We start from the raw sequence: 287,016 nt of genomic DNA, 5'->3' as shown, positions 1-287,016 counted from the left end.
AAAGGAAATTGGCTGGATTAAAAGAAAAAAATAGGAACTGTTACTTTTCACATTAAACTCTCTTACCTTTTGAATTTTGTAGTAAGTGTGTTGGTATATTTTTAAACCTATTTTAAAATAAAATTTAAATTTTAAAATAATTTAAAAGTGCTATAAAATGTGTTTTCTTTTCCTGCAATTCAAGTTGTATTTTGGCATTGGTGTGTCTTCAGACAATATTAAAACAGCAGCTGTCAATACCTTGTAGATTCCGTAGGATACTACTGTACATGGAATAGACTGCTAACTTGGGTAGGCTGGTTATTAAAAGGTGGTCAATAAGTCCTTAGAATTTTTCCAGTTTTTCCCTAATTAGCATTAAAATTCGGATAAACTAAAAGTAATAAACAGAATTATCCTAGGGGGCTTTTAGTTCTAATAGTCTAAATTTTACTTTCTCTGAGCTAAACACGAAGACAGGAATATAGTAATGTTTAATTGATACCATTATTTTACAAATTCTTTTAGAATTTCATTGAAGTAATATCCTAAAGCTATATTATAATTTATGCAAATTTCCCAGAAATAAATCCTTAATCTCTTAACTTACATGGACTATATCTGCCAACAATCCATTTAGCTTTGGGTATTTTTTTCTTGCATTTTTGGGGTGTTGAACTTGAGGAAGGACCACCCCAGCAAAAATAGGACTCTTGGAAAAGATGTTCTGCAAATGAGGTGTCAAATTGCCTGAAAAGATAAAAATATATAAGAAAACAAATTAGTCTACAATCAAAATAATCAAATTGTTATGTGGTCTGTATTAAGTTACTAAAAAGAGAATAACAATTTTGGTTTTTTATTTTTTAAAGTTGAACAAGGAACTATCTGAATGTAGCAAAAAAATTAAAGTTTCCCCAGTAATTTGTTGATAGCACATAAGCAGTAAAGAATGTCATACAACCAGGTTCATTTTCTTTTCCCAAAATATAATGCATAATATATAATGCTATCACGAAAAGCAAATACAAACTTTTACATATTTTAATATGGGTATCTAAATGGCTTAACTAGCAAGTTTTCATCAAAAAGCCTTACTCAGAAAAGCTAGCATATTAAAATTATTTAGAAATAGAAATATTGCAAAGAAAAAACAAGGCTATAGAATAGTAGTAGAACAGGAAGAGCTATAAATAGGAGTGGGGAGAGCAAAGTTCTAGCACCAGTTTTGCTATACAACTAGTTCTGTGACCTTGGGCAACTCTCCTCCCTTTCTGTGCCTTGGTTTCCTCCAATGTAAAATGACAAAATTGATTCCATCATCTCTAAGGTTCCTTCTAACATTAATCTCATAACCAGAATCTTTAAAGATGACTCAAAAAAAATGTGATGCTTTAAAGATACTATATCTTTAATCAGTATTTATCTAGATTTCATGGTTTTTATGATTGCTCACAGTTCCTCAAAATCCTGTCATTACATGTTTATGTAAAACTTCCCCATCACAAAAAGGGCTCCTTTAGCTCCTCACTCATAAATATATATACATATATACATAAACAAATCACTGAAACTCCATGAGCAAGGCTCTTCATCAAAATGCTTGGGTAGTCAAAGCAGATAATAAAATTATTCAGCTTTCATCAAACATATTTTTGAATACGTTATTTAGGTATTTGGTTATCTACTATGGTTAAAAAAAAAAGTTTTTTCAGCAAATAATTTACTATCTCCAAGTGCTTTTCAAAAGCATCAGAATTAAATCTATCATTTAAAAGTCTTCTTTGAGAAAAATAAATATTTGTAGAAGTCAAAACAAATTTTTAATATGTTTGATTTTTTTTAGAGATAGAAGAAGGGAGAGAGAGAAACATCGATGTGAGAGAGACACATCGATTGGTTGCCTCCTGCACATCCTACAGCCTGGGCTGGGAATCAAACCTACAACCCAGATACCTGCCCTTGACTGGGAATCAAACCCCATGACTTTTCGGTCCAAAGGTCCTCAGGCCAATGCTCTGACCACTGAGCCGAACCAGCCAGGGCTAATTCCCTGTTCTTTTTTTTTTTATCATCCTCACCCGAGGATATTTTTCCATTTTTTGTTCAGATAGAGTGGGAGGGAGAGAGAGGAAGAGAGAGAGAGGGAGAAACATCAATGTGAAAGGGACACATCGAGTGGTCGCCACCCGCACAACCAACCAGGGCCGGGGACAAACTGCAACCGAGGTACGTGCCCTTAGCGGGAACCGAACCTGGGTCCCTCCAGACCGCAGGCCGATGCTCTAACCGCTGAGCCAAACCGGCCAGGGCTGATTCCCTGTTCTTATAATAAGAAAACTAAATTTGAAAATCAAGCAAAATTGGCCCTGGCCAGTTTGGCTCAGCGGTTAGAGCGTCGGCCTGCGGTCCGGAGAGACCGGGGTTCGGTTCCCGCTAAGGGCACGTACTTCGGTTGCAGTTTGTCCCCGGCCCTGGTTGGTCGTGCGGGTGGCAGCCACTCGATGTGTCCCTTCACATCGATGTTTCTCTCTCTCTCTCCCTTCCTCTCCCTCCCTCCCACTCTATCTGTACAAAAAATGGAAAAATATCCTCGGGTGAGGATTTAAAAAAAAAAAACACACACACAAAAAAAAAGAAAATCAAGCAAAATTGATCTGGAAATATTCAGGTTAGGCATTTAACAATATATTTCAGTAATACCTACCTACCTACTTTTAAAACAATTTTATGAAGTAAATCCAAATCAGAGCTGCTAGGAAGAAAGGGATTTCCAGTGGCCATCTCAATGATCATACAGCCCAAAGCCCAGATATCCACAGGTCTGAAACAGATAAGAATAGATCACTTTTTTTCATGAAGAAATACATAAAATATCTTTACTAAAAAAAAACCTTAAAAATAAAGTTCAAGCAAAGAAAAAAAAGAATGGTTATGTGGTATCATTTATAAATTTTCACTTTAGGATATACATGAAATATTATCACATTTTACTAATATCATTAAAAAGATATTTAAATTGCATAAGAAACCATGTAGCAGTCCAGATAAAAAGTAATTATAATTCGACAGTGTGGCTCAGTGGTTGAGCGCTGACCCATGCACCAAGAGGTCACCAGTTCAATTCCCTGTCAGGGGCATATGCCCAGGTTGTGGACCCAATCCCCAGTTGGGGGCATGCAGCAAGCAGCCAATTGATATTCTCTCTCATCGATGTTTCCATTTCTCTCCCCTTCTCCCTTCCTCTCTCTCTAAAATCAATAAAGAAAAAATTTTTTTACAAAAAAAGTAACTATAATTCTAAAATTGTTTCAGATACTTATATAAGAACATTATGATAGATGGTTTATGAAATAGAATTGAATACTAAAAAGTAAAATTAAAAAAGCCCTGGCCGGTTTGGTTCAGCGGTTGGAGCGTCGGCCTGCGGTCCTGAGAGACCTGGGTTCGGTTCCCGCTAGGGGCGCGTACCTCGGTTGCAGTTTGTCCCCGGCCCTGGTCGGTTGTGTGGGTGGCAGCCGCTTGATGTGTTCCTTTCACGTCGATGTTTCTCTCTCTCTCTCTGTTCCTCTCTCTCCCTCCCACTCTACCTGAACAAAAAAATGGAAAAATGTCTTCGGGTGAGGATAAAAAAAAAAAAAAATCTCAAACATTTACCATTTTCATTTCATTTTTTATCTTAACATATTGTGAGTCATCCATAATTCAAACTTTTTTCTATATAGTCAGTTTTTTAAAAGATAGTTTATATTACAGGCTTTTAAGTAGATTTCAAGAGATGCCCAACATCACATTCAGAAGAAATATAAATAAACACTACAATGAGATCTATTTTTTACTGCTACAACTGATTTTTAAAAATTGTAAGATTTAGCCCTGGCCAGTTTGGCTCAGCGGTTAGAGCGTCAGCCTGTGGACCAGAGAGACCCGGGTTCAGTTCCTGCTAAGGGCACGGCACATACCTCAGTTGTGGTTCGTCCCCTGCCCCAGCTGGGGTCGTGTGAGTGGCAACCAGTTGACGTGTCTCTCTCAGATCCATGTTTCTCTCTCTCTCTTCCTTCTTTCCTCTCTCTCGCTCTATCTGAAGATAAATGCAAAAATGTGCTTGGGTGAGGATGAAAAATAAATTGTAAGATTTGATAACTGCTGGTGAGGTTATGGAAAATGAATACTTCCATGTACTGTTCTGGGAGCGTAAACTTACACAACTTTTTGGAAGAAAAATTGGACAAAGCTACCAAAATAAAAATGTACATACTTTGAACCAAATAACTTTATTCCTAGAAACTTATCAATATGTGTACAAAGATAAAGTATGTAAAAATTTCACAGCAATACTGTTTGTGGTAGAAAAGTACTGGAAACAACCTAAGCATCTATCAATATGGAAATGGTTATATAAATGTTTGTACAACCACACAGTGAAATATTATTCAGCTGTTGAAAAGAATGACATATGTCTATCAAAGTGTGCTAATATAAAGTGATTGCTAAGATAAACTCTGAAGTGAAAAAAGCAAGTTCATTAAAGAAATCAAAGACAATATAAATAAATGGTGAGATATTTCACATTTATAGAAAGGAAAACTCAATATTGCTAAGATGTCAGTTCTTCCCAACTTCATCTATAGATTCAATGCAATTCCAATCAAAACCCAATGTACATATCAATAAATTGATTCTAAAATTTATATGGAAAGGAATAGACCTAGAATAGCCAACACAATGTTTAAGAATAACAAAGTCAGAAGAAAGACACTACCTGATTTCAAGACTTACTATCAAGCTATGGTAATCAAGACGGTGTGGTATTAGTGAACGAACAAACAAACAGATTAAGAAAACAGAATCGAATCCAGAAATACTCACACAAATATATTCTCAACTGATCTCTGACGAAGGAGCAAAGGCAATTCAGTAGAGAAAGGAAAGTCTTTTCAAGTGATACTGGGACAACTGACCATCCATATAAAAATAAATAAATAACCTAAACATAGACCTTAAGCCTTTCATAAGCCCTGGCCTGGTAGCTCAACTGGTTGAAGCATCGCCCTGATGCACCAAAGTTGTGGGTTCATCCCTGGTCAGGGCACATATAAGAATCAATCAATGAATGCACAAAAAGTGGAACAAAAAACCGGTTAGTCTTCCTCCCTTTCTAAATAAACAAAATTAAAAAAAATAAAAACCTTTCACAAAAATTAATTCAAAATGGATCACAAACCTAACTGTAATATACAAAACTATAAGACTTCTAGACAATAATACCGGGGCGGGGGGGTGTCTAGATTACTTTGGGTTTAGGGATGAGTTTTTAGATACAACACCAAAAGCATAATCCACAGCAGAAAAGAATTGGTAAGCAGTACATCATTAAAATTAAAAACATATGCTCTGTGAAAACACTGTTAAGAGAATGAAAAGAGAAGTCACAGAGTTGGAGAAAATATTTGCAAAATATATACCTGATAAATGACTTGTGTCCAAAATATATAAAGCACTCTTTAAACTCAACAATAAGAACATAAACAACCAAATTAAAAATTGGGTAAAATAGAAAAATTACAACTAAATTACAGAACAACCATTATTCAGAACCACCTGAAATCGAGCTGAATGGAAGTCATACAACTATGCAATTAAAGAAGAAGTCACATCAAGACTGGTAGGAGGTGCCCTGGCCAGTTTGGCTCAGCGGTTAGAGCGTCGGCCTGCGGTCTGGAGAGACCCGGGTTCGGTTCCCGCTAAGGGCACGTACTTCAGTTGCAGTTTGTCCCCGGCCCTGGTTGGTCGTGCGGGTGGCAGCCACTCGATGTGTCCCTTCATGTCGATGTTTCTGTCTGTCTCTCCCTTCCTCTCTCTCCCTCCTCTCTCTCCCTCCCACTCTATCTGTACAAAAAATGGAAAAATATCCTCGGGTGAGGATAAAAAAAAAAAAAAAAGACTGGTAGGAGGGATGGAGGCATGGATGGGCTAGTCCCACACCCACGTGTGGCAGATAAAAATCAGGAGGAATACTTCAGCTGTTAAGGTCCTCCTTGAGAAGCAAGGGGTCCCTGTCCCACACCAGGCCCCCCAGCTCAGGGTTCCAGTGCCAGGAAGAGAAGTCTACATAACTTCTGGCTGTAAAAACCAGTGGAAACTGAGGCTGAGGGATACTGAAGCTTCTGGAGTCCCAGGTAGTTCATCCTAAAGGGCCCGCACGTGGACTCCTTCCGTCTGGGCTCCAGCGCAGGGGAGGCAGCTTCAGAGGCACCAGAGACATACAGCGAAGAACTGAATTGTTTGGCATCAGGGCGAGAGCTGGAGAGACAGCTTTCTCCTGGACAGACATGCTGGTGGAGGCTGTTCTGCCTTTGGTGAGCCCTTTCCCCATGGCACAAGCAGACAAGCGACATATCTTGGACTCCCAAAACCGGGACCACACTGTTTGCCCCACCCAGGTGATTCCCTGAGGCCCTCCCCCACCCAACTTTCAGGCCCACCCAAGCTGTGTCCAGTGGCTTTACCACAGAATTGCCCTTGTCTTGGCTCCTGTTTCAGATTTTCCGAAATTGTCTCAAAAACGCAGCATCTGGCCTCAGCAAGGCCCAAACCTCTCACTAAGTGGCCCCAGGCCCGGCACTAGAAGCAGCCAGCTTTGGTTCACAGTTTGGCTTTGCCTGGGCACCTCCAAGCCCAGCAGAAGAAGCAGACATCTGCAGATAGCTTTGAAGCTTATACCTGGTGGCCTTGGACAGAATACAGGCAGTGGCTGACATTGCCCCAGAGCCAGCACACCCAGTGTCCGGCTTCAGACCACATCGAAGCTCTACCACCCAACCACCTCCATAAGCAACACACTCAAGGAGCGAACTCAGTGGGTACCAGAGCCCTGTTGAAGTAATTCTTACGCTATGTGGTGGGCCCCTGCACAGCTGATCTTCTGAATTAGTCAGAAGTCAGTAGTCTGTGGGCACACCCAGTCCTTGCAGCTGATCAGCCTGAGTAAATCCCTCCCATTGACGTGCCAACAGCAATCAAGACTCGGTTACAACAGAAGGGTATACAGTCTACATGAGGGGTACATTTTTTTTATCCTCACCCGAGGACATTTTTTTGTTCAGATAGAGTGGGAGGGAGGGAGGGAGGGAGGGAGAGAGAGAGAGAGAGAGAGAGAGAGAGAGAGAGAGAGAGAGAGAGACATCGACGTGAAAGGGACATATCGAGTGGCTGCCACCCACACGACCAAGCAGGGCCGGGGACAAACTGCAACCGAGGTACGTGCTCTTAGCGGGAACCAAACCCGGGTCTCTCTGGACCGCAGGCCGATGCTCTAACTGCTGAGCCAAACCGGCCAGGGCGAGGGGTACATCTTGAGGGCCCAGCTGAGGTGACCAGGAAGGCTGTACCACTGGACCCTACAGGACACGTATTACAATAGGCCACCCTACAAAGCCTAGGAGACATAGCAACTCTACCTAATACATAGAAGCAAACACTGAGGAGACAAAGAAACATGTCCCAAATGAAAGAACAGAACAAAACCAGGAAAATCACTAAATAAAATGGACATAAGCAATCTAATAGATGCAGAGTTCAAAACACTGGTTATAATGATGTTCAATGAACTTAGTGAGAATATCAAGGAACTCTGTGAGAACTTCAAGGAACTTAGTGAGGACCTCAAGAGCATAAAAAAGGACCAGTCAGAAATGAAGGATGCACTAACTAAAATAAAGAATAATTTACAGGGAATCAATAGTAGAGTAGGTAAAGCCAAGAAGCAAACCATCAATTTGGAATATAAGGAAGCAAAACACACCCAATCAGAATAGCAAAAAGAAAAAAGAATAAAAAAAAAAAATTAGGATAATGTAAAGAACCTCTGGGACAACTTCAAGCATTCCAATATTTGCATCATCGGGGTGCTAGAAAGAGAAGAGAGAGAGCAAGAAATTAAAAACCTATTTGAAACAATAATGACAGAAAATTTCCCTAACTTGGTGAAGGAAACAGATATATAAGTCCAGGAAGCACAGAGAGTTCCAAACAAGATGAACCCAAAGAGGTCCACAACAAGACACATCATCATCAAAATGCAAAAGGTTAAAGAGGAAGAGAAAACTCTTAAAAGCAACAAGAGAAAAGCAGTTAGTTACTTACAAGGGAGTGCCCATAAGACTGTCAGATGATTTGTCAAAAGAAAGTTTGCAGGCCAGAGGGGAGTGGCAAGAAATATTCAAAGTGATGAAAAGCGACGACCTAGAACCAAGATTACTCTATCCTGCAAAGCTATCATTTAAAATCAAAGGCCATATAAAGAGTTTCCCAGACAAGCCCTGGCAGGTTTGGCTCAGAGGTAGAGTGTCAGCCCCAGACCAATTAGTCTCAGGTTTGATTCCAGTCAAGGGCACATACCTTGGTTGTGGTTCATCTCTGGCCCTGGCCGGTTGGTTGCCTACATGAGGCAACCAATCAATGTGTCCCTCTCACTTTGATGTTTCTCTCTCTCTCTCTCTTTCTCTCCATCCCACTCTATCTGAAGATAAATACAAAAATATCCTCAGGTGAGGATTAAAAATATTGGAGTTTCCCAGACAAGAAAAAGCCAAAGAAGTTCATCACCACCAAACCAGTATTATATGAAATGTTGATGGGTCTTCTTGAAGAAGAAGAAGAAGAAGAAGAAGAAGAAGAAGAAGAAGAAGGAGGAGGAGGAGGAGGAGGAGGAGGAGGAGGAGGAGGAGGAGGAGAAGAAGAAGAAGAAGAAGAAGAAGAAGAAGAAGAAGAAGACCTGCACATGAATGTTAATAGAAGCTTTATTTATAATTGCCAAAACTTGGAAGCAAACAAGATGTCCTTTATTAGGAGAATGGATAAATTGTCTGTCATATATACATACAATGGAATATTATTTAATGATAAAAAGAAACAAACTATCGCTCTGGCCAGGTAGCTCAGTTGGTTGGAGCATTGTCTCATACACCAAAAATATTGTAGGTTTGATTCCCAGTCAGGGCACATACCCAGGTTGCAGGTCCAATCCCCAATTGGGGCACATATGGGAGGCAACTGATCGATGTTTCTCTCTCTCTCTTTCTCCCTTCTTCTCTCTCTAAAATCAATAATTTTTTTTTTTTTATCCTCACCCGAGGACATTTTTCGATATTTTGTTCAGATAGAGTGAGAGGGAGAGAGAGAGAGAGAAACATTGACGTGAAAGCGACACATCGAGTGGTTGCCACCCACACGACCCAACCAGGGCCGGGGACAAACTGCAACCAAGGTACGTGCCCTTAGCGGGAACCGAACCCGGGTCTCTCCGGACCGCAGGCCAATGCTCTAACCGCTGAGCCAAACCGGCCAGGGCTAAAATCAATAATTTTAATAAAACATAGCCCTGGGCTGGTGTTGCTCAATTGGTTGGAGAGTCATCCATACACCAAAGGGTTATGTGTTTGATTCTGGTCAGGGAATATACCTGGGTTACAGGTTCAATCCCTGGCCCCAGGTGTGGCGTGTAGGGGAGGCAACCAATCAAAGTTTCTCTATCACATCGATGTTTCTCTCTCTCTTTCTTCCCTTCCCTGTCTCTAAAAATCAGAGAACATGTCCTCAGGTGAGGATTAAAGAAAAGAAAAAAGAAACAATCAAGCCATTAAAAAAACAAAAACAAAAACATGGAGGAGTCTTAAATACACATTGCTAAGTGAAAGAAGCCAGTCTTAAAAGGTTACATAATGTAAACCCTAACTACATGACATTTTAGAAAAGGCAATTGTATAGAGACACTAAAAAGATCAGTGGTTGGCATGGGTTCAGGGAGTAGAAAGGATAAAAAGGTAGAGCACAGAAGATTTTTAGAGCTGTGAAACTATGCTGAAAGATACTGTAGTGGTGGATTATACATTCGTCAAAACCCATAGGAAATATAACACAAAAAGTAAACCTTAATGTAAATATGAACTCTAGTTAATAATAATGTATGAATATTGGTTTATCAATTCCAACAAATGTACCAAACTAATGTAAGATGTTAATAATAGAAAACTACTGTGGAGGAGGGATAAAGGAAGTATATGGGAACTCTCCACTTTCTGCTCAATTTTTCTGTAAACCTAAAACTGGTCTAAAAAGTAGTCTAGTAAATTTGCCCTGGCCGGTTTGGCTCAGCTGTTACAGCATCAGCCCAAAGACTGGAGGGTCAAAGGTTTGATTCTGGTCAAGGGCATGTACCTGGGTTGCAGTTCATCCCCAGCCCTGGTCAGGGTCATGTGGGAGGCAACCAATCAATGTGTCTCACTCGCATCGATGTTACTTTCTCTCTCTCTCCCCCTTCCGCTCTATCTGAAGATAAATGGAAAATATCCTTGGATGAGGATTTAAAAAAAAAAAAAAGTAAATTAAAAGGAGAAAAAAGCAAGATTCTGTACTATATATATAATATGCTACTATTCTGTTTAAAAGGTAGGAGGAGTGTGTGTGTGTGTGTGTGTGTGTGTGTGTGTGTGTGTGCATGTTGCTAGATAATTAGTTTAAAGAATAAGTGTCTTAATTGTAATGTATACAAATTTTCAAGTCCACATTACAACAAAAACCAGAAGCTCTATTAGGAACTTATTAGCTTGCTTATTTCACAAATTTTAAGAACTTAATAGAAATTTGTAAGTTTTAGTAAGAAACAGTAAAATTGCCTTGGCTGGTTTGGCTCAGCAGTTAGAGCATAGGCCTGCAAACCAAAGGGTCATGAGTTCGATTCCTGGTCAAGGGCACATACCTGGGGTGCAGGTTTGATCCCTGGCCCCAGTCAGGGGTTGTGTGGGAGACAGCCAATTGATGTGTCTCTCTCACATTGATGTTTCTCTCTCTCCCTCCCTTCCTTCCAGTCTATCTAAAAAAATAAAAAATAATGAAAAACATCCTCAGGTGAAGATTAACAAAACAAACAAACAAAAAATAGCGAGAGAGAAATAACACATCACTTACACAGGAATTTCCATAAGATCAACAGCAGGCTTCTCAATAGAAACAATGTAGGTCAAAAAACAGTAGTACAACATATTCAAAATACAAAAAAGAAAAAATTAACCAAAACTCCTAAATCCAGCAAAGTTATCTTTTTAAAATGAAGGTAAAATAAGGACTATCCCAAATAAACAAAAACTAAGAGAGTTTGTTGCTAGCACTCCTGCGTAACAGAAATTACTAAAGGAAGTTCTTCAGGCTGAAAACAAGTCACCCCAGAGAGTAATTTGAATCTACATAAAAAACAATGAGCACAGGTAAAAGTACTTATGTTACTATAAAAGATAATATAAATTCATATCTTTATCCTTTATTCACTCGCTTGATTTTAAATGCAATTTTATATAATAATACACACAATATATTGTTGGGCTTATAAACATAGAAATGTAATATATTTTTATTTGCCAATAACAGCAAAAAGAATGTAGGAAGGAGCAGAATTATATTTGGCTAAGGAAATCTAAAAATCATAGATTGTAAAGTAATAGATGTAATATGTACAGCAAATATACCACACAAAAAAGAGGGAAAAGGGAATAACTTTTCTATGTATATATCACTGGAATTAAGCTAGTACCAGTTTCACCTGTTATCCAAAAGTAAGGCATTTCTATGAAAACTTATGTAAGCCCAAAGTGTGTAAATCATTAATTTGTATGGAAATATTTTTGAGCATTCCCAGACCTAAAATTCAACACACACACAGTTTTTATTTTGTTCATAGTGACTGAAACACTTAATTATGGTCAGTTTTAACTACATGTAGCCTCCTTATGAACTCTCAGGATTTTCCGATATCTTAGAACATATCTTGCTATTGGATACACAAATAAATCGAGATAAAGTACAGATGCACATAGACACAGTTCAGATCTATGGCAACTTGATGCTGAGTGTACTTCCCAGCAGCTTGGCGGTGCCACTCTCGCTGCTAGGGTACATGTTGTCTCTATAACAGCTTGCTGAAAAATAAATTCTGATTCTGAGTGTTGAAGATGTATATAGTAATCACTAGAACAACCACTAAAAATAATTTCTCAAACACTTTAGTAAAAAAACATTAAAGAAATTAAAGTATGCATTATAAAATATTCACTTAATAAAAAGAGAAAGCAGGAAAGTAGGAACAGAGGGACAAAAAACATGAGACACAAATATGTTTATGGACATGGACAACAAACTGGGGAAAGGGCAGGGAGGGAGGGGAAGGGGGGAATCAGTGGGGGGAAAAGGAGAAACATCTGTAACAAAAATTAATTAATAAAAAATTAATTAATTAAAAGAAAAAAAACCAAATATGTTTAATTTTTTTTTCTTTATTGATTTTTAGAGAGAGAGGAAAGGAGAGATAGAAACATCAATGAGAGAGAAGATTGATTGGCTGCCTCCTGCATGCCCCTCACTGGGGATTGGGCCCACAACCTGGGCATATGCCCTGACTGGGAATTGAACTGGCAACCTCTGGATGCATGGGTCAATGCTCAACCACTGAACCACACTAGCCAGGCAAGACACAAATATGTTTAAATAGCAGCTCTAACTCCAATTATATCAGTAACATTAAATGTAACTAAATTTAAAAATCCAATCAAAATGTAGCAATTGTCAGCTGAATTTGAAAATACTAATTAGCCCGGCTGGTGTGGCTCTGTGGATTGAGCGTCACCCCATGGACTGAGAGGACCCAGTTTGATTCCTGGTCAGGGCATATGCCTGGGTTGCAGGTTTGATCCCCAGTGGGGGGCATGGAGGAGGCAGCCAATCGATGTTTCTCACGATGTTTCTATCTCTCTCTCCCTTAAAAAAAATCAATAAAAACATACTTAAAAATAAATAAATAATTAAAATACTAATCATCTATATGCTGTTTATAGGAGACAAACTTTATATTCAAAGATGCAAATAGCCCTGGCCAGTTTGGCTCAGCGGTAGAGGGTCGGCCGGAGGACCAACGAGTGTCAGGTTCGATTCCGGTCAAGGGCACATACCTCGGTTGTGGCTCGTACCTGGCCCTGGTTGGGGTTGTGAGGGAGGCAACCAGTCAACATGTCCCTCTCACATCGATGTTTCTCTCTCTCCCTTTTTCTCCCTCTCTCTCCTTCCCACTGTATCTGAAGATAAATAGAAAAATATCTTCAGGTGGACGATTTAAAAAAAGCAAAGAAGCAAATAGAGGGAAAGTAAAAGAAATGGAAAAGGTATGTCATGCAAACAACCACAAGAAAGCTGGAGTGGCTACAATAGTATCAGACAAAATAGACTTAAAGCAAAAAATGTTATTGGAGATAAAGAGGGTCATTTTATAATGTTAAAAGGGTCAGTTCATTAGAAAGTTGTAACAATTATAAAAATATCTAGAACCAATAGGCAGACGATCAAGGAAATGGAACACTTGAACAACACTATACAACTAGATCTAATGGACATCTACAGAATACTCTATCCAACATCAGAATACACAGGGTGGGGCAAAAGTAGGTTTAGAATTGTTCCTATGTAAAATAATACAATAATGAATAAATAATAATAGAAGAATAAACTGTGTTTTGTATACTCACAACTATAAACCTACTTTTGCCCCACCCTATACATTCTCTGAAGTCACATGAAAAATGCTCCAGGATAGACCATATGGTAGACTATAAACAAACCTCAATAAGTTTAAAAGGACAGAAATGATACAAAGTATATTCTCCTATCACAGTGGAATAAAATTAAAAGCAGCAGAAATTTGGGGGGAAATTCACAAATATCTGGAAATTAAACAACACTACTAAATGACCAATGTTTCAAAGAAGAAATCAGAAGGAAAAACAGAAAATACTTTGAGATAATTGAAAATAAAAACATAGCAAAATTTATGGGATGCAGGTGAAGCAGTGCTTAGAGAAATTTATAACTGCAAATGCCTATATTAGGAAAGAAGATTTACAAAGAAGAAAGATACAGTATAAGCTCTATAACATTCCACCTGAAGACATTGAAAAAAGAACCAAAACTACAGCAAGCAGAAGGAAGGAAATAAGACTAGAGTGAAAATTAATAAAGAAATTTTTTTAATAGAAACAAAAATCAATGAAACCAAAAGCTGGTTTTTTGTAAAGATCAACAATTAGAATGACTAATAAAAAAGAGAGAAGATTCAGATTATCAGAATCAGAAATGAAAGAGGTAACATTACTATCAACCTTACAAAAACATAAAGGATTGTAAAGGAATGCAATGAACAATCATACACCAACAAATCAGATCATTTAGATTAAATTGATAGTTTTCTAAAAAAAAAACCCAAAACCCACAAACTACTGAAATTGGCTTAAGGAGAAATAGACAATATAAATAAGCCTATAAGAAGTAAAAAAAAAAAAAAATTGAATTAGTAATAAAAACAAAACAAAACAAAACTACACACAAAAGAAAGCCCAGGTCAATGCCTTCACTGCTGAATTCTACCAACATTTAAAGAATTAATACCAAGTCGTCACAAACTCTTTCAAAAACAGAAGAGGACAGAATACTTCTCAACTCATTACAGACCAGTATTACTCTGATACCAAAACCACACGAAAATATCATCAGCAAAGAAAAGTACAGACTGATATCTCTCATGACTATCAACACAAAAACTCTCAACAAAATACTAGCAAACTGAATCCAACAACATATAAAAACAATTATATGCCATAATCCAGTGGGATTTATTCCAGAAACAAATGTTGGTTCAACATGAGAAAGTCAATATTAAAAAATAAAATTCACATTATCATCTCAATAGGTACAGAGCAAGAATTTGACCAACACCTCTTCCTGATACAAATTCTCAACAAACTAGGAATAAAAGGAAACTTTGCCAACATGATAAAGGGCATCTTTGAAAAATCCAGAGTTAACATTATACTTAATGGTAAAATATTGGATGCTTTTCCCCTAAGATTAGGAACAAGGCAAATCTATCTGCTCTCATCATTTCTATTTAGCATTGTGCTGGAGGTTCTGACCAGAGAAATTAACCAGGAAAGAGAAATAGAAGACATCCAGACAGAAAAAGATGTAAAATTATCTCTATTCACAGATGACATGGTCTTGTATATAGAAAGTCCTAAGAAATCCACTAAACAATTATTAGAACCATATGACCCACAATTCCGACTCCTAAGTATATACCCAAAAGAAATGAAGACCCATGTTCACACTAAAATGTGTACACAAATATTCACAGCAGTTTTATTCACAATAGCCAAAAAGTGGACACAAACAAAATGTTCATCATCTAATGAATGGGTAAAAAAATGTGGTATACCCATAGAATGGATATTATTCAGCCTTAAAAAGAAATAAAGCACTGATACATGCTACAACATGCATAAACCTTGAAAACAATATGCTAAGTGAGAAAAGTAGGTCTTAAAGGACCAGATATTACATAATTCCATTTATATTAAGTGTCTAGTAACAGCAAATCCATAGAGAATGAAAGTAGATTGGTGGTTGCCAGGGCCTGGTGGGGTTGGTAGGAAATGGGGAGTGACTGCTAATGGGTACAAGGTTTCTTTTGAGGAGTGATAAAATGTTCTAAAATTGATTGTGGTGATAGTTGCACAACTCTGTAAATATACTAAAATCACTGAATTGTACACTTTATTTTATTTATTTTTTCATTATTTTATTCCTTACCCGATAATATTTTTCTATTTATCATTACATAGAGTGGTAGAGAGGGAGAGAGAGAGAGACAGAGAGAAACATCAATGTGATAGAGACACATTGACTGGCTGCCTCCCGTACGACTCTGACTAGGGCCAGGGACCAGTGCAACTGAGGTACGTGCCCTTGACTGTAATTGAACCTGCAACTCATTGGTCCACGGGCTGATGCTCTACCACTGAGCCAAACTGGCCAGGGCTGGAAGCTGCATTTATTAAGAATTTACTATATTTGCCCTGGCCAGTTTGGCTTAGCGGTTAGAGTGTCGGCCCACGGACCAGAGAGTCCTGTGTTCGGTTACCACTAAGGGCACATACCTTGGTTGCAGTTTGTCCCCGGCCCAGGGTCGGTTGTGCAGGTGGCAACCAGTCGGTGTGTCTCACGTCAATGTTTCTCTCTCTCTCTTCCTCCTTTTTTTCTCCCACTCTATCTGAAGATAAAGGCAAAAATGTCCTTGGGTGAGGGGGAAAAAATTTACTATATTTTAATAGTTTTTATTCATTAAATAATTTAATCCTCACAACAAATCAGTAAAGCTGGTTCTGTTACTATTTCCATTATAAAGTAATTGAGGCAGAGAGATAGTCTGCATAGGGCATCAGTGGTAAGTACAGTAGAAAAGGTCCTTTGAAGTAACTTCAGGCAAATTAGCTTACCTTTCTGTGCCTCAGTGTCATCTTATTTAAAATGAAGATGACGAATTTCTGGTCCAAATGGCGGCGTATGGGTATCGCGTCCTCCCACAAGCACATCAAAGTTACAACTAAAGTGCAGAACAACCATCATCCAGAACCACCTGAAATCGAGCTGAATGGAAGTCCTACAACTACAAAATTAAAGAAGCCACACCGAGACTGGTAGGAGGGGCGGAGGCGGACGGGCTGGTCCCACACCCACGTGTGGCAGATAAAAATCAGGAGGCCACCTCGGCTGGGAAGGTCCTCCCTGAGGACTGAGAGGGTCCTCGTCCTACACCAAGTGCCCAGCTCAGGGTTCCAGTGCCAGGAGAGAAGTCCTCATAACTTCTGGCTGTAAAACCAGTGGGAACTGAGGCTGAGGGAGGCTGAGGTTGCTAGAGCCCCCAGGCAGCTCCTCTTAAAGGGCCCGCACACGGACTAACTCGGACTCGAACCCTCCAGGCTCCAGTGTGAAGGAGGCAGCTTGAACGGCACCAGAGACATATAGAACTGAGTTGTTTGGCATTGGGGCGAGGGCTGGAGAGGCAGCTTTCTCCTGGACAGAGGTGCTGTCAGAGGCCTTTGTTCCTTTGTTGAGCCCTTCCCTGGGGCAGCAGACAGCGCCATATCTGGGACTCCAGCAACCTGGCTCACACTGTTTGCCCCGCTCTGGTGAGTCCCTAAAGTCCTGCCCCACCCAACTTTCAGGCCTGCCCAAGCTATTGACAGTTACTTTACCATAGGATTGGTCTGTCTTGGATCCTGCTTCACGTTTTCCTAAATTCTTTCAAACAAGCAGCATCTGGTCTCAGCTAGCCCCATACCTCTCATTAAGCGGCCCCAGGCCCGGCACTAGAAGCAGCTAGCCTTAATTCACAACTTGGCTTTTCCTGGGCACCTCCAAGCCCAGCACAAGTAGCAGACATCTGCAGATCACTTTGTAGCTTATGCCTGGTGGCCCTGGGTAGAACACAGGCAGTGGCTGACCTGGCCCCAGAGACAGCACACCCAATGGACGGCTTCAGAACACTGTGAAGCACCACCACCCAACCACTTCCACAAGTGACACACTCAAGGAGTGGACTCAGTGGGTACCAGAGCCCTACTGAAGTAAGTCTTGCTCTGTGTGGTGGGCCCCTGAACAGTTGATCAGAAGTCGGATAGTGGGCAGAGCCAGTCCTTGCAGCTGATCAGCCTGAGTAAAACCCTCTTATTGATGCGCCAACAGCAATCAAGACTCAATTACAACAGAAGGGTGTACAGTCCACACAAGGGGTGCACCTTGAGGGCCCAGCTGGGGTGATCAGGAAGGCTGTGCCACTGGACCCTACTGAACACCTACTACAACAGGCCACCCTAGGAAGCGCAGGAGATATAGCAACTCTACCTAATACATAGAAACAAACACAGGGAGGCAGCCAAAATGAAAAGACAAAGAAACAGGTCTCAAATGAAAGAACAGAACAAAACTCCAGGGAAAGAACTAAGCAAAATGGAGATAAGCAACCTAATAGATGCTGAGTTCAAAACACTGCTTATAAGGATGCTGCTCAATGAACTTAGTGAGAACTTTAATGAACTTAGTGAGGGCGTCAAGAGCATAAAAAAGGACCAGTCAGAAATGAAGGATGCACAGTCAGAAGGAGGCACTAATTGAAATAAAGAATAATTTACACAGATTCAATAGTAGAGTAGCTAAAGCCAAGAAGCAAACCATCAATTTGGACTACAGTCGTCCCTCGCCACTTTGCACTTCGACTTTCATGGCTTCACTCTATCACAGTTTTTTCAAACGTTACCATATTGAAAAAAATACGATAGAGTGAAGCCGCAAAAGTTGAAGTGCAAAGTGGCGAGGGACGACTGTATATAAATAAAGAATCCTACTTTGCGGAAATTCATTTATCATGGTAGAGCCTGGAACTGATTAACCGCGATAAATGAGGACCAACTGCATAAGGAAGCAAAAAACACCCAATCAGAACAGCAAAATTAAAAAAAGAATCAAAAAAGATGAGGATAGTGTAAGGAGCCTCTGGGACAACTTCAAGCGTACCAACATTTGCATCTTGGGGGATGCCAGAAAAAGAAGAGAGAGAACAAGAAATCGAAAACCTATTTGAAACAATAATGGCAGAAAACTTCCCTAACTTGGTGAAGGAAACAGACATACAAGTCCAGGAAGCACAGAGAGTCCCAAACAAGATGAACCCCAAGAGGCCCACACCAAGACACATCATCATCAAAATGCAAAAGGTTCAAGATAAAAAGAGAATCTTAAAAGCAGCAAGAGAAAAGCAGTTAGTTACCTACAAAGGAGTATTCATAAGACTGTCAGCTAATTTCTCAATAGAAACTTTGCAGACCAGAAGGGAGCGGCAAGAAATATTCAGAGAGATGAAAAGCAAGAACCTACAACCAAGATTACTCTATCCTGCAAAGCTGTCATTTAGAATCGGTGGCCATATAAAGAGTTTCCCAGACAAGAAAAAGCTAAAGGAGTTCATCACCACCAAACCATTATTATATGAAATGCTGAAGGGTCTTCTTAAAAAAAAAGATAAAAACTATGAACATACAAAATGGCAATAAATACATATCTATCAACAATTGAATCTACAAACAAAATGAACAAGCAGCCCTGTCCTGTTTGGCTCAGCGGGTAGAGCATCGGCCTGTGGACCAGAGAGTCCAAGGTTTGATTCCCGCTAAGGGCACATACTTCGGTTGCAGTTTGTCCTAGGCCCTGGTTGGGGTCCTGTGGGTGGCAACCACTCGATGTGTCTCTCTCACATTAATATTTCTCTCTCTTTCTTCACCCTCTCTCCCTCCTGCTCTATCTGAAGATAAATGGAAAAATGTCCTCAGGTGAGGATTAAAAAAAAAATGAACAAGCAGAACAGAAACATTCTCATAGATACAGAGGACATTTTGTTGGTTGCCAGATGGGAGGGGAAGTGGGGGAATGGTTGAAAAAGGTGAAGGGATTGAGAACAAATTGGTTGTTAGACTGACAAACCTCGAAGGGAAGGGGGGTTGGGAGTGGGAAGAAATAAACCAAAGAACTTATATGCATATATGCATAACCAATGGACACAGACAACAGTGTGGGAAAAGGCAGGAGGTGGGTGGGAGTGAGGAGGAGGGGGTCAATGCGGGGGGGAAAGGAAGAACATCTGTAATACGTTCAATAATAAAGATAAGTTAAAAATAAAATAAAATGATGATGACAATAGTAGCACCTTCATCATACAATCACTGTGACAAATGATTTAATGCATGTAAAGCATTTAGAACAGTTTCTAGCACAAAGTAAGTATTCATTAATATTAGATATTATTGCCCTGGCTGGTGTGGCTCAGTTGGTTGGAGCATTGTCCCATACTCTGAAAGGTGGCATATTTGATTCCCTGTCAGGGAACATATCCAGGTTGTGGATTCAATCTCCGGTCAGGGTTTGTACAGGAGGCAACCCATCCATGTTTCGATGTTTTTCTCTCTCTCTCTCTCTCTCTCTCTCTCTCTCTCTCTCCTCCCTTCTTCTCTCTCTCAAATCAATGAAAGATGAAAGCATAACCTCAGGTGATGTGTGTGTGTATGTTAGATATTATTATAAAACCAGAATAATGGTTTCCAGGAAAAGCATGCAAGAATTACACCCCCTTCCATTTGTTATATTAGCTGTACAACTTGGTCCCTTTATGTTCTTTGAAATTCATTATTTGTATATTAGGTTGCTGTTTCATATACTGTTTCACAATAAACTGAGACCATGCTACTTTTGAGGCATCTAGAGCAGTATAATTTAAAAATTACTACTTGCCAGTCTTTGCAAAGAGGTTGTCATATTCAAGAAAACAGGAAACTTGTCAGTTCCTATAGTAACACTGGCAGAGTGAGGTAAATGATTTTAAAATCTTTGTATAATGTAGAGCTAAACATAAGCAGAGAATACAACTCTGCCAAGGATGGGGCACTAAAGCAAGCAGGGATACAGCCTGAAGGATATCTGCATTGGTCTCCTGGGGTTGGGGCCACGTAGCCCCAGAGGGCAAGCATAGCAACATCAATAGCCGATAGGGCAGGTGCCCATAGGGTCTGTGTTCTATGTAGAGGTGTTCCTTTCTTTTTCTTTTTTTTTTTTTTTATCCTCACCCGAGGACATTTTTCCATTTTTTTGTACAGATAGAGTGGGAGGGAGAGAGAGGAAGGGAGAGAGAGAGAGAAACAGCGACGTGAAGGGACACATCGAGTGGCTGCCACCCACACGACCAACCAGGGCCGGGGACAAACTGCAACCGAAGTACGTGCCCTTAGCGGGAACCGATCCCGGGTCTCTCCGGACCGCAGGCCGACGCTCTAACCGCTGAGCCAAACCGGCCAAGGCGAGGTGTTCCTTTCTTAAACCCAATTCAGATGCAGAAGGCCGAGAATGTCAGAAGTAGGGGTGACAGATTCATGAAGGGAAAAATAGATGGATAGGAAAGTCCAGGCAAGATCCCAAACTATACATACTTTCCATAAGAGGTGTCTTTTAAAATTAATTCCGGAGCTCTATACCAGCGTGTGGCCACATAGTCTGTATAAATGTCCCCAGGAGCTGCTAGCATTCGTGCAAATCCGAAATCACAGAGTTTAGTAATTCCTGACTGGGATACTAAAATATTCTCAGGTTTTATATCTCGATGAATGATCTGAAAAAGAAATAGAAGATGCAATACATTAAAATGAGGTTTCATAACCTAGATAATCTCTCAAAAATCATACTGAGAAAATCTTGCTAATTAAGACAGTAAAGCTGTTTTCTTACCACATGCAAAAGATTAACCAGACAATTCAAAAGCTAAAGTTATATATTTTCAGTTCTTACCCCACTCATCACCTCAAAATGAAAGGAAGCCAAGAAAACAAGTATAACACGAAAAAGGTAAATCATGTTCCTAAAAGGAAAAGTAGTCAAAAGAACTTAATGAAAAAAGTTTAACTTTCTCACCCAGACGATGTGGCTCAGTGGCTGAGCATCGACCCACGCATCAAGAGGTCGCCAGTTTGATTCCCAGTCAGGGCACATGCCCAGGTTGTGGGCCAAATCCCCAGTGGGGGGCATGCAGGAGGCAGCCAATCAATGTTCTCTCTCATTGATGTTTCTATCTCTCTCTCCCTCTCCCTTTCTCTTTCTCTAAAATAAATAAAGAAGAAAAAAAAGTTTAACTTTCTGCCCTGACCAGTTTGGCTCAGTGGTTACAGCATTGGCCCATGAACCAATGAGTCGCAGGTTCGATTCCAGTCAAGGGCACATATCTCAGTTGCAGTTCGTCCCAGTTGATGCGGCACTATCACATCGATGTTTCTCTCTGTCCCTCTCTCTCCCTCGCTCCCACTCTATCTAATGATAAATGGAAAAATATCCTTGGTTGAGAAATAAAAAAATAAAAATAAAGTTTAACTTTCTTTTAATCCTATGTCACATCCGAAGTACTGCCCTTTCTCTCATTTCCTTCACAGCTATATCTCTTGATGATATCATGTTTACTCATTCTTCACATTATGACCACTCATTCACTACTCAAGGTAATGTAATCTGTCTTCTGCTGCAATGTTCCATTAAACTGCCTGAGCCAACGTCATCAATAACTTAATTATTGCTAATCCAACAGATACCCCTCACTTGATATCTTAGTATAAAAATATTGCCAACCACTCCTCCATTCCTGATTTCTGGGACCTAAAATTCTCCCAGGCTCTTTCTATCTCTATGGCAGTTCTCTATCCCTCAGATGAAGGGTTCTGGTCTTCGGCTTTCTATTCTCATACATCATGCTTCCTGGGCAATCATCTGTTTGTTTGTTTTGTTTTTGTGTGTGTTTTTTTGGACCACTTTCTTCACTAGATTATGGAGACACCACACTCTTTGGGCTTCTTCTCAACTCTATCCCAACCTCATCTACTTTTATAACTTTAGTAACTATCCATATACTGATGATTTCCAAATTTCTGTCTAATTTTTATTTCTAGATATCTCTACTGGTTTCCACAAGGAGTAGAATTCCATAAGAAGTCCCACTCAGCAAATTCAAAACTAAATGCAACATCTCCCCCAAACCTAACCATTCTCAATAGTCCTTTAGCTCAGTGAATGGAACCAACACTGATCCATGTCTCAAGCTAGAAACCAAGGTATTTTTCTCCCTCAGCTCCTATATACTTTTTTTAAATTTATTTTTAATTTTTAATTTTTTTATTTTATTAATTTGTTTTTGTTACAGATGTTTCTCCTTTTTCCCCCAATTGATACCCTCCTTTCCATTCCCCCGCCCCATCTCCACCTTTGTTGTCTATGTCCATTGGTCATGCATACATGCATATAAGTTCAGTGGTCTATCTCTCCCCCCTCCCCCAACCACCCCTCCTCTGAGGCTTCTCAGTCTGTACCCCACCTCTATGTCTCTGGGTCAATTTTTTTTTTATCCTCACCGGAGGACATTTTTTCATTCTTTGTTCAGATAGAGCAGGAGGGAGAGAGAGGAAGAGAGAGAGAGAAACATCAACGTGAAAGGGACACATCAAGTGGTCACCATCCACACGACCCAACCAGAGCCGGGGACAACTGCAACTGAGGTACATGCCCTTAGCGGGAACTGAACCTGGGTCTCTCCGGACCACAGGCCAACGCTCTAACCACTGAGCAAAACTGGCTAGGGCTCTGGGTCAATTTTGTTCATCAATTTGTTTAGTTCATTATATTCCACAAATAAGTGAGATTATATGATGTTTGTCTTTCTCTGCTTGGCTTGTTTCACTCAGCATAATACTCTCCAGGTCCTTCTATGTCGTCCCAAAGGATAAGAGATCTTCCTTTCTTTTTTTTTTTTATCCTCACCTGAGGACATTTTTCTATATTTTTGTACCGATAGAGTGGGAGGGAGAGAGGAAGAGACAGAGAGAGAGAAACATCGACATGAAGGGACACATCGAGTGGCTGCCACCGCACGACCAACCAGGGCCGGGGACAAACTGCAACCGAAGTACGTGCCCTTAGCGGGAACCGAACCCGGCTCTCTCCGGACCGCAGGCCGATGCTCTAACCGCTAAGCCAAACCGGCCAGGGAGAGATCTTCCTTTCTTACAGCTGCATAGTATTCCATTGTGTGCATGTACCACAGCTTTTTTATCCACTCATCTACTGATGAACACTTGGGTTGTTTCCTGATCTTAGCTATTGTAAATAGTGCTGCTATGAACATAGGGGTACATATATTCTTTCTGATTTGTGTTTCAGGTTTCTTAGGGTATATTCCTAGAAGTGGGATCACTGGGTCAAATGACAGTTCAATCTTTAACTTTTTGAGGTAACACCATAGTGTTTTCCACAGTGGCTGCACCAGTCTGCATTCCCACCAGCAGTGTACTAGAGTCCCCTTTTCTCCACATCCTTGCCAACACTTGTTGTTTGATGATTTGTTGATGGCAGCCTTTCTGATAGGTGTGAGGTGATACCTCATACTTGTTTTACTATTTTATTATTATTATTTTGTGTGTGTGTGGTATGTGCCCCTAGTGGGAACCGAACCCGGGACTCTCTGGTCCGCAGGCCGATGCTCAACCACTGAGCCAAACTGGCCAGGGCTTTTTTTGCTATTTTAAAATAATGTGTAATCATGCCACTTCTCTGTTTAACATCCTTCAAGGATTCCCCACCCTAAAGGACAAATTTTAAAACTCCTTAAAATGGCTTGTAAAGCCTTGTAGGATTTGAAATCTACTCATTTTCTCAACCTCTTTCCGTAGAATATTAGTTTCCCAATTTTCCAGGGTTTGTCTCATCTGTGCATTTGTTGATGCTGTTCCAAATGCCCGGCCAACTATTTCCTCAGGTATCAGCTTAGGTGTTTGTATTAGATGTTACTTCTATTTGTTCTCACATCATTCTGCACTTCCTCAGCACAGTATTTGTCATGCTATATTATTAATTGCCTGTTTACTTGTTTGTAACTCCCACCAGATTGTAAGCTCCATGAGGGCAAGATACATGTCTTGTTTAACCTATATTCCCAGTGCCCAGTACAGTGCCTAAAACAAAGAAAGCATTTTAAAATTTTATCAAATGAATGAACTATGTTCTCTTCACTAGAAAAGTATCATGGCGCAAGTGAAAATATCTCAGTGACAGAAATCTGGGGTCTTTCCTTGTTTATATAACTTACTGCTATGTCATTGGGATTGGCTCTTGTTCTGCCTCAGTCTCCCTCCACAAATAGCCAAAAAATTAAGGTAGGGTAATGAGCCATCTTAAAGATGCCATCTATACAACTACATTGATCTATTTTTACTTCCACAACTTTTACTGAGTGATTACTGTATGCCAGCCACTATGCCAAAATCTGAGCTATAATGTAAACAAAAATAGACATGAAAAATCATGCTAAGATACATTTCACACATTCTGCCCACCACACATCCATCACCCTCCTCCTCAGTGCTCTAAACATAGGGCAGAAAGATTCATCTAGCTGATACCCTAATATTCTCACTCTTTTCAACAACTAACACCTCAACTATATGCAGCATTTTGCTAGCCTTGAGAACCAAGCACCCTGAATCCCAACTTTTAAAATTCTGTGTTCTGACAACATCCTCCTTGGTCTTCCACTATTACATTGAGATCTCCATAGACAGAGTTTTTTTTTTTTATCCTCACCCAAGGACATTTTTGCATTTATTCTCAGATAGAGCAGGAGGGAGAGAGGGAGGAAGAGAGAGAAACATCGATGTGAGAGAGACACATCAACTGGTTGCCACCTGCACAACCCCAACCGGGGCCAGGGACAAACTGCAACCAAGGTACGTGCCCCTAGTGGGAACCGAACCCAGGTCTCTGGTCTGTGGGCCAACACTCTAACTGCTGAGCAAAACTGGCCAGGGCCAGAGTATTTCTATTTGTTTAGGTCTTCTTTCACTTCTCTCATCAATGTTTATTAGTTTTCAGTGTATAGGTCTTATGTATCTTTTGTCAGATTTTCCCTAAGTATTATTTTTTAATAAAAAAACTTGTATTTACTTAGAAGCATTCAGAATGTCAACAAAACAGCTGCAACTTTTTTTTGCAATTACAGAGTGGTATTCAGTTAACAGAACAAAAATTATTTCGTATAAGCTGCATCAGAGACAACTTAAGATGAAAAAACTACCATCCCCATATATAACTAATTTGTGCTGTGCACCAGCAAGAACCTGCTTTAAATTTCCATGCCAATTTACAACCCCCATACTGTACCAGGCGAGGTTAGTGGCTATTGAAAATACCACCAGGACAGGGCTATCTAAAGACACATTCGGTAGTGTGTTAACTATACAAAAAAAGACACTGTACAGTTTAAAAACAAATCTTACACAGCCTTACATTTCAATTTTTTTTCTTTAAAAGGAGTGAGTTGTGTACGGGGGGTTAAATGCTTTATAGACAAGAAAAAAAATGCACTAGAACCTTCTTCTATTTCTTCTTCTTCTTCTTCTTCTTCTTCTTCTTCCTCTTCCTCTTCCTCTTCCCCTTCTCCTTCTCCTTCTCCTTTTCCTTCTCCTTCCACATCCTCTTCATCCTCCTCATCTTCCTCCTCTTCCTTATTTTTCTTGCTTTTTTCAGCCTTGACAACTCCCTTTTTGGTCACATCAGGCTTTCCTTTAGCTCGGTATGCAGCAATATCCTTTTCGTATTTTTCCTTCAGCTTAGCAGCCTTCTTCTCATAAGGCTGCTTGTCATCTGCAGCAGTTATTCCACATCTCTCCCAGCTTCTTTGCAACATCACCAATGGATGCTCTCCTTTGATTTTTGGGCGATACTCAGAACAAAACAAGAAAAAGGCCGAAGGAGGCCTCTTGGGTGCATTGGGATTCTTGAATTTCTTTTTTGTTTCCCCTTTAGGGGGGGATATAAGTTTTCATTTCTCTTTCATAACAGGCCTTGTCCGCCTTTGCCATGTCTTCAAATTTTCCTTTCTCTTTAGCAGACATGGTCTTCCACCTCTCTGAGCACTTCTTAGAAAACCCTGAGAAGTTGACTGAAGCATCTAGGTGCTTCTTCTTGTGCTCCTCCCGGCAAGTTTGCACAAAGAAAGCATATGACATTTTGCCTCTCGGCTTCTTAGGATCTCCTTTGCCCATGTTTAATTACTTTTCCTCAGCGAGCACACAGTCACCCACCCAGTGCCCATCCGGCTCGCACTTGCCCCGCCGCTGTCTCTATGGAGCTCAATGTACTGCAATGGCTATGAGAGCGGGAGCCAGATGCAGCCTCCTCACTCTCTCCACTCTGTAACATTCCTAAGTATTTTTTTTGTTTTGATGCTGCTGTAATGGTATTTTATTTATTTTCATTTTGTTTTCCTTTATTGATTTTAGAGAGCAAGAAAGTGAGAGGGAGAGAGAGAGAAACATTGATGAGAAAAGCTTCTGCACAGCAAAAGATTCAATCATCAAAATGGAAAGGCTACCCACTGTATGGGAGAGCATAATTGCCAATGATGTATCAGATAAGGGGTTAATTTCCAATATATATACAGTGCTCATACAACTCAACAAAAGGAAGACAAAGAACCCAATTAAAAAATAGGCAGATGAACTAAATAGACACCTCCCCAAACAGGACATACAAATGGCTAAGAGACACATGAAGAAATGCTCAATATCACTAATCATCAGAGAGATGCAAAATGGTACAGCCACTTTGGAACAGTTTGGCAGCTTCTTTAAAAGTTAAAAACAAGCCCTGGCTTATGTGGCTAAGTTGGTTGAGCAGCGTCCCATGCACCTAGAGGTTGCCAGTTCCATTCCCAGCCTGGGCACATGCCTGGGCTGAGAGCTCCATCCCCAGTAGGGGGTGTGCAGGAGGCAGTGTATCAATGTTTCTCTCTTGGATGTTTCTCCTTTCCCCTTCTCCCTTCCCCTCTCACTCTAATATCAATAAAAACATATGTTTTTAAAAAGTTACAACTAACTATATGACCCAGTGATATTCTCAACTTGCCCTATTTCTGTTCCCCTCTCCCCAGCTCCTGGTAGCTTTATAAATCAACGATCCCCCAAATCAACAGGGTTGTATCTCCTCCAAAAGCCCCATTCCCAGGTGACTGCATTATTTGACCTGTCTGGCAGGTCACTGAAAAAATTCCACTAGAAGGCTTGTCTTTATTTTACCTAACTCAGAGCTTACTCGGTGCAAACAGTCTTTCTCCTGGGGCAATTGTCAGAAATAATTAGCAACTACTGTATAACATTATAACTATCTGAGGGAGCTATAACAGGACAAACAACAAGCTTACCAAAATATTTAGAAAGGCTGGAAGTGATATGTTCATAAAGGGTTTGAAAAGCTCTAACATATTACTAAGAATCAAGAAGGCCACATGTATAGCTGTGCATATGCCCAGGAAACACCTGAGATGGTCCTAACTCTGGCTGACTTTGAGGCTCTGCACAAGCAGGAAGGTAAGGCTAAGCCAGAGTTATAAACTGTCTCTCTTAACATTGAAGGCATGTCCCAACACACACAGAGAGCCTCTCAGTAAACAAGGCTGAGAGATTTATTGGTTTCAGGCATATAAGGAAATCTGTGTCCAATCATTAGCTAACCACTGAGCTAACTGAGCAGAGATTTCAGTGGTCACATATGATAAAGAATACAGACTTTACAGAATTAGTTCAGGAAAGTAAACAGCCACAAACCCTGAGAGATGAGAAACTGATTTTCAGAGTGGCCACATTAAAGACATTTGAGCCCTGGATGGTTAGAGCATCAGACCAAAGACCAGGGTCTCCCAGGTTCGGTTCCCACTACGGGCACGTACCTCCGTTGCAGTTTGTCCCTGGCCCCGGTTGGGGTCGTGTGGGTGGTGACCACTTGATGTGTCTCTCTCACATCAATGTTTCTCTCTCTTCCTCCTTTTCTCCCTCTGCTCTATCTGAAGATAAATGCAAAAATGTCCTCAGGTGAGAATTAAAAAATAATAATAAAGATATTTGAAGAGTTCTGGTCGGTGTGGCTCAGTTGAGCATCCTCTTGTTCACTGAAAGGCCATGGTTCACCCTGGCCAGTTTGGCTCAGCGGTTGAGCGCTGGCCTGCGGACCAGAGAGTCCTGGGTTCAGTTCCCGCTAGGGGCACATACCACAAAAAAAAGAAAGGCCATGGTTCAATTTCTGGGAAGGGCACATACCCAGGTTTCAGGTTCGATCCCCAGTCAGCAAGTACAGGAGGCAGCTTATTGAAGTTTCTCTTTCACATCGATGTTTCTTTCTCTCTCCCTCTCCTTTCTTCTCCCTCTCTCTCTAAAATCAAGAAAAATATTTTAAAAATAAAATATTCGGCCATGGCTGGTTTGGCTCTGTGGTTAGAGCACCAGCCCGGAGGACCAAAGGGTGACAGATTTGAGTCCCGGTCAAGGGCACGTACCTGAGTTGCAGGTTCCATCCCTGTCTCTCTCACATCAATGTTTCTATCTCTCTCTCCCTTGCTCTCTCTCTAAAAAATCAATTTAAAAACAAACAAAACAAAATATGCTTTAAACAAAAAAAACTGCCACAATGTTTCCAGAGTTGCCTTACTTCTCAAAGGTAACTAACTTTACAACATTCTGTGAAGTGAAGGACAGGGATAACTTTACTCCAGGTCCTAAGATAAGAAAAAGAAAATAAGAGAATGTGGGTGCTTCTGTCCAGTCCTCTTTCTCTGCTGCCTCATACACCCTCACAGATATTCTTCCATACTTTGTACTGAGGACTACCTTCTTCTTTTCTCTGTCCCTTCAAGAGTAAACCATCCTTACCTCTTCAACCCTTGGGAAGCTTCCCAAATCTGTATATCCAATTCTAACAACTTCCTAAGGCCATGTTAAACAATCAGTTAACTACTATTTTTACTTTAAAATTCTCAGTGTCCCTTACAATATATCAATATATGTAAAAATAATTCCCCTTTCTAAAATCAGTTACTGCCAATGGCACCACAATTCTCTTGCTTTCAAATAAAAAATCGTGGAATTATCTTTGATTTCTCCCTCTTTTTGCAGCCCTCTTTTATTTAAGTTATTCCCAAATTCTGTCATTTCTCTTTTGAAGTCTTTCCATCCTCTCCCACTGCCATTCTTTTTCTCTTTCCCATTGTCACTATGCTAGTCCAAGCCCTTACCACTTCATATCTGGACTGTCACAATAGCTGCTCACCTGATTTCCCTGTTTCTCTCCATACTTGTCCTCCAGCCTTGCCAAAATAATGTTTTGTTCTTATCCTATTACAGCAATGCTGAAAAACTTCCATGGTTTCCCAGGATCCTCAGGAAAAAGTCCAAACTCCTCAGGATAATTTCAAGGCTCTGGAAAACCTCTCCCCAGGGCAGCTGTGCAATCTTACCTCCCTTTGCCTGGTCTCTGTAAGTGTACTTATTACCACTCTCTGAAAGTCCCCTGCCCAGGTCTACCTTTATTATAGTGGTACCCCATCTGAATGTATTTCCTCTTCTAGTGAAATCTTAGTTACAGTTCAAAATTGTACTTACTTTAGTTTTAGCTCTTCTTTGAAATCTTCTACTCTCAGTCTAGCCCATACTGGTGTCTCCCTTTATTCAAAAAAACATTTTAAAAGTCTACTATAGACAAGACACTATAGGGATACAAATAACATGACTATTCCTGACTCCCTACCAGCACTATTTATTGAGCACTTAAAATGTGCCTGATAGCCCGGCCAGTGTGGCTCAGTGGATTGAGCATAATCCCATGGACTGAGAAGTCCCGGGTTTGATTCCCAGTCAGGGTACACGCTCGGGTTGCAGGCTCTATCCCCAATGTGGGGTGTGTAGGAGGTAGCTGATCGATGTTCTCTCTCACATCAATGTTTCTATCTCTCCCTCCTTTCCTCTCTCTCTAAAAAAATCAATAAAAACATATTTACAATAAAATAAAATGTGCCTGATACAGTGCTAAACACTTTATACCTACTACCTAATTTGATCTTTACCAAAAAACCTGTGAGGTACTATAGTATCATTTCATAGATAAAGAAAATTAGGTGCAGAGAGGTTAAATCACTTTCTGGGGCCACAGAGTAATGGAGCTGCCACCTTGCATTGTGCAAGTTGTGAACTGCACAAGTTGTGTGGTTATCCACAGATAAGCTGGGTTGAAAAACCCAAGATAGTTTGATTCCAAAGACTGGGTGCTCTTAACTTTTGCATTATACTGCCTCCCCATGGATCTAGCTGGCAAGAAAATTACAATCTGAAATCCAGTTGCTATCACAACCATATTTTTCTTTTTCTTTTTAAAATTTTTTTTTCTTTATTGATAGTAGAGAGAGAGGAAGGGAGAGGGAGAGAGAGACAAAAACATCAATGAGGCCCTGGCCAGTTTGGCTCAGCAGTTAGAGCGTCGGCCTGTGGTCTAGAGAGACCCAGTTCGGTTTCCACTAAGGGCATGTACCTCGGTTGCAGTTTGCCCCCGGCCCTGGTTGGTCATGCGGGTGGCAGCCACTAGATGTGTCCCTTTCACGTCGATGTTGCTCTCTCTCTCTCTTCCTCTCTCTCCCTCCCCATTCTACCTGAACAAAAAATGGAAAAATGTCCTCGGGTGAGGATAAAAAAAATCAATGAGAGAGAACATCAATCGGCCGCCTCCGGCATGCCCAGCACTAGGGATCAGGCCCACAACCTGAGATGTGCCCTGGCCGGGAATCAAACCGGCGACCTCTTGGTGCAGAGGTTGATGCGCAACCACTGAGCCATACCAGCTGGGCACAACCATATTTTTCAAAGCAGTAAAATGTGATACACTATTAGCAAGACATAAAATTAAAAACTAGGATATCTGAAAAAGCCAGGAATATATAGATTTTATGCCTACATCACTTACTAATAAAACTATTTTTGCAGCTTTTACTGTTATTTCCTGAATACATATCTAACTTTCCAGAAAGTAGAGCTCACTCTTTCACTCTATCTAAAAATCAATGGAAGAATATCCTCGGGGGAGGATTATAAATAAAGAAAGAAAAGTCAGAAGAGGGATTTTCTTTTCTTTCTTGATTTTTCATAAGTTAAACAAGGCTCTATATCTCTTGGCTACTTTATTTCTCCTTTCTTCCCCTGCAGGCATCCACATTCGCTTGCCATTCCCCTGGCCAAGTTTCCAGTTCCTACCTTCAAACCTCTCTTCATTTGAGCTAGCCTAGCCTTCAACGTTTTTTAACGTGCTTTCTCTAATAATAAAAGATGTCCCCGTTGACTCTTGATTCCTCTGTACAAAATTATTAATACCTCCTTAACATCCCGTACTTGGTCTGCCCTTATAATTATAAATAGTGTGTGCTCACTACATTTTTTGGTTCTGCAACTATATTGTAAGGTAGTGAGCTCATTTTCAGGATGGCAATACTCACAGAAAAGTAATTTTAACCACCTTCTTAAAAACAAAACAATGTTTAAAGGGCACTTTCATTCATATACATCCTATAGTTTGGCTTATACTGCAGCACTTACATTATTATTGTGAAGATACTCAATTGCTCGAATGATCTGGAAGAGGTATTTTCTAAGTCGTTTACTCTCTAGTCCATGACAATAATGTTGTAGCTCATCTAATACTGTGTGGTCAATAAATTCAAACACCAAATGAATTTTCTTTTTCTGTCTAAAAACTTCAATCAGATTGACCAGGTTTTCATGACGGAATTGCTATTGACAAAAGAAAAAGATTTTGAAGAAATTATTTTATGCACAATAATTTATATATATAACAACTATATCATTTTTTAAAGTAACAGAACTATTCTCAGCTTCTTTTCATTTCAACAGACATTTTTCAACTGATTTGCTTACATTCCTATCTTAAGAAAATGTTAATCTGTTTCATAATTAATATTTTTAGAACAAAGGGAAATGTATTGCTTTACTTCAAGTTAGCATTTTATTGCTTATTAAAATAATTTAGAATTAATGTACTATAATGCAAGTCGAAATGCTGCTAAGAGATGTCTTCCTATCTTTTAACTTGCTTTGTGGTTAAATTTAACATCTGAAATTTAAAAGGTCCTTATGTTTTCAAATGAGCATGGATCTCATGCTACTGAGTATGTGATCTGAATTTATATAAATTAATTATTCTCTGAGTTTGATCTTAAACTCTTGAGAGTAAAATCTAAGTTCCAGGTGAACATTATAAGTTCATCACACTGTAACAAAAGAGTATCAGAATATCTAGAAACTCAGATATATGGAAGTACCAATTTATAGTCATAAGGATGTTACATAAATATACAATTATTTGTAGAACATTTTTGTTCTAGTAAGCATTATTCTATTCTATTAGAATAAAATAATAGTCTAGTATCCTATTAAGCAAGAAGACACCTTTTTAGCTGGTATTAATCACTTTTAAAATAATTTCAAAATATCAAAAATGGCATGTATCAGTTTAGGAAAGAAATAACATTTTAATATTTTATGGTGCTTATTCTATTTTTTAATACATTGATTTAATTATAACCAACTCTCAAATATTTAACTATTTTTCAAACTAGCAAAAATATTTATAATTTAGCTAAAAATTAAGGGGTATATTTTCAATGTTGGATTCATTAGAAAACCATACTTTTTGCCCTGGCCAGTTTATCTCAGCGGTTGGAGTGTTGGCCTTTGGACTGAGGGGTCTCAGGTTTGATTCCCAGTCAAGGGCATGTACCTGGGTTGCAGGTTCCATCCCTGGCCCTGGTAGGGGTCATGCGGGAGGCAGCCAATCAATATGACTCTCCCACATCAATGTGTATCTCTCTCTCTCTCTCTCTCTCTCTCTCTCTCTCCCTTCCATTCTATCTAGAAATCCACGGGAAAATATCCTTGGGTGAGGAAAAAATAAAAGAAGCCCAGCCAGTGTGGCTCAGTGGACTGAGCATTATCCCATGGATGGAGAGATCCTAGTTTGATTCCCGGTCAGGGCACATGCCAGGGTTGTGGACTCGATCTCTGGTAGGGTGTGTGCAGGAGGCAGCTGATTGATGTTTCTCTCTCACATCGATGTTTCAATCTCTCCCTTCCTCACTCTCTAAAAAAATTAATAAAAAGCATTTAATAAAAGAGAAAACTATAGCCCTGGCCGGTTTGGCTCAGCAGTTAGAGCGTCAGCCTGCGGTCTGGAGAGACCCGGGTTCGGTTCCCGCTAAGGGCATGTACTTCGGTTGCAGTTTGTCCCCGGCCCTGGTTGGTCGTGCGGGTGGCAGCCACTCGATGTGTCCCTTCACGTCGCTGTTTCTCTCTCTCTCTCCCTTCCTCTCTCTCCCTCCCACTCTATCTGTACAAAAAAAATGGAAAAATACCCTCGGGTGAGGATAAAAATAAATAAATAAATAAATAAATAAATAAATAAATAAAAAGAGAAAACTATAGTCTGGCTGGTGTGGCTCAGTGGTTGAGCACCAACCCATGCACCAAGAGGTCGCTGGTTCAATTCCCAGTCAGGACACATGCCCAGGTTATGGGCCAGATCCCCAGTGGGGAACATGCAGGAGGCGGCCAATCGATGTTCTTTTTCATCAATGTTTCTATCTCTCTCTCCCTCTCACTTCCTCTCTTTCTAAAATCAATAAAGGAAAAACAAATTTTTTTTTTAAAAGAGAAAAGTATACTTTTATGAAAATTATTTGCCTTTATTCTGATGGGACAGTATCAATTTTTCTACTTATTTGTATTAATACACAAACCAGTCCTTAAAACATAAAACATGACTAATAGAAAAACATGCCAAAATATAATGCCAGTTGCCCTACCTTTCTTATTTTTGCTCCCAATTTCCCTGGTAGGCAAGATGCCAGAGTGCTGCAGTGACAGCATGCTGGCAGTAGCAAAAAGAAACGACTGTTTTAGGACACGAGAGTATTAATCTTTCAACTAAGGAAAATTACGGGTTTCTTATCCACTCCTTATTTTATTTATTTTTTAATCTTCACCCGAGGATATTTTTCCATTTATCTTTAGACAGAGTGGGAGGGAGGGAGGAAGAGAGAGAGAGAGAAATACCATTGTAAGAGAGACACATCCATTGGCTGCTCCGGCAGGACCCCAATCAGGGCTGGGGACCAAACCGCAACCGAGGTACTATGGTATGTGCCCTTGACTGGAATCAAACCCATGACTCTTTGGTCCACAGGCCAATGCTCTAACTGCAGAGCCAAACCAGCCAGGGCCCCAGTCTTTATTTTAAAGGCAAAAGCAGTGAAGGGTTAATTAACTCCATTAATAAGTATTAGGGAAGATTAGGGTGGTAAGGAGTCAGGTACACTCTCAAATAAACCATGAAACTCCTAGAAATGCTCCATTACCCCTTTTCAAGTTGTTTGCTTTTGTTTTCCTTCATTACTAGACAACTTTTATACACATATTTTCACTAATTACTGTCATTTATTTAGTGAAATCCTAGAAGATAAAAATTTAGTTCAAATTAAGTCATTATGACAATCTTTTTAGATTAAGAATGTTATCTAATCCAAGAAATCTCTCTTGTGGAATTAAACTAAAAATTCTATAAGAAATAAACCAATATGAACAGTTATGGTGACTCAAAATAGTTTGCATAATAGTTGTAATAATTAAGTACATTTTCAAATTCATCCCTGTGTTCTTGGCACATAATTGGCTTCTAAAAATTATTAAATAGAAAAAAATATTAATAAGCTTAAATGCAAAAACAGTGAAGAATGAGCAAAAGATATTGTCTGGAAAAAGGTCTTTTCCAATCAGATTTCTCACTTACAGTGCATAATAGTTGCCTTACATTATTCTATGTTTTAGGTCATCAGGATAAGGACTGGTATCTTACACAAAATTATAACATCTTTACTGACTTTAACTTTCCTTTTCATTGTCTAGAAATAGAGTAGTTCCTACAATCCACAGACACCTAATGTATTTCTTCTATTTAGAAAGCAAATTGATTCATCATGTCTAATATGCATTTACAAAGAAAGAGAAGAATATTACTTTTGTATCAGATAAAAATGAGCAAAAAGAGTATGTTTTCTTCATTACATAAAACATCTAGACTAACCCTGGCCGGTTTGGCTCAGCTGTTAGTGCGTAGGCCTGTGGTCCGGAGAGACCCAGGTTTGGTTCCCGCTAAGGGCACGTACCTCGGTTGCAGTTTGTCCCCGGCCCTGGTTGGTCGTGCGGGAGATAGCCACTTGATGTGTCCCTTTCACATCAATGTTTCTCTCTCTCTCTCTCCTTCCCACTCTATCTGAATAAAAAATGGAAAAATGTCCTCAGATGAGGATTAAAACAACAACAACATCTAGACAACATTGTCAATGCCATAAACCTTAAAGCATCTAGATAAATTCCAATATATAAAATACATATATATTTAAATATTTTTAAATCACTAGTTTTGTACTCAGTCACCAAGGGATGTTAATGCTCCTTTCTTCACACTCCTGAGTTCTTTCCCCAGGGTTGATCTGCCATAACTACACAAAATCCTATCTTCTGCCCTAAACTCTTCTGATATTGTTCCCCATCTCTAAAAGCCCACTGGTCAACTTTACTTAAATGTACTCCTGTCACCTCAAATTCAACATTTCTAAAACTGACCTAGTTCCCAAACTATGTCTCTTTGGGGTCTTTCAAATTTCCATCAATAATAGTATTCACCGAATTTCAAAGATACCTTTGACTCCTTGCATCTACTTCCTTCTACACTCTTTTGTGTCTTCTTTGCAATACATCATGTTTTAACTTTACTTCCCATCCAAATTGCTGCATTCCAACAAGGGCCCTCACAACATTCACCAGTATTCTTGAATTAAACTCACATAGCAGGCCTCCCTATTTTTACTGTCTGAGTCCTCCAATCTTTTCTAAAAAAAATATTGCCACATTTGTATTATAGAGTTCTTTACTCTGAATTCAAAACCTTCATCCATTTGCAAACTCAAATTTTAACTTCTTAGCCCAAAAGACAAGACTTTAAAACCTATCTCCAATTTACTTTCCTGATCCCACCTATTTCTTTCTTTCTTTCTTTTTTTAATTCTCACCGGAGGATATGTTTCCATTTTATCATTAGACAAAGTGGGAGGGAGGGGGATAGAGGGGTAGGGGTAGAGAGAAACATGGATGAGAAAGGGACACATGGGCTGGTTGGCCCCTGCACGACCCAACAAGGGCCAGGGAAAAGCCACAACCGAGGTACGTGCCCTTGACCAGAATCAAACCCTCAACTCATTGATCCTCCATTCTACCTCCAACTACTGAGCCAAACCCACCAGGGCCCACCTATTTCTATTTCTGTACAGGAAATACTACAGGCAAATGTCTCTGCTCTTGTCCTTTCCACTCTGCTTTTTATCCTTGTCCTGTTTTAGTCTCTCTGAGTTGATGCTGTTCTGCTAACCTATAATACAAGTTTATCCCTCTTACATAAATTCTACACGATTTAAAGCCAAATTCATGTCCCAATTTTTCCAAGAAATCTTCCCTACCAAACAGGACTTTATATTAATCACTTGGCATTTATTATGAGCCACTTTTTATTCAGTATTATTTTATATGTCATCCTGTCTTTTTTATTAAATAAAAATCCTGAAGAGCAGGTACTGTCTTTTACCTCATTATAGTCTCAGCATCTGGCACAATGCCTTGCACAAAGCAGACATATTTATTAACTAGTATACCTGAATATTTCTGAATAATTATTTCATAATATTTGGCATAGCTTTTGTTACATTATACATAAGCACATGTATCTTGTATCACTATAAAATTACAAAATGTAGAGAATCACACTTGCTTTTCTATTACCTGTCTTAATATATATGTTAACTGAAATATTCCTTGTATAATTTTTTCCCCATAACTATTTCTCTTTTTACTTAGAGAGCAATTAAGGCAAAAGGAGCAAACCTTTAGAAACTTTATTTCTCTCGCTGCAATTTTGTTGACAGATTTTTCTGGTTTCTCATAAAATATCTTAATGGCCACTATCTGCCCGGTATCCTTATGTTTACACTTCATGACTGTTCCATAACTTCCCTCTCCCACTTTTCCAAGGACTTCATACATCTCCATTCTTAAACCCAGCTTCTTCTTCATAGAAATAAAGAAAGAAAATGTTAAACATTTTTATTTTATTTATTCAAACTGGATAATGCATTTCCACAGTATACCCATACTTTAAAATATAGAATCATAGCCCCCGGGTGGGGCTCAGTGGATTGAGCATTTTCCCATGGATTGAGGACCCCGGGAATCTCTAGTCAGGGCACAGGCCGTGCTGGATCTCCAGTAGGGGGCGGGGGCGTGCAGGATCCATGTTTCTCTCTGTCTCCCTTCCTTTCTCTCTAAAAAATCAATAAAAACATATTTTAAAAAATAGAAACATAGAAAAAATAGGAATCTTTTCTTTGTCTTTGGAAACTGCCAGCTCTGCAGTAAGGTCTCCTTATGGGGCTCCACCCCTCATCAGAACTTCGGGGGCCTCCTGCGGCCTCGATTATTCCCTGCAACAGTGTTTTAAGATTCCTTCACTACATGTCACAATCCATCATGGGGGAGGGGGATTACCCTCACACTTCCTGTCACGCCCGCGTCAAATACTGCAGTCACCCACAGGTCAATCCCCAGGACCCAGGACAACCCCTGTCCCGCCCGCTCCTCAAAGTAGATGTCTTAGGGTCCCCGACCAGTGTCGCACCCTTCGCCCGTCAAACGACCTTGTCCGGGCAGCCGCCACCGCCTCAGCCCATTCCGTAGTCCCAAAGGGCCAGCCCGGTGCAGTCTCAGCCCTACTTAGGTGACTGGTCCCACTAGAACCCCACCACCCACTACCATGGCAACGGTGCCGCCGTCCTCGTGCCTGGGGCCTAGTGCGCAAGACCGGAACACTGGCCTGCAGCCTCACCCGGAAGGAAAATTAGGAGACGGGAAAAATGAGTCTTTACTGTGTACTAAATAGAAGTTCGCTTGGGGGTGAGGTAGGGTGATCTTTGTGGTTGCCAAAGATCAAATTGAATCCTCCTTATGAAGATGATTTAAAGCGGAGCTGGGGAGGATCAGCATTTTTTACTGCACTGTGAGTAACTGCACACACTCCAGGGATGAGGAACCGTGGCTGAAGCTGTCCAATCGGCCTCTCTATGCCCCTAGCCCAGTGGACACCTGCCGCTACTGCTGGGTCCTAAAAGGATGGCCGGTGTCATTAAGTAGTATAGACTTCTTGTAAAAGGAGACTTCCAAGCAAGTCTAGTGTAATCATAGTTTTCTAAGTTACCTAATTATGTTAATATTACATAGACCTGAGTTTGAGCTCAGGTCCGCATTTCATCCTTAAAATGGAGAGAAGACACTTCTTACATCAAGAACATTTCTGCAATATGCTTTTAAATTTTTTCAAGCTTGTCGTAATCCTTTTTTTTAATCCTTGCCCATTTTTTGTTTAGGTAGAGTGGGAGGGAGAGAGAGAGAGAGAAACATCGACGTGAAAGGGACACATCTAGTGGCTGCCACCCGCACGACCAACCAGGGCCAGGGATGAACTACAACTAAGGTACGCGCCCTTAGCAGGAACCGAACCCTGGTGTGTAGGGACCATAGGCAGAGCTGAGCCAAACAGGCCTGGGCTCGTGGTAATCCATTTAAAGAAAACTCACTATGTATCAAAACTGTGAAACTCCCTCTTTGGGAAAGCAAATATTTCAACAGATTCTACTACACAGGGATTAAAATACAAGGGGGTGGAGGGGAGCTGTTATCTAATTGCTTAATAGCTAGACATGGGGTTCTCCTGGACTTGCACCCTCCAATGGGTAACAGGAGCAATTGCTCAGGGAGTGCCCTCTTTCTTAGGGCTTTCACTTATTTTTTTCTGTAAAAAGTTAAATGCAAAAGGTCAAATCTCATTATGCTTCCCTAAGTGAGAAAACATAATTATTATCCAATAAATTATAGTCCAATTGGTCCCACCCCATCCATATTAAAATTATATCTGATGAGCTTCCAAAAAGGCCCTACCCCAGAGCTCCTAATTTAAATGAGATAGAGTAGCCTGGCCAGTGTGGGTCAGTGGATTGAGTGTCATTGTCCCATGGACTGAGATGTCCCAGTTTGATTCCCAGTCGGCACATGCTTGGTTTCAGCCTCCATCCCCAGTTGGGGTGTGCAGGAAGCAGCCAATGGATGCTTCTCTCTCACATCAGTGATTCTCTGTTTCTATCTCTCTCTCCCTCTCTCTTTTTAAAAAAAATAAAAAAAATAAAAACATATTAAAAAATAAATGAGATAGGGTAAAGGAATGGGCATTTTAAAAGCTTTCTGTGTGTTTCTATGCTGCTAAAGTTTATATTGAGAGGTGTGGGAGGGGAGGGAAGAGAGGTGGTCATGGGTTTTGTTTATCACTACCAAAATATTGAGAATTCTTTCCTTTTAAAAAGTTATTCAGCCCTGGCAGGTTTGGCTCAGCAGTAAGAGCATCAACCCATGGATCAATGAGTCGGGGGTTCGTCCCCAGCCCTGGTCGGGTCATGCAGGAGGCAACCAGCTGATATATCTCTATCACATCAATGTTTCTCTGTCTCTCCCTCTCTCCCCCTCTAATGATAATAGAAAAATATTCTCACGTGAGGAATAAAAATGAAAAAAAATGTTATTCAACCCTGTTACAAAATACTTTATCTATGAATAAGAATGTCATAGTAGGCTCAGCCTTTATAAGCATATTTATTAAATATTTGTTGTGGACTAAATATTTGCAAGGGACAAAGCATGAATCAGAGCCCTTGCCCTCAGTGAGCTCACGATTGAGAGCTACAGAATCACTACAGTATAAAATTATAACTTTAGTCTGGCCGGTGTGGCTCAGTGGTTGAGCATTGACCCATGCACCAAGAGGTCATTGGTTCAATTCCCAGTCAGGACACATGCCCAGGTTATGGGCTGAACCCTGTCGGGGGGAATGCAAGAGGCAGCCAGTCTATGTTCTCTCTCATTAATCTCTCTCTCTTCCTTTCCCTTCCTCTCTCTCTAAAATCAACAAAGAAAAAAAATTTTTTAAAATTATAACTTTAAATCTGTGAACCATAGACCCAAAATGGCATCACTTGTGCTAAGAGCTCATGATACCAAACCTAGATTTAATAATATCTCATCAAATTGCAGTTTCAACCTTTCCCAAAAACAACCTTGAATTTTCTGGCCAACACCAACGAAGGAATCTGTCACGTGGGCCCTCTCCACCACCAACCCCTCTCAGAAAGAAGAGACAATTTGCATGATTTAAAAAAACCTTCCCATTCTCTTCCCACCCAAAAGGATGTTCCTGCCCCAAAATAATCCTTTCTGTTCTTTCATTAGTAGCTCCCTTGTCCCACCTTCTTCCTATAAAAACTTCCATTTTATAAACTCAGTGGGCCTTTCTAGTTGCTAGACGGGATGCTACCGAATTCATGAATGGCTTAATAAAGTCAATTATGTCTTCAACTTACTCTGTTGAATTTTGTTTTGTTTTTTTTTTACACTACAAATAGGTTATGGCAGACCTGATAACCACAACAGCCAATAATTTTTGCTTATACACTGCTCTAAGGCTTTAATGAAACACCTTCACTGATTTTGTTTAAAGTGTTATTTCATTTGAAAAACCATAACCTGGGTTTCCAAAAACAATGATAAATTGCTAGATGAGTGACATATAGGATTTTTAAAGTTTCTCTTTAGCATTTTACTGCATGTAACCCTACCAGTGTGTCTTCATCCTTAGTTATGGGAGGATTAGGATTGCTATGACAGGAAGGCAAAAGAGTAAAAATAAGAATATTCAGTTTTTGATGTAGAGAATCACATTTGTGAATGCACAGCAGGACCTACCAAGAGTTAGGCCTGGCTAATTTGATCACAAAGGCAGTTACTGAAAGCAAGAGACAGAATTCAGGGTTTGAAGAAAGGGAGTGTCTAAGAAACATCCAAACCTGTAAAGAATTTTTTATGAGTTTAAGACAAACTGATGACAATTGCCAAGAAGCAAAATCTCTGAACAGATTGAGAAAATGCTCTGGAAAATGGCAGTCTTATCATTTATTTTATATATCAGAATAAAAGGAGAAGATGTAAGGGGGTTACATGAAATCTGTTGGTAATTAGGGAGGTGACAGAATGCAAAGCAGGGAAATTTCTGAGATTGGATAAAAAGTAAAACAGAGACTCAACTACTTCTTTTTACATTGGTGGGTACAAGATAGTTAACCTTTACAGCACCTAGAGATAGTATGCAGGGGACCAAAATAACAATGAGGGGTTCAGGGATCTCAAATTCTGGTGGGAGATTATGCCCCAAGGGGTCTGGAAAAAGGGGACTACTCTGACATAACAAAGGTATGTTATCATAGATGCAAAAAGACAATAGGACTAGGACATGACTACCTTCCATGACTCCCTTTTAATTAGGAACTTTTAATTTCAGACAATCCTACCTGGCTACTTTAGGTATCTAAGATTGTAAGGCCTGCCATGCAGGCCTCCCCTGAGGCTTCTCAGGTTTAGTATGTGGCTCCTTTTTCCTCCTCAGGAGACACCAGGAAAGTGAGGAAAGTTAACCCTTTCATTGAACTATGGGTAGCCTGGGGTAATGCTAAGGTCCTCATTCTATCCTCCCATTCTTCTTTGTGTGGATGAATTACCCTAATAGATATGAAACTGTTCAGAGTCCTCTACAAGGGTCAATAACTCTGAGCCACCATCACCACCCCCACTACCCTACTCCACTCCCTGCTGCTGAGGGGAGTATTTCTGGTGTATTTGCACCTAATTTGCTAGTATTGAAGACCTGAAATGAGTCATCCAGGCTAGATATAAAATCCCCACCCATGTCTTTATGATCTGTCCCCCAGATCTGATCATAGTTTTAGGTTTCTTTGACAACCAATCACCCATCAATATGCTGCTCTCTGGAGATCTCTCATCCTCACATTTCCTGACAAAGACAAGGGTATCCCATTGTAGCCAAATCCATGGATGCTGACAGAAATCTTCAAGTGAGAGCAGACCCATAAGGGAAAAACAAAATTTGTAATTCCATAGGGAGTGTGAACAACCCTTGGACAATCTACACCATTCTTTTATTTTTGTCCAGAACTTCCAACCCCAGAAACCCCACAGCAATGCACATACAGACTATTTGGTGCCACTAACAAAGCATTTCTGGGGATTTTACTTTGTATGGGCCTCAGCATTCAATACCTCGCTTACTAGAAACAATGGTTGTCTCATTGCTCTTTCTCCCTTATGAACCAGATTTGATAGGCCATTGAACCAACCAGAGGGGATTTTAAATCCAAATTATTTTCAGCTGTTTTATTATTTTTAAAATTTTTTCAAGTAATTTTATTTTTTTCCCCAATTTTTATTAATTTATTTTTGTTACAGATGTTTATCCTTCCCCCCCCCCAGACACCCTCCTCCCCATCCCGCCCCCCAACCCTTCAGCTCTGTTTTAAAGACTTAAGCAAAACATGCTTTGCTTCCCACAATCTCTTTCTCTCCGATTGCCCTCCCTGTTCATGGGACCAAATGTTTGGAAAACGAATAAAGGTGTCTGCCCATCCAGTCAACTTAACTACCTGCATTATATACCTGGCTAAGACTCAGATCCAGAGGACGCTCTCACGTTACCAGTTCTAATCGCGTCAGAGGGGCACGTGGTTCTAGACATTTCGCCACCTCCCCCTCAGGGGTGGATTGTTGACAACGCCGCCGGTAGTCACGTGACCTTGCGTCATCCCACCTCCTTTGAAATCTCTAGGTCCGGCTTTAGTCCCTCTCTCCACTCGGTCGGACCTAATCTAGTGGAAGGGGGAGCAACAGGATACAGTTTCAGTTTTGGTGTCTTGACCCACAATATCTAGTCTGAACACAGAAAATACTAGTTTTTCAATTAGTTCAGGAGGCCGAAATAGATTAGGCCTTGCAAAAAGGGTCCCACAGAAGCCCTCCTACGTCCCCTCCCACTGTCCTCCACCCCTCACTCTGTGGTTCCGGCGGAGGGCGGAGGGATCTGGAGGCGGCGGAGGGAGACGTCATTGCAGGGTTGTTTGTGCAGCCTCGGTGGCAGTGACCCGCAGTGATTCGGCCGCCGCGCCGGGGGGTGGGGGGGGCCGCGCGGGACTCTTTTCTTTCACAAGGACCGCGGGGCAGCTGTGGAGCATGTCGACCCCCGCCCGGAGGAGGCTCATGCGGGATTTCAAGCGGTAAGGCCCTTCACCTTCCCCGGACGACGGCTCCTCCCCAAAGCTGCGGGCCTGCAGGGCGGGGGTCCGGGACACCTTCCTCTCGGGATCCTGCGAGGGCCGGCTGCGGGCCCGCGGGAGCGACGGAAGGCCAGCTCTAACCCCCGTTCGCGCTCCCTCACTCTTGTTTCCTCACTCCGACGTAAGAAACTGCGATCTCTCTCCCCCTCAAAAGTGAAAAAATGGCTGTAGGCTTCTAGGATTCCCCGCCGCCCGCTTGGGCCAGCCGCCTGACGTGTCGTCCTACCGTTCAGACCGTACCCACCAGCGCCCCCGTCCCTGCGCGCCCCTCCCGAAGTCCCCAAAGCGAGCCCTTGCCGGAGCGCTTTCCTCGCCGCCTTCGCCAGACGGCGTTGTGCCCTGGCCCTCTCCTCGGGGGCGCAGGGCTGAGGCGAAAGCACAGCCCGTTCCTGCGGTGGGGTGGGGTCTGCCGCGCGCGCTCGGGGTGGCGACCCATCCCCCGACACCGACTCCCCGCCCGCCGGCCGGCCAGGACCTTGAGAACTGGCCGGAGGACCGACTCCCTGGCAGCGCGGGCTGCCAGCGCCTCCCGGCCCTGCCCCTGGCCCGCTGTACGGAGCCCTGTCTAGAGCCTTCGGAGTCCGGAAAAGGGCTTCCCCGAGCCTGGCGCTAACCCGATCCTCCCTGGGCCTCCTTTTGTAAAGCAGGGTTTTGTTAGGAGGGGTGGGGGTTGGTGAGGAGGAAGTGACTCTTTTTTTCAATTGTTTACCTTTTATTTGGAGGAACGGGAAAAAGGTAACAGAAAACAGTATTGTGAGCCTCTGCACATTTTCCCACTGTTTTTCTGAGGAGACCTGCCCAGGTTGAGGCAAAATATTTCGTACGAAAACTTAGATTAGCCGCTCAGGAAGTAACCTCTCCACTTCGCCATTGTAGAGTCGTAGGTGCGACCTTTGGACGCCATGGTTTTGAGCTTTGGCACATTTACTACTGAATATATTGGTGACTTCTCAGCCGGCCACCTTTGCTGGGCTTCAAGCAGCGTAATTCCTGTAAGGCTTCTGTTCATGGCCCAGTCTTCTTGCTGTTGACGAAAAAGAACCGTTTATATGTGTGCTCATTTAAAAGTATCATACCACCTGACAATCACTGCATAGAGAGAGAAAGTAGTGTTTATTTTTTTACTGAGTCTTTAAAAGGAGATGCCTATTTCATGTAAAAGTCGTCTTCTAAAGGTTGAAATCGGTAGATTTCAAATTAGCTGAAATTCAGATGAGCAAAATTCAAATAAAGCTTACCGTTTTGTCACTCTGATTTCTTGCAGCGATTCTCTGCTTTATTCTGAATTGAACACATGGTACCTTTGGTAGTTTTCCAACAGTCTTCAGGTTACAAGGATTTGACTGACAGATGTTGAGAAGATAGCTTTGTATTGAGTCTCCTGTTCTGAGCCATTAAAATAGGGACTGTAGGAAAACCTAACTGAATCTTTGATTACTTTAAAACCCATTGCTGCCCTGGCCGGTTTGGCTCAGCGGTTAGAGCATCGGCCTGCGGTCTTGGTTCCCGCTAAGGGCATGTACCTCGGTTGCAGTTTGTCCCTGACCCTGTCGGTCGTGCAGGTGGCAGCCACTCGATGTGTCCCTTCACATCGATGTTTCTCTCTCTGTTCCTCTCTCTCCCTCCCGCTCTACCTGAACAAAAAAAATGGAAAAATGTCCTCGGGTGAGGATAAAAAACCAAAACCAAACCCATTGCTAATTAAAGCAAATGGGGTAAAGTAACTGTTCTGCCCAAAACTAGTTTCCTAATCATATTGAATGAAGTGTTTTCAGTCCTGTAGTGTTACACTGAGGATTCTTTTTGTTTTGGGGGGAGGAGGTTTGGTGGCCCTGTTGCACAACTAGCCTTGGTTAGGATTCAGTCTTTGCATTACAGCAGCAAAATTGATAGTTTTGTAAAAATATTTTTTGCACTTGAGGTTTTTATTTATTTTTGGTTGAGGGCAGCCTGTATACATTAGTTCTTGAAAGATAGCTTAATCTTGATGCTATTTGAAGAGGGATACTCCCAAGCCCTTTGGAATTTTAGATAATTGGAGAGGTTTATAATATATACTTAGCTGATTTTTTTATTTTTTATTTTTGGTTGTGTGGTTTATTTCCAGTTCAGCACAAGAACAAGGACATGGATTTAGTTTGTATCTCAAAGTAGATAGTATAGAGTCTGTGGGTATTCTATTTGACCTTTATGGTCGCCCAAATGTACAATTTTTAAAATTACTACTATGGATTTCTAGATTGCAAGAGGACCCACCTGTGGGTGTCAGTGGTGCACCATCTGAAAACAACATCATGCAGTGGAATGCAGTTATATTTGGGTGAGTTGAAATACAAAACAACTTGATAGGTAAACGTGCAACTAGGAAAAGAGGCTGAGGTGGAATGGGGACCTTAGAGAAACTGCAAGGTAAATTAGAAAATATCCCCATAAAAGTTCTAGCAGTTACAAAAAATTTATTTGATTTTACAATAACTTTGGATTTTACTTGATAAAATTACCATTTTAAAACTAAAGGAGAAGAGATAAGTTATTGTACAAAATGTTCCAAGCAAGTGTTTATGCTTATATTCTTTTGGAACTGTAAAAAGGCTAGAAACCAAAAATACCAAGAGCTTACACTATTGCAAGAATTTAAATGAGAAATGTTTCACAGCTCAACATGAAATAGAGGCACACCAGAGAGATACAGTGGGTTTGGTTTCAGATCACCACAGAAAGGCAAATTTGGGGGGCGGGGGGGCTGGTGGAGAGCTTTACTTTCAATTAATAAAAAGGTAACATCTGTGAAGCACAATGAAGTGAACCTCAATTAAATGAGATATGCCTGTAGCTAACTGGAGTCTTTGAGAAGCAGTCTTACATTGTGTAATATATGCTTTTTTTCTTTATTGATTTTAGAGAGGAAGGGAGAGAGAGAGATAGAAACATTGATGAGAGAGAACATCAATTGGCCACCTCCTGCATGCCCCCCACTGGGGATCGGGCCCACAACCTGGGCATGTGCCCTGATCAGGAATCGAGCTGGTACCCTCTTGGTGCATGGGTCGATGCTCAACCTCTGAGCCACACTGGCGGGCTTGCATATATGCTTTTTAATTTAAAATTTTCTTATGCCTTTTCTTTGGTTTTCCCAGACTTGATCTCTTCCACTCTTAAAAACTAGGGTTTTGTACTAAAACTTTAAAGAGGAATACTTTCATAAACAATTCTGAGTTGCCTCTCAATTAGTTACAGGAGTCTACCTTAAAGACTAGTGGAAAAATGAGCATAGTTCTTGTTCTGAAGTAAATATATTTCAGGCTGTTAACATGCTTCTTTGAGATCCTGAATATGCCTTGCAAGTAATAATTAAGCTTCATGCTGCTGCTTAGGAAAAATGAAATTGGGGTATGGAGGCAAGGAAAAGATTGGAGCAAAAGAAACTGGCTTTCTTGATGACTTCAGTTATGTCTATCTAATTTGAAGAAGAAATTGCTCTATTGAAAAGCAGAACACACTCACCCTGGCCAAGTAGCTCGGTTGGTGCATCATCTCGTACACCAAAAGGTTGTGGGTTCAATTCCCAGTCGGGGCAAGTATATGGCCCAGTTGATCAATGTTTCTCTCTCCCTCTCTAAAATCAGTGAACGTATCCTTGGGCGAGGATATTTTTGAAAAGCAGAACACACTGTTTTGGTATCGTACTTAAACTTAAAGGGTATTGATTCCCATCTTACTGATGTAAATGAAAACAGGATCTTTTCTCTTAAAAATATACATATTTACAAAATGACTGGTTGGTATTTATGAACTGAATTCTTTTTGTGCTAAAATTATGACAATTTTTGTTTTGTTTTGTAAAGCTATCCTAAAAGGAAAACTTAGAAAATAAAAGTTACCTTTTATGTCTACATCTATAAGAATTTAGAGCTAAGATGATATTAACGTAACAATATCTTAAAAACTCCACAAAGCATAAGAATGAACTGCTCTTTCTGTTTGAGTTTATCCTTTCCACTCTTGAAAATCAGGAAAAAGCAGAATGAAAGAGTGTAAACTTTTTTAATCAGAAATATTCTTGTTTTCAGACCAGAAGGGACACCCTTTGAAGATGGTAAGTAATTTTTCTTGTTTTCTATAGTATTAAAAGGCTTTTATTAAAGTAGGAAATTATAACACGAATGTATCTGCTTAAAACTATTTTCTGTTGTTAATAGGTCAGATTAAAACTACTGCTATTTAGAATTTATAGTTTACAAAACTTTATTCTCCCATCAGCTTGATCACATTTGTTGCCAGTTACTCTGTTAAATATTTGGCTATAGAACCTAAGCCTAGATGAGTAGGGTCTATGTTGAGACTAGTTTAGATTTCAGTGGCCTTTGTAGCATGCTAACGATGTTCCTGAGGTAAATACCAGGAGGCTAATGATGTTTTTAACTTTGTTATCTATATTAATAGGATATTGAGCTGAAATTATTTTTAAACATAACGTAGATGCCAGTAGTTTCATATACAGCTGGCATTCGACACCCATAAATAGCATTCTGCACAATCGTTTATATCTTAAATTCAATATTTTTACCAAGAGCCAGGGAAATGGAAAACTAGTTTTAATATGTATTTATAATTGAGCTTCTCAAATTGATTTTAACCAAGCACTTAGATTTTTCCCTAATTATAGCATGGTTTTGTTTTGTTTTTTATTGGTTAAACAGGTTAGTTTTAATTATCAAAATCACTTCAGCATTAATGGCAGCAAGGATATTTGTTCAAAACTATTGATTGCAGCACCATTTTTAAGGAGATAGCCTGAATGCCCAATAGAGGGGAAGTGGTTAGCAAATTATGATATAGCTAGACTCTGGACTATTATATACCAGTTAAGGAATAAGGTAGATCTGGACAAATGAGAATGTTACAGAAATAAAGTATGTTGTGGTCTCACATTTTTACTAAGTACATACATGCCAGTGTGTGTGTATGTTAAAGGGTTATGGACCACACTGTTATCAGTGGTTAACTCTAGGTTGGGATTAGAAATTAAATAGAGGTACTTTCGGACTTAAGCTTTTTACTCTACACCAAGGAATTCTCAAGAGTGGTCCATAAACCCCTTAAAGTCTCTCAGACCCTTTCAGGGGTTCCATGTGATCAAAACTGTCTTCATACCAATACTAAGACATTATTTGCCTTTTTCACTGTATTGACATTTGCACTGATTGTACAAAAGCATTAGTGACTAAAACAGTATAGCATCTTGGCACAGATCAAGACTGCAGCACCAAACTACTAATAGTCATTGTATTTTTTGCATTTTTTTCTTTCATTTATCTACTTTTTTTCAATTTTTATTTATTTTTGTTACAGATGTTTTTCCTTTTTTCCCCGTAGACACCCTCCTCCCCACACCCACTCCCCTATTTTTTGCATTTAATTAATGAATTAATTTTTTTCTTTATTGATTCTACAGAGAGAGGAAGGGAGAGGGAGAGAGAGGTGGAAACATCGATGAGAGAGAACATTGACTAGCCACCTCCTGCATGTGCCCTGACTGGGAATCAAACTGGTGACCTCTTAGTGCATGGATTGATGCTCAGCCACTGAGTCACACCGGCTGTCTTTTTTTTTTTTTTTTGTCTACGCCCCTAGCGGGAACCGAACCCAGGACTCTCCGGTCCGCAGGCCAATGCTCCAACCACTGAGCCAAACTGGCCAGGGCTATTTTTTGCATTTTAAAAGATACCAGTTTCACTTTAAAATATCTTGATGAAAAAGTGGACATCATTATTATTAAATTCTGACCCTTGATTATACCTCTTTTTACTATTCTGTGTGATGAAGTAGGAAGTATGCATATAGCACTTCTCTCGTATACCAAAGTATGATGATTGTCTGGAGGAAAAGCACTTCTGCAATTGTTTTAGTTTAACTTGAACTACTGCTCTTTTCATGAAAGAATGACTGAAAGACAAACTGATTATTTAGGTTTGAGTATTTGGCAGACATTTTCTCAAAAGTGACCTAAGTGAGCTCTTAGGTCAAGGAGAGCAGCTGACAATATTTGTTGCTGCTAATAAAACGACAGTGTCCCAATACTTTTAAGATTTCTCTGATGAGATCAGTAGGTGGTATTTACCTGTTGGGATTTTTTTTTTGGTGGTATATAATGGAATATGGTGATGTTTAAAAGATTTGTGTAAAACTGAACCAATATTTTCCAAATGTAAGTGATGCAAAGGTTTGTTTATATGGTTTCAGATTCTACTAACCTTTAAAAACCTATAATTTCTTTGGTGTAATAATATAAAAAATATGTACAGTTATCTGAAAAGGCTATGAAAATACTCCTTTTTTCATTTACATAATTGCGTGATGCCTGATTTTCTTCATGTTCCTCAACCAAAACAGCATATTGCAACAGATTGAATACAGACGTAGCTAAGAGAATCCAGCTGTCTTCTGTTAAGGCAGTCATTAAAGAGATTTGCAAAAATGGAAAACAGTGCTTCACTTCTCACTAACTTGGGGAGAAGATAGTTGTTGGTTTATTTTTTCATTTAATGTTACTTAGGTAAAAAGTTATAATGAGCTTATAGTTATATATATTAAGATTTTCTGAGTTATAGTTTCTAATACAACACTTATCGTTAGTTATAGCCAGTGGTGTGCTGGAGGCAGCTTGTACCAATTTGTGAGAACAGCTTGTTAAAAGTTTTGGGAATTTTTGCAAGCTGATTATTAGGAGCCAATATTTTAAAATGAAAATATTTTTGATATTTGGTGGAGATACCATAAAATGGTATGCTATTGTGCATACATCTCTTTTCAACTTGGAAGCTTGGTGGTGGTTGGGAGTGAAAGTGTAAAAGGTGTCCTGAGACCCCCATAATATGGAAAAAACAGTGTTTGCCTGAAATCTTTTTTTTTTTTTTTTTATCCTCACCCGAGGACATTTTTCCATTTTTTGTTCAGATAGAGCGGGAGGGAGAGAGAGGAAGAGAGAGAGAGAGAAACATCGATGTGAAGGGACACATCGAGTGGCTGCCACCCGCACGACCAACCAGGGCCGGGGACAAACTGCAACCGAGGTACGTGCCCGTAGCGGGAACCGAACCTGGGTCTCTCTGTACCGCAGGCTGACGCTCCAACCGCTGAGCCAAACCGGCCAGGGCTGCCTGAAATCTTTACGTGCTACATTTTTGTAGTTAAAATGTAAGCTTTAAAAATATATAATTAGGTATAAAGCCATGTTCACTAATTAACTATACATTTCATAATACCTCTGTTAATACACAAAATAGGACATAGATAATCACCATTGATTTTGCTCATACTTTAGCCTCCCTAATCCCAAATTTATGACTAGTGAAGAAGATAAAATATTTTATTAATTTACATGCCTCTAATCTTGATAGACTGAAACCAGGAGCTTAGACTTGAGGTTGATTAAGGGTTTTTGTTTAGATTATTCTTAAAATTTTATTTTTTAGTTATAGTTGGCATATATTTTTTTTTTCTTCTTCTTTTTTTTAAAGGCGTTGGTGACATAAATTTGTAGAGACACCTGGAATGGTTTAAACTTTTTTTGACTTAATTAGGAAAAAGTATTCCAGGGGGTTATCATTAGAGGGAGGACCTCTGAAACCAACTCACCTTTGAGGTGAGTTTCCTCAAAACAAAAGGACCCAGAGGATAGTGAATAAAAACAAAAGAAGTCTAGAAAGACAAACACAAAACCACTAATAGTGTTATTTCTGTGAAGTGAATTTTGAATTGGAGTTGAGTACTTAACTTTTTTGTTCACTATAAACGGATTTACTTGGCTTCAAATGCATACTTTTTAAAAATGCCTATGTTTCTATTGACCAGAAAGTACTGATCCAGGCTGACCAAAATGTACCATTTTGGTCTATAACCAACAGTAGTAGGCAGTTATGCTTACTGATTCTTGGCATATTTAAATGAATGGATTGCTATGGGACAGAACAGACTTTTCACATTAGCCCCCAAGTCTTAGATCTGAGTTCTTTGTCATGTGGTAGTTACCCCCTCTCAAAATCCTGTGGGCACCTACCCCCTTCTAAGCTATAATAAACTATCTGTATTTCTCCATTTTAAGTTTTAGTAGCTAGGACCAAATTGCCTTTTAAAAATGTGGCAGTTATCATTGCTACCAAATAGCATGTGAACTTAGTTCCCTAAGTGCTTTCCGATGCTGTATGTTACCAGTCTGACATAAATAGAAGTATATTAGTATTGCTTATGTGCTAAACCAAAATTTACATTAATTTTTATGTTGTGCAAAAATCAGTATGGGTTGAGAATTCATTGGTGAAGAAATTTAAAAGTTATGCTTGTCTTTACTATAATTATTTCGGTTTGTTTTCTATCTAGGTACTTTTAAACTAGTGATAGAATTTTCTGAAGAATATCCAAATAAACCGCCAACTGTTAGGTTTTTATCCAAAATGTTTCATCCAAATGGTAAGTAGCAATTTTATTAGACTTTGCAAATGATAGGGGGAAGGGAAAAAAACTTGTTTCCTTCCTTTTCGGTATTGCCCCAAACTTCTCACCCTCAGTGCCCACTTATAAATGTTGCTTCCATGTCAGTATTGGCCACATTTCTGTACTCTGGAATCTTACCAAGTTTCCAAATTTGATATAAATTTGTTTTGTTTTAATAACTCCTGATTTTTAAAAGTATTACCTGTTTGTAGAAATGCAAAAGATACTGAAAAGAATTTGTCACTTAAAATGTAACTTTTAAAAAATAAAAATAAATGCTTGTACAAAATTGGTATGTTCTGTGTAAAGTTAATTATTTATATACTATGAACATTTTTTTCTTATTAAATACTCTCACATCATCACTTCTAGTGGCTACAAAATGTTCTGTTACAGGTTTACCATAATTTATGTAATCAGTGTCCGGTTGTTGATTTTTAGCTATTTTAATATTCTTGAAAATAAATCTCAAATACTCCTGAGTATTTCTTTAGCGTAAGTTTTTAAAAGTGGCATTACTGGGTCAAAGGTTTATGTGTTTTTAAGGCTTTTTAAAATACAGTTTTACATTTTTTTCTTGTTCTAATTTTTACTTTTAGAAGTATATTTTATTACTGTTTTTCATGAATGATTGCTGAGTGATCCTTTTGTAGTTAAATTTGCTCTTCCCTGACTTTTTGCTATTTACATTTAATATATTTATATTTTTGGATTATAAATTACTGAAAGACTTATTTTTCAAAAACATTTAAGCTTTCTTTCCTTTTTGTAACCTTTTGCTCATTTAAATGTGGTCTTCCCCATCCATTAACCTATTTACAGAAGTCCTTCTGGTTTTGAATGTCTTTCTACATTAGTTAATATATATGTCATTTCTGGTGGCTATAATGGTATTGTTTATATAAATGTAGCATTTAGCCAGTCTTTTCTTTATGGGCCACAAAGTGGTTTCTAAGTTTTCACTTATACATAGTGTTACAGTGAATAATCTGTAAATGAAACTTTGCATGTCCATGATTATTTCTTTTTGTTTTTTAATTTTTAATTCTTTTTATTTTTTTAGAGAGAGAGGAAGGGAGAGACGGAAACATCAGTTGGCTGCCTCCTGCACGCCCCCTACTTGGGATGGAGCCACAACCCAGACATATGCCCTGACTGGGAATCAAACCAGGACATCTCAGTCCCTGGGATGACAACGCTCTATCCACTGAGCCATGCCAGCTGGGCACCATGATTATTTCTTTTAGGAGTCATTTCTGGGAGTGGAATTGCTGTGTTAAAAAATAAACTTTTTTCCCCCCCAAGAGCTTTATTTAAGAATGTGTGGAAATAGGGCCCTGGCCTGTTTGGCTCAGCGTTAGAGCTTTGGCCCGCGGACCAGAGAGGCTCAGGTTCGATTCCCACTAAGGGCACGTACCTTGGTTGCAGTTTGTCCCCAGACCTGGTTGGGGTTGTGTGGGTGTTGACCACTCAGTGTGTGTCTTCTCACGTTGATGTTTCTCTCTCTTTCTCTCTTCCTCCCTTTCTCCCTCCTGCTCTATCTGAAAATCAAAATGTAAAAATGTCCTCGGGTGAGGATTAAGAAAAAAAGAATATGTGGAAATAGGGAATTTAAACAGATTTACTATATGGTGTGTTGAAAAGTTTAACTCTCACTCAGCCTCCTGATGAAAGGGTACAAAATAAGAGACCTTAGTTTTAAGACTGGTTTTCCTATGTGACAGAAGGGGTTTAATTATTGCCTAATGCTCAGAACTTCTGTCTGGGCCAAGCATTCTGTCTGTGGTAAAGATTTCTCTTAACTGTTAGATATGACAAAGTTAATATGTAACCAGTTTTAGTGTTGTCTTTGCAGTGTATGCTGATGGTAGCATATGTTTAGATATCCTTCAGAATCGATGGAGTCCAACATATGATGTGTCTTCTATTTTAACATCAATTCAGGTAAGTGTGTATGTATTATGATGCATCATAATTTTTCAAGGCTCTGTGGGATCCAGTCAGCTCCTTTAGGAGTAATCTAAAGACTAATGAGCAAAGTAAGCTTTTCAGTACCCAGATAACCAGTGGCAAAACTCATACAAAAACCCTTGCTTTTCAGACGATTGATCTGCTTTTTCATTAGTGACCACCTTAGATCAAATCCACAATTATTTTCCTGTTCATGTGTAACTTAATGTTCTCACAGGTCAAGTATTATTTGTGCCCATGAAGTATAGCCAGATGTTGTGGGGAAGAATGAAAAATCTTAGGGAAAGATAAAGATGATTGCTTAGAAAAACAATAGGGACCTCAAAAAACAGCCAAGTGCAGAGAAGCATTGAGAATGTTGCCCTATCCAAGAAATTCTATATCAAAAAAAGAAAGAAGTGTAACTATTTGCCAAAGACTTTGGCAGATTATTTCACAGTCGAACTTGAATGATCATTTTGCTGAGGGATGGAGTGAGGTATGTTTTAGCTATGTGTATTTGAGAGGAACAGAAGTTACATGTTGGTTTGTGACCTTTTTAAAGCTTTTCTGTCACACTTCTGCTTTAAGAGGGGTCATCTTATAAATATTGTTTTTAACCTTCCTATTTCATTCCTTGGCTGCTAGATGTATATTTTTTATTGATTAAAGGAAACAAGACGGATTATCCACCTTACTGTCAGACGTTTGTCAACTAACTACAATATAGAGCTTAACTTTGGAAAATATTAGTTGCCAAGTTATTTATAGATATTGTATAGTAACTAAATCAAACTGCTTGTTTCCTAGTTTAATGTGTTAGTAGGCAGAAGATGTTCTTCTCCAATTTCTTTTAAATTAGAGGTCTTAAGGCAATTGAGAGTGATTTTAGAAGCTTAAGATCAAGCCATTTCTGAAAAGTATTTAGACCTAAAAATATGCAAGACATAATTTCTGCCATTTTGTATAACGCCTGTGCTGCTTACATAACCCATGTTAATACAGAGAATAACTTTGCAAATCTGTTTTTTCTCTCTTTCCATGTAGTCTCTGCTGGATGAACCGAATCCAAACAGTCCAGCAAATAGCCAGGCAGCACAACTTTATCAGGAAAACAAACGAGAATATGAGAAAAGAGTTTCAGCCATTGTTGAACAAAGCTGGAATGATTCATAATAGACAACTGGTCTGTTAATCTTTTTCATCATTGTTGTGTATAATTTACCTCTCAGTAGAAAGGCTAACAAATTTTAAGTGCCACCAGTTTTAAGGATTCTGCAGAAAAAAAAGTCTTTCAGTTTAGAACCTATAAAAGCTTGTGTATCTTGATTAATGTACTTTTTATTGCATGGTGTGAACTAAGTTATTGCTTACATAAATTTGTAATATATCCTGTTTGTATTTTTTTCCAAGTGTATAATGTTGGTGTGGAGTTTTCATGACAGAATATACACATTTTGTAAATCTGTACTTTTTTCAAATATTGAATGCCTTATTTTTGAATTCTTTAGATTTTTAAATTGGAGAAGAGCACTTAAAGTTTTTTATATATGACTATTACATGTAAAGCTGTTAAAATACATAACTTCAGTGCAAGAGACTTTGTCACTTATTTCCATATCTGTGTAGGAGGGGTTAATAAGTCTCTAGCTCTCCATCAGTTGATAATTTCATTTCCAAATTCAAAAGAACAGATTTATATTTTATCAAGAAAGTCTTCAGATTTGATTCTAATCACCACTTATAATTTCAAACTATTTTGAATGCACTTATATTAGTTTCAGTTGAGCAGGTACAGACATAACTGGTTTGATTCTAACTCAGTACTTAGGCCACTTGTTACTGTTTCTTCATACTCACTGTTAAACTGTGCCTCATGTGATTTCACAATTTGCACCTCTACCATGAGGAATTAGCACCTTTACCTTTAGTGAGCAGAGAGCTAATGCAACTTATTTTGCTGTTTGATATCACTTTAAAAGATTTTTGATAACAAAAGTAAAACCATAAACATTTACTGAAAATCCATGCCACACTGTTAGCAATGAAGAAGAATTAGTTGCATTGGACAAGCAAGGCAGATATTTGGAAGGAATCTTGGTATAATTTATATATTTGAAAACTGCATTTCAATGCAATTACGTATCTATTTATTCTGGAAAAGTGTTTAATACCAGGGCCTGCTGAGTTGCTTTCTTTTGTGGAGATTTTTTTTCTTTCTTGACTCTCCTAAGTTTTGTAAAAGTTGTACTCTATCTTAGTTTACTGGATAAATTTAAAACACAGTATTGTAGAAAGCTAATACAAAGCTATCCTATGCCTTCAAGTAGGGTAGAAAATGGAAAATATACAAGTAAATTCTGTTGAACCACCTGTGTAGTCTTTCTAGTAGTTAAAACAGCTATTTTAATCACATCAAGAGTTTCTTGTCATATTCATACTAGCTTAGTAAGCTCAGAGCTTCTGTATTGGAAGACTAAGATGACAGTATCTACAGCTTCTAGCAAGCAAAGTTTAACACTGGAAGGATAAGCATTAATGGTTTCCTTGAAAAGTTACTAGTTGGTAAATTTTAGGTTAAGTGTATGGTATTGGAAACTTTGATACAAATTAGAGTTCATGCACTGGAATTAATGGGGAAAAGAAAAAAAAAGACGCTTTATTTAAAGGTACTTTTTGGTCATATTACTTATGTGATGCTTTTATAGTCAGCTCTAAAATTATACTTTCTATGAACATTTATTCCAGTGAGTGACTTCTAAATACACAGTAGCAGTGAGAGCCTCCCCTCTTACTTCATTACGTGTTATTTGAATACTGTTTCAAATCTATTTTTATCTTTAACCTGTTTTTTCCTTTCCCTGTTTAAAACTGGAACATTTCAAGTATCAATAGAAAATTATAAAGGAATTACATCTTTCTTTTTGCAAGGTAGTCAACTCTCCTAAATGTAACCCATGCATAAAATTCATACCTAGTCCACATTCCCATTGGAGAAAATTCTTAGGAATGTTCTCTGAATTACTCCTCATAGTTTTTTCCTTCATCTTTAGAACAGATTCCTTTTTTAAAAAATCCAAGATGTATTTATTGGGATGGTTCCCACTCAATTTGGGGTGCTTTTAGTGCTGCTTCCTTCTAAAGGAGCATTCTTCTGAAAGCCTTGCTTTTCCTCTTGTAGACTGGCAGAGGACAGTGGAGCAGCCAGCACACAAAACTACCGTTTGTGCAGGACTAAAGATGGTGGTGATTTTATAGCATTTCAGATCCATGAAGTAGGAACTGGGCACTGCACCAGCTGCTTCTTGTGTTTCTTCTCTTCTGGAGAGGGATGAAGGGGAAATTCTTAGCAAGAGGCACGTTGTTGTGGGGAAGTCATCACTGCCAGAAAGGCCAGAGTCCTGTTTTTTTTTGGTTGAGTATCAGATGTAAACTTTCAGTTTACAGGATTATGTCATATAAAAAAGGTTTACTTTTAAACTCGACACAAATTTTATAAATGGTATGGCAAGAAGCTAGACCTGACTTATTTAGGTGTAAAGGTGGATTCACGTTAAAGTTTAAATGCATTTGTGATGCAGTTCCTCTGTATCAATACTTGTAACACTGTGCAAGTCACTATTCTTGAGTACTTTGACATATTATTGCATATCAAACTCAGTAATCCTTTGAGGTGTAGGCATCAGAGATGAGCAAACTAAGTACGAAGAGATTGACTAGCTCAAAGTCAACCAGCTAGTAAGTGATAGAGCTGGGATTTGAACCCAGGCAATCTGGTCTTTCAGCCAGTAACTATACTATCCCTTAAGAGATATTAAGGGATTGAGTTTAGTTTTAAAAATTTCACTGAACTTAAATATTCATCCCAATTTATAAAAATACTTTTATTGATTTATAGTTATATACAGACTAGTATCTATCCAAAGAAAAGGTTTTCTTGACCACCATTGTCCACCTCTTTTTTTCTAGTATAAAGTCTGGATATAGGAACACCTTCAGGTCTCTGCTATAAAGGACTATGACTTAGCAATAGACCAAAAAGTTTCCCCTCCCTAGAAATATCCTTGAGTCTTCACACCCCACACCCACCAAAAAATAATTTCTGTGAATATGATTAACTTCCAGAACTGATCTAAAAATTCTTATATAGGTTGAGGGGAGTGGGGGCCTGTTAAAGGTGCCTTATTTAGTAATCTTTTGTGCTCAGTAAGTAAGGTTAGTTGTCTACTTAGTTTTTCATTTAGCACTTTTAAGAGAGAACCCTGGGGCTCGTAGCACAATTTAGTTATGTCTAAGGTAAGGTATTTTGATCTCTCAATTCTCCCAAGTTTTAAGAGCAGAGACCAAATTTTTAGGTCTTGGTGGTGGTTATTACAATTTCTGCTGCATTCAGCAACACAGAGTTCCAAAGGAATCTGTTGTGTGAGGATTATGTATGTTAATAGAAAAGTCATTGGTTGGAAAGCTATTAAAAGTAAATGAAGCCCTGGCTGGTCTTGCTCAGTGGTTAGAGCATCAGCCTGTGGACTGAAGGGTCTCAGGTTCAGTTCTGGTTAAGGCACATAACCTGGGCTGCAGGTGTGATCCCTGACCCTGGTCTGGGTCATGTAGGAGGCAACCAATCAGTGTGTTTCTCTCCCTCCCTCTCTTCCACTCTGTCTAAAATCAATGAAAAAGTATCCTTCGGATAAGAATTAACAACAAATATAAATAAATGAAATTGTGTGTAGGACAGGGACCTTGTACCAAGATGTACACTCATCAGTTCCCATCTAGTTAGGAAAAACAGCTATTATCAGATAAGGGGAAAGATTAGTTATCTTAAGTTATTTTAGTATAAAACATAGAAGCAAAATCTTGTTGAGTTGACTTTTTTCCTTGTATTTCAAAAAGAATACAGAAGTATGTGCCATTCTTTCAGTAATTTCTCCCCATCAATCACTATAGCTTTTTAAAGCAATTGTGTTAGTAATGTCTCGAGGTTTTGAAGTTTCCTGTTCATAGCATAGGCTAGGGCTTTTATTTAGTTGGGCCAAAAAGATAAGTGAGGTGTGCCCTTTACAAACCTTATTGGGTACATCACTGTCAACAACATTAGCTCCTTGCTGGTTGAAATCAAGAACCCTGGAAAGAAGGGTTCCAAGCTTCCTCTTTGGCATATGAAGGATTCGGACTTGGGTGAGATCCCCCTCCACAGACTGATTTCAGGAACTCTGTCACTGACTGCATGCTAAAGCTTGGCCACATGATGTTCTTGTTTGTGACTTCTGGAATCTCATGTTTGGGAAGACTGTAGTATATAGCTAATGTATTCTGCTAGAGGAAGCAAATAACCTTTTACCTGGTATAGAGGTCTTTACATGGTGATGGTCTTAGTTACAAGTGTGATGCTTCTGTAGTCTTTGGAGGAGATTAGCTGAACTCAAGTCTTACCTGGAAGGCTAGGATCCTTAAAGTGACACTGAGTTGGGAACTGGTATAGAGAGGACCAGAGCTTATCTATATGAAAGGATTTCCTCAGGCTCCATCAACCTGAACCATTTAGTTGTCATTCTTCATAGAATGCAGGGGGAGTGTGGTATCTCTAAGACTGCCAAAATGCAAACCTATGTCCACTTAAGGTAGATCTCTTAATAGTGCTTCCTGTCTGAAGCCCGAGGGATACAGTTGCCCTGTTCCCTTACCCTTTTCCAAACAAAGCCTTTTGTCAAGAATACCATATCCCACCAGCTTAATTGGACTAGCAAGATAATGTCACCTGCAAAGTGGCTTGCTGCTCTTTTAGCTGTTTTTTGTGTGTCTTTTTACAAAAGTGATTTGGGAGGTGGTGGTGGTGGTGGTGGTTAATCCTCAACCAAGGGCTCTTCCATTGACTGATTGATAGAGAAGAAGGGAGGGAGGGAGAGAGAGAGAGAGAGAGAGAGAGAGAGAGAGAGAAACAAACATACATCAATGTGAGAGAGGCACATTGATTGGTTGCCTCCTGCACCACCTTGACTGGGGTCAGGGATCTCATCTGCAACCCAGGTATGTGCGTTTGACCGAAATCAAACCTGTGACTTTCATTCCTGGGCCGACACTCTAACCAGCCAGGGCTGATTGGGGGATTTATTTATTTATTATTATTATTTATTTATTTATTTTTTATTTATCCTCACCCGAGGACATTTTTCCATTTTTTTTTGTTGTTGTTGTTCAGATAGAGGGGCAGAGAGAGAGAGAGAGAGAGAAACATCGACGTGAAAGGGACACATCGAGTGGTTGCCACCCACACGACCCAGCCAGGGTCAGGGACAAACTGCAACCGAGGTATGTGCCCTTAGCAGGAACCAAACCTGGGTCTCTGGACTGCAGGCTGACACTCCAACCGCTGAGCCAAACCGGGGGGATTTAAAGTTTTTGTGTTGGTGCTAGTACAAAGACAAGAAACTGGAAGCTGCTTGGCATGATAAACCATCCTGGGCAGACAATAAAAAAGAAGTGAAGCCCATTTCATCAGCTTCAGCTAAAGGTAGGAAAGCTAGATTAGTAACCTTTGTTGTGTTATAGTGGGCTTCTGGTTATAGGCATGGGCACAGAAGGCTTTGGTTTCAGGTGGAGACACCCTGGAACATCATCTGGAAGAGACTGTTAATCCCAGGGGGTGGGTACAGGGATCTTTTTCAAGCCAGAAAGATCAGCAAAGGCAGTACTGGGGCCTGGTGGTGGTAAGGTTGATGAACCCATCTGTTCAGGCAGAAAGTTCTCCCTGGCTTTTGTTAGCCATTGCGTGTTGTTGGTTCTTTGACAGGGTCTGGGTATTCTTGTACACAGAGCATCTCAAGACCACAATCACCATGGCACCCTCTCAAGACCAAGTCTGAGAGATCAGACTGGAAGAGCAACATCTAAGTATCAAAAATTGGAACATAAAGCCAAAAACTGGAAACTGCTTTCCAGATAGCTTCTGGCAGTACATGCACAAACCTGGACAAGGGGCCAGTAAGCCAGAGGACCTCCAGGGTCCACGCTCCAAATTCTCGGGACAATTTTTAAATTAGCACTTGTTTTTTTGTTATAAAAGTAGCACATAGTCATAAGTAATTTGGTAGACAGAAAGGTAGAAGGAAGCATGAGTCATTGTCTCACCACCTGAGAAGTTGAAAACAGCTGGTTTAAGAGGAAGTGGGGACTGTAGGTCCCAGGTGGTCCAAGCCCAACTGCTTCAAGTTGTCAGGGTTAGCCTGTTACATAATTAACTGCCCCAATGCTGCCTTTGCTGATCTTTCTGACTTGCAAAAGATCCCTGTACCTACCCCCTGGGATTAACAGTCTCTTTCAGCTGATGTTCCAAGGTGTCTCCACCTGAAACCAAAGCCAGTTAACAGTTAACTAAGAGCCAGGTACCATAATTCACACCAAGTGATAAGGAATCTAGTCATTTTACAGGGTGAGGCTCTAGGGCACATCTGCCAGGCAGCTGATGCTAGAGCAAAGGCCGTGTTCACAAAAAGAGCATACCTAGCAGCTTTTGCAATCCCTAGACCCTTGGAGGTAGGTGGTGCAGGAGTACCAAGGCACCCAGTATTAGGGGAGAACTTCAGTGGACACACAAGCTCAGGGCAAGGCTGACCCCTTTCCTCCGGTTATGCTTCTGCCCCACTCTCCAGAACAGCTTGACATTTGATTGGCTCTGCATTGTTCAGTGCCTGCTGCTGTTCATTGACAACATATCTACTGAGTCCCTAATGGATGTCAGGTTACATGTTAGGCTCTGCTCCACAACTTGAATGGAAAATGCATGCCCTTTTGCAGCCCTGGGGATGGAGCCTGGTCCGGTGGGGGTGACTGTGGGTGCTCTTTTTTTTCATGTAGATTTAAGTTGGTTGGAACATTTCCTATATTCCCAGCTTGGCCTCAAAGGGAAAGTAGGACAAGAATAAAACAGTTAACTAAGTGCCAGGTACTTTAACAGACATTCGTTTTTTCCACTGAATCCTCTAGCAAAGATTCAAGTAGGATTATCCCCACTTTGCAGATCCCTATCCTGAGGTGAAATAACTCAGGAGGCATCTACTAGTTCACATCTAGGTTCAGTTAAACTTTTTTTTATCCTCACCTGAGAACATTTTTCCATTTTTGTTCAGATAGAGTGAGTGGGAGGGAAAGAGATAGAGAAACGTCGACATGAAAGGGACACATCGAGTGGCTATCGCAACTGAGGTACATGCCCTTGACTGAAAGGATCAAACCCACAATTCATTGATGTGCAGGCCAACACTCTAACCGCTGAGCAAAACTGGCCAGGGCTCAGTTAAACATTCTTAATAGAAGAAAATGTCAAAGGGAAAGGAAAATGAAGCCCTTAGAGAATGATATTTTGGTGCTAGCATTCACATCAAAGTAAGGGCTTTAGTCCCACAGTTCAAGGTGGACCTCCCATTACTAAACCAGGGGAGTACCAAGACTTGCCTCGGGCCCCTAACAGCATCTTCCTCTCAAGCAAATAGGTTGGAGGACCACAGTCAAGGATATTTTTGGTTTATTAACCTACTTTTCCTAGAAAGATGAGACTTGGGCTACAATTACCAGGGTTGTATTAAAGAGGCACCCTTTTCTGACAGCACTGTTAGAAAAAAGCTCTGGTTCACATGGTCTGGAACAGATAAGAATGTACTCTAATGGAAGCTTATAGTCTCGATTTTTACTATTTGATTTCCAAGGGTATCTGTTCAGATGTTACCCCACCTCCTCAGCTGGTCCTCTTGTCCTTAGTCAAGGTTTCAAGCCCATTCCATGTCTGACAGGAACACATGCAAAGGACTCTGCCCCTACTGCTGGCATTGTGAGAAAGCCCAAACCAAAAAGAGGGCAGCCAACACTGCCTGCCACCCCTAGCCCTGGGAGTTACGACTTTAAAGGGACAACGTGAACTCTTTTGTTTTTTGCTTAAATAAAAAAGAGGCATTGCTTGCACTCTATTTTAATGAAAAGCTAGCCATGTGAAATTCTGTTTCCCCACAAAGAATTTTTGTGTGTGCCCTCGAGAGCAGAGAATTTTTAGTGTGCACTCAGTATTTGTTGAAGGAAGCAATTTCCATATGACTGAAGTTCTAAAACTTTTGCCTCTTAAGATTTGTGTTTCCTCTTATTCCTACAGAATCAAAAGATGCCCTAAAATGATGAATGACTAGATGACAGACCTCTGACCTAGAAGTTGACAGTCTTTCCAGACAAAGGGTACTCAGCAGAGAATTTAGAGCTGGACAGCTAGGAAACACTAAGTTACCTGACATGTAGGGTAATAGAAATCTCATTTCAGATGCAACATTATTTTCATGGCCATTTACTACCACAGATAGCAAAGTTATCAGAGGTGGTTATAGAGGCACTCTCACACTGCCTATGGAATAGATAAGCCACAGGTCCAAATGGATACCTTTCCCCTGCAAAGGTAGAGGATTGGTCAGCTGGGCCCACAGACTCTAACAAATGTTTCAAAAAGCAATTTTCTGGATAACATGAAAGGGTGTCATTGTTAACTAAACACCCTAAACTGTTCTTGTGCTTCTCAGAATGCATATGTCTTTAACAGAAAAGATCCTCTCCTAATCATTATTTGAAGGTAATATTCACCATGTCCCTTCCTAAGATCTCACTTGATCCTCACCCATCTTGGGCAGAACCTTGTATAAATGAAGAGGCCAGTATCTTGTAGCTTAGATCTGGTGCAAACTGTTTGAAAGCTAAAAGTGGGCCTGGCTGGTGTGGCTCAGTGGTTGAGCATCAACCCATGCACCCAGAGGTCGCCAGTTTGATTCCCAGTCAGGGCACATGCCCAGGTTGTGGGCCAAATTCCCAGAGTGGGGCATGCAGGAGGCGGCCAATCAATGTTCTCTCTCATCAATGTTTCTCTCTCCCTTTCCCTTCATCTCTCTAAAATCAATAAAGAAAAAGAGAAAAAAAAAAGGCTAAGAGTAGACCATTATACCTACACCACAAGGAGTGCTGCAATGCAAAAAATTAGATTTCTATTCCAGAAAAACAGAATAAAATGATAAAATACTAGTTAATTTTTCAGGTAAGATAGCTATAGAGGTTATAAAGAAAAGATGAGAAGAAAAAGAGGCTGCTTAAACTGAGGAAATGAAAACCCATTAGAAAATTTGATTTTGGCTAACTAGAAAAGTCTTCAAAAATAAACTGAAGAAGATGAGGGGCGGGTATCAGTCAGTTCACAATTTAAGCTTGCTGTATACAATGGATACATTCCTGACAGGATATTATTAATTTATTGGGATACCATATCTGACAGAGAAAATAGAATCCATCATGAGAAGCCTATGTAAAATGCATTTTAAAAGTGAGTAATCAGCCCTGGCCAGTTTGGCTCAGTGGTTAGAGCGTCGGCCTGCAGTCCGGAGAGACCTGGGTTCGGTTCCCGCTAAGGGCACGTACTTCGGTTGCAGTTTGTCCCCGGCCCTGGTTGGTCGTGTGGGTGGCAGCCACTCGATGTGTCCCTTCACGTCGATGTTTCTCTCTCTCTCACTCCCTTCCTCTCTCTCCCTCCCACTCTATCTGTACAAAAAATGGAAAAATATCCTCGGGTGAGGATAAATAAATAAATAAATAAATAAAAGTGAGTAATCACACTGATTTTTCCCACTTTATAATTTGTTTTTTTAAGCCTCACAAATTTGTACAGATGATCAGAATGAAAGAGGCTAGGCTACATTTGAGGACGAGGCTAAGGCTCATTAAGCAAGTGATTGACCCTCTTAACAGTAAATCCTTGCCATAACTCTTAGTGGTTGATATTCTGTGATTTCCATTTTCAGCAAGGCTAGGGAAGAGAAGTGGCTTGTCCAAGGTTATAGATCAGAGATCATGTTTCCTCTGACTTGGTCAACTTTAGTGGTCACTACAGATTAGAGCTTAAAGCTTCACAGAGATGAGGCCCATCCAAAGTGTGCAGCCTGGCCTTAACCCTGAGCCATGGCAGGAGTCATCACACTTCTCTGCCCCCAGACACCATTCTCCCACAGCCAGCTCTCTCCATTAGCACTTCTGGTTGTTCAAGTACCTGGGTTTACCCTGTTAAGCTAAGGCAGGATCCACTGTTTTATTCACTATCCCCGCGACCAAGCAGCGTGAGTGAATCCTGCTGTGATTGGCTATTACATTGCTGCCCACTAAATGATGTCCTTTTCTCAGTATTTATGCCTGGAGATAAGTACTTAATGGTGGATACTAAGTAGGAAAGAGGAACAGAGAGAGGATAAAGAACAGATACATTAACTAAAAGGGTGAAATTACTACCAGAATTTCAGAGCAGGGCAGCACTGCAATAATTTTTTAAAAAAATAATTTGACCACTTTTTATTTAGTAGGATAGTGCCTTCAGATATGTTTTTATTGATTTTAGAGAGAGAGAAGGGAGAGGGAGATAGAATTATTGACATTTCATCCATCAGCTGCCTCCACACCCCCTTACTGGGGACTGAGCCCACAACTTGGGCATTTGCCCTGACCAGGAATTGAACCGGGAACCTCTTGGTGCAGGGGTTGATGCTCAACCACTGAGCCACACCAGCCTGGCAATAAAGAATTTCTTGAGGGGCTATGCTCAGCAATTGCTCAAGTCTAGTAGAAGATGAGCCTCAGGCTCCCTCCAAAAAAAGAAAATGTGGGCTTTACTCTGTAGTCAGGAGACCTAGAGAATCTACAGATCAACTGGCTGCCTGAACCAAACTGGAATTTTTTGTCAGTTTTAAAATAAGGTCAGATGTTCTTTTGTAGGCTGCCTCTTTCCATGAGCTCATGGATACCTAAGGCCTATGGTTTGATTCTCATTCTCATGTCTTTTTTTTCCTTCTTTATTGTTGACAGTATTACAGATGTCCCTCCTTTCCCCCCCCCCATTGACACCCTCCTCCCTGCCCCCCCCCCCCCCCCACTTCACAGCATTGTTATCTGTGTCCATTGGTTTATCTCTTCCCACCTCCCTCCCTCTGAGGTTTGTCAGTTTGTTCCCTACTTCTATGTCTCTGGATCTATTTTGTTCTTCAGCTTGTTTTGTTAAATATCTCTCTCATTTCTTTAAAACAGATAAGTGTGTGTAGCAGTGGAAAATAAGGACGATGTAAACTTCAGATAGAATAGGAAATAATGGGTTTGGTTTGCTTCAGTTGGGGGAAGGGGAGACCATAAAACCAGAATCACACTTAAAAAGGTACATTGTTGAGAAATCCAAAGTGTAAAATCCATTACCTGCCATTATTACATCAACATTAAAAACAAATGTATTTTAACAAAAAGTTTGATATTCAAAAACAAAATAAAGGCATGATTTATAAATACATAAATATCCATGCATACTTTTACAATGATAGCTACTGGAAGAATGAGACCTCCTAAAATGCCACTTTCATTCCAACTGTTTCTTTCCTACATGTTGGTAATACCAGGAGTCTTAAGAGAGCTTCTGTGGTCAAAGTCACATTCATCCCAGCCTCCTTTCTAGCCTGTAGCTGATAATGAAAATGTGATGAATCTTCTGCCTTAGCTTTGATGCTGTTGGGGCAGGGGAGAGAGAAAAGGTTATGTAGCCATGTAGTCCAGTGAATCAGATTCATAAATTAAAACACAGCACCGATGCAATATTTATGTACTATCCAGATAGTAAGTAGACTCAGAAATTATTAATATTTTACTACATACAAAAAAAATTCAGCAGAACTCTGACCATACCATCGATTTGGAAGCCAGAACCTAATTTTTTTTGTCTTCTATAATCTATAAATGTTCACAATTCAATGTAATAATGGAAATACTTAAAATATAACTTTTTTCCTGGCATGCTTTGCAATAAAAGATTCTAAAAGCAGAATCAAACAAACACTTATTGTTCTAAATAATCAGCTGAATCTAGGTAGTAATTCACATTTCACATTCAGGATATTTAGGAGATGTGAAGGTTATGTACCTCTGGATTTCACACTATTAGAAACTGTAAATAGTGGCAAAATGAAGCCGTTATTCTTTCTGGGTACTCTCTAGCACCTTTGGTACATTTAAACTTGGCTTTATACAACTTTTAAGCAGGGTGTGAAGAAATTATTTTGGCTGTCACCTTGTATTTGAATGGATTTCCTTAACATTCAGCAGTGTGAATGAATCAATCTGAGAGTCTTTTTAGTAATCAGAGTTTTCACGGTATGACCTATTTCCTAGCTAAGCCTATTGCTTCAGTCTTTTTGAGAAATGTAAAAGCAGCAAAATTCCTCAGCAAAACCAAAATATAAGAAGTCTTTCTCCTTTTAAGAGAATGCAAAATCACCTAAACAAACCACCTTCAGTCCAAGGTGAAGGAGATTATTCCCTAAACTGTCTCTCAGATTTCTGATAAGATAAACCAAACCTACAGCAGCATAACAGATGCCGCTGGTTTTGGCTGCTGCAAGTACGGTTATTACACAAGGTGTTGGCAGGTGACTCACTCACCCTGTACACCAGGCAACAGACTGGCCTGTAGGGTCAGACAGAGCTTTTCTGGCTTCTGGTGGATAAAGGGGAAAAGGCAGCTCCACTGATCATTTATATTGGTGATGCAAGATAAACCTGATTTAACTGATCTGACAGGCTGCAATTTTTAAAAAATACAAATATTTGCCCTGGCCGGTTTGGCTCAGCGGTTAGAGCGTCAGCCTGCGGTCCTGAGAGACCGGGGTTCAGTTCCCGCTAAGGGCATGTACCTCGGTTGCAGTTTGTCCCCGGCCCTGGTCGGTTGTGCGGGTGGCAGCCACTCGATGTGTTCCTTTCACATTGATGTTTCTCTCTCTCTCTGTTCCTCTCTCTCCCTCCCACTCTACCTGAACAAAAAATGAAAAAATGTCCTCGGGTGAGGATAAAAAAAAAACAAAATAAAAAATACAAATATTTGCCACCTTAGAATCATATCCTTCCACCAAGGGGAGTGACTGCTCCATTACCTTACAGCTTCCCAAGACTTGATATAATGTACAAAAAAGAACCTCTTGAAATGCAGATACACTCGTTTTTCTAACTTCTCTTTCACTTTCCATTCTGCCATTTTCCCTCTTGGATAAAAATGTTTTCAGGGGAAATGGACAAGTAATTAAGTCGACAAATTCTTTCCTTGAGCCAATAATGACAGCTTCCTCATCAATCACTCCTCTTTCTCAAGACAGTGCCTTGGAAATATTAAATCTGACAGTCATAGTAATGACACTCTTCCTGAGTATGCTTTGTTCATTTGTTAATTATTGCTCATTAATGGGTAAAGCTGGTCAACCACAAAGGCTGCTGGTAGGTGCCTAGAGATGGCTGTTAGATAAATGAGACTGTTCACTTAATATATTTGTGTTTGAATCTCCCTCTTGCAAAAGAAAAATCATAAATTGCAACTGTCTGACAAGTACCACCAGTAAGAGACCAATACTCATTTCTTTTGTCAGACAAAAAAAGTTGGACAGCCCTGGCCAGTTTGGCTCGGCAGTTAGAGTGTCAGCCCGCGACCAGAGAATCCCGGGTTCAGTTCCCACTAAGGGCACATGCCTCAGTTGGGGGTCATGTGGGTGGCAACCACTCAATGTCTCTCTCACATCCATGTTTTTCTCTCTCTCTCTTCCTCTCTCTCTCCCGCTCTATCTGAAGATAAATGCAAAAATGTCCTCAGGTGAGGATTAAAAAAAAAAAGTTAGACAGACTGCAGAGATGTACTTGTCTCAAAACTGCAGAATAGCCATACTTTAAAGATCTTAAAATTTTAAAATTCTTACTATAAAGATCTTATGTCTCTAAGTCATCTTCACTGTCCAATCCTGAGATATCAACAATGCCAGGCAATTCATTTCCACTTGCTAGCTAGCTTTAAAACCAACTAAACTCTAATTTTAGATGTAAGGATCAATTGTGGGCAGAACTACAACAGACATTTTCAGGTACATGGCTTAATGTCAAGGTTTTTTGTTTTTGTTTTTGTTTTGTCTCTGGGGTAGCAATGTCGCTTAAGGTTTGCCAGCCTCTATAACATGCAAAAACCTCAGGCAAGAGACAAAAGAACCTGTGCAAAGTCCCCATTGGCTCTTTCCAATGGGCTCTCAAGGTGGCCTTCAATGGAGAGGAGACTGCCTTTAACACCACACAAGTCTGTCATGCACACAAATCAGATGACTTGTTCTCAGGATGGGCTGATCTGGAAGAGTCTTAACAACTGGCTACTCTACATACCCTCTAACTACCTCACTTTCCAGGATCAACTGAGTTCCATTTTCAGTGGCATCAACAGTCTAAAATTAAACTTGGTTACTAAGAAAACATAACTTGTATTTGAAGGAAGTTGAACCACATGTAATCCAAAACTGCTATAGAAGTATAGGCTCCCTGCAGGCTTCCAGGTAGTGAGGTGCTAATGATTAGTCTGATGGCAAAGCTGGTTTCAAAGATGCCAGCCAGGTTCATGCCTGAGAACTATTTTCTAGAGGCCAACAGTATGCAATGACAGCATCAAAAATGTACATACCAGGGCAAGGCTCCCCACACTTTTGAAATTCAAGACTCCTTTACAATGTATAACAGTTTACAGAAACCCTTCCCTCCAACACACACACATACACTTCACACTGGTCTATGGGTAATGTCAGGGACATGCATATCAATTACAAAACCTCCTTAGTCTCTCCTGGGGGCTGCAGCCCAAATATCATGAAGTGATGATCTCTAACAGCCTGGAATGACTAGAAAGTAATAGCTACATACAAGAGAAAGAAGTATACTCTAACAGAAAATTGATGTGAAAGATCTTAGGGAGGGCAGAACACCTCTTAGGAGCAAAAACCAAGGAGAGAATTTGACACAAACAGTTAAGAAGTAAATGTTCACCCTATTCTCTGCCTGCCCCTGCCTCAGGTAGTGCACTCAGCCAGCAACTATCCAGCTGCCCCCCGTCAGCCCCAGGAAACTTCACCATTCTGGGACACTGAAGGATTTACCGCCCAGAGATTTTAAAGTACTACATGAGAGAATCCAGTCACAAATTCCGAATTCACATGGTTCCCAGGCTAAAAACAGTAGCCCCCTGTTAACAGCTGATTTTAAAAACAAAATAGCCCCTTGAACACCAACCTGAAGCTATTGATTCCAGGTTCAGATTAAAAAATAAAAAATACTTTTATAGGAAAACTATCTGAAATAAAGTGGTGTGTGCTGTTTGGGGCTGAAGTACTTTCTGGGCAGCTGAGGATTTGATTTAGTTCCTGGTTACCCACACAAAAGGGAACGTCTTCATATGTCCTGCCTTCCAAAACAAGCCCCAACCTGGGGTGAGGCAAGGGCTTACCTGCTTCTGAGGGCAGAACTGAAAAGGAGGCCAGCAGCCTTTTACTTTATTGCTTTGGTCGATTTGTAAGTATTTTCTGAGCACCTTCTCTGGGATATGCCTATACTAGGTTTTAGAGTTAGAAAGACTAAAACTTTAGGTAACACTTCAAGAAGCTTAGTCTCCTTTAGTGAGGCTTGGGGTAAAGTAACAAAGAAACTTTAGGAGACCCAGTCAAATGAGAAAAAGCAATGTCTCGGGGGGATTCTGAGAAGCAGGTGGGTTGCCCAGCCACATCACCTGAGCTTTCTGCCATACAGTCGTCTCTCGCCACTTCGCACTTCAAATTTCACGGCTTCACTCTATCACGGTTTTTAAAAATATATTCATTAAAAAGTTGATCGAGACAGTGAAAATGATACAGCGTGCGCTCGGTTGTCTGAGTCAATTATACACCCCTGTATTACATTTAAATTAAAATTACTGTACGTATGGACTGTAGGCCTATGTATTTGAGCACCCCTGGAATCCTTCAGCACCAGCTGCAACCACTAGAGTCTGGAACCGATTAACCGTGATAAACAAGGGACAACTGTACTCTCCATGGCCCCAGCCCCAGAATCCAGAAACAAGGCTCTATAGGTAACAGCTCACTATGTAAAAAGTCCATGGCCTCATATCAGATTAAGCTATGCAGAACAGAGAACATTATGACGTGTGGACTTTACTCCATCTACATTTCTATCAGTGAGTCAGAGAGGACAAAGATTGGTCACACCCTCACCTGTTGGGTTAAGGAGGAGTTAATGTTACATTACCAACAAGATTTTTTTTTTTTTAATAATCATCACCTGAGGCTATTTTTCCATCCATCTGCACAGTGGGAGGGAGGAAAGTGGAGGTAGAGGTTAAGAGAGAGAGAAACATCAACTGGTTGGCTCCCGTACAACTCCAACCAGGGCTGAGGACCAAACAACAAATGAGGTAAGTGCACTAGACCAGAATCAAACCCTTGACTCTGGTCCATGGCCAATGCTCTAACCGCTGAGCCAAACCAACCAGGGCAACCAACACGATTTTTTTAATAAGTGTGAAACTCGTAACACTCTAGCCAACATTTTCTTCTTTTTTTTTTTTGTCCTCACCCAAGGACATTTTTCCATTTTTTTTGTTCAGATAGAGTGGGAGGGAGAGAGAGAGAAACATCGATGTAAAAGGGACACATCGAGTGGTTACCACCCACACGACCCAACCAGGGCCGGGGACACTGCAACCGAACCCGGGTCTCTGTGGACCACAGGCTGACGCTCTAACCGCTGAGCCAAACTGGCCAGGGCTAGCCAACATTTTCTTTAAAAATCACACAAAGAACTCAAAATAATGTTCCTGGAGGAATTAAAACGCTGAGTTTGTGTTACTCCACCAACAATGCATGATTTATCATACTGAATTGTTATCTAGATATGAAAAGGTTTATACCAATTACAGAGAAATAAAAATGAAAGGGCTTAGTAAACAAGCATTCAGAAAACTATAATACATTACTATAAACACAGGAGCTATTAACTCTATACCATTTCAAATACACTTGGAAATCCTATTTACCTTTTTCATTAATTCACTTCTGGTAGTAAACTGTGGCAGGTCTTCTATTTCAATCCCATCAGCCATTTCCATCACCTTATCTAAAAGGTCTTTGTTGTAACTGCACAATAAAAAGCAGTAAGGTTAAAAACCTTGAGAAAATTACTTGTCACTTTGGGGCTAACAAAAAACTGCAGGTAAAGGGACTGTAAACTCAATTCTCAGAGGACTGATTTGATACTACAAGGGAAATCAATACATGTTCAGCAGCAGGTTAGTTAACAGTTCTTCCACTTGGGGATACAGAAAAGGCTCTAGGAATACAAACAGAGCAGGTATTTCAGATTTACAAAACAAACAAGCAAAAAAAGATTTACAAAAATAGAGGCTCTGTACATCTGGCAGTACATATTCATGGATATGGAATGAGGGCCAAAAACATTTTAGTTTTTGAACACATGGAATGTTCTAATGAAAATAACATTATTTATTCATTTATCCAATTTTATGACATTTGCCAAATCTTGGGTCCTGTTAACCAGGATTTCCCAGGGGCACCTAGAAGGCAGAGAAAAGGGATGGATGTGACTGGCACTACTTCCCCAAATCTTGTTCTAATAGCCCCCAACATCTGAAAGCAATATCAAGTAGCTGGGTGCTAGAGGGGCCATGTGACCAGTCAGCCAACCATAAGGAGGAGCACAGAAACCGGACTAAGCTGAGTCATTTTATCCTAATATAATTTCAGGAAAGCTAAAATAAAAGGAGGTGGGAGCCTCAAGATGTGTCACCTTCTTCATGGCTGGGGGAAGGGGATGCAAGGCATGTTATTTTCACAAGAGGAAAGGCAGTGATCAGTGTGGGGAGATAAAGCTAAGGGCCACAGATTACATCCTGCCAGAAGCTGCAAAATCCTAGGTATGTCACTCCCCTCTCTCAACTTCTTCATATGCAAATTGGGGATCTCTTTCCATCTCCGAATTTGCCTTGTGGGTGAAAGGAGCTAATGGGCTTGAAATGCACTCTGGAAAGGTGATAGTTTGAGCTAATACTAGCAATACAAATAACAATGGCAATTTTAGAGTCCAGCATGTACTGAGTTCTTGCTAGATGGCAGCCTGTACTAAGTGCTTTGCTCCCTTTAATACTGTAAGCATCTCAACTCATTTTCCAAATAACGAAACCGAGGCACAGAGAGATCATAAATATCTTTCCAAGGGGCTGGCTAAGGGTGGGAATCAGACGTAGCCGGGCCAGTGCGGTTGGAGGATGGGGGTGGGGTCAGCCCCGCGCGAGGGCTGCGGGTCGGAAGGCAAGGGACAGGGTCAGCCAGCCAGCAGGGGTCCGCACCTGCAGCCCAGGAAGAGGTGGTTGGCCCAGACCATGGAGAGGGACAGCAGCTGGTCCAGGCGGCCGCCGCCGTCAGGCGGGTCGCGGTAGTCGGGCAAGTGGCGCCGGATGAATTCCATGCGGGCCTTCCATTGCTTCTCGCTCTCCGAGTAGGAGCGGAACTGCTCGGCGAAGTCGGTTGCCTGACGTACCCCAGAAACCAGCTCCTCCACCGCTGCAGCGGCCTCGCCACCCACCATGGCGCCCTTCGCCGCCAAGAGCCAGACCCGCCCGCTGCCTTCCCGACACGCACTGCGCCACCTCCCGGGGCTAGAGGGGCCCGGGCGGCGCGCGACTGCTCCGGAGGACCGGCCTGGAGCGCCCTCGCCGGGCGCGGCGGCCTGACCGGCCCGGCCCCGCCCTCAGATCTCCGCAGCCCGCGGCTCCAGGGCGCAGGGGCGGTCCTCGGTGGACTCGGTGGGGAACCGGGAGGGAACCGGAGGCCCTGAAGCACAGAGACCCCGCGCCCCTTTCTCTCATTCGGCTGCCGGGTGCCAGCCGAGCTGCGCTGTGTCCTTGCCCCGAGGGCTCCCTGGGCACCCGGCCCGCAGACGAATTCCCTCAGTTTTGAGGACGGTTAGGTGTGGCTGCTCCGGTTCTGTCGGATTCCCAGAGGCCCACACTCCACCCAGGCTGTGTGTGGCCCGCCTTCCTTGAGCGAGTCATCCATCCAGTTAAACACCTGCCAGGCCCTTTGCCAGGTGCTGAGGATGCAGTGAGAGCAAACCCAGAGCCCTGGTTTAATGAACTTGACCATCTATTGAGGGAGGCAGACACTAGTGAAATACCTAACTGCTCAAGTGAAAATTTTCAACGTTGACACATTTTCATGAGGAAGAGGCCCAGAGTTCTAGGAGCATAAATAAGCAACGGCCTCGATTCAGACCTGGGGGTCAAGGAAGCGATGCTGGATTGCTGAGATGAACAGGAGTCAAGTACATAAGGAGGAGTAGGCCGTGGCAAGACAGAGCCTGGCCGGATAAGAGAACAGCAAGCGCTGTGTGACAGGGTCTGAGAGTGGGGGCAGCAGAGGAGGTGAGGCCCCAGAGATCAACAAGCACAGCAGGTCATGGCAGGGACTGTGGTCTACATCCTAAGAGGAATGGGGAGCCACTGAAGGATTTTAACCAGAACAGGGACACATGTTTCCAAAAGATGTTGGAAAGAGCCAGAATGGATGTGTCCAGAGATGAGCAGGTGAGCTGGCATGACTCTGCTGGCTGTTCTAGGGTCACACAGCAGACCCTCTGAGACAGAAGAGCTTCGCTATTTATGGTGAATTCCCCATCCCTGGAAGCATTCAAGTACATTTACTGGGAAATCACTTGCACCAACATCAGCCTTGAGAAATTACTGACCTAATAGACTTTCCCATCATCCCCCATAAGAATGTGGGGTGGGGTACAGAGCCAGCCCTAGATTCCAGGATCCAGGGCTGGTCCTATGTTGTGAGTGAGGCCATGGGGCAGATCTAACTACGGTGCTGTCTGCTGCTTCTGCAGCTTCTAATGGGACATTAGCCACCTTGCCCCCGCCCCACCCCCACACACAGGCAGAAACCCCATACAGAATGGAAATACCAAGCAGACTTATGAGTAGACTGTACCTGCAGACCCAATACCAGGCTCAGGGACATCTTATATGGTTAACAAAAGGGAGGCATGTTACTTTCACTATGGAGAGCAGGGAGAAGGTGGACAGGGCTGTGAAGCCAAAGACAGACTCAACTTCTCCATAGCAATCAGGAATAGGCGCCCAGAGCTGGGCCTCCCAAATTGAGTGCAGATCATATCTCCCGAGGGACTTGTTAAAACAGTAGATTCCCAGGCACATCACCAGACACTCAGAGTAAAGGCCCGAGGTAATTGATTCTACCTGGGACTGACCAAACTTTGAAAAACCTGTAATGTTGATAAGGGTTTAATGAACACAGTTCTTTGTCACCGGATTGTAAGGTGGAGAGGCTGGCCCAAAATAGGAACCTGGGCTCTGTGACCAGCAGCTGCAGCTAAACGGCTAACTCAGCCACTAGGGTGTGAGAAAGCTAAGGGGTCATCCAGCAACTAGCTTATTCAGCATCATTGTTGACAGTGATGGGATATACGCATACATGTACCTATATACTAACATACTCAGACATGCATGTAGGTTATAAGAACCCAAAGGTGCAAAAATAGGTATTCTTAGTTTAATAATATGAAATTATTGACATACTTTCAACATGCAAAGCAGAAAACATTTTAAAATGTGAAGTAGTTTAAAAATTCTGGTATTACTTTTACAGGACCCTGTGGCAAGTCCAATTACTGACCAGTTTGTTTCTCATTTGTTTCTATGATTCAGATTTTCTTAGAGTACTTACTTCCATAGACAAGAATCAGTTTTCCTACCTTATCTTTTTAAAACATCTTTATTGAGATACAATTAACAAACCATAAAACTCACTTGTTTAAAGTGTTTAATTAAATTGCTTTAGTGTATTCACAGATTTGTCCAACTATCAATACATTAAATAGAGATCATTTTCATCATCCCCCCCAAAAAACCCATATTCATTAACAATTGCTTTCTTTTCCCTCCAGCCCCTGGCAACAACTAATCTACTTTTTGTCTCTATGGATTTCCTATTGTGCACATTTAACATAACAGGAATCATACAATATGTGGTCTTTTGTAACTAGCTCTTTCACTTATATAATGTTTTCAAGGTTTACCCATGTTATAGGATGTGTCAGTACCTCATTTCTTTTTTGAAAATATGTTTTTATTGATTATTTAGAGAGAGAGAGATAGAAACTTTGATGTGAGAAAAATACATCCATCAGCTGCCTCCGGCATGCCCCCTACTGGGGATGGAGCCAGCAACCCCAGGGCATGTGCCCTAACTAGAAATTGAACCTGGACTTCTCAGTCCATGGGACAATGCTCAATCCACTGAGCCACACTAGCCAGGCCTCATTCCTTTTTTTAAAAAAAATTATTTGAGAGAGAGAGACAACAATTTGTTATTTCACTTATTATGCTTTCATTGTTTGATTCATATATATGCCTTGACCAGGGATCAAACCTACAAACTTGGTGTATTGAGATGATGCTCTAACCAACTGAGCTATCTGACCAGGGCCAATACTTCATTTCCTTTTATGGTTGAAAAACATTCCATAGTATGGATATACCTTGTTTTGTTTATCTGTTAATCATTTGCTGGCCATTTTGGTTGTTTCTACATTTTGGCTATTTTATTTATTTTTTATCCTCACCTGAGGACATTTTTGCATTTATCTTCAGATACAGCACTAGGGAGAGCGGGAGGAAAGAGAGAGAAACATCAATGTGAGAGAGACACATCAACTGGCTACCACCCACATGACCCCAACCAGGGCCAAGGACAAACTGCAACCGAGGTACGTGCCCTTAGCGGGAACCAAACCCGGGTCTCTCTGATCTACGGGCCGATGCTCTAACCACTGAGAAAAACTGGCCAGGGCCATTTTGGCCATTTAAATAATGCTGCTATGAATATTCACATACAAACTCCTGTGTGGACATATATTTTCAATGTTCTTGGATATATAGTGGATTGCTGGGTCTATTTTAACTTTCTGAGGAACTTACAGATTGTTTTCCATAGTGTCTACACCATTCTGCATTCCCACTGGTAATGCATGAAGGTTCCAGTTTCTCCATATCCTTGTTAACACATTACTTTCCCCTTTTTTTATTATAGCCATCTTCATGAGTACAAAATGGTATCTCATTGTGGTTTTGTTTTGTATTTCCCTAAGGACTAATTATGTTGAGCATCTTCCATATGCTTTTTGGCCATTTGTATATCTTCTTTGGAGAAATATTACTCAGGTCTCTTGCCCTTTTAAAAATAATTGACTTTATTTTTTAGAGCAATTTTAGTACAGCAAAATTGAGTGGAAAGTACAGTTTCCATGTTTACACACACACACATACACACGCATGTGTGTGTACACACACAGCCTCCCCACTATCAACTTCCCCCACCAGAGTGGTATGTTTTGTTACACATATCATTATCACCCGAAGTCCATAGTTTACATTGGAGTTCACTCTTGGTGTACATTCTATGGGTTTTGACAAATGTATAATGACATGTATTCACTGTTATAGTAACATACAGAATAGTTTCACTGCCCTAACAATCCTAAGTGGTTTTTGAAGAGCAAACATTTTTATTTTGATGAAATCCAATTTATTTTTTCTTTTATGAGTCATGAGTTTTGGTCCTATTTAACAAATCTTTGTCTAACACAATGACATAAAGATTGCCTGTTTTCTTCTGGAAGTTTATTATAATTTTAGGGTTTCCATTTAGCTCTATGATTCATTTCAAGTAAATTTTTGGATATGATGCCAGGTATGGGTTGTCAAGAGCAATAAAGGATTTAAGATTTTACCCTGCTTGCAAGTTAACAAGTTGCTCTGTCACAATTTCAATGGATGCTGACAAAAGACATAAGAATCCTAAGACAGACAAAGAACTTGATTACAGCACAGCAAGCGGTGTGAGCTTCATGTTTGCATTGGTTCCCCATGTCCCCCAAGTCTCACAGGGGGTATGCCAAAAGACCCAGGTAGATGAAGTCTAAATAGGTACACACGAAGGGTCTGTATCACAGCTCAGCAACTCCAAGCTTAAGGAACATCAATCTTTTATGAAAGACTGCAAGCAAACCTGCCCAACCTTTGCCCCAGAACAATACATTATCATTTTTATCTGGCCAGCAAACAAACTTGCCCTTTGCACTGGAGGTAGACACTATCTCCAGACTGTTTCATGGACAAACATCCTTGAAAAGGCAGTCTGGAACAAAAGGAGAGTTAGTGTGAAGACACTTGAGAGATCCATGGAGAATTGTTGGGATTCTCCCCACCCCCCTTTTTTTCTTTTTCTTTTTTGCATATGGTTGTCTAATTGATCTAGTGCAATTAGTCGAAAAGGCTATCCTTTTTCCATTTAATTACCTTGATACCTTTGTTGAAAATCAATTGAACATATATGTGTGAGTCTATTTCTGGACTCTATTCTGTTCCATTGATCTATGTGTCTATCCTTTTACTAATAACCATATTGTCTTGAATACTGTAACTCAGGAGTTAGCAAACTTTTTCTGTAAATAGTGGGCTACATATAATTCCTGTTGCATACGTGTCTTTGTTTCTTTTTTCAACCATTTAAAAATCTAAAATATTGTTTTTAGCTGGTAAGACTTACAAAAACAGGCTGTGGGTTAGATTTGGCCCATGTGCCATAGTTTGCCAACCCCGCTATAGCTTTATAGTAAGTCTTAAGATCATATTGTTTGAGTCCTCCAACTGTGTGCTTTTTTAAAAACTGATTTTGAGAGAGAGAGAGAGATTTATTTGTTGTTCCACTTATTTATACATTCACTGGTTGATTCTTGTATATGCCCTGACTGGGGATCTAACCCATAAACAACCTTGGTGTATCAGTGCTCCAACCAAGTGAGCTACTCGGCCAGGGCCAACTGTGTTCTTTTACAAAATTGTTTTGGCTATTTTATTCTGTTGCTTTTTGATAAAAATTTTAGTATTAATTTACCAGTTTCTTGAAAAATAGGCTGCTGGGTCCGGCCAGTGTGGCTCAGTGGTTGAACATTGACCCATGCACCAAGAGATCCCTGGTTCGATTCCCAGTTAGGACACATGCCCAGGTTGTGGGCCCAATCCCCAGTGGGGAGCATGCAGGAGGCGCCCAATCGATGTTCTCTCTCATCAATGTTTCTATCTCTCTCTCCCTCTCACTTCTTCTCTCTCTAAAATCAATAAAGGAAAAAAATTTTTAAAAAAAGAAAAATAGTGCTCACTTCAGCAGCACATATACTAAAATTGGAATGATACAGAGAAGATTAGCATGGTCCCTGTGCAAGGATGACACGCAAATTCGTGAAGCGTTCCATATTTTTAATTGCCAATGATATATCAGATAAGGGATTAATTTCCAATATATAGAGAGTGCTCATACAACTCAACAAAAGGAAGACAAAGAACCCAATTTAAAAATGGGCAGAGGAACTAAATAGACACCTCCTCAAACAGGACATACAAATGGCTAAGAGACACATGAAGAAATGCTCAACATCACTAATCATCAGAGAGATGCAAATTAAAACAACAATGAGGTATCACCTCACACCTTCCAGAATGGCCACCATCAACAAATCATCAAACAACAAGTGTTGGCCAGGGTGTGGAGAAAAGGGGACTCTAGTACACTGCTGGTGGGAATGCAGACTGGTGCAGCCACTATGGAAAACAATATGGTGTTACTTCAAAAAATTAAAAATTGGACTTCCATTTGACCCAGTGATCCCACTTCTAGGAATATATCCTAAGAAGCCTGAAACACCAATCAGGAAGAATATATGTACCCCCATGTTCATAGCAGCACTATTTACAATAGCTAAGATCTGGAAACAGTCCAAATGTCCATCAGTAGACGAATGGATAAAAAAGCTATGGTACAGCCCTGGCCGGTTTGGCTCAGAGGTTAGAGTGTCGGCCTTCAGTCCGGAGAGACCCGGGTTTGGTTCCCGCTAAGGGCATGTACCTTGGTTGCAGTTTGTCCCCAGCCCTGGTTGGTCATGTGGGTGACAGCCACTCGATGTGTCCCTTGCACGTTGATGTTTCTCTCTCTCTCTCTCTTCCTCTTTCTCCCTCCCACTCTATCTGAACAAAAAATGGAAAAATGTCCTCGAGTGAGGATTTAAAAAAAAAAAGGTACATATATACAATGGAGTACTATGCAGCTGTAAGAAAAAAGATCTCTTATCCTTTGAGACAACATGGAGGGACCTGGAAAGTATTATCCAAAGCAAAACAAGCCAAACAGAGAAAGACAAGTATGATATGATCTCACTTATTTGTGGAATATAATGAACATAACAGTCTGAGGAATGGGGTAGTCCCAGAGACGTGGAAGTGGGGTACAGACTGACAATCCCCAGAAGAGGGGGTGGTGGGGGAGAGATAAACCACAGAACTTATATACATGTGTGCATGAACAATGGACATGGACAACAAAGCTGGGGACAAGGCGGGGAGGGAGGGAGAGGGGGGAATCAGTGGAAGAAAAAGGAGAAACGTCTATAACAAAAATAAATAAATTAATTAATTTTAAAAAAAGAAAAATAGGCTGCTGGGATTTTAATTGGGATTGTATTGAATCTATAGATCAATTTGGGAAGAATTCACATTTAACACTATCGAATCTTCAAATTAATAATCATGATATATTTCTCCACTTATTTAGATCTTATTGTTGTGGAATATTTTAAAATCCAATGAAACATTAGATTTATACAGATATTTACCACTTTATTTGTTTTTCATTCCTTCTCTATCTCTTACTTCCCATCTGCTTTTATTTTCCTTCCACTTGAAAATTTGTTTGCATTTTCTTTACCACAGGTCTGCCTGTGGCATGCTCACTTTTTGTCAACCTGAAAATGACTATTTTTCCTTCTGTATTAGTTATATGGCTGCATTACAAATTACTCCAAAAATTAGTGACTTAAAACAATAAACATTATCGCCCTGGCTGGTTTGGCTCAGCGGTTAGAGCGTCGGCCTGTGGTCCAGAGAGACCCGGGTTTCGTTCCCGCTAAGGGCACATACCTTGGTTGCAGTTTGTCCCCGGTCCTGGTTGGGTCGTGCGGGTGGCAACCACTCCATGTGTCCCTTTCACATCGTTTTTCTCTCTCTCTCTCCCTCCCGCTCTACCTGAACAAATGAAAAAATGTCCTCAAGTGAGGATAAAATAAAACAACAATGAACATTATCTCACAGTTTCTGTGAATTAGGAATGCAGGAGGAACTTAACTGAGTGGTTCTGGCTCAGCATCTCAATACTTATTGCCTGGTGCTTCATGTATGGAAAGGCTTGCTTAGGGCTAGAACCACCTCCAAGATGGTTCACTAACATAGTTATTTGCACAGGTCTCAGTTTCTCACTGTATGGACCTCTCCACAGGGCCCCTTGAGCATCCTCACATGGCAGGGGTCTTCTTCAAAGTAAGTGAACCAAGAAAGAGCAAGGCAGAAGCCACAATAACTTTCAAGATATGGACTCCTAGGTCACATACCATCACTTCTAACTTACTCTATTCATTAGAAGTCAGTCACAAAGTCCAGTACACATTCAGGGGCAAGAGAATTAGGCTCCACATTTTGGATGGAGTGTCGAATGTATTTCAAACCACCACTCCTTTATTTCTTTTCTGTTCATTTTCCTCTTCGCCTTCCTCTTCTTTCTCTTTTTGCTCCTCCTCTTCCTTTTGCCTCCTAAGACTATCTTGAACATTCCTCACCAATTCTTTTGGGCCTGGAAACCTTATGAGAATTCTACAGGATACACTAGAAAATAATCTAGAATGTTTCACTTCATTTCTTTCACCACTAAGTTATTTCTCATGTCTACATTGCATTGGTTACTAAGTCTAATATATCCTATATATTAGTGTGAGTAGTATTTCCCTATTAAGAAAACTGTTGCTTTTCTGCTAAAAAAAAAAACAAACTTATTTTTTCATTTTGAGGAAGTAATTCTCATTTTACTAAATGTTTTTTTTCTTTTTTATTAATTAATTTTTTGTTACAGATGTTTCTCCTTTTTCCCCCATAGATTGCCCCTCCCTCTCCCTCCCTGCCCTTTCCCCAGATTGTTGTCCATGTCCATTGTTCATGCATACATGCATATAAGTTCTGTGGTTTATCTCTCCCCCTCATTTTACTAAATGTTTTAAATCACAAATAAGTATTTATCAAATGCATTTTTGATATTTATAAAGATACTTATGATTTTCTATTTAGAACTATTAATATGATTATTTATATTAGGTTTTCTAATATTGAACTTTATTTACAGTCCTAAAATTAATTTCATTTGGTCATAATACATTCTTCTTTCAATGTGCTTTAGGATTCTGTTAGCAAAATTTTAAAATGAGATTGGCTTACTTTTTCTTTGTTCTTACAATTGTTATTATATTTTGGTATGTATATACTTATATTTTCTTTTTGAAAATAATTTGTTCTTTTTCTAGGCTATGGAACATTTATTTATTTATTTATTTATTTGATCCTCACCCGAGGACATTTTTCCATTTTTTGTTCAGACAGAGTGGAAGGGAGAGAGAGGAAGAGAGAGAGAGAAGCATCGATGTGAAAGGGACACATCGAGTGGTTGCCACCCGCAGGATCAACCAGGGCCGGGGACAGACTGCAACCGAGGTACGTGCCCTTAGGGGGAACTGAACCCGGGTCTCTCTGGACCGCAGCCCGACGCTCTAACTACTGAGCCAAACCGACCAGGTCGGCTATGGAACATTTAAAAAAATTTTTTTTTGTTAATCCTCACCTGAGGATATTTTTTCCATAGATTTTTAGAGAGAGTGGAAGGAACAGAGAGAGGGGGGGGGAGAGGGAGAGGGAGAGGGAGAGGGAGAGGGAGAGGGAGAGGGAGAGGGAGAGGGAGAGGGAGAGGGAGAGGGAGAGGGAGAGAGATGTGAAAGAGACACATTGATTGGTTGCCTCCCACACACGCCCGGACTTGGGGAGGGGATCAAACCTGCAATTCAGGTAGACACCCTTGACAGGGAATGGACCCACGACTCTGGCGTGCAGGCCGACACTCATAACCATTGTACCACACCTGCCAGGGCTAGGCTATGGAGCATTTTAAAAAAATCACTGGAATCATTTGTTCTTTAAAGGTTAGTAGAGCTGTAGCATTCCTCTATAAACAATGAACCTGATGTTTCTTGGTTTTTTGAGGGGAGGGAGGGAGGTAAGTATTTGACAAATTTTTATCAAATTCTTTTGACAAAATTATTTATTAAAAGTTTTGATATAGCCCTGGACATTATGGCTTAGCGGTAGAACATTGGCCCACGAAGCAGAGTCCCAGGTTCGATTCCGGCCAAGGGCATGTACCTTGGTTGCAGTTCATCCCCAGCCCTGTTTGGGGTTGTGAGGGTGGCAAACAATCGATGTGTCTCTCTCACATCAATGTTTCTCTCTCTCTCTCTTCCTCCCTCTTTCCCTTTCGCTCTATCTGAAGATAAATGTAAAAATATCCTTGGGGCCCTGGCCGGTTTGGCTCAGCATTTAGAGCATTGGCCTGCGGTCCAGAGAGACCCCGGTTCAGTTCCTGCAAAGGGCATGTACCTCAGTTGCAGTTTGTCCCCAGCCCTGGTTGGGTCGTGTGGATGGCAGCCATTTGATGTGTCCATTTCACATCGATGTTTCTCTCTTTCTCTTCCTCTCTCTCCTTCCCGCTCTGAATAAAAAAATGGAAAAATGTGCTCGGGTGAGGATAAAAAATATATATATATATATCTCCTTGGGTGAGGACTGAAAAAAAAAGTTTTGTTATAGCCCAGCCAGTGTGGCTCAGTGGTTGAGCATTGACCCATGTACCAAGAGGTCACCTGTTTGATTCCTGGTCAGGGCACATGCCCATGTTGTGGGCCCAATTCCCAGTGGGGTCATGCAGGAGGTGGCCAGTTTATGTTCTCTCTCATCTATGTTTCTATTTCTCTCTCCCTCTCCTTTCTTCTCTCCCTCTAATATCAATAAAGAAAAACAATTTTTTTAATTAAAAAAAAAGTTTCATTACAGCCCTGGCCAGCATTGCTCAGTGGTTAGAGCATTGGCCCACCCACTGGATGGTCACGGGTTCAATTCCGGTCAAGGGGCACGTATCTGGGTTGCAGGTTCAATCCCTAGCTCTGGTTGGAGAGTGCGAGGGAGGCAACCAATGGATGTCTCTCTCTCACACTGATGTTTCTCTCTCTCTCCCTCCCCTCTCTTCCTTCCACTCTCTAAAACTCAATGGAGCCCTGGCCGGTTTGGCTCAGCGGTTGGAGCATCGGCCTGCGGTCCTGAGAGACCCGGGTTCGGTTCCCGCTAAGGGCGCGTACCTCGGTTGCAGTTTGTCCCTGGCCCTGGTCGGTCGTGCGGGTGGCAGCCACTCGATGTGTTCCTTTCACGTCGATGTCTCTCTCTCTCTCTCTGTTCCTCTCTCCCCCCTCCCCCCACTCTACCTGAACAAAAAATGGAAAAATGTCCTCGGGTGAGGATAAAAAAAAATAAAAAAAATAAAAAAAATAAAACTCAATGGAAAAAATATCCTCTGGTGAGGAGTAACAAAAACAAAAAATTTTATTATAACTTCTGTAACATTATATATTATATTTCTGCATAATATTTTTATTATATTCAAATTATTTTGAAAAACATATGCAAATTGGTCTATTTGGTTTTCTATCTTTAATTTTCTGATGAAACTGTATATTCATATAGGTTTTCAAATGTATCTGCATAAAATTATATAAGGTATTCTCTGTTTTTTGTTTTGCTTTGTTTTGTTTTTTATTTTCTTTTTTTTTTTTTTTATCCTCACCCGAGGATATTTTTGTACAGATAGAGTGGGAGGGAGAGAGAGGAAGGGAGAGAGAGACAGAAACATCGACGTGAAGGGACACATCGAGTGGCTGCCACCTGCACGACCAACCAGGGCCGGGGACAAACTGCAACCGAAGTACATGCCCTTAGCGGGAACTGAACCCGGGTCTCTCCGGACCGCAGGCCGACGCTCTAACCGCTGAGCCAAACCGGCCAGGGCTGTTTTTTATTTTCTAATCTTTGTATGTCTGTTTCCCATTTGTAATTTCTTATTTGGGGTTTTAGTACATTTCCTTTTTATTATGATTAACTTATCTTGTGGCTTACCTAATTTACTGAATTTTTTCTAATAAGCTTATTTATTTATAAGTTCTTTATTTTGTTAGATTAACTGATTAATTTCTGTATTTATCTTTATTAACTTTTCCTTTTGCTTTCCCTTGGTTTATTTTAAAATTATTTTTCTTGTTTCTTGAACCAGCTGTTTAATTTATTTATTTTTCTATTATTTAAGCTATGAGTTTTCCTTTGAGTACTATTTTAACTGTACTCCTAGGTCCTTCTATATATGTTCATTATTATTGTTTTCAAGAAATTCTGCAGTTTTGAATTTGTGTTTTCCCTTTGATTATGGATTTATTTCATATAGACCACCATACACATGCAAATAGAAGGACACTGAATATGTGTTGTTTTTTTTTAATTGATTTTAGAGAGAAATAGAAACATCGATGAAAGAGAACACTGATCGGCTACCTCCTGCATATTGCCCACTGGGGACCTGGCCCACAACCTGGGCATGTGCCCTGACTGGGAATTGAACTGGCGACCTGCTGCTACATGGGTTGATGCTCAACCCCTGAGCCACACCGGCTGGGCTGTTTTCTGAATATGTTATAAATGTCAATGTTTATTGTGTTATTATAGAATGCTATCTATATTATTTCTACTGTGGGGAAACAATGAGATTTAATTTGTGGCCTAACATATAATCTTTTGCATGTATAAATATTCCAGGCCACTTGAAAAGAAATTATATTCTCTATTCTCAGTGCTCGATGTTTGATGCATACCAGTAACATCTGCTTTATTGATTATGTTGTTTGGAATTCTAAATTCTCGTTTCATTTTGATCACTTGGTATGTTTGAGATAGGGCAAGGAGAATCAAAATCTTCTATTATTAGTGTATCTTTGACTAAATCTCCTTGCATTTCTTTTTATTTAATCCTCACCTGAGGATATTTTTTCATTTATCTTCAGATAGAGTAGGAGGGAGAGAAAGAGAAACATCACTGTGAGCGAGACACATCGACTGGTTGGCACCTGCACAACCTGACCAGGGCCAAGGACTGAGGTATGTGCCCTTGACCAGAATCGAACCTGTGACTCTTTGGTTCGCAGGCTGATGCTCTAACCACTGAGCCAAACTAGCCAGGGCTCTCCTTGCATTTCTATTGTTTCTATTATATGAAAGTTCCTGCTGTATTATTTGGTGCATATATACTCATAACTTAAATTTTCATGCTGAGCTCTGGCTGGTTTGGCTCAGCAGTTGGAGCGTCGGCCCGCAGACCAGAGAGACCCGGGTTCAGTTGCCTCTAAGGGCACGTACCTCCGTTGCAGTTTGTCCCCGGCCCCAGTTGAGGTTGTGTGGGTGGCAGCCACTCGATGTGTCTCTCTCACAGCCATGTTTCTATTTCTCTTCCTCCCTGTCTCCCTCCTGCTCTGTCTGAAGATAAACAACAACAACAACAACAATAATAATAATATTTTCATGCTGAATTATAGCCTTTAGCATTAAAAACTTTTTTTTGTCTTGTTTCAAGCTTTTTTCTATGATGTCAGATATTAAGATTTTTAAAGTTTATATTTTTCTCATATGCCTTTCTCTGCCCATCCTTTTATTATTAAGCTTTCTGATTATTTGTCCTATATGTATATAGCCTATAGTTGGATTGGGCTTTTCTATCTATTTTGAAGACTATTTTAAAAATAGATGAGTTAAACTCTTTTATATTTAGTAAGATAACAGATATAGTTGGTCTCAATTCTGTTATTTTTTTAATGTTGTATTTTCATTATGTAGTTGCCCTTTTTCTTTTTTTTTTTTTTTTTTTTTTAGTTGCCCTTTTTCTTAATGTAGTTTGATATTTAGGAAAGTTTGTATTTTTGTTCTAGAAGTTAACTTTATAAAATACTGTTGATCCATTTTCTTTTGGGACTGTATCTTTTGATTACCTACTATGAACAACCATAAAATTATCTTGTAATCTCATCCTCTCCCTCACACTCCTCCTCCATTATACAGTCAGTAAAATTATCAATCTTAGTGTTTATGATCTAGAACCTTTAAATATTACCTTTTGAATCAATTAATTTGAGGTGATCATTGAGCTTATTCTTATTCTAATCTCTTTCTCTTCAATTTTTTCTTAGTGATAAGAAATTTCTACCATATTAAAGAATGTGATTCTGCATTCTGATGTCACCCTAACCTCTGTGTTTGTTTGACTCTTTTTCTACAGTTAAATACATTCCATGCTCAAGGAGGGGCTTTTTTTCCCTGGAATTCCTCACGTTTGCTCAGTAGTGCTGAGATTGTTCCATGGTTCTAGTCGGTTCCTCAGGAAAGGCTTGTTGTGATAATGATATTTCCTGGTTTCTTACAGGTTTTAAAATGTTTGTCTACAGGCTTTATACTTAAACTATAATTTTCTTCCTTTGTGTGTCTTGTAGGTGTTGCTCCACTGTTTGCATAGTAACTGTTGTCCTGAACAAGTGGGGGAGGGGTGGAAAGGTGGGGCCAGCGGAACTCTCTGCCAGAGTGATGAATTTCAAACACGGTCTCTCTGAGAAGTCACCTCTTCTCTGGATTTCAAAGGTTGTCTGTCCATCTCTCTTTCCCAGATTTCTTTACAGCCTCTGTTTCTAAGAGAAGGTACCTTTTAGAAGTTTTTTTTCTTTTTCCAGTGCTTTCCATTGTCCCCAGCAATCTTTCTTTGTACAGTTTAGGACTTGTTCTCACAGTTCCCTTTCAGAGTGGGCTTTCCCATTCTGGAAAGGAATAATAATAAGAAGAACTTTCTGAGCTCTCTGAGAACCTACATCCCTTCCTCACTCAAGGTTTTTCACCAGGTCTCCTGCTCTACCTCACCTTTGGCAGCTCCTAACAAAACTTTGGAGGTGGCATATTTCTCCTGGTTTCTCTTTGTTGTTTCCTTGTTGAGTGAGTGAGTTCAGAGCTACACTACTGCTGTGTTCCTCAAGAAACAAAACATTTTCCTATTTTTAAATTCTAATAAAAAATTTAAATCAATGCTACTTATTGATTTGTGACTTATCCTTTCATCTAAAGTTCCATGGATATTTAGTTTTTATTTTCCTTCTGATAAACTCCAAAAGTGGAATTCCTGGTTCAAAGAGCAGGACACTTTTTTTTATCCTCACCTGAGGACATTTTTCCATTTTTTGTTGAGACAGAGTGGGAGGGAGAGAGAAAAACATCGACGTGAAAGGGACACATCAAGTGGCTGCCACCACCCGCATGACCAACCAGGGCCAGAGACAAATTGCAACCGAGGTACGTGCCCTTAGTGGGAACCAAACCTGGGTCTCTCTGGACCACAGGCCAACGCTCTAACTGCTGAGCCAAACCAGCCAGGGCTCAAAGAGTAGCACACTTTTAAAGCTTTTACTGTGTTTGCCAAAGTACCCTCTAGAAAGTTTGGGCCTAAGTGTCCATGCCTGGTAGCCACAGGCTTCCTCTTTAAAGCTAGTAAACAATGCAAGACTGCAATGAGTGCTCTCACATTTTTTTTTTTTTATCCTCACCCGAGGACATTTTTTCTTTTTTGTTCAGATAGAGTGAGAGTGAGAGAGAGAGAGAGAAACATCTACGTGGAAGGGACACATCGAATGGTCACCACCCGCACGACCCAACCAGGGCCGGGGACAAACTGCAACCAAGATACGTGCCCCCAGAAGGAACCGAACCCGGTTCTCTCTGGACAGCAGGTCGACGCTTTAACTGCTAAGGCAAACCGGCCAGGGCTGCTCTCACATTTTTTAATTCCCTTGTTATTGTTGTAATTAGCTAGTTAATATTAATAAAAGAAAGAGAGCAAAGGGAGGCCAGACATTATAAACCTGGTCATCTGAGCAGCTTCACCAGGAAGCTGCAGGTACACATTCCCCAGGGAACCATCAGTCCATTCCCTGCAGATCCCTGGGGGTACAGGTGAAGTAGGGAAGGCACCTGAAGTAGGGAAGACGCTTGTCTGTCTGTCTAGCCTGGGGAACAATGGGTTGGCTAGGAGGTGGACCTCCTCAGAAGTGTGTGAAATCTTGGAAAGTTAAAATCCCCAGACAATTCCCTCTCTCTTGCTCTGACCTGTGTGTTTGATTGTTCTCTCTCCATAGCCACGTGGCCTTAAGCGATCGCATGGCCCATGGCCCTGCAGACCCCACACGCTATGGACTGAAGCTGGGAACACAAGCTAAGCTAGCCAGATGCTGGACTGGAGGACTTTAAGATGGAGGAGAAATTCTGGGCAGTGACCTTAACTCTGGCCCTGCTAAAGACAAGATTGGACTTCTTAATGGCCAGAGGGGCAGAGATGAGATCTTGGAGGGGAACCCCCTTAATTTTACATCATCAATAAAGCTTTTCACAAAACCCCATCCCCCCATTGGAACCTCAGGAAATTCTTTTCCTTGTGGCACCCCAAGAACTCCACTTCCACCAATAATAGCACCCTGGTTCTCTTAAGCAAAAACTTCCTTCTCTTTGTTAGCCCCCCACTTTGTGGCTGATGCTCTGTAGAAACCCCTGGCCCAGAGGCCCTGGCACAAACATTCAGGGCTGGAAAAACAGCTAGTCCTTATTTATTCTCCAGGACTTTCAGATCTTCCATTCTGATACTGGTCTTGAAGAGGGGGGCCAATCCAAGAAGAGAAAACGTCCCTGGAAATGGCTCAAGAAGGCCTCCTTGTGGGCAGTCAGATGAGAGCATTGAACCATGGCACCCAGGGTTGGTTTCCTTCTTCTTCCCGCCACAGACAAGCTCAGCAAATAACCTAAATTTAGAGTGGTCCCAAAAGTGTCAAGGGGAAAAAAATACATATTTTCCCTCCATACACAATAAAACTGTTCTGAAATAGCCAAATGGACTGGAGAAGTGGTTTTATTCTTGCCCATCCTGCCTTGAAAAAGCGAAAATGCAGGTGCACTAAAACTATCAAGTGAAGAGAGCTCTTGGAGCTGGCTTCCCAGCATCTGTGGAGGAAGCTTTTCCCAACTGAATGCTGGCAAACACTAAAAGCTTTGAAACCTTGAGATCCAAGGCTATTAAAGAAGTGCGTATGTATGTGTGTGTGTGTGTGTGTATTTTATATATATATATATGTGTGTGTGTGTGTGTGTGTGTGTGTGTGTGTATTTTATATATATATATATATATATATATATATATATATATATACACATATCACTTGAGGATATGTTCATTGATTTGAGAGAGGAAGAGAGAGTGAGAGAAACATTGATTGATTGCCTCCCAAACATGCTCTGACCAGGGATTGAGCTAGCAACCTAGATATATGCCCCAATTGGGAATTGAACCTGCGACATTTTTGGTGTATGGAATGACACTCCAACCAGTTGAGCCACCTGGCTAGAGCAAGAAGTGTCTATATTCTGAATATTCCTCTCCTAAGGTCCTATATCCTGACATGCCAACAGCACAAGGCTCTCACAAGGACAAATAATATTCAAAACTTTTTTAGTCTATTTATGATAATTGCCTCAAATTAACATCATAAGGCGATGAAAAGTACATTCCCCAACGGCTTCCTTCTGCAGGAAGTTACCCTGCTCCTTACTGTAAAGGTAGTAGCAATTACAATCAGGTTATGCCCTGGCCGGTTTGGCTCAGCGGTTAGAGCGTCAGCCTGTGGTCCAGAGAGACCTGGGTTCGGTTCCCGCTAAGGGCACGTACCTCGGTTGCAGTTCGTCCCCGGCCCTGGTTGGTCGTGTGGGTGGCAGCCACTCGATGTGTTCCTTTCACATCGATGTTTCTCTCTCTCTCTCCCTCCCACTCTACCTGAACAAAAGATGAAAAAATGTCTTCGGGTGAGGATAAAAAAAAAAAAAATCAGGTTAGCACCCTGGCCGGTGGCAAATAGTACTAAATGGCATTTGGTGAGAACAGCCATCCTCTATCCCACCAGACACCAACCCCCAGTCTGATCCCCAGAGGTACTCAGTTAAACTCTTTCAGCTATTTTTCCCAGTTTTAACCTCCTCCCCCGTATTTTTAAATAATATGCTTATAGTGCTAATTTGTTAATTTGTCAGTTTTAGACATTACCCATTTTCTTGCAGTTATGAAAGGTGAGGGTTTGTTTCTTCAGCCACCACCACCTGCATCCTCCTTCCCTTTCCCCCAGCTTCCCACCCAGTTTCTTAGTCTTTGATCAAATCGGTGATCTGTTTTCACATTATTATGGTTATGTAAATTTTTTGGTGTTGCGTTTATTTTCTTTTACAGTTTATGTGTCGTAGGTTTTCTGCAGGTAGTAATTGCCTCACATTTTTTATTTACTCAATCTTTTATAAACTTATCATTAATTCTCACAACCCTCTAATAACCCCTCAACATAATTTTCCACCCAGTCAGCCCCGTCAGGTAATCCATCTGGCCCATCTCCGTCCTAAAGTGCTCTATTCCCTGGCTCAGAGGGCGCTCTCATCCCAGGCCTCCTGCCTTGCTGTCATCCACAGGCTCCTTTGCCATCATCCTGGGCATGTCTTCCTTATTGCTGAGTTGTTCTCTTGTTTGGGTGGAGAGCTTCCCGAGAAAGGGAGCATGAGAGGCAAATTATTTGTGATCTCCCATGTCTGAAAGCATCTTTTATTCTACCATTTCTCTTAATAGTTTGGGTTTAGATTTCAGAATTCTCACTCAGAATTCTGAAGGCTTCACTGGATTGTCTTTCAACTTCCAGTGCTGCTGCTAAGTCTAGTACCATTCTGATCCCTGATTCTTTCAATTATCCTGTTTTTCCTTCCTGGCTCCTTTGAGGGTCTCTTCTTTATCCCTGGTGTTCTGACATTTCATGATAATGAACCTTGAGATATGAATCTTATTTTCCCTCACTGAGGATTTTATAGCATTTTAAAAGTTTTCTCCTCCTCCCTGAACTTATGCATTCCCTTCCCACTCCCCTGCTACTCCACATACCTGTCCATCATGTCTGAGGTTGCTTTAAAAGTCCAGGGATCCTGCCCTGACTCATTTGGTTGGAGCATCATCCCAATATGCCAAGGTTGCGGGTTCAATCCCCAGTCAGAATACATACAAGAATCAACCCCTGAATACATAAATAAGTGGAACAACAAATTGATGTCTTTCTTTCTCTCTCTCTCTTCCTAATCAGAAAATAAAATAAAAAGTAAAAAACCTGGGGATCTTGACTCTGCTCATATTCAAGAATGTTGTGCTAAAGAGATGATTGGATGGTCAGCATGCTTGGGTGGGGCTTTTCTAACGGTGGACTTCCCTGTAGGGAGTAGTTGGTCATAAATTGGCTCTTCCGGTGGGAGTCTTAAATGTCTGTATTAGGAGGTCTTATCCTGAGTCTTCTCAGCTCCTACAGGAAGGGTTCTTTAATCTCCACCTGAGGGTAAGGGGCGTGCCTGGCTGCCAGGTTGTCCAGAAGCAGGGTGAGGAAAAGGAGCTGGGATTTAACATTTTAGTGTCTAGATATCCATTTAGTTTCTATATTTTCAGTTCTGCACTTTTTTTTTTTTAATGACTTTTTAAAAAAAAATTTTAATCCTCACTCAAGGATATTTTCACATTTATCATTGGATATAGTGGGAAGGAGAAAGGGAGAGAGAGAAACATTGATGTGAGAGACACATCGACTGCACTGCCACCCACATGACCCCGACCAGGGCCAGGGGTGAACCATAACATGCCCTTGACCGGAATTGAACCCACAACTCTTTGGTCCGCGGGCCAACTCTCTAAACCGCTGAGCAAAACCCGCCAGGGCTCAGTTCTACATTTCATACCCACCCTCCACAGTGCCTCATGTGCTGATCCAAATTCTCCAGTGAGCATCTCAGGTCTCCTGTAGGAGTGGGCAAGGTGTGGTGACTCCCCTGCCCTGGGGACTGAGCTCTCTCTTACAGAGGCTCTGCTGGTTCTCCCGTTTGCAGCTCTGCCCTCCCCTCTCCCTGCAGCGTGGCCTGCTTCTTCCCAGAAACCCTCTGCAGGCGTCAGGCCCTCCCCCTCCCCCTCGCTGCCATGTGACTCACCACTTCTTTCTCTGCTTGCCACCTGCCAAAAGTGTGCTGGCATCCTTCGTCCACTGCCGTCTCCTGTCCTCACAGGCCTTGTGGACTGGCAACTCTTTTTCCTCCTTTGTCATTGTTTTTGGTAGGGTTTTGGGAAGGAGCAGATAGAGATTCGTGTTCATAAAGAACAAAAAGTTCTTTAGGGTCTGTTTTCACTCTGAACACTTGGGAACAATTTCCAGGCCCCATTCTCATGCTGTCAGTCAACACAGTCGCTTTTTATTTTATTATGAAGTAGATGTTTCTTTATGGGAAACAGAGCAAAATCCAAACACACACATTGTTTAATCGTATTAGGAAAACACTCTTGACCTTTTGAACACGATCCAAATATGTTTCTCTGCTTTTGTCTAAGAATGAGGGACAAAAAAGCATGAGAGGCACTTTGAAATGTAGCCCAAGCCCCAGTGCTTACCAAACCTGCTCTGTCTTCTGGGCTGGAATAAAAGCAGGGAGAATGCCGAAATGCCATCTCCTTTGAATTAATCATGAGCCCCACCTCTCCTGCTCTCCTGTGTTCACACATCACTGCTATTGTGTTGTATCTGCCGGCGGATCTCCTTTCATCTGCTGGCCACACAAAACCCTCTTCATTTAAAGTTGCACATGTGGCTCTTGAATCAAGAGTGGGTATTTCAGCAATAATTCCTCGTTCTTCTTTTCGAAGGGCTCGGAGTCTTAGGGAAGGATCGCTGCTCTCGACATCTAAAGTCCGGAAAAGCTAAGGAGCGAGAGCAGGGCCAGGAGGCTGTCACAGGGAAAGGTGGGCCTGGGGGGCGGGGCAAAGGGGTCGCAGTGGACCAGGGAGGACAGGGCCTTGAATGTCACACTAAGGACTTTGTGCTTTCCTGCAGACAGTGGGAAGCTACCCAAGGCTCTTGAGCAGGGGCGTGACATAGGATCAGTTGTGCTTTAACACAGTTAAGCTGAAAACTGGTGGGAGGGTTTAGAACAGAGAGAGGATAGAATCTAGGAGGCCAGTCTGACAAAGTGGTTCTTAACCTTGGCTGCCAAGATCACTGGAAGAGCTTTTTAAAAATCTAGACCCTGCCCGGCCGGTGTGGCTCAGTGGTTGTGTCGACCCATGTACCAAGAGGTCACCGATTGGATTCCTGGTCGGGCACATGCCCAGGTGTGGCCCATAACCCCAGTGGGGGCAGGCAGGAGCAGCCAATCGATGTTCTCTGTCATTGATGTTTTTCTATCTCTCTCTCCCTCTCCTTTCCTCTCTCTAAAATAAAATAAATAAATACGTAAAAATCCAGATCCTGGCCTCTACCCTGAGAAATTTTGTTTTGGGTGGATTAGGGATGGGATCAAGAATCCATGTTCTTAAAACATTCCTCAGGACAAGCTACTGTGACAAGACAATAAAGGGGACCAGACCTCAAGCACGGGGCTGCGACTGGGAGATGGAGGAAGAAACAGATTGGAGAGAGGCTACCAAGGGCCGTGGTGGAGTCTCACCTGACCTCTGCCTGTTTCAGGGTCTGGAGGCGGAGGCAGGAGGCAGGAGGAAGATCACTGAGTTGGGCCAGGAGGCTGTCACAGGGAAAGGTGGCTCTGTGGGTTAAATGGGTGGTAATGGGTTAAATGGGTTAGCAGGAAAGGCTAGTGCCCTCCCTGCAGGAGAACTAGAGGATCAAATTTGAAAAAGACAGTGATGGGGACATTTAGGATGAAGGGGCCTGGGACTTGGGGGAAGATGAGTCTGTGAGCATCTGGCTCCTACATACAGTCATGGAGTGCATAGAGCTGGAGACTGCAGTTCAGGTCCCTTCGGTTGCACACGCGCATGGACACATGCATGGGTACACGTGGACACACACAGCCCTCCTCTGCAGGAGCTGAGATTGGGCTCTGGAATCTTGTGTCTATGTTTGTGTGACACTGGGAACCACAGCCTCCTCACCTACAGAAAGCTGATGATGCTGGCATTACCTCAATATGGCTGTTGTGATGACTTGATGGGATGCAGCAGGCAAAGGCTGGGCACAGAGCCTGGCACGCAGGGAGCACTCTCTGAATGATAGCTATGAGTAATACTAAAACGTGCGATCTCATTTCTGAAGCCAGTGAGCCATAAAGTATTTCATTCAGTGTTAGGAGACAAGTCCACAGGAAGACATGAAACCTTTCATTTGTTGCTACTTGCTCCGGGTAGCTTTCTCTGAGTGTGTATTTGGTGAGTCCCTTGCTTTTTATTTCTAGGACTTTTAGAGAAATGACAGTCCCTTGCTGCTGCATTTAATTGGAAAGGAACTCAGAGACCTGATATTATAATTATGACGTCTTCAATGTTGAGCTCTTCAAAAGTCTGCCATTGCCTTCACTGTCACCCTGAACAGATCTGGGAACCCAAACCCTGCAGCCCCCCCCCCCCCCCCCCCCCCCCCCCCCCGAGCATGTGCTGGGTCTCAGCCAGACCTCACCTGGGAAATCTGAGTGAGTGCCGTGCGGGCAGCAGGAAGACACAGTAAACCGAAGAGCCTGTGATGAGCTCAAAGGAGGTGAGTTGATAATCTGCTATTTATAGCCCCACTAAGAGGCTCTGGCCGCCAGCTCCACGTGAGGCTGGATGGAAATGATGCCTTCACAGAGCTGAGAGCACAGAATAAAATTGGTGATTCATGGGCAGCAGCCACTTGGAATACAAACGCGTCTGCACCCCAGCCCCGCTGGCCTTTCAGACGCCCACTTTGGAAGCATGTTGCACAGAGTTGCTACTCTGCTGCCTCCTTTTCTGCATCCTGTGGACAGGACGTGAGGATAGGCAGGTTCTGCTCCAACAAGGGGCCTGAGAAGGGCAGCTGCACTCCTTGGACAACTCCAGAGGCCTCAGCCAGAGCCCAGGTCAGGGCTGAATACGAGGCAAGCCCTGGGCTCAGGAGGCCACCTTCAGGTGCTGGGGCCTCGGAGGGCCTGCGGGTCAGAGAGAAAAAACAGTTCCTGCTCCTGCCCTGTCTCCAGGGGCAACACTGGCCACGAAATAGATTCTTGAAATCCTGGTAGTTTTTGTACCACCACCACCATCCCCCCCACCCCCCGCCCTCCTTAGCCCAGCACCTGTCACCTGAAATGGCTGTTGTTTATTTTCCTTGGTAACATCTTTGCCTCTGGACCAAAGGCCACTTGGAGGCCCCAGCTCAACCCACCTATAGGAATGCTCTGGGAGTCTCTTAGCTTCCAAGACTGGATTGAAAGGGCCAAACCAGGATCATGAGGCATAAACCGACTGAGCTTTGGAGCCAGGTTGTCTGGGCTCAGATTCTGTGTCCACACTTCCCAGCTGCACAGCCTTCATCAGATGTCTCTGAGACTCCGTTTCCTCACCAGTAACATGGGGATAATACCAGAATCTACCTCGCTGAGTGTGGTGAAGATGAGAAGAAGGAACGTGTGTCAAGGGGTCAGCACAGTGCCTGGCACATGGAGGGGCTCCGTGAGTGGGAGTTGCCACTGCTGCTGCTGCTGTTTGTGCTCCGCGTCCCTGGTCCCTGCGCTGACGCTACTCGTCCGCTCACAGCCTGTGGCCCTGAGGCTCCTCATGGACATGGTGCCCTGGGCCTCAGTGGAGACTCGGTGCCTGTCATGAGTACACCCTGCATCAGGCTGCCCAGCATAATGGACTTCCCCCTGGGGAACTTGACCTCTTGCTTTGCCTGCCCCTGCCTAGAAATCCAGTGCTTGTCCCTCTGGGGTGGGCCTTGACTGGGCTTGACCACCCTGCTATTCTGTTCTTCTGATACCTGGGATGGCCCATGGGGGCATAACTGTCATCATCCATTGGTGGACTTCACCTAAGAGTCTCTAGTGCTACCTTGAGGTCTGCTCACCAAGTTAGGGCTGGACGGCTGGCAGGGTGGCCCACCACACCTATCAGCTGGACACGTAGCACAAACTGCTGATTCACGGAGGCTCCTGAGGTCTTGGCTGTTTTTATATTGTCTCATCTCCAGCTGTCGGCCAAAACATAATTGTAGCTGTCACTTTGGCAGCGAGACGCTGTGAAGTGTCCTGGTACAACTGCCTCTACTCTGTGGCAGTGAGCCTTTGGGAGGTGGGAGGAATCCGCAGCTGCTGCTGTGGAGAGAGCATTCTGGAAAGTGGTCTGCATGATGCTCACCCAGGTGCAGCTGCTGGCTTGCTTGGTGTGAGCAGCAGGAAGGCCCTGCATTGGCATAGGCACTGGCATGCTTGCGTTTGCATATCTAGTAATGCAGTTTTGATGATACCAATTAATACAAGAGAATCTGACACTGAAACGAGGCATTTGGGTCAGCTCTGAGGGCTTGGAAAACAGCCTTTAAACTGTGCACAAGTTGGACTGCAGCATGCACAGGGTGAATGAGTGGTTAGACAGCAGGGTACATGGCATAGAGAGATGGCACCAGATATATGGCTGGGGCCACATTGGGAAGCAAGGGACTTGAAGGCCACACCATGGAGCTTGAACTTGATTCTGGAGGCATTGGGGAGCTACTGAAGCACTTAAGAGAGAGAGTGATAAAGTCAGACAACCTTGGGGTCTGGGCTCAAACATCCCTGAGAAGAGGCACTCAGGGTAAGGCTCTCCTTCCCCACAACAGGCTATAAGAAGTGATGTGCTGCCCTGGCCAGGTAGCTTGGTTAGAGCGTCATCCTGATAGGCCAAGGTTATGGGTTCAATCCCTGGTCAGGGCACATACAACAATCAACCAATTGCCTTTGCCAGTTTGGATCAGCGGTTAGAGTGTCGGCCCATGCACCGAAGGGTCTTGGATTCAATTCCTGGTCTAGGGTATGTACCTAGGTTGCAGGTTCAATCCCTGTTCTCAGCTGGGGTCGTCAGGGTTGTGCAGGAGGCAGCCAACTGATGTATCTCTCTTACATAGATGTTTCTCTCTCTCTCTCTCTCTCTCTCTCCCCCCTCCCCCCTTCCACTCTAAAAGTCAATGGAAAAAATATCCTTGAGTGAGGGTTAACAACAACAAAGAAGCAACCAATGAATGCATAAATAAGTGGAACAATAGATCAATGTTTCTCTCTCTCTCTCTTTCTCTCTCTCATCTTTCCGCTCTCTCTAAAATCAATCAATAAATAAAAAATTTAAAAAGAAAAACACAAAAAGAAGTGGTGTGCTGCTTGGGAAGGTGGACTGCAGCACCAGCCCTAGGACCCGGCGGGGGGCGGGGGTAGCTGGGGCGGGGTAGCTGTGGCTCTGGGCCCAGTGGGAAGGGCTGGCCCTCGGCAGGCCTGCTGAGCGTGTGCCCTGAGTGAGAGGAGACGGCGGCTCATGCTTTCCTTCTTCCTCGCTCCTCCTACGCCAGAGTTCGTTAATGAAGCATCTGCCTGCAGATGTGCCCAATGCAAGGGACTGCACATACTCATGCCAAAGGTCAGGCGAGGCTCCTGGGCTGAGGCCAGTTGATGTTGCCTCCCCACCACATATATACATTAGGAAAGCAGCAGAAACAAATAGCCAAGCTTGACTGCTGGAGAAATTCCTAGAAGGAAGTCTGTATCCTCGTGTACTTAAAGAAATACTGTTTTATAGGTTGGCTAAGGAAGAATATAAAGTGTTGGAAGTCATACTAGTAGGTGAGCCACCCATGAGCCTGAAAGCAGAGCACATCGGGACCATCGTGTAAGTCAGGAGGAAGACAGTTTTCAGTTGACGACAATTTTGTGTACCTTTCTCAGAAGTTCACTGTTGCACAACAGTGGTTTGGCAGTGGTTTTCCCTTCAGCTGCAATCCAGGGAGGGCAGGGTGCCTCTCAGGCTGGCTGTCAGGGAGGAGGGCCAGGAGGAAAGGATGTTCCCATTCTGGCATGACCTCCCATCGGTGTTCCGAGTTGGCTGCCAGAGGGTGGGGAGCCAGCAGGTGTTGAACAGAGGGGAAGGCCCCTCACCTGACACAAGTGGGTGTGGTGGGTGTCTGAAACCATGTGGCCTATGGGCGGGGCCTGAACCTTACGCTGTTCCCTGAGGGCAGGTAGCATGTTATAACCACCTCCTGGCTGCCCAGGGCTGGCGTGGAGCAATAGACCAAGATGTGGTTTTACCTATTTGGTTTGTTTTTTTTGCTTAAAATTTACAAAATTTAATGAGAAAGTGTATCCAGTTTTTAAAAATTTTTATTGTAGAATATAACACAGCCAGGAAAGTTCAAGCAACCATACATACAGCTTAAGATGAATGCTTTATAAATAAATATAGAAAAGCATAAAAAAGAAAACAAATGACCCTTAAATGTTTGCCTGGACAACTGACACTGAAATTTTTTTTAACGTACAAAAAGATATAAAATGAAAAGTGAGTGCCTCCTTCTTTCTTTTTTCCCCCACAAGTAACCACTAACAGTTTCTTGTGTATCCTTCTAAAAATTTTTTCTCTGCATCACTAATGTTTCTAAAATGCATATGTGATCATACAGGCTTTGTCTATATTTAATCATAAATTTTAAAAGAGGATGTAATAAAACCCCTCCTAAGATATAAAATTAACATGTGTTAAAGATTTAACTCATTAATTAATGAGAGAACTACTAAAATATTACAACCAATTCAAAGGAGAACTCAAAAGTATGACACATGATACACAGATAAGGAATGCTGAAATGATTTTAGAAATGGGTGTAAAACTAGTTAATTTCCACAAGGCAATAATAGTTCATTGTATTCCACAATTTGCATTTCATTACTATCAAGTTTTTTCATTACTATCAAGTTTTTACAGCTTACCTTCCATCTTTTTTTTTTATCCTCACCTGAAGATATTTTTGCATTTATCTTCAGATAGAGCGGGAGTGGGGGGGGGGGGGAGGAGAAGAAGGAAGAGAGAGAGAGAAACATCGACATGTGAGAGACACATCAACTGGCTACCACCCACAGGACCCCAACCGGGGCCAGGGACAAACTGCAACGGAGGTACGTGCCCTTAGCAGGAACTGAACCCGGGTCTCTCTGCTCTGTGAGCCAACGCTCTAACCGCTGAGCCAAACTGGCCAGGGCACCTTCCATCTTTAGAGCTGAGAAAAGTCTAGTCAAAGACAACAAAAGGCAGAGATAACTCTGGTGGGTAATTATTCAGGACACCCACAAAACTTCAACATCTTTCAGTTTTTCCATACACTTGTAATTGGATCCCACCCTCCATCCCTCCTAGAATTTCTGTCACAACCCCTGCTATCCTGTTTGAGCAGCTGACCCAGCACCTCCACCCATGTTCCAGGTGATGGGCTGGGGCTCAAAGCTTAACCTGAGACCGATCATGACCTAGGGTAAGCCGGCCAGGTGCTCCGCAGGAGCCGACACCCTGCTTCTGGTGGTGGGCTGACTCAGGGCTGGCAATCATGTTAGGCCTTGCAGACGATGGTCAAGGATTTTGTAAAAAGAGGAACAGACTAGAAGTAGAGAGGGAAAAGATGTGGTCCAATACAAAAGACAAAGTGGCTGTCTGATAAGTTTCTAGTTTCTGGGATGGCTTCGTGAATCTGGATTCCACGAGAGTCCCCCTTTATGCTTGAGTCAATATGAGTGGGTGTCTGTTTCAATAACTTCCCATCTAAACATAGCTGAAATGTAAAATGTACAGTATTATGACCCAAGGGTTGGGGTAGTGTCCCAGCCCTCCTGGTGTGAGGCAGTTTCCCACAGATCCCGGGGTCTGTGTTGGCACCATGGGGTTTCACGTCAGCCCCAGAGGGCAGGAGCAGAGTGGTCTATGATACAATGGAAAATAACAAATGCCTGACTCACTCTGTACCCTTTGACAATCAACTCATCTCCTGTGAACAGGTTTTCTTATCTTAAGATAAAAAAAAAAGGGGAGGGGACAATTCTTCTTTCTGTCTTGCCTCCTAGGGCTGCTGTGGGGTTCAATGAGAGGCCTGGTGTGAGTACTGACCAGACCAATCAGGTGATGGGAACTAATCCCACAGCTCAGGCAGGGCAGGAGACCTTGGCCCCTCTGTGCAAAGCGCTTTGGGAGAAGGGGTTTTATGCAAATGGCCAATAATTATTAATTGAAGGGGAGGCTCTCAAGCAAAGGATCAGATTTCACAGATAAATATATACATAGTTTGTCATTTAGCAAAAGGCAAGGCTATCTAAATAAAGATTTTTAATATCTTCAATGGGTACCTTCTTACTACCTTCATTCATTCACTGAGTATGTATTGAGCACCTTCTGTATGCTAAGCACTGTCTAGGCACTGAGACTGGGATAAAGAGAGCGAGCTCCTGACCTCGTGGTGCTGGGAGGCAGACATACAAAAAGAGCTTTTCCAAGGAGTGTAATAAACACAGACAGAGGAGAACAAAGGATATTCTGGCAGCACCAAGGAGGGGCACCCACCTGTGACCCCAACATGGCATTAAGGACCCACAGGTCAAGGACAGCGGAATGTCTGGTATTGCTGGAGTGTCGGGGAAGGTGAGGGGCTAGTTGAAAGGGGCAGTGAGGGTCAGAGTTGTACCATAAAACAGTCCCTCTGGCTGCCTGTGGAGAACAGGTTAGAGAGGAACAGACTAGAGGCACAAAGACCCATAGGAGGTGGTGATAGGCATCCAAACGAGAATTGATCTGAGAGGAGGAAAGGGGTGGAAGGAATTGATTCAAGAAATGTTTTGGCAAAGATTTAACCTGAGAAACGAGACAATGATGACCCTCAGGGTTTCACTGTGGATGACCATGTGGTTAGGGTGTCACCATCATAGGATAAAGAAAGCACAGGAGGAGCAGCAGGTTTGGGGTAAAGGGCTGGGCTGGGCGACGGTGAGTTCCGCTGTAGACATGGTGAGGATGAAAGACCTACGGGCATCCAGGTGGAAGCCTCCACCGGGCAGGGAGATGCACAGGTCTGAAACCGAGGGGGTTGTTGGGCTGTGAAGCAGGAGAGAGGAAGCGGGGCTGAATGTGGGGATAGACAAAGTTAGATGAATGTGGGTGGGGGAGGAGAGAGCAAGGGAAGAAGTGGAGGGGCATGGTTCCTTTGGGCCCTAAAATTCTCACTTGCTGAGAACGCGAGTGGGCGAGGGGCCAAGTAAGGGCAGGGAGGGAATGTTTGGAACACTTGAAATGGGAAATGGGAGAGAATCTGATCCAGGCCTAGCAATACAGGGCCCTGTTGGCTTTGGAGGTTATAAATCTACACTGGCATGAATCTGTCCACCTCAGCTTTTCTCCAGAACATAGAAGCCAGGAAGGCAGGTTGGCCTATAGTGCCTGGGCTGTGGTCTTGCTAGAAGGGTGTGGCAGAAGGAAGGGAAAGTTGTGCAGCAGAAAGAGCTAACTGTTCATCAATAAAATAGTCACCACCCTTCAATAGAAATGAGTTAAGTTTAGGAAGGGGCTTCTCAGCAGACACTACATTTCCCAGTACAGCCCTCCCCTCACACCTATTATATCTTCAAGGTGTCAAGTCACAAGGAGGCAAGTGACTTGTTCTTGCCAATGGAATGTTGATCAGGGATGACATGTGTCATTTCCAACCCAAGACAGTTAGACCCAGATCTGCCTTCTGCACCCTTCCTTTCCCCGCTTTCTAATTTGGTGCCCCTTGGAAACCACATGTTGGAGATGGCAGAGCCACAAGGCAGAAGGATCCTGGCCGCCGAATCATTAGAAGAGAGACACCACTGATCAGAAATGGCTGTTTGGGGTTTTTGTGAGCAAGAAATCAATTATATTATTTGAGCCGATACACATTCTAATACACAAACTCACGTAGGGTTTAAGAAAAGTGATGGGGTTGCAGTTTGTCCCCGGCCCTGGTCGGTTGTGCGGGTGGCGGCCACTCGATGTGTCCCTTCACATCGATGTTTCTCTCTCTCTGTTCCTCTCTCTCCCTCCCACTCTATCTGTACAAAAAATGGAAAAATGTCCTCGGGTGAGGATAAAAAATAAAAATAAAAAAAAGAAAAGTGATGGTTGTTCCGATGATTCAGATGGGCCAGGCTGGGGAAACAGTTGAGACCTCTAGGGACAGAAGATCTTTGTTAAAGTCCAAGTACAGTAGTGGAGAGAGGACTAGAAGAATCTAAAAAGCGGGAGGTCAAGGTCTCCGGTAGAATTTAGGAGGCTAAGATTTCCGAGAGAAGCTATACCACAATGTGGCAGGAGCCAAGGGGGACAAAGTGAGGAACATTAAGCAAGTCCAGGAATTGTGATGGTGGGAGTCAGGAACTGTGTGAGCCGGTTAGTCCACTCAGCTGCTGTAGTCTGTGATGAAGCAGGATGTGGGTGGAGAGGAAGCCGCAGAGGGCTGGCCATTGTCCTGCAACCAGGGCACCAGGAAGGAGCGCTTTAGTATAAAGAGTACACTAACAGAACGGCCACCCCTCAGTCCTATCAGTGGCCATGGCTGAATAGACCGAGCAGGGCATCTCACCACTGTTAAGGATTTGTCAGTAGGCCACATGGGATGCACACCTAACAGCTGGTCCATGACAGGGATAACTGTAAATGCTGATGTAGGCTAAATCCATCCAGAAAAGGCAGACCCACAGCAAGACAGCTAGCTTCAGTTGATAGAGTGGCTTGGCACTCTCCAAAGCACTTATTTACAAATGTTTGAACGTTATGGAAACCCCAGGGAGACCCATGTGAAGATGGTGTTTCTGTGCCAGGTAAAGTCACCAAAGGGTTAAGTGAGATCCCTCAGAAAGGGGTGAAGCCAGGTCTCCTGATCCTTGGCCTGTGGTCCTCATTATAAAATTCCTTGTATGGCCCAGCCAGTGGGCTCAGGAGTTGAGCATTGACCCATGCACCGAGAAGTCACCGGTTCAATTCCCAGTCAGGGCACACGCCCAGATTGTGGGCCTGATCCCCACTGGGGGGCATGCAGGAGACGGTCACTCGATGTTCTCTCTCATCAATGTTTCTATCTCTCCCTCTCCTTTCCTCTCACTCTAAAATCAATAAAGGAAAAAAATTTTTTTAAAGAAATAAAATTCCTTGTATAGCTCTGGCCGGTGTGGCTCAGAGGTCTGAATTAGTTCATTATATTGAAGTTTTACTGTATTTGTTGAATAAATTAATCAATGAATGAAAGAGCTGCTGAGGACATTCAGCAGAAAGTATGATGAAAAGATAGGTTTAGCCCTGGCTGGTTTGGCTCAGCGGTTAGAGCATGGGCCCTCAGACTGAAGCGTCCTGGGTTCAATTCCCTGTAAAGGGCACGTACCTGTGTTGCATGTTAGATCCCCGGCCCCTGTCAGGGCGCGTGTGAGAGGCAACCAATCGATGTGTCTCTCTCACGTCGATATTTCTCTCTCTCTCTCCTTCCCTCCCTCCCTTCTACTGTCTCTAAAAATCAATGGAAAAAATATCCTCAGGTGAGGTTAAAATAAAAATTCCTTTCCTAGACATTTTTAGACATTAACTATCCATTATCTTAGCAAGATTTAGGCCTCGCACACCCTTGGCGGCAGTAACGATCAAGACGGCCTCCAAACACGCTTCTAGCCAGTGAGTCTTAGAATCTCTGAATGAATGGTGCCAAAACAGGGACGGGAGTAGAAGTGACAGAAAACTCAAAATAATAGTTGTGAAAATAAGAAAAGTTTATTTCTCTTTTTTAAACAAAAAAAATTGTGAGGTAGGTGTCAAGGATTGGTGGCCCTCCACAATTTCGGAGGGCCAAGGCCCCTTCTATTTTGTTGTTCTCCTCTGTTGTTGTGTAGCAAGTTATTTCAAAACTCAGTAGCTTAAAACAACTATAAACATTTATTATCTCATACTTTGTGTGTGTGTCAGGAATTTGAAGTGACTCAATTGGGTGGTTCTGGTTCAAGCTCTCTCATGAGGTTGCAGCCAGGGTATGACGGATCTGTGGCTATCTGAAGGCTTGACTGGGACTGCAATATCACTGACAAGTCAGGTCCGGCTGTTGGCAGGAAGTCACAGTCCCTCACCACCTGTAATCCTCCACAGGGTTGCTTGAGTGGCTTCCAACATGGCAGCCGGCTTCCACTGGCCTAGAGCAAGTGATCTAAGAGAGAGTAAGGCAGAAGCTACATCTTTTATGATGTAGTCTCAGAAGTCACACTGTCATTTCTGCAATATCCTATTGGCTTCACAGGTCAGCCCTATTTATATGGGGGAGAACAAAACAGGAACATAGATACCAGAGAATCATTGGAGGCCCCCTCAGAAGTTGGCCTGCCACATCTGCCAACCTCAAAGTGTGGCTTCATCCTCCTGTCCTAAGGTGGCTGCTCTAAGTCCAGCTATTACATCATAGAAGGTGCCTTCTAGCTCGCATGAAGAAGGTAGAAAATAGAAAGGGCATGTCTTTTCCTTTTAAGGATACTTTCCAGAAGTTGAATACATTATCCTACTCATATCTCACTGATCAGAACTTAGTCACAAAGCTGGAAAGAAGGCTGGGAAATTCAGTATTTATTTTGGATGGTGATGTGCTCAGCTAGACCAGATACTGGGGCTGTGTCTGTCACATAAACAATATTCCTGTGTAGATTTCAAAGGATGGGGGTGGGGGAAGGGAACGTAGAGAACATCACTGCCTTGGGTTACTGATCTGGCTAAGGACTTATGACCCAGCTTGTCTGAGAAATAATTGTGTGTATGCGTGTGTGTGTGCGTGTGTGCGTGTGTATGTGTGTGTGTGTGTGTTTCAGGGACTGGGGAAGAATGCAGATTAGTGCTTTACCCTATAATTAGTGAATCTCAGTGTAAAGAGAAAATAGTTCTTAGAAGAGCTCAGGAGACAAATGAGCGTTAAAAACAGACTTAGTCCTAGAAGCCCAACCAAATGTGGTCTCAAGAATTAAGATGACCCAGAAAATGAGAAGATCATCACAGGACTCATCGTGAGGGCATCTTCATTCTGCACCCAGATCTGAAGGTTTAAGTACAATTTAGGTAGCCCAATATACTGATTCAAATGCAGAAGTACAGATGGGCAACTCTACCACCTGTGTTTTAAAAGATCATATGATTCCTGATCAATGAACCGAAGAGACAAATACGGAAGTGTTTAGAGCTGAGCTGCAGATTTTCAAGAGACATGTCAGAGACCAGAACCAGGGCTTGAGCAGCAGCTGGGTGCTGACTCAAGCTGAGGGTGAGGGGATAAGGAGGGTGGTGTTGGGCATCAGAAACTGGCTGAGCAGGTGAGCCATTAGCTAGCCAGAGAATTCTAAGGCTTGAGAAGTCCACAGAAAAGCTGCCCTGGCGGAAGGAGAGCAAGGCTCTGGCTTGGCCAAGTGGCCAATGAGAGGGGGCACTGTCATCCTGGAGTAATGCAAAGTGTGAAGCAAGAAGCTGGGGCTGGGGCACCCAAGGGGACAGCAGGTACTGCCAAGGCCTTGTGCTGCCACATGGCTTTCTCTTTGCTGCCACAGCCTGTTAGGATAAAGATCCTTATCATGAGAATGGAAGAGAGTAGACTGAGGACTCTGCAACGTGGAGGGTATCTGGGGGTCTCCTACCTGCCTGGCTGGTCTCACACACCCTGCTCATGGCTCAAGCTGGATGACATCCTAGGACTGAGTTTCTACATGGCCATCTCTAGCTGGGGTTGTCAGGACACCTTGGGCAGGCTATATGCTCACTCGCTCAGGCCGCAGCCCATGCTCTTTATTGCATCGAGTTGTCAATCATTACCATATTGCTGCTGCACAAGGGTCAATTTCCAGAACAGTAACGGAATCAGCAACGCTCCCACCCCTCCCCATTCTGCCTTGGCCTCAGTCCCAAGTTCATCAAGAAATTGGGAGATCTCCATAGACTTTGAGGACTTTTACAAAAGAGACACCTCTTGGTGTGGCTGAGACTGATCTCCAAACTTGGGCAGAGGGTGAGGTCCCTGGGGACTAAACGGGGGTTGGTAGGGGGTGAGGAGGGGCAAACTATCCTGAAGTAGCCTGAAATTGGCTTGGGAAACCTGGGACTCTGCTCCGTGGCTCTGTTGCAGCAAAGCTTCGTGAGCACCTGCTCACTGCTCACTGGTACAGACACCAGGCTACTCCCTGGGGGCACAGAACAGAGGAAGGCTCCTATGACATCACCCTACACAAATAATTAAAGCAAAGGAGCTGAGGGTGCAACATGCAGTGATGGGTAAGTACAAGGTACATAAACAGTGGAGGAGGGCAGGGTAGAGTGGTAAAGAAAAGGTGACACCATCAAGAAGGAATGGGCGTTCCTCAGCTGGCAGTGGGCCAGGTGAGGAAGGGCATCCAGCCAGGGGAACAGTAGGTCCCAGAGTTCTGAGCTGTGAGACCTCTTGGATTAGAGGAAGGGCATTTATGCCCTGACCGGTTGCTCAGTGGTTAGAGCGTCGGCCTGCGGTCCATAAAGACCCAGGTTCCGTTCCCGCTAAGGGCATGTACCTCGGCTGCAGTTTGTCCCCGGCCCTGGCTGGGCAGTGCGGGTGGCGACCACTCAATGTGTCCCTTTCACATCGATGTTTCTCTCTCTCTCTCTCTCTCCCTCCTGCTCTATTTGAATAAAAATTGAATAAAAAAAAAAGGAAAAATGTCCTTGGGTGAGGATAAAAAAAAAAAAAAAGAGGAAGGGCATTTATTTGCCTGGTGCATTTACTGTACTCTGAAGACTCTAGGCCTGTTTAGGGTGGAGTGTGGCCTTGGTCTCTTTCCACTAAGCAACTCAGAGGAGTCAGAGAGGGAAAATGATACTACCTTACTACAGGGGTATCTGGTCACGAGAGTGAAAGTACCATAATTAGGAAGGGGAGAAGTGTTCTCAACCTGCCTAAGGCCCAGTCTTTCTCCATGTAGGTCCCTAAGGACTGACATTTTACCCAGCATGAGAGGGACCATAACCACTTGACATGGTGGTAGCAGGTGGGGGCTGGGAAAAGCAGAGTTGGTAGAAGTTTTCAGAGAGTGGTGACTTGGATTGACTTTGAAAGAAAGTTCTCAAGATCAGTCTGTGGGACCCCTAATTTATTTCAAAGAACAGAACCCCAGGGAGGCATTTCTAATTTGTATGGGAATATTTATTCTATTCACCCCAAAAAACAGAAATTCAAGTTCAAAAGGCAACTAGGCCTCTGGAGAATGCCCTTGGCTTAGCACAATCCCCACTACAAGCCCAGGCTGAACTGAACCAGAAATCTGGCAACCTTGACAACACGGATGAATAGAGATGAAGTTTGAACCCTGGCTTTTCCTTCTCCATCCTAGGGCTTTGCCTGGCCCAGTGTTCCGGCTGGGCAGCCTGGAGGCCCTCTACCCTCTGAGTGATTCTCTCTTTTTTTTTATTCCTCCCCTGAGGGTATTTTTCTATTTATCATCAGATAGAGTGGGAGGGAGGGACTGAGAGAGAGAAACATCAATGTGATAGAGCCACATCGACCGGTTGCCTTGCGCATGACCTAACCAGGGCCAGGGACGAACCGCAACCAAGGTACGTGCCCTTGACTGGAATCAAACCCTCGACTCATTGGTTCGCGGGCTGATGCTCTAACCACTTAGTCAAACTGTCCAGGGCTCTTTCATGGTTCAAGAGAAGCATGGTTCAGAGAAGAATCCACCCTAGGAACTAAATGGGCCCCATTCACCTTAGAATAGGGTCTGTGCTGGCATTTCAAGGGGGAAGAACCAGGGATGTGCTGACATTTCCTTCTCCAGGGACTCCAACCCATGTCGCTTAGGAAGTTTGAGGGGCAGGAGGCAGATATCTTCCCCAAATAACACAAAGAAACACATCTCTCACCCACACTCCAGTTTAAATAATATTTAAGTAAGGAGAAAGGACTAGAGTGCACTAGTTGGAAACACCTAACCCCAATTTAGGGATGTCAGGGAAGGCTCCAAGGTATTGCTTCTAAACCGTACTTGAAAAATAAGCAGGAGGTGTCAGGTGAAGCTGATAATAGCATTCTTTGCAGAGGGAACACCACAGGCAAAGCCTGAAAGCGAAAGGGAGCAAGACTTTGGAGAAACTGAAATTCACTGTTGCTAAGCTTAGTGTGTGAGGGGATGTAGAGGGATGTGGTTGGAGAGCTCAGCTGGGTGTGCAAACACCAGGGCTTTGTCCCAATGGTTGCTGCATAGACTATGGACTGGAAGTGAAGCGAACGCCATTGGGTAAACAACGATGGTGGAATATGAGAAGAGGTGGTATATATAACACAGCATGTCGAGGTGAGGGAGAGGGAGGGGACTCTGCCTTAAGTGTTGAGGATGTATATTCCAGATCAATGGTTGCATTTAGCAAACAACTGTTAAATGGTTTGGATTCAGGGTATGGGGATCAGGGGGACCCCACATCCTTTTATAAGTAAAGAACTGAAGGCCAGTGGCAAGTGCTAAGCCCCTATCTGGCCATTTAGCCTGCTGACAGTGCAAACCTGATTGGATACCCAAATGTTGATTTGAGTATGTTATGGCTAGACACCATAATACTGAAGCAGACACTCCGGGTACACAGCTGACCACCTCCAGCCAACGAGCGCTCACCTAACCTATAAGCCTGATGTCCTCAGTCACTCAGCAACACTCAGAAGCTTTGCTTTTTTTTTTTTTCCCAATCCTCACCCGAGGCTATTTTTCCATTTATCTTCAGATAGAGTAGGAGGGAGGGAGGGGGAGAGAGAGAGAGAGAGAGAGACTTTGATGAGAGAGACACATGGATTGGCGTCCTCCCGCACGACCTGGACCCGTGGACTGAAGCACAACCGAGGTACGTGCCCTTGACCAGAATTGAACCTGCGACTCTTTGGTCTCTGGGCCGACGCTCTAACCGCTGAGCCAAACTGGCCAGGGTGAAACTTTGCTTTTTAAATAGAACAGACATAGTTCATGACCAGCCTCATTTCTCTCCCCTTCCCAACCCTGAGACTAGGCTCTGGGCTGGAATAGTTCCTCTGTTTGGTAGTAAACCTTTTCTACTCAGCACTCAATTTTGATCTCTGGTCTTAACTCAAGCCAGAGGGCCGAAGGGGCTCTAACAAAGTTGGACACAACCTGTGTGTTCTTTGCACAGTTCTGATATTCTGCACTCTGTGGTTTGTCTTCAAGTTCTCCTGGACACCTGGGGGTGCAGTGAAAGGCCATGAAACTTGAGGATGTTGGGCTGTGGGGTATGGTGGAAGAACAGAAGTAGGAATCTCAAAGCCTCAGTCTGGTCTCCAGCTCCCCAGGTGACCTCTCCTCTCTGGGCTGCCCCTCGCCCCCAACCCTCAGCTCCCAGGCCTTTACACATGCTGTTCCTTCAGCCTGGAATACTCTTTCCCTTCTTCTTTGCTATTTGGTTCATCTTTCAGACCTCCGCTTTCTCAGGGAACGCCTCACTAACTTCTTGGTCCAGGTCAGAGTCCTTAGTTAAATATCCTGATAGACCAGTGCCCCATTACTTCTTTTCCTTTATTCGAGGTTTTCTTTATTTGCATATTCACTACCATCTGCCTTACCCAGGATGAGAGGGACCAGTCTGTACCTTCCACGAAAGAGAGGTTCTGCCTGTCTCACTGTATCCCCAGCCCCTGGAAAGAGAAGTGTCCAGGAGTAGGCAACGAATGAATGAACAGATGGAGAGCTGAATAGATTTCACTTGGTAAAACAAAAAGCTCAATTGGATGAGATTCTTCCCAGCATTTATGTAATTTTCTAGGTCTCTACTGTTTTATCTCTGAAATAGGAAGAATGGTCTCTGCTTGCTGCTTTACTTCTATATATAATATGGCTCAAGTCAGCCTGATAAAGTTTGGGGTGGTTTAGAAAACAACTTGGATAAAAGATCCCATGTGGCTCAAGGGCCTTGTTTTCTGATACCCAGTCACATGCATGTGAATCCTGGGGCAGACATTCAGGCTGTGCCCGAAGCACAGGTCCCTGTTTCAGAGCTGGGTTTCAGTCTCCAGCTCCCCAGGAGGATGAGCTTCCGGAAGCCTCAGATATGCCTCTTAGAGCTGGGGCAATCAAGGTTCTTCTACATCTTCATGGCCAGGCAGGAAGGGTGAGTGAGTGTCATAGCTCAGAACTGGGGATTATGCCCCATGAGGGGCCCAGAATGCTCTGCTCCTTTGTTATGAACGGAGTGTCGGATTTTTTTGAGGCAGAGCCAGAGGCCTGGCTTAGGGCCCGGTGAGTCATCTCCCAAGAGTCTAGGCTGCACAAGAAGGCTGCCTTTGCTTTTACTGCAGCAGGTGGACCTCACCTACTGAGGTCTGGGTCTGCTTATAGGATGCACCAGGATGTGGAGACCATCTCCATGATCTTCACCAAGTGCTTCTTCCCAGCCATCCTCTTCCTGAGGGCCTGGAATGACCCCTTGCTTTCCCCCAAGTCTTGAGGGAACGTGGTCTCCTAGACGGAATGGGCTGTACCGAAGGGATGACCTGTCTGGAGGTAGGAGAAAGACAGAGTCCCAGCCACATCAAAAATAGCATGAATGCTCCTAAGAGTCAAGATAAGAAATCCCAACAAATCAACAAAGGACATGGAAGCTAAAAAACCTAAATGAAGGAAAGGAGGAGGCATTTGATTCTGGAGGAAACCTTTCAGTGCTTAGGAATTTAATGTCCATTGTACAGATGGGTAAATTTCTGCTCATGAGTACCTGCCTCTGTTGGAGGCCTGGGAGAGTAAAAGCTTTCATCATTCTAAAGAAGGGTGGCCTTGTCCCCACTCTTTGATGTGCCCAGTCTGTGCCTTTTCCTCTGCTCAAACCACTATTCATCCTTACTGCACTGATGGTTCCTGGTCACCCTGGGACACCCGAGCTGGTCCTGACACTCCTTAAAGTCACGAGAGTCAATACAATCACTATCAAAATCCCAAAGATGTTTTTTCACATATGGAAAAATAAATCATAAAATTCATATGGAATCTCAAGAGACCCCAGACAGCCAAAACAATCTTGAAAAAGAGCAAAGTTGGGTCTCCTACCTCCTGACTTCAAAACTCACTTCAGTAGTGGCTGTCCCAGTCTGCAGTCCCACCAGCACTGTACTAGGGTTCCCTTTCCTCCACATCTTTGCCAGCACTTGTTTGTTGTTTTATTAATGGTAGCCATTCTGGCAGGTATGAGGTTGTACCTCATTGTCATTTTAATTTGCATCTCTCTGATTAGTGACTTTGAGCATGTTTTTCATATGTCTCTTGGTCATTTGTAAGTCCTATTTGGCAAAGTGTCTATTCAGGTCTTTGATGAGTTGAATGCATACTTTCTACATTTTGAAAATTAACCCCTTATCGCCCTGGCCGGCTTGGCTCAGCGGTTAGAGCGTCGGCCTGTGGACCAGAGAGTCCCGGGTTCATTTCCTGCTAAGGGCATATATCTCTGTTGCAGTTTGTCCCTGGCCCTGGTTGGGGTCATGTGGGTGGCAACCAGTCGATGTGTCTCTCTCACATCGATGTTTCTCTCTCTCTCTTCTTCCTTCTCTCTCTCCTGCTCTATCTGTATACGAAAATGAAAAGAAAATTATCCCCTTATCAGATGTATCATTGGCAAATATGTTCTCCCAAACAGTGGGTTTCCATTTTGATGCTGGTTTTTTTGTTTTGTTTTGTTTTTGCTGTGCAGAAGCTTTTTAGTTTGATGCAGTCTCATTTGTTTATTTTTTCTTTTGTCTCTCTTGCCCTCGGCTATGTGTTGGTGAAAATCTGCTATGTGAGATGTCTGAAATTTTGCTGCATACATTTTTTTCTAGGGTTTTTATGGTTTTACAACTTACATTTCAGTTGTTTATCCATTTCTAGTTTATTCTTGTGTATGATGTAAGTTGGTGGTCTAGTTTCATCTTTTTGCATGTAGCTGTCCAATATTCTCAACACCATTTATTGAAGAAACTGTTTTTACCCCATTGTATGCTCTTGCTTCCTTTGTCAAATATTAATGGAGCATAATGGCTTGGGTTGATTTCAGAGTTCTCTGTTCTGTTCCATTGATCTGTATGCCTGTTTTTGTGCCAGTACCAGGCTGTTTTGATTACGATGGCTTTGTAGTATAACTTGATATCTGGTAATGTGATCCCTCCTACTTTGTTCTTCTTTCTCAAGATTGCTGTGACTATTTGAGTCTTTTTTGGTTCCATATAAATTTTTGGAGTATTTGTTCTAGATCTGTGAAATATGTCACTGGTATTTTAATAGGGATTGCATTGAATCTATAGATTGCTTTGGGTAGTATGGGCATTTTAATAATGCTAATGCTTCCAGTCATGAATACAGTATGGAATTTCCTCAAAAAAAAATAGAAATTGATCTACCATTTGACCCAGTGATCCCACTCCTAAGAATGTATCATAAGAATCCTGAAACACCAATCCAGAAAGAATATATGCATCCCTATGTTCATAGAAGTGCTATTCATAATAGCTAAGATCTGGAAACAGCCCAAGTGCCCATCAGTAGAAGACTGGATAAAAAAGTTGTGGTACATACCTCCACAACGAAATGTTATGCAGCTCTATTACCCTTTGCGACAGCATGGAGGAACCCGGAGAGTACTTCGTTAAGCAAAATAAGCCAGTCAGAGAAAGACAAGTATTACGTGATCTCACTTATATGTGGAATCTAATGAACAAAGTAAACTGATGAATAAAATAGAAACAGAGGCATGGAAACATGAAACAGACTGACGAACCTCAGAAGGAAAGGGAGTGGGGAGCAGGATGAGATTAATCAAAGAATTTACATGCATATATTCATTACCCATAGACACAGACTCCAGGGCTGGGAAGGCCTGGGGCAGGACGGGAACTGGGAGGAGAGGGGCAATGGGGGAAACAAAAGGAAGATAGCTGTAACACTCTTAACAATAAAGATTTTTTTAAAAACTTACTTCAAAACAACAGTAATAAAAACAGTGTAGTACTGGCATAAAGACAGACATATAGACAAATGAAATAGAATAGAGAGCCTAGAAATAAACCCATACATGTATGTTCAAATGATTTTCTATACAGATGCCACGACCATTCAGCGAGAAAGGAGTCTTCAACAAACAGCAATGGGAAAACTGGATATTTACATACAAAATAATGAAGTCGGAACCTTACTTTATACCGTATACAAATATTAACTCAAAATGTATCAAAGACCTAGCCTTGGCCAGTGTGGCTCAGTTGGTTGGAGCACTGAAGGGTCGCAGGTTTGATTCCTGGTCAGGGCACATACCCAGGTTTTGGGTATGATCCTCATCAGGACGAGTATGGGAGACAACCAATCGATGTTTCTCTCTCTCTCTCTCTCTCTCTCTCTCTTTCTCTCTCTCTCTTTCTCTCTCTCTCTCTGTCTCTTTCTCCCTCCCTCTCTCATTCTCCCTTCTTTTCTCTCAAATCAATAAAAATATCCTCAGGTGAGGATTAAATATAAATATATATATATGTGTGTGTGTGTGTGTGTATATATATATATATATATATATATATATATATCAAACACCTAAACTTAAAAGTTAAACTATGAAACTCTTAGAAGAAAACATAAGGAAAAAGCTTTATGACATTGGGTTTGGGAGTGACTTCTTGGGTATGACACCAAGAGCACAGGCAACGAAATAAAAAAATAAATAATTGGGCTTCATCAAAATTAAAAACTTTTGTGGGTACTGGAAATATCTGGGGGAACATTTTGTAAAGTATATTATTGTCTGGTCACTGTGCTGTATACCTGAAACCAATACAAAATAATGTTGGAAGTAGACTATAATTGAAAAAATAAATAAAATCAAACAAGAAGAAGAAATAAAAGGCATCCAAATTGGAAAGGAGGAAGTGAAACTGTCATTATTCACAGATGACATGATATTGTACATAGAAAACCCTAAAGATTCCACCAAAAAGCTACTAGATCTAATAAATGAATTCAGCAAAGTAACAGGATACAAAATTAATATTCAGAAATTGGTGGCATTTCAATACACCAATAATGAACTCTCAGAAAGAGAAACTAAGAAAACAATTACATTTGCTATTGCAAATAATAATAATAATAATAATGTACCTAGGAATAACTTTAAACTAGGAGGTAAAAGACCTGCACTCGAAAAACTATAGGACACTGAAAAAAGAAATTGAGGAAGATACAAAGAAGTGGAAATATATACTGTGTTCATTGATTGGAAGAATTAACATCATTAAAATGCCCATACTACCCAAAGCAATCCATAGATTCAATACAATTCCTCTTAAAATACAAATGGTATATTTCACAGATCTAGAACAAATATTTCAAAAATTTATATAGAACAAAAACAAACAAAAAAACACCCGACTAGCTGCAGCAACCTTGAGAAAGAAGAACAAAGTTGTAAGTATCACAATACCTGATAGAAAAACTATACCACAAGACTATTGTAATTAAAAGAGCCTGGTTCTGGCATAAGAACAGGCATATAGATCAACAGAACAGAACAGAGTGCCCAGAAATCAACCCACACCTATATGCTCAATTAATATTTGACAAAGGTGGCAAGAACATACAATGGGGTAAAGACAGTCTCTTCAATAAATGGTGTTGGGAATACTGGATAGGAACATGCAAAAAAGAAAAAAGAAAAAAGAAACTAGACCACCAACTTACACCTTACACAAGAATAAACTCAAAATGCATAAAAAAGACTTAAATGCAAGTCACAAGACCATAAAAATCCTAGAAGCAAACATAGGCAGAAAAACCTCAAACATCTCTTGGAGCAATATTTTTGCCCATGTGTCTCTTAGAACAAGAGAAATAATAGAAAAAAATAAATGGGAGTACATCAAACTAGAAAGCTTCTTCACAGCAAAAAAACAAAAACAAAAACCACCAACAAAATGTAGAAGGAACCCACTGTGTGGGACAATGTATTCACCAATAGTATATCTGATAAAGGATTAATTTCCAAAATAAAGAATTTATACAACTCAACCACCAGGAAGACAAACAATCCAATTAAAAAATGGGCAGCCCTGGCCAATATGGCTCAATTGGTTGAGCATCATCGCATGCACCAAAAGGTTGCCAGTTCAAATCCTGGTCAACACACATACCCAGGTTGCAGGTTTGATCCCCAGTCAGGGTGTGTACAGGAGGCAACAGATTGATGTTTCTCTCTCTCTCTCTCCATCTCCCTTCCTCTGTCTCTAAAATCAATAAAAAATAAAAATTTAAATTAAAAAAAAAATGGGCAAAGGACCTGAACAGACACTTCTCCAAAGGGGACATACAGATGACCAACAGACATATGAAAAAATGTTCAATGTCACTAATCATCAGAGAGATGCAAATTAAAACCACAATGAGATGTCACTTCACACCCGTTAGGATGACTATTATTCTAAAACAAAACTAAACAGAATATAAAGTGTTGACAAGGATGGGGAGAAATTGGAACCTTTGTGCATTGCCAGTGACAATATAAAATGGTGCAGCTTCTGTGGAAAACAGTTTGGCAGTTCCGCAAAAAAATTAAACATTAAATTACCATATGATCCAGCAATTCCACTTTTGGGTACACACCTAAAAAGAAATGAAAACAGGGACTTGAACAAATGTTTGTACACTCACATTCATACCAGCATTATTCACAATAGCCAAAAGCTGGTAACAACTCAAATGTCCATCAGTGTATGAATGGATAAGCAATGGATGAGGTACAGACATACAGTGGAATATATTCAGGCTTGAAAAGGAAGGAAATCCCGGCATATGCTGCAACACGGATGAACCTTGAGGACACTACGCTAGGTGAAATGAACCAGTCACAAAAGGACAAATACTACATAATTCTGCTCATTTGAGGAACCTAGATTAGTCAAATTCATAAAGACAGAAAATAGAAGGGTAGTTGTGGGCAAGGGGAATGGAGGGATGAGAAATTATTGTTGAATGGGGACAGAGTTTCAGTCTGGGATGATGAAAAAGGTCTGGAGGTCAATGGTGGTGATGTACGTATATCCAACAATACGTATATCCAACATTGTGGATATACTTCATGCTACTAACTGTATACTTAAAATGGTAAATTTTATTTTTTGTGTATTTTAGCTCAATAAAAAAAAAATTGTATGGGAGTGAGGCATTTAAATCTATAAGTGTCCTCCTCTGGGAGCTTACTTAGGGCCCTGAGAGGTGGTGGGAGGGGTGAGAGCGGCAGAGGAAGAGGGTGGTCTGATCCCCACCCCTACCCCAACCTTCCCTTATTCTTTCTTTCTTTTTTTTATAAGTACATGTCTGTTATTTATTTAATTAATTTTAATCCTCACCTAAGAATATTTTCCCATTGATTTTTAGATAGAATGAAAGTAAGGGAAGAAGAAAGAGGGAGAGAAACATTGATGTGAGAGAGACACATCAATTGATTGCCTCCCACACGACCCTGACCAGGGCCAGGATCAAACCTGCAACCCAGGTACATGCCCTTGACTGGGAATTGAACCTGAGATGCTTTGGTTCTCAGGCCGATGCTCTAACCACTAAGCCAAACTGGCCAGAGCTTTAAAACATTAAAAAAAATTTTTTTTTCCTTTATTAATTTTAGAGAGAGAGGAAAGGAAAAGGGAGAGAGAGACAGAATCATCGATGAGAGAGTACATGGAATGGCCTCCTCCTACATGCCCCCCGCTGGGGATCAGGCCCACAACCTGGGCATGTGCCCTGACCAGGAATTGAACTGGTGACCTCTCGGTGCGTGAGTCGATGCTCAACCACTGAGCCACACCGGCCAGGCAAAAAAACAAAACATTTTTTAAATTAATTTGAGAGAGAGAGAGAAAGGAAGGGAGGGGGAAGAGGGGAGAGAGAGAGGCATCGATTTATTGTTTCACTTATTTATGATTCATTGGTTGATTCTTTTATGTACCCTGACCGGAGATTGAACCTGCAACCTTGACATATTAGGAAGACCCTCTAACCAACTGAGCTACCCGGCTAGAGCTACCCTTATTTCTACCTCTCTAACTCCTACCCGTTCTTCACAGCCCAGCTCTGGTGCTCTCCCACTTTCTCCGGGACGGAACCCTCAGCTCTCACTGCTGCCCTCAGCAGGCGTCCACTCCGTCCTGCTTCAGCAGTCCTGCCTTCTTATCCTGGACACTTTCTTAGGGGACTAAGCCTCTCCCACAGCTGCCTCAGCTTCTCACCCTCCACAGGCTGGGGGAGGCCTGCAACAGCTGCTCAGTCCTTGTCTGCAAAATGGGGTTCTTGAGATCCATTTCTCAATGTCATTGTGGGCATCCAACGATAATAAATATAAAACTCTTAAGTACAGTAAATTGCATAGTAAGTGCTCATATATTGTTATTATTATTATTACTGTTAGGGTTATTTTTATACTAAACTGGAATACTTACCTGGTTATATCATCCCTTGAGCCCCAGCTCCCCTCCTACTTCTACCACAGAGCCTTCTTGTCCACTTCAATCCTACTGACCCCTCTATGGGGCATCTTCAAATTTAAGAAAAACCTGACCTTATAAAATTGGCGAATGGATAAAAAAGCGGTGGTACATATACACAATGGAGTACTATGCAGCTGTAAGAAAGATCTCTTATCCTTTGAGACGACATGGAGGGACCTGGAAAGTATTATCCTAAGTGAAACAAGCCAAACAGAGAAAGACAAGTATCATATGATCTCACTTATTTGTGGAATATAATGAACATAACAGTCTGAGGAATGGGGTAGTCCCAGAGATGTGGAAGTGGGGTACAGACTGACAATCCCCAGAAGAGGGGGTGGTGGGGGAGAGATAAACCACAGAACTTATATGCATGTATGCATGAACAATGGACATGGACAACAAAGCTGGGGACAGGGCAGGGAGGGAGAGGGAGGGGGGAATCAGTGGGGAAAAAAGGAGAAACATCTGTAACAAAAATAAATAAATAAATAAATAAATAAATAAATAAATAAATAAATAAATAAATAAATAAAAAAGAATTAATAGTGAAAAATTTGTCATGAAAATCAAATGACTTAATCCATGTAAAATGCTCAGAACAGTGCCAGGCACATAAAATGTGCTCAGTATGACTTAGCAGTGATGACGATGATGACAATGATGAGTTGTGGTCATTTTACATGTCTGTTCTATGTGTTTGTCTTGATTGTGACTGTCATTCTTAAGTAGGTAGACATATGAATAAAGAATAAAGAAATATGACAGTAGGTGTTGGGAAGATGGATTCCAGCTCAGCAGGGATTCTCAGAGCCTTGGAGGAGGATTGGAAAGTGACACTCAAGAGGCCAGGGAGCTCAGTTGGTTGGAGCATCTTCCCATATACCAGAAGCTTCAATTCTTGGTCAGGGAACATACACAGGTTGCAGGTTCAATCCCTGGTTGGGGCACCTCCGGGGGGCAACCAATCAATGTGTTTCTCTCACATTGGTATTTCTCTCACATCAATGTTTCTCTCTCTCTTTCCCTCTCCCTTCCTCTCTCTCTAAAATCTGCCCTGGCCAGTTTGGCTCAGCAGTTAGAGCGTCGGCCTGCAGTCCAGAGAGACCGGGTTCAGTTCCGGCTAAGGGCATGTACCTCGGTTGCAGTTTGTCCCCGGCCCTGGTTGGTCGTGCGGGTGCCAGCCATTCAATGTGTCCCTTTCACATCGATGTTTCTCTCTCTCTCTCTCTGTTCCTCACTCTCCCTCCCATTCTACCTGAACAAAAAATGAAAAAATGTCCTCAGATGAGGATAAAATAAATAAGTAAAATAAAATAAAATCAATAAAAGCATATCCTTGGGTGAGAATTTAAAAAAAAAAAAAAGAGCCCCGGTCGGTGTGCTCAGTGGTTAGAGTGTCAGCCTATGGACCAAAGGGCCATGGGTTAGATTCCCAGTCAAGGGCACGGACCTGGACTGCAGGTTCAATCCTGGCCCAGGTCAGGGCGTGTGCAGGAGGTAACCAATTGATTTGCCTCTCTCACATTAATGTTTCTCTCTCTTCCCCTCCTCCCCTCCCTTCCACTCTCTCTAAAAATCAATGGAAAAAAAATATCCTCAGGTGAGGATTTTTTAAAAAGAGGCCAGAGAGATAGGGGAGTTATAGTAAAGCTAGGGGCACACAGAATGAGGTCACTGTGGCTGAGCTATGATCAAGGTAGCAGGAGATGGGCCTGGAGCCAGACCAGGCAGAACCTTTACCCAAAGGGATCAGAGCCCCCTGAAGTTTTACAGCAGGAGAGAGACCTATTTGACTTACATTCGGAGAAGCTCACTCTGCTGTCGGGTGGAGAATGGACAGCAGGGGGCATGGGTAGGAGCAGCAGAGGCTGCTGCAGGCATCTAGAAGAGGTGGTGGTGACTGCCTGGGTGCTGGCAGTGGAGGCGGAGGGCTAGGGACAGATGCTGGAGGTGTTTTGGAGGAAGAAATGCCAAGGCCTGGGGCTGGGTTGGCCATGGGATTGGGGGGCTTTGCTACAGTGATGCCATTTGCTAAGATCTAAGCACTGGAACAACACCTTAAAGGGACAAAGCTGGCACTTGGCTGCTGGGAGCTGAGTGATCAGTTCACCTTTTCCCACCTTTGTTGGTTACACATCACAGCTCCTTTAGAAAGTTCTTTGAGTTTAACCCTTCCAGCTGCAATTTGAGTTCAAGTCATTTCATATTTGCTCTTGAAGAACCTGCTGGGTGCTGAGAGGCAGTGGGACCGAGGCATGGGCTCAGGGCCAAGGGCCTGGGTGGCAGGCATGCTTCTTGCATGACCGCTGTCAAGCATGCTAACCTCTGCCGCTCGTCAGACTCAGACCCAGTGAGCCGGTGCCAAGTGCGTGGGCCAGGGAACCCAGGACAGGATCTTACTGCCCCAAGCCCTGCGGGTCCACACATGCCCCTCATCCTGCCTCCGGAGCCCTTTCCCAGATCAGAAGCATCCCCCACGGCCCTCGAGAAGGGATCTTCTTCATGACTTCTTCAGAGGTAGGAGGTGGAGAGCAAAACCTCTGATCTTGATGCCAGACTCCAAAAAATTACTCACCAGAGGGCAAGACTTCAGAAGCCCTGGCAAAGAGCACTGCCCCAGGTCTGATCAGAATGACTGTTTATCAGGGGCTGTGGTGCTGGGGGGCTCTGCCTAGCACAGCTCCTTCCAGGTCTGGGCTGCCCACACCTCATCTTCCCAAACTGCAGGTGGAGATCAGGGAGCCATGGCCTGAGCCCCCTTGGGATCGGTCCTTCTAGCTGACCAACTGGGACCCTCAAAGCCCCCAGATCTACCCTAGATTGACTTGCCGTGTATTCTTGAGTCCCATCAATGGCTTTCTCATTTCTGATCCCTATACTACCCTCCTGGAAAGTGTCCGTCAGTACCATAGTGGCCCCATCCTGAAAGCTGCCCCCCAACACCCTTAGGAAAGTGTCCTAGTCTTGGCCTCGCATGAGCTGCCCATCCCCAGAAACTGGGATCAGATGACCAGCCTACTCAGGTTCCCTTCTCCTGTCCCCCCACCCACTGCTCGGCCATCCTGGGCCTGGCTCATAGCCATGCCTGGTTCAGTCACAGGCCTGCCAGAGGGTAAAGGGACTATCGCTGGGAAGGGAGTCAGGTGACCTGGGGTTCAGTGGGCTAGGATGGAGCCAGGGAGTTGTCCCAGCAGAGGTGGCAATTCGGAAATTATTAAACCTAGAGGGGCAAGGTGGACTCACAAGGGTGGACTCCCCATTCTCTCCTGAGCAGAAGCTTGTCTGGTGTCGCCTTGAGAGGCAGGCCTCTAGGGAAACAGCCTTGTGACAGGATGCTCTCCCCATGACACTTCCTATCCTGTGCTTTTGCAGCTTGAGTGATGAGGACACCTTCTTAAAGGAGCGGGGTCTCCAGGATCCTCAGTCCCAGGCCTGGTTCTGCCCTGAAGTCACACAGAAACGAGCCCCTGATCCTTCCCCCCAACAACCCTGTGAACTCCCCCAAACCACTCCCTCCTGGCTGGGCTCCTGAACTTGTTCCAGAGGGCTGGATGGGGTGAAAGGGGCCTCAGAGAGTGTCCAGGGTCGACTTCAGACAGAGCAGCAGACTCTCGAGGGTAAGCTGGCAGGTGAGCTAGTGAAGTCAGGACTGCCCCTCCCCTTCTGCTCCATGTTCTGAGCATGAGACAGAAGTGCCACCCCTGCTTGCCATCCTACTGTGTGCGGTAAGCAAGGCAGCCCGCATTCCAGGCTCCTCCTGCCCCGCATATCTCGTCCTGTGGCTCTCCTGGGGATGTAGTGCTCCCCCTACTTCCCATCCAGACAAGGACTCTGGCCAGGTTGAGTCCTCCACCCACAGGGAGCCCCTCAGCGCTTCCCAGGGGTAAGGCTATTTGTCTCTCTGTTCCTGATACTGCCCTGTGATACAAAACCCAAATTTCCTGAGGACGGTGGGTCAGGTAGTCAGGGAGAGATGGGAAAAGGCCCATTCAAGAGTAGTGGGAGGCCTGGCCGGTGTGGTTCAGTGGTTGAGCGTCGGCCCATGCACCAAGAGGTCACCAGTTCAATTCCCAGTCAGGGCACATGCCCAGGTTGTGGGCCAAATCCCCAGTGGGGGGCATGCAAGAGGCAGCCAATCGATGTTCTCTCTCATCTATGTTTCTATCTCTCCTTCTCCCTTCCTGTCTCTCTAAAATCAATAAAGAAAAAAAAATCTTAAAAAAAAAAAAAAGTAGTGGGAGGGTGCAGACCGCTTCTCCTTTGCCCCATGTTCACCACCCCTTCTAGCCAGGCAATTCTTCCACTGGGCACCACAGGAGAGCTCTCTGGAAAGAAAAAGGCTGAAATCTTAGGAGCTCTGGATACTCAGGCAGATCAGAGATGGGAAGATGCTAGAAGAAACTCTCAGAGAATAGCTGCGACCTAGGAAGGAGTCACCACGGGCTTGTCAGCCCACTCTAATAAATTTTTTTTCCTTTATTGATTTTTGTTTTTTGAGAGAGAGAGGAAGGGAGAGGAAGAGAGAGATAGAAACATCGATGAGAGAGAACATCAATTGGCCGCCTACTCTCTGGGGATTTGGCCCACAACCTGGGCATGTGCCCAGACCGGGAATCAAACTGGCGACCTTCTGGTTCAGGGATTGATGCTCAACTACTGAGCCACACCGGCTGGGCCAGTCAGCCCACTCTAAAACTGGATGGTGGTCAGCCTCCTTTGAGGTCTGAAGGACCCTCACCCTCCCAAAGGAGACTGATCTTTGCTGGGTCCTGCAGGAACAGGCTAAAAAAGTCCAGTACAGCTTCCCATGCTGCTGTTAGAAGAGCCTTCAGGGAGTCGAACAGTGTCACTATGGGTATCAGTGTCACTTTGGCCACTTGCCAAAGCTTCATGAGCTTCTGCCTTTCTCTGGGCCTCAGTTTCTGCATCTGTAAAATGAGTATCATCATTCTAAGGACTAAAAAATGTCTATTTGATCTCTACAATATCTCCCTTCCCTGCCTGTCATTCATTCTGAAAGCCTATTCTCCTTAGCAAGTTTTGGTTAGACATTGTCCTGGTCAGGTACCACTCTTGAAAGGTGGCTGAGGGCACAATGAGCGTCTCATCTTTGAGGGGGATGCGTTTTCTGATACCATCGTGCCTCCATCCCCTTTCCCCAGAGCTGGCCCTGCCCCCATAAATTCAGACCTCTAGATAGTACCCTTGCCTGCTGCCCTCAGATGATCCCAATCTCACGGACTGGAGCCTGAGTAAAGATGTCAACACAACATTCCTTTGCTAATGGGAGCCTAAGGTGTCATTGGCCCAAGCAGGATTCAGACTTAGCCAAGCCACCCTCTGTTTCAACCAACACCTGTTGGCTGAGCCCTTATTTTGTGCCAGGCACGTATATAGGCTCGGAGGTAGGAAGTGGGTAGAGAGGAAGGTTAGCCATTCCACTGCCCCCATTGGTCCCCACAGACCAGTAGCATAGCATCCTCAAAGATGTGGCATTGAGGTTCCACTCGAGCCAAATCCTCAAAGAGGGGACTTGCCCCTGGGCACCAGGTAAGGAGGGCAAAGAGGGTTCAGCCAGACCTCCAGGCCCTCTTCTTACACCCTTACTGATACGGCAGTGCCATGCGACATCTGGTCCAGCATGCTGACCCGAGAGTGCAATCCTCTCATGTTTAAGGGAAAATAGGATGTTGGGTTTGCTCTCGGGCTCAAAGCAAGGAGCTGGCAATAAATCAAGAACTGAAAAGCAATGTCACTGCTTCAAAGGAAATTTCCAAGCCAGGGAAACAAATGCGCATTAAAATCCATCGGAGGAAAAAAAATCTATTAAAACTTCAGGAGAAATGCTTTGCTATAAATTAGATATTTCTGCCAACCAGGATAATTCAATAATTTCCCCTTGACATTCTCGAGATTGCTCTTTGGGGGGAATTATGATGCTTTGAAGTTGGGAGGCATTTGTTTCCAAAGAAAGACGAAGAGTCTGCTGGGAGTGGAGGTGAGAAGGCAAGCAGGGGCTCTTCTAGCTAAAGGGGGAGGGCCCCTTGGGGGCTCAGCGTCGCTGACAGGGGTTTTCACGATGGCCACATGGACTGCAATGCAGGGCTTTGACCAGGGGCTGCCCTAGGCCAGACCATGACTCTGCCAGGAGAATGGCAGGGGGCTTGGAGAAGGCTGTGGGGCCCTCTGGTATCGCCTTACAGTTAGGGCAGCCTCGTCTTGCAGCCTCCCTGAATGACTGTCTAAAACTTGCCTCAACCTTTATGGAGCCAGAGCTGGTCTCAGGTAACAAGGTACCTAGGGTCACTTCTTAATTCCAGGTGCAGGGTGGGTGGGGATGGCTGCCTCCTCTCTTCCTCTCTTCCTTTGCTGTGTAAGGTTCAGCACCAGCCGAGACCCTCCCCTCACATCCCATCTTCCTCATGTCATTTGGGGCTTTGATCCTAGCTCCCTTCAGCCCACATCCCTCTGCATGAGGTCCAACCCAGCCATGGTGCCAGACTCTCTGGTTAGCCAGACCTGCTCTGGCTGCACAGGGCAGCTGGCAGAGGGAGGGTGCCAAGCAAGGGCCTGGATCTTAGAGCACTGGGCACAATCTGCCTGGCCACTGAGTACCAGCCTCCAAGACAACTGTGGGAGCAGCAAAAACAGTGAAGTCAGAACTTGAGCAGAACAGGACTTCAGAGTCAGCATGCCTGACTGGCAGACAAGTCACTTAACCTGTTTCTAAGCCTTGATTTTGCTCTCTAGAAAATGGGGGTAGTAATAGCACCTGCCTCATAGAGAGGACTGAATGTGACTGTGTGTGAAGCACCTGGCTCCAGCCTGGCACAAAGAAGTGGTATTTAGTACCTTTGGGACACCGATCCCCTGACCACAGACAGTAGACTTTCCCACTGCAGGAAACCCATCCCCTGCGCCCCTACTCAGGACCCTTTCTCTCTCCCACCCAAATCTGCCTGTCCTTGGGGACTCACCTCCTCAGGTAGAACCACGAGGAATGATGTCTGCCTGCAGAACTGGGCACTGTCACATGACTGTGCTTGAGAAGACCTTATCCACCGTGGTAACTCGTTGCTGCTACCAACAACCCTAACAGGAAGGGTGGTTGATTCGAGTTCTCTCATTTTTCTGAGGACCTGGGAGGTGAAATGACATTGCTCAAGGTCACATATCTGGGGGAAGAGGTTGGAGCTGGAACTGGGACCCAGGTTAAACCAACTCAGCCACAGAGGCAGATTCTCATCTCAAGATTCCTTCTTCCCCTCCCTCTCTCCCTTTCTTCCTTCCCTCCCTCCTCCCTCCCTTTCTTCCTTTCTTCCTTCCTTCCTTCCTTCCTCCTTTCTTCCTTTCTTCCTTCCTTCCCTCCCTCCCTCCCAGGAACCAGAGCCTCCCAGAGCCATACGGTGGCCATAGCAGCAAACTGAGGCCGAGCCATATGGGAGTGATCTTCTTTCCAATATTCTGAGTCTTCAGGAGGAAGATCATAGGGCCCAGCAAAAAGAGGTTAAAGGGGAAGGAAATGGGAGAGTCTGGGAAAGTTTCCATTTAAGCAGCTGTCAGAACAAGCCATTCACTTGGACACTGCCTGACTCATAGAACAGAGGAATTTGGGGTTTAAAGGTCATCTCATCCCACCCTCCTTTTGAATCATTTCTTCCACAGGTGCTCCCCAACCCTGGATAACAGGCAGCTCACTACTTCCCAGGGCAGCCCCAGGCTACAGGTTGCTCTTGCTTCTCGACCCCTTCTGGGACTCAGACTTGGCTTTCTGTGGCACTGTCCTGGCCCTGACCCCACATGGGCAGGAACCAGCAACAGTTGGGTGGTGTGTGCCTGCTGCTTCTCACTTGGCAAGACCCCAGGTTTTGGGAGCTAATCTGTGAGCAAGGCAGGGGCTTTCTGGAGACTGCATCTTTCCAAGGGGCAGGGCCCGGTGCTGGTGGGCAGTGTTCCCTGCGGGCCCACTTCAGTGCTCAGGAGTTCCCATCAGGGTGGAGATCAAGGGGAAACTCTGGGCTGGGAAATTTTGCCACCACCTGAAACCAGGCTGGGAGTTCAGCAGATATGTAATCAATACCACTGGATTTGCCTTTAAATGATAAATAGTTGTAATGAATTAGCCCCCAGGCCGGGGATGTCCAGATTCCTGGTTGTGCCTAGGAAAACACCACCAAAAGATCTGCTAGCACCTGGAAGGGCAAGGGGCAAGAAGGAAGGGGCAAGAAGGGGCCAAGGGTTTTGAAACCGTGGCCCCTACTACTCAGTAGCTGTGTGACCTCGAGCAAGTCGCTTGGCTCCTCTGAGCCTCAATGTCCTTGTCTCTGAATAGAGGTAGCAGCGTCCCATGCTTCAGAGCCTTGTTGGAGGTAACAAAAGACAGGATGCCTGCGAGGTGCCTAGCACTGAGTGACTGCTCCGAAAGTGCGACATTTTGTTACTATTTGCAGCTAACGGGGAAACCCGTGGGAAATCCGGGCGCCTCTGGGAAGTTGGGGGTGGTGGGCCGGCCTTCCCGGAGCCACGGGGCGGGGTGGGGGCGGGGCGTCCCAGGTAGGGCCCCGCCTCCCATGTCTGGCTCCTGCGGGGCCCACTGAGCTTCCCTGCAGCCCAAGCAGCTGAGTCACTGCGGCCCTGCCGGCGGGCCGTTGGCCTAATCTCAACACGTCACTACCCCCGAAAGCTCCCGGCTTGGACGTCGGGCGACACCTAATTTGTGCTAAGGCTCTCCCCCATTCTGAAAACACTTACGGGGGCCCTTGGATTTGGGGTCCCGAGGAAAGAGGGAGCCTTCTTCCCAGTTGTCTGGAGGTATCCAGTAAGCCCCTTTCCTGAAAAATCTCCCCTGCCTGCTGGCAGGGTGCCTATCTTTCCACCAGTAGCTAAACTTTCCTTGGGAGTAATAATTGTCTTCTGCAGATTTCTCTTTTAAAATGCGTATTCCCGCCGATGCTTTGAAGGGGAAACCATAAGGCTGGAAAACGGGCTAATGGACCCTCGAGCCAAGAAGGGGAGGGGGACTGAGGGGCAGGTCTGGTATTTGGATGCCTCCTGGGCTCCCTCTGGCCCCGCCTGCCCCTCTCCCAGCCCCCAGGACTCCAGGGGAAGTGGTGGGTGGGGGAGGGGGAACAGAGCTGACATTCTGTAAACAGAGCCGGTTTGGGCCTCAGCCAAGGACGGGGTGTCCTGGCCCAGCCTGGGTGTGAGGCCCATACTCGGCTCTCCAGGACTCCCCGCCCTGCCCAGCTGCCCCAGGGGTGCCCGGCCCACTGCCAGCTCCAGCCAGGAAGTGTCTTGAGTTTTGGGAAGTGGCCAATTCCCTCGTGGAGAATGGCCTAGGGGAACAAGGAGGTGGGGGGCTTCTCTCTAAGAACCGTCATTGTTTGCTCATTCACCAAGTGCCAGGCTCAGGCGGAGAGACAGCCTCTGGTCCCTGCCCATGGGAGAAGCTGCCACTGGGTTGTTGCCCCACTCCCATCTTCACCTTCTGTTCACCCCTGCTCTCTGCTGCCCGAGGCAGTCCCTGCGAGTAGGGAAGCTGGGGGTGGGGGTTCTGAGAATATTTCAGGGCCCAGTCCTGTCCCCTTGGCTTGTTGCCAAGTGTGGTATCCCTTGCCCATGGCTTCACAAGAGCAATTCAGAGGAGCAAGGAATGACCTAGAAAGGAGGATGGGGAAAGGACAGGCATCCAGAGATACTCAAGGATACTCAATGTTGGGAGCAATAGCCAGCTGTGAGAATGAGGTAGGGAGAGGGGTCTTTGGGTGTTTAAGGGAACAGGTGGCTCAGAGATACTGGCACCACAGCAGGTAGAGTCAGCTGTAGGCTATCCGTGGAGGAGGAGAATGGGTAAGATATGGAGAGGAGTCCTGGTGGCAGGAGAGGAGAGAGATTGGCCCATGAGACAGTAGACTGGTCCCCAGGTGCCAGTCATAGGTTTTGGACTTTATTGCTGAGGCAATGTGCTCCTGGATGATAGTGGGTGGGGTGGACAAAAAAGGGTCTTATAGACAAATATGTTTGGAAAACTCTGTTCAAAAAACCTAAGCACCGCCCTGGCCGGTTTGGCTCAGCGGTTAGAGCGTCGACCTGCGGTCCTGAGAGACCCGGGTTCGGTTCCCACTAAGGGCGCATACCTCAGTTGCAGTTTGTCTCTGGCCCTGGTCGGTTGTGCGGGTGGCAGCCACTCGATGTGTCCCTTTCACATCGATGTTTCTCTCTCTCTCTCTGTTCCTCTCTCTCCCTCCCACTCTACCTGAACAAAAAAATGGGAAAATGTCCTCGGGTGAGGATAAAAAAAAAACCTAAGCACCACTTACTGCAGGTTGTATCAGAGCCTTTATTTCATATGCTAATTAACAAGCATCTTTGTTCTCCAAGAAGGGGACAGGGTTTGCAGAAGTTTCTCTCCCATCTTAAGCCCAACCTCATAGGACTTGTGCTCGTCTGAAAACATTGGGGCCCAAGGATTAATAAATATGTCTTACTTGCTGGCTCTGACCCAGATGGAATGGATGTCGCACACGTAGGCATCAAAGGATATGTGGCTTTCCTGGAAACCCAGATTCAATGACTGTCTCCTCAAAGGAGGTCAGTCTGCAGAAGCCCAGGCAAGGGCTAATGGTCATAAGAGAACGCCAAACAAATGAGTGTGACAGGTTCAAGGTTCTGCATCCCAAGCTTCAGGCAATCTCCTACTCCTCAAATCAGGTCTGCAGCTCAGCATCAGTGAATCTGGGATACCTGGTCCTGGCTGGGGAATCCCAAGGCCTTTGCAGAGAACATACTGATTCGAGGTTATAGATTGCAGCCAGGGTTGGGGTTTGAAGCTGTGGTCAGTGTGGTTCCTCCACTAGGACATATTGAGTTGAGCCTCCTATGGCCTCATGTCTAACTCCAGAGAAAGCACCAGAACAAAGCTGGTCCTCAAAAATGGGCTTTCTCATTGCTGCGCTGCTCAGGGACCCCTCTGACAAAGTGTAACCAACACCAGAAAGATGTGCATCCTCATTGGGAAGCAAAGGGTGACCAGAAGAGCAGGAGAGGAGAGAGACTGTAGACCTGCATGGAACCTCCAGAGCATTCCCAGGAGCTCCCCCAAAATCCTGGGGCCACCAAACAGGGAGCTGCAGAAGCCCTGCTTGAGCAGGTGGCAGTTAGAGGGTGGGATATATAGGCTGGAACCATGCCTGGGTCCCCTTGTCCTCGCAGGTTGGGAAGGCAGTGTGTGTATGTGCCTGCATCTTCCCCTACTTGCAAGCTGCTCCCCATAAACTGTAAGGTAGATATGGTGATGACATCTCGTAAGCAGTGTTTAAGCAGGCTGCGAAGGGAGAGGTCACTGGGAGCCGGCATCTCCAGGGAAGGGCTCCAAAATGAGGCAGGGCGTGGTAAGTTTTAGTGGTATAGAGAAAAGAGGACTGGCCTGGCCGGTCTGGCCAGCATCAGGAGAGAAAGTTAGAGAGGCCCAGAGAGTCAGCTTCACCTGCTTCTTTGAGGAGCTGATTCTCAGCCTGAGCAATAGAATGCGTCTTATGGGGGCCTGCAGAATACACAACCCCCAGCCTCCCTTCCACCGAGCCTCACTCCTGCCCTCATGGCCAGATGAGCCTCCAGAGTCTTCTTCATGTATTTTCCTTTCTTCCTTGCTCACATTACTCCCCAGCCAGCAACTTTGCAACACCTCACCATGGCATTGAAATGGCTTTGGCTGGGGTCACCCAGAGTCTTCTTGACTATCAGATGCATGGAATTTTTAAAAAAATAAACAGCTTGATTGAGATATAATTCTGTTATTTACCTATTTAAACTATACAATTCAATGGTTTTCAGTATATTCACAGAGTTGTGCAATGATCACCACAATCAATTTTAAAACATTTCATCACCTTTCTCCTCAATAAACCATATCCATTAGGAGTCATTGTCTTTTCCCACCATGCCCCATCCGCATTGCTAGAAACCTCTAATCTACTTTCTGTCTTTATGGATTTGCCTATTCCAGATATTTAATTTAAATATCATCACTCAATATGTGGTCTTTTGTTACTAGTTTCTTTTACTTATATCATGCTTCCAAGGTGCATCCATACTGTAGCATATATTAGAACTTCATTTCTTTTTATGGCTGGATAATATTCCATTGTATGGATATACTCCATTTGGTTTATCCATTCATCAGTTCATAGTCATTTGGGCTGTTTCTACTTTTTGAGTATTATGAATACTGTTGCTATGGACACTCACGTGCAAGTTTTTGTATGTACATATGTTCTTTCCCTTGGATCTATCCCTAGGAGTAGAATTCCTGGGTCATGTGATAACTTTATGTTTAACACTTTGGGGAACTATCAGATTATTTTCCAAAGCAGTTGCACTATACATTTCTACCAGCAATGTACGAGGGTTCCAGTTTCTTCACATCCTTGCCAACATTTGTTATAATCTGTTCTTTGGATTATAGCCATCCTAGTGATATGATGTAATATCTCATAATGGTTTGATTTGCTTTTTCCTGATGGTTAATGATGTTGAGTATTTTTTCATGTCCTTATTGGTTATTTGTATATGATCTTTGGAGAAATGTATATTCAGACCCTTTGCTCATTTTTTTAAACTGGTGGTTTTTAATTTCCAGTTGGTTAATTTTCAACATTTCTATGTCTTTTTTTTTTTTCTTTTTTGACCAGTAAGAGTGGGAGGGAGAGAGAGGAAGAGAGAGAAACATCAGTGTGAAAGGGACACATCAAGTGGCTGCCACTCGCACGACCCAACCAGGGCCAGGGACAAACTGCAACTGAGGTACGTGCCCTTAGCGGGAACTGAACCCTGGTCTCTCTGGACTGCAGGCCGACACTCTAACTGCTAAGCCAAACCAGCCAGGGTGCAGCACAATTTTTTTTAAAATCCTCACTGAAGGTATTTTTCCATTTATCTTCAGATAGAATAGGAAGGATGGAGGGAGAGAGAAAGAGAAAGAGAGAGAGAAACATTGATGTGAGAGAGACACATCAACTAGTTGCTTCCCACATGACCCCGACCAGGGCCAGGGACTGAACTGAAATCAAGGTACATGCCCTTGACCAGAATGGAACCTGTGACTCTTTGGTCAGCAGGCCGACATTCTAACTGCTGAGCCAAATCAGCCAGGACGCAACACACAATTTTTAATTTTGGTGAAGTCCAATAATCTAGTTCTTTTTTGGCTGCTTGTGCTTTTGATTTCATAGCTAAGAAGCCATTGCCTAACCCAAGTAACAAACATTTACACCTATTGTTTTAAAGAGTTTTAGAGTTTTGCCTCCTTTTTTTTTTGGTTAATCCTCACCTGAGGATATTTTTCCATTTATTTTTAGATAGAGTGGAAGGGAGGGAGGGGGACAGAGAGAGAGAGAAAGAACCACTGATTTGAGAGAGACACACCAACTGGTTGCCTCCCACCTGACTGGGGCTGAGTATCAACGAACCTGCAACCCAGGTATGTGCCCTTGACCAGGAATCAAACCCGAGACCCTTCTGCCCATGGGCCAATGCTCTAACTGCTGAGCCAAGCCCATCAGGGTGAGTTTTGCCTCTTATATTTACGTCTTTGACCTGTTCTGAGTTGATTTTTGCATATGGTGCAAGGTAAGGGTCCAACTTCATTCTTTTGCATGTGAATATTCACCTGTCTTAGCACTATTTGTTAAAGACTATTCTTTCCCCCATTAAATTGCCTTGATACCCTAGTCAAAAATCAGTTAACCTTAAATGTAAGGTTTTATTTCAGAATTTTCAGTTCTCTTATGTTGATATATATGTCAAATCCTTATGCCAGTATCACACAATCTTGATTACTGTAGCTTTGTAGCAAGTTTTGAAAGTGGGACATGTGAGTAGTTCTCCAGCATTTTTTCTCCAGATTGTTTTGGTTCCCCTGTACTTCCTCATGAATATAGAATCAGATTGTCAGTTTCTGCAAAGAAGTTCATTGGAATTTGAGGGGCATTGCTGTGAATCTGTAGGTTTTCTGATCCCATGAACATGAGATGTCTTTCAATTTATTAAGGTCTTATTTAATTTCTTTCAAAAATGTTTTGTAGTTTTCACCATGTAAGTCTTAAACTTCCTTGGTTAAATTATTCCTAAGTGCCCTAGCCGGTTGCTCAATGGTTAGAGCATTGACCCATGGACCGAAGGGTCTCAGATTCAATTCCCGGTCAAGGGCACATATCTGGGTTGCAGGCTTGATCCCTGGCCCTGGTCAGGTTGTGTGGGAAGCAACTAATCAGTGTGTCTCTCTCACATTGATGTTTCTCTCTCCCTCTCCCTCCCTCCTTTCCACTAAAAAAAAAATATATATATATTCCTAAGAGTTTTATTCTTTGTGAATTGTTTTTTAAATTTGTTTTGAGGTTATATTGCTATTATATAGAAATATAATTGACTTTTGTATATTAATCTTGTATTCTGCAGACTTGGACTTATTTACTAGTTCTAATAGTTGTTTAGTGGATTGCTTAGGATTTTCTATATACAAAATTATGTCATCTGGAAATAAACAATAGTTTTACTTCCTCCTTTCTGGTCTGCCTTTTATTTCTTTTTCTTGACTAATTGCTCTACCTATAACTTCATTACAGTATTGAATAGAAGTGATGAGAGTGGATATTTTTGTCTTGTTCCTGGTACTAGGAGGAATTCAGTTTCTCATCATGAAATAGGATGTTAAGGGTTTTTGTAGATGTCCCTTTATCATGCTGAGGAAGTTTCTGTCTATTCCTAGTTTGTTGAGTGTTTTTATCATGAAGAGCTGTTGGATGTTATCAAAGGCTATTCAGATGATCATGTGGGTTTTGTCTTGTATTCTACTGATATGGTGTATAACATAAATTGATTTTCAGATGTTAAATCAACCTGTGTTTCTGGAATAAATCACACTTGGTCATGGTGTATAAACCTTTTTATATGCTGTTGGATTTGGTTTTCTATTGTTCTGTTGAGGATTTTTATATCTATATTTATAAGATATATTGGTCTGTAGTTTTCTTCTCTTATGATGTCTTTATCTGTTTCTGATACTGGGTAAACTGACTTCATAGAATGAACTGGGAAGTGTTCCCTCCTATTTATCCTTTTTCCTTTTCTTTTTTTTTTTATCCTCACCCAAGGACATTTTTTAATTTTTTGTTCAGATAGAGTGGGAGGGAGGGAGAGGAAGACAGAGAGAGAAACATCGATGTGAAAGGGACATATCAAAGGACGACCCAACCAGGGCCGGGGACAAACTGCAACCTAGGTACATGCCCTTAGCGGGAACCGAACCCGGGTCTCTCCAGACCAAAGGCCAAGGCTCTAACCGCTGAGCCAAACCAGCCAGGGCCTATTTATCTATTTTAATGACTTATTTTTCATATTGTAAAAATAAGAAAATATAGAAAAGTATAAAACTAAAAATAAAATTACTCATAATCCCACTGTGTAGAGGTAAATATTAATATTTAAGTAAATTTTCTTCCCACTTTTCTATGCTTACATATGTTAAAATAAAAAATTGGCATCGTGTTCTATATGAAGTTTGGTATGCTTTTTTTTTTTAATGTTAAAATTACATTTGTGAATTACAATGAAATACTATTCAGCCATAAAAAAGAACAGGGTACTGATACAGATTATAACATGGATGAACCTCAAAAACATCATGCTACCCTGGCCAGTTTGCTAAGTGGTTAGAGCATTGGCCTGTGGTCCAGAGAGAGCTGGGTTCGGTTCCTGGTAAGGGCATGTACCTCGGTTGCAGTTTGTCCCCGGCCCTGATTGGTTGTGTGAGTGGCAGCCACTCCATGTGTCCCTTTCACGTCAATGTCTCCCCCCCCCCACACTCTATCTGAACAAAAAATGGAAAAATGTCCTTGGGTGAGGATTAAAAAAAACACAAAAAAAAACCAGGAAAAAAAACAAAAAACATCATGCTAAGTGAAAAAGCCAAACAAAATGTCATATATTGTATGATTCCATTTATATGAAATATCCATAATAGGTAAATCCATATAGGCAAAATGAAGATTAGTGGTTGCCAGGGGCTGGAGAGTATGTGTGTTTGGGGAGTGAGGGGAGTGTGGAATGAAGAGTGTTGAATACTTAATGGGTACAGAATTTCTTTTTGGAATGATGATAATGTTTGAAACTGGAGAGAGGTGGTAGTTGCACAACATTGTGAGTATATTAAATGCCGCTGAATTGTTCATTTTAAAATGGTTATCTTTAGCTCCGCCGGGTGGCTCAGTTGGTTGGAGCATCATCCTGTGCACCAAAAAGTTTTCAGGTTCAATCCCCAGTTGGGGTGCACACAAGAGGTAACTGCTTGATGTTTCTCTCTCACATTGATACCTCTCTCTCTCTCTCTCTCTCCCCCTCCCTTACTCACTCTCTAAAATCAATAAAACATATCCTCAGGTGAGGATAAAAAAATAAATAAAACAACCATCTTTATGTTATGCAGATTTTACCTCAATAAAAAAATTACATTTGTAATTACAATCTAGCATTACTAGATGTAATTTAAAGCTCTTTAAAAATGTGATTTTATTTCTTAAATTTATTTTTATTTCTCTTTATTGTTGAAAATATTACAGATGTCCCCCCCTTCTCCCTCATTAACCCCCTCCTCTCCACTCCCGTCCCCTCCGTCCTTCCCCACACTATATTGTCTGTGTCTATTGGTTATGCACATATGCATAGAAGTTCTTTGGCCTATCTCTTCTTGCCCCTCCTTCCCTCTGAGGTTAATCAGTCTAATAACCAATTTATACTTCTTAATCTCTTCACATTTTTACCCATTCCCCCTAACCCATCTCCCATCTGTCAAACACAAAAAGTTCTGTGGATCTATGAGTCTGTTTCTGTTCTGCTTATTCATTCTGTTTGTAGATTCAATTGTTGATAGATATGTATATATTTTCATTTTATTGTTCATATTTTTGGTCTTCTTCTTCTTCAAGAAGACCCTTCAACATTTCATAAAATAGTTGTTTGGTAGTGATGAACTACTTTAGTTTTTTCTTGTCTGGGAAGCTCTTTATATGTCCATCAATTCTAAATGATAGCTTTGCAGGATCAAGTAATCTTGGTTCTAGCTCCTTGCTTTTCATCACTTTGAATATTTATTACTACTCCCTTCCGTCCTGCAAAGTTTTTTTTGAGAAATCAGCTGACAGTCTTATGAAAGCTCCCTTGTAGGTAACTAACTACTTTTTTCTTGCTGTTTTTAAGATTCTCTCTTTGGCTCTGGCCGGTTCAGCTCAGTGGTTAGAGCATCGGCCCGCAGACCAGAGAGTCCCAGGTTCAGTTTCCATTAAGGGCACGTACCTCTGTTGCAGTTTGTCCCCAGCCCCGGTTGGGGTCGTGTGGGTGGCAGCCACTCGATGTGTCTCTCTCACATCGATGTTTCTCTCTCTCTCTTCCTCCCTTTCTCCCTCCCGGAAGATAATTGCAAAAATGTCCTCGGGTGAGGATAAAAAAATATTAAAAATTCTCTCTTTGTCTTTAACCTTTTGCATTTTGATTATGATGTGTCTTCCTGTGGGCCTCTTTAGGTTCATCTTGTTTGGGACTTTCTGTGCTTCCTGGACTTGTATGTCTATTTTCTTCACCAAGTTAGAGAAGTTTTCTGTCAGCATTTTTTCAAATAGGTTTACAATTTCTTGTTCGCTCTCTTCTCCTTCTGGTACCCCCATGATGTGAATGTTGGTACGCTTGAAGTTGTCCCAGAGGCTCCTTATACTATCCTCAATTTTTTTGGAATCTTTTTTCTGTTTTCTGTCCTGATTGGGTGTTTTTTGCTTTCTTATATTCCAAATTGATGGTTTGCTTCTCAGTTTCTCCTATACTACTATTGATTCCTTGTAAATTATTCTTTATATCAGTTAGTGTATCCTGCATTTCTGATTGATCCTTTATTATGCTCTTGAAGTCCTTACTAAGTTCCCTGAGCATCCTTATAACCAGTGTTTTGAACTCTGCATCTGTTAGATTGCTTATCTCCATTTCATTTAGTTCTTTTCCCAGAGTTTTGTTCTATTCTTTCATTTGGGACATATTTCTTTGTGTCTTAATTATGGCTGCTTCTCTGTGTTTGTTTCTATGTATTAGGTAGAGCTGCTATGTCTCCTAGGCTTGGTAGGGCAGCCTATTGTATTAGGTGTCCTGTAGGGTGCAGTGGCACAGCCTCCCTAATCACCCTAAAAGTGTGATTTTAAAATATTTTATTAGATTTTAGAAATTAAAATATGAACATATTTGCTTGTGATAAAGTAGAGTGATGGTTGTTTTATGTGTAAATTTCAGAATAGAATAATGATATCTCAATAGCTACAAAATATTTCATTAGAGATATGCCTTATTTTATTGTATGTTTAACTCATCTAAAATTTTTTATTATTATATATTATGCTATAATGAATATCCTTAGGATTGCTTCTTAGAAGTGACTCATTATTTCTTGAGCTTTATAAGATACTAGAGGAGAATATCTTCACGATTTCAGGACAGAGAAACATTTATTAAGCTAGACACTAAAAAAAACCCATAAAAATAATGCATACATTTAACTATATTAAAATTAAAATGTTCTGTTCATCAAAGTATCATTGCACAAATAAAATGGCAAGATAAAGAGTAAGAGAAAATATTTCCAAAACATACAGAGTTGACCCTTGTACAACATGGATTTGAACTGCACAGTTCTACTTACATGCAAATTTTTAAAATATGCACAGTACTGTAAATGTATTTTCTGTTCCTTTTGATTTTCTTAATAACATTTTTTTCTCTAGCTTTATTGTAAGAATACACTATAAGATACATATAAAATATGTGTTAATAGACTACTTATGTTATCAGTAAGGCCTCTGGTCAACAATAGGCTATTAGTAGTTAAGTTTTGGAGGAGTCAAAAGTTATATGTGGATTTTTTTGCCCTGGCTGGGTAGCTCAGTTGTTTAGAGCCTGGTCCTAATATGCCAAGGTTTTGGGTTTGATCCCTGGTCAGGGCACATACAAAAATCAACCAATGAATGCATAAATAAGTGGAATAATAAATCAGTATCTGTTTATCTGTCTGTCTGCCTGTCTCCCCCCCCCCCTCCCATCCTCTCTCTCTCAGAATCAATAACTAAAAAATTTTTTTCTTAAAGAACAAAAATTATATGTGGATTTTTGACTTTACAAGGGGTTGGTGCCCATAACCCCCATATTGTTCAAGGATTGACTATGATTAGTAAATGGCTTGGATTCAGAATATATAAAGAAGTTCTATAAATTCATAAGAAAAATAACCAAACAACAGTGAAAATACTATATACAAAATTCGTGAGTATAGCTAATGTAGTATTTAGAGAATAATTTATAGCATTAAATATATGTATTTAAAAAGAAGGATTGTTGAAAATATGAGCCAGGGGTATATTTTAGGAAGTTATAATCAAAGAATGTATAAGAATAAAATAAATTAAAGAAATAAAAATCAAACATATAATAGAGAAAAATTTTAATACTAAACTTTGTTCTTCAAAAACAACAAACTCTGATGAGACAAATATAGAAAAAAAAAAGAGGATGAACAATTAATTAATAGTAAGAATGAAGAAGGGGACATTATTAGATATCCTGTAGACATCTAAAAGATACTAAGAAGATACTATGAACAACTTAATGCTAATAAATGTAAAAAGTTTCAAAGAAATGGAAAAATCCCTAGAAATAGTAATTTACCAAAAGTGATTCATGAAGAAATGGAAAACCTGAACAAGTATAGAAATTGAATTAGTAATTTAAAATCTTTCCACAAAGAAAACTCCAAGTCCAGATGGCTTTACCTGTGAATTATATTGAACATTTAAGGAAAATAAAAATCCATAAACTCTTCTAGAAGTTTAGAAGTTTTGACTCTAAAAGAACCATAGTTACACTTCTTAACTCACTTCATGAAATTAATATGACCCTGACCTTCAAATCTGTCAAAGTTAATATTGGAATATTAAAGGCCAATCTCACTTATGAACATAGATATAAAAACTCCAAATAAAGTATTATTAAATAAATTTAACATCATATTAAAAGGATAGTGCATATGACCAAGTTATAATTAATCCTTGAGATGTAAGGTTTGTTTAATATTCAAAATCCAGTTAATGTAATTTATCACACTAATGTGTTAAAGAAGAAAAATCTTATGATTATCTCAATGGATGCAGAAAAGCATTTGATAAAATTTAACTCCCATTGAACTAAATGAATAAATACTTTTTAAAAAATAGCTTTTGCCAAACTGGAACTTTCTTAATTTTATAAAGGCTACCTTTCAAAAAATAACCAATGCAAGCAAGCATCATTCTTAGTGGTGAAATAGTGTAAGTTTTCCCTTTGAAAATTGGAATAGAACAAAGATACCCATTACTACCACTTTTATCCAACATTAAACTGGAGGTTCTGGCCAGCACAGTGAAGAAAGAAAATAAATAAGGATTGGAAAAAGAAGAAACAAAGCTGCATTAGTTATAGATGATATAATAGTGTACAAAGGAAATAAAAAATAATCTATAGATAATTAGCATTATTAAGAGAGTTCAGCAAGATTCCTGGACTTAAAGAAAATCGATAAAGAAAAATCAATGTATTTAACAGCAACGAAAAGAAAAATATATTTTAAAAGGGTAGCATTTGTAATATGATTTAATAATACCAAATCATGCCCAGTCAGTATGGCTCAGTGGTTGAGAATGACCCATGCACCAAGAGGTCACAGGTTAGCATTTGTAATATGATTTAATAATACCAAATCATGCCCAGTCAGTATGGCTCAGTGGTTGAGAATGACCCATGCACCAAGAGGTCACAGGTCCAAGTCACAATCAGGGCACATGCCCAGGCTGTGGTCTCAGTCCCCAGTAGGGGGTGTACAGGAGGCAGCCCATCAATGTTTTTCTCTCATCGATATTTCTATCTCTCTCCCTCTCCCTTCATCTCTCTCTAAAAAAATAATAAATAAATATTTTTTTAGAAAAACCAAATCACTAGGAATAAATCTAATAAAAACTGAGTAAGTCTCCAATGCAAAAAAATATTAAACGCGGCCCTGGCCGGTTTGGCTCAGCCGGTTTGGCCCAGCGGTGAGAGCATCGTCCTGCAGTCCAGAGAGACTCGGGTTCGGTTCCCGCTAAGAGCACATACTTAGGTTGCAGTTTGTCCCCGGCCCTGGTTGGGTCGTGTGGGTGGCAGCCACTCAATGTGTCCCTTTCTTTCTTTTTTTTTTTTTATCCTCACCCAGGACATTTTTTCATTTTTTACTCAGATAGAGCGGGAATGAGAGAGAGGAAGAGAGAGAAACATCGATGTGAAAGGGACACATCGAGTGGCCGCCACCCACACGACCCAACCAGGGCGGGGGACAAACTGCAGCCAAGGTACATGCCCTTAGGGGGAACCGAACCCGGGTCTCTGTGGACCACAGGCTGATGCTCTAACCGCTGAGCCAAACCGGCCAGGGCCAATGTGTCCCTTTCACATCAATGTTTCTCTTCCTTTCTCTCTCTCCCTCTCTCTCCCTCCCACTCTATCTGAACAAGAAATGAAAAAAAAATGTCCTCAGGTGAGGATTAAAAAAAAAAAATTAAACGCATTATTGACAGATCTTTTTTTTAAAGATGTTTTTTTTTTGTTTTGTTTTTTATCCTCACCCGAGGACATTTTCCCATTTTTTTTGTTCAGGTAGAGTGGGAGGGAGAGAGAGGAACAGAGAGAGAGAGAGAAACATCGATGTGAAAGGAACACATCGAGTGGCTGCCACCCGCACGACCGACCAGGGCCGGGGACAAACTGCAACTGAGGTACATGCCCTTAGCGGGAACCGAACCTGGGTCTCTCAGGACCGCAGGTCGATGCTCTAACCGCTGAGCCAAACCAGCCAGGGCAGAAATTAAAGATCTTAATAAATGGAAATTTATTCATGGATTTGGTAGATTCGATATTTCAAAGAGTGTCAATTCCTCCCAAAGTGATCTATAGATTCAGTTTTATTTCTTTTTCTTTTTCTTTTTTTTAATTTATTTTCTTTTTTATTTTTTTTTATCATCCTCACCCGAGGACATTTTTCCACTTTTTGTTCAGGTAGAGTGGGATTGAGAGAGAGGAACAGAGAGAGAGAGAGAAACATCGACGTGAAAGGGACACATCGAGTGGCTGCCACCCGCCCAACCAACCAGGGCCGGGGACAAACTGCAACCGAGGTACGTGCCCTTAGCGGGAACCGAACCCAGGTCTCTCCAGACCGCTGGCCAATGCTCTAACCGCTGGGCCAAACCGGCCAGGGTGATTCAGTTTTATTTCTAATAAAAACTGAGAATTTTTTATGGGATTTGACAAGATGATTTTTAAATCTATATGAACATACAAAAGGCCAAGAATAACTAAGTCACTCTAGAGAAAGAATGAAGTAGAGGAAATGCTGTGCCAGATTACTCCAAAGCTATAGTAATAAAGAGAGTGTGGCATAATTTGGGAATAGACAGGTCAATGGCGTAGAGATGAGACCTACATACAACTAGATGCTTGATTTCAGACGGAGATAGCAGTGTACAGCAGAGGTAGAAAGACAGACTCTCAATAAACTTGGCTGGAATAATTAGGTATCCATATGGGAAAAGAATGAAATTGGACCCCTACCTCACACTATACACCAAAATCAACTCCAGGAGCATATGGCCCTATATATAAAAGGCAAAACTGTAAAGTTTTAAAATAATAATGTAAAAGAGTAACTTCATAATCTAAGGTATGGAAAATTTTCATAAACGAAACACAAAAAGCAGTACCACAAAGGAAAGGTAGATGAAATGAAGAATCTCTATGTATCAAAAGACAACACTAAGAGAATGAAAAGACAAGCTACAAATTAGCAGAAGATAATTACAATAGGTAAAACTAACAAAGGGATTTTACCCAGAATATACAGAGAACTCATAAGAATTGCTAACAAAAGACAGTCCAGTAGAGAAATGGGCGATCCGGTGCTCACTTCAGCAGCACATCCACTAAAGTTGGAACAAATGATACAGAGATGATTAGTATGGCCCCTGTGCAAGGATGACATGAAAATTTGTGTCATATTTTAAAAAAGAAAAATGGGCAAGCCAAACTCATCAACTTGCATACATTAAATATTACAGCTTTTGCCCTGGCCGGTTTGCTAATGGTTAGAGTGTCGGCCCGTGGACCGGTGAGCCTCGGGTTTGATTCCTGTCAAGGGTATGTACCTCAGTTGCACTTCGATCTGCAGCCCTGGTTGGGGTCGTGCGGGAGACAGCCACTCGATGTGTCTCTCTCACATCGATGTTTCTCTCTCTCCCTCCCTCTTTCTCTTTCTCTCTCCCCCCATCCCTATCTGATGATAAATGGAAAAATATCCTCTAGTGAGAATTAAAAAAATAAAAATAAACATTACATTAGATCCTACCATTGAGGTATATCAACCATACCTCAATTAAGTGGTTTTAAAATAAATAAATAACCTGGTGAAAAGAAAAAAGAAAAACGGGCAAAGATAGGCACTTCAAAAAAGAAGAAACCCAAAGGCCAATAACATAAAAAAGTGTTCAACTTCTTTGATAATCAGGGAAATATAAATTAAGATCACAATAAGAGCACTACACAACAAATTGACTAATATTTAAAAGCCACAATATATGGATACAATATTTGGATCCACAATATATGGATACAAAAAATGGATACAACATTTATCCATATAAATTTACGCATACTTGTACAACCACCTTGAAATACAGTTCAGTTGCCCAGGCCAGTGTGGCTCAGTGGCACAACCCATGCACTAAGAGGTCACCAGTTCGATCGCTGGTCAGGACACATGCCCAGGTTGTGGGCCAAAACCCCAGTAGGGGGCATGCAGGAAGCAGCCAATAGATGTTCTCTCTCACTGATGCTTCTATCTCTCTCTCCCTTTCCCTTCCTCTCTCTCTAAAAATCAATAATGAAAAAAAAAAATTTTTAATAGTTCAGCATTATTCCATTAAGCTGGAAATAACGTACTCTATGACCCAGTAATTCCATTCCTAGACAAATATTTTACAGAAAAGAGTGCTTACAGGACAGGAAACATGAACAAGAATGATCACAGACGCTTTGTTTGCAACAGCCCTGTCATAGGTCAGGTTCCCAGGAAACAGACGCTGAGATGGAGTATGAGATATTTATTAGAGATATTAGGGATCAACATCTGTGAAGGGAAGGAAGAGGAAACAGTACTGAGCAGAAATGAAACTGTGATGCAGGTTTAATTAAGTCTAGGCCAACTTGACGGGGAACTCTGGAGCATCTGAACTGTCCCATATCAGATGGAAATGGTCTGACCTTATATCCTTGCTTTGTTCAGTCCCAGGATGCAAGCTGCTCTGGCAGGAGGCAAAGAAGCTCAGGCAGACCCTCACGAAGCTGCCAGTTTCTTTTGATTACACTGCCTACAGCTGGACAGCAAATCCTTCCTTGAGGTGGGATCTGGGTGGCACATCTTTACATCTGCCACAAGCCCAAACTGGCAACAGCCCAAATGTCTATCAGCTGAATAAAAGTTAAACTCTTCTGTGTTCATATGACATACCCATAATTCCCCAATGTTTCCTCATGCACCTTTGTGATCTATCCATCCCAGAGCAACCACAGATCTTGCTAATACTTGATTTGGTCCGTTTTTAAATTGTCGCCCTTCTAGTTGGTGCAGTTTTAATTTGTATTTCCCTAATGACAAACGATGTTGAACATCTTCTCATATGTTTGTTATCTAAATATCTTCTTTGGACCCTGGCTGGTTTGGCTCAGTGGTTAGAGTGTGCACCGTAGACCAAAGAGTCTCAGGTTCAATTCGGGTCAAGGGCACATACTTCGGTTGTGGTTCAGTCCCTGGTCCTGGTCGGGGTGGTGCATGAGGCAGCCAGTTGATGTGTTTCTCTCATGTCGATGTTTCTCTCTCTCTCTCTCTCTCTCTCTCTCTCTCTCTCTCTCTCTCTCTCTCCCCTCTCACACTCTATCTGAATATAAATGGAAAAATATCCTTGGATAAGGATTTAAAAAATAAATAAATATATATCTTCTTTGGTGAAATCTTCAAGTCTTTTGCCCATTTTTAAATTGGGTTGTATATCATTTTTGTATAATATTTGCATATGTAATTTTGTATATGGCTCATACATATAGGCCTATAATCCATATTGAATTAACTTTTGTATATGGTACATGGTGTAAGAGTCACAGCTCATTATGTTGCATGTGGCCATCCAATAGTTCTAGCACCATTTGTCGGAAAGATTGTTCCCCATTGAACTGCCTTAGTGCTATTTGTTGAAAATCAATCGATCATGTACATGGGTCTATTTCTATTTTTACACTACTATCACATTTTTTACACTAGCTTTTCAATTCACATGAATTCACTTTGTATAAGATCTAAGGTACAGATCTGGATTTATTTTTTCTCAAATAGTTAACCAATTGTCCCTGGGGGGAAAAATCATGCTTTTTATCTCTACTATTTTGAGGATCAAGCTTATTATAGATAGATTTATTATGCTACATATAAGAGTCCATTTCTGGGCAATTCTCTTTCATTGACATGTCTGTGGTTTTAGTATCAGTTGTGTGGAGAATGTTTTGATTAATATTCCACCGGGGACTGAAGAGGGAGCCCAGAGCTCCATCTGCTCCGGGAAGACGGCCCCCCCTCAGATCTCCAGACCACTCTCAGCAGGAGTGAAGAGGGCTCCTGACAAGTACTTTCCTCCTACCGCCTACAAACCTATCCTGGCCACCACCCTCTGGCTTGGGCATCTCTGGACTGCTCTCCTCAGGCCCTTAATCCCCACAAGAGGCCTAGATCTCGGGGCATCTCTCACCCCAGGACTCTAAACCCCACATGGCTCTGTGTTTCCCTTTTCCGACTTCATCACCCACTTTACCCCACGTCCAGAAATCCTTTCACTGGACTCTCTGAAACTCATGGTGTGGCAACATCAGTAAATCCCCCCATATCCTTAACCTCGTTCTGGAATGTCCCCTTTGCTTTCTTGCTCCAATGGAAAACTGCCTCCCCTGTAAGGCCTCTGCTGCCCCAGCAGCCTGTCAAGGGATGGCTGTTTTCTCTCTTGTGGCCCCTTGTATTCCTGGGTCTGGGCGTGGGAGGGGCCCATGTTGCTCCCCAATGCCACTTCTGTTTGCCCCCCTTCTTACGGACACCGACGTTTGATGCCACGTGAACAGACATGACCATCCAGTTCTCCCCCTTTTTGCAGCCATTTGCAGTCCTCCTGACACTTGCTCTCACTCCTTGAAAATGTTAGATCCGGACCCACAGCAACCCTCTCCAAGTCCCCTCCTACCTTAGTGTTTTTATTTCATCACTCATGTGGATGAACAGGGCTCTTAGCCCTTGGCCTCCTCTTCAGGATCTTGGCTTCTGCAATATTTCAGCCTCTTGCTCCCATAGTCAGACTTTGAACTAGTTGTTACTGGTCAAGGCAATTCCTTCACATCTCAATGTCATGTATCCCACTCTCCGAAAAGCACCGCCTCTCTCTCCAGCTCCCTCCCTCTGGTGCCCCCACTCCAACGATTCTTTCTGGAACCTACTGATCTAAGAAAATGTCATCATCCCCATCCCCTCGTGCCCCACTTCCCTCTTTAACTCAGCTCAGAATATAGTCACCTGGCAGAACCACAACCCAGGTTCAACTCAATCCCCTACACACTCTACACCTGCACCCACAGTCTGCCTGGGACTGACGGAAAACCTACGGTGGGCTGGCCAGTCTCACTCCACCTCTTCCTAGTTTGCTAAGAAAATAGAAGCCCTCAGACGAGCAGTTCCATGGCCTCCACCACTGCTTCCCCCACCACCTGTGCTCATCAACTCTGCCGTCAGTGGCCCTAGTAGGGGCAAACCGTCCATTTTCCTATTCAAGGACAGATGCCATCCTCATCTGTCTCCTCAAGGACTTCACTTCAACATGTATCCTCTTTCCCACCCACATCATCAAAATTTCCCTCTCTGGGGAGTATTCCCATTAACATCAAAATATTGTAATTTTTCCATCTTAAAAAGAAACATCCGCCCTGGCCGGTTTGGCTCAGCGGTTAGAGCGTCCGCCTGCGGTCCGGAAAGGCCCGGGTTCGGTTCCTGCTAAGGGCACGTACCTCGGTTGCAGTTTGTCCCCGGCCCTGGTTGGTCGTGCGGGTGGCAGCCACTCGATGTGTCCCTTTCACATCGATGTTTCCCTCTCTCTCTCTCTTCCTCTCTTTCCCTCTCACTCTGTCTGTACAAAAAATGGAAAAATGTCCTCGGATGAGGATTAAAAAAAAAAAAAAAGAAACATCCTCTTGGCCTTATATTCCCCTCAGGCTCCCACCTAACCTCTGATCCTCTTTATGGCGCAGCTCCTAGAAGAAATTGACTTTTCTTGTCGCCTTCGAGTCTTCTCCTTCCTTCCTTTGTCCCTTCCACTCCCATCAGGCTTTAACCCCCACAACTGCAGCGAAACTGCCTTTCCATGGCTGTAAATACCATTCGGTTGCTGATGACTTCCAAATTTATATCCCTGGCCTAAGCCTCTTTCTGAATTCCAACTCATATTGTCTCTAAGCAGTCTCTTGAAGCTGAATCATGGCCACTCCTCTTCAATGGGGCCCAAGTCGCCAATTCTTCCCAGTACATAGTTGGCCCTCTTCCCTGTAGACATCTGACATTTGAACCCCAATCTAAGGGACTTTCCCTCTGCACAGGCCATGGAGTAAGGGCAGCTGGACTGGGGGCCAGGGACTCAGTAAACGTTGCTGGCTGGCCGAGCAGCTCGGTGTGAAGCGCTCCTGGGGGTCAAGGTGACCACTGAGGCTACATCTCATAGGCGTGCAGGTTCCTGACCCTGAGCACTCTGCCTGCTCTCTGTCTCCTTCTTGCCTTTGCCCCTAGGTTCAGAGCACAGTTACCTTTCAGGAGGATACTGCTAAAGATCTAGTCCTGAGGACATTGCCCATCCATCTCGTGGCCTCCATGCCAAGCAGGGATTATCTCTCTTCTGAACTTCATGGTTCTCCAGAACCTCATAGAGACAAGGCCAAGTGAGGAGCTCTTTAAAACTCTCTAAGTTCCTCTCCCACCTTCTCTGGGCTCACTCATCTTGAACCATGCCATACCTGAGGAACCCCTGTAGGCTTTCAAAGTGGGTTATGTCACCCAGGGCCAGTACACACAAATGGGAAGCCAAGACTCCTGTTTGCTGCAGCAGGGACCATCGAAGCCTCCTGAGTGGGCTTCTCAGCTCAGATGTGACATAGGGCAGTCTTCTTCTCCCCACACCACTCAAGGCGGCAATTTTGCCCTGTGGTCTCACAAAGTGGGAGGATCCTAAAGGAGGTCAGCTTCCCTTAGAAGTCAGGCACATTGGCAGGAGGTCCCTGGAGACACAAGCAATCTCGGGGCAATGCTAATTTGTGTCTTCCTCTTCTTCAGAGTGTCTGATCAAGTCTAAATTGAATTATTAATTTAGTCCTGTGTACCCGTGTCATTTTTCCAGACAACTTGCCCACCATCAATTTCAACATTCAATTTGCAATGAAATCTGACTGATCACAATGTCGTAATTAGTTGCAAATGTCTGTATTTTTTTGGCATAGGGTCTTTTTCATTAAAGTGATGGAGGCCAATAAACGCCATGACCTTGCTCTGGGACACTGACTAGCAGCCACTGTGTCTTGGGCCAGCGACAGGCTGGCTGGTGAAGAAAAGAGATTGTGGGGACTTGAAGCTGCAACACGTGGGTTGTATTTTCACCTTAACAAAGAGTAATTTGTTCACAAAGAGTAATCTGAGTTGCACAGATGATAACACATGGAATCCATGAAGGAGAATGGAGCTGGCGTTACCTTGCTCAGCCTCACCTTCAACCTCCCCAACCTGCTTGTACACCTCCAGTAACAGGGGCTCTGACCCGGAGAGGCAGCTCCTCTGGTGAGCAAGTTCTCCTTCGCTGAGGCTCCCGTCTGCCTGTTGTAGCTCTGTTCCCCCAGGTCCAGGGTTCTGGTCTCAAAGCAGAAATTGTCACATTGCATGAGCTTGGGCATCTCAAAGCCTCAATTTGTCCACCTGAGAAAAGGGAATCCAGTTGTCCTGTCTCAAGGATTATAACAGAGTTTCTGGCTGTACGCAACAGAAATTCACTCTTAACTTAAGCAGACTGACTTAATTGACTTAAGCAGAAAAATAATAAGGATATTGAGCAGCTCAGAGAATCTCTGGGCAGAGCAGAGAAGTGGCTGCAGAGGCCACAGAGCCACAAGCAAGGCCACGGGTCATACTGCAGAATGGGCTCCATCAGGACCTTGCTGCCATCACCGTCACTACCACCACCCTGCACTAGGCTCTGCTGGCTGGGCTGCAGCATCCTTGCCATGCCCTCAAGTGCCACCAGCTCCACTGGCCTATGAACGCTGGCCTGTTGCACCCACAATAACCACCAAGGAGAACTCTCTTGGGTCACAGTCTGGAGCCATGTGTCTGATTGTCACAGCCTAGGTCATGGGCCCCTGCCCAGCCACAGGGAGGCTGGGAAAAGTTCGCACGTGGTACTTTCAGCCCCTATGGTGGAAGTGGCTCTACCTCAGAATGAGGGGAATTCCCCATCACAGGAAGAGGGTTCAGATCCTGGGTAGCCAAAAAGAAGAACAGAGAATCAAATAAGATGATAGCTGTTAAAGAGGTTTGAAAAGGTATCAAGTTCTACCCACCTGCCAAAGATTATTCATTCTATAACTATTTCTGCAAATACAGAGGAGAGAATGCTGTGGTCCCTGTCCTCAAAGACAGTATAGTGCCATCAGGGAGGAGAAGGCATGGCTGGATGACTCCTGTTCCTGGCAGGGGCTAGTAACCTTTGTGCATTTCAGGGTACCCAGATTATATGCTGATTAACTATGAAGTCTCTCTCACATCAATGTTTCTCTCTCTTTCTTCCTCCCTCTCTCCTTCCCCCTCTAGCTGAAGATAAATGCAAAAGTGTCCTCGGGTGAGGATAAAAAAAAAAAAAAGAATAGAGTTTCCAGTCCTCGGAGCAGAATCTGGGTCTGCCTTAAAGCCAGATAAGTACTACCCTGTGGACTGGAGAAGCCTCAGGGTGGGCCCAGAGGGAGTAGGACCTGCCCTAGGCCACAAAGAAGTCCCTGGAGTGGCTGAGTTATTGAGAGGACAGGGTCAGCTTGAAAGACTGTGTACTGAAGTCAGAGAAAAAGCAGAGCCTGCCTACCTTTACTCCGCCATACAAATGGGCAAAATGAGTCTTTAAAAAAATTAGTGCCTTGTCCCTACCTCACAGCTCACCTGCTATCATGTCCTGTTCTTTCATCTCTCCCCTTCTCCAGTTCTGAAGGAGAAATTTTGAAAAGCATCATAGCCGCACCTGGCCCAGGTCAGACACCTCACCTTCTGCCTGCCTCTAGAACAGGGGCCAGCAAACTGTGTAAAGGGTCAGACAGTAATATTTTAGACTTTGAGGTCCATAGGTCCATATAGTTCTCTGTTGCAGCTACTCAGCCCTGCCTTGTAACATGAAAGTGGCCAGAGACGATATGCAAATGAATGGGCATGGCTGTGTCCTTTGTTTATGAACACTAAAATTTGAATTTCATATAATTTCCACATTTCATGAAATATTATTCTCCTTTAATTTCATTTCAACCATTAGAAAAGATAAAAAACTATTCTTAGCTCAAGGGCTGCACAAAAATAGGCAGAGGGCCAGATCAGGCCTCAGGCCATCGTTTGCCAATTCACTATTCTAGAATGTGCTGTCCTGCGGCCGGACTTCCAGAGTCACTGAGGTGGTAAGTCATGTCATACCAAAACACGGGTGGTAATAGAGTGACGAACTGTTCTGGTTTTTGCAGGACTGAGGGGTTTCCAGGGATGTGGGATTTTTGGTGCTACAACCAGAGCAGTCCCAGGCAAACCAGGACAGTTGGGCACTTAGCTGGTAATCATTAACCCAAAGACACAGACTTCAGGCCAGGGTTCCAGTGTGGCCCCCAAGGGCCTGCCCCAAGCACTGCCTAGTCCTTGTGGTTTGTGGTAGGGCCTCTCCCACTCTGCCTGGCCCTCTGCAGGGAGATGCCCCCTCCTCCAAGCAAGAAAACCTCTGTGGTCTGGGCGCTCTTAAGAGGCAGGAAGTTGAATCATCAGCTCCGGTAACGTCTCCGTCGGCCTGTGGGTCTGCCCTGGGAGCTCAGGGCTCCAGGCCCAGGGAGCTGGCTCTACACTTTGTTTGCTGCTTTCCCTGACCAGAAAAGCTCCAGAGGGAGGCTTCCAGTGAGGCTTCTGAAGAAACGAGAGCTGTTGAGTCAGGTGAGGGGACAGCTGGGTGGCAGGTCCACCGGGCTCTCACTCAGCTCTGTCCTGAGCTTGCTATGTGGCCTTCGGTGACTCTCTCACCCTCTCTGTTTCTTGGCTTTGGCTTCTACCACAAAAATGCTGATTCCTGAAATCCCCTTGCATTAAGAGTGTGGACGGTGACCAAAGTGAGAACATCCTGGGTCCCTGGAGGACTCATTCTAGCTTTATGGCCAAGGATGCAGGATGCTCAGACACACATCCTTGTCTCCCACTCACCGGGGAGCATAACCTGAGCAGCCTCCCCAGTTCAGACTGCAGAGGCTTCAGAAGGCCAACGCATCTCGACTGAGAGGGCTGGAGGACAGGGGCAGAAGAGGAGAAGCAGGTTAAAAAGGAATACTCACCGATAACAACAATGATAATCGTACCATCCGTTGTTTATAAGCACTCACTATGTGCCAGCCCCTCACAATGATCTTTAAGATAAGAACTACTGCCCTGGCCAGTTTGGCTCAGCGGTTAGAGCATCGACCCATGGACCAATGAGTTGCGGGTTCACTTTCAGACAAGGGAACCTACCTCAGTTGCGGTTCATCCCTGGCCCTGGTAGGGGTTGTGCAGGAGGCGGCCAGTCGATGTGTCTTTCTCACATCAGTGTTTCTCTCTCCCTCTCTCACCCTTCCTCCCACTGTATCTGAAGACAAATGAAAAATATCCTTGGGTGAGGATTAAAAAAAAAAAGATAAGAACTATTATTATTTCTGTTATATACATGAGGCAAATGAAGCCAAAGAGATTAAACAGCTACCAAGTGGTGGAGCAGGCGTTAACCATTTGTTAGACTATAGCTTTGAGGTTTGGGCGCTATGGCCCATAGGTAGACAAGAGAAGGATGAGCTCCTCAGAGAAATCAAGAATAGGGTGGAGGAGAAAGTGTTCTTCCTTCCTGATGCTGCACAAGGACCTCCAGAAAATACTTAGAAGTCCAGGGTTTGCTGGGCTTGGGGATCGTTCCCCGATAAAGCAGATCACACCTCACATTCTCCAGATGGCCTCCGAGGGCTTAATGAGGAAAGTAGAAACAGCAGGATTTTCCTGCAGAGCAGGAGCTGAGTATTTACCTTTTTTGAGCAAAGGCAGCCAGCCCTGCTCCAAAGGCGCCCCAGGCGTCTCCGTATGCTCCTTCCTGCCCCGGCACTGGTGCCACACTCGGGTCAGCCGTGGGCCACAGGGTCCGTGCCATGCCCTGCGTGGTCTCCCTCTTCCCCTGTGAGGAAGGGGACAATGAGAGCTCAGCAGTTTTAACCACACTTAGCAGAGGACCAAGCCCATGAGGGGCCTGTGGAGTCACTAACAGGGTATGCTTCCTGGAGGGGAGGCAGCCCCCAACTTCGCTGTCCTCAGTAACCAAGCAAGGAGACAATTCCAGGGGAAAAGGCCAACCCAGCTACCCAGGCCACTGAATGGACCCCCAACACAGGCACAGGCCAGGCCTGAACATGTCTTCCCTCCCATGAACAGCAGGTTGAAAGCCAGGCTTAGCCAAACCCTTAAGCAATCCTTACCGTCTCTGGGGCACCATGAAATTTTGCATAAAACCCTTAATCTAAAAAGGATTTTGTTCCTATCTGCTCTGTGGGCATTGACTGGATTGGTAAGAGTGGGGATTTTAGAGGCTTCATTAGCCTAAAGACTTAATAGGTGCCAGGCCTGAGCTGAAGTCTTGAGGTGGATGTAGGGGGCCTAGAATCTGAGTGCAGTGGCTGAGGCTACCCTCCTGACCCCCACCTAAGCCTGCACTGGACCCCCAGGCCCCGGGAGCCAAAATATCCTTGCAGACACTTGGATTCTGTTACCTGTTTATTTTGGGCAGCCCTGAGCTAGACTTGATTAAAGCAAAACTGAAATAAGTTCCTTATTAGATGTGGATGGCTCTCCCTTCTAAATGAGCCTTTTGGGGACCCTTGGGGTTTTATGGTGAGCACCCCCCTCATCCTACCATCCAGTCCCTCTGGCAGGAAAGGAAGAGCAGCCCCGGCAGTCCAGCCTCGCCCTGGGCCTCCACACAGAGTATGAGGCCTATGGCACATGTGGGACTGAGTGCCAAGGGCAGCACAATGCCTCGGACCAGGTAGGGCCCGCCTCTTCCCTGCCTACAGCTCCTTCCCACTGGAGAAAGGCAGAATAGGACTGGCCGGGTGAGGACACTGTGGGACTGTGCCCAGGGAATGACAGTTCTGGGTCTCTCCCTACTCCCTGTGAGCGTCAGCCTGGGTGTGGGGCCCGGGAGGCCCCAGTCTTTCCATAGTCCAAAGGCCACTAACAGCCCAGTGGCTGGGAGTGTGCGGACGGACATTCTTCAGCCAGGGAGGTACAGAACAAAGGAGGGCGGTGGGGGAGAAGGAAGAGGCTGAGCCTGGTGCACATCCTGGCGCCCCAGCGCACCTCTGTCTGGGCAAGGCTGGGCCACTGGGTCTGCCCTCAGCTTCCCCTCCACAGCCTGTACCTCTGGACAAGGCTCTACAGAATGGCCTGTTCTCTTCGGCCCCTCCTGCTCCCAGGTGGCAAGTTTCCTATAGGACTTGAGTGAGATATTACCAGGCTGTCAGGCTCCGGAGACCAGTCCCTGCCCAGCTACTCCTGGCAGAGTCTCCCCTCTGGAGCATTTGCCCTTATCAGGGGTAGAGGCTGCCAGACTTGCCAAAGGTGGAGTTGCTGACCCAGGGCGGGTGGGTCAGGGGGCCCTTTGCAAATTACCTCAGGTGAGTAGGGCTCCACTGCAGTCCTGGTCACTGGTAGGGCCAAGGGGGTTCAATGGGGCCCCACGTGGTGGGAGCAGGGAGACCTTAAAACTCCCAGGGAGCTCGTGGGACAGTGTGGCCAGAGCAAGGGAGACCATCTAGTAGTCAGAGCTGCCTGCGAGGTGATGAGTGCCATTCATGGGGACATCCAGGCACAGTGAGAAGGCTGGGCAGGGATGGTGAGGAAGGAATATGGAAATGGCTGAGCAGCTGGACTCAAGGCCTCTGGTTCCCTGATCTTGGGCTTAGTACGGAGCAGGGAGGAGGCTGAAGGGGACAGGTGAAAAGATGCCCATCTGGGCACTGTGTGTAGACTAAATGAGCCCTCAGACTGTGAGAGTCTAGAAGGACCGGCACTTCCAGTCGGTACCTGAGAGCGTGTGCTGAAGAGGTGGGCCTGCTGGTTGAGAAAGGAAAGCTGTGGGAGCCAGAGTCTGGAGGGGACACGCCAGGCAGGTGTCGGAGCCAGGGAGCCACCGGGGAAATGTGCACAAAGGTTGTGAGTAACTAGGTGGCAAACGGTGGAGAGCTCTGCCCTGAGCCCCATGCCCGTCCAACTGTTTGCCAACTGTTATGGGTTGAATTACGTGCCCACAAAAAGATACATCAAAGTCCTAATACCCTTAATTTGAATGTGACCTTATTTGGAAATAGGGTCTTTGCAGATTGAATTGAGTTAAGTTATCCTCGTAAGAAGGACATTTGGACAGAGACAGGTGCACATGAAGAACACCACAGACACAGAAGGAAGATGGCCATGTGGAGATGGAGGCAGAGATGGAGTTGCCAAGGCATGCCAGAGTCACCTGAGGCTGGAAGAGGCAAGAAAGGATCCTCCCCTCGAGGCTTTGAGGGAATGTGGCCCTGCCAACACATTGATCTCAAACTTCTAGCCTCCAAAACTGTGAGAGAAGACATTTCAGCTGTCTTAAGCCACCTAGTTTGTGGTTCGTACATTATGGCAGCCCCAGGAGATGGCCACACCAGGCTGGTTCTGCTGCCCGGAATACCCTTGCACCTCGTCCCTTCCAGCAAGCCCTCTCACCACCGTCCAGTCCATCACCTGCTCCACGCAGCCAAAGTCGAGTGCGACCTCTCCGTGTAACCCCATGCTGAGCCCTTATCCGGTAGAGCTGTAAGGTTTGCTGGCCAGCCTACATCCCCAACTAGACTGCAAGCTCCTCAGGGCAGGGTCTGACCTGTAGTAGGGCAGCACAGACCGGGTACACAGTGGGGCTCAGTCAATGTAAGGTGAATGGAGGAATAGTTGAGGGGTGCCAAGCCCCTCTCAGACTGGGATGAGCCTTCTAGTCCTCCACAGCCTGACCTCTTGGGGAGGGACACAGAACTGACCAAAGAGAGATGACAGCATCATCCACACAGGCCATTCCCAGCTCCTCCACTCTCCAGTCCCTTCCTGGCCCTGTGTGAGCCTAAATGACTTGGGGAAATTCCTAAACTTCCCTTTCAATTGGGCCATTGGCCCTGTGAGTTTGCCACAACATAACTGCTCAGGTCCCTCCAACAAGGGGACTGTGTCTGTGGCTTGATGACTCATGCGCACTGCTCCATCCCACAGCCTTGGGCGGGACCCAGGGCTGGGGATAGTGCCAGCCCGAGCAGGCTAGGAGCTTGGACATCCCATTGCCCCAACCCAGTTCCCAAGAACAGAGTGTACTCAAGGCTTCAGGACAAAAATCTGGAAGCAGGAAGGCAAATCTCACTTGAACTGAGATCTGAGTGATAAAAAGGGACAGAGGAAACGGTGACTTCAAAGGCCCTGAGGTAGAAATGAGCTTGGTATGAGCAAGAACTGAAAAGAAGGCAGAGGAGGCTGGAACACGGTGAAAAAGAGGTCAGTGGTAGGACATGTGACTAGATTGGACCCACCTGGATAACCAGGATAATCTCTCCATCTCAACATCCTTAAATTAATCATATCTGCAAATTATATATGTAAGTACATCCCATTCCAGGTTCTGGGGAACACAGCATAGAATCTCGGAGGGGTGGACATTATTTTGCCTACCACAGTGTCTCTCTCTCATCCTCTTGTCTTTCTCACACTATTGCTCTATTTCTGTTTTCCTATCTACCTAAAGGATCTATTGACCTGTCACCTGGCCACAATTTGTCTCTCTATCTACCTCTTTATCAAATATCAACAAGGTATTTATCAATGATACATTCCTCCATGGCTTTAATCTTTCAATCTGATCATTGTATCCCCCCTCAGCTATCTATCTAATAAACTGACTTTTAATTTAATTTAACTTAAATTTTTTTTCTTTATTGATTTTTAGAGAGAGAGGAAGAGAGAGGGAAAGAGAGATAGAACCATTGATGAGAGAGAACATCAATTGGCCGCCTCCTGCATACTCCCCACTGGGGATCGGGCCCACAACCTAGACATGTGCCCTGACCGGGAATCAAACCAGCGACCTCTTGGTGCATGGGCCGACGCTCAACAACTGAACCACACCAGCCAGGCTATTTTTATTTTATTTTTTAATGTTTGTATTGATTTTTTTAGAGATAAAAGAAGGGAGGGAGAAAGAGATAGAAACATCGATGTGAAAAAGAAACTTCAATTGGCTGCCTCCTGCATGCCCCCTACTGGGGATCAAGCCTGCAACCTGGGCATGTGCCCTGTCTGGGAATCGAACCAGGACCTCTCAGTCCACAGGACAACACCGAATCCACTGAGCCACACCGGCTGGGCTCTAACAAACTGACTGTTAAATTCAATCTCAAACCTGGTTGGTGTGATCCAGTAGTTAGAGCATCATCCATGCACTGAAGGATTGCCTGTTCGATTTCCAGTCAGGGCACATACCCAGGTTGTGGGTTTGATCCCCAGTTGGGGTGTGTGCTGGAGGCAATCAATCAATGTTTCTCTCACATTGATGTTTCTCTCTCTCTCCTTCTTCCTTTCTCTCTTTCTAGGATCAACAAAAAACATATCCTTCAGTGAGGATTTAAAAAAAGATACTTTAAATTCAATCTATCATTTGGTAGCCCTCTGCCCACAATGAATAATCAATCATCTAGTTTCATATTTGCATGTGTCACATATGTGGACATTCTTTTTCAATATCTCCAAATCAATTAAATAAATATTCTATGAGTGCTTGCCATGTGCTCGATTCTATGTCATGTGTGGGTGAGATAAAGGGCTGATGATATCCCCAGTAGCCATATCGGGTCCTTTTTTTTATCATCACCATTACCATCACTGCCACCACTGCCAATCCATGCCCACTTCCAACTTTGTTATCCACATAGGGACCAATTTTATATGGACTTTCCAGCCAAATCCAGGCTGTGCTGATGTGCCTTTTGCTTACTAGCCATCCTGTGTATGCATAAATAATGCAGACTCATTTTATCTCGATCTTAGATAAAGTGTGGGCAGAAAAGTGTATCTGCTGGGCAAGCAACTTATGCATCAAATCTTAAAGTTAAGTGAAAATTATTTTTAGGTTATCTGGGTAGATAGCCCAGAAGATGGAGACTCCAGAGTGGGACATCAGACCTGCGTGAGCACATGTAGACACACAACACACGCACACACACACACACACACACACACACGCACCTGGGTACACACAAATGCACATGTGCACATGCAAACATATGTGTGCTCTCTTTCCCCTTCCTGGCTCCCTCCTTTCCTCCCCCATCCCCCACCAGGGCCAAAGCAGACACTTCAGCACTGACTCATGTCCTACCTCATCTTGTTTCCAGTCTAGGAACCTCACCTCCACCTTGGCTGTGAGGTCTTCCACAGCAAGAATGGTGCCTGTTCTCTTTTGGGCATGACCTCCCAGCCTGGCCAGCCAGAGGACCAGACACCTAAGAGCTGCTGGCCTTTCCTTAACTCTGTGGGCAGCTGGGAAACAGGGAGGTAAGAAGTTAGATGCCCAATAACAGGCTCTCCAGAGCAGCCCTCAGTGCCTACTACAGTCCCGTCTGTCCCCCAAGGAATCTGCCTCTCTTGTCCCAGCTGGATGCCAGGGTAATTCAGGGTTTTCTTCTTTGGTAGAACTCTTTTAGAGAAACTGTACTAGGTGGATAATCTGCCTGGAGCTGGCCTAGCTGGGGATCAGCTTGACAAGAATTTCCTTGTTTTCAAGCATCTCCATTGCACATGCATCCTGCGCCAGTTCCTGTCCAAGCCTCTCCCCAGGGCCTGGCTGGAGATTTAGCACATTTGGAAGAAGCTTGCCACCTGCCACAGCTGCAGGTCCTGGCTGTCCATCAGTTATAGTACCCGAGGCCAGCCCAGGCTCACAAGTCACCTTGTCCACAGCCCTAAGGGAGGAACAGCTTGCTCACCAGTGCCTACAGGAGGCTCCCAAGGCAACCACCTTGCACCCTGGAGTACTTCCCAGCAGGGAGGCTGGACAAGGCAGGACACCATTAAGGAAGCCCTGACTGGGGCGAGGCATCTCGGGGCCAGCTGGCCTTGCTGCTGATTCCACGCTGAGCCTGGATCCCATCCACTTACTAAACCCCATCCAAACCCAATGTATGCCCCTCTCCCATCCTGCAGTATCCTCAGAATAGAGCCCTCATCTAACACATCTCTGTAGCCTGAAGCTAGCCCTGCGCAGCTCACACCAACGTCCCTAGGCCCAAAGCCCTTCAAGCCCTGGCCTCAAGCCGTCTCTACCTCTATCACCCACCCAGAGCTCTCACTCAGTAAGTTTCATTAACTGTTTAGGGCCCACCAGGTAATAAATTATCCCCACATTTCCTCCCTAAAGGAGCCAGGATGGGCCAGCTATCCTCAAGCCAAATGTGTTGGGAAGAAATGGTACTCACCAGTCAGAGGAGGGAGCCCCCCAGGAGGCCATGCTCCTCAGAACTTCTCTCTTCCCACACTGGTTACCAGTCCCAGTCTGGCCCAGGCCCAAGTCCCAGCAAACCAAAGGCCAAGTGAGGCTTTTCCATGCCCCGCTGGATCTCCACCTCCATGGGAAGGCTCTGGAATGAACTTGGAATCTCAGGCTGGGCCAGCTAGAGAAGCCCAGAGGGACGTTGACACTGGGGCCCAAAAGGGCCAGATAGGCTCCAGGCCACCCCAGAGTCAGCACTGGGCTAAATTAGAGGGCAGCCTTCTCGCTCCCGCCCTCTAGGATGACACTCTAGCCAATCACTGGGCTCGGGGAGCACATCCCTTCTTTCAATGTTTCCGTCACTGGAGAAGTCTAGGAGGGCAACCAGCACTGCCTAAATGGAAAGGGTTTCTTGGGGCTCCTCCAACAACCACAGAGTCAACTCTCCCTCTCCACCTCTAAAGCCCCTACCCCAACACCTCCCCCATCCCAATGACACAGGCGACCAGCCATCAGTTTGATGGGTATCTTTCCAACACTTTGTTTTTTCTATGAAATTACATATATCTGTGTGTCTGTGTTGAGATAAAAATGTAGACTTTTATAGGTATTTTTTAATGTAAATGAATTATATTGTGCATATTAGCCTGAAACATGCTTCTTTTTTCAAGTATACAATAAAATGATTCAATATTTGTGTATTCTGAAAATTGCTTTTCACTTAACACTTTTATTAGGGTTCTTTGTGTGTACACCAGACACACAAAACCACACAGCGATTCTTCTTTTTGCACTGTGGTTTATTTGACCTGTTTTCTAGTGATGGACACTCAAGCTATTTCCAGTTTTTCAGTTACAAACAATGTTGTAATGACGTTCTTAAATAGATCTTGTTGTGCCACATCTGAGGGTCTCTCTGGGATAGATTCCTGGACGTAGACTGCATGCCCTCATCTCCTCCTTCAACTTGGGGACTTTGCAGGGTTCACCCTTCACCCACAGGCAGCTTACTAATATATATTCCTGTACAATGGGCAGTTCCTTCTTCAGGAATAATCCTAGAACCAGCTAGTTCTATATTCCACCAAGTTCTATATCCCACTGCATTGCTGTGGACCAGGCAGACACTACCCATCTCTCTGGAACATTCTCCACACTCCCATCTTACCTGAATTGTCATCTATATGCAGGCCATTCATTATAGGCCTTTTCGAGAAACTCTCTTAACTGTTCCACCCCACAGGCTCCCAGGATGGCTTGTTTAACCTTGACTATACTGCATATGCTTAAGGACTTATCTTCCTAAAAGGACCTAAGTTCCTTGAAGACAAATCTGCTCTAAGATAGAGCCTTGTTTGTGTAGGTGCTTGTTAATGCATGCTATTTTTTTCCTTTATTAATTTTAGAGAGAGAGGAAGGAAGAGAGAGAGATAGAAACATCTATGAGAGAGAACATGGATTGGCCACCTCCTGCATGCCCCCCACTAGGGATGGAGCCCACAACCTGGGCATGTGCCCTGACCGGGAACTGAACCGGCACTTCTTGGTGCATGGGTCGACGCTCGACCACTGAGCCACACCAGTTGGGCAAATGCGTGCTATTTTTAATAAAATCAAGTTACCTCCTGTGTTACTATGAACTCATCAGTAAATGCATGAGAAGGGTCTCTGAGAGACTGCCAGATGAGGGGAGATTTGCTTTATCAGAAACCCTGGGAAAGGGTGAAAGGCTTTTGCTTGAACTGTTCAACTTGACTTGGAGCCAGTGCCTTTGGTTCGTGGTGGTTCTTGGATTAGGCCAGGCCCCTTAGCTCCGAATGAGGTGTCTCACACTTTGATTCTGATCAAGCTGGCTTCTGACTTGGCTGGAGTTGCTGTCTGCTGCCAGTTTCCGGGGAGGCATTTGGAGGCCCCAGGGATCCACACTGCCTTCTGCCATCTGTGGCCACTGGGCTGGGTCTGAGTCTGAGAAGGGACAGGTGGCCCGGCTGGCACATCATCCAGACCTCTCCTGGTGCTGGTCAGTACCATCTTAAACCAGTTGGCAAAGGCTCCATAGGGGTGCCTCTCCCAGGCATGCATTTACAGTGCACCAGAAAGAGCCAAGGCTGGATCTTGCCAGGACAGTGTCTCCAGCCACACACACAGCCTCGGGCAGCTTTTCTCTCTATCCCAAGTCCCCTCTGCAGCCCCTGCCTGGAGCCTAGGAGGCAGAAACTTCAGGACTTGTCCTCTCTTCAATGCCAAATTATGTGCTTTGCGCAGGGCTTGGCATAGAATAGGAAGCCAGCAAATATTTACTGAATGACATTCTTCCTCCCTTAGAGGAGGCCCCTCTTGCCATTGACTATATGTGCGAGGATAAGGATTGAGTTCCAGAAACAGAGGAGACGAAAGAAAGTGTGAGCAAACCACACCTGCGTCTGTGCAGTCTTCCCAGATTTTATGTTTTCCCTTCAGGATTCCCTAGATTTCTCCGGGAATTCTAACAGTAAGGGCAAGTGATCCAATTTTCCTAACCCTCTAAACCTGTGATATTTCAAGTGTGATCTGTGGACCAGCAGCATCAACAGCATCTGGGAGCTTGTTGGAAAGGCAGACTCTCAGGCCTCACTCCAGACCTTGAAGTGAGTCAGAATTTGCACTTTAAGATACCAATGATGTGTTATCATTGGACAAGTACGACCTCAAGCAGCTAGTGATTAAACATAGGACTTCTCACCTGGCACAGAGGTTGGCGGTTAGAAAATATGGCAAACTACATTTGGAGCTTCTGCTTACCTTGACGACTCAGACAAATTATTGAGTCAGATATTTTCTGTCTCTCCAACCCTTAAATACTGACTAGAATGTAGTAGGCACTCAGTAAATACTCGATGAATAAATATTGAATGATTCTTGTGCTATTTTCTCAATTTAGCGTGCTCAGGGTATGCTGGACTTCTGCTTCTGGACATAAATTGCAAGTTATTAGAAAGAATTTTTGTTTCCAATAATGACCCCTGGAAAAACAGCTATTGTTAAATGAGCAATTACTGAATGCCAGGCCAATGAGGTATCATGTGGATAAGTTCTCAGTCTTTTGCAAAGTGTTGTTCAAGGCAAAGGGCATCAAGCATGGCCAGGTGCTTGTTAAAAAATGTAGATCCCTGAGCCCTGCTCCAGACCTGTCCATTGAGAACCTTTGGTGATGAGTCCCAAAAGTCTGCATTTTTAACAAATATTCCAGGGACATGAAAATTTGAAAATTATTGCATCCTTAGTTTACAGAGGAAACTAAGACACAGAGAGGTTAACTGGCTTGTGCAAAATCACAGAGTTGATGAATGGTGGAGACAGGACTCAAACCCAAGACTGCCCAAATCCAGAACCCACAGTTTTAACCACATTGTCTATTATACTGGAAAAACTGATGCCCGGGCTTACTGTGTATATTTAGCCATGTATATCACTTTGTGTGTATCTAATGTGTCTAGTAAGTTTACTATATTGTGAAATCTTGGAAAGCCGTGAATGTGTTTTATTTTCCACAGTGTCTGTAGCATCCATTACCATGCCTAGCACCTGGAAGATCCTTAACAAAAGTCATTTGAATTGAATTTCTACAGGTACATGATTATCCATCTCTATAAACATAGAAACACAGAGGGCATCTCATTTTCAGGTAGAATCTTGGAGCAAGCTATAACAACTATAAACTTTCCTCGTTTCTCTTGAACCCACTCAATCAACCTTTTGCTCATGTCACTCTATTGACATGACTGCTGTAAAGATCACCAGCAACCTCAACCTGGAGGAACCTAATGATCAATTGTCAGCCCTTATCTCACCTGCCCCCTTGGCAGTTTTGGACATATGGCTTTCCTTCCCCCTGAAACTCTCTTTATGCTACCTCTTTGGCTGCTGCTGCTGTTTTTTGTTTTTTTTTTTAACTTTCCCCCCCACCAATTTTGTTATTGTGGTAAAATACACATAACATGAATTTTATTACTATAATTTTTTATTTTTACTTTTAATTATTTTTTCTTTATTGATTTTAAAGAGGAAGGGAGAGGAGAGAGAGATGGAAACATCGATTGGCCGCCTCCTGCATGTCCCCCACTGGAGATCGGGCCCACAACCTGGGCATGTGCCCTGACCGGGAATTGAACCGGTGACCTCTTGGTGTATGGGTCTAAGCTCAACCACTGAGCCACACCGCCTGGGCTACTGTAACTATTTTTAAGTGTACAGTTCAGTAATATTAAGTACATTTACATTGTTGTGCAACCATGACCACCATTCATCTCCAGAACTCTTTCATCTTGCAAAACTGAAACTGTACTCATTAAACAATAATTCCCCATTTCCCCCTCTCCCCAGCCCCTGGCAACCACCATTCTACTTTCTGTCTCTGTGAATGTCACCACTCTAGATATCTCATACAAGGGGAACTATATTGTCACTGGCTTATTTCACTTAGCGTAAGGACCTCAAGGTTCATTAATGCTGTAGCATACTGCAGAATCTCCTTCTTTTTATTATTATTATTTTTTAATTATCTTTTTATTGATTTTTTAAAAAGAGAGGAAGGGAAAGAGAAATAGAAACATCAATGTGAGAAAGAAACCTCCTGCACATCCTGCCGTCCCCAACCTGGGATTGAACCCGCAACCCAGGCTCGTGCCCTGACTGGGAATCACACTAGGACCTCTCAGTCCATGGGACAACACTCAATCCACTGAACCACACCGGCTGGGTGAATCTCTTTCCTTTTTAAAGACAGATAATATTCCATGGAATGTATATACCACATTTTGCTATCCATTCATCCATCAGTGGATACCTGGGTTACTTCCACCTTTTAACTATTGTGATTAATGCTGCTGTGAACACAAGTGTACAGATATCTCTTCAACACTCTGCTTTCAATTTTGAGGGAATATACCCAGAAATGAAATTGTTGGAACATATGGTAATTCTATTTTTTAATTTTTTGAGGAATGGCTGTACTATTTTAATTCCCACCCACAATAACAAGAGTTCTAATTTCTCCACATTCTTAACAACTCATGTTGTTTTCTGTTTTTTGGTGTGCGTGTTTTTATCGTTGCCATCCTAATGAGTAAGAGGTGGTACCTCACTGTAGTTTTGATTTGCATTTCCCTATAATTAGTAATGTCGAGCACCTTTCTGTGTACTTATTAGCGATTTGTATCTCTTCTTTGGAGAAATAGCTGGATACTTTTTTAGGAACATCTTGCTGATTCCTCCTAACCTTGCAGTGCCCAAGGGTACCATCCTTGGGCCACTTCTCTTTCTACACTCACTTCCTTAGTGATCTCAAATAGCCTTATATCTTTTTTTTAAATCATCACCCGAAGATATTTTTTTATTTATCTTCAGATAGAGTGGGAAGGAGAAAGAGGGAGAGAGAAGGAGAGAGAGAAACATCGATGTGAGAGAGACACATTGCCTCCCACATGACCCAGACCAGGGCCAGGAAAGAACCACAACCAAGGTACGTGCCCTTGGCCAGAATCAAACCCGCAACTCGTTGGTCCAAGGGCCGATGCACTAACCACTGAGCCAAACCGGCCAGGGCCCCAACAGCCTTATATCTTTAAATACCATCTACCTACTCACCACTCTCAAATGGTATCTTCAGCCCAGATCTTGCCCCTGAACTGAGGCTGCAGTTTCTAGCTACCTACAGGATGACTGCACTTAGATGTCTAACAGGCATCTCAAGGTTAACATGTCCAACACTGAGCTCCTTGTCTTCCCCTAAAATGTACTTCTTCCACAGTTCTCTCCATCTTGGTTAATGACAACTCCATCTTTCCATTGGCACAAGGCAAAACTCTTGTCCTCATCTTTGACTTCTTGTTTCCTCAAACCCCATTGACAAATCCTGTCAGAGGTATTTTCAAAATATATACAGAATTTGCCTTGGCCGGTTTGGCTCAGCGGTTAGAGCTCTGACCTGCGGTCTGGAGAGACCCGGGTTCGGTTCCCACTAAGGACACGTACCTCGGTTGCAGTTTGTCCCCGGCCCTGGTTGGGTCATGTGGGTGGCAACCACTCGATGTGTCCCTTTCACGTTGATGTTTTTCTCTCTCTCTCTCTCCCTCCACTCTATCTGAACAAAATATATATTAAAAAAAAAATGTCCTCGGGTGAGAATAAAAAAAAATAAATTAAAAAAAAATATATATATACAGAATTTGATCACTTCCACTGATACCACTGTAGTCCAAGTTAAAATCAGCTCTTACCTGGTTTATTTCAGTGACCTCTTAACTGGTCTTCCTGCTCCAGCTTTTCCTCCTTCAGTCTGTCCTCCACCTTGCAGCAGAGTGACCTATAAGAGCAGCTCATGCCACTCTTCTGCTCAAAACTCTTCACATCACTCCTAGCAAAAGCTAGATTTCTAATAATGTCCTATATACCTCTTCTTTGTACAGGCACATATTAAACACATTCTTGCCTCAGGACCTTTGCACTTGCTAGCTGCTCTCAGTAGACATGGTGGCTCTCAACCTTTCATTTTGTGCCATGGACTCCTTTGGCAGTCTGTGATGTTTGTGGATTCCTTCTGAGTATATTTTCAAATTAATAAAATAAGTTACATAAATAATAAAGAAAACTAATTATATTGAAATACAAATCTCAAATATTTTTGATGTGTATAGTAATATATGGTTCTTATTAACTCATTAAATTACAAGAGCTAGCAGCATTTTGAAGTAATGATGAGTATAATATCTTAAGATATTTTCAACAACTATAATGTGATATGAAAATATCTGTGATTTCTACTAGCAACAATGTCACAGGTGCTGCTAATATCACTCTGATTTGCTGTCTGCATTCATAATTGAAGAACTTGCTGAATTTTAATTAGTGAAAATAAAGATAGATTTTTTTTTTCCCTTCTTAGTTCAAAACCCCTTGAATCCTATCCACAGACCCCTGTAGGGGGTGTATATGTAGAGTCCAGGTTAAGAACCCTGGGCTTAGCCCTGGCTGGTGTTGCTCAATGGTTAGAGCGTTGGCCCACGCACCCAAATGTTTAGGGTTTAATTCTCGGTCAATGGCATATATGTGTGTTGCAGGTTCAATCCCTGCCCCAGTCCAGGCATGTGCAGGAGACAACCAATCAATGTGTCTCTCTCACATAGATGTTTCTCTCTCTCTCTCCCCCCCCCCCCCCTTTCCACTCTCTCTGCAAATCCATGAAAAAAATATCCTTGGATGAGGATTAACAAGCAAACAAAAAAAATTTTAAAAAGAACCCTGGGCCTCACGGGGATGATATATGGTGGGCCCTTCTCAGTGAGCCTCTCAGAGTGGACCCATGCCAGAGTAAACCGCAGCCTTGAACCATTGCCCAGCCTCCTGATCTATGGGTTGTGAGCACTGAAGGGGTTGTACAGTGTGAGAAAATAGAGTAGAGTGCGCCTGTGTGACACCAGGGCTGTGGCACTGAGCGAGCATACACCTGCAACTTCGTAAAAATGGACCTGTTTCAGAAAGCCATGTAGATGTTCCATATAACAATAAAGAGCAAAATTCTGTTTTTTGGTTTTTTTTCCTATCCTCACCCGAGGACATTTTTGCATTTATCTTCAGATAGAGTGGGAGGGAGAGAGGGAGGAAGAGAGAAACATCGATGTGAGAGAGACACATCGGGTGGTTGCCACCCACACGACTCCAATAGAAGCGGGGGACGAACCACAACCGAGGTACATGCCCTTAGCGGGAACCGAACCTGGGACTCTCCGGGTCTGTGGGCCGACGCTCTAATCCCTGAGCCAAACTGGCCAGGGCCAAAAGAGCAAAATTCTTTTTAAAAAAGGAACCCTGGGCCTAGAATGCTCTTGCCCCATAAGCCCCTATAGCTCACTCCTTCACCTCCTTTTACTCAAAAGCCATCTTCTCAGTTGAGTTCTTCCCTGAGGACCTCATTTACATTGCATCCCCACATTCCGTTATTCCCCTTTCCCACTTAATTTTTCTCCACAGCACTTACCTTTAAATATAATATTTTTTTACTTTCTAAAGAAATTGTGTATCTCCTTCCACTAGAGAGTGAGTTCCATGAGACTAGGCATTTTTATGTCATGTTTGTGCTGTGTCCCCAGCACCTAGAATGGTACCTGGCATACAGAAAGCACTCAACAAATATTTGTGGGGAAAAAATGAGTGCTTATATCTCTAAGAACTCTATGTTACTTTTCTTTTTTCTTTTTTTCTGTAAAAGTTAATGATTTGTGAGAATTTAATAAACATTAAAGAGTTATAATTAGCTTTATGGTTATCGTTCTGTTAACATTTCCAAGGTTAACCTTAAACAGTAGCAGAAAGCTGTAGGAACCCAAGGATTCTGATGAAGCTTCCAGTCCTAAACAAGAAGTATCTTCCAATTACTTTTTAGGGGACCCGGGTCATACCCAAACTCAGGGGGTCACCTCAGAATCAAAGTGCTGCCCATGAAATTCTTTCTTACCTACTGTACAGCAATCAGGCCCCCATCCGCAATCAAACCAATAATACTAATACTTTTTATTTCTGGCAGTGTGGTAAAATGGAAAACACAGAGGTTTTAAGATCAGCTGGACTACCACTTGCTAGCTGTGTGACTGTTGGTAAGTTAAAGCTTTCTGAATAGGTAAAATGGGTTTTTATGAGGATAAAATGGGATAGTTCTTCACACAGTGTACAACACACAGCAGGTGCTGTATAAATGGTCATTCCCCCCCTCTTCCATCTCTCTAGGTCATTTTTTAACTGCTTGTTGAGGTTCATGGGATCCTGATGGCTAAAACGAGCCTGTCCAGTCCTCTCCTGCACGTAAATCCTCTGCAACTAGACCTAATCAAAGCGGTCCCCTTGTACTGTACCACTGTAAACTGGTGCCTTCACTGCTACCTCAAATGTGTGGCTGAGACAGACATCTGGACCTTGACCATGAAGCCTACCATCTATCACAGTTTTTTCTCTTGGCTTTCCCTTTTGCCCACACTGGGAGAGCTTGTATATGTCCTCATAGAGGGTAAGACACAAATCACTGTCCCCCAGTTTTTTAGTGTTAAGAGCTTTCATAGGACACATTCACCCTTCCAAAATGTAGGCACAAGGGAAAGTGCTAATGTGCACTGTGCACTTTGAGCCAGTCCCTGCTTTATATATATGGCATGTTATATGTACATATATACCTATATATGTGTACACATGGCCTTAGGAACCCTGCCACCACTCAATTCTACAGAAGAGGGAAAAGAGAACCAGAGAGATGAATTCACTTGCCCACATCAAGCAGCTTCTGAACTGAAGGGTCAGGATTAGAACCCAAGTATTTAAACATCTTGTTACATGCTCACAGCCTGCCAGTCTCCAGGCACTGAGCTTGGTCTTGGGGCATCTGACCACTGAGGGCTAGAGACAGGTCTAAGTAGGAGGTGATATCCAGCCTCTCAATCTTGCCAGACAAGCACACCACCCCAGACTTTGTGAATGAAGGTCAAGGAAAGAAAATGTTGAACTGACTCCCTTGAGCTCCTATTTCTTCCTTGTTGCAAAAGTGTTTATTTCAGCATCCTCATCTACCCTTTTGTTGTGTAGACAATCAATCCTGTCAGAAGATATGTGCTGTTATGAGTTTACTATTAAGTTTATTTCTCCTATAAAAAATGTGTTCACAACATTCCATCAGGAAATCTTCTTAATTGTGACATTAATGTCACCTTATGTAAACTGAGTATTTATCTTCCCGTGGAAGGGGACAGAGGGGGAAAAAAGAAAAAACAACCTTCAGTCTTGGAGAGGGAAGGTGGTTCCTGGCCCATTCATAACTCACCGATGTACCTTCAAAGCCAAAGGTGAGCTGAAAAAAATTACTAGATCATCTTTGATGGGCAGCCAAAAGGTAGGGGAAAGAAAAAGTTGGCCATGATGCTTTGGGGATGTTGGGCCAGGCGCTCAGGTCTCCCTCCCCAAACCCCGCCTGAGACCAGACCACCTCCTGCCCAGCTAGGGGCGTCCGGAGAAGGCTGCAGCTTGCCTCTCACTCCTCCCCATCCAGGAGGCCAGCCATGCTCCTTCCTCGAGAGAAGGTGAGCGCGGCGGGCACAACGGGTTGAGTGGGTGTGGCCCGCGGCTCCGGGAACTGACCCAAGGCCCCGCCACCGCTCGCGAGCCGCCCCACAGTCCGCCTGCCTGGCGCAAGCTCTTCTTCCAGAAACTGCGAGGATCCGAGCGCACTGTTTGTGCACTACAAGGTCAAGTCGGGAAGTGGAGCCGGAGGAGGAGGAGGGGCGAGGAGGCGAAGGGTGGGGAGAGGGGCGCCCCGCTTCCTCGCCAAGTGCCAGCCCTTGGAAGTTGCCCCTAGGTTTTTAACCCTTTATGGGGAGTGGGAAGGACAAGCAAGGGGAAGGGGATACCCCGGGGCAAACTCCTCTGGGACCAGGATGTGCAGCCACCCACCCGTCCACCCATCACTAGGTTCCCCACCCCCCGGAAATGCAGGGCAGAGCTGGGTGCCTGGAGGTATCCCGGAGGGAGGAGGGGGCGATGAACCCGAAAGAGACCCTCTATGGAACGCCCTTTCTTTCTGTAGGTCGCCCACAATTTCAAGTTTCCCCCGCCCGGCTTGTTAGTTTCCATCTGCTGTGGGTGGGGGAGGAGGGCCGCGCCCCCTCCCCCAGACTTGCGCGCGCCCCTCCCCTCCGCTTCTGCCAGCACTTTCTGCTCACTTCTGGCGCTGTAAAACGCCACGCGATTTATTTGATTCGCATTTTGAACCAGCGATTCAGGAGCAGGGCCTAGGGTGAGGGTCTCCCAGCGCTGGAGCCCGGGGAAGCGGGGTGCTCATTGCAAACCTCGTTCCTTCCGCGAGTGTCGCCTTCAGGCTATTTGCAAAGAAACGTCTTTTTGACGCAGGGAGAAATGGCAAATTTTAAGTACGTCATTAATATGGCGCCAAAAGATTTTTTTAAGTATAAGCTTGCTTTTTTTTTTTTTTTAAGGTTGCGGGGGGCACCGCCCGGGTCTGGGGCAAGAAGGGGGCGGGGTGTGAGCAGAAAGTGTGAGTGAGAGAGTGGAGGGGCGGGGTATGTGGGTGAGTGTGTGAAGTGTGAGCAGACCTGATGGGACTTGCACGGGCGCAGCCGCCGCTCGGGCCCGGCCCTGGGGACAGGGCGGGCTGGGGGCGCCCCAGAGCCTGTGGGGAGTCCGGGCTCGAGGTGCAAGCAGGCGGCAGCCCGGCAGTGTACCCTCCCTCCCGAGGCCTGCAACGCTACCTGGACCCGCTGCTTAAGCCAAACAACTGGGCGCAGGGAGGGGGAACGGGCAACGGGGGATGTCAGGAGTGGAGATCCGACTGTATAAGAAAAAAGTGGCTACTCCCCCTCCCTTGCTCCTCCCGCCCGCCCCCACCCCACCCCACCCCACCCCCACCCCAACACATTTTTTTTTTTTTCTAAAGAGATCACAAGGAAGTCTTGGTTTAAAAAGAAACAGAAACATACACAGGGGGGTTGGTGAATGGTCCCGGCCGCGGCCATCGCAGTTGGAGCCTATGGGGGGGCGGGTGAGTAGTGTCCATGGAGTTACTTTGCGCCCACTCCTAGGAGGCAAGGGCTTGGGTCTCTTGGGCTGAACCGTCCCCGGCAGGGGTGCGGGGCCGGGGACGCCGCGGGCCCCATCGCCTCCCTCGCCGCGACCCCGGATGGATGCGCGCCCCCCGCCTGCCCGCGCCGGCCCCAGGAGCTCCGGATTTCGGGAGCATCCTTCCCGCGCCAGCCCCCACCGCGGCGCGTAGCCGAGGGCAGCGCCCCTCGGAAGGGCACCACGGAGTAAGGTAAGATCCAGCCCCCGGCGATGGGCCCTGCGCATCTCCACAGCGTTATTTTGTGTTTTTGCAACAGATCTGCCAGCGCTCCTCGCTCTCTCTCTCTCTAGCTCGCTCGCTCCCTCTCTCTCCTGCTGGCTGCCTGTTCTAGGAAGCCAGCGCGCGGGGGGAGGGGGGATGCACAGCACAGGGGAGAGAGATTGCGCATGTTGGTCAGTCGTGTTTTAAAGAGTACATTGCGGGGAGGCTGAGAGGGGCGCATGCAACAACAACTTTTGAAAGGGTGAGTTTGACGACCTTCTTTATTAATGACTGCGGCAAAGCGCCCCCGGACCGGCAAGGGGGCGCGGGCGGGCGGGGGCGCGCCGGGGCTGCAACTTGCCCCGCGGTTCCAGCGGGAGAAGGGGCTGCGGCGGGAGACCTATGCCGAGGGGAGGTCGCGCGGCCGGGGACGAGGGTTCAGAGGACCCAGAGTTAACTGCCCTCCTGTCGCCCCGAGTTTCATTTTGTTGATACGCAGCACGTCCGGGCGACGAACCGGGCTGAGCCGGTGCACATGACCCCGCGCTGGGCTCACGTGCAGCCGGCTGGGTCCCAGACACCTTCCGGGGGCCACCGCCTCCGCCCTGTAGCCCCCTCTCTGGGCTGGGTGCACGCGGGTGCTGCACGCGGGGGCAGCATGCTGAGCTCCCGGGCGCCGAGGCTCTGCACAAATTAAACAGTTTTTTGGAGGGGTGGGGGACGCCCTTTCCAGGTGAGTATAGAGGGTGCGCAGCCCCAGCGCGGGGGTTTCGGGCTGGGTCGGGAGCAGCTCCCCCCTCCAGGGCTACGCGGGAGTCCGGCGGGGAAGAAGCGCTGAGAGAGTGGAAATGTACCCGCGGCAGCCGGAGCAGAGGGTGCGCGCCCGCGGGGCGACGGCAGGGGGCGTGGCCCTTGTTTACCTTCTCCCAACTCTGCCGGTTCGCGTCCCGCTCCGGGGACAGTTCTGCAGTCCCCGGTTGTCCGCCTCCGCCCCTGCGACCTGGGTGGTACCGGGAAGATGTAGGCAAGTGGCGGCCCCAGTCTAGACTTACACACTCGACCCCCAAATGAGTGACACTGCAGCCCCCGCCCCCACCAAGCACCGCTGCAGTCCCTCTCCCGGTTCCCCGGCCTGGCCCGGCCCCGCCCCCGGCAGTGGCATCTTCCCGGCCTCACCTCCTTCCTCTCTTCCCTCTTCCTCTCTCCCTTTCTCCCTCCCTCCTTCCCACCCACTCGCCTGCGCCTGCGGAGCGGCTCCCGCCCGCCTCCTCCCCGCCTGTGTGCAGACTTGTGGCTCCCTCTGGTCCCTTCCCGCCTATCCCTGGGCCTTGAGACACCCTCTTCTCCAGGCCAAGGAATGAGAGGGGGGTCGGCTTGGCGATTGGTAGCTGTTTTGTCAAGATGGGGATGTCTGCAAGACAGGCAGCAAGGCTTCACTGTACCTTCCAGTGGCCCAGGACACCCCCCCCCACACACACACCCAGTTCCTCACCATATATACAACTGCCCACTCCCCAAGGAGCGTGGGGGCTTTACCCGCTTCACCCAATCCCTTCCTCCAGCCGAGGTGTCCAGTCCACCTTCCGTCGCCGCCCCCGGCCTGAACCATCTCTAGCCCTTCCTTCGCCTGGGCCAGAGCCCCCCGCTGCCACCTCCGGCTCCTCCTCCCGGCTCCCGCGGTAGGAATCACGCCGGCGCGCCTCCAGCCTGCGGTCCCGCGGACTGCCTCCAGGGGCAGACTGGAGGCGCGTGCCATCTCTCCCTCCTCCCCACCCCCCACAACCTCCTAGCCTCTGCCACCCGCCGGGGCACTTGACTTTTTTTTTTTCACCATCTTAGCCACCGCAAGTCTCACGCCCAGGGCTGATGGGGGGTGGGAAAGGCCATATTCTCCTTTGCCCATTGCCAAGGGCACGCTGCAGCCAGTCACTCTGGTCTCTGCAGATTTCTAAACCTTGCCCCTGCACTTAGCACACACCCCACCCTGCTCATCTGCAGGATTCTGGAACAAAGTTTCACCCAGAGGCTGAGTTTGCAGGGGGTCACCAGGGGATGTCATGTTTGCACTCAGTATTGCCAAAGGGGATGGGGAGGGGCTGAGTGAGTGGGCATGCCTGACCTGCCATCTTACCTTTGTTGTTAGGAGAGGAGCCCTAAGCTTTGAGCCTAGGCAAGCTGTCAGTAGGTCTCCTTAAGGCTTCTGTTTGCAAACAGTCCTGGGCCCTGGTGGTGGTAGGGCCACCTGGCCCCTCCTCCCAGGGTGGCATTAACTCCCTTCACTGGTAAAATTCCCAGTAGGACATTTGGCAAAAGGGCCGGCCAGGGAGCTGCCAAACAGGCCTGGCCCTGTTTCCTGGGTTCCCAGGGTGCTGGCTTCTCCCCTACCCTGACTTCCTCACTCACCTTAGGGCCCCAAGTGAAGCATTTCTTCTGTCCCATCTTCCTGGGGCAGGTCGAGACTGGTAGAGCCATCTAACAAGCAGAGGAGGAAAATAACAACAGAATAACTGTAAGGGGAAGGAATGAGTAATAAAGCCGACCCAGGCAGGGGGGGAGGGCTTTCATGTTTAAGAGTTGCTATTTGCTTTTTAGGTCACAGGCTGCAAAAACAGGCTTTGATCCAAAGTGGGCGAATAATTTATTGAGAAAGTTTGCATGGTAGAAAAAAAGGGATGTTTGTTTGATCTGGAGCCCTCTCAGTTGTCCCAAGTGCTGTTGGCTGTTGTTTAGAGTGGAAAAGCATTTGGTTCCACAGCAAATGCCTCGCAGAGGGAAGTCTTCGCCCCAGGCAGTAGGACTTGCAGTGAATGTTGGATTTGAAACTGCTTGGCCAAGGGTCTCCCCAGCACTTTTGAAGATGAAGTGTTTAAGGATAAAGTTGTTTGGGCTTGAGATGCAGCAAATATTTCCAGAACATTTCCCATCCAACATGCTTTTCCTTTCCCTAAGTTGCCTGGCCAAACAGCCAGTAACACTGATCTAAGATGCTGTCATGCATCTCCACTTAGCTTTCATTGACAGGTGAAGTGGACTGCTGGTCCCCAGCCCTAGATGTATCCCAGAGTCGAGGTTAGGCCTTAGATAATAACTTCCGCATCCTTGAAGTTGGGGCAGGGTGTCCTGGTTAACTGGTGGTCCTGTTAACAGGGAGTTAGTCTTATACTTAAGACCCAGGTCAAAGGCTTCCAGTCCAAATTCTTCACAGTTCATCCAGCAGGCTCTCTGTGGGCCTGGCAATTCTTTTTGGTTCTGCAAGAGAAGGCCAAGTCAGAGTTGTGAGGAGGGGAGTACCCCTGGCTTTCCCTGCCCTCCATCTAGGACCCTTACCATGTGGCTCAGAGCTTAGAAACCTAGGAAGATTCTCAGACAACCCATAGGAATCTGGACTACCCTGGCCACATTCAGGAGTTGTAGGCGTTGTGTACTGTAGTCGGTGGAATGGGGTACACCATCTGGAATCAGATAGCTTAGATTTGAATGATGGCTATGCAGTCACCAGTTATGACAATTATTCTGTGACTCAGTTTCTTCATCTATAAATAGGGTTAATAACAGTACTTACCTCATGGTGGGTGCATGGATTAAGCAATATTGCATAAAGAAGACTAAACCCAAAGCCAGGCATGTGGTAAGCACTTGATTAGTATTAGTCATTCTTCTTACTATTATTAATGATCTGGACAGGGTCCAAATGCAGCTTTGACCTTTGATCTCTCCCCTTTAGGATAGGCTGAAGAGCCAACTCCCTTCTCTGAAGAAGGGATCAGAAGGACCCTGCAGTTGCCAATGGGCAGCCGTCTGTGGGAGCAAGTGGACTGAGCTTTGCCCTCTCTGAGGTGGAGAGTAGGGTGAGAGGTGCTGAAGGACAAAGTAGACAAAGCCCCTTTCATTCTCCCAGGATCCCCTTGGTATGTCCCCAGAACTGGGTCTGGAAGGTGGGTGTGGGCAGCATGCTCTAGGGGAGCTGGGAATACTCTGGGATACTCAGAATTGCAGATGGGCAGTGATGGGTGTTGAAGGGAGAGTTCAGGCTTCCCCGTGCTTGGAGAAACAAGTTTGAGGATCTGTGTGCACAAAATCATTTTTGTAACGGCAATTACTACCCCTGAGAAGGCATTAAAGTTAATGAGAGATAGGAAAGAGTGGGGCTCTGACCCCCGTTTAGAGCCATTTAAGAATATGCAGTTCTTGTTTTTCGAATGTCTGGCCTTCCCGACACAAGGAGGCTCTGAGGACAGGTTTTCCAGCCGAAATATCATTAAATTGTATTAGCATCTTATTACACACACGCCTTAGTGGTCTGCCTCAGACAGGGAGAGTTTTTGTTTCTCTTTGAAAGATTGTGTCTGGAATGGTAAATTGCCTGCTTGAAAGCCTCCCCCACTCCCCTTTTTTCAAGGAGGAAGACGGAGTCCTGCTGTGTGTGGTGGCGGTCAGGGCAGGCCTGGTGGCCCCCAGAGAGGAGAGGCTGGAGGCCAGGTTGGGGTGTTTTAACTGCCCAGGGAGCGGCTGCAGTAGCAGCCCTGAAAGGCCCACTGTTCCCAGGGTCAGCTGGAAGGGCGTTAATGGAGGCCCAGGGTGTTTATTTGAGTTTATTTGCAGAAAGGTCTTTAAAGGGGCTGGCACTGGGCATTGGTGTTTCAAGTCCAGACCCAAGGCCCCCACTAAGACCAGTGACTACAGTGACTGGTGCTGCCAAGAAAACATCTGCCACCAAATTGCTGCCCTATTACTGAGTTGATATTGATCATTAGCCAGGAGCCCAACCAAATAAAGAGTCCTGGAAAATGTGTGAGGTTAAGACGGGGAAGAGGGCTGTGAAAACAGGACAAAATCTTGGGCTGGGGTGTTTGTTCTTGCAAGCTGCAGGCAGGCCAGCTGGGCTGTGTGGTACCCACATTTCTGGAGGGGGGGACAAGAATACACTAGCATGCTGCATGCATCGAGCCCCTGTTATGTGCTGGGCTACGCGAGGAGGGCATTGGGGCTCCAGCATGATTCAGACAGGCTTACTCTCATGCAACGTATATTCTGGAGGAGAAGGATGTTCAACCAGTAGATTAGCAAACACAAATTATGTTGGGTGCTCTGAAGATGCTGAATAACAGGGTGGTGAGCTTTCTTTAGATAAGGCACCCTGAACAGATCTCTATGACATTTAAGCTGAACCCTGAAAAATGAAGTCAGACACGCATAGACCATTATAGGCAGAGGGCACAGGCTGTGTACAGGTCTCAAAGCATGGACTGTTAGGCTTATGTCAGGAATAAAAGAAGGCAGGTGTGGCTAGAAAATGGTGGGGTAGGGCTAGTGGTCGATACAAACTTGTTGAGGTAGGCAGGGGCAAGATCACATGGGGTCTTGTAGTCAGGAGCTTGAGTTTTATCCTTTGGTCAGTAGGAAGCCTTTAAAAGATTTTAAAGGGGCATGACATGATCGAATTTATACTTTTTATTTATTTTTTAAAAATATATCGTTACTGATTTGAGAGGGGGGGGAGAGAGAAATATCGATGTGAGAAACATCAATTGACTGCCTCCCATATGTATCCCAACTGGGGATGGAAACTGCAACTTGGGTATGTGCCCTGACAGGGAATCGAATTGGTGACCTTTCGGTGCATGGAACGATGCCCAACCAACTGAATCGCACCAGCCAGGGCCTGATTTATACTTTTAATTTCATTATTATTATTTTTTTAATCCTCACCTGAGAGTATTTTTCCACTTATCTTCGGATAGAGTAGACGGATAGAGAGAGAAACATCAATGTGAGAGGGACACGTCGACTAGTTGCCTCCCGAACAACCCTGACCAGGGCCAGGGGCGAACTGCAACTGAGGTACGTGCCCTTGACCAGAATCAAACCCACGGTTCATTGGTCTGCAGGCCAGTGCTCTACCACTGAGCCAAACCAGCCAGGGCTGATTTATACTTTTTAAAAATCATCCTGTCTGCTGTGTGGATCCTGGATTTTGAGGGCACTATAGTAGAAGCTGGGAGATAAATGAGGAGTTCAGGCAATTGATGAGATGGCTTGGACCCATTTGGTAGCAATAGAAATGGGGGAAAGTTATGTTCTGGAGGGAGAATCCATTGGACTTGCCAAGGGTTGGCTGTTAGGTAGAGGTCACGCAGAGGGGCTGTGGCTGCTGCTCCATTGAGGTGACACTATGACATCCACGCTCTCAAAGGACAGCTTCCTATCTGTGTCTCCATGCTGGAGACAGTGTGGGAGGTGCAAATGGAAGGAAAAGGGACCCTTTCATTCCTAGAGTCTCCTTTGTAGGTAGGGTTTTAGGAGCACTCTCTGTCCCCAAAAGAAAGTGACTTGTATCGTGAGGATTCTCCCAGAGCAGACCTTGCTTTGGGACACATTGGAGGGGCCAGTGGAGAGGGAAAACTCAGGGGCCAAGGTCAGATCTCAGCACCCCCATCTGTATTTGCAGTCTTGGACTTCAGCTTTGGTGAGGGAGTCCTCCCTGTCGCCCTTGCTGGGGTGGAGACAGGGGTTCATGGGGCAAAGGGCTGTCCCATAGGGGAGCCCGGGCCTCATCTGGGGCTGCCTTAGTACTGACATTGGAGGTTCACCTGAGGCAGGGAGGCCTTTAGAATAGACTTGGTTGAAAGGAAAGAAGTTTCACCCACAGTGACTTTCCTCTGAAGCCTAGTTATTATTTCAATTAAGTCACCACAAAATCTGCTTCCTTAATAACACCCTGCCCAGGAGGACTCGGGGTGTTTCACAGAGGGCAGGTTGGATAGGGAACTGACTGAGGGTGGGGTGCAGGTCTGCATACTGGCGTGTCCTGGGCAGCAGGGAACAGCATTATATTCTAGAAGGGAGGTGGCAGTCAGAAGTCCTGTTACAGAAGATCTTCCTTACCCTGCAGGTGAGCGCTCCCTCTGAGGAGCCCCTCAGGTGGGCACTGGTGGGAGGTTTCTCCACCTGGCCCAAGGCTGCCATGCTGTTAATAACTAGCACCTATGTGGAGAGCCAGCCACTGTGCCAAGGCCTTTATGCTGTTCTCATGTATTCTCACCAGCTGATTCTGGCCCACAGATGTGTTTAGTTTGGCCTTCTCAGAGTGTTTTTAAAATTCCGAATCAGTTGCCAACATTTTCAGTCAGGAGATTTATGTAAAAATGCAGACCCAGTTGTCTTTCCCTTGGTCCCTGGTCTAGTGAGGGCTGTGGCTTGGAAGTGCCCTCTTGGCTAGAAATGAAGAGAAATGCGGTTCCTGGACAGCCCATTGCAGGGGAAAACAGGTGGGTGCATTTATAGCACCTCTCCCTGACTCCTACTCAACCGTGACACGGCTGGGTTGGAGCACTGTAGATTAGAGTCAGGGCCTTGTTTCAAGTCATCCCAGACCCTAGAGAGCAGCAAGGATGAGTGGCTGTGGGTGGTGGAGCATTACTGCCTGCGTGCACGGTGCTGCACAGAGCGAGCAGGTCCAAAGGTCAAGAGTGTGATCTCTTGAATCAGACTTCTTAAAAGCACTGCAGTCCAGGGCAAGCCACTTAACCTTGCTTTGTTATCCTCATCTGGAAAAGGGAAGCAGCCTTCATGCCCACCTGTACCAAAAGTCTGTTCTGAGGGCTTAGTAAGGTCCCTGTGTATCATGGTGTCCCCCCACCCCTGCCACAGTGAGTTGTTCCCGCCTCCCTGCCATCCATGCAGCTCATGCCACCAGGCACCCCTCCATCCCTCCACACCCTCTGCAGAACACTTGTTCGGACCTTCAGAGCTGGGCAGTAAATAGCCCCATGAACCTCCCTGTCATCCTGATTATGCTGTTGGGGACTCTGGGATAGAGAGAAGCTCCTGACTCTGGTCAAGTTCCAGGCAGGCGGGTCGTCCCGGTCAGCTCTGAGGTCTGGGTAGTCACCCTGCCTGATGCTCTCTGGTCTCTGCAGGGCTGCAGTAGGAGAAGGGGAACCCTAGGCCGGGCCAGGGCAGATTTGGGGTGGTGCAGATATCAGGGTCAGGAGCCTGGTTGGCCTGAAGCTGGGCTGGGCAGTGGGGCTTTTCCCTGCTGATACTGGCTCCTTGCTGTTTGCTGTGGGCAGAGAGGCAACCCAGGTTCCAGACTAACAGGAACATACATGGTGGAAAGTGCTCTGGGCCCTGAGCACCAGATCTGTTCCCACATTAGGATTCAGTCACTGATTAGCTGTGAGACCTAGAGCATGTTAACAAGCCACTCAGTATGCTCCCTCCAAGAGGGGACAAGAGCAGGCTCTGCCACCCAGCACTCTCAGGATTCAAGGAAATGAGGAAGCACTTCCAACAGGCAGGAGTTGAGGAGGGCACGAAGGCAGCTCAGTGTGGGCTCAGGGATTCAAATCCCAATTCAGCCAGTTACTAGCAGTGAAGCACTGAGCCTCCCCAGTAAATGAAGCCAGTAGCTCACAACTCACCAGGCTGTTAGGAACTGGAGAGAGCTGAGACAGTGTGGGTAGAGGCGAGGGCTCAGCGTGGGAGAACTGTCCTTCTTAGCTTGAAGTTAAATACTGTAGTCGAGAGAAAGTTGGTTTATACTTTTATCTGAAGAAGGACACGGGGAGGGAGGGAGCCCAGCCCAGGACCAGTCACCCTGAGCTGGTGTGTCTCAGGGATCCAGCTTGTAACCTCTCTGACCCCACCCCCATTTCCACACTCCTGGCCCAGCCTGCACTGAGGACACATCCCTCTCTGTAGGCTGGGCTGGCTTGTCCTTAAACTCAGATATCATGGTCCTACTGCCTTCCCTTCCTCAGCACCCAGCGGCAACAGTTGTAACTTTTGCTTGGGATTGATTCTCTGGTGAGCCTGGGTTTCCTTGAGTGGAAGCTGGAAGGAAGGTCTTGTCATCTTAGACTGCTGCTCCTCTGAGGTTCTGGGCTCAGGGGATGGGAGATGCAGCCTCCTCTCCCCTCCCCCACCCACCCAGGGTGGGTGAGGAGGGGGTGGGGATGGCTTCTTCTCATTCTTTTGTTGCAACAGGGTGAGTGCGGGGAGGTAGGTTACTTGTGATTTTCTGAGGGATGGAGGATTTCCCAAGCCGCCTGTGTATATAATGGGGCCTGCCTTTTGTTGCAGATGGAAGAGAAGAGGCGAAAATACTCCATCAGCAGCGACAACTCTGACACCACTGACAGTAAGGCCTTCCATTTGGGGCTCCTCCAGGGAAAGCATGTGAATAATTACCAGGCCCACAAGTCCAAATGGGGAGAGGCTGCCTTTGGTCTCAATGTTGATGAAGGCATAAATCAGATCGGGTTCCTCTCCTCCTAAGAAAGTCTGCACACGAGCCTGGCCCCAGGGCCTTGCTGTCCTCTTCACTCTGCCCCCCTGTAGGTCTCAGCACCACATGTTTTGATCTGGTTGGAACAGATCTGCTCTCCTATGGGCCTTTGCATATGTAACTCCTGGCTGTTAGGAATACCTTCCCCTCCCTGTGGCTGTCCTTTTGAGTTAGGGCTCTATAGGAGGTCTCTACATAATCCATAGAAAATCTGTCACTATTACCTGATAGGTATTATTACCTAACAAGTGGTAAGTTCCTTGATAATAGGGTCATGTCTTGCTCACTGCCTTATCCTTATCCACAGCTAGATCAGGCACATAATAGGTGTTCAGTAAATGTTTGCTGAGAAAGTTAATGAAGGAGTCTGACCTCCATGGGATCTCAGTAATAGAATCTCAGAGGTGGACTAGTGTATGGGCTGGGGGTGTCATTTGGATATCTGGGGGGTGGGGAGACATTGTCTAGGAGAAGATAGGGCTGAGAGAGCCTCTTCTGAAATTTGGGGGAGGTGTGTGTAAGGTGAGAGCTTCTCTCTAGTAGTGGAAGGCAGCTCTTCCTAGCTGGGCCTGCATGAGCTGCTTGGAGTAAGGAGTTCCGTGCTGCCCTGTGTAGGGAGACACGCTGCCAGGAGGCTCCCACCTAGTGGTGTATACTGGGGGAAGCCCAGGCTGGGAAAGAGGCTGCATTGCCATGGAGGCCTGGCCTGGAGCCCTGCAACCCTAGACCTCAGTTTGTTCACATATGTGGTGAGCATCTGGGATTAAGGAGATTTCCGAGGCCCTTAGAGCTCTCGGAGTTCCACACCTTCCCCCCAAGAGCCTGAGATGGATGCACTAGATTGGTGGGTCTGATCCCAGTGTTGTCCCTCTCTCCAGGTCTCTTCCCCTGTCCTTTGGGTGTCTGTTGGTTCAGCTTGGCTCTGGTATCTACCTTGGCCAGCCCTTCCTCCCCGTGGCAGGAGATCACAGCGTTTGGCCCTCTGTGGCTGCAACCACACTGCCTGAGACCTGGCTCAGTAGAGCCAAGACGAACCGCATCCTCTACTTCTTCTAACTTTGTTGCATGCAAAGGAACCCTTGAGAACGGAGCATCTGCAAAGGGTGGGCTTCTGGGCAGCTGAGTCCTGTGGCTGCATTGGAGTTGAGCCGGGCTGATGCATATTCCTTTCCCAGCAGCCCCTGCCACTGTGCCCACCCATGGATGCCGCTCCTTTGACCCATAGGGATGGAAGCCACAACCCTGTAGTCCAGCAAGAGCTTAAACCCTCATAATAATAGCTAATGTCTATTGAGAAGACTACAAGAATGATATCTTTTAATTCTCACAACTCTTTGAAGACAGTCAATTGCCCCATTGTATAGAAGAGCAAACTGAGGCTCAGAGAAATTTAGTTATTTGCCCAGTGTTACAAGCTAGTGAGTGGCTGGTCTGTGGGTCTACTTTAAATTTTTTTTTTTTATCCTCACCCAAGGACATTTTTTTTTTTTTTTAATCCTCACGATATTTTTTCCATTTTTTGTTCAGATAGAGTGGGAGGGAGAGAGAGAAACATCGATGTGAAAGGGACACATCAAGTGGCTGTCTCCCGCATGACCCAACCAGGGCCGGGAACAAACTGCAGCCGAGGTACGTGCCCTTAGCGGGAACCGAACCTGGGGCTCTCTGGTCCGTGGGTTGATGCTCTAACCACTGAGCAAAACTGGCCAGGGCCCAAAGACATTATTTTTGCATTAATCTTCAGACAGAGTGGGAGGGAGAGAGGGAGGGAAGAGAGAGAAAGACACATCAATGTGAAAGAGACACACCGACTGGCTGCCTCCTGCACAACCCCAGCAGGGGCCAGGGACAAACTGCAACTGAGGTACATGCCCTTAGGGGGAACCGAACCCGGAACTCTTTGGTCCTCAGTGCGACGCTCTAACCACTGAGCAAAACCGGCCAGGCTGTGGGTCTACTTTAGAGCAGCGCTCTTCCCATTGCTCTGCCTTGCCTCTCTCTGCCCTCTGAACATCACACCCAGGAGGAAGTGGAGGACCAGAGAGAGCAAGGAACTTGTTGTGGGTCACGCAGTAAGCTGATACTGAGTCCTGATCACTGCCTTTTATTTCCCAAGCTCCTTCTGGTTGGTGAGTGGAAGGGGTGTCATGTCCTCACTTATCAATGGAGAGGCCCAGAGCAGGGACAATCTACCAGGTACTTACAGAGGTTTTCACCTTCTGAACATTCAAGCCAGAGCATTCCTTATAGGCCTCATATCCTTGGGCATGGGTTGGTGGTGTTCCTGGCCTTCCAGGGGCGTCTAATGGGCTGTATTCTCTCTGTAGGTCACACTACATCTGCTTCGAGATGCTCCAAACTGCCCTGCAGCACCAAGTCGGGCTGGCCCCGGCAGAACGAGAAGAAGCCCTCAGAGGTGGGTAGTGACCAGTGTCCTAGAGAAAGGTGAAGCAAAGATGGAGAGGCCGCGGGAACAGAAACCTGGGGGCAGTGAGCTCTGCAGATGTGTTGGGGCAGAGCACTCCTGGCAGAGGGCACTGGCAGGCCACGCTAGGCCGTGTGGCTGAGTGGAATGAAGGGGGCAGGGGATGCCAGCTCTTAGCCTTGTCATTTGTTGTAAAGATGTTTCTATTGATCTGAGTATCTGAGTAAGAGAAGAAGCCTTTCCAGGGTCATAAACAAGGTAATGCCATAGGCTGATATTTACTGAACGGTCCCACTGGCTGCTGTGAGGAGAAGGGAATGCTGGGACATCGGTGGAACCGGGAAGGCGTCTTTTGCAGTTGACCAGGAGATAAACAGTGATGGCTTAGAGCCTGGCAGTGGCAGTGGAGTAAGAAGCAGCAGTATTCAGGACACTCTGGAGGTTGAGCAAGGGTGGCAGGTCTTCTGATGTAGGGGTGAAGGATGAGTCCTCACAGTCATCCAGTGAAGTCATCTGCTCCTTACTATGCCCAGTTCACATGTAGGCGCCTGCATTTTAAGCCTTCTTTTGACCTGGGATGCTCTTGTGGCAGGCAGAGGTGTTTGGCTTCTGGAGCTGTGGAGAAGAGCATTGGGGGTGGGAGGGCGAATTACATCCTAGGACCTCATCGCGCCCTCCTGGGTCTTCAGCAGAGAAGAGGCCCTGGGCACAGATGAGGCTGCAAGTCTCTGAGAAGGTGGGGGGTTGAATACGGCCCTTAAGAGAGCCGATGCTCTGTAGCCTACAGAGTTGCTGGGTGCTGGGCTGGACACTTGAATGTTTTATTCCTTAAAAGTAGCCCAGAGTTCTCAGTCCTATTATAGTAAGGAAACTGAGGATCCCACAATTATATAGCCAAGACCTGAAGTTTTGGGGCCTAACAGTGTCCAGGGTGGGAAGGCCCAGAATTCTAGGGCTGAGCCCATGGCTCTGGGTGGGGGAAGCTATCAGTGTCGGAGCCTGGAGCCCTCCTCCCACCCTCACCATGTGAGCAAGAGCAATCTTGGCACAGCTGTCATTAGCCAGCCCCCGGGGGAGGGGGTGTTCCACTGAACCTTGCATTTGAAAAAGGACTCCCACCTCCTCTGGGAGCTGGCTGACTCTAAGACTCTCCCTTTGTGGGGAGTGGTGAGTCTTTGAGACCTGATGCCACCCACCCCCATCCCCAACCAATTGTCTTCCCTTGGCCTCCTGGAGGAAGGGTAGAGACAGAAGGAGGTATCTTCAGGAGTGCAGTTAGGACTGAAAGGAAAGCCCGGTGGGAAGATTCGTGGTGAGGCTCTTGGTGCCCTCCTGGACTGGCCCCACTCAGTGGCGGATGAGATATGCCCAGGTGCACTGGGAAACAGGAAGCAGAGTGCTAGGGCCCTGGAGCCCTTGGGACCACTGCCCAACTCCATGCCCCTCTTTCTCTTCCCACCCCCCAGTCTTGAGACCTGCAGGGGCTCCCCAAATGTATGGTTGAATTAGTAAAACAATAGCCACCTTTATGTGCCTCCCTGGTCCTGGGAGGCAGCAGCTGTCCAGCCCATTTTGGAGAAGAGAAACCTGCCCCTTGTTTTCTGTGGCTGTTCAGGCTGGAGAAAGATGGAGAAGTTCAGGGGAGCTTCTGGGGCTGGCTGCTCCCTCCTCCCCCCAAGCACCAGTAGGAGGAGGGGCCAGCTCTCTGGGCAGAGATCCCAGGGGCTGGGCTGCCATTGACACCCAGGATAGGCTGACAGTTGAGAGGAAGCAGGTGTCAACAAAGACCAAGGAGAGAGAATGATTTGCATGGGGCTGAAAATTCCCCTGCCTCTTGGGTTTTCCAGCTCAGAGCCTTTGAACCTTTCCCCACCTAAAAATAGAGTCAAGCCATTGTAAGGGTGTGTGTGGGCCCTGCTGGGGACTGGCCACATGTGGCCCTGGGTTCGAGCACAGGAGCCTCCCAGGGGGCTGTGCAGTGAGACGGGAGACACCTGCCCTCAAGTCCCGGGCTCCAGGAGAGCTGAGGAAGTCTTCCCTGCCTTGAACTGTGGCCAAGGACAAGCTTCTCCTCCCACAGCAGGCTGGAGAGCAGCCTGCGAGGTTTCCCTTGTCCCCTAAGTGAGGAGGCTGAGCCATAGCCACCATAAATTCCAAGCTCTCTCAGGGCAGAAAGAAAACCATCAACGAGAGCTTCCAAATTATTTGGCTCATGAGAAGGCGGAGACGACAGCGAGGCTTTGGCGGCGCAGAGCGTTTGCACTAAATCTTGCTGGGCTGTTCCTTCCTCGCTGTGAATGGTGTGGAGAGGACAGCCTTTCTAGTCTGCTGGACCTGGGGGTCCAGGGCTTTGGACCCCCTGATGAGAGGGGATATGGGGGCCCCATTTGCCTTTTCCTACAGAGGAAGGAGCCTATGGGGTAGTGGTTAGGCTGGTCACAGGGTTTGTTCCCAGTCTGGCCCACGTACCCATCCAGAATATTTGCAAATTGATGTGTGTGGTGCAGTAGCCTGGTGGCTACACAATTCACTTCCTCTCCTTGTCTGAATGTGGACAGTGATGGGGTGGGGTGTTTGAGGACCAGGAATTCTGAGCATAGCAGCACTACCAGCCTATAGAGAAGCCAACAGCTGTGGAAAGGACTGGGGTTGGGTTTAGATGAGAACATAGGAGCTGCCCCTGTGATGATGTGCCAAGGCCCGCCCTTCCCAGTGTACCCTGAGGGTGCAAATCAAGGGATGCCCTTCACACCAGAGTGAGGTGCCCCAGGGCGGAAAAAGTTCTCGGACCAGGAGTCAGGACCCTGGACAGAGCCCAGGCCTTAAGGCCCAGATTCTCATCCACCCTTAGCCAGTGGGTGGCCTGCCTCAGCCAGAGTGAAGGGGAGGGCAGGTCTCAGTCCTGGGGTGGCACAAGAATCCCCTTTGGCAGTAGAGGGAAAAGGTGGGCCAGACCCCAGGGTACACAGGCTGCTGCCTTCCTCTGCTCTGCCTGCCTGCAGTATCCCAACCAAGCTGAGATCTGTCCCTTGGGGCTTAAGTCAGCTAGGCCAGTCCTGAAGGAGAAGAAGGGATTAGCCTGGCCTGGGGAGGTGGTATTAGTTTATAAATCATGCTCAAGCCTCGGGTTTCTGGCTTGACCTGTCTTATCAAACGGCATTATCATTATTGGTGCTTAAGGCTTTGTGGGTCATATCTCTGAATCTGATGGAGATCAGAGACCACCCCATCCTATCTTACCCCCAGGAATTGTGACTTTAAGTGGTCTGGAGTGGGGCACCAGGTATCTGTACTTTTTAAAAGCCTTCCCCCATGGAAGTCTGGGTTAAAAACTACTGCCATAGACCTTTCTCTTTAAATTTCGAAGACAGGAGTTCCTGGCTTGGGCCTTCCTGGAAGATCCTACAGTTGCATGGGGGAGGGGATGCTTTCTAGCCTGATTCAGTGACCTAAGAAAAGGCAAAGAGTGTGGGTGGGGCAGTCTCCCAGCTCACCCCACCCCCACATCGGCTCGGGGACTGACAGGTTTCTGCCAACCCCTCTGCCTGGCAGGGCAGTTCAGCAAGAGACCCCGGGGCCGCTGTTTGAGGCCATATGTTCCTCAGGCTGGGGCAGAGAGGCAGGTGGGAGGGCAGGCCACGTGGTGGGGTTTCCCCCAGGCAGACTTTCTTGAAGTAGAAAGCTGTGTTTTTTAGGAAGTCGGAGTCCCCAGAACTCAGCCATTGGGCAGGGACATGGATCTTCAGGACCCAAGAGATATTGATACTGATTAAACTCAGCGAGCACTCAAGAGCACCTAATAGACCTTGCCCAATGCTAGGGGGACAGGAACTGCAGGCTCTGTCCCAGGGGAGCTTGTCCTCTGGCTGTGAGCAGGGTACAGGTGTCAGACAGGAAAGTGTCCGTTGTGAGAGGCGCAGCCAGCTCTGCCGCTGAGCCACTCTGTGACCTTGGGCAAGTGCCTGCCTGCTTCTCTGAGCCTCAGAGTTGTCATCAGTAGAGCCCTACCCTGCCCCCTGCCATGGAGTTTCTGTTGTGAAGATGTCCTTTTCTGAGGCCTGTGGAGCCTGGGAGTGGAGTGATCCAGACTGAGTGGAGGTGATGCTGGCCTCCCTGGGACAGAAGCCTAGATGGTCCCGTCACTGGGTGTGTGGGCGTTGGGATCCAACTGTCAGCTCCTTTGTAGGTCCTGGTGACAAACTAGTACATCTCTACATGAGGGAATGAGGCCTATTTGCAGGTTCCACAGGGGCCTTTCACCAGTGCTCATTTTCTTGCCCCTGAGGACAGGTAGTAGGAGAAAGAGATGATCCTTATGGACAGCTTCTGCCCCCATTAGAGTGTCCCCAAGACCCAGTGTTGGTGAAAATTCAGCAAGTGAAGAGTAAGGAGGCAGCTTTTTGGCTTGACTCATTGCTTTTATTTATTTATTTTTAATCCTCACCTGAGGATATTTTTTCTATATATCTTCAGATAGAGTGGGAGGGAGAGAGACAGAAAGGGAGAGAGAGAAAAACATCTATGTGAGAGGGACACCTCCACTGGTTGCCTCCCGCAGGACCCCGACCAGGGCCAGGGACTGAACCGCAACCAAGGTATATGCCCTCAGCCAGAATCAAACCCAGGACTCATTGGTCCATGGGCTGATGCTCTACTGCTGAGCCAAACCAACCGGGGCTTGACTCATTGCTTTTAAAAATGAGAATCTTTCCCAGCCAGTGTGGCTGAGTGGTTGAGCATCAACCCATGCACCAAGAGGTCACCGGTTTGATTCCTGGTCAGGGCACATGCCCAGGTTGTGGGCCCGATCCCCAGTGGGGCATGCAGGAGGTGGCCAATTGATGTTTCTCTCTCTCTCTCCCTCCCTCCCTCCCTCCCCCTTCCTCTCTCTCTCAAATCAATAAAGAAAAAACTTGTTTTTTAAATAAAAAATAATGAGAACCTTCCTGCCCTGGCCAGTTTGCTCAGTGGTTAGAGCATCGGTCTAAGGACCAAAGAGTTGTGGGTTAGATTCTGGTCAAGGGCTCATACATCAGTTGCAGTTTGCTCCCTGGCCCTGGTCAGGGTCCTGTGGGAGGCAACCAATCCATGTCTCTTTTACATCAATGTGCCCCCCCCCCAGCTTTCTGAATATAAATGGAGAAATATCCTCAGGTGAGGATTAAAAAAAAATGAGACCCTTCTACTTTGGGTGAAGGCAGGGGTGGCCAGATTGTGTTTGGGTGCAAAACCACAGAAGCAATATAAAATGCCTTGCTAGATGTGGTATCCAGATGTTTGACATAACCTATTTTATATTACAACAACAATGACATATGTTGTAGTAACATGCAAAATACCCACAAACTTGAGGGGTATAACAGGAGAATCTCCAAAAACGGTGTGCTTGCCGCTGTGGTTTTCAGCCGTCTCTAGCCAGCAGCTCCGCCACAGCCCTGGAGCAGGCGGCGAGAGAGAGGAGAGCCCTTCCGCTGGGCTAAGCGCCTGCGGAGCCTCCCTCTGCCTTCCTCTGGGTCTTGTATAGTCGGAAACCGTGCTGCTCCCGCCAGCTGGAAAGGCCTCCTGGCCTCTGGGACTTGTCTTGCAAAAGAAATGTGTGTAATAAATTCTCTTTAAGAGCAGGAAGTGCTGTTATCCTTGTGAAAGAGAAAGAGATGATGAGAGAGAGTGTGTGTGTCTGTGTCTGTGTGTTTTAAGTGTGTGACCAAATGTGGTAGATTGAATGGGACTGGGCAGAGGGTGGCTTTTCCCAGAGCCTTTCTCTGGTATTTAATGCCTAATTTTAAGTATCTAACTTTGCTCTTGTCTGGGATACTCTATCAGGTTCCAGCCCAGGAAAGTGTGTGTGTGTGTGTGTGTGTGTGTGTGTGTGTGTGTGTGTGTGTGTTTATTGATTAGGGAGAGAGAGAGAAACACTGATTTGACGTCCCACTTATTTGTACATTCATTGGTTGTTTCTTATATGTGCCATGACTGGGGATCTATCAAATAATCTTGCCATATTGGGACAACGCTCCAACCATCTGAGCAACCTGGCCAAGGCAGAAAGATTTTTTAAAAGAAGAAATATCGGACTGGTTTGCATGTAGTATTCAGTGGTTAAAGGACAATGCAGACCTCAAACAAGTGGTTTAACCTCTCTCAGTCTCATTCTACACATCTGCAGGATGGGGTGATATGAATTAGGTAAAGTTATATATGCAAGACATTTAGCACAGCACCTGCCATGTCACAACAGGACAATTCCTTTTCACTGCTAGCTATTGTTTCTAATGAAATGACGTTCTCAGAAAAAAATTTATTAAAATGAGGTATCCGCTAGAAATTTCACTTGGCTTTTTCAGAACAGACCCTCAAGCATCCTTAGGAGGGCTGGGGGGAGGGCGCCACTCCCAGCTTTGTATTGGGACTCCTCATGCAGTCAGGGGTCAAGAAGAGGCAGTCTTAGACAGTGCCATTTTCACTGGCTTTGAGACAGTGACCAAGACCAGTTACTCAAGTCCACTGAAGAATGTTTTGGGCCAGCCCCCTGCTAGGCAGGACAGGAAGTTTTAGAGTTTAGTCATATTTCAGACAAATCCTGAGGTTCATGCATTCATTCACTCCTTCCACAGACATTTCTTGAACACCTGCTGTGTGCCAGCCACTGTGCTTCAAACAGCCATAACGATAAACAGGATACACATGTAGTCTCTGTCTCTCAGCTTGATGATTAGAGGAGATGGACATTGAACAAAGCATTACACAAATAATCATATTTTGTAATTGTGATAAGTGCTGGAGCCTTTTCTTAAGTAACTAAACTTCCTCTTGGTGCCCCTTGGTCTGAAATAAACTCTGATACAATAATTCATCCTTGAGAAAAGGAAGCACAGAGTCCAAGGTCCCAGGATGAAATATTGAAATAACATCCACAAGTCTCGTAGTCATATATGAGAACTCATTGAATGGCACGGTGAAAGCTGCCTGTTGTCATTGTTTTTATTTGCTTTTGGAAATCACATCAGACTCTACCGATTCTTTCTGGCAGAGCCTGTTTTTGGTTCTCCCTGGAGAAATAGGTGCAGAAAGCTAGATAGACTTGGGTGGTTGTGAAGGGCAAGGCCATGAACTGCGTCTCTACTTTTAGGCAGAGCAGGGTCTTCAGCTCCTAACAGAGTTGCACTGGTGCCCTGGCTGGTTTGGCTCAGCGGTTAGAGCGTCGGCCTGTGGTCCAGAGAAACCCGGGTTCCCTTCCCGCTAAGGGCATGTACCTCAGTTGCAGTTTGTCCCCGGCCCTGGTTGGGTCGTGCGGATGGCAACCACTCGATGTGCCCTTTTCACGTCGATGTTGCTCCCCGCCCCCCCACTCTATCTGAACAAAAAGTGGAAAAATGCCCTCGGGTGAAGATAAAAAATAAATAAATTTTAAAAAAGAGTTGCATTGATGTCTCTGGTACTCAGATTGGTTATTACATTAAAGTTTTAAGACCTTTAAACATTCTTCATACTCTTTGAAGAAGCTATAATTAACATCTGAGCAGCTCAGCAGAACTTGGTTGCGAGGTACCAGACCTTTAACGGCAATTTGTCAATTTCTGCCAAAAGAAAGAAAAACAGTAAACATTTCACATTCTTAGGAAATTACTTGTTTTCCAGCTTCTAACTTTCTTGCAATAGCAAGGGTTCCACTTTATCAGTGTCTGTTTTTATTTTTTATTTAGTTTTCATAAATAAATCAGAGGCAGTTTAGGAGAATAATTGAGCCTCTTTTCAATCCTAACCTTTGGCAACTCAAAACAAAAAGATATTTGGGCTACACTGAGGTTGCCTTATTTGTGGACAGATTGTATATGAATGCACAGAGGCTCCTGAAAGGTAGAGTGTCCAGCTGTACCCTTGGGCAGCAACCCAGCAAGGTGGTGGCAAATCCATGGAAGGTTTTGAGTCCTTCAGCCTTTGTTAGCAGCTGGCATGTGCCAGGCCCTGTGTACACTGCTGGGCTCCAACCTGCTGCCTTGCCAGACCTCACTGTGATCACCTTCTCATAGGGAGACATGGCAAGAAGCCAGGAGATTCCCATATCGGGACTGTGGGAGTTCAGCGGAAGCCCCTAACTCAGCTTGCAATTGGGGAAGGCTTCCCAGAGCAGATGTGGGCTGAACTGAGACCTTAAGGATGAAGCAGGCCAGCCCCATGTTAGCAAGGGATAAGAGTGTCTTAGCAGGGCCCTCCCATATGCCAGGGGAGAGAGTGCTCAGGAGACCTCATCGGTGCCTGCACCAGGCATGGTAGCCTTGCAGCTCAGCTGCAACTTGCTGAAGCCTCCATCTGATTTGCATATTCAAGCCCTAGTGGCAGCCACCTCATTTGACTTGGGGTTAACTCAAGGGAATTGACAGTGAGCCCTGTGGCCAAAAAAAGCCAAGGAGCTGTGGGGGAGTGTGGATGGTGCCAGAGGGGTCTTGGCCTTGGTTCCTTTGCCACTTCCAACATGTGGGACCTTGTAGAGGTTATTTAACTAAACTGAGTAGCAGGTTTCTCAAATGTACAATAGGAATGATGGTAGCTCCTGCTTCAGAGTTGATATAGGATCTATTAAGTTAACTCAAGAACAGCCCTTACACTGGTACTGGGTACACAGTGCTGTTTAAGTATTGGCTGCAGCATTATGATAGTGCCTCCTTACTGTGCTTCCGTGAGTCCTCTGCCCCAAAGGGCCACTGATGTCCAGTCTGCCACCTGCTCCCTGAGTGACCCAGGACGAAACTTGGAACTCTCCCGAATCTCTCTGAGTTGAGCCCAGGATCCCTTCCCACTCTGAATTCTCAGTGCCATGCCTGTCCCTAGGTTAGGGTCACTTGTCCCCCACTAGTGTGGCTTGGTACGCTGGCCTCTCCAACTCCAGCTTGGGCAGCAACCTGGTTCTTAGACCAGAAACTGTGTGTTGCTTTGTTTAGGTTCCTGACCTTGGGGATTTCAGCACTGGGTGTCATGGCTCTGTTAACAGGAGTTCAAAAGCACTGCCAAGAGCCACCTGGGGGGCTCAGATTCATCAGGTGATTCCTCAGAGAAGCCCTTTCATTCATTTGCTCAGTCACCTACTGTGAGCCAGTCACCATACACTGAGAATGCAGCAGAGAAGGGACAGGTGTGGCAGGGGGTGATGTGAAAAGCAGCATGAGTGCACCAGTTCATCTTTGGAACTGAACGTGCTGGGAGGTGAGACGGGATGACAGGATGGAACGTGGCTTTCTTGGGCACTCCCTGAATCAGGGTAATCAGGGATGGAATCCCGGAGGAGGTGGCATTTAAACTATAGCACAGGGTGAGGGAACAACAAGAGTTTTTAAATTCAGCCATGCATCTTTGGAGGGGCACACAGTGACACTGGGCTCTTGAAGGGTTGATTTCTGGGGCAGGAAGATGGACTGTTCAGGTGGGTGGCTCCCTGTGACATCAGAGCAGCAGGGCTTTGACTGTCATACCCCTTGCCTTGCCTGGGTTCAGAGAACTTGGAGATAGTGATGAATCCGCTGTGGGTTCAGTTCCCCTGCCAGGTCTTGTACGGGGGCCCCGAGGGAAGTAACCCTGCCCCAGCCCTGCTGGACTTGGCTGAGGCCACAGCTAGGAAAGTCCCCCACCAAAGCATGAGTGCCTGAGTTTGTATCAGCAGGCTTACTGCTTGCTAATAAGATATGCAAATTATCAGGGCTGTAAAATCTTCACCACGTTCTATCTTCTGTTTAATTAGCATTTAATTGTAATCTCGTTTTAATTTTTTCACACTGGCACCCTAATTAAATGTTAGGGTATTCATCTTAACGATTAAATTATATTGGCAAATACAGTCTTCAAGAAACTTGACCTTTTTCAAGCCAGGGCCCTCTCGAGCTAGATGCAGATGTTAATTAGACTTCTGTAAGATGCTGCCTCGAACCCCCTTGGTGCCCCCATTTCAGTTGTTTTCTTGCTGTTCTGGCCCTGGATTTGAATGAGACACACACAGCCAGTGAGTTGGGCCCCCATCAGGCAGAGGTTACTGTGAATGAGTTTATCATGAGCCCCTGGAAGGCCAGCAGAAGCTAACTTTTCCAGGGAGAGTTGGGTTTGAAGTTTGGTCTGAAGCCTAAAGCACTCCTTGAAGTGGTTTCTCTTGTCTCAGTAATGCGATCACTTCTTTAACTTGTGATTCTCATGTGGTGATCACTGGGAATGTTGGTACCTAAGCAAGTAACATAGTCTGGAGTTGCCACCAAGTCCCACAGCAGCTGGGAGGCCACAGTGAGGTCAGGCAACCAGGGCATGAGAGTGACTGCCGGTGCCGCTGAGCTAGGCTTGGAGATTGTTTTGGGGAGGTAAAGGAGGCAACAGACAGAAAGTTGGGAAGAACAGTTTCCTGAGTGACTAGAAGAAACCCCAAGCATCAGGGTGCATCCATGCAGTGGCCTGGCTCTGAGGGAATTTGGATGGGCTTGATTAAGAAGGAATTCAACCCATGCTCCTCCTCCCCCATCACACACTGAGGATGGAACTGTGGGGCCCCTGCCGAACAGGGGATCTGGTGTTTTTGCTCTTGGGAGACCTTGGAGACCCTGACCCATGGGAAGTCTTTCTCTGGGATACTCCAAACCCCGCCTCCCCTCAGCTGTTTGCATAAGGCCCTGTCTTCTGCCTGGGGTTGGGACCATGCACTCTTCATATCTTCACTGTGCCTATAACCCTGTGTTTGTAACTACAAACATCATTTTATTTATTTATTATTATTTTTGATCCTTATTATTGAATGTATTACAGATGTTCCTCATTTTTCCCCCATTGACCCCCTCCTCCCCACTCCCACCACCCTCCCACCTTTTCCCACACTGTTGTCTGTGTCCATTAGTTATGCATATAAGTTCTTTGGTTTATTTCTTAACACCCCCCAACCCCCTTCTCTTTGAGGTTTGTCAGTCTAGCAACCAATTTGTTGTTCTTCTTTTTTTTTTTTTCATTCTTTATTCAGACAGAGCGGGAGGGAGAGAGAGGAAGAGAGAGAGAGAGAGAAACATCAATGTGAAAGGGACACATCGAGTGGCTGCCACCCGCATGACCAACCAGGGCCGGGGACAAACTGCAACCGAGGTACATGCCCTTAGCGGGAACCGAACCTGGGTCTCTCTGGACCGCAGGCTGGCGTTCTAACTGCTGAGCCAAACCGGCCAGGGCCAGTTTGTTCGCCAATTTGTTGTTCTTAATCCCTTCACCTTTTTCACCCATTCCCCCAACCCCCCTCCCATCTGGCAACCAACAAAATGTTCTCTGTATCTATGAGAATGTTTCTGTTCTTTCTGTTCATTTTGTGTAGATTCCATTGCCGATAGATATGTATTCATTGCCATTTTGTTTGTTCATATATTTTATCTTTTTCTTCAAAAAGACCCTTCATCATTTCATATAATAATGGTTTGGTGGTGATGAACTCCTTTAGCTTTTCCTTGTCTGGGAAACTCTTTATATGGCCATCGATTCTAAATGACAGCTTTGCAGGATAGAGTAATCTTGGTTGTAGTTCTTGCTTTTCATCACTCTAAATATTTCTTGCCACTCCCTTATGGCCTGCAAAGTTTCTTTTGAGAAATCAGCTGACAGTCTTATGGGAACCCCCTTGTAGGTAACTAACTGCTTTTCTCTCGCTGCTTTTAAGATTCTCTCTTTGTCTTGAACCTTTTTCATTTTGATGATGATGTGTCTTGGTGTGGGCCTCTTGGGGTTCATCTTGTTTGGGACTCTCTGTGCTTCCTGGACTTGTATGTCTGTTTCCTTCACCAAGTTAGGGAAGTTTTCTGCCATTATTGTTTCAAATAGGTTTTCGACTTCTTGTTCTCTCTCTTCTCCTTCTGGCACCACCCCCAAGATGCGAATGTTGGCACACTTGAAGTTGTCCCAGAGGGTCCTTACACTATCCTCATTTTTTTGGATTCTGTTTTCTTTTTGCTGTTCTGATTGGGTGTTTTTTTTGCTTTCTTGTATTCCAAATCAATGGTTTGGTTCTTGGCTTTACGTACTCTACTATTGAATCTGTGTAAATTATTCTTTATTTCAGTTAGTGCCTCCTTCATTTCTGACTGTGCCTCCTTTATTTCTGACTGGTCTTTTTTAATGCTCTTGAGGCCGTCACTAAGTTCATTGAGCATCCTTATAAGCAGTTTTTTGAACTCAGCATCTGTTAGGTTGCTTATCTCCATTTCGCTTAGTTCTTTTCCTGGAATTTTGTTCTGCTCTTTCATTTGGGACCTGTTTCTTTGTCTCCTCATTTTGGCTGCCTCTCTGTGTTTGTTTCTGTGTATTACTTAACGAGAGGTATGGGGCTAGTTGAGACCAGATGCTGCTTATTTGAAAGAATTTAGGAAAACCTGAAGCCGGATCCAAGACAGGCCAATCCTATGGTTAAGCAACTGGCAACAGCTTGAGTGGGTCTGAAAGTTGGGTGGGGTGGGGCCACCAGTGTGAGCAGGTTGCTGGAGTCTCAGATCTGGCGGCTGTCTGCCACCCCAGGAAAGGGCTCACCAAAGGAATAAAGACCTCCGACAGTACGTCTGTCCCGGAGAAAGCCCCCTCTCCAGCCCTTGCTCCAATGCCAAACGACTCAGTTCTTCCCCGTATGTCTCTGGCGCCCCTCGAGTTGCCTCCCCTCCAAGCCTAGAGGGAGCAAGTCCGAGTAAGTGTGTGCGCGGGCCCTTTAAGAGGAGTTGCCTGGGGCTCCCGCCACCTCAGCCTCCCTGAGCCTCAGTTCCTGCTGGTTTTTCCAGCCAGAAGTTATGGGGACTTCTCTTCCTGGCACTGGAACCCTGAGCGGGATGCCTGGTGTAGTACGGGGACCCCTCAGTCCTCAGGGAGGACCTTCCCAGCCGAGGTGTCCTCCTGATTTTTATCCGCCACACGTGGGTGTGGGACCAGCCCTCCTGCCTCCGCCCCTCCTACCAGTCTGGATGTGGCTGCTGCTTTAATTCCGTAGTTGTAGGACTTCCATTCAGCTTGATTTCAGGCGGTTTTGAATGATGGTTGTTCTGTAGTTTAGTTGTAACTTTAATGTGGTTGTGGGAGGATGCGATACCACTTTTACCTACGCCGCCATCTTGACCGGAAGTCTGTTTCTTTTTTTCTACAAACATAATTTTAAGCATTCAACAGAAATTCCCCAAATAGTCATTTAATGGCGACATTGCATTCCCAAAGGACTTTTTTTTTTCTTTTTGCCTTTCCCAGCCTTTCCTCTTCCCTCTGAGGTCCACTCCCATCCATCACTCTGTCCTTTAACAGGTCAGAACACATGTGAATTCAATTCAAGACATTATTAGATAATTGCTCTGTGCAAAGCACTGTGCTGGGCTCAGAGAAGATGCATTATTGTACTTTGTGCATTTGTGTTGGCTTCTGTCTTTAAGTGAGTGGGCAGAAAGCCTTCTTGAGTTGGATTTGCCTTTTTCTCCTGGATTGGCCTGTGGATCAGACCTCCCAGAGGGCACATGAAGACACTCTACCCTTGTTCCTAACAGGTTTTCCGGACAGACTTGATCACAGCCATGAAGATCCCAGACTCATACCAGCTCAGCCCGGATGACTACTACATCCTGGCGGATCCGTGGCGGCAGGAATGGGAGAAAGGTGTGCAGGTGCCCGCCGGGGCAGAGGCCATTCCAGAGCCTGTGGTGAGGTGAGTTGGGCAGCCCAGGCTAGGGGCCCAGGCAGGGTGGGAAGGGGAGGCTAGGACCCCGCATGGGACCTATGAGTCCTGGGATTCCTCTCCTAGCCTAGCTTTATTTTCTTAGATTTTTTTAGGCCCGTAAACCACTGAAATACTCCAGAAATACTGGCAGTTTACGTTTGAGGCTAAGCCCTTGGGCTTGGGCTCAGCTATGGAGCCAGACAGCCTAGGTTCAAATGTTCACTCACATTCAGTATGATGTTAGGCCAGAAATGTAATCTTCCTGGGCCTCAGTTTCCTTGTCTGTGAAATGGGAATGATGACAGTATCTACCTCTTACAGTGGTGGAGATGATGTAGGGAAATGCTGCATGAAAGGCACTTGGCACAGGGTCTGGCACACAAGTATTCACTAGAAACTGGCCATGGATTAACTTGATACCGGTCCAGACTGGGTCCCACAAGCACATCTTTTTTTGTTAATCCTCACCTGAGGATATTTTTCCATTGATTTTTTTTTTTTTTTTTCTTTTTGAGTGGGAGCGAGGGGGAGGGAGAGAAACATTGATGTGAGAGAGACACATCAATTGGTTGGCTCCTGCAGGGCCCTGACTGGGGCTCGGGATCGACCCTGCAACCCAGGTACATGCCCTTGACCGGGAACCAAACCCAAGATCCTTCGGTCCACAGGCCGATGCTGTGCTGAGCCAAACCGGCCAGGGCCCACAAGCACATCTTAATCAGGAAAGTCTGCAGACTTTTAGCGGGTCCTTAAAACCAGAGATAAGCTATGCTCTTGGCTTCTTAAACCTTTTTAAGGAGTTCTTAGTGGGAAAGAGCCGTGTGTACACAGCAGATGCTCAGGAAGCAGCTACTGTGACCAGCCTCTTAGGAGGCCCCCTGCCAGGACCGGGCCAGGGCTGAGTCTTCTCAGGGCTTTGTAGCCTTCAGGGCTTGTGGGTTTGAGAGACCCCTGGTGCTCTTGTCAGGAGGTGGCCTCCTGGCCATGGGCCTTGCCTCCAGCAACAGAGTTCAGCCAAGTGCTTCTCTCTGCACCCTGGGAAACCCTCCAAGTCTTGTCTTGGGGCAGAGTGGCCTGCTGTCCTGGCCTCCCCCACTCACCAGCCTGCCAGGGCTGGGCAACTTGTGTTATTGGCAGCCCACTCCTGGTTTTGGCAGCCCCATGGCTTTCACTTAGGCCCATTTGACCAAGCCTGGTGCAAAGATCGAAGCTGTCACCTCCCGTGACATTGGCACTGTTGCTTCCTGGCAGCCACACCCATGACTGGCTCACAGACCCTCCATGCCCTCATGGTGCCAGTATTGTGCTGGGCATGGGCTTATAGAGGCAAAACAGGCTAATCTCTGCTTGGATGCTCAGTCAGGATTGGGTACTGGGTAGGACTCATCCTCCTATGGCTTCTGAGGGCTGAGTGCCTACCAGCACTTGTCTGGGGCCTCTTGAGAATCAGGGAGTGCACATGAGACTTGGGGGGGTGTTATTCTCCACATCCCCTGTCCTGGGCCAAAAACATGGGTCAGGCTCCTAGCCAGTTTCACACCCTTGCGTCTGCAAATCGAAGAACTGTTACTACCTTTTTTGAACCTGTTTTCTCCTCTGTCAGATGAGGCTAAGAGCAGTACCTGCCTGATATTGTGGTGTTGAGGACTGAATGAGAATACATGGGCCACGGGCCCTGGATAATGAGGGGAAGGGGTGGGCCACCAGCTGGGTAGAGAGAGGCGACTCCTGATTAGGCTTGGCCCAGCAGGCTGTCCCCTCTCCCTGATGTCAGTGTCAGGTGGTTCCGGAAACATCCGCTGGCCTGGGTAATTAACCGCAGATGCTTCCACACCAGTAGCTTGGCTTCAGTCTCCTTTATCTGTTGACATCAAGAGGAGAGCACGTGTTCAGACAGCTCTGGCTCTACTAGGTGCATTTCCCACATGTGCATGCTGCTGTGCGCTGACAGGAGCCAGGCTGCTGCCTGCCCGTGCTCTTTGAAGAGGACAGACTGCAGTCAGGGAAGGGTGCACTCCTGGAGAGAGTTCCCTGCCCGTCCTCCCGCCCTCCTCCCACCCGGTCCCTGCACCTTCCTCAGCGCCTCCTGCTGCACAGCCGTCACCTGGGAGCTGGCATGGCAGCCACTACAGTCAGAATTGTTACAGGAACTCTTCCTGAGAATTTGCTGTGCTGAGCCTGTTGTGTACGTCTTCTCATTTTATTATATTAACCCTATAAGGTACATGTTACTGTCCCCATTTTATAGATGAGGAAGTAGGGAAATTCTGGGGAATTCCCTGCATGACTGTCCGGGCCTAGTGGTCTGGGTCAGGAAATCACAGGCCCCCAGTTACCCCTGTGAGGCCCAGAAGAGAGCCTTGTGCCCTGATCACCCTGCATGTTGGCTCTGACTGTCCTCTGCAGCTGCTACCCGGTCCCCTCTGTCTCTCCCTTCTTGCTCAGTCCTCCCGGGCCCTTGGGCAGGTCTGTCCAGCTCATGGTCTAAAATGTATCTGGGTAATGAGAATGTGTCTTGACCCCAGATCATGAATTGAGTGAGGGCTTACACTGCTCCCTCACTGTGTACAAAAGACTCAGCCCAAGGCTAAACCCACCTCTGTTGTCTGTCTGGTCTTTTGGAGTAGAGACCCCTCCCTCTCCCAGTTCCCAGCCCAGCCACCCATCTCCTCCTGGCTGGCTGCAGTTGAGACTCAGGCCTTGGTCTAGGGTCAGTTTGGTCCATGCCTGGTGCCAGAGCTTCCTATAGCCGGAGTCCGAAGAGGCCAAACAGATGAAAGTGAGGGCACAGGGAGCACAGGAAATGCCTTTCTGGTGAGCCCCTTAACCCAGCTTCCCAGGGAAAGGAATGTGATAGGGGCCCCTAGAGCTCGGGCCAGGTGGCAGCTGCCTGAGTGTACAGGTGTGGGTAGTGACGCCAGTAGGTGTGGGCATTCAGGCAAAGTCTATCCCAAACCCCAACCAAGCATATGCTGGGGGCACAAACAAATCAGGGTCATGTTAAAATCAGTCTGTATTTTTAAAAGAATGTGGTAATTCAAATAAGAGCCTCATGAGGAAAGGTGGAATTTTGTAGGACTAAGAGGATGTGTCTTGCTTCTATTTGAAATGACCTTATGGCGGCCTGGGTGAGTCGTGCCATTACCATTGTCATTACCTAAGGCCTTTCTTACTCTGGGCCTTTGTGGGGAAAGGAGGTACCGAGCCCTTTCACTTTCCCCTGTGCCCCCTCAATTGCCTCTGGGCTTCCCTGCTGGCCTGGAGGCCACTCTGCCTCCTGTCTCCTTCATCCTTCCTGCCTCTCTTGCTGACACCTGAGGCATTTCCTGGAGTCCAGGCCCTGCCCTACTCTCCCGTAGTCGGTAGTCGGGTCGTCTGCGTAGTCGGTAGTCGGGTCGTCTGCGCTGAGTCACAGCCCCTGGCAGCCCTGCCTCCAACCCCAGGAGGCCTCTCAGGGCAAGTGAGGGGCCTCTCAGCCTAGCAGGCCGGCCAGATGGAGGTGAGGCTCCAGAGCAATAACCATGGCAACGGTGGGGGGTGGGAAAAGCTGGCATTTTGAACTGATATCAGGAACCAAGGGGCAGCACACCGCTGAACCACAAGGGGAAACTGCCCTCCCAGGGCAAAAAGCAAAACGATATCCAGAAGTCTTAAAATACACACTCACACATTTAGGGCTCATTGTGTGCCAGGCACTGTTCTAAGAGCTTCACAGATATTCACCCATTTCATCCTCACCAACCGTAGAAGGTAAATACTACTCTTACTAGCCCATTGTTTGGATGAGGTCCCTGGGGCACAGAGAAGTTAAGTGGCTTGCCCAGAGGCACACATTAAGTGGGAGAGCAGGGCTTTGAGTCCCCCCTCTGCAGCCAGGGCCCTTCCAAGCTGCCTCAGAAGCAGAGCCCTGGCCTGAGGGAGGGTTGACCTGGAGTGTGATCTGCAGCTGTAGTAGGTGTGTCTCAGTCTCCAGGGGAGGCGATTTCCTTCTAGAGGCGGGCGGAGCACTATAGACAGAGACACTGCTCAGATAACCTTGCGGGGGAGGGGGGAGGACAAGGTGTATGGATAACACTTCTCTGTGATAGGAGACTTTTTTAATGTGGAAAGGGCCACCCCTGGGCTGCAGTAATGTAGCTGGGGAGGACTCCTCTCCACCCCAGTGGAAACCTGGCCTCAGTTCTTCTCAGGGTGTTGGTGAGGAGGGATCAGGGCTTGTGAGGGCATGGGGACAATCGCTGGCCTCTCCCTAGCCTTGAGGAGTGTGCTCTGAAGGACCTGGAGCCCATCTGGCTCTGTTCTACTTACCCCAGAGTGGCTGGCACCGGAAATTGCCTAGGAGAGCACTTGGAACGTCTCTCAGGCTGGGGCAAGGCAGTTCCAGATCCTGGGGCTTTAGCTAAGGCCAGTGCCCCGATGGGAGGGGCGGTAGAGATGTGCTCTGAGCAGAACCGAGGTGTATAGATGAATGTGCAAGGACTGTGGGTCAGCCCCCACTCCCACCCTCCACTCTGTCCCACAGCCCTTTGCTTTGCTGTCCTATTTGCTCATAGTCATCTGAGACGGCAGGGTGGGCAGGCGGGACGAGGCAGCATGAGGAGGGAATGAAAGGAGGTGGGCTCTGCTTGCACCAGTCCCACTTACCTGCACACTTGGTCCTCAGCCGGGCTGGCCAGTTACTGGATGCCCCCAGACCTAGCAAGGGTGGCAGGCTGAGGGTCCTTCCCCTCATGACACCCCCTCTTGATTTCCTAGGATTCTCCCGCCGCTGGAAGGCCCCCCTACCCAGGTGTCCCCTAGCAGCTCCGAACTTGGCGAGGGCTCCCAGCCTGATTGGCCAGGGGGCAGCCGCTATGACCTGGACGAGATTGACGCCTACTGGCTGGAGCTCATCAACTTGGAGCTCAAGGAGATGGGTAGGTGACCTACCAGGCTGAGAATGGGGTCGGGGGCAGGCCAGGCAGGGTTTTCTTCTGAACCCCAGCATCCTCACCCTCAGGAGGACGGTAGCCATGGCTGGGCTTTAGCACTGAATGGATCTGGGTTGACAGTCCTGGCAATATTACTGATTGGAGAAGTTATTTGATGTCTCTGTGCCTCAGTTTCTGTAGCTGTCAGGTGAGGGTGATAATAGCATGTAATTGACAATTCTTGGGAAAAGTGTCAGTAAGCGTGCCTGTCACATGTAGAGTGAGGGAGTACACAAATGAGTCTAGGACGACAAATGTGGCCAGGGTCAGTTGGTATGGACCTCCTGGCTGGAGTCAGCTAACCTGTATCAGGAAGGGCCAGCTGTGTCATATTCAGCCACCTTCACAGCCCCGCTACCCCATACACACAGCTCACGCAGTGGATTCCCCATGGAGCCAGCCACATCCAAGAGATGTTATCTGCATGTACACATAATGTGTGTGGTCACAGGCAGACTGTGTAGAGTCAGACACAACGATAGCCCCAGGGCCGTTGAGATCAGATGGTGCAGCCCATTCAGTTTTCAGACAATGGAGCTGAGGCCCACGACAGGCGACCTGTTTTCCCAGGTCACATCAGATGAATGGAAACCCTCCCATCCATCTGCCCTGAAAAGCCCAGCTTCTCACTCCCTCCCGTTGTCCTCACAGAGAGGCCAGAGCTGGATGAGCTGACACTGGAGCGCGTGCTGGAGGAGCTGGAGACGCTGTGCCACCAGAACATGGCTCGGGCCATTGAGACACAGGAGGGGCTGGGCATTGAGTATGATGAGGACGTCGTCTGTGACGTGTGCCGTTCTCCTGAGGGCGAAGATGGCAACGAGATGGTCTTCTGTGACAAATGCAACGTCTGCGTGCACCAGGTGGCCAGCCCCCCAGTTGCCCTCATCCACACTGTGTCCTCACACACAGCCTGGCGGCCACCTGCCTGGGACTGGTCATCCTGGCTGTAGGAGTGTAGCCTCACTGTGGCACAGGCTCCTAAGAAGGAGGGCAAGGTGGGAGGAAGTGACTGCCATGAGTGTCCTCCGGGGCCTAGGACACCTAGGGCCCTTGGCTCCGCCAGACCATCAGCCAGATTTGAGTAAACGCCCATCAGATGACTTTCTGTCCTCCTGTCAGTCTCCCTCAGACTCCCCACTGAACACCCTGCCCCCGCCTTCCTCCTCTGCTCCTCGCTGTCCTGAACTTACAAAGAGGCAGCCTGAGAGCGAAGCCTGGAGCCAGGCTGCCTGGTTTCAGAGTGTGGCTCTGCCCTTTACAAGCTCTGTGGCTTTGGGCAAGTTTCTTAACTTCTCTTAACCTCTCCCCTCAACTCTACGTGAGAGTCAGTTGTTGTAAGGTCTGAGTTATTTGCTTTAAACAATATCATAAGGGCTCTAAGTATTTGTTGCCATTGTTGATATTATAAACTGGGTCTGGCCTGACCAGGCCCACCCATTTGATCTCGGGCATCCCTGGCCTTGTTTACAGAAGCCGTGACTGGGACACAGTGGACCCGCTCTGGCTCTGACTTTTTTTTTATCCTCACCCGAGGACATTTTCCCTTGTTGTTGTTGTTCAGATAGAGTGGGAGGGAGGGAGAGAAACATTGACATGAAAGGGACACATCGAGTGGTTGCCACCCACACGACCCAACCAGGACAGGGGACAAACTGCAACCGAGGTACGTGCCCTTAGCGGGAACCGAACTCGGGTTTCTCTGGACCACAGGCCGAAGCTCTAACCGCTGAGCCAAACCGGCCAGGGCTTGGCTCTGACTTTGATGCCCCCCCACACACACACTGCTGCAGGAGTGTCTCCTGGGGAGCTCAGAGAGGCTTCACCTGGCTGGTGGTTGGGAGGCAGTACACCCCCATTCATCCATGTCCCTTATACTCAGCAGCTCTTAGGTTCAGTTCATGCACGCTTCTGCGGTACCTCACTGATTAGCACCCCTGTCTAGTGACTGTCCTCCCAGCAGAGGGCAGGCCTGAGCCCTTTCACAGAGGACTGAAATAGTGACGTTTCAGGGTACAACACAATCCCTCAAGAGGTCTCCTTGCCAGAGCCTGGTAGCAGTGTAGCTTTGTAGCTCCGGGCCTTGGGGCGGGGACCATTCACAGCCAACTGCTGACCAGATGCAGATTGACCAGTGTCTCTGACTGTGCCTGCTCTCTTCCCAGGCATGCTACGGGATCCTGAAGGTGCCCACAGGCAGCTGGCTGTGCCGGACGTGTGCCCTGGGTGTCCAGCCAAAGTGCCTGCTCTGCCCCAAGCGAGGAGGAGCCTTGAAACCCACCAGAAGTGGAACCAAGTGGGTGCACGTTAGCTGCGCTCTGTGGATTCCTGAGGTGGGCAGGCGTGGGGGTGGGTGGCCTTGGGGAACAGCTATGGGAAGTCGGTCTTTGTGGAACTCAGAACTTGGGGAGCAGAGTACTGGGAAAAGAAGGTGATGGGCCCACATAAAATGAAACCTTAGGTGTCAAGCCTGGGGAAACGGGGGGAGCAAACCCCAGGGAACTTTGCTGTGGACTTGAGCAGAACTCAGGGGTTGGTTTCCATGGGAAGATGGGATCACGGGCTACTGGGGGTCCAGGGGTAGGTCTGAGCTGCAGGAAAGGCAGGCAGCTGACTAGGGGGGAAAGCAGGTGGAGGGTTCACTCTCATCCAGGCAGTGGTTCCAACCAAAGTCAAACTGCCTTTTCAAAACAAAAGTAAGCCAACTGGCCTAAAGGAAATCAGGTGCCAAGCCTAATTAAAAGTGGGATGGGGGCTGCCGCTGTGGCTGTGGTAGATAGGAGGGGTGGGCCAGGGCCTGAGTCTAGGTGGGGAGGGACCATGGAATGTAGACTGGTCCACAGTGAGGTATCAGGCCCTGGCCCCCAGAGGCATCGCATTTTATTTGAAATGGGAAATGCTGAAATCCACTGGCATTTTAGCCCTGGCCCTGCTGTGTGCCATGACCCTGCGTACGGCCTCACTCCAGTGTTGCCTGCGCCTGAAAGCAAGCCAGCCGGCCCTGTCAGCAGGAGGCCCTCACCTTCCTGGGCCCCCGGTCTGAAGTTCCCTGCTGGGACCCACGTTGCAGGCTTCTGGGATGATCATGGTTGTGTGAGCAGTGGTCACTGGGCTGAACACAGCAGGGACAGAGAGAGCTGACAAGGACTCCACTATGGATCCCTTTGATTTAGGACCTCTGGGCAGGGGCCCTTTGTCCATCCTTAAGCATGGGCAGTGGCGAGGGGTGGGCTGTGCCCAGATGTGGACATGGGTGTAGGCCTGTCCCCATAGGAGAGACTAGCCAGAGGTGGGGAACCTTTTTCCTGCCAGGGACCATTTGGATATTTATAACATCATTCGTGGGTCATACAAAATTATCAACTTAAAAACTCACCTGCTGCCCTGGCAGGTATGGCTCGGCAGTGAGAGTGTCGGCCCGCAGACCAAAGACTCACGGGTTCGATTCCGGTTAAGGGCACGTACCTCAGTTGTGGTTCATCCTTGGCCCTGATTAGGGTCGTGCGGGAGGCAACCAGTCAATGTGGCTGTCACGTCGATGTTTCTCTCTCTCTCTCCCTCTTGGTCTCTCTCCCTCCCTCCCACTCTATCTGAGATAAATGGAAAAATATCCTTGGGTGAGGATTAAAGAAAAAATTAGCCTGCTATATTTGATTAGGTTAATTTGGTGAGGCTGCGATGTTAGCTGATACTGATTTCAAGGGCCATACGTTCCCCACCCCTGAAACAAAGACACATCCCCATTGGCCAGGAAAGCCCTGGAGGCCTCTAAGAAGAGATGCTACCCTGAGACCATTACTTGCTGCCCAGAAAAATAAATAAAATAAATACAAGTTATTATAGTAACTCTGAAGATGCTATTGACAAAGGCCTGAGGTACAGAAGAGAGGGAACCATACATGGACTTATCTGGTATCTCTTTCTTTCTCTCTGAAGCATCTGTTTCAAGGGCTATGCAGTCATAGGCACACACTCAGTTACACTACTGTGCACGGTCTCACACAGTCACAAACAATTTGTCGCAGGTGAGCCCATACCCAGTGGTCAGCTTGGGACAATCAGGAAGGACTTGGGATTCAGGGGCTCTCCCACTGCCCTGTCTGCCACCCACTTGGTTTCAGGAGACAACCCCCCCACTTGGGGATCCTTGGGCAGGCTGAGGACAGGAGGCCTGACACATCTCCCTGTGTCCTGCCCAGGTCAGCATCGGCTGCCCCGAGAAGATGGAGCCCATCACCAAGATCTCACATATCCCAGCCAGCCGCTGGGCTCTGTCCTGCAGCCTGTGCAAGGAGTGCACGGGCACCTGCATCCAGGTACGTGGCCTCGTCACCTCACTGCTACCTGGGAGCCGGGCAGGAGCTGGGTGTTGCCCCACCCCCATGGTACTGCAGACAGAGCCACTGATGGGCCAAGGAAGCCTGGAACTGGGACCAGTTAGAACCCCAACTAGGGGGCATTTCTCCATCACATTTCCTCTAGACACAGGGTACAGGCCTGGAGAGCCAAGGCTCACCATCCCATTGCAGTGCGGACGCCTTTGACTTACTAAGCTCAAGACCAAGTGTCTTTGTGCTTAATAAAAACATTGACCTAACTTTTGGCATCAAACATGACATGTGGCAAGGGTAGTATTCAAACTTAGGCTCTTGCAGCACAGGACAGGGCTGCACTAGCCCGTTGACAGCAGTGGTTCCCAGACCCTAGTTTATTAACCCCCCCCCCCCCACCCCGGTCCTGGTTCAGTAGATCTGGGGCTGAGAGTTTTCATTTAGAGCAAGTTCCCAGGTGCTGCTGCCGCTGCCAATCTGTAGGCTGGGAGGAAGGGGGTGTCCTTTCTCTCCCTCATCTCTCCAGGAACAGTTGTCATTGCAAACACTAGCTGTGCCTTTACCCATTTGTAAGGCTTTCAGAATGACTTGTGAGTGCCCCGGACATGGTCACTAGTAGTTGGGTGGGTTACTGCTGAGACAGTTATCAGCTGCCCGTCGTCCAAGGCTGGGAGGGAGGCGCAGGCCCTGGGTTGGCCCTAGCTGCCTGGGCATGAGGAGAAAGAAGGGGTCCAAGTCCAGCTCCTCTTCCCAGAGAACAAAGGAGGGGCATAGCTCCCCATCTTAGATAATGTTGCAGGAGCAGAGGAGGCAGTAACCCATTGCCAGTCTCCTTTGATGCCTCTGATTCCAAAGTCATTTTCCCCACACAGGCGTGCAGCTTGCCCCTGGAGGGGTTGTCCAGTCATTTGCTTGTTGTCTTCCCCAGGGTATAAGGTGTTGAACCCTTTTTCCTTTTCATCACCCCCTTCCCACCTGCCATAGCACCCTCCATACCCTGCAGGATGTTAGGATCCTGTGCCATTTTATTTAGGGTCTCACCAGCATTCTTTGTTCTCAGAACCCTGGGGGATGCCCCTGTCCTTACCTCCCATCAGGCCTCCCTTCATGCCTGACAGCGCCCTTCCTGTTCCTCCAGTGTTCCATGCCTTCCTGCATCACTGCGTTCCATGTCACATGCGCCTTTGACCACGGCCTAGAAATGCGGACTATATTAGCAGACAACGATGAAGTCAAGTTCAAGTCATTCTGCCAGGAGCACAGTGATGGGGGCCCGAGGGCTGAGCCCACATCTGAGCCGGTGGAGCCCAGCCCAGCTGGTGAGGACCTGGAGAAGGTGACCCTGCGCAAGCAGCGGCTGCAGCAGCTGGAGGAAGACTTCTATGAGCTGGTGGAGCCAGCCGAGGTGGCCGAGCGCCTGGATCTGGCCGAAGCACTGGTCGATTTTATTTACCAGTACTGGAAGCTGAAGAGGAAAGCCAATGCCAACCAGCCGCTGATGACCCCCAAGACGGACGAGGTGGACAACTTGGCGCAGCAGGAGCAGGATGTCCTCTACCGCCGCCTGAAGCTCTTCACACACCTGCGGCAGGACTTGGAGAGGGTGAGTGCTCCTGTCCCCTGCCCGGGAGGCCTTCGCCCACCCCCACCCCGCCCTCTGCTGTGGAGCAGCTGTGGCTCACCAGGACCCCACTGTGAGCTCTGTCTGAGGGGCTCAGGCCTACAGGTCTCAGGCCTACAGGTCTCAGACAGGGTGGAGGTTACTGACTTTGCAGAACAGGGAAGGATCAAACTCTTGGGTCTAAGTTCTTCTTGTGTCGGCCCTTTCCAAGGCCTGGTGAAGGGTGGGGGCCCTGCCAGGGTCATGAGGCTAGGAGATACCAGAGCTGGGGAAGGACCTAGGCTTCCAGCTCCTTGTGGCTTCCGGCCCCTTTCTGTGGCCTCTGTGGGCCCTGCCTGGTCCCAGCACAAGCTCCTGCTTGGAGTCAGAGGCAGGGGAGGAACTGGGAATGATGAGTGAGTTGAATCAACCCAACAAGTATGTGCTAGGCCGGGGCAGGAAAGGCGGCACATACGGCTTCCGGCTTCCAGGGGTGCTGGACAGAGGAAACGGTGTGAGCGGAGGGGTGAAGGTGGGAGGGGTGGGCCTGACGCTGCAGCAGCCTATGTAGTGGGAAAGGGTGGGGCTGGGTGGGTGGACCAAAGTGGTCAGGAAGCTGCAGACAAATTTTAAGCAGGGACTGTCCTGCTGTGACTGCCCTTCCAAACACTCACCCTGGAGGGTCTGGGTGGGTTGGCCAGAATGCCCAGCTGCGAGCTGAGAGACTGTGGTCTTGGCTTGGTCCAGAGTGGCTGGCGGCTTTGAAGGTTGAGTAAGATGAGGAAGAGATGGTTTGGAGCTGAGCTCTGGAGGTTAGGGAGCAGCAAGAGTTGCTTTTCTAGAGCACGGAGGCCCCTAAAACCTCTAATCCCTCCTGCTCCCCCCAGAAAGAAGGTGAGAGGGTCCTGCCTTCTGTGGCATATGCCCTTGAACTTGGCTTTCCTGGCACGCCTCCCCTGCCACCTCCAGCCTGACTTGGGGGCAAACCAAAAAGGAAACAGGATGTTCTGGTCCCTGGTTCAGTCCTCTGAACCCCAGGTGCTGGTCCAGCCTCTCTTCTGGGGACATTCAGTTCTAGGGTTCCAGAGTGTGTGGGATCATGCCACTGTCCTCCGTAGGTACAGACACACTGCCACCTTTCCCCAGGCCGTTAGGAAATCACCCTGGGTGGAATTGTCCAGGGGGCGTTGTACCACCTGAATCCGTGGCATTTCCTTTTGTATGGCTCAGCTGGCAAGTCTGTAAAATGGGAAGAGCAACTAGGCAGGCACCATGCTGTGGGGGGAGGGGGAGGAGGTACGGCAGAGACTGAAACTGGACTCAATTTCTCCACCTCCCTTCATCCCACTCACCTGCCCTTCTGCGTGGTCAAGGAGAAATGACCCTGTTGGCCTTGGAGGGAGCTCACTTGTCGGCCAGTCTGTCACCAGGTCAGAAGGAAGAGGTGTGCAGAGGTTGGTACCAAATGTCCAGCCAGGGCAGAGGGCAAGGCCACCCACATTGCAGTCACCATTCCCTCGGCAGCCTGGCCTCCCTCTGGTGGCAGGCCATCAGGCAGAAACCCTTCAGAGCTGCCCGAACTCGTTCCACCCCCAGGTCTCCAGTGCCAACACCCTACTTTTACTCCTGGTGTTCGTCAGCTCTGACCTCCCTGGGGTGCGGGTCAGCCCTGTGTCTGGCCCTGGCTGGGCTGTGTGGGGAGACCAGGGAGTGGGCTCCCTGATTTAATCCTCACCCTAGAAAAAGGTGAGAAGTGGATACTCTCGGCCCCAAGGAGCAGGCGAGGAAGCTGGGGCTCAGAGAAGTGAAGTGACAGGAAGCCTCAGAGGACGTGTGTGTTCTAAGGGTTGGATTTAGACCCAAATCTCGGAGATATTTGTCAGGAAGCTGTTGGCTTATTCTCTATTCTGTACATATCCTGGGCAAAAGCATGCTTTAATCAATCCCTGAACCTCCCCACCCCCCTATTAGCTAGTGCAGGTGTGCCCAGGGTCAAGGTTGCCAAGGGCTAGGATGCCAGCGAACCTGCTGAGGCTGGCTCTGGGGAAACCAGAGCTGCCAACAGATCCCTGTGGTCGGGGGACACAGGCCTGCAGTCAGGTGTGAGCGGGCTCACTCTTTCTCCACAAGAGAAAGCAGGCCCGGCTTTAATCTGTGCGGCTTCTTAGGGCTCAGGAGGCCCTGTCAGAATGCTACTTCTCCAGTAGCCACTGAGCTGGGCTAGTGACACCAGCTGGGAGCAAAGTGAGGGTGTGCACAGCCCTGTGCCCGTCTGCCCGCTCCAGGGCCAGCCTCAGGGCCTTTCACGGCCACGTGTGAGTGACTTGAGTAAGTGAATAGAGCCAAGAACTGTGCCACAGGGGAGGTTTCTGCAAAGATCCATGGCTGTTGGTGGCCTGGCCAGCAGGCCCAGTCTCTGACCATGGCCCAGAGCTGACAGCTGGGAGAGCCCAGACTGTGACTGGGCACCAGGCCAGCTAGGACTGGACCCCCTGGGAGATGCAGTGGGAGTTGAGATTCAGACCTTGAGTAGCCAGGGTTTCCTCCATCCAGTCCAGCACTTCCCAGCTCTGTGCCTTCTAAATTATCATTTCTCCACTTCTCTGAGTTTCCGTTTCCTTGTCTGTAGAATGGGAATAAGGATCGAACTAAACTTGGGGTCACAGGTAAGATGGGGGACAGAGCTTAGCACAGTGCCCTCCGTTATTAGTGGTGGTGATCATGGCTTGTAGAAGGGTGGCCGGCTCAGAAGGTGGGCTCCATGGAGAATCAAAAGCCCAGTGCCTGGGGTCACAGGGCATCCTCCCCAGTTGATTTGCCCCTAAGGCCAGGTGGGAGTTTTGCTCAGGGAAGCAAGAGCCGGGGCCATGCTGCCGCCACCAAGAAATCCCATTTATGGTCAGACTGAAAGAGGTGCTTTTCTAACATTTTAGTCATAGGCCTCGGCCCTGGTAGGCATCTCGGAAGGCGTGGCCACTGCAGCCTCCCAGAGTTATTCACAGCTGATAAAAAATCGCAGCACTGACCGGCAGCGAGTGGCAATGACGAGCGGGCTGGTGTCCCCTAGCAACCGCGCAGGCAGTTCAGGCTGTGCAGGGCTTTGCTGCCTGTGGCCCTGGATCTGGTTACCAGGGGTTTATTCAAGAGCCTGATCTGGCCCGAGTGGGACTCAGTGGGCAGGGGCAGCTCTCAGACACCCCCCCCCCCGCCCCAGCCGAGGACAGCAGTGTAGGAACTCCCCAGGCCCCGGTTCCGATAGCTCTCCCAAGGGAGGAACATCCTGCACCTGCTTCATTTTCATTGGTCACTCCCCATTCACTGTGTCCTCAGCGCCTGGGCTGCAGTCTGCTGGCCTCCCATCGGAGCAGCCGTGGCCTGGGCAGCCTTGGCTTCCAGCTCTCTGGCTCCTCAATCTCTGGGACTTTCCAGTCCATTAGTGCCCCTGTCCCACTGAAACCCTGTCACCACCTCCGAATCCCACCATCCCCTAGTCCCCAAATCCCCACATTTCCCCTTAACCACAGGTTCTTGTTGTCCCTGCTCAGTTGCCTCCCAGGCTCTCTACCCTTCACTGTCCCTTGTTTTCTTTATTGGCTGCTCGAGCCCCTGCCCTGTATGAAGGCCATACCCTTGGCAGAGCCTCCCCCAGTAGGAGCCACTCTGCCCCCCGGGACCTATCCTGTAGCAGTGAGGTGCCTTCCCCCCAGCCTTGGCAGGACCCAAGCCAGCAACATTCTGGGCTCCCCGACCCATTACCTGTCTCCATCCCTACCACACCTCGCTCAGGGCTCCCCAAGTATTAGCAGACAACCTCACCTCCTGTTCCTCAGACCAGAACCCTCCAACTTAGTGCCAGGAGCTCCCTCTGTGCCCATTCGCTGGCTTTCCTCCTGTCTCCTCCTATCCCTCCCACCCCAAGGGGCCCTTTCCAGCCCCCACCCTGCAGCGCAGAGTCTCTTTCCCTCCTCCCCCTGCGTCTCCAGGACTCCACCAGCATTTGAATCTATTTTACCTTACCCCATTTGAAAGCAAATGCTTCCTCCCCGTCTCCCCCTAGTCGTGGGTTTCTTCGTTCTCATTCCCATCTCTCTTTTCCCATCATGCTTCACTGCTCTTACTTCCTTGCTTCCCACTCTGGCCAGACTTCTGCCACCACCACATTGCAGAACCTTCCACCAGGGCCAACAGCCTGCATCTCCCTGGGTCCAGTAGCCACTTCTCCATTCTTGTCCCCAGGCCCTCTCAGCAGTGGCTGCCTGTCAGTCACGCTCAAATAACTTTTCCTGTTGATGTTCTGCCCGATCCCCCCATAATACCCCAGTTCTAGTTCTCTCTCCCTCCCTGAGTTCTCCTTGGTCTAAAGAGTATTTGCCACACTCAGCCTGACCTCCCATTGCTGCAGCAGCTCCACAGCTTTGCTCCCCGTCAGGAGAACAGCCTCATCCTACACCTCCCTCCCGGGCTCCAGCATCTCATGCCCAGCATGCTCACAGGGGAGGCCTGCCCTCCCTCGACCTCCTCTCCACAAATGCCCCCAGCTCCGGTCCGTTCTAGCTTGCTAACTGGCTGAGTGTCCTCTTGGCCCTGCCTTTCTCCTCAGCCCACATCCAGGTTCTCTGCAAAACTTGCTGATATCAGCACGTCATCAACATGAAGAACCTGCTTTTGTTATCAGTCTCTGCCCTAGTTTTGGAGGACTTTCATACTTGATTCTTTTTTTAAAGAGAATGTTTTATGCCTTGGCTGGTTTGGCTCAGTGGATAGAGCATCAGCCCATGGACCAAAGATTCGCGGGTTCGATTCTGGCCAAGGGCATGTACCTCAGTTGCAGTTTGTCCCCAGCCCTGGTCGGGGTCGTGCAGGAGGCAACCAGTCGATGTGTCTCTCTCAACGTCAATGTTTCTCTCTCTTTCCCCCTCCCACTCTATCTGAAGATAAATGGAAAAAATATCCTTGGGCCCTGGCCGGTTTGGCTCAGCGGTTAGAGCGTCGGCCTGTGGTCCAGAGAGACCCGGGTTCAGTTCCCGCTGATAAGAGCATGTACCTCGGTTGCAATTTGTCCCCAGCCCTGGCTGTGTTGTGCGGGTGGCAACCACTCGATGTGTCCCTTTCACATCAGTGTTTCTCTCTCTCTCTCTCTCTCCCTCCCTCCCACTCTATCTGAACAAAAAAGGAAAAATGTCCTCGGGTGAGGATAACTAAATAAATAAAGAGAATGTTTTATCTTTATAATAAGAAAAAATAATAGTGTAAGGAACCTGATAATCTGGGTGACCTTCTAAGGTAGTATCTATACCTTGTCCTCCAAAGCCACCACGGAAGAGGAATTCTACAGCATTCAGTCACAGGTGGCTATGTTACCGAGAGTCTTGGGAGAAATTAGAGAAGTAGTTGATGATTCCAGGGTGAAGTAGTGGACAGGGAAGGCCTCTGTGAGCAACGTCTGTGCCAGGACCTGAAGGATGAGGTCAAGCTTAGGAGGAGAAGAGTGAAGAGCATTTCAGGCCAAGAGTTGAATATATACCAAGGCTGAAGTGGGCTGGACGCGGGAGGAACGTGACTAGAGGGTGGTGCGGTCCAGGAGGACCGCTGGGACATGGGGTGAGTGAGGGGCAGACTGAACAGAGCTCTGGGCTGTGGCTCTGGGCTGTTTTCACTATGATGGGGGGAAGCTGTATTAGTTTCCTGGGGCTACTATAGCAAAGTACTGCAAGCTCTGTGGTTTTAAACAGCAGAAACGTGTTTTCTCATAGTTCTAGATACCAGAAGTCACCAAGGTTGATTCCTTCCGGAGGCTGAGAGAGAATCTGTCCCGTGTCTCTCTCCTAGCTTCTGGCGGTTGCCAGCAACCTGGGCATCCCTTGACCCGTGACTCCTTTCTGCCCCTGTTGTCATGTGGCATTTTCCCTGGATGTGTCACCATCCTTTCATAAGGACACTAGTCAGTGGATTTAGAGCTCATTAATCCAGTATGACCTCATCTTAACTACTTACATCTGAGGTTCCAGATGGACGTACACTTGGGCAGGGGCCACGCTTCAACCCCATACAGACGCCATTGGAGGATTAACATTTTAAGAAGATTGCTCTGGGATAGCAGAGGGATCCGAATGGCTGGTTGTCCAGCTGAAGATGATGGGGGTGACTAAGAGGTGAGGGAGCTGATGGCAAGGAATGGCATTCCCGGGAAGGACTGATGGATCGGCTGTGGGAGCAGACGAGGGGGAGCTGGGTCGTTAAGGATCACTCTGGGGTCTCAGCATGTACACGCCCCCATCAAAATCTCTGCATAGCTCCACTTGGCCTGCCTCAGCCAGGCCTCGAGGCCTCACTCTGCCTCTCCCCTGCCTGACCTTGCTCTGGATTCCTTGTCCCCAGCCTGTGATCAGCTCCTTTCCGGCCTTGCTGCTCATTTCTCCAGGAGGCCTTCCTCATCACCTCCAAGTCTGGTTCAGGGCTGCCTGGTCCTGTCAGTACTTGGTCAGCATCTATCTGCCCAACTGGCGGCGAGTCCTGAGAAGAAAGGGACCCCGATGGCATTGCTCACTGCTGAGCCCAGGGCCCCACACAGCAACAGCTCACAGAGCCACAGCCTGTGTTCAGGATTGTGTGGGAGGAGGTTGGCTGGTGGGAGGTCCTGAGGAAGTCAGACAGTGCCAGTGTGCCAGAGCAAGGGTGCTCAGCTGGGCCATGGTTGCCCCCTTTGGGAGATGCCAGCCACTAGGGTGGCCTGGTGCTCACGGTCTACCTGTGCGCACACGCTGAGAGTGTCCACAGAGCCAGGACTGGAGCCGGCGTCTGGGATCCGTCACGACTAGGCAGGAAGGAGATGAGGACGCTCGTGCCTACAGAGGTCTGATCACAGCCACCCCCAGGCCAGGAGGAATGGTGCTCGTGACAACAGGCCCGGGGCTCTGAAGCCCAGAGTGCACTCCTGGGCATCTGACGGATGTGAAGCCGGAACTCGCCCCGAAGACGGAACCCAACTGGAAACAGAGTATTAGTTTCAGCTGGAAGGACCCTGGTGGGACCCAGGATTTCAGGTCAGCAGCTCCTGACCAGCTGGCCCTGCTGCTGGAGGTTCTGAACTAAACTGGAGGTGACACAAGAATAAAGAAGTGTTCTGAGGGAGGAGGCCTGGTCTCGGCCCAGAGAGCAACCAATGAGGGTGGACACACGAGAAAGTTGCCACGTGGACAGAAGGCAGCATGGCCCGTCCTTCGGTGCTTCCAGAGGAGCTGCAGGGGTGTCTGTCTCCCAGATCCTAAGGGGCTTCCTAGCTGGGCTCAGGGAATTGGAGGCCCCTGCCCTTCCCTGTGAGGAGTTCTGTCTCTGGCTGAGCCCACGTGGCCATGCGGACATGGGAGCCTTGGCCAGTGCAGGTGTGGGCCGGGCCCAGGTCCCAGAGCAGCAGGTAGACCCAAGTGGGTTGAGGACTGCCTGTCTGCTCGAAGCTGTTGTGCTGGAGTTCCCCCAGGAGTTCTCGCTTTCGTGTCCCAGGATAGGAGGTGGTTTTTGCCATGGCTGAAGAGTTTCTTTGATGGGAAAGAGACCTTGGACAGGAGGCAGAGGGATGGGTGGACTTGGTGACCTCATGAGGCCCCGACGAGCTTGGTGCGCTGTGTGTATAGGGGAAGGAGTCGCGTTAGAAGGGCCTTGAGCAGCAGCGTGGCTGACGTGGCCAGGAAGGCAGACACCAGCCTGAGCTAACCTGATGCTCGCTCTGGCTCAGCGGGGTCCACAGGGTCAAGGCTGTGCTTGGCCTCAGGTTTTGGATCAGAGAATTGTGGCTGAGGCCTGAGGACACTCAGGGTCTGGGAGTTGATTCCCAGATGTCCTGGGCACATTAGGCAGTGGTGGTCCCCAGAGCTGGAAGGTCGGGGGTGGTCACCCTTGAGTAAGGTGGAAAAATCTTTCTTGTGTTTCCTCAGGTTAGAAATCTGTGCTACATGGTGACAAGGCGCGAGAGAACGAAACACGCCATCTGCAAACTCCAGGAGCAGATATTCCACCTGCAGATGAAACTTATTGAACAGGATCTGTGCCGAGGTAGGCGCCTTCCCTGCCCGACGCCGGCCACCTCTGTGCACATGCCAAAGAGCTGGTCCCAAGGAGGGTATCTGTGGGGCCTGGTTTGGGGACATGTGCATGGGGTCCGGGGCCACTGGCCCCCACCCCTACCCTCCATCATTCAAGAAGGGGATCTCCCGAGGGTCCCAAGAATGTATTGTTAAGCATGGAGCCACAGATTAGAATGTGGGCATCAGGCCTGCCCTCAGAGAGCTTTCTAGTTCACTGGAGACATCCAGGTAGTACCAGGTCCAGGAGAAAATTGGTTCAGGAGTAAATTGCATGTGTGAACCAGAGGTCCTGGTGGCTCTACGCTGGCAGGATGGGCTGGAAGCTGGCGAGCTTCCCTGACCCGAGTGCCTGCATGTTGATCCCGAAGAAAACGGCTGCCCCAGTGATGGAAGAGACTGCACACCTTCTGTCTGACCTCATGCAGGATTCAGGTGGGAGCCTGTCTGCTTCTTCTGCATCACATACGTTTCACAGATCTGGAAACCAAAGGCCAAAGGAACTCAGACATCGCTTTTATCTGTTGATTGTGTGGATATTGCCAGACACAGGGCCCTTCTGGGAGTGTTCACATGTTAAGGAAGGCAGCACTTGACCCAGAAAACGGTGCTCTCATGTTGAATTACATACAGCAGAAATAGCTGGGTGGAGAAAGACTTTGAGCCAGGGGCTGTCACTGCTAGTTCAGCCCCAGGGTCAGGCTGGGCCTGGAGAGGACAGCGAAGAGAGCTGCCAGGCCACCACCGGAGCAGATGATGAGGACCTGGCTCTGCCCACTCCTGCCTGAAAGCCAAGCTGCCTCATCTGCACTTTGGGTTCACTACCCACTCTGGCCCAAAACACCAGGAATGCCAAGTAAAGATGGTGGGTCACAGCCTTGCAGAGCTCAGCTCACCATGCACCCCCAAGACTGTGGCGGCTTCCGGCGTTTGGCCAGGCTCCCTCATGTGATTGGTTCAGTGAACACTAACCGAGCATGGACAGGATGCCAGGCCCTGTGCTGGGCACTGCAGGGCACACTGCTGCAGACGGAATGGACAAGGCTCTGCCCTTGTGGAGCTCGCCACCTGGAAAAATAAAGGAAGTGGTGCCCACGGCCTGCAGGGCGCCGGTGCAGGGCAGGAGGTGTGAGGGATGGCTTCATAGCGGCAGTGATTCTGGAGCAGCGTCTCAGGCTTCCGAGGACCTCGCTGTGGCCACACATCCAGCTGCAGGAGACACTTGCAATGGAGGCAGCAGAGTGGCAGGCAGGCAGCGCCCTGGACAGGATTCCAGAAACGTGTTCAAGAGTCGGGGCATCTGCAGCTCCTATTCCCGAGTGGCCATAACAGGCAGCCCTTTGTTCAGGGCAGAAGACTGGTTTGCCTCTGCCCACAGCTGACACCCTTGGTGTTGTGCGCTTAGCCCCCGGGGTGGGACATGGGCTACAGGCAAATTGCCAAGGACCGTCTGGCCAGAGGGCTTGAGAAGGCTTCCCGGTAGCAGTGGTATTTAGGCTGTGAGTTGAACCAGGTGAAGGACAGGACAAGGAAAGCATTTTTGGAGACCTAGGCCAGAGCTTGTCATGTTAGAAAAACTGGAAGGAGGCTGGCATAGGTGCATTTAATTAGAGCAGAAGGAAGATGTCTAAAGTGAGGCTGAGGGGTTGCCAAGGTCAGCCGTGCACGGTCTTGTGACCCTCAGAAGGAGCTCAGACTATGCTGAAGACAGCAGGGGCCTCAGAAGCCTCCCTCCAAAGTATCTGGGCACTGGACGCATGTTATAGATGTGGAGACTGTGGCCCAGTGTGAGACTGCACAGGGAATCAACAGCAGAACTGGGAAGATTACAGAGCTGGGACCACACCCCCCAACACTCTTAAAACCTGACTCAGAAACTCCTCTGGCCTGCAGCTGAGAAGCTAGGAGAACATTCCTGGCAGCCGGGCCTCCCACTCCATATGTCCCTCCCTGCTCCAGTGTTCTCTGTGGCTCCCTAGATCTGTGTGGTGATGGACTGAAGGGATATGAAGGCTGTGTGTATACCCAGGTCTCCCATCTGCTATCTGACCTCAAAAGCAGACCAGGAGATCAAGACAGAAGACTTGCTCAAGGGGACTGACCAATGTGAGGACTATAACCAAAACTTCTTGACTCCTCTGACAGTGTTCTGTCCACCTTCACGACCAGCTCCTTGGCCTGGCATTCAAGTCCCTGCCCTGTCCACTCACCTCCAGTCAGCCCTCCATCACTAGGACTCCCAGCATCTGTAGGCCTGTGGATCATGCTGTAGTCCAGATCCTGCAAGGTGGTCCTCCAGCCCCTCCGTGGCCCTGTGCTCTCCTCAAAGCCCTGCCAGAGCAGCAGTGGGCAGTTAACCGCACACTCTCCCACCCCACTTGTCCCTTGACTCACGGGAGCCCCAGTTATCCCAAGCCCCAAAGGCTGTGAGCCTGGGGTACAGCGGCAGGACAAGATGACCTGGGTGGGGAGGCACCAGGTGAGGGAAGACTCCTGGAGCGACATGCAGTGATCTTGGTTCTGGCTGAGGTGGTTTGGGATGACCACCCACTCTCTCTCTCTCTCTGGTGCAGAGCGGTCTGGGAGGAGAGCAAAGGGCAAGAAGAGCGACCCAAAAAAGAAAGGCTGCGAGGGCCCAAAGGGCAGCCCCGAGAAGAAGGAGAAAATGAAGACAGGGCCTGACTCAGTCCTGGGGCAGCTGGGTAAGTGGCCAGGCTCACACCATCACTCTGCTTGCACCCCCCACATGAGGTTAGCAGGGACCATCAGCACCACCCCTGCTCAGAGTGGGAGTCCAAAGGGGTAACCAGGCCCTTTTTGCCCAGGCACTCATACCTCCCGGCCACAAAGAAGACTAGGGTGTCAGAGCCCCGTTGCCATCCCCAGAAATTCCCCTTTTGTAGACCTGGAGCCTGTGCCCAGTAGCTCAGGAACTGACTGCTCCTTCCACTGGCCAGAATCCTGGATGGTAATTGCTCTGGGCCCTGAAGGGACCTCTAGGCCACCTGGGCCCTTTTAGGAGCCCAGCCCCATGCTTGGAGGTAAGGGCCCCAGATTTGCCATCCTTGTTCCACTCTGCCAGAATTCGTACGAATGGGTCCTCTCTTCAGTGCCAGCAAACCTTCGTGAGGCCACCCAGAGACCCAAAGCAGTGGCCGAAGGCACTGGCCCAGCCCTTCTTCACCGTCACAGACCTCCTTGCGGCTGCGCCCTTAAGCCAAGCAGCCTTTCCGGGGACTTCAGCATGCTTCCCCTAGAGTACTTCTCAGGGTCATGGTAGAGTCTCCTTCCAGACCTCACTTCTAGCACAGAAGCCCCAGGTCACCTTTTATTTCCATCAGTCTCAAGAAGGGAACAGCATGGGTGTCTAATGGGAGATTAGTCTCACTAGCTGTCCTGAGACCTCAGTAAAGGAGACATGGCCCATAGCTAGAGCAGGTCTTGACATCCAAGAGGGACCTTATACCCTGATACATTACCACCCTATTGATGCCTGACACCCTTATCCAAGGTCCTTGTTTTGGAAGCTCTGGGAGGCAGTGTGCATAGGAATTCAGCACCCCCTGGTGGCCAGAGGGCACTTTTCTCCATTCCTCCACCCTCTGCACCCATAGGCCTCATGGGTGTGCACCTGTGCAATGTCAGAGACCCTTGCTTAGTTTAATGTTCTAATGTGGGCACCTTGAAATTCTGAACAATTTTTGCACAGGGAGCGTGCATGGCATGCTGAAGAGGGTCAGAGAGGGATTCCAGAACGAGGGTGGGACTTACTAGCTGCCATCTCACCTTTCCCTCTCCTCTCCCAGGCCTGTCTACTTCATTCCCCATCGATGGCACCTTCTTCAACAGCTGGCTAGCTCAGTCAGTGCAGATCACAGCAGAGAACATGGCCATGAGTGAGTGGTCACTGAATAACGGGCACCGTGAGGACCCTGCTCCGGGGCTGCTGTCAGAAGAGCTGCTGCAAGATGAGGAGACGCTGCTAAGCTTCATGCGGGACCCCTCGCTGCGACCCGGTGACCCTGCCAGGAAGGCCCGTGGCCGCACCACCCGCCTACCTGCCAAGAAGAAACCGCCACAGGATGGGCCTGGTTCACGGACGACTCCGGACAAACCCCCCAAGAAGCTCTGGGGCCAGGATGCAGGTGGTGGCAAGGGGAGTCAAGGTCAAGGACCGCCTGCCAGGAAACCACCACGGCGAACGCCTTCTCACTTGCCGTCCAGTCCTACAGCTGGGGACTGTCCCATCCCAGCATCCCCCAAGATCCCCCCACCGCTGGTCCCTGACACCCCCGACGAGGCAGCCCCAATGGCTGCTGACTCGAATGTCCAAGTGCCTGGCCCAACAGCAAGCCCCAAGCCCTCAGGTCGGCTGCGGCCATCCCGCGAGAGCAAGGGAACCCGGAGGTCATCAGGTGCCAGGCCTGATGCCGGGACAGGACCTCCTTCTGCTGTGGCCGAGAGGCCAAAGGTCAGCCCACACTTTAACCCTGAGACTGATGGCTTCTTCTCTGACGGGGAGATGAGCGACTCAGACATGAAGGCCAAGGACAGCGGGGTGCAGCGGGGTCCCCGGGAAGCAGGGGCTGAGGAGGTGGTCCGAATGGGGGTTTTGGCCTCCTAAGTCACCCTTCCCCTGTCTCAGGCCCTGCCCTAGTCCTCCCACGAGGCCTCAGCCCAGTCACAACTGCCATTTCCAATCTGCTGAGTGTTCCAGACCCTCAAGGCTGCCACTCTGTTGCGGTTTTATTTTTAATATAGAGAGAGTTTCAAATTCCACACTGTTGTCTTTCCTCTGTGCTGGCCTAGGACATTAGGATTCCTTCCACAGCTCCGGCTGCAAGGGCCAGGCCAGGTCCTGGGCAGCTCCCCGTCGCTGCAGCGTTCCCGCCCGCCCAGTCCACGTGGCGTTGCTGGGCTCCTGGCTAGATGCAGGCAAGATGGGACAGCTCAGGACGCCAGCCCGCTGCCACTGGGTGACACAGAATGTTGTTTGGGCATTATTTCATAGCAGATGGGCCAGCCCAGGGCCTGTCCCACCTTGTCCTCGAATTCCACTGGAGTCCATTTGGGGGGTCCTGCTGCACTCCACTGATCCCCAAGGAAGTATATAATAAGTGATACCCAGCCAGAGTCTACTCACTGTCACAAGCACAACGAGCTTATCCGAGAAAGCACTGAGGGGGCGCAGAGGGCCCTGCTGGTCCCAGGGGAACCACAGCTGTTCCTACCAACCCACATCTAAGGCCTGCCCGCCCACCCCGCGACCCTCCACTCCCTTGCTGCTCTGCCCCTGCCAGCGCCCAGCCCTGCAGCTCTGGGAAGGGGTTTCCAGAATCCTTCCTGAGCTGTGCCACTTACTCAGGGGACTCCCAAGCAGCCAGCCGCCAGTGCCAGTGGAGGGCTGCCAGGGAGGGCCAGTGCCCAGGCGGGCGTGGGGCTCAGACTTGCCCACTGCAGAGAATCGCTCTGGGGCTCCAACTTCCTTCCTTCCTAAGGAGCCAGTCTCGGCCAAAGTCTGGTCACTCCCAGACAGCTGACCAGACCGTTTGCCTTTTCCAGTTTCCCAGTCCTGCTAAGAGATGAGCTGCTTTCTCGGTTTCCTTTGGAAACTCCTTCCAACTAGCAGTGGGATCCCGGGGCCCAGGCGGCCGAGTTGGCTGCGGGGGCTGTTTTAAGTCTTGCTGGAGGCTTCTGGTTCCTCTCCCTCAGAGCCTTAACCCCTTTTCCCAGCCATGCTGTCCCTCCCACCACCCACCCACCTTTCCTACCCCACCCTCAAGGTCCCAGGTAGTTGCTCTGAAGAGTTTTAGTGGAGTGGCCCCAGGGTGATAGCTCAGGGAACAAACAAAAAAGGAATTCAGTGAAAACGTTTTTGTTTTTTTTTCACTTGTGAATTACTCCTGGGTCACTTCTGCCACTGGTAAAGCCAGAATTTCTCCAACAAGAACCTTGCAAAAGTCCAGTGAATCAGTTGGATCATTCTATGGATGCCAAAGAATATTTTGACCATAATACAGCACAGCCTGGAGCTAACAACTTGTCACTTGGACTTTTTTTAATGGAGTTCTTTAGCAACAAAGTACAGAAACATGCTCATTGCACACACCCAAGGAGACAAGCCCGAGCTCTTGGAAGAGGATGCTGTTCTGGTACTCGACTGTGGGAACCGGGAACCTGGTGTTGGATTTCAGACCCTGGACTGGGCCCACCGTGAGCCTTTCGGAAACTCAGACTCAGCGAGTGGGGGGAGGAACATTGGTGGTGAAACCAGCTTGGCCCAAGGCTTGACTGTGAGGTTCCCCCATGAAAATAAATACACAAAGCGCAAATCAGTGGGATGGGAGCAGCTTGACCACTCACCCTGACTCCAAAACTACCAAGGTACGACAGTGGCGTTGTCATTGAAACTCAGTTTTATGTGAATTTTAGCAAAACAGGAAACAAAGATAATGACTAAGTTCAGGGGATCAGACAAATGTGTCCAGTTGGAATGGACGCAGCAGGCTTCAAGGATTCTGGGCGTTGGGATGGCATGAGCTACCATGTAGAGTTTAGTCTGTCTGCCGCCTTGGTAGCCTCGGCAGCAGCAGCATCCCAACCCCGTTCTCTGTTTACTGCCTTCAAACAGACCTTCTTCCCCGTGCTTCGGGCCACAGCCTTGTCTGTGCTGGACTGATCAGTCTGACCTCGCAGGAAGCAAAGGGATGAGCTTAAAGAACAACCAAATGTTCCCCAGGGCGTGGGGGTAAGAGGGCCAGGAATGGCTTAGGTCCAGTAGGCTCAGCACTTGCCCCATGACCTCCTCATCTATCCTGAGGCAGAGTCTGGGCTCCCTGGAGGCAGGAGAGAGCCAGGGAGGGAGGACAGTGTCTGGCCTAGGCGGGCAGCCAGCACTCCTCAGTGGGCCTCTGGATTCGGACCTTCTTCTCTGTTGGCTCTTGCTCTGTTTGGACTGGATTATCCCTGAGGCCATGTCCTGCACAGAGCCCAGGTGTCTTGTTAGGCTGGCTGCGGGGGGCCTTCCCTCCCAGGGCAGGCCCTAACCTTTCCTCCTCAGGCAGCTGTCCACCTTAGGATGTCCGCCAGGCTGCAGGGAGGACGGGGTGCCGACTGCCACTTCTTTCCTTCCCACCATCAGCCACAGCCCCTTCACTCTCCTCTGCCCTTCTGTCACCACGTGGACGGCCTCACCGCCCCTGAGGTTAAGGTGGTAGAAGGCAGGAAGAAGCCTCCCAGGCTGGAGGCACTTGACCACACTGGCCCTCAGGGAGGGAGAAGTCCTCTGTAACTCATCTGGCTGTCATCCTGTTCCCATGCCCAGCTGCCCACCATCACCTTCCCCTCATCACAGTGAGAAAGGATAATGTGCAAGGAAAGTATTTTTATGGGTCATAAATGTATTTTACAGCAAATGAGGAGAAAGGTAGAAGGGTTTATTTTATTAATTGAGCTCTGACTTGGTGACAGTATGTGAGCATTTGTGAGGGTCTCAGTTCCTTGGAGCAGCCACCCAGGTTTTCACATGGGGGTTGGACTGTGGGTGTGTGCATGCGTGTCTGTGTGTGGTGGGTGGGCACACAGTGGGACTTGCTGGGGCAGCTCCTCGAGAATCAACTGCCCAACTCTAACAGACATTGGCAGCAGCTGGACTTGGCATTTCCTTGCTCACTGCCGGATGTGGCCAACCTCTGCCCATGTCCAAAGCTCTGCAGAGTGGTCTGGATGCCTGTAGCAAGGCCCCTGGGGAGGCCACTTCCTATGCTCCTGGCCCAGCTGGCCACATTGGCCAAAGAGCCAGGGCTGGAGTCTGGGACTTTGGTTGTTCTTTAGGGCATCCAGCCACCTCATCCCTCAGATGCACAACTCTGTGCTCCACGTCGGCTCGGGGTGGGGGGTGATATGAATGTCACAGGAGGAGACACCTTCTGTCTTTGTTTCAAAGAAAGTGATGTGCCATTTGTTAATATACAAGAGAAATATTGAAAATATATTGAAAAGAGCAATTTTAAATTATTTTTGGCTTATGTTGCAATATTTATTTTCTTGTATTAGAAAAGATTCCTTTGTAGAGAAAAATGTATTTTTCATTAACGCAAAGACCTATTTCTCCTTTTTGTACGTTGTCCGTGTTCGCTACCCTTAATGAGCAATAGAATGTACGGCCACCCTGGTGTGGCCAGCGCCCACCGTGCCCTGCATGACTCTGTGTTGCCGCTGCTACGTAGCTTTCAGTCCCATCCTGTCCTGCTTACTCATGGGGGTTTCCAGGCCTGGCCCCTCCAGGGGCCTGTGTCTCAAGGAGCCCTTTGCACTCATGTGTTGGCAAACGCAGTTAATAAAGCAATGTTTTCTGTGCTGGTTGGTGTGAGGTTTCATTGTATTGAATGGGGAAGGGGTCCAAGAGTCCTGTGTGCACACCTCACAGTGGGCTCAGTGAAATAGCCATGTTCCCGGGGTGTCCCAAGGGACCTGCTGCTACTCCTAAGGAGTCATAATAGTAATGATTAGTCACCACTGCACATGCCCAGGGTTGTGCTTAAGGGCTGAATTCCTTTTGCTCCTCACTGTTGTCCCCCTAGGATTTGGAGCGGATGAGGGACATATACCCAAAGCCACGCCTCTGGGAAGAGGCCAAGTCCTGTGTCACAGGCAGGACTGTTGGAGTCTTGCCACCTGCATGAGCTACCCGCCTGGGATAGAGGGAAGGTTTGGGAGGAAGCTTGGCTTTTTTCCCACATTGGGGAAGAATTTTGCCAGGTTTGTTTCATTATTTTCTGAGTACTAACTCCACTCCAGGCTCTGGAAAAAGTGGGAAAGGTCACAGGCCCTGCCCACCTGCCCAGGGCATCTCCCAATCCAGCAGGGACATGGACACAAGGGAACCGGGAGTCATTATGGAGGTCTGGGCTGATCCAGTTTGGGGGCGGGGTGCTGTATTCAGGAAGTTACACCATTCATTCATTCATTCATTCAACAATGACTATGGACCGCACACCTGGTTCTGCCAGTGTGCTGGGTTGTGCACCGTGCCTGTCACCAGGACCCTGCCCTCCTAGAGCTTCCGGGCAGTGGAGACCTGAAGAACAAACAGTTGCTTGCCCAAAGGAGCTGGATAGGAGGAGGGGACAAAAGGCATTCCTGGTAGAGGGTTTGGTATAGGCAAAGACGGGGCGAGCTGTGCGTGGAGAGGGTCTTACACCTGAGCCCAAGGCTCTGTGGAGTGGGATTGAACTGGGAATCTAGTTTCTGGAACCTCTGACTTAGTCATTTAAGGCAGCGAATTGCCCACTTTTCTCCTCAGTACAATAGATGGCAGGTCCCCAAAGTCATCTCCAAATGCAAAGTTCTGTGACTTCACAGTATTGGAAATAAATCTGGGGGCTCCTGGGAGGCCAGCCCACCTCGCTGTGGTTCAGCGTAACTCTCGGCCAGCTACCCTGGTCTCAGCACCCGCCTGTCCCTTCTTCCACTGCCCGCCCAATGCCACAGTAGTCTGGAAGGGTCATGCAAGGTCCCCTCACACCCCTGCACCAACAGCACACCCAGCTGATAACAGGCACCTGTGGGTCTAAAGCAGCAATGTTCAAGAGAAATATAGTGCAAGTAATTCTAGTAGCCACACATTTAAGAAGTACAGGAAAGGTGAATTTTCATAATTTTATTCAATCCATTATATCCCAAATACGATCATTTAAACATGTAATTAATGTGAAATAGTTATTAATGAAATATTTTACATCCTTCCCTTAGAGCACGCGTCAGTTCGGACCAGCCACGTTTCAAGCTCAATAGCCACGTGGCTAATGGCTGCTCCACTGGGCAGCACAGCCGTGGGGATGTCAGCTGTATCCCAGATTGCCTTGGTCTCATATCTGATCAGTGCTCCTAGGCCTTCGCTCCTGTCGCTGCCTCTACTTGTCCCTGCCCCCTGAGCGTCCCCAAGGACAGGACAGGTCTAGGCTGACCTGTTGCAGCTTTCTGTGGAGGGCCAGCTTTCTGCAGCCTCTCTCAGGAGGGGAGTGTTCACTATCCACACTTCAGTCGGGCGTTGATTCAGCACTCACGAGCACCTGCTGCTGGGCTCTGAGACCACTAGGATGACCACAAGCCCCTGTGGAGACACCAGGCCAGTGTGGGAGACAGACTGTAATCAGATAATCCCAAAGCAATGTGCAATTACTCACTGAGACCGTGTGCCAAGCGAGTGTGGCCCTGGGGGAGGAAGGTTTCTGCCAGCCCTGAACTTCCCTTGGTCACTAAACTCCTGCAAGTAAGAGCTGGGGCGCCATCTACCGCCCACCAGGCCCCAGCCCAGATGTCTCTAGCTCCACGTCCCAGCGCCCACAGGGCCAGGGCCAACCCTGCATTCCCAACATCCTCACTCCTCCCCTGCACTCCAGCGCCTCCCAGTACAGAGAAGGATCTTCTCCATCAGCTTCAGGAACAGGGAGGCAGTTCACGGACAAGAGGCCTACTGGGAGAACAAGGCATTGACTGAGGCCTGCTGCGCACCCTACCTAGGTGGAGTGGGTAGGCCAAGGAGACGCAGACCCTGCCTTCATGCAACTGTCAAAGAAAAGCAGGAATTTAACAGTGGGTTGGAGAGGGAGCACTCCATACTCTCAGAGTTGGCCTCAGTCCCGTTGCACCTGCGTCTGTGCCCAGAGCTGCCAGAGGAGACAGCCAAGGCCCATTTTCTTAGAGACCATCTCAGGACACAGAGGACAGGAAATGCAGATTGCTCAAAGTGGTCTCACAGCTGCCCTCCCCTTCACAGGAGACCCCCACGCTTCCGCCTCACCTGGCCAGGCTCTTAAGGGCATCCATGAGGGCCAACTCCTCACTGTGAGGGCTGCGCCGGCCCCTGCTGCCCCTGTGTATGTCAGCCCCTGCCACCCGCTCTTCCTCCCGGTGAGAGACTCAGGCAGAGGCACATAAGGCTTCATGATCACCATTTGGTGTTGCTCGATTAAAAACGAGATCATAAAATATGAATTTTGTTGTTAATCCTCACCTGAGGATATTTTTCCATTATTTTAGATATAGTGGAAGGGGGAGAGAGAGAAAGGGAGAGAAACAATGATGTGAGCGAGACACATCGATTGTTTGCCTCCCGCACACCGACCAGGGCAGGGGATCAAACCTGCAACCCAGGTATGTGCCCTTGACTAGGAATCAAACCCGCGACCCTTCAGTCTGTGGTCCACGCTCTAACCACTAAGACAAACCGGTCAAGGCAAAATGTGAATTTTAGTGCAGTCTTTTGGGGTTCAGGTAGACTCATTGCCAAGAGTCAAAGGGAGGCAGGAATGGATGAGGGATTAGTCAAGCACAGGACTTAAGAGGCAAGCTGAACGGAGCAGGATGGTGCTCAGTACCCAATGCTCCAAGCCAGGCCTGGAGTTCAGAAGCATCCACACCATCCACTGTGAAGGAACCTGGGTCGGAGCACAGAGGCCCTGTGCTGGCTCGTCAGGGAGACCTTCAGTGGGTTAGGTGGTAGGGTTGCCAGATTTAGCAAATAAAAATACAGGACACACAGTGAAATTAAAATTTCAGACAAACAATGAGTAATGCTTTAGTACAAGTATGCTCCAGATTCTGCATCCTGTATTTTTCCTGGCAACCCCAGCTGATTCACTCATACCTCCTCCGCCCCAGCCCTGGCAATCACCACGCTACTTCCTGTTTATGAGTTTGATACATCATCGAAACTTTAGATAGTTCATATAAATGGAATTGTGCGGTATGTGTCTATGTGTGACTGGCTGATTTCACTTAGCACAGTGTGTCCCATGGCCTGGGAGGCCTCTGTCCTCTGTTACAGTGTGTCCAGGCGGAGGGTTGGTGCTGGCGTGGATTTACCCTGTGTATACACTGGAGCAGATCCAAGACTATCCCCACAACCCCGAAACACTTACCTTTGCAGTGCAAGAGCAATGGAAAGGGGGCTACAGCCAGTGCAGGACAGACAGAGCCCAACCTCACCCGTCTTACTGTGCTACAGCCCCGGCTGCATCCCGCATCCCAGCCCAAGGCTGAACGGAGCTTGGAGGCGTCCTGGAAGGCACCCAGCTCCCTGCAGCTCTTTGAGGCCCAAAGCCTGTTTATTTGCTGACGCAGGTCAGCATCTAAGAATTCACATTGCCCTGGCCGGTTTGGCTCAGCATCAGAGTGTCAGACTATGGGCCAGAGGATCTCAGATTCTATTCCCATTCAAGGGCATATACCTGGGTCACAGGTTCAATCACCAGCCCCATCAGGGTCAAGCAGGAGACAACCAATTAATATATCCCTCTCACATCAATGTCTCTCTCTCTCTCTCTCACCCCCTCCCTTCCACTCAATCTGAAAATCAATGGAAAAATATCCTCGGGTGAGGATTAACAAAAATAAAAAATAAAAGAGTTCACATTGGTTGCAGCGCTATTCACTATAGCCAAGAGGTGAAAGGAACCCAATATCTATTGACAGACAAACGGAGAAGGAAAATGTGGTAGGTACATACAATGGAATAGTATTCAGTCTTGAAAAGGAAGGCGATTCTGACACATGCTACAACATGGATGATCATTGAACACATTGTGCTAAGTGAAATCAGCCAGTCACACATAGACACATACCGCACAATTCCATTTATATGAACTATCTAAAGTTTCTATGATGTATCAAACTCAGAAACAGGAAATAGCGTGGTGATAGCCGGAGCTGGGGTGGAGGAGGTATGAGTGAATCAGTGGATACAGAGGCAGAATGGGGGTTCTGGGGACCTGGTGCACAGCAGTGTGCTTGTCAGTGACAGTACTGTGCTGCACACTTGGAAATTGTTGGGAGGGTAAATTTTATGTTTTGTGTTTTTCTGCCACAATTTAAAAAAAAAAAAAAAAAAAAACAATAGCCCTGGACAGTTTGGCTCAGCGGTTGGAGCATCAGCCTGCAGTCCCGAGGGACCCGGGTTCGGTTCCCGCTAGGGGCACGTACCTCAGTTGCAGTTTGTCCCCGGCCCTGGTTGGGTCGTGTGGGTGGCAACTACTCGATGCGTCCCTTCCTTTCACATCGATGTTTCTCTCTCTCCCTCTCCCTCCCACTCTATCCGAACAAACTATCAAAAAATCTCCTCGGGTGAGGATAAAAAAAAAAAAAAAAAAGAATACTATACAGGAAAAAAACCCTACTAAATTCAGTAATGTTCAATTGCTTTGTTGCAACAACAAACATGATAGTAAGCAAAAAGAAGCCATTCTAAAACACTGAAAAGAAAAAAGAGTTCACGTTGGGCCTCTCCCTTTCCTGGAGCACCCATGATTCTCCTATGACCCCCCAACTCAAATTCAAATTCAGGCTTCTTATTATTGTTACTCCCCTTCCCAAGGCTTTTTGCACAGTGCTGTAGGGAAATATGGTTGACCCAGGAGTGAGGAGACCAGACTTTGAGTTTTCTCTCTTCCACTGACTTGATGTACCTCAATTTTCCCATCTGTACAATGGGAGAAGAGGTTGGGAATACTGGGATCTCTAAAGTCCAGGTCGTCAGGAAGGTCCATGATCAGTGAGGGTCAAGTGAGAGCCTGTTGGACCCTTGAAGTTAAGGCCCGCTGGGTGAGGTGGGGCTGGTTGGCAGATGGGCAAGGTGAGCCCCCAGCCTGGACTTGGGCAGAGGGAGACTAGGAAGAAGTTTTATCCCTCAGCGTGTGACCTTCACCTAGTCAGACTCACCGGTCACCAGGTGAAGGGGGCAGTAGGTGCACAGCAGTAGCTTCGGGTGTGGTCATGGGACAAGATATGAGGTCTGGTTGGGACAGTGACAGGGTTAAGCATGAAGCAGGGCCTCAGGCACTGGAAGGAAGGCGAGGCGTCTGTCTTGTCCTCCAGTTTTGGGCATGGGGCCTGGGCCTCACCGACAGGCCCGGGGGCCTCTGTGTTCTGGGTGACAGCAATTCTAGGATGGGCTTGCCCTGGGTCAGTGGGTGGTCCCCTCATTCCTCTTCCATCCTCAGCTACATGTGGCCACCAAGGTCTAGAGAATTCATCATGGATGCACCACAACTGAGAAAGGGACTAGAAATGAAATCTAGTCGAGAACTGGCGACCAGCACTCTGGCCCTTTCTGGGCCTCAGTTTCCTCACTGGTTAAATGAGGATGAGTGCCTGCCGGGCCCACCACACAGGGTGGCGGAGAGGGCACAAAGTGGGCACGGTGTGAAGTGGGAACATGACGAGCCGCAGAAGGGTTCGAGGACAGGAGAAGTAGGGGTTTAGGCAGGTGGGCCAGGGGCAGGAGGCCAGAGGAGTCTGTGTACTCTCGCTTCCTGGAAACTGAGCCAGGAAAGCCCTGCTGTTTACAAGTTCTCAAGTGCCTTCCCACCCCAATCAGGACACCTGAGGTCTGGGGTCAGGGCAGGGACTGGCCACCTGCAGCTCCCCGAGTATGGCTGGGGTAGGGCTGATTATAAACAGCTGGTGCTCATGTGGGCAGCAGCTCAGGTGATGCCTGTAACAGTCAGCTGCCTGGGCCTGAGAAACACCCATTTCCCAGCATTCTGGGTTCCTTGGTGGCCATCCTGTACACCTGAAACCTTGTAACCCAAGAGCCTGGAGGTAGCTGAAGAGGATATCCCTCCTGTCCCCAACCCTCTGCCCCCTTTTGCAAAGAAGGAATGTTCCATTGCTAGGGATCAAATGTAATCAACATAAAACTCAGAAGAGCAGCCAGCATTTGTGGAAGCCAAAGGGGAAAAGTGACTCAGCAAAAGAAATCTTCCCCAGTGGATGTTCTGAACTGCTATTTTGGGGCTCTGGGTGACTGCCTGGTTCTGGTGACAGGTGCTTGGTATGCAAAGCCTTGCTTTCACATGCCAGCTGCAATATTCATGCCCACTGGCTTACAGAGGGAGGCCTAGAGGGCTTGGCAAGGAGGTCCGGTGGGCGGGTCTGACCACTGCCTCATCCGATGTAAGACTCACAAATGGGCCTGTGTCAAAGGGGGAGCAGTGTGCCATGTGGAGGCATCGGGAATCAGAGGAGATGCTCACATCTTGGGACACCTCTCTCCTCCAGGAGCACTTCCTGCTAGTCAAGAAAGGGTATGGAGCCCTGGTCGGTTTGGCTCAGCAGTTAGAGCATCAGCCCGTGGACCAATGAGTCTCAGGTTTGATTCCGGTCACGGGCACGTATCTCGGTTGCAGTTCGTCCCCGGCCCTGGTCGGGTCATACAGGAGGCAACCAGTCGATGTGTCTCTCTCCATTGATGTTTCTCTCTCTCTCCCCCTCCCTCCCACTCTATCTGATGATAGATGGAAAAATACCTTTGAGTGAGGATTAAAAACAAAAGGGTAAGGGCTGGCCTCAGCCTGCTCGATCAATCCTGGCTCCTCAGGGCTGGGGCGGGACATGAAAGCTTGTGCCCAACTATCTTCTCTAGAATAGACTACATTCTAGAGACAGAGAGCCCGTCATTTTTAAAGCAACCCAGTGCTAAGCCATCTGTGTTAAACAATGTCTTCCTTAAATTCAACTGCAATTTGTCTCCTTGGTAGTTGACATTTTTATTCACAGTCGTCCTGAGCCCTGGAGCCAGAGATCAAATCCAAACCACTGTTCTCTGGACTATTGGATGAGTTAGGATACCCTGTCCACATGGCTTTTCAAGTTCAGTACTTTCCTAGGAAGTTAGAATGCAGAGTATTCCCCTCCTCTATTTTTTATTTTTATTTTTGGTACATGCCCCTAGCGGAACTGAACCTGGGAATCTCTGGTCCGCAGGCCGAAGCTCCAACTGCTGAGCCAAACCAGCCAGGGCCCCTCCTCTATTTTCACTACAATCCCACTTGGTGGATGGGCGGGACCAACAGATCCCCACGCTGTTCAGGCAGAGCCAGTCCCAGGTCAGAGGTTTTCGGAGAGAAGGGTCAGAGAGGGGACAGATGCTGTCTCAACTCCCCTCTGTCCCAGCAGTATCCTCAGAGTCCCCACCCCGGCCTCAGTCAGATGATTTGTAGGTTGGCAATACCTGCTGTTTCAATAGTTTTAACCCAAGCCAGAGTCTTTCTTGTTAAACAACAAGGAAAAAGCCTTCACAGCTGAGAACTTTCCTAAAGGAAAGGGTTTATTAAGCCATATGCTAGCCAGAAAAAGAACCAGGTCCCGAGGCACACCGCCTGAGCCAGACGGAGACGACGTGGCCGCCACCCTGGAGCTGGCAGGCTCCTCATGCAAGTCTGAGGGAGAAAGATGGAAGTTTGAAAGAACTGGCTCCAGCTCTGCTGGTGTGGCTCAGTGGATTGAGCGTCATCCCAATGGACTGAGAGGTCCCGGTTAGATCCCTGGTCAGGGCACATGCCTGGGTTTGGGACTCAATCCCCCCTAAGGGGCATGCAGGAGGCAGCCAATAGATGTTTCTCATATTGATGTTTCTATCTCTCCAAAAAATCAATAAAAATATGTTTTAGAAAGAAGGGAGGGGAAGGGAGGGGAGGGGGGAGGGGAGGGGAGGAAGAAAGAAAGAAATTGGCTCCAGGTGAAGGGGGTGGGAGACGGTGAAGAGGGGTGAGTTCTGGGATAGGTGCAGAGTCCCTAAGGAAGAAGTATCTGCTGTCAGGGTTGGTTATGGGCAGCAGTCTGGAAAGGTCATGCACAACAAGGCTGGAGGCACTTGCTGGTCTGTAGCTCCTCGTGGTGGCTATTCTTTCAGGTAATCACGGAAATAACCACTTGGAAGTTAATTCCAAGTTTGCACATACATTCAGGAATGCGAGCAGTCTTCTATAGGTTTTGCCCTGCACTAGTTGTTGACTGATTGACCTCTTTTGTCTCTTCCTTCCAACCTGTGGCTTACTGTAATTTAAGACATCTCAGTTTGTTTGTTTGGTTGTTTTTTTTTGTTTTGTTTTGTTTTTATCCTCACCCGAGGATATTTTTCCATTTTTTGTACAGATAGAGTGGGAGGGAGAGAGAGGAAGGGAGAGAGAGAGAGAGAAACATCGACATGAAGGGACACATCGAGTGGCTGCCACCCGCACGACCAACCAGGGCCGGGGACAAACTGCAACCGAAGTACGTGCCCTCAGCGGGAACCGAACCCGGATCTCTCCGGACCGCAGGCCGACGCTCTAACCGCTGAGCCAAACTGGCCAGGGCTGTTTGGTTGTTTTTTTTTAATCATTGCTGTAATTTAATTTAGGACATCTCAGTACTCTGGGTTTTTTGTTGTTGTTGTTGTTGTTGTTTTTCTTGGTCATCCCCATCGTCAGTGCCACACTTTCTGGTGCACATGCTCAATGGTCAGTGTGGCGTTTTGAGAACATATGTCTATCCAGGTGGTCCCAACTTCAAATAGCATGTCCTCCTTCTGACGACTGCCCCATGGGCAGGCTATTCTGGATCACTGGCTCTTCCCTCGGCTTGGAAAACGTGGTCATGAGTTATAAAATGTTGATTTGGGAATCGGCATGAGAAATAATGTCCTTGTCATTACAGGTGAGAAACAAGTTGAGATGTGAGAAAGGAGCAGCCCTGCTCTCCTGCCTCCTCCTCAGGTCGGGTGCGCGCCGCCAGGCCTTCTTTCCACTCCTGCCTCCTTCTAACACATCTCCATACAGCACCCTCAGGCTCTGGGCTCCCAGCCCATAAAGCACACTGTGCCCTTCCTACCATGCCCGTCTTTGCTGTTCTGTCTCCTTGGAATGTCCTCCTGCTCCACTTAAGATTAACCTCTGGAGCCCCCTTTCTAGAAACCTCCTTTATAGTTTGGGGGCCTTTTCTGTTTGCCTTCTACAGTGCCTTCAGCAGATCTCTTCCCATTAAAATATATGTGTGTGTGTGTGTGTGTGTTTATTGATTTCAGAGAGAGGATGGGAGAGGGAGAAATAGAAACATCGATGATGAAGGTAACATCGATTGGGTGCCTCCTGCACGCCCCCTAGTAGGGATCAAGCCAGCACCCAGACATGTGCCCTGACCGGGAATCAAACCCGGGACCTCCTGGTGCACAGGTCGATGCTCAACCCCTGAGCCACACCAGCCGTCTGGCCATTTTTCTTTATATGATGCCAGCCCCCTGCAGACAGCGTTCAGGAAATATCTGCTAACTGACTGAGGGAAAGAAAGGCAGGCAGAAAGTGAGGCCAAGCGCCCCAACCTGAATCCAACCCCAGCACAATCCTTGGTAAATGCCTGGTGATAACTAATGGATTCCGGTGAGTAGGGCCCCTCCCCGTTTTGCACAGCCCAGCACAGGCCCCTGGAGTGGAGGCAGTCACCAGGTTGTCAGAGCGTCAGGGTGCTGCTTCTCCAAGGCAGGTTGAGGCTCCAGAGAATCCAAGAGGCCCACAGCCGCCTGACTGCCAGAGGACTGATGTTTCTGAGTCTGGCCCCAAATAGAAGAAAAACTCAGACTATTCCCTAAATAGCTTCGTGCCCAGCCATCTGCTGCCAGGCAGTTAAGAAAGCAGCATTGTAGGTTTCCTTCAGGAGCAGTCAGAGCTTGCCCCGGGCAATGGAAACCACCTGTTTTTCTTCTCTAGAGCCCAGAGCAGAGCTAGAGCTCTCCTGTCCGTCCCCTACTAAAAGAGGGGCTCCTGGCCATTCAGGTTTCAAAAGTGAAGTCCCTAAAATGGAGGAAAGTCAACTTGCTTTTCTTTCTTTTCTACTGTTGACAGTATTACAGATGTCCTCCACTCACCCCCACCTTTGTCCTCCTCTACCCAGTCCCTGCCCCGCCCCCTCAGGCCTTCATCACACTACTGTCTACGTCCAAGGGCTATGCATATAAACTCTTTGGTTACTCTCTTCCCATCCTCTCAACCCCTCCCCCGAGATCTGTCAGTCCGCTCCAAACTTGCTTTTTTCCAGACTGCAATCAACGTGGCGTGGCTTCCCATTCCAAGGTAGGTCTAAAGAGATGTAATCCAAATAGCCCCTACTAGAAGAGAACCCTAGAAGTGGTGCTTGATAATATTTGTAATCTGTCTAGTTTCTGAGATTTTGTTAATCCCAAATAAAATAGGACTACAATTCCACCGTTGAATTTCACTCAGTTCCTTTTAGCTCGAGAAAGCAGTAAACAAACATTTGTTTTATGTAGACTTGTACACCTGAACCCTATATAATTTTATTAATCAGTGTTACCCCAATAAATTAAATTTTTAAAAAGTACTTTAAAAACTTTTCATTTTGATCCCCAAGTGTTTCTTTCCCTCTCCACCTGTACCTCACTTTCAATATTTCTTCCCTTTCTTTACTTTTAACAGCGGCGAAACATGCCATATGCAAAGCTTTTTGACTGGAGGAATATGTTACCCATTAACCAAAGCTCGCTCTTTCTTTTTATTATTGTTGTTAATCATCACCCGAGGATATTTTTTTCACTGATTTTTTAGAGAGTGGAAGAGAGGGAGGGAAGGGGAAAGAGAGAGAAAGAAATATCAGTGTGACACAAAGAGACACATTGATTGATTGCCTCCCACACATACCTGTACTAGGGCAGGGATCGAACCTGCACCCAGGTACATGCCCTTAACCTGGAATCAAAACCACAACCCTTCAGTGCTCAGGCCAAAGCTCTAACCACTGAACCACACCAGCCAGGGCAACCCAAGTCCTTTCAATTTGGTCCAGGAAGAAAGCCCTTCAGATCCTTTTTGCAACACTATCAGCTTGTCTGTAGTGGCATATTACCATCGTTGAAGTCCTACTGACATTAATAAACATCTTAAGTTGTTCACCATAATGTCCCACATCAAATTCCACATCCCAAAGCAAGGCTTACTTTGTTTACTAAATAACAGCCAGAAATTGAGACTTGGTGTCTAACTTTATTTTTTAATCCTCACCCAAGGATATTTTTCCCCTGGTTTATTTTTAGATAGAGTGGAAGGAAGGGAGGGAGGAAGAGAGAGAGATCGATGCAAGAGACACATTAATTGGCTGCCTCCCACACGACCCCTACTGGGGCCGGGGATCAAACCTGTGACTCTTTGGTCCACAGGCTAACGCTCTAACCGCTGAGCCACACTGGCCAGGGCTTGGTGTCTAATTTTAAATAGATTAATAAGAGGCTTTGTAAACATAGGCCCTGACCTTTGTCAATTAACTGAATCCCCAGTTGAACTGTGTATAAGAGATGTGGCAGAAACAGGGCCTTGTTTCAGGGCCTTTTTTTAAAAAAGTGATTTTGAGAGAGAGAGAAATCTTGATTTGTTGTTCTACCCATTAATGCGTCCATTGGTTGATTCTTTTGGTTTTTTTTATCTTCACCCAAGGACATTTTTTGATATTTTGTTCAGATAGAGTGGGAGGGAGAGAGAGAGAGAGAGAGAGAAAGAAACATCGATGTGAAAGGGACACATCGAGTGGTCGCCACCCACACAACCCAATCAGGGCCGGGGACAAAGTGCAACTGAGGTACGTGCCCTTAGCGGGAACCGAACCCGGGTCTCTCTGGACCACAGGCCGACGCTCTAACCGCTGAGCCAAACCGGCCAGGGCATGGTTGATTCTTGTATGTCCATCTCCTGACCAGCTATCAAACACACAACTTTGGCTTATCCGGAAGATGCTCTAACCAACATTGCTACCCAGCCAGGACTTTAATCACTAGGTTTCTAAGCTATTGTTCTTATCTTTCAAAGAGAGGGCTTTATTTACATTGTTTCCTAGGAAGTTTCCCTATTCCCAACAAGGTATTTTGCATACCCTACTGGGGGCTGTAATTTCATTACTTGTACCTTCGGTACAAGTATCAGTCTAGTTGATGATTATGTAGCTAAATTCAAGAAAATTAGCTAAATAAACTGGACTTGATTTTCTTAGCATTTGTCCCTTCAATACAATTACTATTTCTATCTACTAATTGAATTAGTTTCAATTCAACAAATAACTTGAGTTCACAGGTAAATCTCTATTTGATGGACCCAACTGTAATTGAACCAATAGAATGATTGCTTATATTAAGAGCTAGTACAGCCCTACTGGGTGGCTCAGTTGGTCAGAGTGTTGTCCCAAATATACCAAGGTTGCAGGTTTGCTACCCAGACAGGGCACATATGAGAATCAACCAATGAATGCATGAATTAAGTGGAACAACAAATTGATGTTTCTCTCTCTCTCTCTCAAATAAATAAAAATTTAAAAAATAAAGCTAGCATGAAGCTTGTTGCCATTCTGCACATGGTTGGGAAGACTAAAGGGATGGCTGTAGAAAGGTGTTACATTTGCATTTAAGTCTCAAAAGTAATTTTGATAGTCATTACTAAAATTTTTTTCTTCACTGATCGGCCAATGATCATTTAGTGTTATTAGTATTGTTACATCACTATTTCTCCTAAATGAAAAATTCACACTGGCATCAGAAAACCTAATGCCTGGTTACAGGTTCAGCTTCCTGCCCTCCACCCACATCCCCCATTTACTGAATCACAAACTTTGATGGGATTTTAGCACACGTGCATGCGAGCGTGTGCATATGCATGTGTGTGCATGTTTAAAGCTCCCCAGAAGATTCTGATGCATACTAAAGCTATAGAACCCTTATGTAGATGACACCAACTGTTTGCCTTATTTTTTGCATTTCAACAGATCCAGCACTGTGTAAGTCCTATTTCAGTCTGCCCATTGTTGTTTCCAATCTCATGAGGCAAATTAAACCTTAGTATTTAAGCAAAGTTTCCTTGGAATCCTTGTACAAAGGGAAGGTTCTATTATCTTTATAATATCAAAGTCTAATGAGTAAAATGAAAATTACAATTGGATACAAATGGAACTTGATACTAGGGTTTTCAAAGACCAGGTTAGCATTTTATTTTTCTATTCCTGACAGTCAAATCAATAGGGGGTGAAGAGATAATAGAACATAAAGATAACAAACACAATTCAAGAACATTTAACCATCTATTGTAGTGTTCTTTGTAAAGTACATAAAGGTAAACAGAAACATCTTTATATAAATTATGCTTAACAATTTGTATACACTGTAAAACAACTTAAAATTCACACTAAGATACTAGTGCAAGCAGTGTACAAAAGTGCAAACAAGGTTAGTGATGAAAACTAATCACCACCTTACCACTTCAACATACTCTGCATTCAGCCAAATACTGAAGCTTCACCATGGCAAACACTTGGATCACTTATAAAGTCACCTGACGACATCCACCCTGAGTGCTCTCGCCTCAGTATGACAGAGGATTGCGTTCAGGTTGGGAGCAGCACCAGGGAACACAGAAACCCATATGGAGTTGGCCATTCTGATATGAATCCTTACACTTGATCATGAAAAAAATTGCAAAGACAACTTGTCAAAAACTGTAGAACTGTCACCCCCTTTGACCCTCCCCCCATTTTAAATATATTTTTACCTTCAAATTTTTTAAACTAAGATTAAACCTAATTCTTCCTCCCCTATTTGAAACGCATGCTGAAGAATTCATTCACTCCAGTGCAGCTTTTTCAAAAAGAATTCTGCGTAAAATCACACTAAAGCCTTTCCCATTTCTACTCTAAAATCTATTTGGGGTGGGGGCACTCCTGAAACAAAGTTGATTGGATACATTTGCTTATTTGACTTTGCTTACTTTGGATTCTATTTAAAAGTGTGGTCAAAGCCCCAAACAATTAATCAGTGGTATTACATATATTAGCTACTCAATGTTCTAAATTATGAGGATAAAAATTAGTTGGTAAGCACTGGCCAGTTTGGCTCAGAGGTCGGAGCATTGGCCTGTGGACCAGAGAGTCCTGGGTTCGGTTCCCGCTAGGGGCATGTACCAAAAAAAAAAAAAAAAAAAAAATTAGTTGGTTCATCTTTCATGGACTGTAGATTTCCCTTCATACTCAGGGATCTTTTTATCCAGGTATGGGGTGTGTGAAGGGGGATGGCTCATGAGTGGAAACTTGGTTTTAACAAAATCCCAATCACTTTGCACAGAGGCACAGTCCCCTATTACAAGAGCTTGCATGTTTTTGTTTTTATTTTTTTGGTTACAGAGCACTAATCTGCATTTCAATAGGACATGATGGAAATAACCAGAAGCATCAACATGTAGCTTTGAGAATTTAGTCCTTCACTGAAGATAAATTGTTTTCTGAATCCTCTTAGTTATAGCAAAATATTAAAGGTTGACAGAAAACTTTTAATTTCCTATTAATTTTAAATTAAGGAATTTGTATTGCTAATCTCTATTTTCATGCTTTCTCAGAGATTTTTCTGAAGCTTCACCAACTTTAACATATGTTTAAAATGATCCAAACATTATCTTCTAAAGAAAATGAACACAGCCCTGGCTCGTATGGCTCAGCAGTTAAGAGTGTCGGCCTATATACCAAAGAGTTACGGGTTCGATTCCGGTCAAGGGCAAGAACCTCAGTTGCAGTTCGGTCCCTGGCCCTGGTCAGGGTTGTTCGAGAGGCAACCAATTGATGTGTGTCTCACATAGATATTTCTCTCTCTCTCTCCCCTACTCTATCTGAAGATAAATGGAAAAATATCCTTGGGTGAGGATTTAAAAAAAGAGAAAATGAACACAGATATTTTGAGACTTTCCTTGAAATTAGCTATTCTCAGTGTACTATGGTCAAAATTTATTTGGTAATAAGTCCTTGTAAACTTCAGTCATGTAAGTGACTAACAAGACTAAAATGCCCCCTTCGCCAGGTGGCTCAGTTGGTTAGAGCATTGTCCCAATACACCAAGGTTGTAGGTTGGATCCTGGTCAGGGCACATACAAGAATCAACCAATAAATGCATAAATGACTTGAATAACAAGTTGATGTTTTGCTCTCTTCCCTCATCTCTAAAATCAATTAAAATTTTTTTAAAAAGACAAATGCCACAGAGTCATGTACCAGATACAGTTTTAGAAAACGTGAACCTTTCTCCTGAATCTGTCACATCATGTCAACTAAGAAGTATACTGTCTTTGATGGTGGAACTTGTATTTTTTTAAAAGATTTTTTTGTTATTTATTTTTAGAGAGAGGGACAGACACAGAGAGGGAGGGAAACTGAGAGAGAAACATCGGCTGGCTTCTGCACCTCCCTCGTCCACTGGGGATGGAGCCTGCAACCCGGGCATGTGCCCTGACCAGGAATCAAACTGGCAGTCTTTCTGTGCACAGGAATTTACCCAACCAACTGAGCCATACGGGCCAAGACAAAAATGCTGGATTTTGAATGTGGCTGATCAAATAATTTTACAGAAGGCAAGAAACACTATTGTCACAGCTATTACCCTATTTTAATGATTTACAAGTAGTTTCTGTACTAGAAAGCCCTATAGAAAAGTGTGAGCCAGTTGAAAACTAAGGAAAAGAAACCATGTTCTGCTTATATGTTGTAAACCAAAGTAAATCTGTTTATGTACACAGGCACACAAACCTAAAATTTGTATCTCTGCAAGCAACGTCTGAATTCATACATCTTTGGCACTCAAAGATATTGGGTTAACCAAGCAATGGTAAAGAATATTTTTTTCATATACAGTAGTCTCCCTTCTTATCTGCTGTTTCATTTTCTGAGGTTTCAGTTACCTGCAGTCAATCATGGTCTAAAAGTATTATATAGAAAATTCCAGAAATAAAAAATTTGTAACATTTAAATTGCACACCATTCTGAGTAAAGTTACATGATGAAATCTCATGGTGTCCACATTGTTCCACCCAAGACATGAATCATCCCTTTGTCCAGTGTATCCACTCTGTGTACACTACCTGCCTGTTAGTCACTTAGTAGCTGGCTCAACTGTGTATTGCAGTGCTTATGTTCATGTAACCCTTACTTTATTTAATGATGGCCCAAAGCACAAGGGTATGATGCTGGCATTTAGATATGTCAAAGAGAAGCCATAAAGTGCTTCCTTAAAGTGAAAATACATGTATGTATAGGAAAAAACATAGTATATAGGGTTCAGCACTATCTGCGATTTAGGCATCCACTGGAGGTCTTGGAACTTATCTCCTGTGGATAAGGGGGGACTACTGTACTTTAGAAAATGTCTATGCCCCAATTTAAAAAATGCTATATACTCTCCATTATATAAATTCACTGATAAAAAATAATAAAATAAATAAAAATTCACTGAGATAAAGATAAACTGGAATCTATCCATTTAACCAGTCACCCAAAAGTATAATTAACAGTAGTCACTGAAATAGGTATGCAGTTAAGAATGTCTTTAAAAATATAAAAGTTAGCTAAGACTTGGTATTTTTAGAGTTTTGGAATTAAGATTTTAAAACATCTTTTGGACAGTGATTGCTTTATATGAAACCAAATCTTAACTTGTATATAAGTTAACAATTACATCTTCATACCTTACTGTGGGAGTTACAAAGTTAATCTATATCCCCAGTATACTCCACAGGTGCACACACTCGCACAGGCACATAGGATATGTTTTCCCCAAGTGCTTCTACTGCTTCTTGCCACGCTCTTGAAGGGAACGGGACTCAGTGACTCCCTGAGGAGCTCTTGGAGCGAGAGTATGCCCTATCGCTAGGGAACTCTGCAGCCCAGGTCCCTGGCACTGGGGGGGCAGCTGGTTGCTGCGAAGTGCAGCTTCTTTTCTCAAGGTTCAGGCCACATGAATCTTACATCATCGGGAAAATATCCATAATTTAGACGAAGTCTACAAAGTGACTTTTTTCTTTGATCCCAGTATCAGAACTAGACTTAAGAAATCTGGAGTGAGATATTTTGTACCAAAAAGCATTTTTTCCCTCTAGAGAAACCAGTAAGCTTTTTCCTTTATACCCATTTATATCCTTTTTACCCATTTATGAGATAAGTAATTAACCCATTTATACCCTTTATACCTATTTATGAGACAAATAATTAATTTCTCAAGTATTGCAATAGATATTAGGAAATACTTGAACTGCAGAAAGATACCATCAACAAGAGGCAGTTATTTTTAATAAGGCTTAGTTCTGTTTAGTCAGATGTTTCTAAGCAGGGAGGAAGCTTTTATTTTTGTTTGGAATGAAGCTGAAAAGGAAATAGAATAGCCAAATTACTAAAACCAATGTTATGACCTTATTGGTTTAGTTTACTGGTAGTTGTTTCCAGTCATATTCCTCAATTCTTATCTGCCTCATATGATACATTACTGATGAAAGGACTATAGTAATGGATTTGGACAATAACTGGAGAAAACACTACTTTCAATATTTAAATTATTCTTGATGGAATTGAAGCAATGTATTCTCAATGAAATTGGTTAAATATACTATAAAATCTTGGTTTATAACCAACAGAGAACTCTTAAGCTTGAGTCTTTAAAGATACATATTTGGCACTTATCTTCATCTTATTCTACCAATTGGGAGAATCTCAAATGGGGGGAAAAAAAACTCACTATTTTAGGAAATTAAAATGCTTTAAAAAACTAACCAAAATATTATTAGTAAGTCTATCAGTGAGGCTTGTGGGCACAATCACATGGTAAGCATTACATCTAAAAGGAAAAGCCTTTGTGCTGTAATGTAACAGCTGACTGAGAATAACTAAGAAAAGAAAAATGACATAAAAGCATTCATTTTCTTTCCAAGAAATAAAATAGGACAAAGAATGCAAAAGAGCTATAGGACAGGAGCAAACCCCCCACATTCAAGGATAACCGAAGCAGAGCAGGTTTTATCTTTCCTCAGATTCACAGGTCCGTGCAGTGAACTGCACAAGACCTCTCTTGTCACTTGCCCTGGGAAGTGCCATTAAGTACAGAGAGATTGGGGAGTACCTCTAGATATGGGGAGACTGGTGCCTGTCACTAAGTTGGTGACAAGGCACAGATTACCAAAGCAGGCACCAATAAGATTGGAGCACTCCAGAATTAGACAACTGGAATGGAGCTATAGGGACCTAGCAAACCAAAAATCAACCAGTGTTGTCCCAGATTTTTCTTTAGAAGGCCAGTCCCACAGGGACTAGGACACGAACCCTATCGGCACTGGTAATGGTAGTGTTACCGATAAAACTACACAGGATTTAGAGATGAATGTGGTATAAGGTACAACCAAGCACAACTTGTCTCTTGGTAAATGAAAAAGTCTCTAGGACTGAAACATTATTCTAAATATTCTGAAGCAATCTCCTTTTCCAACCACCTCATGTGTATAACATAAAAAGTCAAAGTTTCAGAACATACCAGCTAGATAAAACACATTAAAATGAAACATTTGTCCAACAAAGATGCCAAACATAGGGTCTGTTTTATTGCATGATGTTTGCATAAGAAAAATTACTGAAACCTGTAAGGCATCATGCAATCATCAATAAGCTAATTATTAACTATACATTTAAGATAGGTGGACATATAATGTAAAATTTAAAAACTAGTTCCAAAAGTACATAAGAAATTTAACATGATGAGCTTTTAATTATGGTTTATATATGTAGTTTCATATTGTTAAAAAGTGCTTCAAATGTACTGCTGAAAAGTTGATCTTTATAAATGGCACTGGGGGTCATGTCAGATTACAAACTGTAAAAACTATCTTTATGGAATTAGAAAGCTAACATTGTGATATTCAAACATACTTGAATCAGTTTTCAATTGTCACTCAAATTAAGTTGATATAATATTAATAATCTAAAAAATATCTGTTTTCTAACCAACAAAAGTCTATTGAATTCAAGTTATGCATGTTCAGCAATCAAATCTCTGAGAAGGCCTATAAGGCGAGACCTGGACCCGAGGTGGGTTGGTGTTAATCAATGTACTGTGCCATCCAGCGGAAGCCTTCTCCATAACCTTGCCTTTTGAGCACACTGCACATAAAAACTTCTAAGGGCCGGGCATTCAGTTCTTTCAGAGACACATTGCCCTAGAAGAAAAGACAAACATTATGCTGATGACCCCTTAGTGAAATAAAAACCCTGCTACCCAGTAGAATTGCAGCTTCTATATCTTAGAATAAAAGGTGACTGGATAAAGCCATGGTGGCATCTGAGTCCTCTAAACAACAGGAAGCCTCCTTCTCTTGTTCCACTTTATGACCAAATGAGAAAGAGGTGGGCTTGTGAGGCACACAAGAATGAAAATAATCTTTGACTGAATGAGAAAAAAATTCAAGCCCAAACTGACTTCATATATATTAAGGATGAATATTCTCTGAGTAAATTTTTGACTAAACAAGGCATTTTCTAAATTAATATGGAACTGAGTTATTAAGAAGACACAGAAACAGACCAAAATCTACTGTGTAACAGGTAGTTTCTTTCCATAGTCTGCTGTATTTCTATAATTAGAGTATATGTAAACCAAGGAAATTTTGCTTGTAAACTCTGGAATTTTTTTTTTCATTTGAAGATCTAATTGGCTTTATTAAGCAATCTAGTAGCAACATCCAACCTAGCAACTAGAAAAGTGCTCCTGACTCTGGGATTTTTCAATAATAAGGTCCCTCTCCTAAACAAATCCTAGTAGAAACGAATGCAAAAATAATGCATCTTAAAGTTTATTATTTAGTATACATGATCAGAAAACCCTAAAACACTCCTATGCCCAAGTTTGCATTTTATTTTTATCTCTGGTGAACTCAGGGCCTAAACACTAAACTGGGGGCCTAAACACACTACTGGTATGCTTAAACATTCCAGTTTATTATTTGATGGTTTATGCCAAAAATTTATTTTAAAAAACTTTGAAAACTTTCATTTAGTTTCCCATAAGCATGAGCTTTGACATTTTTGTTATCACCAAGAAAAGGTCACACTCAGTGGTAGAAAAAACAAGTGAGGACACTTAAAAAAACCCAAAATGTATAAATGACAAGTATTTTTATTTAAGTATAGGTGTATACAATATTATATTAGTTATATTAGTTTCAGGTGTACAATATAGTGATTCAACATTTTTATACCTTACAATGTGATCACCCCACTAATTTTAGCAGTCATCGGTCACTGTGCAAACTTACCATAATATTGATTATAATCCCTTTCACCTTTTTCATCCATGCCTCTATCCCACCCCTCTCTGGCAACCATCCCTTTGGTGTCTGTTTCTTTTTATCCTCACCCAAGGACAATTTTGCATTTATCTTCAGATAGAGCAGGAGGAAGAGAGGGAGGAGAAGAGAGAGAGAAACATCAATGTGAGAGAGGCACATCAACTGGTTGCCACTCACACAACCCCAACCAGGGCCGGGGACAAACTGCAACCGAGGTACATGCCCTTAGTGGGAACCAAACCCAAGTCTCTGTAGTCTGTGGGCCAACACTCTAACCACTGAGCCAAACTGGCCAGGGCTGGTGTCTGTTTAAGTCTGTTTCTACTTTGTTTTATTTTATTTCATAAGAATTTTTAAAAATATGTTTTTATTGATTTTTTTTTTAGAGAGAAAGGAGGGGAGAGATAAACATCGATGTGAGAAAGAAACATCAATCAGCTGCCTCCTGCACGCCCCCTACTGGATCGAGCCCAGCATGTGCCCTGACCCAGAATCAAACTGGAACCTCTCAGTCCATGGGACAATGCTCAATTCACTCAGCCACTCTGGCCAGGCTGTTTTGTTTTATTTTAGATTCCACATATAAGTGAAACCATACAGTATTTGTCTTACTCTGTCTGAATTATTTCACTTAGCATAATGTCCTCTAGGATCATCCATGTTGCAAAAAATGGCAAAATTTCTTTTTTTGCTGCATAATACACACACACACACACACTCCTCCTTTACTTATTCATCTATTGATTGCTTCCGTATCTTGGCTATTGTAAACAATGCTGCACTGAACATAGGGGTGCATATTAGTGTTTTCAATTTCTTCAGATAAATACCCAGAGGTGGAATTGATGGGTTATATTGTAGTTCTATTCTTAACTTTTTGAGGAAACTCTATACTGTTTTCAACAGTGGCAGCATCAATTTACAATCTAACCAACAGTGCACAAAGGTTCCCTTTTCTCCACATCCTTGCCAACACGTTACTTGTTAACTTTTTGGTAATAGCCATTCTGACTGGTGTGTGGTGTGGTTTTGATTTGCAATTCCCTGATGATTAGTGATGCTGAATAAATGCTAGTTTTTAAGGAAAAAAAGAAAAAGATAAAGAACTTGTATAGCCCTGGCTGGTTTGGGTCAGCGGTTAGAGCATTGGCCTGCAGTCCCAAGAGACCTGGGTTCAGTTCCCACTAAGGGCATGTACCTAGGTTGCAGTTTGTCCTTGGCCCTCCCTGGTTGGGTTGTGTGGGTGGCAGCCACTCGATGTGTCCCTTTCACATCGATGTTTCTCTCTCTCTCTCTTCCTCTCTCTCCCTCCCGCCGCTCTATCTGAACAAAAAAACGGGAAAATGTCCTTGGGTGAGGATAAAAAAAAAAAAAACTTGTATAGTTGGACAATAGTAATGTAAAAAGACATTTTGTTGTACACATGAAACTAATATAATGTTATATGTCAATTATACCTTAATTTTTTTGAAAAAAGAAGCCAGGCCCTGGCCGGTTTGGCTCAGCGGTTAGAGCGTCGGCCTGCGGTCCTGAGAGACCCGGGTTCGGTTCCCGCTAAGGGCACGTACTTCGGTTGCAGTTTGTCCCCGGCCCTGGTTGGTCGTGCGGGTGGCAGCCACTCGATGTGTCCCTTTCACATCGATGTTTCTCTCTCTCTCTCTCTCTTCCTCTCTCTCCCTCCCACTCTATCTGTACAAAAAATGGAAAAATGTCCTCGAGTGAGAAAAAAAGAAAAAAAGAGAAAAAAGAAGCCAGATTGTACCAATTAGACTAATAACATGATTACTGTTAGGGGTAGTGTTGAAATAAACTACTTCAAGAGATAAAAATATATTGTTGAATGAAATATTCACACTTGTCAAACAATTTTTTTTTTTTACCTTTCCTGTTGTTTGACCATATAAGCCAAACATCTCTCGTAACCTCTCTTCACTGATGGCTTCAGGTCTGTCAATCTTATTCCCAAAAATCAGTATAGGCACATTAGCAATGGTTTCATCTGTCATTAGTGACTAAAAAAAAAAAAAACCAGAAAAAAAATAAAATGAAACACAAGATGTCAACACAAAACCATCCAAAGGGCTTATTTTGACAAGACACCAAATGGGTATCAAGGACTCATTCTTTATCATAACATGTCAGTTTTGCCAACTTTCTTCAGCAAACTTTTCCTCAATTTTAAGAAAGCTCGATGAACCCATCAGCTGAATTCTGCCTCCCTCAGGCTCCTTCTGTGGATGCTCACACTGTTCGCTCTGTGAATCAGTGAGGTACAGTGACCAGAGCCAACGCCTTGATGATGGGCAGACTGGTTTCATTTCTAGTTCTGCTGCTTCTGAGTTGTGAGATCTTGGACAAATAGGCCTCACTGAAATTCAAAGAGAATTTGTAGTAGTAGTACACCTACACTATGGAGCTGATTTGAGAATTAAATGAGGTAATATGCATAGAAGGTGGCATAAGGTAGGAACTCAAGAATTCCCTGACCCTGTTTCATGACCACAGAACCTACCTAGACTTTTTCACAAGAACAAGTTTGTTTGCTTGTCCTGGGCAGAGGCATGGGCAGGTCAACCTTCAGTCACATCATGGACCTGCTCCCTCTGTGGCCCCAGATCTAGTACTGGCCTTGCTTGCTGTTCCTGAGCCCCTTGAAAAAGCATCTGATCTAGGGGAGATGAGGGGAAGTAGCTACACATGGCCCTGCTTATTCCTAGGAGTGGTGACAAACAATATGTTGTACCACTTCTAGGTTCTGGCCAAGTCCTTAAGAAACTGGCATCCTAGGATAACCAGGGACTAATACCAAGCAGCTTCAGGAATGTAGCAGACATGAAATATAGGACAAGGGCACCCTGCACAGAGTGAGCTCAAGTTTTCAAGAAGGAAATCTGCATTAGTACTTCCTCAGTAGCTACTCCCTCTGCATTCTAAGTCATCACTGAGCTCCACAAATTGCCAGGAGTTACATCAGAGACTGCAGAAAACGTACTCTGATACCTAGATCTCCAACCTATTTCCTCAGGCTTACTAGTAATTCAACTATGTTTAGTTTTAATTATTTAACTTACATCAAGTTCTTCCTTTGATTCTAACAGTCTTTCATGGTCTGCACAATCCACCAGAAATACAATGCCATTGATAGCAGGAAGGTAGTTTTTCCACACTCTTCGAGCTAACAAAAACAATCAGGAGTTAGATTTTATTTACTGGTCAAACCTAGCAGATGGTTTGATGGTTTGATGAGAATCCAGTAAGATGTCAAGTATAATTACCCCTTAGCTGCTGCTACTTCACCATATACTCAACGTAATCTTTTACCCACTGTTGCCAAAAATCTTTCAGAAGTAGAAATTTTAGGCTTTTCTTGATTGTGGGCAAATCAGTATTTTACTCTGCCCCAATATTCCCATGTTAGAAGTGGAATTCATGTCTAATACCAATGGACCAAAGATGCTTGTTAAGTTCATTGGAGAACTGCTACTATTTTCATATGCAGTATTCATTTTTTGACATTTCTAGTTTATCAGTTTTCTGTTTTTATTTTTTCGTCAGTGATAAATTTGGATTCAGTGGCAGAAGAAAATCAGTACCAGGTACAGACTTAAGTCAAAATAATAAAAGCAGCCCTGGCCAGTTTTGCTCAGCGGTTAGAGCATCAACCTGCACACCAAAGAGTCCCGGGTTCGATTCTGGCCAAGGGCATGTACCTCAGTTGCGGTTTATCCCCGACCCCAGTTGGGGTTGTGTGGGTGGCAACCAATCGATGTGCCTCTCTCACTTCGATGTTTTTCTCGCTCTCTCTCCCTTCTACTCTGTCTGAAGATAAATGTAAAATTATCCTCGGGTGAGGATTAAAAATAATAATAATAATAGCAAACTGTTCTACTCATAACAGAAATAAACTAAAGTCTATAAAACCATTAGGGTAATTTTTTTCATGAGATTCTTTTTTAAAAATTTTTTTTCTTTATTGATTTTAGAGAGAGAGGAAGGGAGAGGGAGAGACAGACACATCGATGAGAGAGAACATCAACTAGTCGCCTCCTGCATGCCCCATACTGGGGATCGGACCCACAACCAGGCATGTGCCCTGACCAGGAATTGAACCAGCGACCTTCTTGTGCATGGGTTGATGCTCAACCACTGAGCCATACCGGCTGGGCTCCATGACATTCTTTTCTAGAGAAAAGAGTTTTTATTTATTTATTTATTTTATTTTATTTTTTTTATCCTCACCCGAGGACATTTTTCCATTTTTTGTTCAGGTAGAGTGGGAGGGAGAGAGAGGAACAGAGAGAGAGAGAGAAACATCGATGTGAAAGGAACACATCGAGTGGCTGCCACCCGCACAACCGACCAGGGCCGGGGACAAACTGCAACCGAGGTACGCGCCCTTAGCGGGAACCGAACCCGGGTCTCTCAGGACCGCAGGCCGACGCTCTAACCGCTGAGCCAAACCGGCCAGGGCTAGAGAAAAGAGTTTTTAGAATACCCCAGAGAGAAAAACCTTTTTTCTCTGACTTCAGTTTTATGACCTATCTTAAAAACAATACAGAAATGAAGACTCAGATGAGCTCCTTTAGATTCTACCCTCTAATCATTATATTCCAGAAATTACTGTGTATTTCAAACAATTATATGTCTCAAACGTGCTTTCACTGGCCACACAACCACTTAAAATCTTTTCAACTTTTTGTCATATGAAGTTTCTAGAATGTCCATCAACTTTGTACTATTCTTTATTTATGTATTACTTCGTGCTGGGTACTGCCAAGTCCTTTTAGGGATACAAATTATGAACAGGATTTAAAGATAATGAACAGGATTTTAGTCCCATAAAGTTTAGGAGAGGAGATAAGACCGTCTTTCCAAACTTGTAGACAGGTACACAAATGGTGTTGTGGACGTATAGCTGAGAACACCCCCAGCTGGAAGCAGCACCTTGGGGAAGGTAGCAGTATTCACCCTGGACCCTAAAGGTGGGTCACTCATGTGCAGAGAGAATGGCAGAGCAAAAGCACAGAGGTGGGAGAACACCAAGAAGGTTTGGTTTGATTGGAACAAAGAGAATGGGAAGGGGGATACTGGGAAATAAAGACTTGAAAAGTAAACTGGCCCAGCTTGTGTGACTCAGTGGTTGAGCGTTGACCCATGCACCAAGAGGTCACCAGTTTGATTCCCAGTCAGCCAGGTTGTGGGCCAAGTCCCCAGTGGGGGGCATGCAAGACGCGGCCAAACAATATTCTCGTCAATGTTTCTATCTCTCTCTCCCTCTTCCTTCATCTCTCTCTAAAATCAATAAAGAAGCCGTGGCCAGCCTTGGCCGGCCATGGCTGCTTTGGCTCAGCGGTTAGAGCGTCGGCCCGCAGACCAGAGAGTCCCAGGTTCGGTTTCCACTAAGGACACATATCTCGGTTGCAGTTTGTCCCTGGTCCTTGTTGGGGTCATGTGGGGGGCAACCACTCAATGTGTCTCTCTCACATCCATGTTTCTCTCTCTTTCTCCCTCTCTCCCTCCTGCTCTATCTGAAGACAAATGCAAAAATGTCCTCGGGTGAGGCTAAAAAACAAAAACAAAAACAAAAAACAGAAGCCCTGGCCAGTTTGGTTCAGCAGTAGAGTGTCAGCTGGTGGACCAATGAGTTGCAGGTTCAATTCCAGCCAAGGGCACATACCTCAGTTGCGGTTTGTCCCCGGCCCTGGTCAGGGTGGTACAGGAGGCAACCAGTTGATGTGTCCCCGCTCACATTGATGTTTCTCTTTTGCTCCCTTTCTCTCCCTCTCTCTTTCTCCCACTCTATATAAAGATAAATAAAAAAATATCCTCGCCCTGGCCGGTTTGGCTCAGCGGTTAGAGCGTCAGCCTGCGTTCCTGAGAGACCCGGGTTCGGTTCCCGCTAAGGGCACGTACTTCGGCTGCAGTTTGTCCCCGGCCCTGGTTGGTCGTGCGGGTGGCAGCCACTCGATGTGTTCCTTTCACATCGATGTTTCTCTCTCTCTCTCTGTTCCTCTCTCTCCCTCCCACTCTACCTGAACAAAAAATGGAAAAATGTCCTCGGGTGAGGATAAAAGAAACAAAACAAAACAAAAAAATATCCTCATATGAGGATTAAAATAAGTAAAGTCATTAAAAAAAAAAAGAGTAAACTGGAATCAGATCATAGAAATCCCAAAAGCCAGGTCAAGTTTGGCCTTTAATTAGTAGGTAATGAGTTAGTCACTAAAGGTTTTCATATAGAGCAGTAACATATTTATAATATGAGTATGACACTAAATGAGAAGTGGATTAGGGCAGAGAGAGAATGGAGGCTCAATTTATTCATTTGCTTTACCACCAAAAGCAATTCAAACTTAAATTGACCAGGAGTATCATGAAAATCACCCTTTGTTTTTAAAGCATTTATCTGGAGATAATAAGTCCTAAATTTTAAGTCTACTCTGGCCTTCCTTGAGTAGAATGAGATTTTATACACTGGAATATAATGGTCACATTTTTATTAAGTTAAAATAAAGCCACTATAAGAGTAATAAAATCTTACCTTGAACATGTCCTCCCAGATCAAAAGTTGTAAAGGTCATGCCAGCAATGGTTAGTTCTTCTGAAGCTAAAGAATAATAAAAAATATTTTTACAACATGAAAATCAGAAATTCCTTCATGGTATATATTGCTACTTAATTCTGATTAACTGCAAATAAGGTCAAATTAAACATTTAGGAAATGACAAAAAGAATTCTTTATTGTAATTAGATATACTCGACTTCATATGACAATATAACACAAGTAATGGTAATATTCAATTCTAGTATTTACTACCCACCACAAATCCATCACTTATTTATTTTTTCTTCTCTATTTCTCCTGCTGAAAACGTTAATCTAATCAGGCAATTATTTTTTGTGAATTCAAGTGATTCTTCCAACCTAATAATTTTTCCTGTCCATCAACTTAAATGATACAGGTGAAATAAACAATTTTCTCTCATGGCTGTAAAATTTTACAGGTGGACAGTTTTTAATGATAAACGATTATAATAAAAGTATGTTGGCCAGCCCTGGCCAGTTTGGCTCAGCGGTTAGAGCGATGGCCCGCAGACCAAAGAGTCCCAGGATCAGTTCCCTTGGTTGCAGCTTGTCCCCGGCCCTGGTTGGGGTTGTGGGTGACAACCACTCAAAGTGCCTCTCTCATATCGATGTTTCTCTCTCTCTTCCCCCCTCTCTCCCTCACGCTCTATCTGAAGATAAATACAAAAAATATATTTATGTATGTTGGCCATTATTTCTTCAAATATTTTTTCTGCTCCTTACATTCCCCTTCTGGGATTTCAATTAGAGGTCTACTAGACAGCTTGATATTGTCCCACAAGTCACTAAGGCTCTGTTCATTGTGTTTTTCAGTCATTTTTTTCTCGGTGCTTCATTTTATAGTTTCTATTACAATGACTTAAGATCACTGGCTTTTCCGTCTGCACTACTGGCACTAATTTGTTGTTAATCCTATCCAGTGAAAATTTCATTTCAGATATTCTATTTTTTTTTTTTTTTATCCTCACCCGAGGACATTTATTGTTCAGGTAGAGTGGGAGGGAGAGAGAGGAAGAGAGAGAGAGAGAAACATCGATGTGAAAGGGACACATCGAGTGACTGCCACCCGCACGACCGACCAGGGCCGGGGACAAACTGCAACCAAGGTATATGCCCTTAGCGGGAACCGAACCCGGGTCTCTCGGGACCGCAGGCCGACGCTCTAACCGCTGAGCCAAACCTGCCAGGGCCAGATATTCTATTTTTTTATTTCTTGAAGTTCCATTTGGTTCTTCTGTTTTGTTATTTGTTTAATATTTATATGGAAAATATTATAGATGTTCCCCCTTTTCCATTTGGTTTATTTTTATTTTTTTTTTAATCTTTATTATTGAATGTATTACAGATGTTCCTCATTTTTCCCCCACTGACCCCTTCCTCCCCACTCCCATCCCCCTCCTTTTCCCACACTGTTGTCTGTGTCCCTTCACCTTTTTCACCCATTCCCCCAAAACCCCTCCTATCTGGCAACCAACAAAATGTTCTCTGTATCTATGAGAATGTTTCTGTTCTGCTTGTTCATTTTGTTTATAGGTTCAATTGTCAATAGATATGTATTCATTGCCATTTTGTTTGTTCATATTTTTTATCTTTTTCTTCAAGAAGACCCTTCAACATTTCATATAATAATGGTTTGGTGGTGATGAACTCCTTTAGCTTTTCCTTGTCTGGGAAACTCTTTATATGACCATCGATTCTAAATGACAGCTTTGCAGGATAGAGTAATCTTGGTTGTAGGTTCTTGCTTTCACCACTCTAAATATTTCTTGCCACTCCCTTATGGCCTGCAAAGTTTCTTTTGAGAAATCAGCTGACAGTCTTATGGGAACACACTTGTAGGTGACTAACTGCTTTTCTCTCGCTGCTTTTAAGATTCTCTCTTTGTCTTGAACCTTTTGCATGTTGATGATGATGTGTCTTGGTGTGGGCCTCTTGGGGTTCATCTTGTTTGGGACTCTCTGTGCTTCCTGGACTTGTATGTCTGTTTCCTTCACCAAGTTAGGAAAGTTTTCTGCCATTATTGTTTCAAATAGGTTTTCGACTTCTTGTTCTCTCTCTCTTCTCCTTCTGGCACCCCCAAGATGTGAATGTTGGCACGCTTGAAGTTGTCCCAGAGGCTCCTTACACTATCCTCATTTTTTTGGATTCTTTTTTCTTTTGCTGTGCTGGTTGGGTGTTTTTTGCTTCCTTATATTCCAAATCGATGGTTTGCTTCTTGGCTTTACATACTCTACTATTGAATCTGTGTAAATTATTCTTTATTTCAGTTAGTGCCTCCTTCATTTCTGACTGGTCCGATTTTATGCTCTTGAGGCCCTCACTAAGTTAGCTGAGGTTATCAATAAGTCCACTGAGCCCTGGCCGGTTTGGCTCAGCGGTTAGAGCGTCGGCCTGCGGTACAGAGAGACCCGGGTTCGGTTCCCGCTAAGGACATGTACCTCGGTTGCAGTTTGTCCCCGGCCCTGGTTGGTCGTGTGGGTGGCAGCCACTCGATGTGTCCCTTCACATCGATGTTTCTCTCTCTCTCTCTCTCTCTTCCTCTCTCTCCCTCCTGCTCTATCTGAACAAAAAATGGAAAAGTGTCCTCGGGTGAGGATAAAAAAAAATAAATAAGTCCACTGAGCATCCTTATAAGCAGTATTTTGAACTCAGCATCTGTTAGGTTGCTTATTTCTATTTTGCTTAGTTCTTTTCCTGGAGTTTTGTCCTGTTCTTTCATTTGGGACCTGTTTCTTTGTCTTCTCATTTTGGCTGCCCCCCTGTGTTTGTTTCTGTGTATTACTTAACGAGAGGTATGGCACTAGCTGAGACCAGATGCTGCTTGTTTGAAAAAATTTAGGAAAATCTGAAACAGGATCCTAGACAGGCCAATCCTATAGTTAACCAACTGGCAACAGCTTGGGTGGGCCTGAAAGCTGGGTGGGGCAGGGCCTCAGGGATTCACCAGGGTGGGGCAACCAGTGTAAGCCAGATTGCTGGAGTCCCAGATATGGTGGCTGTCTGCCACCCCAGGGAAGGGCTCACCAAAAGAACAAAGGCCTCTGACTGCACATTTGTCCCGGAGAAAGCCCCCTCTCCAGCCCTTGCTCCAGTGCCAAACAGCTCAGTTCTTCCCTGTATGCCTCTGGCACCCCTAGAACTGCCTCCCCTCCAAGCTTAGAGGGAGTGAGTCCAATAAGTCCATGCGCAGGCCCTTTAAGAGCAGCTGCCTGGGGCTCCAGCCACCTCAGCCTCCCTGAGCCCCAGTTCCCACTGGTTTTCCAGCCAGAGGTTATGGGGGCTTCTCTTCTGGGCACTGGAACCCTGAGCTGGGCACCTGGGATGGGATGGGGACCCCTCAGTCCTCAAGGAGGACCTTCCCTGCTGAGGTATCCTCCTGATTTTTATTCGCCACACGTGGTTGTGGGACCAGCCCGTCCGCCTCAGCCCCTCCTACCAGTCTTGGTGTGGCTTCTTCTTTAATTCCGCAGTTGTAGGACTTCCATTCAGCTTGATTTCAGGTGGTTCTGAATGATGGTTGTTCTGTATTAGTTGTAACTTTGATGTGGTTGTGGGAGGATGCAATACCACATTTACCTACGCCAACATCTTGACCAGAAGTCCATTTGGTTCTTTTATATCTTTCATTTCTCTCATTATGTCCATGTTTTCCTTAAATCATTGAACATATTTAATAGCTGTTTTAATTTTCTTATTTGCTAATTCTATCATCTTCGTCACTTATGGGTCTGTTTCTACTGATTGATTTTTCTCTTGGTTATGGATGAAATTTTCCTGCTTCTTTGCATATCTAGTAATTTTTTCATTGTTATCCTCACCCAAAAACATATTCATTGATTTTTAGAGAGAGAGAGGGAAGGGACAGAGGGAGAGGGAGAGAAATACTGGCATGAAAAAGAAACCTTGATGGGCTGTACCCCCTACAACACATCCCAAGTAGGGAATGAACCTGCAACCCAGGTATGTGCCCTGACCTTGGTTACATGGGACAATGCTCCAACCAACTGAGCCACACGGGGCAGGGCTCCAGTCATTTTTTTGACTGGATGGTGGATTTTGTTGTATTCTTTTGAATAAAGTGGATTTTGTTCTGGCAGGCAGTTAAATTGATTGCAGATGAGTTTTAAGCTTTCTTAGGGAAAATCTAAAGTAGCCTTTAATTTGAGGCTACTTTAACCCATTACTAAGGTCTGATCCTTTTGGAGTTTCTATCAAATGCCCTGTGTATTCAACCAGAGCTCTCCATTCTGGTTGATGGGAACATGAATGATTTCCAGTGCCATGTCAGTACTTAGAACTATTTGGCTAACAGCTCTGCTACAGTCCCTTCTCCAAAAACGGTTCTTGTGGCTACGTGGAGTTTTACCCTATGCATGCACAGATTGGTGTTCAGCCACAAATATGTCTGGAGTTCTTACTCTGCAGAGCTCCTTCCTCTCATTTATATGTGTGTGTATGTGTGTATGGCCTGGTTGATGTGGCTCAGTGGTTGAGTGTTGACCCATGCACCAAGAGGTCGCTGGTTCAATTCCGGTCAGGGCACATGACCAGGTTGTGGGCCAAATCCCCAATGGAAGGCATGTAGGAGGTGGCTAATCGATGTTCTCTCTCATCTAAGTTTCTCTCTCTCTCTCCCTCTGTCTCTAAAATCAATAAAGAAAAAAAATTTTTTTTTAATGTATGTTTTTATTTATGGGAGAGGGAGAGAGAGAAACATTGATCAGCTGCCTCCTACACGCCCCCTACTGAGGATCAAGCCCATAACCCAGGGGAAATCAAACTAACAACCTCTCAGTATATGGGACAATGCCCAAGTCACTGAGCCACACTGGCCAGGGCTCTGGTACTCCTGCCCAGCAAATTCTAGTCACCTCTACCTCTCCAAATTCTGGTCTCTGTCTCCTCAACTCTTCAAGACTACTGGGTTATGTTTGGGTTTCTTCTCCCTGCACCATGGTCTGAAAATTATCTCCTGTAATAAAGCTTAAGTAAAAAAGGGTTTGTTTTCCTTCTCTTAGAAATCATAATCATGTGCTAGCTAATGCTCAGTATCTGAAAATAGTTGTAGTATGTATTTTTGTCCAGTTTTCTAGTTGTTTACAGTAGGAATGTAATTCCACTCTGTTACTCCCTCTTGGCCAAAAGCAGAAGTCCCCTACAATTACAATGAAAGGTTCAGTGTAACTATTTACTATTCAGTAAAACTGTAAGGCCCCAGAATAGTTTATCTTGTTAAAAATTTTGTACGTAAAACATCAATTGAATAAATAACTAATGCAATTTGCGGTCAAAGTATGTTCCTTTCTCTCTCTTTTTTTTTTTATCCTCACTTGAGGACATTTTTTCCATTTTTGTTTTTGTTCCGATAGAGTAGAAGGGAGAGAGACAGAGAGAGAAACATCAATGTGAAAGGGACACATCGAGTGGTTGCCACCCGCACAACCCCTACCAGGGCTGGGGACAAACTGCAACCGAGGTATGTGCCCTTAGTGGGAACTGAACCAGGGTCGCTCTGGACCCCAGGCCAACGCTCTAACCACTGAGCCAAACCAGCCAGGGCCAAAGTGTGTTCCTTTCTATGAGAAAAAGATAATGAGTAAATGTAGTTGGCAAACTACCTCTATGGCTATACTTCCTGCTTAATTAATTTATTTATAAAAAATTTCTTTTCTTTATTGATTTTAGAGGGTGGGGGAGAGAGAGGTAGAAACATCGATGAGAGAGAACATCAATTGGCCGCTTCCTGCACATTCTCCCTCTGGGGATTAGGCCCACAAACTGGGCATGTGCCCTGACCGGGAATTGAACCAGCAACCTCTTGGTGCATGGGTCAATGCTGAACCACTGAGCCACATCGGTGGGGCTATTTATTTTTAAATATGTTTTTATTGATTTTTTTTAGAGAGAGGAAGGAAGGGAGAGAAACATCAATGAGCTGCCTCCTGCACACCCCCTTCTAGGAATAAAGCCTATAACCCAGGCATGTGCCCTGACTGGGAATTGAACCAGGACCTCTTAATCCATAGAACAAAGCTCAATCCACTGAGCCACATCGTCCAGGCCTCCCTGGTTTCGGGTTTAATCCCTGGCCCCTGGTCAGGGTCATGCAGGAGGCAAACAACCGATGTCTCTCTCACATCAATGTCTCCCTCTCTCTCCCTCCGTCTCTCCCACTCTATCTAAAAAAAAAAGAGTCCAAATTTGATTAATTAAGACACAGAACACTGTTAACATCCCAGGAAGTTTCATTTGGCCTCTTCCCGGTCAATCCCCACCTCCTCTCCCAGAAACAACCACTGATCTGAATTCTGTCACCACAAGTCAGTTTTGCCTGTTCTAGAATTTCATATAAATGGTATCATACGGTATATAATTTTTTGTGACCAGCTTCTTCCCTGCAGTATAATATGCATCAGTATGTATCAGTAGTTTATTCCTCTTTCTTGTTGAGTAGAATTCCATTGTTTACCCATTCTTTTTTTTTTTATCCTCACCCGAGGACATTTTTCCATTTTTTCGTTCGGATAGAGTGGAAGGGAGAGGAAGAGAGAGAGAGAGAGAAACATTGACGTGAAGGGACACATTGAGTGGTTGCCACCTGCACGACCAACCAGGGCCAGGGACAAACTGCAACCGAGGTACGTGCCCTTAGCGGGAACCGAACCCGGGTCTCTCTGTACCGCAGGCCGATGCTCCAACCGCTGAGCCAAACCAGCCAGGGCAACCCATTCTTTTTTTGATGAACACCTGAGTTGTTTCCAGTTTTTGCCAATTACAAATAAAACTAGTATAAACATTCTTGTACAAGGATTTTGGTGAACACAGGTTTTCATTTCTCTTAAATAAATACCTAATAGTGGAATTGCCAGATCATAGGGTAGATATGTGTTACTTTTTTCACATGTTTTTTTTTTTACCTCACCCGAGGACATTTTTTTTTTTTTTTTTGCACTTATCTTTCAGATAGAGCAGGAAGGAGAGAGGGAGGAAGAGAGAGAGAGAGAGAGAAACATCCATGCAAGAGAGACTTATTGAGTGGATGCCACCCACACGATCCCAACCGGGGCCGAGGCCAAACTGCAACCAAGGTACGTGCCCTTAGCAGGAACCAAATCTGGGACTCTGGTCCACAGGCCAACGCCCTCTAACCGCTGAGCCAAACAAGCCAGGGCTCACATATGCTTTTGATTAACTAAAAAATATAAACTGAAATGAAAGTGAGCTGCAGAAAGGCTGACATAGCAACTATTTGTGCCGCTGCTTATACTCCTAGTACTTAGAACAATGTCTAACATAAAGTAGGTGCTCAATAAATATTTGTTGAATTGATAAAAGAGAGCAACATCAAAAAATTTTAAAATGACTTACACCTAATATAAGACCACTCTGTAGTCTCTTCCAATTCTGCTGTTTTTGCAGACAATTTTATTAACTCAATTTCACCATGATCATATTTTCTTTAACAGTATTGTTCTTGTATCAGAATCTGATTTGCCAAGCCCCACTCTCTTCTCCTAATATAAGAAAAGATTTGTCAATTTTATGAACTCTTCTTTATCCAACTTCACTAACAGTTTTATAGATAAAACCGTACTTTGTTCTGTTCTCCTTCCTTATACTTTACTTACTGAATTAAATAACTATCATATTATCTACTTTTTGTCCATTTAAGGCCACACTCATTATTTCATAATCAATCTGTAGATTAACTTGTCTTTAAATTCTGTGTCTACTTGACTGATAGTCTTTTCGACAGTAAAAGTGAGGTTCCAATTATTTATAAGTTAGGCTTCTTTTTAATAACTTTGTCATTTGAACTTTACTTTCTCAAAAGGTACCCATTACATAACGTTATATACAGGATGGTATGTATCAAGTCATTATTAATGTCTTTCAGATCGTCTTGCTTAAAGAAACCACAGTAAAGCCCAGCCAGTGTGGCTGAGTGGATTGAGTGTCATCCCATGGACTGAGAGGTCCCAGTTCGATTCTCAGTCAGGGCACATGCCTGGGTTTGGGGCTCCATCCCCAGTGTGGGGCATGCAGGAGGCAGCTGATAAGATGTATCTCTCTCACATTGATGTTTCTATCTCTCTATACCTTCCCCTCTCTCTAAAAAATAAAAAAATATATATTAAAAAAAAAAACAACACAGAAAATTATTTTAAAACTTTCCATAAATGAATGAATACACAAGCTGTTTTTTGGAATAATTCTATGGTCTTTATATTAGATATTGTTGATGTTGTAGGACTATAAAAATAACTGGTTAGCCCTGGCCAGTTTGGCTCAGCGGTTAGAGCGTCGGCCTGCGGTCCGGAGAGACCCGGGTTCGGTTCCCGCTAAGGGCACGTACTTCGGTTGCAGTTTGTCCCCGGCCCTGGTTGGTCGTGCTGGTGGCGGCCACTCGATGTGTCCCTTCACATCGATGTTTCTCTCTCTCTCTCTCCCTTCCTCTCTCTCCCTCCCACTCTATCTGTACAAAAAATGGAAAAATGTCCTCGGGTGAGGATAAAAAAAAATAAAATAAAAATAACTGGTTAATAAATAGAAAGTCAAGCCCTGGCCGGTTTGGCTCAGCAGTTAGAGTGTCGGCCTATGGTCCAGAGAGACCCAGGTTCAGTTCCAGCTAAGGGCATGTGCCTAGGTTGCAGTTTGTCTCCGGCCCTGGTTGGGTCATGCAGGTGGCAGCCACTCAGTATGTCTCTTTGATGTTTCTCTCTCTCTCTCTCCCTCCCACTCTATCTGAACAAAAAACAAACAAAAAAATGTCCTCAGGTGAGGATAAAAAATAAATAAATAAATGGAGAGTCACCAGCAAAGTATAATAATATAATCTGAAATAATAAAAGGATAATCTGCCACTGAATAATGATTTAAATAGTTTTTAAATTTGAAAGAAAGTAATGTATGTAAACAAAGTTATGCTGATTTATATAGCCTAAGTAATATCTGGTTGGACAGACCTTAATCATGCCATAATCCCTGAGATAATCACTTTTTAATTCCTCTAGCTAGGGAAGGGTGTACTAACTGATAGGAAGACATGAGTATTATTTCAAGATCTAATTATACTCCCTGGGAGTTGAAATACCTATTATTTACTATTTAAGAACAGGTCAAATCACCTGATTATAACTTATCCACCAAAAAAAAAAAATTCCAAAACTTTTGGTTAGCGCCTATGAATCGGTATCACTTGACAAGATAATAACACTGTATGGGGAAATATACTTACTGGGATGTAATGTTGGGACATGTTGTCCAAGTCTGTCATCTTTTAGCATGTGTAGCAATGTCGTTTTTCCTGCATTATCCAATCCAAGAAATACCAATTTACCAGTTTTCTTATATAATCCTATAGAGAGACGTATGATTAATTAAAGTGATATCTGACAGATTATCCAAATAAAATATATTAACAATTTAGTTACTTAGATACTTTTCCTAATTACTCTGATTTTTGATAAAGAAACACCTATTAAACTTTTGAACTTTTAAGACTTCATAAACGCCTAAAGAAGCTTAATTTTCTAACCTATTTGTAGTTTTGAAAGGCTATTTCAATTCTATTACGATATGGGAATTCAAATCATTACAAAACTAAACTTAACCCCTATCAATGAACGTGTGTGTTATCTAAATATCTGCAATGCCAAAACGCCATCCCCTTGACAATTTGGAAGGAAATATATATGTGTCTTCTACATTAAGTATTTTTTACAATAAAAATTACAGTGAGTTCGGCCAGTGTGACTCAGTGGTTGAGCATCGACCCACGTACCAAGAGGTCACATGCAGTCAGGGTACATGCCCAGGCTGACCCAAATCCCCAGTGGGAGGCATGCAGGAGGCGGCTTATCAATGTTCTCTCTCATTGAGGTTTCTATCTCTCTCTTCCTCTCCCTTCTTCTCTCTCTAAAATCAATATAGAAATAAAATAAAATTTAAATTTAAAAAAATTAAAAACTACAGTGAGACCTGGCCAGTGTAGATAGAGCATCAGCCCCTGCACCGAGGTCGTGTATTCAATTCCTGGTCAAGGGCACATACCTGGGTTGCAGGTTCCAGCCCCCAATGCAGGAGGCAACCAATAGATGTGTTTCTCTCATATCAGTGTTTCTCTGTCTCTCTCCTCCCCTCCCTCACTTCCATTCTAAAAACTGCAATGGAAAAAATATCCTGCCCTGGCTGGTTTGGTTCAGAGTTAGAGCATCAGCCTGCAGACCACAAAGTCACAGGTTTGATTCTGGTCAAGGGCACATGCCTCAGTTGCACTTAAGTCCACAGCCATGGTCGGGGCTGCGCAGGAGGAGGCCAGTCGATGTGTCTCTCTTGCATCCATATTTCTCTCTCTCTCTCTCTCCCTCCCACTCTATCTGAAGATAAATGGAGGAATATCCTCAGGTGAGGATTAACAACAAAACTTACAGTTGAGTTTTTCAGTAAAAGTTTAGTTCACTGTCAAATTTCCCTGACAACAGGTTAAACTATTCACAGCATTGCATAAAACTAAGCAAGAACAAGAAGCCCTGGCCGGTTTGGCTCAGTGGTTAGAACGTTGGCCTGCAGTCCAGAGAGACCCGGGTTCGGTTCCCGCTAAGTTCGACTTGCCTCGGTTGCAGTTTGTCCCCGGCCCCGGTTGGGGTCGTGTGGGTGGCAACCACTCGATGTGTCCCTTTCACGCCGATGTTTCTCTCTCTCTCTCTCCCTCCCACTCTATCTGAACAAAAAATGGAAAAATGTCCTCGGGTGAGGATAAAAAAAAAAGAACAACAAGAAAAGCACATAATTTTAGATATATCAACCAAGTATTGATAAAGTAACAAATAAAAAAAGACAGCACTAACCAAATTATAGTAAACTGGCATTTATTGCAAAATTCCATATTGAGCTTATTGTTTTTGTTTAAAGATACTTTTTAAAGAGCAGTTTTAGGTTTACAATAAAATTGACAGAAAGGCAGAGATTTCACATGTACTCCCTGTCCCCACACACATAAAACCCTCCCCCATTATCAACATCACTCACCAATGCTACTTTTTAAAAAAAAATCCTTACCTGAAGACATTTTTGCATTTATCTCAAGATAGAGCAGGAGAGAAGGGGGGAAGAGAGAGAGAGAAACATCGCTGTGAGAGAGACACATCGAGTGGCTGCCACCCACATGACCCCAACCGGGGCCAGGGACAACTGCAACCAAGGTATGTGCCCTTAGCGAGAACCGAACCCAGGACTCTCTGGTCCACAGGCCGATACTCTAACAGCTGACCCAAACCGGCCAGGCAAAATGCTACCTTTTTGACCAAGGATAAACCTATACTGACACATCATAATCACCCAAAATTTACCTTAAGGTTCACTCTTAGTGTTGTACATTCTGTGTTTGGACAAAGATATAATGGCATACCTTTGTCATTATACCTTTATAATATCATTATATAATGATGCCATTATCCATCATTATAATATTATCCAGAGTACTTTCATTGTCCTAAATATCCTCTGTGCTCCCTAACTGGTATGGCTCAGTAGTTGGAGTGTCAGCCCATGCATGGAGGGGTCACATGTTCAATTCCTGGTTAAGGGCCAGTACCTGGGTTGTAGGTTCCATCCCCCGCATTGGTTGGGGCATGTACAGGAGGCAACCAATCAATGTGTCTTTCTCACATCAATGTTTCTCTCTCTCTCTCCCCCTTCTACTCTCTAAAAATCAATGGAAAAAATATCTTTGGGTGAAGATTAACAAAAAAATAATAGCTCTTGCTGGTTTGGCTCAGTAGTTAGTGCGTCAGCCTGTGGACCAATGACTCATGGGTTCAATTCTGGTCAAGGGCACATACCTTGGTTGCGGTTCGTCCCCAGCCCTGGTTGGGGTCATGCAGGAGGCAACCAGTTGATGTGTCTCTCTCACATCAACATCTCTCTCTCTCCCTCTCTTCCTCTCTCTCCTTCCCACTCTATCTGAACAAAAATGGAAAAATATCCTCCAGTGAGTATTAAAAAAAATAATAATACATAAATCATCTATGCTCTGCCTATTCACCCCACCCACCCACCCCTACCCAGCAACCACTGATCTTTTTGTCTCCATATTTTTACCTTTTCTAGAATGTGATATAGTTGAAATCTTATAGTATGCAGCCTTTTCAGATTGGCTTCTTTCACTTAGTAATATGCACTCAAGGGTCCTTCATATTTTATCATGGCTTGATAACTCATTTCTTTTTAGTGCTGAATAGTACCGCATTATCTAGATGCACCACAGTTTTTCCATTCACCCAGTGAAGGATAACTTGGTTGCCTTCAAGTTTTGGCAATTATAAATGTATGTGCCCAGCCAGTATGGCTCACTGGACTGAGCATCATCCCATGGACTGTGAGGTTCCGGTTTAATTTCTGGTCAGGGCACATGCCCAGGTTGTGGGCTCAATCCCTTGTAGGGGGCGTGCAGGAGGCAGCTGATGGATGTTTCTATCTCTCCCTTCCTCTTTCTCCAAAAAATCATATTTTATTATAATTGCTGGATTGTATGCTAAGACTATGTTTAGTTTTGTAAAAAACCACCAAATGGTCTTCCAAAATGGCTGTACCATTTTACATTACCACCAACAATGAATGAAAGCTGCTGTTGCTTCTCATCTTCACCAAGATTACATAATTTATAAGAGGTACAATCCATCATTAAACATGTTAGTACAGTTTCAAAGCCCACATTAGTAACTACTGGGTATATATAAAGAAGCTCTAGAGACAAATAAGCACTTTTACATAAGTGAGCTTAAATAGATAACAATAGAGAATAAAGGGCCAAGGCGGCCAATCGATGTTGTTTCTCATGGATGTTATTATTTCTCTCTCCCTCTGTCTCTAAAATCAATAAAGAAAAAAAATTAAAAAAAAAAAAAAGAGAGAAAGAATAAAGGGCCAACATTACCTAAAAACTGTAGCACACTGCTGAAACCACTGTAAATCCAGTCAAATATGAAGGACATATCCAAATGTTACAGGGTCTGGGAAAAAAAGGATTTTGAATTTAGTAGTTAACATTAAATGCCAATATACATTAAACACCAACAACATTAATCAACTCTAAGTAAATAACCCTACAACAACCTTACTATAAAGAATAAAACACTCATCCAGGCTGGTCCAACCTGATCTATACTGATGCATAAAAAACAAAATGAGAACTTGTATGCATGTATGCGTAACCAATGGGCATAGACAACAATGCTTGTGGGGTGGGGGTGGGGGATGGGTTAGGGAGGAGGGTGTGTGTGGGGGAAGCAAAAACATCTGTAACAAAAATTAATTAATTTATTAAAAAAACACAAAATGCCATTAAAATACCAAGTAGGAACCATGTTTTGCCCATCAAAGTAACTAACATAAAGAAAAAAATAATAAGCCCTGGCCAGTTTTTCTCAGTGGTTAGAGAGTCGGCCTGTGGTCCAGAGAGACCTAGGTTCGGTTCCCACTAAGGGCACGTACCTTGGTTGCAGTTTGTCCCCGGCCCTGGTTGGGTTGTGCAGGTGGCAACCACTAGATGTGTCTCTTTCACGTCGATGTTTTTCTCTCTCTCTCCCTTCCTCCCACTCTATCTGAATAAAATATGAAAAAATGTCCTCAGGTGAGGATAAAAAAAAAAAAAGAAAAAAAAAATCAACATGAAAAAGAATTATAAAAGCCAGGACTAGAAAAGGTATAGGAAAAGAGGCATTGTTAGTGGCAGTATACATTTCTTTTAGTGGCAGTATAAATTTCTAAAGATATTTCTCAAAAGCAATTTGGCAATAATAAATCTGTTGATACCATTTGACCTAAGAGTTCTACTTTCAGAAATTGTCCTAGCCCTGTCTAGTGTGGCTCAGTTGGTTGAGCATCGTCCCATGCACCCAGAGGTTGCCAGTTCGATTCCCAGTCAGGGTACATTCCAGGATCACAGGCTTAATCCTCCGTAGGGAGCATGCAGGAGGCAGTCCATTGATGTTTTCCTCTCTCCTTCTCCCTTCCTTTCTCTCTAAAAAATAAAATCAGCCCTGGCCAGTTTGGCTCAGTGGTTAGAGCGTCAGCCTGTGGACCAGAGTCCCAGGTTCAGTTCCCGCTAAGGGCACATACCTCAGTTGCAGTTTGTCCCTGTCCCGGTTGGTGTCGTGTGGATGGCAACCAGCTGATGTGCCTCTCTCATATCAATGTTTCTCTCTCTCTCTCCCCGCCACGCCCTGCTCTATCTGAAGATAAGTGCAAAAAATGTCCTCGGGTGAAGATAAAAAAATAAAATAAAATAAATAAATACATATATTTTTTTAAAAACAGTACTAAATATGGAAAAACTTTATATATAAAGATGTGCATCAAAGTGTTATATAAGAAACATTTTGGAAATAATCTATGTTCAAATTAAATTAATTATAGTATATATGACCAATGGAATATTTATCAAAATGATGGAGATGGGGCAGGAAGAGCAGGGAGAAGAAAATTTATGATAATAAAATAAATTTCAAAGTCTAATTTAATATACTTAATGGAGTAAAAACCCTTTTTCTATTTCTTTTGGTTTTTTGAAGCAGTTGGTACCAGGTGGTAAATTTCTGGGTTTATCATTTTGCATTTTTCAATTTTAATCATACTACTGAATATTAAAACAAAATCTAGATCTTCTCAAGCTAGGCTTTCTCAATCAACAAATCTTTCCTTACTACAAAAACAATACAAAACAAAACAAAAAAAACCATAAACTTTAAATCACAGTAGAAAATGCAGTGTATAGTTCAACTTAGCATTTAATTGACAAGTGCTTGGTAAAATAAAGTGCTAATATGGAAATTAAGAGAAAAGAAGCCTCTTGAGAAAGGGAAGATCACATACTATATATAAAAATATACTTTCAGCCCGGCCAGCGTGGCTCAGTGGATTGAGCGTCATCATCCCATGGTCTCAGTTTGATTCCCGGTCAGGACACACGCTGGGTTGTGGGCTCGATCCCTAGTAGGGGGCTTACAGAAGGAAGCCAATCTATGTTTCTCTCACATCGATGTTTCTATCTCTCTATCCCTTCCTATCTCTCTAAAAAATATCAATAAAACTATATTTTATTTATTGATTTTAGAAAAAGAGGGAGAGATAAAAACATCGATGAGAGAGAACATCAACTGGCTGCCTCCTGCATGCCCCACACCGGGGATTTGGCCCACAACACGGGCATGTGCCCTGACTGGGAATCAAACTGGCAACCTCTTGGTGCATGGGTCGATGCTCAACCACTATGCCACACCGGCTGGGCTAAAAATATATTTTAAAATAACATATTTATACTTTCAGATTAGTATAATTTCTAGAGATGAACAAAATAACCCAGGCCCAAAATTTGTGCCAAATCCAGAATGTCTGAAGGGCTGTGCTATCTTTGACATTCTTTAGACAAAACATGACAACATAAAATTGCTTTCTTTAACCACCTCTCAGTCCAGTGGGCTGGCAAGTTTGACAGAGATGGGCCCACCAAACTCAGAAATCCTAGAGGATAAGATATTAAGAGACCACACTGTCTTGAGAGTAGGAGACAGAGAAAAGAATCAGTCTACCTCCAGTCTGTATGAGGCCTAGCAGTATTTACTAGGAGATTCCTTGGATCCTGGCAATAGCCTCTCACTCTTACTTGAACAAGCATGAGCAGAATTTTCTTACAACCAGTTGATTCCTGATTAAGACAGTAACTAGCAAATTATGAAGTTTCATGCGCCAGAATCATAAGAATGAGATCTACAACAGCAACATATATATACACAAAAATCTAGTATCTTAGTTCTTTAGTTCTTGTTTTACTCAAGTTGAAAATTACACCTTCTTCTACTATTATCATTCTAGGTCATGTAGAAATTGAAACTTGTAGTCAGAGAAAATATATACAAGTGGCTTATCTTTTTTTAGGTATGATATATGTTTTTCAAAGAGAATCACAGATTTACCAGGGTGATCACTTCATAAGTTATATAAATGTCTAAAAAAAATGTCTAGCCAGCCAGTGTGGCTCAGTGGTTGAGCATCGACCCATACACCAAGAGGTCGCCAGTTCGATTCCCAGTCACGGCACATGCCCAGGCTATGAGCCAAATCCCCAGTGGGGGGCATGCACGAAGTGGCCAATCGATGTTGATGTTTCTATCTCTCTCACCTTCTCCCTTCCTCTCTCTCTAACAAGAAAAAATTTAAAAAAAAGAAACATCGATGAGAGAGAAGCATCAATATTGATTGGCTGCCTCTTACATGTCCCCTACTGGGGATCAAGCCCGCAGCCTGGGAATATGCACTGAGCAGGAATTGAACCAGTGACCTCTTGGTGCATAGGTTGACACTCAACCACTATGACACACCAACCGGGCAATACTGCCCATACTAAAGCCACTAGGAATTAATGATCATAGAGCATAAAAATAAAATAATAAAAATAAATAATACAGCCCAGCCATTATACAGACATTTATATAACTTACGAAGTTTTTTTAATTAAAAACAAACAAAAATAAAATGTCTTCTTGAGCCCAGCCAGTGTGGCTCAGTGATTGAGTATCAACCCATGCACCAAGAGGTCACCAGTTTGATTCACAGTCAGGGCACATGCCCAGGTTTTGAGCCAAATTCCCAGGGCATCATGCAGCAGGCGACCAATCAATGTTCTCTCTTATCAATGTTTCTATCTCTCTCTCCCTCTTCCTTTTCTCTCTCTAAAAATCAACAAAGAAAAAAAAATTTTTTTATAAAAAAAATGCATCTTGAACTTGATTTGCTACACAGTCAGGGTGACTATTCCCAGTTTACTGGGGACAGTCTCAGCAGTTTCCTCAGTATAATTATTAATAGTGCTTCCTTTCACTCTTAAAAGGGTCCTGACTTAGGTGTGAAATTATATGACTACCCCATACATGTGAATGGAGAGCCACTGGAGGTTTGTAAGCTGAAAAATGATTCAATCAAACTCCTAGTCTATTATTCCAGAACTCCCACTATCTACCTTCTTAGAAAGGTAGCTACCTTTCCAAGCTTAACACTTATTACTTCCCTATGTGTAGCTTTCCCTGGGTCAAAGTAAACTGCTTGCCATTCACCGATGGTGACCTGTATTTTACCACCTTAAAACCTCTATCCATTGTCCTTCCCAACATCAGAATATTCTCCCACCATCTCTGCCTAAAGTCCTCCTGTCTCAAGCACCAGCCAAATGCCATGGAAGAAATGAGTCATCACTTGAGATGGTCTTTAAGAGACAGATAGGGGTGGAAGAACCAATGGAACCCCAGAAAGGTAAAGGGTAAAACTAGAGCAAACAGTGGCAAAGCTGGAAAAGAAAGAAGTTAGCCCCATCATATACAGCTGCAGAAATGTCACAGCTGTATTTGGGGACGAGGAGACAATTGAGATCATGAGCAGTCTTCAGTGGCACGGTAGTACAGGAGAGCCTATGGCCAGTACTTAAAAGTACAGCAGAGCCTATCTCCACAATTCATTAACTGTGACCGAGAATGAGTAACAAGTTTTATTCTGCAAAATCTCCCAGGATGTTGTAAAGATCAAATGAGATACAACGCACAAAGTAAGTATTTAATACCTAGTTGCTTTTATTGAGAAGTGAATGGGGCAGGAGGTTAATAGGTGGAGGCAGTAGGGAGAGATTCCCCTTTCAAAAAGTTAGAAATAAAATGAGAGAAATGAGATCTTCTTAAGGAAGGCTGAGGCTTGAGTATAAACTGAATGGAAGGAGCTAGTGAAAAGGGAGAGGTTAGAGATGAGAGAAAGAGAAAGAAGTAGTTACCCAAAAGGGGCAAAGTTTCAAGAGGAGACTGGGCTGAGAGCACATCTCTTCCTCCAAGATTACGAGAAAGGTGGGCCAGGAATGTATAGTGGAAGTAGCAGAAATTTTACTCCAAAAGTGAAGAAGGGGTATAAAGAAATTCTGAGATGTAGAGTGAGGGTTAAAATAGCTACTGTGCAGAAAAGACCAAGTTAAGATTGTTAAAAGGAGCCAAATGCTCAGCTGGGGTTGAAAAACATTCACAGCAATACCAATCGGCACTGATTTCCAATCTCCCCTCCCTCACTCTCCAGCAATGCTTAACTTTAGAGAACATGGAGTGAAGGGGGATTACAGACTTCCAGAACAGGAACTAAAAAAAAGACAAGGGGGACAGGAAATTGAGAGTACTAGTAAGAGAGACTAAAGTGATCTGATCAGTTCAGGCTGAGTGGATAAAGGTACAAAGGCAGGTGGTGCATGGGGATGGGAATCAGCGGTAGGGTTCTCAAAATATAGAACTGGGAGAAAAGCAGGCATAGATGTAGTAAAAGGGTGACAGAAGTGAAAGGTGGGCCATAACTGTGCCAGCAAAACAGAGGAGAATGTGGGGTTCAAGAATTCAAGAGAGGCTCTGGATAGGTAGCTCAGTTGATTAGAATATCCTTCCAATATGCCAACTGGGGCTAGGGATCAAACCTGCAACCCAAGTACATGCTCTTGAATGAGAATTGAACCCGAGACTCTTTGGTCCACAGGCTGACACTCTAACCACTGAGCAAAACCGGCCAAGGCCCAAGAGAAATAATTTAATAATATATCTTCTGCTTTAGAAGATAATGAGATATTTATACTTCTATAAACTCATGGTTTCTAAGAACCTTAAAACAAACTAGGAGTCATTAGTCATTTTAAAGTAGAGGTTAAAAATGCCCAACTAAGAATAAAAGTTACTTAGTCATAAACAGATACCTGAGCCCTGAGAACAGATTACACAACCCCATGCACACCCTATTGAGACATGTGAAGAGCAAAGGTCAAGAACAAGGAAACATATACACATCAGCAGATTTATTTATTGCATGAACACCAAACAGGAAAAGGCCCAATGCAGATTAGAAAAGTGATCTACTCACGTAACATGAAAATCAGTGCAAAAGAATAGAACCTCTCAGATTAACAATAATTTCTTAGGGGGAAAAAACCTTAAAGCCTTGTTCCATTAAACTTATATAGATGATTCCATTTATATGAAATGTCCAGAACAGGCAAATCCTTAGAATAAGTAAAATAGTGTTTGTCACACAGGAGGGGAAAGGGAAACTAGGAGTGACTGCTAATGGGTACTAGGTTTCTTTATGGGGTGATGAAATGTTCTGGAATTAGACAGTGGTGACGGTTGCACAACATTGTGAATATACTAAAAACAGTGAACTGTACTTACAAGGGTGAAATTTATGATATATGAGCTATCTCAATAAAACTAGTACAAAAAATTAAAGTAAAAATTTATAAATTTACATGGCCTTTTAATATTTGCAACAAATTTATATAAGTCATTAGGCAGAACCATTTTGGTATGAACTTTAAGGAAAAAAATACACAAAGTACAACAAGATATAAATATTCCAGAAAGTACTGCTGAGAGAAAATAAAAGCAATGATAGTCTAAAGAGGTAAATATGACATTGGAGTAGGATTATACAATCAATACATTAATAACTTTAGGAAGTAAAGGAGGTGGAGCTGTGGTGAAGTGGATAGAGACCTGTCCTAGAATTTAAAAAATATGGATTTAACATGCATCTTTTGAAATACTATTATTTCATTCTGGGAAAGTCAATCGTTCTGAGATCCAGTTTCCTCCTACATATAATGGGAATACCATCTGCCTCATACATTTGTAAGAACAATTAAATATGTACCCCAAAACACCTTGAATACTATAAAAGATAGTATTAACTCATTCAGACTAAAGTAATTAAAATTTAATGCACAAAACTTTAAATGTCAATTTTCAAATTATCTTCAACATTAATGTTTAGGCCCTGGAAGGGTAGATCAGTTGGTTAGAGCATTGTCCTGAAATGCCAAGATTTGGGGTTCAAACCCCAGTCACAGAACATACAAGAATCAACCAGTAAATGCATAAATAAGTGGAACAACAAAAATTGAAATTTCTCTTTCTCTCTCTAAAATAATTTTTTTCTTTATTGATTTTAGAGAGAGAAGAAAGGAGAGAGAGAGAGAGAGAGAGAAACATTAATGAGAGAGAACATCGATTGGCTGCCTCCTACAAGCCCTCCAATGGGGATTTGGCCCACAACCTGGGCATGTGCCCTGACCAGGAATTGAACCAGCGACCTCTTGGTGCATGAGTCAATGCTCAACCACTGAGCCACACCGGCCAGGCTCTAAAATCAATTTTTAAAGAAATCTTTAAGCCCTGACCAGTTTGGCTCAGCAGTTAGAGCGTCGGTCCGCCAACCAAAGAGTCTCAGGTTCGATTCTGGTCAAGGGCACACACCTTGGTTGCCGTTCGGTCCCCAGCACAGGTCGGGGTCATGAGGGAGGCAACAATGTCTCTCTCACATTGGTGTTTCTCTCTCTCTCCCCTTCCCTCCCACTCTATCCAAAAATAAATGGAAAAATATCCTCAGGTGAGGATTTAAAAAAATAAATTTTATGCCCTGGCCGGTTTGGCTCAGTGGTTAGAACGTCAGCCCGTGGACCAAAGAATCCCAGATTCGATTCCGGCCAAGGACACGTATCTAGGTTGCAGTTGGTCCCCAGCCCTGGTTGGGTCATGCAGGTGGCAACCAACCAATGTGTCTCTCTCACATCAATGTTGCTCTTTCTCTCTCCTCTCTCTCTCTCTCCCCTCTCTCTCACCCTCCCTCCCACTCTGTCTGAAGATAAATGTAAAAATATTCTCGGGCCCTGGCCGGTTTGGCTCAGCGGTTAGAGCGTCAGCCTGCGGTCCTGAGAGACCCGGGTTCGGTTCCCGCTAAGGGCATGTACCTCGGTTGCAGTTTGTCCCCGGCTCTGGTCATTCGTGCAGGTGGCAGCCACTCGATGTGTCCCTTTCACATCGATGTTTCTCTCTCTCTCTGTTCCTCTCTCTCCCTCCCACTCTACCTGAACAACAACAAAAAAAAAAAAAAAGGAAAAAAAGATATATTCTCGGGTGAGGATTTAAAAAAGAAAAATTTTAGCCCTGGCCGGTTTGGCTCAGCGGTTAGAGCATTGGCCTGTGGTCCTGAGAGACCCAGGTTCGGGTCCCGCTAAGGGCGCATACCTCGGTTGCAGTTTGTCCACGGCCCTGGTCGGTCGTGCAGGTGGCAGCCATTCGATGTGTTCCTTTCACATCGATGTTTCTCTCTCCCTCTGTTCCTCTCTCCCCCTCCCACTCTACCTGAACAAAAAATGAAAAAATGTGTCCTCGGGTGAGGATAAAAAAAAAGAAAAATTTTAAAATATATTAACAACTTTTAATATGAAAATGTTTTTAATGATATTCTGATTTTTTTTTTAAATCCTCACCCGAGGACATTTTTGCATTTATCTTCAGATAGAGTGGGAGGGAGAGAGGAAGAAAGAGAAACGTTGATGTGAGAGACACATCGAGTGGTTGCCACCCACGTGACCACAACTGGGGCCAGGGACAAACTGCAACTGAGGTACATGCCCCTAACGGGAACCAAACCCGAGACTCTCTGATCCATAGGCCGACGCTCTAACCGCTAAGCCAAACCAGCCAGGGCCTGATTTTACTTTAAATATTAACAACACTGTCATTGACTGTCACCAGAAAAGGCTCTAGACTATTTTCCTTCAACTCGAGGCAAAAAAAAGTTTCACTAGAAGAGATTAAGCCCTGGCCAGTTTGGCTCAGTGGCTGGAGCGTCAGCCTGTGAACCAGAGAGTCCTGGGTTCGGTTACCCCCCAAAAAAGAAGAGAATAATAATTTTCTACTTGTGTCAGATTTATGATTAAAACATGTACAGGTGGGGGGGAGATGGTGATGGAAGGGGGGGGTGATAAAGAAATGTACAAAATCCATAAGATGAGTATACTGTCCGTATGCTAATTTAGGAAATATATATATATATATATATATATATATATATATATCTGGAATTTAAATACTAGCAATATAAAGGAGGCCTAAAACTCTTCTTGACCACATTTTTGGAGAATTTCAGCAAGGCCCTGGGCATTACTAAGCATGGACAGTAACAACGTACAATGTTTCAAGACAATGCTGCTTTATAAATATTCTCCCCTAATATTGTTAGATTGTCTTTCTATAGACTTTAAAGTTTTGAAAGTGATACAAATAAAAGACTCAAGAAAACATTTTAGGACTGAATGCATAGCAATCACAATAATGGAACAGCCCTGGCCAATTTGGCTCAGCGGTTAGAGCATCGGCCCGTGGACCAGAGAGTCCCAGGTTCATTTCCCGCTAAGGGCATGTACCTCAGTTGCGGTTTGTCGTGTGGGTGGCAACCACTTGATGTATCTCTCTCACAGTGATGTTTCTCTCTCTCTCTTCCTCCCTCTCTCCCTTCTGGTCTATCTGAAGATAAATGCAAAAAGAAAAAAAACAAAAACAAAAAAATATTGGAACAAAACCTTTTGGTTCATATGATCAACAAAAAGTACACAACTCAAGTTTCCTCTAGGGAAAAGTGACACTTGATTAAAAGAAAGTTAAATCTTACAATAAATAAATAAATAAATAAATAAATAAATAAGAAGGTTAAATCTGTAGCAAATATAAATAGTAGGATTTTTTTAAGAGTGCAAAAAGGGAGGAAACCGCTATGTTATGAAAAAATTGTGAGTCTGACTACTGAACTTGCCTATACTGAATTAAGAAAGTGAAACTTGCCCTGGTCGGTTTGGCTAAGCGCTTAGAGCATAGGCCTGTGGACCGAGAGGTCTTGGATTTGATTCTCGGTCAAGGGCATGTACATGGATTACAGGTTTGATTCCCAGGGTCGTGAGGGAGGCAACCAATCAATGTGTCTCTCACACATTGAAGTTTTTTTCTCTCTCTCTCTCCCTCCCTCCCTTCCTTCCATTCTATCTGGACATTAATGGAAAAATATCCTCCAGTGAGGACTAAAAAAAAGAAAGAAAGAAAATTGACATAAGCAATGGCAATTCAATTCTTAAATTTCAATACTCAATTGAAACTGTGCTAAAAGCTACACACAAAGAAGAGAAATTTTTCAACACTGTGATTTTAAAATGATTTGCTTAGCTGGTTTGGCTCAGCAGTTAGAACATTGGCCTGCAGACTGAAGAGTCGCGGGTTCAATTCCCAGTCAAGGACACATACCTCAGTTGCAGGTTCTATCCCTAGCCCCAGTTGGGGTTGTTCGGGAGGCAACCAATCGATGTGTTTCTCTCACATCAGATGTTTCTCTCTGTCTCTCTCTCTCTCTCTCTCCTTGCTTCCCTCCCATTCTATCTGAAAAATGAATGGAAAAAATATCCTCGGGTGAGGATTTAAAAAATGATTTGCTTAATAATGTTTTACAGAGAAATAATTTAAATAAATTTCAGCCAAGTGTGCTTTAAGAAGAACGTCGAAAAATAATGAATCATTACTATAGAATTCTGATTTGTAAGCTTCAAATGATGTGGCAGTGATTTTTATTTCTTTTTTTTTTTTTTTTTTTATCCTCACCCAAGGACATTTCTGCATTTATCTTCAGCTAGAGCGGGAGGGAGAGAGGGGGAAGAGAGAGAGAGAAACAGCCACAAGAGACACTTCGACTAGTTGCCACCCACAGGACCCCAACTGGCAGGGGACAAACTGCAACCAAGGTACATGCACCTAGTGGGAACCGAACCTCAGACTCTCTGATCCACGCGCTGACACTCGAACCACGAGCCAAACCAGCCAGGGCTGAATTTTATTTCTAATAGCCTAATCTTTTGTCTTAATTCTTGCTTGAAATGCAAGGAAAGGAAGGTTAAAATGTACCTTATTTAAGCTGCTAATCTTCATAATTATTGAAAACACTTCTCTAACATTTCTAAAATAAAGGTAACACCTTCATTTTCTGCAAACTCAAAGTTTTTAAAGTTCAAAATATTTTGGTATTGAATGCAAATCCACTAAAACAATATTACATATACAGCTGCTTTGATACATCAGCACCACTAATCATTGTCAAATTGTAAATCTTCCTTTATTCCTCATCTGTAAAATAGAAATTATACTACTTCCTTCTTTAGTGGATTGCTGTGCGCATAGTTAGCACCTTTCACGTAGTAGTCAATAAATGTTCCTCTACTTTTCTTTCATTTGCTTCAGTGTGACTTGCTCCTAACTGGTACTTAACACTGAACAGAGAACATTTTTCAGAGTGAGAAATGGTAATACAGACCTTGATTTTAAAACATGCCAATAATATTAGGTTTAATTTTTCCAGATAAAAGGATTTCTTAACCTCATTTTGCCCCATGAATCTAATACCTTAAATTTCTGATGAGTTTGGTTCTTTTGACCGAAGATGTCAGTTTTCGCTGCTGCCAAATAAATTTCTATCTCGTAAAATCTTGGAACAATTTATAAATCATTAGTTTCCCCCAGTAGTGTACCTTTTTCCTCTCAAATGAGACTTGGGCTATGGCAAGACGTTAACTATTACTAGTAAAGCTCAGTTTGCCCCTACACTAACTGGTAGACCTGAAAACAACACGCAGCGTCACAGCCTCTTGAGCTGTCAAAGATTCCCGCCGCCTTCACCTTACCAGGTGGGGAAACTGAGGCCGAGAAGGGCTTGCCTACAGTTTAGAGTCATCTGGTTCTTTCTGGAAATGACACACCGTTTGACAGCAGCGGTGTCCTTCCCAGAAGACCACCACAGCGGCTCCCAACAACAGAAAAGGAACCTGCCTCGCGCCGCCTTATTCCGGGCGAAAAACAGGCGTCCCTTCCTCGCCCCGCCACAGGAAGGGACCCTGGGTTGGCCCAGGCCCAACAAGTGGGCCTTCCTCGGGACCCACAGCTGCCGCCCGCCGGTTCTCCCTGGAGAAGAGGCCGTCACTCACCTGCGATTCGGGAGAACGCAAATCCTTAACTGACGTCGGCCCTACACCCTCCAAAACCGAATAGCAAAGCGCTATGGCTGCCGAGGTCCCAGCTCACATCAACTCCTTCCGGACGGGTGGGTGCTTCACTCCAGATGGTCCGCAGGACTGTAGCACCGCGCGGCCGAAGTTCCGCCTCCTAGGGGTTCCGCCACCAATACCTTGGCTGAGCACGCCCCTGAGGGCGGGGGTTTGCCTCCCTGTGGCCGGGCTTCCCCACATACCTCCGAAGGAGGTTCAGGGGCCCACGGGACTAAGCAGAGAGAGAAATACCGATCCCTAACTTGGGGAAATTATCCATGACATCATTTTTAAGGAATACATGTTTTGAAATACACCTGTTTCTTGAAATAACAAGTGATTTACAAATGTAGCTAAGTGCCAGATAATTTGTTGGATGCTGGGTATTGAACTTGAACAAGACTGTCTTGATTCTGCACTTCATTGTGTTACCTTTCTTAAATATATTTAAATGGAAATATTTTGGTGCCTGGAATGGAAGTGTGATGACAGTGCTTCCAATTGCTCTGTAAGACAGTCCAAACCTGTGTGTGTGTGTGTGTGTGTGTTTTTAATATATTTTTATTCTTTTTTTTTTTTTTTTTTTAGATAGGAAAGGAGAAGGGGAGAGAGATAGAAACATTGATGACAGAGAAACACTGATGGATCCATCGATGGGCTGCCTCTTGCGTGCTCCACACTGGGGATGGAGCCTGCAACCTGGGCATGTGCCCTGACTGGGAATCCAACCGGGACTTCTCAGCTCATGGGAGGATGTCAACCCACTGAACCACAAGGTCCAGGCCCAAACCTGTATTTTTATAAAATTTTATTTGAGCCAAACATAGGACAACTGGAAGCAAGATCTCAGCAGACTGAGAAAAAAAAAAAATGCTTCCTAGAAAGACAGTTTGCATTCTTTCATGAATTTGGAATTAAGAAGGAAACATATGGAAGATTAAATGAAGATGGGAGGAAGCAAGGTAGGGTTGGGATTACAGGATGGTTACCAAGATCATGTGCTCTGTTGAGGTAGTTATGCCTCCTAGGGGTCAGAGGATTACTCAGGAATTCCAAAAATGAGATAACCTAGCTGCACAAGAACAATGGACAGGGCTTGCTTAAGGCAAAGAGAAACCTTTTACTAAAGAAGTTACAAACCTGGAGCTTGACTACCCATAATGACCTTCACAGTTAAGAATTTAAGATCAGTCCAGCCAGTGTGGCTCAGTGGTTGAGCATCTACCCATGCACCAAGAGGTCCCCGGTTCGATTCCCAGCCAGAACACATGCCCAGGTTGTGGGCCCAGTCCTCAGTGGGGGACATGCAGGAGGTGGCCGATCAATGTTCTCTCTCATTGATGTTTCTCTCTCTCTCCCTCTCGCTTCCTCTCTCTCTAAAAAAATCAATAAAGGAAAAGGGGAAAAAAACTTTAAAAAACAAACAAACCACCAATTAAAAAAAAAAATTATGATCAGAGTACCCTGGAAGATTACTTTCAGAAGAACCCATTTTTCATCCCCACTTTCAAGCCTAGGATTCTAAGTGATGGAGACAGGAGGAGCTGTTGGGGTTGAAGTACATGTTAATTAATAGATTCCCAACAAAGCCTGTAAGTGGCTCTGCTGGATCTCCTCCTCTTTCTTCTCCAGCCTCAGGAAATGCCTCTATCTATGTGTCCTCTCTTTTGCCATTCTTTCTGCCAGAAAGGCTTCTCCAGACTTCTTTCAACCTAGCTAACTCCTGAACACTTTTCAGGGCTCTGCAATTTCTCTCATCAACTCCTCCCTCCCAGGCTTGGTTAAACCCTTTTTATCAGGTTTTCCCAGCAACTGAACAATTTTCCATATCATTGTAATTATCTTTTTTTATAATCGCACAATGAAATATGAATGTTTACTTATATAACCTCTTCCCCAACAGACATTCTGTAAGTTTCCTAAGATCAAGAACCATATTAGCCTTTATCTTCTTGAACCTATTTTCAGAGCTTGTCATATGATAGGTGCTCAGTACATATGACCAAGTGATTCATTCATAACATGAAGGACTCCTAGGTCATTTTTGTCCTCAAGGGGTTGAAGAATTTTCCTAGAGTGCATTGATCTCATTAAAGGATCCTGTTGTTCAGTCTGGGCTCCCACAACCAAATCCTGAGTTCAGTTTGGGTTAATTATTAACTTGGATTAGTGAATATACTCTCTCTCTCCACTACATGCACCTTACTGGAGGCCATCTTCGTCTTGGGCCTGGGTTGCAATAATTCCATTCTTTTCCCTCCAATCAGTTAACCTCACAGCTGTTGGATTTACTTCTTTAAAAATGGATTCATCTTAAAGAAATAATTAGATCAAGTACTCTCCTGTTTATAGTTCTTCAACTGTTTTCCAAAGCCTATAAACTCTTTACACTGTTTTATAAGGCTCTTATTGCTCTGCCTGCCTCTACTTCTCCAACCCTCTCCCCTGACATTCTGCCTTGCTCACCACAGCAAGCTCACAGCTGCCTCTGGGACTTTGTAGATGCTATTCCATTTGCCCAGGGCCCTGCTTCTTTCCATCTTCCTTGTATAGCTAGCTGTCCCTTCTTTTATTTATTTATTTAAATTAATTAATTTAATTTTGTTACAGATGTTTCTCCTTTTCCCCCCACTGATTCCCCCCCATCCCTCCTCGCCCTATCCCCAGCTTTGTTGTCCATGTCCACTGTTCATGCATACATGCATATAAGTTCTGTGGTTTATCTCTCCCCCACACCCCCCTCTTCTGGGGATTGTCAGTCTGTACCCCACTTCCACGTCTCTGGGACTACCCCATTACTCAGACTGTTATGTTCATTACATTCCACAAATAAGTGAGATCATGTGGTATTTGTCTTTTTCTGCTTGGCTTGTTTCCCTTAGGATAATACTTTCCAGGTCCCTCCATGTCATCTCAAAGGATAAGAGATCTTTCTTTCTTACAGCTGCATAGTACTCCATTGTGTATATGTACCACTGCTTTTTTATCCATTCGTCTAACGATGGACATTTGGGCTGTTTCTAGATCTTAGCTATTGTAAATAGTGCTGCTACAAACAGGGGGGTACATATATTCTTTCTGATTGGTGTTTCAGGCTTCTTAGGGTATATTCCTAGAAGTGGGATCATTGGGTCAAATGGCAGTTCCATTTTTAATTTTTTGAGGTAACACCATATTGTTTTCCACAGTGGCTGCACCAGTCTGCATTCCCACCAGCAGTGTACTAGAGTCCCCTTTTCTCCGCACCCTCGCCAACACTTGTTGTTTGATGATTTGTTGATGGCGGCCATTCTGGCAGGTGTGAGGTGATACTTCATAGTCGTTTTAATCTGTATCTCTCTGATGATTAGTGATGTTGAGCATTTCTTAATATATCTCTTGGCCAATTATATGTCCTGTTTAAAGAGGTGTCTATTTAGTTCCTCTGCCCATTTTTTAATTGGGTTCTTTGTCTTCCTTTTGTTGAGTTGTATGAGCACTCTATATATATATATATTGAAAATTAACCCCTTATCTGATATATTATTGGCAATTATGCTCTCCCATTCAATGGGTTGCCTTTCCATTGTGATGATTGTATCTTTTGCTGTGCAGAAGCTTTTGAGTTTGATGTAGTCCCACGTGTTCATTTTCTCCTTTGTTTCTGTTGCCTTAGGTGATGTATCTGCTGTGTATGATGTCTGAAATTTTGTTGCCTACATTTTCTTCTAGGATTTTTATGGATTCATGAGTCACATTTAAGTCTTTTGTCCATTTTGAGTTTATTCTGTGTATGGTGTAAGTTGATGGTCTAGTTTCATTTTTTTGCATATAGCTGTCCAATTTTCCCAACACCATTTATTAAAGAGGCTGTCTTTACTCCACTGTATGCTCTTGCCATCTTTGTCAAATATTAATTGAGCATATTGCCTTGGGTCCATTTCTGGGTTCTCTATTCTATCTGCCTGTTCTTGTGCCAGTACCAGGCTGTTTTGATTACAGTGGCTTTGTAGTATAACCTGAAATCTGGTAATGTGATCCCTCCTACTTCGTTCGTCTTTTTCAAGATTGCTGTGGCTATTCAACGTCTTTTTTGGTTTCATATGAACTTTTGAAGTATTTATTCTAGTTCTGTGAAGTATGTTGTTGATATTTTGATGGGGATTGCATTGAATCTATAGATTGCATTGGGTAGTATGGACTTTTTATTTTTTTATTTTTATTTATTTATTTATTTATTTATTTTTATTTATTTATTTTATTTATTTATTTATTTTTATCCTCACCTGAGGACATTTTTCTATTTTTTGTTCAGGTAGAGTGGGAGGGGGAGAGAGGAAGAGAGAGAAACATCGATGTGAAAGGGATACATCGAGTGGCTGCCACCCGCACGACCAACCAGGGCCGGGGACAAACTGCAACCGAGGTACATGCCCTTAGCAGGAACCGAACCCGGGTCTCTCAGGACCGCAGGCCGACGCTCTAACCGCTGAGCCAAATCGGCCAGGGCTTATTTATTTTTTTAATCCTCACCCGAGGACATTTTTCCATTTTTTGTTCAGGTAGAGTGGGAGGGAGAGAGAGGAACAGAGAGAGAGAGAAACATCGACGTGAAAGGAACACATCGAGTAGCTGCCACCCGCACGACCAACCAGGGTCGGGGACAAACTGCAACCGAGGTATGTGCCCTTAGTGGGAACCGAACCCGGGTCTCTCTGGACCCCAGGCCGACGCTCTAACCGCTGAGCCAAACTGGCCAGGGCGGTAGAATGGACTTTTTAATGATGTTAATTCTTCCAATCCATGAACAAAGTATGTGCTTCCACCTTTTTATATTTCCCTCTATTTCTTTTTTCAATGACCTGTCGTTTTCTGTGAATAGGTCCTTTATTTCTTTGGTTAAGTTTATTCCTAGGTATCTTAATTTTTTTTTGCCACAATGATAAATGGGATTTTTTTTTTTAGTTTCTCTTTCTGTGAGTTCATCATTGGTGTATAAGAATGCTGTTGAGCCCTGGCCGGTTTGGCTCAGCGGTTAGAGCGTCCGCCTGCGGTCCGGAGAGACCCGGGTTCAGTTCCCGCTAAGGGCATGTACCTTGGTTGCAGTTTGTCCCCGGCCCTGGTTGGTCATGCGGGTGGCAGCCGCTCGATGTGTCTCTTTCGCATCGATGTTTCCCTCTCTCTCTCCCTCCCACTCTGTCTGTACAAAAAAAAAGAAAAAAAAAAAAGAATGCTGTTGAGCCCTGGTGTGTTTGGCTCAGTGGTTGGAGCATCAGCCTACAGACCAGAGAGTCCCGGGTTCGGTTCCTGCTAGGGGCACGTACCAAAAAAAAAAAAAAAAAAAGAATGCCGTCAATTTCTTGATGTTAATTTGTATCCTGCTACTTTGCCAAATTCACTTATTAAGTCTAGTAGATTTTTGATGGAGTCTTTGAGGTTATCTACATATAATATCATGTCATCTGTGAATAATGAGTTTCACTTCCTCCTTTCCCATTTGGATCCCTTTTATTTTTTCTTCCTGTCTGATTGCTGTGGCTAAGACTTCCAGTACTATGTTAAATAAGAGTGGTGAAAGTGGGCATCCTTGTCTTGTTCCTGTTCTTAAGGGAAATGTTTTTAGTTTTTGCCCACTGAGTATGATGTTGGCTGTAGGTCTTTCATATATGGTCTTTATTATGTCAAGATATGATCCCTCTATTCCCAGATTGCTGGGCATTTTTATCAGAAATGGGTGCTGGATTTTGTCGAATGCTTTTTCAGCGTCTATTGATATGATCATATGATTTTTATCTTTCACTTTGTTTATGTAGTGTATCACATTTATTGATTTGAGAATATTGTACCAGCCTTGCATCCCTGGGATGAATCCCACTTGATCATGGTGAATAATTTTTTTTATGTATTGCTGGATTCTATTAGCTAGTATTTTGTTCAGGATTTTGGCATCTATGTTCATCAGGGATATTGGCCTGTAGTTCTTTCTTTTTAGTGTTTTTTTTTTTTTCTGATTCTGGAATTAGAATTATGCTGGACTCATAAAATGAGTTTGGCAGTCTTCCTTCTTGAATTTTTTGGAATGGTTTGAGGAGAATGGGTATTAGTTCTTCTTTGAATGTTCAGTAAAATTCCCCGTGAAGCTGTCCGGGCCTGGGCTTTTGTTTGCTGGGAGAGTCTTGATTACATCTTCAATTTCTTTTGTTGTTATTGGTCTGTTCAAGTTCTCTATCTCTTCCTGGTCCAGTTTTGGGAGACTATGTGTTTCTAGAAATTTGTCCATTTTGCTTAGATTGTTGAATTTGTTGCTGTATAATTATTCATAATATTTGTTAACAATCCTTTGTATTTCTGTGGTGTCAGCTATTATTCCTCCTCTTTCATTTCTCATTTTGTTTTTTTCACTTAATTTATTTTATTTTATTTTTTTATCCTCACCCAAGGACATTTTTCCTTTTTTTTTTTTTTTTTGTTCAGATAGAGTGGGAGGGAGAGAGAGAGGAAGAGAGAGAGAGAGAAACATCAATGTGAAGGGACACATCAAGTGGCTGCCATCCGCACAACCCAACCAGGGCTGGGGACAAACTGCCCTTATTGGGAACCAGGAACTGAACCTGGGTCTCGTGAGACTGCAGGCCAACGCTTAACCACCGAGCCAAACCAGCCAGGGCTCATTTCTTATTTTGTGTATTTGGGTTCTCTCTCTTTGTTTCTTGGTGAGTCTAGCTAGGGGTCCATCAATCTTGTTTATCTTTTCAAAGAACCAGCTCTTTGTTTCATTGATCCTTTGAATTGTTTTTTTGGTCTCCATGTCATTTATTTCTCCTCTGATCTTTACTATTTCTTTCCTTCTACTTGCTCTGGGGTTTTCTTTTTGTTTGCTTTCTAGTTCTTTAATTTGTGAGGTTAGATAGTCTATTAGAAATTTTTCTTGCTTCTTGAGGTAGGCCTGTAGTGTTATGAACTTCCCTCTCAGGACTGCTTTTGCTGCATCCTATAGATTTTGTGTTGTTGTGTGTTCATTTTCATTGGTTTCCAGGAAGTTTTTAATTTCTTCCTTGATCTCCATAGTAACCCATTCATTGTTCAATAACATGCTATTTAGCCTCCATGTTTTCAAATGTCTTTGTATGTTCTTGTTGCAATTGATTTCTAGTTTTATGCCATTGTGATCTGAGAAGATGCTTGATATAATTTCAATCTTCGTGAACTTGTAGAGACTTAGTTTGTGCCCTAACATGTGGTCTATCTTTGAGAATGTCCCATGTGCACTTGAGAAGAATGTGAATTCTGTAGTGTTGGGGTGTAATTCTCTGTAGATATCTATGAAATCCAGCTGTCCCTTCTTTTAGATTGTAACTTAAATATTTTTTCCTGTCCTAATCATCCTGTCCAAATAAGGTCCCTGCTTGCTAATCTCTATCTCAGTACAAAATACCTCAATAGCACTTACCAATTTTAAACTTAAGATATATATTTATTTACATTTTAATTTTGCTTTCTCCAATGTAAACTCCACAGAAGGAAGAGATCTTGTTTGTCCTGTTTGGTTTTTGCTTAGTATTTAGCACAGTGCCTGGTATATCAAGGCATTTAATCATAGAGCAAACCCTTAATTTTACGGACCTAAATTTAACGGAATTAGGATTTAACAGACCAAATTTCCAAATTGTATGTCATATGTGGGAATTAATGCCCTGTTAATTTTTAAATGCTTTTAACCAAGATTTACTCATAATTTAATTAACAGGGCATTTTTGTTATTAATTCACTGTTATTTTTATTTTTTGTTAATCTTCACCCGAGAATATTTTTCCATTAATTTTTAGATAGAGTAGAAGGGAAGGAGAGAGAGAGAAAAAAAACATCTAAGTGAGAGAGACACATTGCACAACTCCAACCAGAGCTGGGGATTAGACCTGCAACCCAGGTAAATACCCTTGACCAGGAATTGAACCTGAGACCCTTTGGTCTGAGGACCAATGCTCTAATCACTGAACTGAGTCAAAACAGCCAGGGCTTTTAAAAAAATATGTGTTGCCCTGGCCGGTTTGGCTCAGTGGTTAGAGCGTCGGCCTGCGGTCTGGAGAGACCCGGGTTCGGTTCCCGCTAAGGGCACGTACTTCGGTTGCAGTTTGTCCCCGGCCCTGGTTGGTCGTGTGGGTGGCAGCCACTCGATGTGTCCCTTCACGTCGATGTTTCTCTCTCTCTCTGTTCCTCTCTCTCCCTCCCTCTCTATCTGTACAAAAAATGGAAAAATATCCTCGGGTGAGGATAAAAAATAAAAATAAAAATATATATGTGTTTATTGATTTTTTAGAGAGAGAGAGAGATAGAAACATCCACGTGAGAGAGCATCAATCGACTGCCTCCTACACACCCCACACTGGGGATGGAGCTTGCAACTGAGCATATGCCCTGACTGGGAGTCAAACCAGAACCTCTCAATCCATGGGATGATACTCAATCCACAGCCACACAGGCCGATTTAATTCACTGTTATTTTTTTTATTTTTATTTTTATTTTATCCTCACTGGAGGATATTTTTCCATTTTTATTCAGATAGAGCAGGAGGGAGAGAGAGGAAGAGAGAGCGAGAAACATCGACGTGAAAGGGACACATCGAGTGGCTGCCACCGGCATGACCCAACCAGGGCCGGGAACAAACTGCAACCGAGGTACATGCCCTTAGCGGGAACCAAACCTGGGTTTCTCTGGACTGCAGGCTGACGCTCTAACCACTGAGCCAAACCGGCCAGGGCAAATTCACTGTTATTTTTAACAAATTATAGCAAATAGGCCCTATGTTGGAAAAAATACTGTAGTAATTTTACCAACATATATAAATATTACATATCTACAATTATAGTCTACAGATTTATTTATTTTTACATTTTTTTATTTTCACCCGAGGACATTTTTCCATTTTTTGTTCAGACAGAGTGGGAGGGAGAGAGAGGAAGAAAGGGAGAGAGAGAAACATCGATGTGAAAGGGACACATTGAGTGGCTGCCACCCGCACGACCAACCAGGGCTGGGGACAAACCACAACTGAGGTAAGTGCCCTTAGTGGGAACCAAACCTGGGTCTCTTTGAACCGCAGGCTGACACTCTAACCACTGAGCCAAATCGTCCAGAGCTATTTATTTATTTATTTATTTTTATCTTTATTGTTGAGAGTACTAATGGTGTCCCCTCTTTTTTTCCATCTTGCCCCCACCACCCTGTTCCCACCTCACCCCAGGACTTAACCACCCTATTGTCTGTGTCCATAGGCAATGCATATATACATGTAAGTTTCATAGTTAATCTCTTTATGGCCCCCTCTCCCTTCCCTCTGAGATTTGTCAATCTGTCCCATGTTCCCATGCCTCTGGTTCTATTTTATTCACCAGTTTATTTTGTTCGTTAGATTCCACATATAACTGAGACCATGTGACATTTGGTCTTTCTCTGATTGGTTTATTTTGCTTAGCGTAATACCCTCCAGGTTCTTCCATGTCATTTCAAAGGGTAAAAGATCCTTCTTTTTTACAGCTGCTCAGTATTCCATTGTGTAAATGTACCATGGCTTTTTTATCCTCTCATCTATTGATGGGCACTTGGGCTGTTTCCAGATCTTAGCTATTGTAAATAGCACTGCTATGAACATAGGTGTGCATATATTCCTTATGATTGGTGTTTCAGGCTTCTTAGGACATATTCCTAGAAGTGGGATCACTGGATTAAATAGTAGTTCCATTTTTAATTTATTTAAAATATGTTTTTATTGATTTTTATAGAGAGACGAAGGGAGAGAGAGAGATAGAAATATCAATGTGAGAGAGAAACATTAATCGGCTGCCTCCTGCATGGCCCCTCCTGGGAATTGAGTCTGAAACCCAGGCATCTGCCCCGACCAGGAGTGGAACCAGGACCTCTCAATTCATGGGACGATGCTCAATCCACTGAGCCAGACCAACCAGGCACCATTTTTAATTTTTTGAGGAAACTCCACACTGTTTTCCATGGTGAGTGCACCAGTCTGCATTCCCACCAGCAGTGTACTAGGGTTCCTTTTTTTCCACATCCTCACCAGCATTTATTTTTGTAGACTTATTGATGGTAGCTATTCTGGCAGGTGCGAGATGATACCTCATAGTTGTTTTAATTTACATCTCTCTGATGATTGAGCACATTTTCATATGTGTCTTGGCCATTTGTATGTCCTGATTGGAGAAGTGTCTATTCAGGTCCATTGCACTCATTTTAATTGGATTATTTTCCTTTAGTTGAATTGCATGTTTTATGTATTTTGGAAATTAACTCCTTATCAGTAGTATCATTGGCAAATATGTTCTCCCGTACGGTGGGTTCCCTTTTCATTTTTGCTGTGTAGAAGCTTTTTAGTTTGATGTAGTACCATTTGTTTATTTTTTTTGCTTTGTTTCTGTTGCCCTAGGGCAATGCATCAGTGAAAATTCTGCTACATGAGATGTCTGAAATTTTGCTATGTTTTCTTCTAGGATTTTTATGGTTTCACGAATTACATTTAAGTCTTTTTTATTATTATTATTAATTAATTTTTGTTACAGATGTTTCTCCTTTTCCCCCCACTGATTCCCCCCTCCCCCCCTCCCTGCCCTTTCCCCAGATTGTTGTCCATGTCCACTGTTCATGCATACATGCATATAAGTTCTGTGGTTTATTTCTCCCCCACCCCACCCCTCTTTAGGGGATTGTCAGTCTGTACCCCGCTTCCGCGTCTCTGGGACTACCCCATTCCTCAGACTGTTATGTTCATTATATTCCACAAATAAATGAGATCATATGAAACTTGTCTTTCTCTGTTTGGCTTGTTTCACTTAGGATGATACTTTCAAGGTCCCTCCATGTAGTCTCAAAGGATAAGAGATCTTTCTTTCTTACAACTGCGTAGTACTCCATTATGTATATGTACCACAGTTTTTTTATCCATTCGTCTACTGATGGACACTTGGGCTGTTTCCAGATCTTAGTGATTGTAAATAGTGCTGCTACAAAGTCTTTTATCCATTTTGAGTTTATTTTTGTGTATTCTATAAGTTGGTGGTCTAGTTTCATTTTTTTTTTTTTTTTTTTGCATGTTGCTATCCAATTTTCCCAACTATTTATTGAAGAGACTGTCTTTACTCTACTATATGTTACTGCCACCTTTGTCAAATATTAATTGAGCATAATGGCTTGGGTCAGTTTCTGGGTCCTCAGTTATGTTCCATTGATCTATATGCCTGTTCCTCTGTCATAGTCTACATATTTAAATCCAAGAGTCATGGCTGGTAAACAATGTTTGGTGAATGATTAGTATGTGATAACATTGCATAGAGTGGTAATTGGTTCTTTTGTCGCTTGGTGTGACTTTCTGCAGCAGTTTTAATGGTGCAACCGATGTTACCATATGTGCTAAGCCACACCTCAGCCATGTGCATTTGTTTACTCACAGTGACTGGTGAATGCACTTATTTACTAGACCTATTCAGTATAAATTTAAAATTATAGTAATACATATAGAAAACTTCTCTGTGAAATTAAACTTTTCATACATACTCAATTTTTTTTTTTAACCTCACCCAAGGACATTTTTCCATATTTTGTTTAGATAGAGTGGGAGGGAGAGAGAGAAAGAGAAACATCAACGTGAAAGGGACACATCAAGTGGTTTCCACCTGCACAACCCAACCAGGGCTGGGGACAAACTGCAACCAAGGTACATAGAACCCAGGTCTCTCCGGACCACTCTAACAGCTGAGCCAAACCGGCCAGGGCATACTCAGTTTTGAGGGGGGAGGTGGTACGTGCCCCTAGTGGGAACCAAACCCGGGACTCTCTGGTCTGCAGGCCGATGCTCCAACCGCTGAGCCAAACCGGCCAGAGCTGTAAATACTTTTTTTTTAATCTTCACCCGAGGACATTTTTCCATTTTTTGTTCAGATGGGGGCGGGGGGAGAAACATCGACGTGAAAGGGACACATCGAGTGGCTGCTAGACCTATTTACTAGACCGCACAACCCAACCAGGGCCAGGGACGAACTGCAACCAAGGTACGTGCCCTTAGCGGGAACCAAACCCGCGTCTCTCTGGACCACAGGCCAATGCTCTAACCGGTGAGCCAAACAGGCCAGGGCTGATTCCAAAGACTCTGTCACAGGGGTGTTCAGAATCAGAAGCCAGCCGACTAATACATGGCTCTTATTGGGGGGGCGGGAGATAAATGGGAAAATATCCTTGGGTGAGGATTTCATAAAAAACAAACATGATTCCCTTAGAATTGACAGTATATGTATGTAATTGTATTTTATTGAAGAAAGATAAACATAGATTCAAATATAGAACAACAATTAGAAGTGCTATTGGGGGAGAAAGTGCTATGGGGGAAAAACATGGTAAAAGGGACAGAGAATGAGCAGGAAGGGTATGCTGTTGTATAGGGTGTTCAGAGAAGGCCTCTTCAATAAGGTAACACTTGAATAAAGGTGGAAGGGATGAGAAATTGTACTATGTGGGTGTCTTGGGGAAGATCACCCCAGATAATGAAAATAAATATAAAAGTCTGGCTTGTACTTGAGTAGCTGGAGAAAGAGCAAGTATGTCTGGAGTGGAGTGAGTGGGAGGGAGTGTGGAAAAAGATGAGTACTGTACAGAGGGATAGCAAGACCAGGTCATGTGGGGCCTTGAAAGTTATGGGTAGGACTTTGGATTTTCCGTAGCATGCGA

The 287,016-nt window shown here is 44.8% G+C and overlaps 5 protein-coding genes, 1 long non-coding RNA gene, 2 other non-coding genes and 2 pseudogenes across 22 annotated transcripts in view; 5 read left to right on the top strand and 5 right to left on the bottom strand.

The window, feature by feature from the left end:
- Positions 1 to 43,068, bottom strand: part of CDKL3 (cyclin dependent kinase like 3) — a 70,521-nt gene extending 27,453 nt beyond the window's left edge. The window contains exons 1-6 of one of the 2 annotated variants that reach the window (XM_036282036.1): positions 38,095 to 38,192; positions 37,305 to 37,487; positions 31,893 to 32,087; positions 20,886 to 21,064; positions 2,691 to 2,803; positions 590 to 729 (exon numbers count right to left, since the gene is read on the bottom strand). In XM_036282036.1, the coding sequence (XP_036137929.1) occupies positions 590 to 729; positions 2,691 to 2,803; positions 20,886 to 21,064; positions 31,893 to 32,087; positions 37,305 to 37,469 (792 nt within the window). In that variant the 5' untranslated portion in view covers positions 37,470 to 37,487; positions 38,095 to 38,192. Of the gene's footprint in view, positions 1 to 589; positions 730 to 2,690; positions 2,804 to 20,885; positions 21,065 to 31,892; positions 32,088 to 37,304; positions 37,488 to 38,094; positions 38,193 to 43,022 lie in introns of those variants that run through there. The other variant, XM_036282035.1, reaches the window with a different exon arrangement.
- LOC118643694 lies at positions 25,862 to 26,626 on the bottom strand (annotated as a pseudogene). The gene has a single exon (XR_004962027.1). The product of XR_004962027.1 is annotated as a high mobility group protein B1-like (transcript).
- A 412-nt stretch (positions 43,069 to 43,480) lies between the features above and the next one.
- UBE2B (ubiquitin conjugating enzyme E2 B) lies at positions 43,481 to 55,920 on the top strand. Of its 3 annotated transcripts, none has more exons than XM_036281629.1 (6): positions 43,485 to 43,636; positions 45,936 to 46,016; positions 47,767 to 47,792; positions 52,076 to 52,165; positions 54,045 to 54,133; positions 55,187 to 55,920. In XM_036281629.1, the coding sequence occupies exons 1-6, from the start codon at positions 43,593 to 43,595 to the stop codon at positions 55,313 to 55,315; spliced, it is 459 nt and encodes a 152-aa protein (XP_036137522.1). In that variant the 5' UTR covers positions 43,485 to 43,592; the 3' UTR covers positions 55,316 to 55,920. The 3 variants fall into 3 exon arrangements, with proteins under 3 accessions (XP_036137523.1, XP_036137522.1, XP_036137524.1); XM_036281631.1 differs by lacking the exon at positions 43,485 to 43,636 and adding an exon at positions 43,702 to 43,817; XM_036281630.1 differs by lacking the exon at positions 45,936 to 46,016 and having other exon boundaries at positions 43,481 to 43,636.
- Positions 44,406 to 73,669, bottom strand: CDKN2AIPNL (CDKN2A interacting protein N-terminal like). Of its 2 annotated transcripts, none has more exons than XM_036281627.1 (3): positions 73,392 to 73,669; positions 72,063 to 72,162; positions 44,406 to 44,720 (listed from the first exon to the last, which is right to left on the bottom strand). In XM_036281627.1, the coding sequence occupies exons 1-3, from the start codon at positions 73,628 to 73,630 to the stop codon at positions 44,532 to 44,534; spliced, it is 528 nt and encodes a 175-aa protein (XP_036137520.1). In that variant the 5' UTR covers positions 73,631 to 73,669; the 3' UTR covers positions 44,406 to 44,531. The 2 variants fall into 2 exon arrangements, with proteins under 2 accessions (XP_036137520.1, XP_036137521.1); XM_036281628.1 differs by lacking the exon at positions 44,406 to 44,720 and adding an exon at positions 66,188 to 66,691.
- Positions 73,670 to 79,280: 5,611 nt separating this feature from the next.
- Positions 79,281 to 79,387, top strand: LOC118616567. The gene has a single exon (XR_004956564.1). It is a non-coding gene; the product is annotated as a U6 spliceosomal RNA (small nuclear RNA).
- A 62,210-nt stretch (positions 79,388 to 141,597) lies between these two features.
- LOC118616618 lies at positions 141,598 to 141,701 on the top strand. The gene has a single exon (XR_004956613.1). It is a non-coding gene; the product is annotated as a U6 spliceosomal RNA (small nuclear RNA).
- An 8,235-nt stretch (positions 141,702 to 149,936) lies between these two features.
- JADE2 (jade family PHD finger 2) lies at positions 149,937 to 218,625 on the top strand. 9 transcript variants are annotated; one of them, XM_036281830.1, is made up of 14 exons: positions 149,937 to 149,984; positions 166,175 to 166,244; positions 173,193 to 173,376; positions 178,553 to 178,610; positions 181,085 to 181,173; positions 194,700 to 194,857; positions 199,625 to 199,785; positions 200,491 to 200,702; positions 202,005 to 202,172; positions 204,039 to 204,155; positions 205,309 to 205,773; positions 213,702 to 213,819; positions 216,422 to 216,550; positions 217,655 to 218,625. In XM_036281830.1, the coding sequence occupies exons 4-14, from the start codon at positions 178,553 to 178,555 to the stop codon at positions 218,470 to 218,472; spliced, it is 2,493 nt and encodes an 830-aa protein (XP_036137723.1). In that variant the 5' UTR covers positions 149,937 to 149,984; positions 166,175 to 166,244; positions 173,193 to 173,376; the 3' UTR covers positions 218,473 to 218,625. The 9 variants fall into 9 exon arrangements, with proteins under 9 accessions (XP_036137723.1, XP_036137726.1, XP_036137728.1 ...); XM_036281836.1 differs by lacking the exons at positions 149,937 to 149,984; positions 166,175 to 166,244 and adding exons at positions 172,617 to 173,096; positions 180,874 to 180,953; XM_036281833.1 differs by lacking the exons at positions 149,937 to 149,984; positions 166,175 to 166,244 and adding an exon at positions 167,788 to 167,876.
- Positions 164,906 to 165,034, top strand: LOC118616683 (annotated as a pseudogene).
- Positions 170,087 to 171,134, bottom strand: LOC118643627. The gene is made up of 3 exons (XR_004962015.1): positions 170,961 to 171,134; positions 170,389 to 170,468; positions 170,087 to 170,152 (listed from the first exon to the last, which is right to left on the bottom strand). It is a non-coding gene; the product is annotated as an uncharacterized LOC118643627 (long non-coding RNA).
- Positions 218,626 to 235,663: 17,038 nt separating the features above from the next.
- On the bottom strand, positions 235,664 to 274,356 carry SAR1B (secretion associated Ras related GTPase 1B). Of its 2 annotated transcripts, XM_036240429.1 has the most exons (8): positions 274,248 to 274,356; positions 262,317 to 262,392; positions 258,618 to 258,737; positions 249,336 to 249,401; positions 245,866 to 245,969; positions 244,675 to 244,806; positions 241,599 to 241,666; positions 235,664 to 236,110 (listed from the first exon to the last, which is right to left on the bottom strand). In XM_036240429.1, the coding sequence occupies exons 2-8, from the start codon at positions 262,372 to 262,374 to the stop codon at positions 235,984 to 235,986; spliced, it is 675 nt and encodes a 224-aa protein (XP_036096322.1). In that variant the 5' UTR covers positions 262,375 to 262,392; positions 274,248 to 274,356; the 3' UTR covers positions 235,664 to 235,983. The 2 variants fall into 2 exon arrangements, with proteins under 2 accessions (XP_036096322.1, XP_036096323.1); XM_036240430.1 differs by lacking the exon at positions 235,664 to 236,110 and having other exon boundaries at positions 241,033 to 241,666.
- Between the last annotated feature and the right edge of the window lie 12,660 nt (positions 274,357 to 287,016).

Source organism: Molossus molossus, unplaced genomic scaffold, assembly GCF_014108415.1.
Source record: "Molossus molossus isolate mMolMol1 unplaced genomic scaffold, mMolMol1.p scaffold_m16_p_4, whole genome shotgun sequence".
Taxonomy (NCBI): domain Eukaryota; kingdom Metazoa; phylum Chordata; class Mammalia; order Chiroptera; family Molossidae; genus Molossus; species Molossus molossus.
The sequence above is the reverse complement of the archived record's forward strand: the minus strand, read 5'-3'. Positions and strand labels throughout refer to the sequence as shown.

What these genes read in the sequence shown, in the direction of transcription:
- UBE2B (XM_036281629.1), top strand. Translation starts at nt 43,593, where the DNA reads ATGTCGACCCCCGCCCGGAGGAGGCTCATGCGGGATTTCAAGCG. An exon ending in AGGGACACCCTTTGAAGATG is followed by an intron (nt 47,793 to 52,075) that starts GTAAGTAATTTT and finishes TTTTCTATCTAG; the next exon opens with GTACTTTTAAACTAGTGATA. An exon ending in CAAAATGTTTCATCCAAATG is followed by an intron (nt 52,166 to 54,044) that starts GTAAGTAGCAAT and finishes TTGTCTTTGCAG; the next exon opens with TGTATGCTGATGGTAGCATA.
- CDKN2AIPNL (XM_036281627.1), bottom strand. Translation starts at nt 73,630, where the DNA reads ATGGTGGGTGGCGAGGCCGCTGCAGCGGTGGAGGAGCTGGTTTCTGGG. An exon ending in CACCTCTTCCTGGGCTGCAG is followed by an intron (nt 72,163 to 73,391) that starts GTGCGGACCCCT and finishes TTTATTGTGCAG; the next exon opens with TTACAACAAAGACCTTTTAG. An exon ending in GAAGTGAATTAATGAAAAAG is followed by an intron (nt 44,721 to 72,062) that starts GTAAATAGGATT and finishes TTTCGTCAACAG; the next exon opens with CAAGAAGACTGGGCCATGAA.
- JADE2 (XM_036281830.1), top strand. Translation starts at nt 178,553, where the DNA reads ATGGAAGAGAAGAGGCGAAAATACTCCATCAGCAGCGACAACTCTGAC. An exon ending in GCAACGTCTGCGTGCACCAG is followed by an intron (nt 200,703 to 202,004) that starts GTGGCCAGCCCC and finishes CTCTCTTCCCAG; the next exon opens with GCATGCTACGGGATCCTGAA. An exon ending in TGAACAGGATCTGTGCCGAG is followed by an intron (nt 213,820 to 216,421) that starts GTAGGCGCCTTC and finishes TCTCTGGTGCAG; the next exon opens with AGCGGTCTGGGAGGAGAGCA.
- SAR1B (XM_036240429.1), bottom strand. Translation starts at nt 262,374, where the DNA reads ATGTCCTTCATATTTGACTGGATTTACAGTGGTTTCAGCAGTGTGCTA. An exon ending in TGTCCCAACATTACATCCCA is followed by an intron (nt 249,402 to 258,617) that starts GTAAGTATATTT and finishes ATTATTCTTTAG; the next exon opens with CTTCAGAAGAACTAACCATT. An exon ending in TCTGGGAGGACATGTTCAAG is followed by an intron (nt 245,970 to 249,335) that starts GTAAGATTTTAT and finishes TGTTTTTGTTAG; the next exon opens with CTCGAAGAGTGTGGAAAAAC.